This window comes from Pinus tabuliformis, chromosome 8, assembly GCF_031772625.1.
Source record: "Pinus tabuliformis cultivar Carrire ecotype Pingquan chromosome 8, CPIR1, whole genome shotgun sequence".
Lineage (NCBI taxonomy): Eukaryota > Viridiplantae > Streptophyta > Pinopsida > Pinales > Pinaceae > Pinus > Pinus tabuliformis.
Window position 1 is genome coordinate 1,825,915,381 of NC_142294.1, and position 288,358 is coordinate 1,826,203,738.

Sequence of the window (288,358 nt, forward strand, 5' to 3'; positions counted from 1 at the left end):
ATTGACTATCGGGCGCTGAACAAGATCACTGTCCGTAATAAGTACCCGATCCCGCGGATTGATGACCTCCTAGACCAACTAAAGGGGGCGAAATATTTCAGCAAGATCGACCTGAAGTCGGGATATCACCAGGTACCAATCGAACCCTCCGATGTGTGGAAGACTGCCTTCAAATCCAAGGAGGGCCTCTTCGAATGGTTGGTCATGCCTTTCGGATTGACGAATGCTCCTGCAACCTTTATGAGGCTAATGGATGACATCTTACGGCCATTCACCAACTCCTTTGTAGTAGTATACTTGGATGACATTCTGATCTTCAGCCAGAGTTGGGAAGAGCACCTCCACCACATCCGACAGGTTCTCCAAACACTATGGCAACACAAGCTATGTGCCAATTTGGAGAAATGCACTTTTGGCATGACCCAGGTTCAGTATCTGGGATACATCATTGATGAACAGGGGGTGCATGTCGATCCAGCCAAGATCCAAGTCATTAGGGATTGGCCCTCTCCAACCACTCTAACAGAGCTCCGCAGCTTTCTAGGTCTTGCCAACTTCTACTGCAGGTTTGTGTTGGGGTTTTCTCATATTTCTTGGCCCTTGAGTCAAGTCACCAAGGGCGGGGCAAAAGCAAAATTCTTTTGGTCTGAATCTCAACAGAAGGCATTCAGGGAGTTGAAGGATCGCCTCTGCACGGCACCAGTGCTCGTGTTACCGGATTTACAACAACCATTTGAGGTAGAGACAGATGCCTCTTACTATGCTATTGGGGCAGTCCTTACTCAACATGTACATCCAGTGGCGTATCACAGTGAAACACTTTCAGACACAGTCCGGAAGTACACTTATGATAAAGAGATGTATTCCATTGTACAGGCCTGCCGACAATGGAAGCATTACATTTTGGCGAAGGAAACGGTCATCCACACAGACCACCGGCCTCTGCAGTTCATACAGACCCAAGGGAAATTGCAGAATGATCGCCATCAGAAGTGGTCTACATACCTGCAACAGTTTCACTTGAATATCAAGTATAAAAAGGGCAGCACCAATAATGTTGCAAATTGCCTCAGTCGACCACCGATCATGGCGCTAACCACCGTGCTCAACTCTTGTGGGCATGAGACTTCTGATTGGCCACTTCTCTACAAAAGCGACCCAGAATTCGGCCACACATACCAGACACTCTTGGAGGGTCGGCAGGTTGCAGATTTTCACCTCCAGGATGCCCTATTATGCCACCTCGGTCACCTTTGTGTTCCTTCAAGCGACCGTGCCAAGATGATTTGGGAAGCACACTACAGTCGGGCTGCTGGGCATTTCGGGGTCGAGAAAATAGTGGCAGTACTGCAAAATTATTTCTATTGGCCGAATCTTCGACAGGATGTTGGGAAGTACATCTGATCATGTACTGCCTGTGCCATTGCCAAACCAGCCATTAAGAAGCACGGCCTCTATACCCCGTTGCCTACCCCTAGTCGACCTTGGGAATCCATCTCCATGGATTACATGTCAGGCCTTCCTTACACTAAGCATGGAAATGACTGTGTTTTTGTGGTCGTCGACAGGTTCTCGAAGATGGCCATTATGGTGGCCTGCAAGAAGAATATCACAGCAGAAGCCACTGCTAAACTCTTCTTTGAATGAGTGTGGGTGCACTTTGGGATCCCACAGTCTATCATCTCAGATCGGGACAGTCGGTTTCTCAGCACATTTTGGTCCAGTCTCTGGTCAATGCTGGACACCAAACTCACGAAGTCCACAGCCTTCCATCCTCAAACTGATGGCCAGACAGAGGTTGTCAATAGGATGATTGTGCACATTCTGCGCATGTATAACTCAAAGCATCCACACACATGGGACGAGAGCCTCCCCTATGTTCAGCACAGCTACAACCGAGCTCTTCACAGCTCCACTGGCCATAGCCCTTTTCAGGTGGGTTTGGGATTCCAGCCACTATGCCCCATTGATGTGGCCATGCCACTTGCAGCTACTCACATGAATTCAGCTCATGTCCAGTCCGAAACAGATAAGGCCACCAGCTTCATTGAGCGCATCCAACATATTCGCCAGCAAGTCCATGACATTCTTGAGAAATCAAATGCCAAGTACAAGCAGCGACATGATCAACATCGGGTGCCACACAAGTTTCAGGTGGGCGACAAAGTCTGGTTGCATTTGCAAAAGGAACGCCTTACTGGAGCCTATCGGAAATTGAGACCACTCCGATATGGTCCTTACACCATTACTAAGGCTATGGGAGACAATGCATTTGAGCTCAGCATTCCCCCATTCCTTGGCCTGCACCCAGTGTTCAATGTGGACCGCCTTCGGCCATACTTTCCACCATTGCTAGACACATCCGACATTGCAGAACAGCTCAAACCCACAGAATTAAATCCAGATTGCATGGAACAAGCTGCAACTGATCGGATCATGGACACACAGATCAAGAACACTCGCCAACAGAATATCCAATTGTATCGAGTTGTCAAAGCAGGCCAACTCCTTCAGCAGGGCAAGTGGCTCACCAGGGAACAAGTTCAGCAAAAGTTTCCTCATCTCATGGAGGAGCTCAACGCAATGGGGACCATTGCTTCCTAAGGGGGGAGGAATGATCCAGGTGGATATTGGTGGCCACCTGCCAAGTCCACCTGGACCCCCACCATTGTCTTTCTCAGCATTTTCAGTTTCCTTAATTATAGCACAACTTACTATTTTTAGCAGTTTTTCGGGTCCTGAACTTCCGGAGCCGTTTTGAGGCCCTAAACGATGTTTTTTGGGGAATCCAGGGGCAACATGGGTCCGATGTTGCCTGTTCCAACAATGATAGTGCTCGGATAGATCTTTCTAATGAGCTATTGTACGCGTCAAACGGAGATCATATGCCAAAGTTACGACCCCGGGAAGTTGATGTACCAACTTACCCCCAAACGAGGCCCACAGTTTGGCGTTTCATCTCCTAGGGTTAGGTTTTGGAATGTTAAGGGTTTTCCATTGTTTCTCAACAATAAATAGGCCTTCGAGCCTCATTGTAACACAGTTCAGAGGCATGTAGCCATCACATCTCTTCTCAGAGATAAGCTACCATCGCCCTAGCTGGTTTATTTCCATTTCTGGTTGTAAGCATATTTCAGTATTTTCCATTAATGAAATGAAGTATTATTTCCGCTGCATCTTTGTGTATATGGTTATCTCTGTAATTTGTTGCGTTCCTGTTTAAATCCGGATCACTTCTGCAGCTTGAGGCTGGACCGATGTAGAAGATTTTGGCATGTAGGTTTTAACCCCGTGCAGAAATTACTTGCATACGAATTCTAAAACATAGAAAATAAACAATGCGAGAGCATAACACATAAAACACATATACACAGAGATTTTGCCCTGGATCCCAAAACCGAGACTACCAGCTTGATTTTTCATTATTTTCCTTTCAATGTTATAATACATATTTATACATGCCGAAGCATCCAATACCATGGACCAAAAACCATCACATCCAAAACCATCGCGTCCAAAAACATGTGCGAAAATCATGCACAAAACCATAGGTGGGTCCGCCCAACCTAACTAGAGTGGGGTTACCTGCACCCCTCAAACCCTTTGTGACCCCCCCACTACGCAATCGGCGCAACGAAGGGGGGGCTTTGACCCCCTTCTAACCCCCGGTTAACTATGTGGGCTAGTCGTGGAAAGAATATAACACAACCCAACATGGCAACCTTGGTCTTCTTCCACTTGATCCAACTTCAAGGCTTTCAACTAGCTTTCCTTCACCTTTTTTGAGCTTTAATCTTGTAAGCATGACATAAACTTGCAAACAATTAAACCCTTCTTTCACAAAAAAAATTTAGTAAGAAAAACCAGAGCTTTGATACCAACTTGATCTGAATTGGAGTAGATTAGTAGTGTTGTGCTAATTCCCCATTTAGAAATAAACCCAAGATTCTTATCATTTGCTTTTTCAAGTGCTTAAGGATTCAATACTTTTTGCTTAATTATCTGATTTCCATGAGAGTTTCTTATGTAAATGTTATGAACAATTTAACATAAAAACATATGCCGAACAACAACAAAATAACAACAGAGAACATCCAAACACAACACACAATAAGCATATGATAAAGGAGTTCACCCCTCCTGGGCTACATTTCCTTGGTCCAACTTCCAATGGCTTGGGCCTCTCTATTATGCTCAAATTACAACAAAAGTGTGTTTTACAATGCTCAGATGCCTCTGAAACCTATCTCCATGAGTTCATAATGCTCAAAACTGCTAGAATTCACTCTTTTTGCATCAAATTTGGATAAGAACTGAAGGAGTTATGAATTCTACCAGTTCTCCCACTATTTGTTCCACAAAATGCTCCAAAACCAGCAGAAAACTACAAATTAGCCCCAAAATCTGCTAAACGGGCAAGAATTTCGCCGCGTTGCAGGCCATACCTTGTCGGCCTCATCACAAATCGCAATCGGCGATGTCTGGTGGTGATAAACTACGGGACTCTGTTGTCTTGTGCGACATGCGATTGCGGTTTACCACATCGCAATCGGGGCCGATATCGCATCGCAACCCAACCCTTTCTAAGGCCAATTCTTGTTGCCTCTACGATTGCGATATGTGATTGCATCGCATCGCAAATCCCAATCTTGCCGGTGCCGGGGCTGATATCTATTCGCCGATCCTTTCCTATGATTGCGATATACGCTATCATAAATTGCAATCGGCTCTGCTTGGGATCCGATTCTTAACCCAAACCACTTACCACTGTGATATGTGATTTGCGAGGGCCAATGGCGGGTTGCCACTTGGCGCCTCCTTATTCGCTGAAGACCTTGCCACATCATCCTAATCCCGCCATGTAGGCAATTCAAATTTTAACTTTAACTTGCTCTATCTTCTGCATACGAACTCAAATTTGAGTGTCATTTGCACCGTTGGATTCATAATGACGAGATCCTCAATCTAAAGCTGAGTTTGACAAGATTCTGACACTTTGATTTTTGAGCATAACTCTGAGCACCTGATCATATACGGACTATGCCTTTCAAAATATACAAATCTGACACAAAGGAAAGAACATCTTATTTATAGAATATTTTGCCTAACATATAACAAATGCCATTCTAAAAAGAAAAATATATAATCTCCCCTAATTGATGTCAGTGTCCCATCTTAGAGAGTGCATCTTCCACGCCATTTTGTTCCCTGTAATGTGTGAAGGATATCGCTTGAAATAAACCCATCATATAATTGGCCCTCTGCATTTAGTTCGTGAGTGAAGGAGACTCAAAATTGGTCTTAGCCATATCCCAATCAATGACAGCCTTCGAGTTCCCATAGACAACCAAAGACTCAATAAACAACCATTTGCACAAAATAAAACTCCCCATAGGGCAATGACCTCTCCCCTAGTCTTGGATCCCCACCCACTATTCCAACGAAAGTGATAAAATTTTCCAGGCCTAAATACTATGTATGCCCCACAACCACACATTTTTGTATCAGAGGCCCCATGAAAGAAGCCAACTAGGAAGCGGTGCCAAATATCAATGGGCTAGATATGGCGCACTGATCTCTGAATGACCATAGGCCCATTTTCCATATAGTATGCAACAATCCTTATGCAGGTGAACTTTATAGCCCATGTACAATTTTCATATATATATATATATATATATATTCATTCTAGGATCTCCATATACCTCAAAATATATATAATGGTAGTGAATAGAAAGTAGGTTATTCAACCATCCAATCCTGCAAACATTGTTCAATGGAGTTAGTGTTCCATACAACAAAAAGGTTTAAAATATTCAAAATGCCAATCCAAATAGAGGTAGCATATGGTCACCTAAGAAATAAATGCAATACATCCTCCGCCTCCACCCTGAAAAAAACACATTTGCTAGGTTTGCAGAAACCACATTGACACAGGTTGTCCCAAGCAAGGATTTGATTCCACCATACAAGACACCCAAAACATTTTAACTTAATTGGCATTTTCCCCTTCCAAATTTTGCAAAACCAACCATATGCCTCAGGTTGCACATAGGAAAAAGTGTTGTATTGGTAAATCTTAGGTTCCGAGATCTAATTTTGTGTAAGATTACCATCCCAAGTAAAGATAGTGTCCCCATTATTTGAAGAAATTCCAGCCAATAGAAGGTCGGTGATATACTTCTCCGAGAGCACTATCAGATCACCAAATAGGCCGAGCTCCCAAGCACTCACCCAGGAGGAGAAAAGTCCATGTTGCCCCTAAGGGACCTGGATATGGTTTAAATAGTATATTCCTCAATCATGAACACATAGAACAAGTGTAATAGGAAGTGTATGGTTCCCCATAAAGCCCTTGATATGAGCAGGGTCAACTTCAACATGAGAACCATAACCAACTTCCCATTTCATGTGTGCAATCAAACACTGTTTAATCTTCAACATGCTGCTCTAGACATGTGATACTAAAACTGGTGTCCAGGCCCCGTCAAATGTCCACTCCATAAATTTTTTGTCTTTCATATATTTCACTTTGATAATCTGTTTCCAAATTCCATTGTCATTTGTAGCACACCCCATGTTTTTTACAAAACTTTTAGGTGTCCAACAAACCCAATCCACCTCCCTCATGACACTTTGTGATGGCATTAAGTCAAACAAGATGTATCTTACGAGCTCCTCTCGACCCTATGCATATAAACTTTGAGATACAACAATTTTATCCTTTTGATGATATTTTTAGGCAAAAGATATAAGTGCATCTAGAAAATGACAATAGTTTGAAGAAGCGATTGAACAATAATAATTCAACCCCCATGGGTCAACCATATATAAGATCAGGAAGCAAATCTGCACTCAAATTTGTGAATAAGCGAGATCTAGTGTTTTATAACATATTTATTTGGTTTTATATGGAATCCAAGATATTTGAAACCCATATCCAGATGTGCCCTCGACACCCCATACATATTAGCAATCTCCATAACATTGTCTGCCTCAATCTCCTCGCCAATCAATAAAGATTTTGATTTGTTAATGTATAAACCAGATGCATCTCCAAAAGATCAGATGTCCTACAATAAATACCTCCATCCCTCGACAAAGGTTATCCCCAGAATAAGGATGTTGTCCACAAATATCAGGTGTGAGATAATAATATTATTTACGATCCAAAGACCCAAGAAATATGCATCCTGATGTGCCATTAATATGAGCCTACTCAGTCCATTGATCATCAATATAAATAACAATGGTGATAAGGAACAACCCTATCGAAGACTTCGTTATGCCGAAAATAATCGAGACGACACCCCATTGATGGGAACAACAAAATTTGTAATAGTAACACAAACCATAATCCAGTCCATAATAGTAACACAAACCATAATCCAGTCCATAACTAATAAAGAGAGACCAATCTTGTGTAATATAATCCTTAGGAAGTGTCCGTCAATGAAGTTATAGGCTTTGATCAAGTCAATTTTCATTGCCATCGCATCCCTTTTTTTGTATTTATTGTATGAATGCCTTCTTGAGTGATCACCATGACATCATGTATTTGGCAATGCTCGAGGAAACCAAATTGCTATGGAGTGATACATTTAGATAGTGACCTTTTATGCGATTTACAATAATATTAGAGATTAATTTATATGTGATATTATAGAGAGATATATGCCAAAAATCGGAGAATGTAATTGGCCTAAAAACTTTAGATATCAGTGTGATGAAACTTGAATTGACGACACCCGAAATCTTACTATAAGTCTGAGCCTCCTTAGCCAAATGTAGTATATCTGCTCCCATTTATTTCATGAAGTGTAAGAATAACTCCACAGTCCACCCATCCGGGCCAGGACTCTTGTCTTTTGCAAATGACTTTAATGCATTAGTCATTTCCTCCATTCTTATGTGTCTACATAGATTCATTTTCAACTTCAAAAAAAATTATGGGATATACTTGCAAAACCTTCAATTGGTTCTCAATGTCCACATCACCCCTAACACTATATAATTTTATGAAATAGTGTATTGCCTCCTCTTGTAATTCCTTTTGTGTACGAATGACTCTCCCATCCCCATCTTGCAGTTCCCATATGGTATTTGTTCGACTCCTCTGGGTGGCATGATTATGAAATTTTTTTTGTGTTTTGATCCCCTTTGCAGATCAATATTGTACAATTTTTTAGTTCTCACTCAACTTCTTGCTCATTTAATATCTCCTGCTTACGACCTTCTAATTTCAACGTCTCCATTTTCTATGCATCAAAGAAAATATTAGTGACCACTGGATCTGATAAGCAAGATACAACTTTATTAATCTCACATCGTTCATATAAATTCTTTGCTTTCTTCCAATGAACCCACTCTGAAACCTCCTTTTTTAATGTAGATATTTCCGACTTATCTCATCCATATAAGAAATCCCACTATGTCTAGTCGTTAAAGCCCATGTGGTCCAAACCAATTCCTCAAAATTACCGACATTTAGCCACGAGTGATTAAATATGAAAGGTCCCAATCATGTCGCTTATTTTCACGATTTGACTCCTAAACTTCCTACTTGACTTTTAATCTTCCCATCAAACTCATCAATTCCCATAGATCAACCTCAACCCTAAAAAGTCCATCAATGTGTTATTTATATCTCTTGTTGTAATAATTTCTTCTTCCTTATTATGCTTATCTAGCACACTCATCATTGAATGGTTTAGTTTGTGTGCTTATATGCTTTATCATGGTTATGTTTCTTGCTGACATCATCCTTGTCATAATCCATCCTCAAATGTCATGTGCTTTCTTCTCTATGTCCAATACTTCCCTCTATCTCCACACATAAATATCTAATTACACTCATACCAATCGTTTCGTGCTTTTTCTTCCCAATATGTTTTATGCATTTTTCTAGCATGCTTCCCTTTGTTTTGTTTTCTTCACTTATGTTCTACTTGCACTCATTTATGTGAGACACATGTTATAAACAAGAGAACCCTTATCCTAAGGAGTCCATAACCAAAACCTAAATCTTCCATGACAATTATGATTAAACAATTCCCCCTTGTAAAAGGGAGCTTGTCGAGTCAATGGAAACATGAACCATTTAATCTCATCACAATCTTCTCTTTGGTTGACATAATTCGATGATATAGGAAGTCAAAATTCTCATTGTTCCAAAAACTTTGATTAAATTTTGATGGGCTTGGTGGATTCATAATTGGGTAAAACCTTTAGAAAGATCATTTCACCATGCACAAAACTTGAATCATATGGAACTTTACTTATGCTTGAAATTATTACTAGCTCTTTATCAAATTTATGGTTGGAAAGAGGGTCCTTTAACTACCATATTAACTTACTTTATAGAAGCGGAGTGTTATTGCCTTCATAAAGGTTTCATCCCCAAACATTTTCGCCATTCATGAACTGACATGCTCTCGTGACCATCTTGTTTAGCAAAAACCACCATTACCATTAAACTCTTCAAGAGATTGAATACTATGAGTACAACATGGTATTCCATCTCTAGATATATGATAGATGATAGATGCTTGACAATCAAAGTATTTGAAACATTGTTAAAAACATCGTTAAATTATTATCATTATCATTTGATGACAAGTATTATGTAGTAAATATGGTCTTTGCTGTGTTTTGTTGTTGTTGTCTGTAACTAAGTTGAGCATAGATTAGACTTAGTCTATGTATTGGATGAAAAAATGATCTACCCAAAATAAAATACTATCACTAAGATTGTGAGAAGCTTATCAAATTTAGAAGCCCTTTGAAATAATTTAGCAATCCCGAAAATTACTTATCCTTAACTTCCCATAAAATTTGAGTGTAGTATAACTAAAGTCCACTTAAATCAACTAATCTACATGAAGGTCTGTGCTAATATAACAAACTTACTATAGTCAAATTGAACACCTTGGATTAATAAACTACGGAGACATTTATGGACAAAGTCATTCCTTACCCAATCACAAGTGACACAACCAACATAAACAAACATATAAAAACCCCGTTGACAGAAATCCGAAGTTAAACTATAAAAAATTCCCCAAATTAAATTATAAAAGGTCTTTAATTAGATTTTTTTTCCACTGAATATCTCGGATTTGCAGCCTCTGGCTCTCGTTGAAGCTTACAGACACCACGCCCATGGCGTTCTCCATGGCGGCCATGTGGTCAAATGCGTCCCTAATGTCCTTTACCTTCTATAAAACTGCTTCGACAGTGAATCTCCGAAGGATCAGTCACAATTACATCTCTTCGCCGATAAATTTGACGCCGGTCCAGTCTCCGTTGCACCGCACTTCAATACTGTTAATTTTGCTAACGCAACCGCTCGTTCGGAAGCGGTATTGTAGAATACGCTATTGTAGTTCTTGTCATTCCCCTTCGAAAACCCTACATGGGAAGACCAAATTATCTTTGGCGCTTTCCGAAGCAGTCTCAGATGATGAGCTACAGGCTGCCGCGAATCTGCGCGTTAGAATCTTTTACGATTTTAAGCAGAGTTATGGCGTCGAGGCGAGTTAGTTTTCACAGCTGGTTATTTCAAATCAAAATTTATTACATCAAATCACGGTTTCTTATGTCAAATCAAAGTTTCTTGTGCATGGTTGTAGTCAGCTAAAAATATATGAAATGATATTTTAAGGTTTACAAGATTAAAAATAGTTTATGAGACCATTAGTTTTTTGTTTTTGGTTTTTTGCAATTCAATTTTTTTCAGATTCAAATTGATGATGAGCTGGGCCAACCTTCCAACAATCCCCTAGCTAAAAAGACAATGCCAAGAAACTAATGTTAACATGTTCTCATAACTTTCTCTGATGTCTTTGAATGCATCACATTCCAAAATGAAATGTTTTTCCGATTCCACAATCCCCAAACTTGCAAAATGTACACACCTGTTTTTCCCAAGCTTCTTTAGGCCTTTTCCACTCCCGTTTCACACCGAAGTTGATGCGAGTTGGTCCTTAATTGAACAACAAGAACCTTTGCTTTCCACGAAATGCTAGCTCCAATGAACTCTTTTTGTTGTGGATCACATGTAGGGTTGAATTTCTCAATGTAATAATTCTTCTTTCTACCCAACTCTTTTCCCCATACCTTTTTATGAAACTTCGCCATAACAAAATCCTTTAGCTCCTTGCTATTTGTGGAACATGCATTGAGGTAGATATTCCATTTTTGCACCCATGTGTAGTTTTGTTTCATCCATGTTTTTTTTTTTTGTTCACTCATGCCTTCATTGAAGATAACATTAGGCCATCTACCTACTCTCATTTGCTCAATTGTTTTTAGATATCTTATGAGCCACACCATAGCAATTGCTTCAATGGGAGTTGCTTCTGGTTCACTCAACATTATCTCATAAGGCATTGAAACTTTTTATTTTGAACTTGCTCATGATCAAGTGTTTTTGTATTTTCTCAATTTGTTTCCATTTTGAGACGGGGTGTTGCTAGCCCACAATTCACACCCATATAGCATCACTGGACAAACTAAGAGTCCAAACGGCATTTTAATCGTTTTCCAATCCCATAACTTTGCGTCTCTACATCTGTTTTGAAGAGCATATAATGCTTTCCACCCTCTTAAAATTCTCTTCTTTCTGCAGTCCTCCCAATTGAGTTTGTTGTTGAAATCAATCCCAAGGTACTTGTACTTATTTACTTCTTCAAAAATATTGTCTTCAAAAAAAAGGTATGTGGGCTCTGCAAATCATTAGGAATTTGATGTAGCATTTCTTCTCATTACTTGGATAACATTCCCTTGCTCTATTTACAAATTCTAAAAGAACTCGAATGCTGCACTCTGAATGCCTAAGGATGTAAGGATTTTGCTGCTTGGAGAGAAATTTCTGAGATCCGCATCTCGATTCTCCTGGCATTTGTTTCCTTGTCATAGTATTTAGCGTTGCTGTTCCCCTCGTTTAGCCGAAAAGATTAGGATTTTCGCTGCCAATAATGTTCATCTCTTTGCGCTGCCAGAAGTGCTTCATTTGCTGAACGCTCTGCTTGCTATAGAACCTCCGAGAGGCCTTTTGTCATTATGTTTAGTTGAATATCTTGAAGGTCCGATTCTCTTTTCTTCCTCTCGTGAGATGGTTGATGGGGTGATTGACCTCGATTTCTGTTTTCGTCCTCTTAATTTTTTGTTTCTAGATATGGGAGGCTGAGCCTTTCACCTGAATTTTCCATATTATTTTCAGCCTATGCTGAACCTATGCAGGTCATATCGGAAAGGGATGGAACCCGAGTTTTGGTTGCTTGAGGCGGAGAGAAAGATAGGCTTATGATTCAAGGAGCCACTGGGGATAATTATCGAGGCTAGCATGATTCATTCATCAAGAGAGGAGTCTTGGACCAGAAAACGATCTAGCCTTTTTGCTTCTCATTATTTAGTTAGTCCATGTGATTTTTTCTGTTTTTCTGGTTTAGTATCCACTAGGTTCCAGTTCGATATCAAGTCTTCCACTTCTTCCTGGGTCTCTTATGCCTGTTCTTCTCTACTCTTCTCTACCTTTAGAACCAGATTGAAGCCTCCAACTATAATCTTGTTTTCTTAAACGAAAGAGTTCCAATGTGTTGCTCAAAAAGATTCCCAATAATATTTATTTTCACTCACATTATTTGGAGAGGAGACATTGGTGATTTGAATAATTTGATTTGTGACAACTGCTGTAAACTCACAGTGATCCAATGTTTTATCTTCATGTGACCTTTAAAGCCGAAGGGCTGATGAATCAGTGAATGTTGCAACTCCTCGTGAGAAACCCTTGGGATTTAGTTTTACTGCAACGCTGAGGTTGCAAAACCAAAATTTTTTCCTTCCCTCTTCTAATGCATACTCTAGTTTTGTTTATTGGAGCAAAAGGACCACTAGTATTTCATTCCTTTTCAAACATTTAAGACAATTTGGTTTTACTTTTATTCCCTCCTTCAGGTCTATGAAATTGATTTCTTTTTAATGGGCTTTCGATTTTGGGGTTCCACTAATAATTTGTGCTATGGTAGGTTGATATCCCAGTGCCTTATTCTTTAAAATTGCTTCTTCTTGAGACTTGGTTTTCCATTATTCCCTAAAAGTACCTACATTTCTATGATATCGATTTCTTTTTAATGGGCTTTGGATTTTGGGGCTCCTCCAATTTTTTGTGCTGTGGTAAGTTGAAATCCAAATGGGGCTTATTTTTTAAAATTGCTTCTTCTTGAGAGTTGTTTTTAGAGCAAGAACTTTGAAAATCATAGGGTACAACAATATGTTGAATTTTGTAGCTATGGTCAGTCTTCATAATTAATAGTTTTATCATTGATGTACTTGTAACATTAAATATTTATGTAAAGCATGTTCTTCATGCTCAAAAGAAAATCATGTTAAAGTCATGTTCTTTATGTACTTGTCAAAAGAGAAATATAAGGCATGTTTTTCATGAACTTCTCAAAAGAAAATTTGGATTTTGAAATTTTTGTTTTTGGCTCCACAAGAAGTCCAAGTTGACCCTCCAGTGATCAAGTCAGCCTGGTCCCTAAGTGGCACCTATTCGATAAGGCATGTTCTTCATGACCATCTCAAACGAAAATTTGGATTTTGAAATTTTTGTTTTTGGCTCCACAATAAGTCCAAGTCAGCCCTCCAGTGATAAAGTCAACCTGGTCCCTAAGTGGCACCTATTCGACCCCCTCTAGAAATAAATAAACATTCGTTCTCCCTCCAAAGTGGCAATTCGTATCACTCATCTCAAGCATAGTTTTGCTCCTCTAAGCAAAGGAGAAGAAGGCCGAGACAAGGAGAAGAAGTCCGAAGTCAAAGGAGAGAGAGAAGACCTCGAACATGTGGATATTTGACCTTTTACTGCTCGCACATGTGGACTGTTATGGGCCAAAAGTTTCTGTGGTATTTTTCTGTGGTTAGTCCAAATTTTTGTGGAAGAAAGAGGCCGAATTTCAGACCTCTGTAGCATATCTTGACCGAGTTGACAAGGAGCAGATTGAGGAGGGCTTTGACTTGGATCCTTGGTGGATAGTTTGCCGGCCAATTTTTACCCCAAGTGGGTTTTATCTTAGTAAACTTTGTGTTGACTTTGTGCATTGTGATCTCTACCATTCCTTCTACTTTTATGGTTGAATTTCTAAACTGTAATTGCTTGATGAAGAAGTTGTAAATGCTAAAAGAATATATAAATCATCAGAAGTAATTATCAGTGTTCAGAAATTAGTGCTAGTCTATATTGTACTTGAAATTTCAACATGGTATAGAGCTATGGTTGGAGACCAGCCTTGAAGGTGTAAAATCAAAATGAAGCCAAACCAAGTTTAAGAAGAGATGCCACCGAAGTACTGTGTAACCTATACCCTAACAAGGGTCTGCCCCTGCAATAAGGGAGCCGAAAACTTTGTCCTTGTTTGTTCTATGTACAGGAGAGCGATGCTGAGCTTTCAAGCCTCAGAACTCGTGACAAAGGGCTGAGAAGGCCTCAGGATTTATTGAGAAATGCGAAGCCTTAGATAATTGTCGAAGTAGGCTGAAATAATCTCAGGATATGTTGCAGTAAGGCCAGAGATATATTTAAAGATATACTAGAGATATATACCAGAGATGTGTTTGTGCCTTTTGATCAAGATTACAAAGAAGGCAAAAACCCTATACCTCAATCTTATTACAAGAAGACCAAAAAGGATACCTCAGTTTTTGTTGCAAGAAGGCCGAAGGTCTCAGGGCTACTGATAGAATGCAGAAGGGATTCACAAGTGACTTCAGAAAATCTGAAATATCACAATCTATTTTGGTGCGAAATTTAGTAACTTGATCAATGTTTCACAGTTAAAGTGTCAAGGCAGAATCATTGAAACAAAGCTTGTTTACAGGAAGTGGTTTTGAGAATAAAAGCGAAAGTCAACAAGCTATATCTCACATTGAAATTTCCTGTGCAAACTTTTGAAGAAGATCAAATTGTTAGAAGACCGAATTGAAGAAGCCGAGTCACTTAATAAGGAGCCGAGCTGGTGTCTTTTTGGAAGAAGCAACCAAAACAAGTTTGAAAAGATATCAGTCTGAAGGCAAGCAATGATGTTTGAAACGAGTATGGGGTGATATGAATAAAATATATAGGAAATAATGTAAATGATAAAATTATAAATAATGATTAGTTAATTAGTAATTAGGTTGAAGAGGGATGTCTAAATGAGACATGAATCTCCATGAAGAGGCACTTGCTTAGCATATAAGCATACCTCTCACTCTCATTTGTATCATCATTCTTATTCATACGTTTTAATATATATTATTGTTGTGAAAATTTCTGAATCTACACATCAGAAATCCTACCGCAACCACTGGTTTATCATCTCCTACTTGTTTTTTACAGTTAACAAGTTATTTAATTACTTAAACAGCGATGAAAACACTATTGCAACCTACACATACATACAGATTATGAATTGAAATAAACTAAGACAATCACATAAGGGACACCGTTATTTTTGGACAATTGTCCCCGGAAAAACCCAATTCGGGAAAACCGATGCAGCATATAGAGGGTTTGTATTATTAAGTAGATTTCTGAATACAACTAGGGTGCCAAATGCAGCTCAACAACAGAGAATAACCTTGGCAGAAGTACTTCTATTCGGAGACAGATATTTTGGCAAATCCAGCAACTGGATGATCAAACCCCATAGATGATCCTACTGTTCCCAGTGCTGGGCAGCGATGATTGCTTCAATATCTGCGCTGGAACTACATCACCTCCTCTAGGAGTTGCGTCACCCTCTCAATGAGCCTCCCTTGCTTAGAAAGTCGATTTGCTGAACTTCTCTCTCTCTGCCCCACAGAAAAACCCCAGCGATGTCTCTAATGGCTTGCGTCAGCGCTTCCAACGTCTGCGTCACCTGCATCAGCCCCTCTGGCCTCTGCGTCACCTTCACTGGAGCTGCGATGTCTCTCCTAGTGCTGCTCTGCCTCTCTGCTTTGTATTCTTCGGCCTTGAACTGAAGTCCCTCTGTCGAACTGCCCCTCACTGCAACTCAGATCACTTAGCTCGATTTTCTCAGTAAACCTCGCCCCAAAAAAATTGAACTTTTTGATCAATTCTGTGTGTCTCCAACTGACCCTCAAGCCTCCTCTTATACTTTTCCTATTGATGAATCAACGACCGTGATCTAACCTCTAATCAATGGCTAAGATTAAAATAGGCTAATCCTCATCACTTAGAACCTTCTCACCCATATTTTTATTTATACACATTAATATTTTTATTTTCCTAAGTTTAGACTTAGGAACCCATTAAAAATATTAATTATTTTAATAACTCCTCATCCGAGTGGAATTTCTCCAAACGATTTCTGGGTTTTGGAGATCTTATGTGTTCTAGCCCCTCCACCAAGTTTTGGAGCTAGAGCACATCCAATGCTACCCAAAGCAACAATTGTATCTCTATGGATATCTTCATATTCCAAGTCTTCTGGAGTATTTAATTCGAAGAACGAACTTTGTTTGCTTCTTAGTGCGACAATTTTGTTTGTCACTTAGAGGATCATATCAAGTTTTGTATCAACGAAGATGACAAATTCTGAGACAGGAAGACATCCGAAACAAGAAAAAAAAGATCATGCCTTTCATCAGTAAGCTTTGAGGACAAAGCTTTTTGAGGAGGAAGGCAATGATATGAATAAAATATATAGGAAATAATGTAAATGATAATAATTATAAATAATGATTAGTTAATTAGTAATTAGGTTGAAGAGGCATGTCCAAATGAGACATGACTCTCCATGAAGAGGCACCTGCCTAGTATATAAGCAGACCTCTCACTCTCATTTGTATCATCATTCTTATTCATATGTTTTAATATATATATTATTGTATCTCAATGGATACCTTCATATTCCAAGTCTTCTGGAGTATTTAATTCAAAGAACGAACTTTGTTCGCTTCATGGGGATTAGGAAGTCAAACATGTAAAGAGATCAGAAAAACAATAAAGTTTGTAGTTTTGAAAGGTATTTATCATTAGTGATTTTGGTTAAGATCAAATTCCTCTGGCAAGATTCTTAAAGACCCTGCCTATCAGCATAGTTGTAGCAAGTCCTGTATCAAAATTTCTCCTTGGAACTATTGATCTCTCATCCTAAATCTCAGTGTAGCTTGAAGATTGAAAACTCATTAAGAATTAGTTATGGGACTGTAAAGTATTATTGAAGAAAGGACAACTATGAATCTTGAAGAAGATGTGACCTTTACTCATGTACAAGAAGGTCAATGTTGTGCTCTTCTTTGAAGATATTGCAAAGTATGATTGAAGGTCATTTTTAGGATGTTCTTGAAAAACTTTTAATATGACAAGAAATGTTGTCTTTAAGATTGTTGGAGATTGATAAGTTCATTGCATCTGATGACTGAGACCGAAGTATGCATCTTAGATTAAGATTCACTAAGTGTCTCTAACGCTATGACTGAGTAAGAACTTCTAGTATTAAATTGTAAGATTTTTGGTGCCATTACTTGTATGGCAGAATGTTAGAAAGATGGTTATCATTGAGAAAGATTGCCTTTAAGCGAAAGGGGATTAAAAGGAGGCATTGGAATATTCATGCGCAAGCAGTATTGTAAGGCTGCTTGAGCCTAGAAGACAAATCATTGCCATGATAATTCTTATTCAACTTTGAGAAGTTTGGTCATAGCCGAGAAAATTTCTTGTTGAGACAAAATGAACATTGAATGAAAGGAGTTGAAGCAAAAAGCCTTTAAAGGCCAAAGCACTCTTGATAAGGTCAAGTCATGTGCAGTTCTAGTACTACACTGTGTTGAATTTCCACGACCTTGGGTCTAGGATGGAATCTTAAAATCTCTGAAGCTACCAAACCAAGAATCTCAACGATACTACTTTGCACAGCAGAATATAAACAATTGTAAATCACAGATGCACAAAAATAAAATATAGACAACTTTTTACAATTTTCAACCCAATTTCGTTATATTAAACAACATATAATACAACAATCTAGGGCTTCCATACGAGGGATAATGGCCCTCATACATCCACCAGTACAAGATGCAAAATTGGGACTTGGTATCAGTCCATCGACATCCAATATGTCCTCAACAAGATACTCTTACCATCTGGCTGTAGCGTGCTCTCTCAGCTCCGAGACTTGGTCGTACCTTGTACCTGCTCGGTCCTTCTGCTCCTGATTTGCAGCGCCTGCCTCTATCAATGCTCCAAGTGCATCTGGCGATTGAATCTCGGCTATCAATTTGCTCTCTAGTTGTCCCTTCGTCCATCAAGGGCACAACACATCAAGGCTTCTGTCGAGTTGTTCACAGCTCCACTTGTGAACAACTCTCAACTGCCCACTGCTGCTCCTCAGTTACTCAGGGACTTTAGGCCACTATGGTCTTCCTGTGCTGCATCGATGAAGACCAACATAGGGCACGAAGGGCTGCCACCTATCACTGTAAGATGTCCATCTCCCACAATGAACAAGGGCTAGAAGGACTGCCCATCATTTGTTGTAGAAGTCCTTCTCCACACACAATTCTCGGGCTCCACAAACTGCTCCTGGCTGATCAGACCCTTGAGCTCATCAACTACCTCTCTCACAACTACCTTTGTCCATCAAGGTGTTGCTCACCGGGCTCCAACTTGGACACTATCATGTTGTCCTCCAGCAGACCATAAGTGCCCAATCACATCCACACTTGGTCTTCTCTCACGCTGCCCTCCAACAGTTCAACGAGAGACCAAGTCCACGCTATAGCATCTGCACCTAGTTAGGGCATCCCCACACCTAGGAGACCCTTACACACAGTTGCCCACATACTTCACCTATCCGCCCTTTGCTTCTGCAATAGAGGAGCTATTACACAAATTTGGGCACCAATCATGTCCTCACCTAGGACATCTATCCAACTGTCATACAAGAGCCCATCTGCAACTATCCTTTCCATTGTCCTATTGTCTTCCAATTTGATGTGCTTGCTATCACCTTGGCTGCTTGGTAGACTTCCCAATAGTCCATGTGGGCTCCTCCAAACAACTCCTAAGGTTTCCTCAAGCTGCCCATCAAGCTGATCCAAGCACTGGTCAAACTCTTTGACCCAACATCCCTCCAAAAACACTGTTGTACTGATGTTTGCACTTGTTGTTCGTAACTGTCCTGGTTAGGGCACTTACTGCAGCCCTAAATCCACTTGACAGTCCCCAAACATACCTTAAGAAGGCTCCTCCTTTTCCACGCTGCCTCCTTAGGGCATAGTCCACCCTTGACATCCCTTATGCAACTCCTGGCTGTGTGTTATGGCCTGTAGCCTAGCACAACAACCCTCCTATAGTACCGACCCTTCCAAACAATGCCCAAACACCCTCCAACAACAATGTCCTTGCCTCTCATGAACTTGGTCCTCAAAACAACAAAATGGATAGCCCAAAGACATTCCACACCAGCCTCCTTACTCGGCCTCCCCTGCAGACTTCAGACCCTCTCCTCCATGCTGTCTAGGCCTCTTCTTTTGCTGCGGCTAGGGCTAGATAGTCTCCTCTCTCCACCGAGTCCTTCTGTTGAGAAGATGTTGCACAATGGATGATTAACAAGCCTCATACTCACCTCTTATTTATACACAATAAGAGGGCTCCAAAACGTCACATTCTAGGGGCTGTCCAACTGTCACATGCCTAAAATATCCTTAGGCCGACCTTAAACATAAGTCACAACCCCAACATATGACTTCAAAAATTCATAACTCCTCAACGACAACTCGGAATCAGATGATTCTCATTGCGTTAGAATCGTCTCGCCAAGAGCTATCATCCTCATCCATCACATGTCAAAAACTCGTCACGGTTTTGGCCCAAACATCTATGGGTGCAAAACTCCAGCCTTGCGTTCCAAGTCCACAAGCCTACTTGTGGCCCTTGACCTCCAACCCTCAAACACTAGGGCTTGTAGTACCTCCCAAGTTACACAAATCAACACATTGTCACCATTATAGCTAGCCAAGGACATAAATGATTAAAAACATGTTAGACTAAAGTTCTTGAATAAATTTGTATTGATATCATATACACTATTGTAGAAAACTTGCAGGTACTGAGGTCTAATGCTTAGCCTAGAATGATGAAGCCCAAGTCTCTAAAAACAAAGTGTTGTTGCTGCTACAATGATCTAGAAGGACCAAAGAAAATTATTGGATGCAACATCCTTAATTGATGATGACAATGTTGGACTTCATCATGTGTACAGGGCTCTAGGCTTTTGACATTTGGAAATCTAGGGTTTGTAAACCATAGTAGGCTAATAAGGGTTTGGATAAGAAAGCCATAGGGTTTATGAACAAAAACCTTAGGATTGAACCTAGATCAACGTTTCTGCTAAAAGAAGAAACCCTATCTCATGTAAGGAAGAATGACATCATGCTAATGATGAGGATGAGGTTGATGAAATTGCAAAATGGATGCAATAAGACTAAGTTCAAGAGGGAGCTGACATTTTTCATAAAGTCCTCAAAAGATAAGTAACATATATCTCTCTTCTTTGATTATTATTGTTATTGTTTTCACTAGTAGTTGGTCTCTTGTCTTTGTATACTTTTCTTAGTTATAATCATTCTTCCATGAGCTCCTAATGAGGATTGCATGTACATAGTGAAGGTTGACAAGACTTTGGCAGTAGATGGAAGAAGTGGAAGAACGAAGCAAAGTGCATTTTCCCAGAATCGTGATTTGTGCTAAGAGATATTGTACTAGATGAAATCCAATCTCAAAGGGCGCTAGTTGATCAACAAGTTTGAAGTATGCCTTGATTATACTGAAGAGAAGTCAATAGTGACCTCCAAATGGATCTACAAGATATAGCGTGTAGTAGATGGCAACATAGACAAGTACAAATCGAGAGTTGAATAGAAGGTTCTCATTGAAAGAGGGAAAGGATCATGACAAGACGATTACTCCAACTTGAGAGGTACACTCTTGTTAGAATTATTATCTTTGATTTTTGCACCAGGTGGATGCAGAGATCGTTGACGGTGTGAATACTTGTTTCTATGTTTGGAATGATTAAGAGCATTCACATAATCATTTAATTGTCAACATAGTGTTTGTTAAACTTATGAGGCCTCCATGCTATATACATAAGTACCAAAGTCCTTGTTGCCACACTATCTGGTAGGGGTCCTAGGAGGGGTACCTAAAGGACAACTACTAGATCAAATGACAACAATGGAACAAAGACCCACTGTCACCTTAGTCAATGTTCCCTACTCTTTACAAACTTTCATCGATGGGAGGTGTCCCGGTATGGAGGAAATCACTTGTAATGATGGAATCAATGAGAAGGTGTGAAGTGATTCCCAAGGCCCATTCAGGGGGAGACTCAATTAGGGTTTAATGCTTTAAGAGAAGCTAAGGGATCTCCATGAAAGACCTAGACCTAGGGTTGAGAGTGTTGAAAATGTAACTAGTATCGGTCTTCATAATTGTTGTCTAGCTCATGACACGATGTAATTATTATGTATTTGTAAAAATAAAGAAAAAGAAGAATTATTGTAAAAGAAAAGAGAATTATTATTTTATAAGCATGGGTTTCATGCTCAATTTATTATATTTCTAGGTCAAAGTACCCATTGTGTGCTTCTAGGGTTTGTGTCATGAGTCATTGTCCTTGTCATTATGTTCTATACCCTTCTTGGACTTCTTATGTTAAGAAAGGAAAAATATTTTCATGTAAAATAGTCATTTATGCCTCCTCCACGAAGTCGGCCTCATCTTTAGTCAAGTCGGCCTCATTGAAGGGAGTCTATCACCCCTGAAGACTATATATAGGCAATATCTTCCACCTATTGTGGCATCTATCCAAGCAAGTTCGATTTGCAATCACAAGGAATTGCGAAGGCAAGAAAGAAGGAGTGAAAAGGCTTGAAGAAGAAAGAAAAACCCTAGCGAAGAAAGGAGGAACCCTAGCAAAGGAAGATCATTTTTCTATTCTCTCTAGTCCACATGTGCGAGATTTTGAGTTGCAAGAGGAGTCAAAAATTGCATGTTTGGAGTAAAGGCCGAAATACTGATGCAGGAGGGTTGAAATATGTGATTAAAGGAGTTTTGAAGAAGGTTGACTTTTGTTGATTAAAAGCAGATTTTAGTCATCTTATAAGGATTGTGTTGAGAGGCTGACTTGGTGGATTGGAGAAGGTCTTTGTCTTGGTTGTCTCATTTGATTTGGTTCTAAAGGAAGAGAAGAGAATTTTTGGGTTTTCCCCTAGGAGAGGGGTTTTGCCTTTTCTGAGAGTCTACATTCTGTGTCCTTGTAGTTTTGATCTTCATGCAGTTATGTTTTGGTAGTTGCTTGATGATAAAAAGATAAAAGAAGACATAAAAGAAGATAATAAGAATACAAAGAAATCACAAGTAATTATCAAAATAATAAAATCTTTCTGCCTTTATAATTTTCTAACAAGAGAGTTGTTCAATGATGATATGTATATCCAAGGTCAAGACTTCCAATGTGATATAGGACCTCTCTAGAAGCTTTACAAGATGATTTGTCACTAGAAATAATAATTTCGCTTCAATAGAGAGAGACCTAGAAAGACCTAAATAAGACCTAGGGTTTATGAGTAATCGTGGGAGGAACATCTCCAATGTGCTCACTAGGTTAAGATGGGATAGGGAAAGGGTTTTGAATGATTTATTCCTTCGGACACTATGTGCAAATGACCCTCAAGAAGACCACCTACCAAAGATGTTCAAGATGAGGTTTCAAAGATGCAACTAGGGCTTGAGTTTTCTTGCAAAGCAACCATGGGAATTGCTCCAAACCTGGAGGACCACTAGAGGAGACACCAACACAGATACCTATCCAAATGGATTTGAAAGATCTCTCCTCTAATGCAATTCAAAGGTAGCCCTAGTTGGCCGTCTAGGAAAGGGGCCAAAATTTTAGAAAGGGAGAAAAAAAGAAAAAAGGAGAAGGTGACCACCAATTTTACTTGTTTCAATGCCTAATCCTTGGGCTATGGAGTCTATGATGATTTATAATTTCGCCAAAATCGCCTTCAAGGAGGCTAAAAAGCGATGCCCTAGCAACACTCTTTAACATTTACCCACCCAAGCTCTATGGATTTTCATGGAAGAAATTCAATTCTAACCCACTAGGAACATTCATCTACTTTCCATACAATGAGTAACATGTGCAATTGCCAATCAAATAACCTTTTACAATGATTTTCAATAAAACTAGGGCTTAAAAAGAATTAATTAATTGCAACAATTCCACACATTAGACATTATTCAAGATAGATCTTCAACAAAATATAACACTTACAAGATGACAAGATATATCCAACCATAGAACAAGAAATGGCTTGAAGAAAGTATGAAATTTCAGCCTCCAAAGATATCGAAATGCATCAATAGAAGTCTCTAATAGTCATCCAAGAAAGAGTGTGAAATTCTTACAAGAGAGTATATCCAAGGAGTGATGATGATCTCTCTCGATGGGAGAGATCTAAATTTATTTATGCTCTATCTAATTTGAATTAGCCTAAGATGCCCCTAAACATTATTTTAATGTGCAAAATAACATGTCCTTGGTGACAAGCCCACTGAGTAGCTCATAAAATGAAGAAAAAGCCATCCAAAATGAGCTGAAATGATGAAATCATGGTGCAGAAGGGCTGTTGGAGGGCCTTGTTGAGTCCTCAAGGTGCCATAATGAGAGTGAGGGCTCCATGAATGATAGACAAGGGGGTGGCCCCTTGATCTCCAAGTAAAACATCATGTGGTGCTCCAAAGTGGCTTTGGGGCACAAGTAATGGTCTCATGGGTCTCCTGATGAAAAATAAGCCTGTAGACTGCTCCAAATGAGGGCACAGAAGATGGTTCTTTCCCTCCCATGTCTCAAGGATGAGACAAACCTCCTCTGGGCCTCAGATCAGTTACCAAACCTTGTATATACTGCTAAGGAGGCTAGGGGTGTTGCTGGTCCAAGTGCATCATCTCGAATATAATGTGGGGCAATGAACAAGTTGCGGAAGGTGCTGAGGTTGCCCATGGCACGAGATAATGCTCTGACACATGATGGAAACCCATAGCTCTCAATGCTTCTCCTACAAGTGTTAATATGATCCTATGGCGGGCTTGGGTCCCAGTTAAGTTGCCCAGCCCATGATGAAACCACTTGCCAATCTTGTATAAGATCTAATGCGTCTCCTGACCTTCAGGTACAATAGTTCATTAGTGCATATAAGTGAAGCAAGCTTGTTAGTCAAGGGCACAAATGAGACTTCAAAGTTCATAGTGGGTTTCCCTTCCAAATTTGGGGCTTTGAGCATGTAATGGTGTTACCTCCCTAGGAAGGAGCGGTTAATAAACAACCCTATTAGGTGTTCCCAGCCCCTAAAGGGAACGGCATGTCCAAGGTACATCTTTCAAGAGGTAGGTGTCATGTGGATTGAGGAACAGGGGTCTCAAGGCCAAATGCCATGGGTTCAAGGTGATAGTGATGAGGGATGTCCACATATTTGGGTGTATGAATGTAGGAGGGAGCAATCGTAGTACATGAGTTACCCCGACCTTTGTTTTCCACCCTTCCTCATTTGCCTTTTGCCTTGTATTGGTTTTTCTTTTATTTTATTGCTTGAGGCTCCAGGGGATGAGAGCATGCTATGCATGATATAGTAGTGATTACCCCCTTAAGGTGGGGTAGTTCATCACCTATCAGTGGTTGGGACATGCATGGGTTCTTAATGATGCAAGGAGCACTCATAGGGGCCTTAGGAACCAAGGTGATGGCCATAATGATAAGGGGTAGAGCCCATGTTTTGCCTTTGCCCACGTGCTAAATTTTATTGTCCCGACCATCTTTTGCATTTTGTGGTATTATTTCCTTTTGTATGTGTGGCCAAGATATGCTTTTATCTTTTTTTCTTTTAAGCTGCATCAACCTTCGAAGCATCATTTTAGGCCTTGACCCAGACATGTGGACAAGGGGAGGGGAGTATTAGAGCCTTGTGGATCTAGTGGTCATGTGGACTTAGAAGGGGAAGATAATGAAATAGGGCATGTAATGTGTGGAGGGGAGTGAAAAATGTGGAACAGGAAAATGAGACCGCGTTACCAAAATCAGGGTTTCTCAAGTGCCCATGCTAAAGCTGTAAGCCAGTAGGGGAGATCCCACGAGACTAGGGTTGAGGATTAACCCTACAGTCGAAACCCTTCCTTCACCCAATAATCCATACCTAATGTGCCCAAGGAAAAACAAGCATAAGCATAAGCACCAAATTGCATAATGAAAGACATACCTTTAGGATTGAATGGCCCACCTTCAAAGATACACTCTCGACAGATGGGCGAGGCGACTGAGGACTAGCATAGGGAGCAGAGACCAATTGGCACATATATTGGCTACACTGGTCGCTGTTGGTGGCCGACTGAAGACAAACCTAGGAGAAAAATTCTCCTATGGGGTCACCCACTGGTGGTGAATAACATTTGGCTCCAAGTGGGACACAAGCTCTCGTAGAGTGCACGAACAATGTACTCGAATGGGGAGGTCATGAGAACACCAACAATCCTCTGGGACCGTAGACCTATATCCTGCACATCACAAACAATTGTTGGAAGCATCTGTCCTGGGTGTACTTTATCGCCCATGTTTTCATCAAAATAATAAAACCATACATAAAATAAAATCTATTCTAAAATGCAAGTTTAATCTAAATGCATCTACTCTAGCATGAGAACATGACATGATGATATTAGCTATGCAAAAATCAATATGCAATGCATCCTACTCTAACATGCATATTACATTATGCAAATGCTAAGTGTAATCATAGAGCCAATGCAACCAACATATCATTAGATGAATATAAAGACACTTGCCCTTGTGATTACTCATGCGATAAATCCAAGAGCAAAGATAGGAACAATGATATGGAAAATGACAAGGGTGGGAGGCTGGAAAATATGAGATCCATACATCATAGAAAGGAGTAATGGATGAAGGGAAGGACATCAATTTGCAAAACTAAATCCTTTCTTGTAAACAAAGAATTGATGATTGGATAATCGAGCTCATGAACTTCTTATTTGGATCCCTCTTAGTGGTCTTGCTTCATGTTTGCCCTAAGGTCATGATAGGAAGGAAAAGGGGGTAGCTGACACGAAGGATCAAGGCCAATGAGTTGCTTCTCCTCAGGATCATACTTAGTAGGGGGAAAGGCTCATCATCCCTAGTGATCATGTGGGAAGGGATGAGGAAAGGGTCCACAGATGACTCGAATATATCCCCAAGATCATAAGGAAGTTAAGGAACAACAAGACCCTATTGATGTCATCGTCAGTGTCATAGATGTGGTCCTTATCAAAAGGATGGCCATCGATCTCGCACTTCCCCTTTCTAATATGTAAGTAATCATCAATGTATATGCTGGGAGGTCAATGGGGGAAACTTCTTCAAGGTTTTCAATTAGGGCTTTGTTGGTAGTCTTGTTCTTGAAAAAGATAAGGCTATCAATAGGGGAACTTTCCATGTAAACATTTTCATCATGCCCCTTTTCAAAACCATCCTCTTCATTATTTGTTTTATGTTGATCAAGTAGAAGAGGCTCTTCTTGGTTCCCTTCTTTATTATCTTTATCTTGATAATCTAGAAATGGTGCCCACTTCTTCTCCTTTTCTTGACTACCATTATAATAACTAATGTTGTGTTGATGATCATCCCATCTTTTCCAGAAGAAATCTTCAAATTGATTAAAATCAATAATGCTTTCTAGAGGGAGGTTAGTATACCAATTATACTTTTCCTTCAAATGTCAAGGCAAAAAGCATCAAAATTATATCTACTCCATGTTCATTAGGAATCTCAAAATAAAGTCTCCACATAAAATTCTACATATGTTGCCTTGCACTAGTAGTACCACTTCCATCAAACATAGGCAACCACTTATGATATTTGTTAGGTAGTTGGTCCAGGGTACCAAAGAATTCATCAGATTTTAGTGGTTCCAAAGAAACGAGTTCATGATAATCAATGGCATCGTGACCTTCTTCACCATTGTTGGAGGGAAGGAGTTCTCTCTTGATATCTGTATCTAGGCTTTGGTTGACATCCTCAACTGCTTGAAGTCTTAGTCTTTCGTGTGCCAAAAAGTGCTACACTAATATAGAGAAGGAAGGGACACTTATATGAATTTTCAAGCCAATCATTAGGGATAACCTTAACATAAATGATAAACAAATAAATGAGAACATCCTTATGGACTACGTTGGCATTTGAAGTATAGATTTTGAATTTAGCCACATGATCAGTTGCTGAAGATGGATCACCATCAAACAATGGAAAAAAGCTTATATGATTCCAATTAATTTTATTCGGATATCTCAGAATCCATCTAATATCTAATACTGGGTGTAAATACTCCCAATCATCCATTGTTTTAGGTATCACATGCTATCTTTAATGGAAGTCGCCAGGGTGAATTCAAAATGCCTATAGTAATGCTTGCTTTACCCTACAAGCATTTAATCTTGAAGCTTAATGGAGAAGTAGGGCTTTGTTCTTCCAATGGTGTTGCCAGAAGAGGATCTATATGTTGTCGTTGTAAGAAATGTTGAAGAAAAGTGTAACTAGGCTCGATATTTGTAAATGTAATTTTGATCTTTGTACTTGTCAAGAAAAATAAATAATATTTTTGTAAATTATTTGAATGATTTTCTTGCTCATTCCATAGGTCTAGAAAAGTCAAAGAATTAAAGTCATGTTAAAGAGCTCTTCTTGAGCATGTCTATGGGTCAACCTAGTGTCAAGTAGCCCTCCAAGACAAGCACCATCCTCCAATGAAGAAGACTGCCAACAAAGCGAGATAAAAGACAATCATGTCAACCTAAAAAGAATTAGATTCACTCATGTCGGCTCAATAAATAGACACAACGCTTCACACTGTAATGTTGGCTTATTTAAGGAGACGTGACTACTATAAATACCCCGCTGGGGTCACCACAGGAAACACAACTTCAGATCACTTTGAAGCTTCAGACAACACAGTCTACATCTTCGGATCACTCTGAAACTTCGGATAGCACAGTCTGCAACTTCAGATCACTCTGAAACTTTGGACAACATAGTCTGCAACTTCGGATCACTCTGAAACTTCGGACAACACAATCTGCAACTTTGGATGGGTACAGGAAGAATAGAGTCTCAGATATCTCAGTGGATAGTGTAACCTTCTCGGTCATATCAGTCTCAGCTTAAATATGATAACAAAGCTCTCGGTTCAAGGAGAACGCAGTCACAAGGTCTTAGCACAAGAAGAAGACAGTCATGATCTCGATAATGAAGATGATCTCAGGTTACACAGTAGTACACACAGCCTCAACATGATCATGGTAAAATGATCATGGTAATGATATCACTGTCTCGGCATACTGAATGGATTCACTGTCTTGACAAGAAGGATTACAGTGATCTCACTGTGACAAGAAGAAGCTCGATGATCACACAGTAATGCTTTCTCAGCATACTGAACTCAATCATGATCTCGGTCTTAGGAAATAAGTAACAAGGATATAAGCGAAGGGGCAACAATGGTGTGCAACAATGATTTCCTCAGTGAAGCAAAAATGATGATGAAGAACTCAACAGTGACAAAGGAGAGGATTGGTGTCTTGGTCTTGGAATGGCATAGTAAGTCAAGGGTCATGGTCTTGGTGTTCGTCAATTGGAATCTCTATAAGAAGAATTATGTGCAGCTTTTCCTCTCCAAGAGGGAGAGGTTCTGGCCCTGGCAGAATGCCAGCTTCTTGTGTTCTTGTCTCTTTTCTTTTGGTAGCTATTTGATGAAATATGAAACACACAATCTAATAATGTAAAGAAGAAGATTGTGCTAACAAGAAAATGAAAATGCCTCAAATAGTTATCAAGACAAGAAGAATCACATTAATCCCACTTGCCCTAGATTCTTCAACAAGAAACACCCAAGGAGGTAGAGTTGCTTCCTCCCTTGGCAACAGTGCCAAAAATGTTGTCACACAATCTAGCAGGGGTCCTAGGAGGGGTACCTAAAGGACAACTACGAAATCAAATGACAACAATGGCACAAAGACCCACTGTCACCTGAGTCAGTGTCCCCTGCTCTGTATGGAATTTCACCGATGGGAGGAGTCCTGATATGGAGGAAATCACTTGTAATGATGGAATCAATGAGAAGGTGTGAAGTGATTCCCATGGCTCCATTCAGGGAGAGACTCAATTAGGGCTCAATGCTTCAAAAGAAGCCAAGGGCTCTCCAAGAAATACCTAGTAGGAAGACCTAGACCTAACGTTGAGAGATGTTCAATGATGATAGGTATATCCAAGGTCAAGACTTCCAATGTGATATAGGACCTCTCTAGAAGCTTTATAAGATGATTTGTCACTAGAAAGAAGAATTTCGCTTCACTAGAGAGAGACCTAGAAAGACCTAAACAAGACCTAGGGCTTATGAGTAATCGTGGGAGGAACTCCTCCAATGTGCTCACTAGGTGAAGATAGGATAGGGAAAGCGTCTTGAATGATTTATTCCTTCAGACACTGTGCAAATGACGCTCAAGAAGACCACCTACCAAAGACGTTCAAGATGAGGTTTCAAAGATGCAACTAGGGCTTGAGTTTTCTTGCAAATCAGCAGTGGGAATTGCTCCAAACATGGAGGGCCACTAGGCGAGACACCAACGTAGATATCTGTCCAAACGGATTTAGAAGATCACTCCTCTAATGCAATTAGTAGGCAGCACTAGTTGGCCATCTAGGAAAGGGGCCAAAATTCTAGAAAGGAGAAAAAGAGAGATAAGGAGAAGGTTACCACCAATTTTACTTGGATGAGTTCCTAATCCTTGGGCTATGGAGTCTATGATGATCTAAATTTCGCCGAAATCGTCTTAAAGGAGGCTAAAAAGCGATGCCCTAACAACACTCTTTAACATTTACCCACCCAAGCTCTATGATTTTCATGGAAGAAATTCAATTCTAATCCACTAGGAACACTTATCTACTTGCCATACAATGAGTAACATGTGCAATTGCCAATCAAATAACCTTTTACAATGATTGTCAATAAAACTAGGGCACAAAAAGCATTAATTAATTGCAACAATTCCACACATTAGACATTATTCTAGATAGATCTTCAACAAAATATAGCACTTACATGATGACAAGAGATATATCCAACCATAGATCAAGAAATGGCTCGAAGAAAGAACAAAATTTCAGCATCCAAAGATATTGAAATGCATCAATAGAAGTCTCCAATAGTCATCCAAGGAAGAGTGCGAAATTCTTACAAGAGAGTAGATCTAAGAAGTGATGATGATGATCTCTCTCAATGGGAGAGATCTAAATTTATATGATCCACTATCTAATTCGAATTAGCCTAAGATGCCCCTAAACATTATTTTAATGTGCAAAATAACATGTCCTTGGTGACAAGCCCACCAAGTAGCTCATAAAGTGAAGAAAAAGACATCCAAAATGAGCCGAAATGATGAAATGTTAAAATTGGCAGCTAGGGCAAACTCCACATGGGTCATCTTATTTATGACAGCTGGCATTTTTCTTGGATTCCTCTCTCCGAGAGGTGTAGGATTGATCTAAAGATCATCTGATTCTGACATGTACAAATGAAGATATGAATTTATTTATATTATGGACAAATTGTCAAGGTCGACCAACAAACTCATGTAGGCTCAAAAGCCCAACAATCACGTCTGTTCATCCTCAACGCTTGCCTATAAATACATGATGCCTCATCCTCATTTGGACATCACTGATCTTGATTCTTAACACATCTCTCTCTCCTCATTTGATTGGGTACGGATTTCTGGGCAGCTTCTCTCTCCACACGTGCAAAGGAAAGGATAGTGATTTTCTGTTTCAGCATTGACCAGGTTTGACCGAAAATTTCAGAAGTTGTTTTTGGGCTGCATTGACCTGTTTTGGAGCAATTTTGGGTGAAGGAATTCTGTCTTAGCAGGCCGCAGATTTGGGCGCAAGAATCGAGGCAATCTGACCTCTTGTTTGACCAATGTTGACTGTACTAGGGCTAGCCGCAGGGTTGACTTTTGTTGACTAGTTTTGACCAGACTTTTTTGGACTATGTTGGGCTGATTAGACTTGCTGTTGGAGGCCAAAGTTGACTGGGTTTGACCGAGTTGAATTGAGTTGGTTAGGGCTCTTTTGCTATGGTTATTAATTATTAGAATTTGTAAATTGTACCATCTCTCTCTGCTGAACTATAGAAAACTAAAAGAAGATTTGATCAAGGGTTTCCCCACATTGGGGTTTGTCTTTGGCTGGTGCCACATCTTGTGTCCTCTTGTCTTGGCTTGTCTTCTACTGTTTATGTTTATGTTCTATCAACATTTTACTTACATGTTTATGTGATTGCTAAACTAAAATTGATATTGGGCTCATAAAGAAATTGAAGTAAAATTGCTCTAAAGCATAGAACATACCATTGTTGCCTAAAATTAACATGGTATCAGAGGAGAGGTGAAGACAAAGCCCAAGCAAGACTGAAAGAGCAATCACCAAAGATAGTTGAACAAGGACAAAAGACTCAATGGGTTCCTCATCCTACTTCCTGGCTGAAGACAAGCTCCATGATAAATCTGACTATCATGGATGGAAGATATCTCTTGATTTGACCTTGGAAGGGAAGGAAGTGATGGATTCTGTGCAGGGTAAATCCCTGAGCCTCCTCCAAATGCACTGGCTACTGCGAAGACCAAGTACAATAAGGCTGAAGTCAAAGCGAAGAAGATTATCAGGGATTCCATTGACAACCATCTGGTGGCCTATATCTCCGAATTGAAGACCTCCAAGGAGATATACGACAGGTTGGTCGACATGTTCAAGGTTAGTAATACTAATCAAATTCTCTTTCTCAAGAATAAGTTGCAGGTAATTAAGAAGGGCAAGGACGAGGACATTCAATCCTATTTCTTGAGGATTACTGAGATCAAGAATGATCTACTCTCGATTGGAGAAGTCATTCTTGACAGGGAACTTACTCTCACCACCCTTGGAGGACTCCTACCTGAGTGGTATGTATTTAGAACCACCATACTCAACAATGATTGAATTCTAGGGTTTGAAGAATTGATGTTGAGATGCATTGAAGAAGAAACAAGAATGGTGGAACAAGTAATGCCTTCTAATAGAAGCAACCCCACTGCATTCTCCGCTCATGCCAAGAGGAAGAACTATGCAGGTTCAAAGAAGCAAAGTTAAGGAAGACCGAGATTCAAAAATGGAAGGAAGGGAAGATGTTTTGTTTGCAATAAGTTTGGCCACTATGCAAGGGAGTGTCCTAATAGAAGGGATACACCTCGAGCTAATGACTATCATAACAACTCCAGGGGCAACTTCAACAACAATGATCAAAGGAATGGCAGAGGAAAAAGGAATGCAGGACATCAAGGAAATGGTCAGCCCTCCAAGAAATCAAGGAACTCCAGGTATGATGAATCCAATGTTAACAATAAGCAAAAATAGTACTATCTTATATCGGCCCTCTCCACTGCCTCTCCTCCAGACACTTTGAGAAGTTGGCTAATTGATAGTGGTGCCTCAAGGCACTTCACCAGATACAAGGAAGCCCTCTTTAATTTGATAGAAAAGGAGACAAACTTGGAGATCATCCTTGGAGACGATGCCACCTATCCCGTGAAGGGAGTAGGGAATGTTACCCTTCAATTGAATCAAGGTAACACTATTCATTTGCAAGAAGTACTATATGTACCCGATCTCAAGAAGAACCTGGTGTCCATTTCAGCAATGGAAGATAAAGGATTCAAGGTGGCTTTTATCGATGGAAAGGTACGTGTTTGGAAAAGAAATTTCAAGGATGCTTTTACTCTTGGGTTCAGGGTTGACACTTTGTATCAAGTTGGAGGAAGTCCATTGGGAGCCATGTCTTGCGACACATCTCTACAATCTGAACTATGGCACCGGAGGTTCGCCCATCTTCATTATAAGGCCCTATGCGATGTGAGACAGATGGTGACAGGTATGCTCGAATTCAAAGTAGAGCATGAAGGTGTATGTCCGGGATGTGCCGAAGGAAAACTTACAAGGGGACCATTCCCCTCAAGTAATAGCAAGACCATAGACATATTGCAATTGATCCACTCCGACATATCTGGTATGATGCCCATAAACTCCTTGGGAGGATACTTATATTATCTCACCTTTGTGGATGATTATTCTTGCAAGACCTGGATCTACTTCTTAAAGAAGAAGGATGAAGTGTTCACCTGGCTCCGACATTTCAAAGCCTTGATCGAAAACCAATTTGAGAAGAAAATCAAGATATTGAGGACTGATAATGGGACCGAGTATGAATCAAATGAATTCCAAGATTATCGCAAAGAAGCTGGCAGTAAGAGGGAGACTACAATGCCATACACTCTCGAGTAGAATGGTGTGGCTGAAAGGAAGAATCGCTCTATTGTAGAGGTTGTCCGTCCCATGCTTCATGATCAAGGCCTTCTAAAGTTTCTATGGGGTGAAGCTGCAAATACCGCTGTGTATGTTCAAAACCGATGCCCTCATCAAGCATTTGACTCTAAGACTCTTGAAGAAATGTTCACTGGTAAGAAACCCAATGTCTCTCATTTTAGAATTTTTGGAAGTCCCGTATATTTTCATGTGCTGAAGGAGAAAGAAGCAAATTGGGTGCATCTGGGAAAAAGGAATCTTTGTGGGCTATAGTGAAAATTCTAAGGGATATAGAATTTATTTGGCTGGTCAGAAGGAAGTTGAGATAAGTCATGATGTCACCTTCGATGAAGATATGGCCCTTAGGAACATCAACAACCTTCCTATCCTAAGGAAGGACAAAGAAGCTGGCACAAGAAATCAGGGTGAAAAAGAGGATGAAATGATGCCTGATGTTGATGAACCTATGGATCTTATTGGTCCACTCCCTCATGAGCCTTCCTCCTTCAAAATGAGACCCTCATGGCTTAGGGAGACTCTCGAAGATGCTGAGAGGCACATTGCACCAAAGGGGACTTTCCGTGAAAGAAAGAAGCCGAACAGATATCAAGGATATTTGACCACCATGAGCACTATCATTCAAAATGAGCCTTTATCATTTGAAGAAGCCGTGAAGCAACAAGTATGGAAGGATGCTATGAATGAAGAATACGAGTCAATTATGAAGAATGATGTCTAGGATGTGGTCCCTAGACACTAAGACAAATCGGTTGTCACTTCTAAGTGGCTCTACAAAATCAAGCATGGAGCTGATGGAAGTGTAGAAAAGTTCAAGGCTCGCTTTGTTGCTCGAGGCTTCTCTCAAAAGGAATGTGTAGATTACGATGAGATATTTGCACCTGTTGCCCAATACATCACCATCTGCTCGATCATAGCCCTTGCTGCCTCGCAAGGATGGAACCTACATCAGATGGATGTCGGCACTGCCTTCTTGCATGGTTCAATCGCAAAGGAGGTCTATGTGGAACAACCTGAGGGGTTTGAAGTTCATGATCAGGAATCTCATGTATGCAGGATGAAGAAAGCTCTCTATGGATTGAAGCAAGCACCCCGAGCTTGGTATGAGAGGATCGATATTTATCTGGTGAAGCTGGGATTCACTAGAAGTGAAGCTGATTCGAACCTTTACTTTAAGGTTGAAAATGAGCACTATCATTCAAAATGAGCCTTTATCATTTGAAGAAGCCGTGAAGCAACAAGTATGGAAGGATGCTATGAATGAAGAATACGAGTCAATTATGAAGAATGATGTCTAGGATGTGGTCCCTAGACACTAGGACAAATCGGTTGTCACTTCTAAGTGGCTCTACAAAATCAAGCATGGAGCTGATGGAAGTGTAGAAAAGTTCAAGGCTCGCTTTGTTGCTCGAGGCTTCTCTCAAAAGGAAGGTGTAGATTACGATGAGATATTTGCACCTGTTGCCCAATACATCACCATCTGCTCGATCATAGCCCTTGCTGCCTCGCAAGGATGGAACCTACATCAGATGGATGTCGGCACTGCCTTCTTGCATGGTTCAATCACAGAGGAGGTCTATGTGGAACAACCTGAGGGGTTTGAAGTTCATGATAAGGAATCTCATGTATGCAGGATGAAGAAAGCTCTCTATGGATTGAAGCAAGCACCCCAAGCTTGGTATGAGAGGATCGATAGTTATCTGGTGAAGCTGGGATTCACTAGAAGTGAAGCCGATTCGAACCTTTACTTTAAGGTTGAAAATGATAAACCTCTCATTCTGGTACTGTATGTGGACGACCTCTTTCTGACAGGTGCATACCCTGTCATTCACAAATGTAAGAGGGAGTTGGCTTCTGAATTTGAGATGGACCTAGGACCGATGCACTATTTCCTAGGGTTGGAGGTCTGGCAAAAGCCAGGTGAATTTTCCTCTCTCAAGGAAAATATGTTGTGAAGATATTGGAAAGATTTGGGATGATGGACTGCAGGCCTGTGACTACTCCGATGGAATTTGACTTTAAGAAGTTATGTGGTAGTGCTACTGAACCTAAATTGGGAAATGCTTCCGAGTATCGTCAATTCATAGGAGCCCTGATGTTCTTGGTGAACTCCCGTCCGTACATATGTTTTGTAGTTAACACATTGAGCTAGTACATGGTTGAGCCTCATCATATACATTGGATTGCTGCCAAGAATCTTCTGAGATATCTTCGGGGCACAATCACTCATGCACTGTGGTACACTGCCGGAAATGTGAGGGCTAGCAGTGTGGTGGATCGCAAGAGCACTTATGGATGTTGTTTTTCTTTGGGTTCTGCTTCGATATCCTGGATGAGAAGGAAGCAGAAATCGGTTGACTTAAGCATCGCCGAGGCCGAATACATAGCTGCTAGTATGGCCTCCTGTGAAGCTGTCTGGTTGAGGAAGCTCTTTAGTGAGCTGTTTGGCCATGTGCTAGATACCACCGCGATCCTCTGTGACAACCAAAGTCTGATCCGTTTATCAGAGAATCCCATGTTTCATGATCGCTCCAAGCATATAGATATCAGGTACCACTTTATTCGGGATATGGTACAACGAGGAGCAATAAGGCTCCATCACATTGGGATTGATGAATAGGTCGCCGATATTTTGACAAAGCCCCTGGGAAAGGTCAAATTCTTGGCCTTTCGAGAACGACTTGGAGTCATGTAGACCTTCTTATGAGGGTCTTGTATGAGATGGACATTGAGCTCTGGGAGCTTCGGGGGACTTGGGGTACTTCTTCGAGCGGTGAGCAACCATAGGGTGAGTGGTTCAGCCTTCCCCTAGTGGTTTGTTGTGTACAGGGTGAGTGGTTCATCCTTCCCCTGTGATACCCCTTGGCGACATGTGAGCAGGATGAGTGGTTCATCCTTCTCTTGTTGAGACATCCTACCCATGCAGTCTGGGACTCATGGGAAGTACCTCTCATCTGGCCAATGAGTAGGGAAATGAGGATAGGGACCATAATACTACCGATGGATGCATCGTGTACTACCGTACTCCCTATGCTAGGATGTCTGATATTGATTTGGGATCAATGGGAACTGACTTTGGTTTAGTAAGAGTGGTATGAGACACTTTCTTTTGATTGGAACTGACTTTGGGTCAGTAAGAGTGGTATGAGACACTCTCTTTTGATTGGGACTGGCTTTGGGTCAGTAGAGAATGATATGATATATTATCGATCACTTCTTCTTCTTTATAGTTTAGTAGAGCAGAGCAGTGCATGGATGGTAGAGATAGTATAGATTGGCAGATGGATTAGCAAGTGGAGTTCTCCCTAGTTGAGAGGGAGTGTTAAAATTGGCAACTAGGGCCAAACTCCACATGGGTCATCTTATTTATGACAACTGATATTTTTCTTGTATTGTTGTCTCCGAGAGGTGTAGGATTGATCTAAAGATCATCCGATTCTGACATGTACAAATGAAGATATGAATTTATTTATATTATGGACAAATTGTCAAGGTCAGCCAGCAAACTCATGTAGGCTCAGAAGCCCAACAATCACGTCTGTTCATCCTCAACGCTTGCCTATAAATACATGATGCCTCATCCTCATTTGGACATCACTCATCTTGACACATCTTTCAACTATAGGATTGACCTAAAGATCATCTGATTCTGACATGTACAAATGAAGATATGAATTTATTTATATTATGGACAAATTGTCAAGGTTGGCTAGCAAACTCATGTAGGCTCAGAAGCCCAACAGTCATGTTTGTTCATCCTCGACGCTTGCTTATAAAGACATGATGCCTCATCCTCATTTGGACATCACTCATCTCTCTCTCTTCATCTGATTGGGGATGGATTTCTGGGTAGCTTCTCTCTCCACATGTGCGAAGAAAAGGACAGTCATTTTCTGTTTCAGCGTTGACCAGGTTTGACCGAAAATTTCAGAGGCTGTTTTTGGGTTGCGTTGACCTATTTTGGTGCGATTTTGGGTGAAGGAATTCTATCTTAGTAGGTTGCAAATTTGGGCACAAGAATCAAGGTAATCTGACCTCCTGTTTGGCCAACATTGACTGTACTAGGGCTGGTTGCAGGGTTGACTTTTGTTGACCAGTTTTGACTGGACTTTTTCGGATTGTTTTGGGCTGATTAGACTTCTTGTTGGAGGTCGAAGTTGACTGGGTTTGACTGAGTTGAATTGAGGAAGAAATCTGCCTTGTTGACCAACGTTGAATTTTCTGGTTAGGTCTCTTTTGCTGCTGTTATAAATTATTAGAATTTGTAAATTGTACTATCTCTCTCTGCTGAACCATAGAAGACTAAAAGAAGATTTGATCAAGGGTTTCCCCACATTAGGGTTTGTCCCTAGTTGGCGCCACATCTTGTGTCCTCTTGTCTTGGCTTGTCTTCTACTATTTATGTTTATGTTCTATCAACATTTTACTTACATGTTTATGTGATTGCTAAACTGAAATTGATACTGGGCTCATAAAGAAATTGAAGTAAAATTGCTCTAAAGCATAGAATATACCATTGCTGCCTCAAAATTAACGTCATGGTGCAGAAGGACCATTGGAGGGCCTCATTGAGTCCTCAAGGTTCCATAATGAGAGTGAGGGCTCCATGAATGATAGATAAGGGGGTGGCTTCTTGATCTCCAAGTAAAACATCATATGTTGATCCAAAGTGGCTCTGGGGGACAAGTAATGGTCTCATGGGCCTCCTGATGAAAAATATGCCTGTAGACTGCTCCAAATGAGGGCATGGAAGATGATGCTTGCCGTCCCATGTCTCAAGGATGAGACAAGCCTTGTTTGGGCCTTAGATCAACTGCTAGACCCTGTATATACTGCTAAGACGGCTGGGGGCACTGATAGTCCAAGTGCATCATCTCAAATATAATGTAGGGCAATGAACAAGTTGCTGAAGGTGTTGAGGTTGGTCATGGCATGAGATAATGCACTGAAACATGATGCAAATCCATGGCTCTCAACGGTTCTCCTTCAAGTGTTAATATGATCCTCATGTGGGCTTGGGCCCCAGTTAAGCGGCCCAACCCATGATGAAACCACATGCCAATCCTGTACAAGATCCAATGTGTCTCCTCAATGAAATGTTACGATTTTTCCCCGGGAAAAAAAATGATCCAATGTGTCTCCTCACCTTCAAGTACAATAATTCATTAGTGCATCTAAGTGAATCAAGCTTGTTAGTCAAGGGCACAAATGAGACTTCATAGTGCGTTTCCCTTCCAAATTTGGGGCTTTGAGCATGTAATGGTGTTACCTACCTAGGTAGGAGCGTTAATAAACAACCCTATTAGGTGGTCCTAGCCCCTAAAGGGAATGACATGTCCAAGCTACATCCTTCAAGTGGAAGGTGTCATGTGGATAATGTGAGGACCCAACTATAGGTCCTCTAACTACTACTACACTCATTCAAATTAATTTCGCTAATTTTCATAACAAGGAAAATTTCAGGTTTATAAAACATCATAAGCATGAACATAAATTAATTTAATCTACAACATGTATAACTTGTAACAATTTACATAACTAAAATAGATGACGGATAATACCTATTCCAATAGCTTAGTTGAGATGCTCCTGAGCTCCATGCTCCTCTTGACTACCCGACTGGATTTGCCTCCCAACCAACTAGGAAGTAATTCCTAGCCCAGGGAACCTCCACAGGTTCCCTAGCCCTCCGAGCCCAAGTCCAACCAGATGTAGTGTGTCCAAGTTTAACAAACACTCTCCAGATCCAAGTTTGATCTCCCTCCTCTTTCTCCACATCCCTCCTCCAAAACAAAATCCTCCCAAACAGAACCAAACCAAAACCAAGGATCCCCCTCTCCTCTCATCATCCTTCCCCATTTATGCCTTTTCCTCCCATCCACCTCAACCACCTATCATTAATGTCATAACTACCCCTTCATCCTTTCATTTGACTTTTCTTACCATATCTTCTTCCAAGTAAATTTGAGAGGACATTTTGGGGATAAGATATGGATATTTAATTTGGTAATTAATTGGGGAGGACCATATCTTCTTCCAAGTAAATTTGAGAGGACATTTTGGGGATAAGATATGGATATTTAATTTGGTAATTAATTGGGGAGGACCATATCTTTTCCCAAGTAAATTTGAGAGGACATTTTGGCGATAAGATATGGATATTTAATTTGGTAATTAATTGGGGAGGACCATATCTTCTCCCAAGGAGATTTTGAGAGGACATTTTTGGGATATGGATATTTAAATTGGAATAATGGAAGGAGACCATATCTTATCCAAGATTAAATTTGAGAAGACAAATTGGGAATTGAATAATAACAATAATTAATTTTATATAAAAAAAAATTACAGTTTCCCAAATGAAGGTATTTACCAATATTTCTTGATAATTATAAGTCAATATTTTTAGGTAATTTAAACACTAATAAAATTTGCATGATAAGATTAAGTGGGGCATTACATACATCCCTCCTTCAGAAAACTTCGTCTTGAAGTTAGAGTGAAAAGATACAAGGAGTTCGAAGGAATAACAAAATAGAGAGAGAGTTATAGTAGTAAAATTTAATAAGTCAGGCAATGATACCACTTCCCATCAAGAGTCTCCAACTAATCTATATCCTCCTATCCTTCTTAACCTACTTCCGTTCCCACCCTATGCATCCTCTGCTGTTATATACTATAGCATCGGCTATACCAATCTAACCATTGATAAAACCAATATGGCAGAAGCATCGACTATATCGACCTAACTTCCCCAGCAAGCAACTGGCAATCGTCATCACACGTCTAGGGGAGCGTGTCCATCACTGCCCTCCCACGATTCCAGGTTTGGAGGTTACATAGTGGGAAATACCTCCACCCCTCCTTACAACTAGGGTCAACACCAACTGGCAATCGTCATCACACGTCTAGGGAAGCATGTCCATCACTGCCCTCCCATGATTCCAGGTTTGGAGGTTACACGGTGGGAAATACCTCCACCCCTCCTTACAACTAGGGTCAACACCCTAATATGGACCACACTACAACGCTGGTTGGACTTGTCATCGAATAATCCAGTTAGGTAGTCTTGCCACCTATCATTTACATTTTACCCATGTCATAAGAGTGCATATCAAGTAGATACCAAATGTAATAGAACAATGTACATCATACCTTTCCTCATTGGATGTCTCGACCTTCCCCAATGGAAGAGTAGATCTTGGTTATCATACAATGCTTTCCAATCTGCAGGTTAGTTCTCATCCATGCATATGTATAACAACAAAATAGATATAGATATGTGATCTTAAACATTATGTTATTAAGTCTACTATCCACGTGTCAATTTTGTAGTTCATACTGGAAATAAATCTTACATTAGATAAATCATAATTTCACTAAGTCATTCATTAGATAATTCATATCCACTTAAGCCATACATGAAACAACAATAACTCTGATAAGTCATGCACTAGATAAATCATAACCAAGTAAGTCATACATTAGGTCATACATCAAACATTTCAATCACCAATACCTAATCCATCTAATGATTTATATAAGTAGTTTCACTTGTTCAACTAAATGCATCAATATTACATAGCATTCATAAATAAATAACATGGAACTGCAAATAGAGCCTTAGCATAGGTAGCTATCTAAGTCAAAATGGACATCATAAATGGTCAAAAGTGAGGGGTAATTGCGACATATAGTCTCTACGTCCTCCCAAATAGCAAATCTTGGGTTAGACTTGTCCCCTTTGTATCTTAACTTGGTCCATTGAGTGATTCCTGAGCCATCGAACCCTATGGTATAATATGCATATTGGTTTGATCATTATGGTTCCTACGTCTGAGACCTATAATTCCCTCCAGTCGAGTTTGTGGGATTCATCAGAAACATAATGTTATAGGACAGATACATAAAAACATCATGAGTTTTATGCAAGTGGGGTGGTAGTACAAGACAATAGGACACTGGTCCAATTTTCTCTTTGATTCTAAAAGGTCCTATAAATCGAGGTGGTAACTTCATACCTTTCTCAACTGAATAGTGTTAGGAATAACTAAAAATAAAAATAAAAACTCAGTCCCCCACTTTAAAACACCCTAAGAGATTGTGTAATGAGGCTAGGACACTCTCCAATATAGTAATAAAGAAGCTTCCCAAACCAAGAGAACTTATATGATACAATGTGAAAATAACATACCAAGTGACCAAAACCATGGGTGTCAATGTAAAAGACCACCCAAGCAAGGTCTGAATGCCTCCAAATGCATGAGAAGATGCCAAATAAGGGGAGTGATTTCCTCTATCAAGAAAATAACTACTCACAACATGCCTCATCCTAGCCCAAACTATAAATATCCATTGGCATTCTTCTAACAAACCACAACCACTTTTCCCTGTCATCAAGACATCCACCAAAAGGGACATCAATTATGCAACAAAGGGTGGGCGTACTACTTCAAGGTTCACCAATCAAAATCACGAAACAATAATCCAAGTGAAACCCTATGAACACCTGCAAACATGCCCAATAACTAATTCACTATGTCAAGGAGCAATAATCAACCAACAATATTTAAGGAAACTCTTAGATGATGGATATCCCTCATCAAAGGGTAAATCAAATGTTTGAGCAATGTTGTGCAAGGTCCTCAATCACATTTCAAACACCATATGTGTTGGATGCAAGCCTCCAAACAAGAAATGATGATGTCAACCACAGACATAATGTGCATTATCTAACATGGGATATCCATAATAAGTCATAGTAACAAACCCCCATGGTTATATGATTTCGAGGGCAACGACACTGGGTAAGTGCGCATAAGAACAACTTTCCTTAAGACACCTCAACACTCACCCGAGGTGATGAACAATGTCATGAGGGAAGTGTCAAGGAGAATGTAAGCACAAACCATGACTTCCCTCAATAAAAGCATTAAGCTCCATCGAATAATCCTTCAATCGCAAGCTTAGTATAAAGAAGATATTAATTGATAGTCACTTATATAAGCGCCTTGGGTAACAAGATATACAAAAAAATCAATACTCCATGTGCAACATGCTTGGTTAGGGTTAACAAACACCATCTAGCACTCAACCTTGATTTAAAAAGGAATAACTCTTTATTCAATATTGTGAAAAAAATGATATGGATTAGACTAATAAAGCAACTAATGTAATAACATGATGCCAAAGGCTAGGGAGATGAATGCCATTCACAAGCTTTATATCCTTTTTATATATAAATCCTTCAGCAAGTGGGACTTACAAAACTCATGAAGAGTTTTTTTTTTGGCACATCGCCAAAAAAAAATCAACGATTTTATCAACACTGGTCCAAAATATGTTGCTTTGAACTCATTGTTCTCTCTCCATTGGCAACTCTGTTAGCAAAACTGACTTATTAGTACCTAATCTAAAGGTAGTTGCTCAAGTGGAAAAATACCAAAATACTCTGACTTAGCACTGTTTGGAAGTTAAATTTTGTTTGATATCAAGACTGCATTGGAGAATTTATATTACTAGGATCTATAGTATGAAAGTCTTGTTGTTCAAATCATGTTATGATATAAGACTTTTTGAACAGCTGGAAGCTGATAGCCTAATTTTTTTTTACTTTTGGTATCTCTGATGTAACGTTGCACTCCCAGGCACATATTTCTTAAAATAATATTTTCAGCTACTGTTTTAAAAAGAGAAAACACCTTTTTGCAGTTTGCTTCTCCCCCTTGCACATTTTGCTTCTCACATTGTGGCATTCTTAACAATAAGAGGGAGAGCTTGCCCAAGTACTTCGGCCTTTGCATCTGTAAGTGGTAATCAACTTGATAGCCCTTTCCATACGCAAGAATGGTTCACAAATTTCTTGGCACAGAAGGACCAAGGAGGCCCATACCCCTAGCTCTCGCCCACCTCTATGCAGCTGAAACAAAGTTTCTAAAGAGAGGATTTTAACAACAATACTTCACTTAGAATGTTCCTTCACAGAACAGGGAAAACCAGGCAGACCTTGTTTGAGCAAAGGGAACTGAACCATCAACGTATCCTCTCAGCTACTATAAATCTCAAGACAGATTATTCATCACAAACAGATGAAGATTTCAAGAATATAGTTCTCATCTCTCTGGATACACTGCTTGACAACATCTACAATGGCCAAAACCCAATGATTATTGAAGAGCAAACCCTAATTCAACCTGTGAGACACATTGCAGAGAGACGAAGACAACAAGCAATACACAACCAATTTGGGTTTCGGCCTTCTGATCTGAGGTTATTAAGTGATATGTCTGCTGTTCAATTATACATACAAATATCTGTAATGTGCAAGATCCTATCATTTATTTTGTCCTACTCTGAGTAGGATAAGTCTTGTAGATATCTTTGTCTTTTTTAAATGTCTGAAAAGCTTAGAGATTTTTGGAGATGGACACAGTTTTGGAGTCCTCTGGACTATTTTGATTGTGGCAGCAGATAGCCATAACAGATGTGCTCTGTATTCTTCTTCAGAAGAGCCTCTTTTCCTCTAAAAGAGAATGCACTGCAAACTTATATCAAAAGTGTTGAAAACAGAGTTAAGTAAAAACTATTCATAAACTTAAGAAAAATAAGCACCCTTGCAAGATCGATTCCTTTGTTAGAGCACAGTATAAAGGCAAGATTCCCAACAAATTTGGAAGAAAATAATGCTGCCATGTGAAAAACTCTGAGAACGATGTTCGGCTTTCTAATGGATTTAATGTTGCCATTGATAGGCAATTCAAGAAATCGGCTTCGGCGCCTCCCATAGCACCAAGTAATGTTGTATTCTGTGATGGTTATAATCGATGTGCTTTCTTGACTGCAGATTACAGGCCTTCAAGAGTTTCTACAAGGCCCGAGTGGAAAACTCTGAAAGGAACTCATGAACTTCGAAGTCAAATCGACAGCTGGTTGAAGGACGACGATTTGAACTTCTGCAAAATGAGCAATAAGGATTTCGTCTCTTTGCTGCAGCATGGTAAATTTCCAAGATATGATGAATACTGCAATTTCATGAAAACTCTCAATGCTTCCATGGCGGAAGCCCGAGTAGGCGCTTCTGCCGAGTTCTCTATGGGAGCAATTCAGGAGAGTGTTGTTGCCTGCTTTCTGAAAATTCTACCAGAATACTTTAATGGAGCACAATTTTTGACTCCCTTGGGACTGCGTCCTCACAACATCATGAAGAATTACGTGGCTCTGGTTCTATTGATAGGTTTGATCAACTGCACAGAGAGTTGAGTAAGATCTTAAGGTTTGATCAACTGCACAAAGAGTTGAGTAAGATCTTAGCAGGCAGGTATTGTGATAAGAAGCTCATCTTTTTTGGATCGGAGGTTAAATTTACTGGTGATTATCATGCTGGTCATATTTATAAGATTGAAGGGCCCCAGAATGTGAGTGGGCTTGTTAGATATGGAAGAGAACTCATTTTGAAATGTTCACATCCAAAGGAGACATTGAAGGTCACGCTACTGCAATTCAATGACGAAGAAACATCTGAAGCTTCATTTTCATCTTCAGGTGAGAAGATAAAATTGAGTAATAAAGGTACTAAAGGGGCCACACTATTGCAATTCAACGAAGGAACACCTGTGGCGTCATTTTCATTTTCAGGTGACCGGGTAAAATTGAGTACTAAAGCTTCTAAAGGGAGCGTAGAGGGAACCTTTGAAGTTGTCAATGACAGTTCCATCATTATTCAAAATTGGGTGAAGTCTCTGATTCCTAAGAAATTGCAGTGTTTGGGTAGAAACATCAGTTTTGTAGCATTCCTGGTTACCAAAGAAGCTAGTGACGAACATATGCCTTTAGTTGATAAGTCTCTAACTGAAAAGATTTTGACAACAGAGAACTTAAAGAGTGTTGAGCATGAACTACGAGATGGTATTTGCAAGCTTTTCAAACAATTCAAGTCAACAGTTGGAGCTCCTCTTGATCAAGCGGCGTGGTTCACACTCATATCTCATAAACAGGCCAGAGTACTAATTTCACATCTTTATAAGACATCTAGAGAAGAATTCTTAAAAAAACATTGAAGCCATGGTTTGGAAAGAGTTGCAGAGTACTCTTCAAAAGAAGTTTGAATTTGAAGGTAAATCTGCTACAAGAAAACTTGCAATAAGAGGAAGACGCATTCCTTTCAGAGATGAAGTGGGACATGTCGGTGATCACAGGCAAACCTGTTTGCAGGTCCATCAAGGCTTGTGAAGTTAAGAGTATTTGGTATAATTACTGTGAACAGGTTGTTCTAAAGGTTTCAATTGAAAGACTTGAGAAATCGAGCATTGCATGGAAGATTTCTGAGCTGATGCCAAGGAAAAATGATTTGGAGGAGTTAAGCCGAAATGTCGAGTATCGGATCACTGCTATGTGCACTAATCAATTTGAGTTAGTTACCGTTGACCCTGAGATAGAATGAGTACTGCAATTGGTGGCCTTCAAGTCCGGGCACTTGTTGGTGTTCATTCAGAATTTGGTTGATCCATGCCTGTATGTTTATAGCTGCTCGCGCATGGGTTCAAGGTTAGATGGCATAAATCCTATTCGAAGATTCAAGAGGGGTTACGATTTATTGTCTTTTGATGAAGGTACTCGATTTGTAGCCCTATATGATAAGCTAACCTCTAAGGTTGCAGTACACAAGTTTGATGATTCTTTCCGCAAATTAGATTGGACAGGGGTAGAAGTGGATCTCCATAATTTTCTGTCATGGGAATCTTAACCTGGATGCATCTGATACCAGGTAAAAGGGAATTGATCCTGATTGATGCTACAAACAGGGTCAGGGTGGTGGAACTCCATCAGCAACCGATGATGAAACCTAGGCTACTAATTCTTCCTTCACCTGTTTCAGTAGTTCTTGTTTCTATGGATGGATCATTTTTGTTTGTCTTTGGCAAGTTAGACAACAATGATGAAGTAGTAGAAGCTATTGACTTTTCTGTCGTGGTGGAGATATATGTCTTGGCTGATGTCATGAGCTACTTGAGGACCATTCCCCTAAACAAAAGAGTCAAAGATTTGGGAGAGCTTCAAGTGAAGATTGTAAATTTTGGATCATAGAGGCATCTTGTTTTCTTCAGTGCATCAGTTCCTCATAGCATTTCTTCCCACATATTGAAAACTATTTCAGCAAATGAAGTTGTCCAATTGCAAGCAATAGAAAGTACAGAAAACAAGGTAGTTCAAGTGCCCGAAGAAAGAAGAATTTCTGGATCTTGTCCCCAATTAGAGTATATATACCATATTTTTGATAAGTTTGCAACCAGTCCCGCACTCTTCTGTGAAGATAAGAAGACTGTTTTTATCAATGTAATATTAAGCACCAAAGGCATTGATACAAAAAGTAATGAGGATGCCTGTAAGAATGCCTTGAGAACTCTTCTTCAAAAACTGGAGAAGGAAAAAGGTAAAGATTTCTCAAATACAGAGATTCGAATTGATGTGAAAAGATTTGAACCATGGATATCTGGGGATTCAGTTCATCTAACGGGCTTGGTAACCAAGGCTATGGGAACATGGATTCGCAGGCTTGCATGCCTTGTTCCTATCCAAATAGCTCGAGTAGAAAACAATGGACTGCTTGCTCTCAAGGATGGGTTTCAGATGCCACCGGAATTGATTTATACAGATAGTTTATCTCTGACAAATTTGATAAATTTTGGCATTTATGACACAGTTCTTAGTAACTGGGAGGGCGAGATTATGGTCATATCATCCATGGGTAAACAAAGCAGCGGGAAATCTTATTTGTTAAACCACTTGTCAGGGTCTCTTTTGGATGTGGCAGGTGGAAGGTGTACTGATGGAGTGTGGATGACTGTGAGAGCAGCAGAGAAACACATTTATGTCACGTTAGACTTTGAAGGACTGGGTAGTTTTGAGTGGACAAAACAAGAAGATATGCTACCTTAATGTAGCCATAAGCAATTTAACAATCTTCAACAAGAAGGACTTCCATTTGGACAAAGAGACAGAAGTAGTCTTTGACCGCTTCCAGAATGGGATCAGCCTGGTTAAGCAGGACAAGGAGAAAAAGCTCTTCAAGGGAATTTTCTATATTGCCATCAAGGATGTGGACAGTTCGGATGTATACTATGAGGCTTCATGATTTCGATAAACGACATTTGGGGATCGCACTGTTATGCTTTGAGACCAATGTGAGAAGGAGTTCCACGTTGGTTGTTTAAGAAAACGGGGCATGGCAGATTTAAAAGAATTGCCGGAGGGTGAATGGTTCTACTCCAATGATTGTACAAAATTTTATTTTGCTCTGCAAGAATTGGTTTCACATGGACTAGAAAGCCTACCTTCTTTTATAACTGAAGAGCTGATGAAGAAGCGATGTGATAAGGGTTTGGAAGAAGTTTCTAGTGACAATATGTCCTGGCAGCTTCTTCATGGCAAGACAAGGGACTCTGACAATAGGGTGCTACTTTCAGCGGTTGCTGCCATCTTTGCTGAATGCTTTGATCCCATAACTGACACTGTGACAGGCCGAGATTTAATCCCTTCAATGGTCTACAGTAAAAGCATGAAGGCTCAGGAATTTCGAGGGATGTATTGTGCAGTTTTGACAACAACGAATTTAAAAGCAAGGAAAGGTCAAGTGAAGATCATAGAGAAGCTATGAGAATGGTTTTGGATGGACATTTCAGAGCTCTTGGCAAAATAGATACCCCCTACTCACGGCTGCTTATATGAAGGAGAGCCACTGTTAGGCCTCAAATTTTGAAACTGGCTCTGATACCACGTGTGAGGACCCAACTATAGGTCCTCTAACTACTACTACACTCATTCAAATTAATTGCGCTAATTTTCATAACAAGGAAAATTTCATGTTTATAAAACATCATAAGCATGAACATAAATTAATTTAATCTCCCTCCTCTTTCTCCACATCCCTCCTCCAAAACAAAATCCTCCCAAACAGAACCAAACCAAAACCAAGACCAAGGACCCCCCTCTCCTCTCATCATCCTCCCCCTTTTATGCCTCTTCCTCCCATCCACCTCAACTACCTATCATTAGTGTCATAATTACCCCCTCATCCTCTCATTTGACTTTTCTTACCATATCTTCTCCCAAGTAAATTTGGGAGGACATTTTGGGGATAAGATATGGATATTTAATTTGGTAATTAATTGGGGAGGACCATATCTTCTTCCAAGTAAATCTGAGAGGACATTTTGGGGATAAGATATGGATATTTAATTTGGTAATTAATTGGGGAGGACCATATCTTCTTCCAAGTAAATTTGAGAGGACATTTTGGGGATAAGATATGGATATTTAATTTGGTAATTAATTGGGGAGGACCATATCTTCTTCCAAGTAAATTTGAGAGGAAATTTTGGGGATAAGATATGGATATTTAATTTGGTAATTAATTGGGGAGGACCATATCTTCTCCCAAGGAGATTTTGAGAGGAAATTTTGGGGATATGGATATTTAAATTGGAATAATGGAAGGAGACCATATCCTATCGAAGATTAAATTTGAGAAGACAAGTTGGGAATTGAATAATAACAATAATAAATTTTATATCAAAAAAAAATTACAATTTCTCAAATGAAGGTATTTACCAATATTTCTTGATAATTATAAGTCAATATTTTTAGGTAATTTAAACACTAATAAAATTTGCATGATAAGATTAAGTGGGGCATTATAGATAATGATGAGGTGGATTGGGGCACAGGGGCCTCAAGGCCAAATGCCATGGTCTCAAGGGTGGTAGTGATGAGGGATGTCTACATATTTGTTGTATGAATATAGGAGGGAGCAATCTTGGTACATGAGTTACCTCGACCTTTGTTTTTACACCCTTCTTCAATTGCCTTTTGCCTTCTGTTGATTTTTCCTTTATTTTACTGCTCTGGGCTCCAGGGGATGAGAGCATGCTGTGTATGTTATAACAATGATTACCTCCTTTAGATGGGGCAGTTCACCCCCCACCAAGGGTTGGGACATGCATGGGTTCCTTAATGATGCAGGGGGCATTCATAGGGGCCTTAGGAACCAGGGTGATAACCGTCATGATAAGGGGTAGAGCTCATGTTTAGCTTTTGCCCATGTACTAAATTTTATTGTCCCGACCATCTTTTGCATTTTGTGGTATTATTTCCTTTTGTATGTGGCCATGATAGGCTTTTATATTTCCTTTTTTGCTGCATCAACCTTTGGTGCATCGTTCTATGCCTTGACCCAGATATGTGGAGAAGGTGAGGGGAGTACTAGAGCCTTGTGGACCTAGAGGGGGAAGATAATAAAATAGGGCATATAATGTGCAAAGGGGAGTGAAAAATGTGGAACGGGAAAAATGGGACCGCGCTACCAAAATTGAGATTTCCCAAGTAGTGCCCCGCCTAAAGCTTTAAGCTAGTAAGGAGATCTCACAGGACTAGGGTTGAGAATTAACCCTATAGTGGAAACCCACCCTTCTTCCAAGACACCCAAAAATCCATACCCAATGTGTCCAAGGAAAAACAAGCTTAAGCACTCGATTGCACACTGAAAGACATACCTTTAGGATTAGATGGCCCACCTTCAAACATACGCCTTCGACAAATGGACGAGGGGATATATGATTGGCTTAGGGAGTGAAGATCAATTGGAAAATATATCGGCTACACTTATGGCTGTTAGGGTCTACCGGCTGAAGACAAAACTAGGAGAAAAAAATCTCTTATGGGGTCACCCACCAGTGGTTGGTAATAATCCCTACCAATGCTTATTAAAGAAAACCTACAGGTGATGGCAAATCATGGTCAAGTGGGGGCCAACTACTGAAATTGGTTAATTTTCTTAAGTGCTAGAATCTAAGTCAACACTTAATCTCAAGGTTGCTATCCCAATTGGAATCGGGATTCCTATCAGGCTTTGATTTTGCAGCAGTCACTGCTGAAAATGCGGCATTTGTGTAATCACCTATACACACACTAGAATTGAAACTTGGCCTGAGAAAATACAAGAACAGAAAGACCACAAATCACATTTGAAACTAAACACACTGTGCACATTAATTCGGCTGATCCTAATCCAAGAACAATTTGATTGAACACACAAAATCTTCAAGAAAGAAACACATGCAAATTATTGCAGGAAAATGTAATGCAATACCTTACCTCAAGCTGGCCCAACTCGGGGCTCAACCCACGCTTAATAACTTGAATTCATGAAAGCAAGCTCGACAGATCAAATAATGCATCCACAGACAATTATATTAATTAACAAAAATATGACAAAGTTCAACATACTGTGTTCTGAGTTCACACATACATATTTAAAATCAACAAGGGAATCTACTTCCCTACAAGCTATCTAAACTCAAAGGCTTCATCATCTAAAACAATTTGCCTCATAATTGATGAATGTCTAAATACACAATGGTATCGATTTATGAAAATGCCAAGTTTGGCGTCGGCGACGCAACGACTGTTGCATGCCAAGGCATCTCTACCATTTCTCAATTGTTAATGCATTGATTCAGGAGACATAAATTACACTTTTTGGTCTTGGAGAGGATCCAGGAAGCAAGCAAATCCCTGATTGGGTTGTGAGCAATGACTGAAGGATAACATGTGATCCGAGACCTGAAAGATGCTCGTCCACTTGCTCCACTTTTAGCGTTCAATCAAACTTCCAATATGCCACCTCTTACCTCATAAATCGTTTGTGCTTGCATCAACTTGTTTGATCTGCATGCCTTGGACATACTTGGATTAACGCCTCATATTTATTTAAAACATATAACTAAAACATCAAAGTTACTCTTTAAACTACTCCTTAGCTCTAATCTCAATTGTGAATAAGAGATCTAACAAACAAATTTCAAACCTTAGCTGCCCGTGATAAACATTAGGATTTTAAAGGTATTCTTAAAGGAAAATAAGGACAATTGGCCAAAATGGGGTGGATGATTTTGTAGCGAAAAGTCCAATTTCGTAGCTCATCATCTCTCCCTTGTTGATCTTGATGCATATCCTCATGCTTCTTCACCTTCCTTTTCAGGGAGTCCTGCATGCACATTGCTCCAACTCACGTCACCGAGTCTATTCCTCCATTTCATCCCAATGGGTACATGCCTGGTAATGGCTGGTGGGGCACCAAATGATTGGAAAATCAAATCTTAGCCCAATCCATCGGGCTCCATGCTTCAATAGAGAACTGGTATAAAGAGTAACTCGGTTAAGGTCTAAACAAAAATATGGGTATCCCATTGGAAACCTTTGTTGAAGATACTTGGGGAGACCATTCCACATGTCCTGAGCGATAAGTAAAGGCTTACAAGACTCAACCTTGATTAACTCCCGATACTCTGTAATAGTGAACTGTTAATTATGCTAGATGGTTACCATGTCTACAGGATCCATCCTTAATCTATTCAAATCGTCATAGACCGACCTTGTTTAAGGGTATTCTCCTCTTACCATGAGATTTAATGCAATTTTTGTTGCTCCATAGAAGCTGGGTGACTTCCTTCACTGTAGCAAATTGTTTATCTAAGACATTAGGGCCCTGACTTGAATGTCCCCTACAAGCGGATTAGGATTCCATCTGGAGTTCTCTGGCAAAATGAAATTGAAAAGATATAGTTCACATAGAGGATTTTGATCAACACTTTCAACATTAATATATATATATATATATATATCCATAAATTCTTGTGGTTGTGAGATTTCGTGGGGTTGCCCAACTGCAATTTGCCTCAATTGTAGGATTACTCATTGTTCATGCAGATATATAGAATAAACCTATGAGGGGACTTGACATGTAAGGATTTCGCCCATCCTTGTCTTTGTCATATAATTTGATTTTGAAGGATAATCTCAGAAGAGTGATAATCATATTTCTCCTGTAAAATCAATCATGTTGACATCAAGTGACGTCACAAAGATCATGCCAAACAAACCCATATAACTTTTTCTCTTTTTTTTTTCAAGCTTTGCCATCCGAAATCCCGGTTCTCCCACATAAACTTGTCCAATTGCGCCCAAAGGGTTTTCACAATTGGAAGTTTCTTTTTCCTAGTAATGCTAACCAATGTTTGATTTTCTAACATCACTAGTGCTGATAGCGCCTGGAAGCCAGGTTTTCGCTACCACATCTTTTCTCTTTTTCTCTCTCTTTATCTTTTTTCGAATATATGGACTGAAGAACTGAAAAGTTGTACAAGGGAGTGGAATGTCCTCTCACTCTAAAAATTTCATATTGGACTGCTTTGCCAACCCCTGGATGAATTCTTCCTTGGATTGGGGTTTTTGATATAACCTCAATTGGTATCCATTTTCCATTAATGGTGTTTGGTTCTCGTAAATAGTACGGAGTCACACGACCCATTATCAAACACAGTTTCAATCTCATAAGGTCCCAACCATCGAGTGTAAAATTTACCTTTGAAATCCTTATATCTAGAATTGAACAAAAGAGGCAAATCTCCTCTAAATTTTTTCTTCTTTATAAACTTATCGTGACACTTTGCGCATTGTTGTTGTACAACAATCATTTGATGTATGGCATCTTGGCGAATCTCATCATGTTCATTAAGCTGATCCAATCAGTGTCGTTGTGCTTCGAAAAGCTCCATCCCTTCCTATAAGGAACTTTTAAATGTCTTAACTTCAAATTGATAGGGAGAACAATTTGTTTCCCATACACAAGCTTGTATGGAATGAAACCCGTAGTATCCTTCCATGTGACTCAATAAGCCCGCAAGGGTTTTGGAAGCTTCTCGGCCCAATCTCTGTGATCATTGATGTTGTTGCACTGTTTTGGTCAAAATATTTCCTAGCACCTTGTTAGTAACTTCTACTTGTTCGTTTTCCTGTGGATGGTAGGTGGTTTGCATTCTGTGCTTGATCCTGAATTTCTTGGTGATATTCTGGATATTTTTTGAAGTGAATTGAGTTCCCTTGTAATGGTCCTATAAGGAAATTAACAGTGAATAACAGAAAAACATGCTTATGAACATCACCCAAAAATGGCAAACATACATCAATAGCATATACACATATATTGGCAGCAAAACTGGGTCTTTATATTAAATTTTGAGCTAAATAAGTACAATATAGTGAAGGAAAGAGGAACCTGGGCTTGCTACAACAAGCAAGCAAAGCCCTAGGTTGAGAAATCACTGCCCAAGTGCTCAAATATTAGCCCATCTAAGCTTTGTGTAGACCCAGTAAGTTCTTGCTCTTGCTGCTGGAAGAAAATGGTGATATATACCACTCTTGCGCTCAAAACCTCCTGAAAGTGCAGCTGGTGCCTCTCCTTAATATGCTCAACAAAACCCAGAAAGGAATATGCCCCAGTCCAACCACCCAGAAAACCCACAAAATGGTGCAAACTACCAGCTGAGTAATAAAACACACTGCTGAACAAAATGGGATTTCGGGCCTAAAGACTGCCCAAAAAATTCGGCAAATTTAACCGGGACCTCTCCAAATACCCATAAAACCCAAAAAGCTTTGGGCCTCGTTCCAACCTTTCGAAATTACCCCCAATTTATGTGGGCTCCCTCTCCAACTGGGTAATTCGTATTGCCTGATAAATAGCTTCCAAATCCCTCCAAATTAGTTGAAAACCTCTCCAAGAAATCTCCTTATGTCCCCTTGTAAATCCTCAGCCCCCACTCCGGTTTAAGCCTCCACAACTAAGGTGCTCCTCTAATGATTGTGCAGGCCCAGTTAAACTATTTCTGCACTGGCCCAGGAAGAAGAAAATTCGGCATGAAGGAAGTCCCTTTAGCCTGCCCACCAAACCACTGCAAAACGCTTTTGGATGCCAAGAGAATATGTCCCTAAATTCCCGGAACCAACTTTGTCATGAAGCTCACTCCCCTAAGATGTGTGTGGTCCCTTACTGCGCCCAGTGTGCTCCTCGACAACTCGAATCTCCTGTGAAATCCCTCTGGAATAACTCAAAGAATGCAACCAAAGCTCTCCTAGGGTGATACTCGAAGTCCACCGAAGTAGGAGTTGAGATCTCCCCTTGGAAATCTTGTGTGTTGAACAACAATCTGTTGACCCAGCTAAACAGCTTGAGCAAACAACAATTTAGCTATTAGATTATCAAAAGTCCCCAAAATGAGTGCTCCACCTTCCTTTTATAATATCTTCCCCTTCTCTTTCGTTGTGGGCTCCACCTAATGAATTTCCTTTTCCCTCCTTCTCTCTCCAAGTCGAGCTCTCCAAGGGGTGCGTATTCCCTCATGGAGTGGCCCCCACCTTCCACTAGCTCCACAATTTTTTCTTTTCTCTAAGTGGGTCCCTCTCTTTACCTGAAATTTAAATCTTCTTTTGATTTATCCACCATCCAAGTTTTAATGCCAAAATATCTCCCAATTGCCAAATTTGCAAAAATGGAAATTCTTCTTAACAAAATTAATTAATTGGGGATATTACATCCCTAGTTTGTAACAATCTCTTGTGGAACGCCAAATCGAACAAATATCTCCTCATTCAAAAATTTAGCCAATGCTTGTTCAGTTGCCATCGGTAAAGCTTTCGCCTCCAACCATTTGGTTACATAATCAGTACATACCATGATGTACAATTTCTATTTTTGATTGTGGATTGATTGGCCCCACAAAATCAAGGACCCACTTCTCAAAACACTCTAGCATTATCTATGGTTGTAGTGGCATCTCGTCGAGTTGTGTTGGCTTTCCCGTTCTTGGACATTTATTGTAGCTTTTGACATACTTCTTGGCATCTCTAAAAATGGTGGGCCAATAGTACCCTTATTGTAAAACTTTGTTTGCAGTTCCTTTGTCTGCAAAGTGTCCCCCACAAGGCTTGTCATGGCAAGCCTTTAAAATGTCGTAAATTTCATCTTCCTGGACACATATCCTAATCACATGATTAGGTTCGGTTTAAAACAAGCACCCTTGAATCCAAGAGTACTTGGCACTATCCCTTACGGCCTTTTGTTGCTCTTTGGGCGACAGATGTTGTGGAAGTTCCCTGTAGCCAAATAAGTAGCAATATCTATGAACCAAGGTATTTCAGTAGATAAAGTGAACAAATGCTCATCTAGAAAAGCATCTTTTGTAGAGTTAGACTTATCTTCATTATGGAGTCGTCATAAAAAGTCAACAACCACATTTTCCGTTCCAGGTTTATTAATAATATTGATGTCAAATTCTTGCAGAAGAAGCAACCATCTAGTCACTCTGCCGTGCGTGATAGGTTTGTTCATACGATATCAGATGGCCAAGTGATTGGTATGCACAAACATAGGATATCTAGTAATGTAGTGGTGAAATTTGTTGATGGCATGGATTACAACAAGGAATTCTTTTTCAATAACTGTGGAATTCAACTCGGCTGACGTAAGGTTTTCACTGATGTAGTAGATGGCATATGGCTTTTGTTCTTCCTTCTGTCCTAGTACAACCCCAATAGCCATGTCTGAAGCTTCAGTGTGGATGTGAAAGGATGTCAAATGTATCATAGAAGATTCCTATCATAATAGTTCACTTCCATATATAGGGTTACTGTCTCTGCCAACCATCATGTCCATAGGTCGTTGCTAAATCATATCCTATTCACTCTCTCAATGTTACAACCATACAAACAAAATTTTTGTCATCGTATATCATACTATCATCATGTGTTATCACTGTCAAGATTGTTGTCTTAACTATCAAGGGTACTGTCAATTTCTGTCACAACTAAGTTGCACCCTCTCCCACACACACACACATATATATATACGCCAATCTTATGAATATCACTGCCCAGTCAACCATGGGGCCCAAAAATAGCTTAAACATAAAGCCATATCAATCATTATAATATAAGTCCATAGAGATGTTATTGTGAACCACCAAGATGTGAGCGAGCCACTGAACTTATGTGAGTGATGCCACTATATATATATATATATATATATTAAATATCAAGCCACAAAGATTAGGTACAAAGAATTAAGACGCAGAGTAGGGCCACTGAAATAATTCATAGTCAAGCGGGGCTTCTGAATATAATACGATACTTCTGATTTATATGTAATGCCATCGATAGAGATACTTATGTGATCACAGAAATTGAACCGCACTGCAACGATGCCACTGAGTTAATTGGCACACCTCTATTTTGTGATGCATTCTGCGGTGCTTCTAGTGCGAGTGAGCCAAACGATGTGATGCTGTAGAATTTAAACGAACCATACAAAAGTGATCACTGTGTATCAAACAGTCTTCTTTGCGCAAGCTACAAAATATGCAATGCCACTATTAATGTGATGCTGTAGTTAATGATTCGAGCCATTCTAGAGCTGTCAAAGAAATGCGACTATACTGCTCTTGATGCGGGCCACTGTAAATTGAGTCATATATATATATATATGAGCCAAAGATTGAACCACAGAGCGATCCAAAAGAAAAGCAAGTCATTACAAAATTGAACCATAGTAAAGAGTGCGAGCTACTGTAGATAGCAAGAGACAACATTCACTGTGATGCCATAAGAATCATATGTGATCCATGCCAACAAACCCTCATTAATCTTAGATAAAATGATCCAAGCCTCAGACATATAATTATGATACCTTTCTACCACTGAGCCATAGAGAAAAGGGATCCTAACCACAAACAATATGTGAACCTTAGTGAATACCCATTCGATGCCCATAATGATGGAGGATAGACATGTATTGATAGTTGTCTATATGAGTGAATGGTTGTGACCTTTGGGGTAGGCCAACTTAACTGTATTAAGGCCGACTTGCCAATATTGGAGGGAAATTCTTAAATTTGAATTTCAAAATTCGTTCACCAAAATGTTTAAATATATTTCTTTAATAATTGCTTGCCCATGCATTACTAATTTCCTTTATACAATTTGAAATCTTCTTTGGGGCGAGATGGGCTCCTCTTGGGGTCTTAGGGTTTCCCTTTAAGGAAATTTGTCTCGAGGCTGCCCAAATTTCAACATGACAAACTAGTCTTTTCATTTCATGCAATATTTCATGACTCCCATTTTCCTTTTTCCCATTTTTGTTTTCCTTTCTTTCCCATATCCATTTCTCATTTTCATATACTACAACCACCTTTTGTTTTATCAAGGCTTACTTTTCATCAGTCAACTTGATCCTGCACTCCATATCCTTGATAATCCTATCTTTAAGGGAGCCTTGTGTTGGAGAAGAGCCAACCTAAAGTGTGGGGAAGAGCTACCAAGGTGACAGTGGGCAACATTCTTGAGTTACACAGCGAAAACTTTGGTGCTTGGGCTTTATTTTTGTGGGTGCTAGATTTTGTTGTAACGCTCCCACAATAGAATATAAAGTCCACAATAATGGAACACTCCACTAGAAAGCCTCAACATTTATGCAAAAATAGTTAGATTCCCTCAGCAAATGTAGCAAACAAAATCCCCAAGAGGTGCACCCTAGAGAAGTGTGTAGAGGTGGTTACATCCTCAATAAATATGCCAAACTAACTCCATGAGAGGTGTGCCTTGGAAGAATGAGGGAAGGTAGTTACACGCACATCAACCAATACCAAAGATACCAAACATGGAATAAGTGGTTAGGGTGCTACATCCAAGGCTCCTCAAACATGCCTTGAATAAAATACATAGAAGTATGTGTAATAGGCCCACGTAAGGGAGTGCTCCACTAGGATAGCGGACAAGTCAACATGCAACCATATTCAAATAATATAAAAAAATCCAAGAGAGAGTTGTGCCCTAGGGAGATGTGCAAAGTGGTTGTAACCTCCCTCAACAAATATTTAAATGAGCCCAAAGGAGAGTGTGCCCTACAGAAGTGTGCAATAACTCCTCATACATGTGCTCAACCAAGAAAATGAACACAAATACTAGTAAATTCCCTCCTACAAATAATGCAATAGCATGGGTTGGAAAGCAAAAGACAAGGGTAAAACCACCAATATGTGCTAGTAAACGGGTGTGCTCCACATGTGAAAAGATGCCAATAATGGCAGTCCTCTACACCCTTGAGCAACCATCCAACCAATGAATATCACCTCCTTACTAGATAGCCAAATTCCTCAAGGGTGTTCACTGTTAAAATTGGCAGCTACAGGATGAATTTCCCCAAGGAGAAGCCCAACTACCCCAGGGAGGAACCATTTCACTTCAAAAGAAATTTCAAATTGGTCAAAGGAAATTACTATTTTGTGTTTGACAAGTCGGCCTAGTGAAAGATGACAAGTCAGCCCCAGAAGAGAAATTACCTCTCCTAAAGTTAACTATAAATAAACCTTCGTTGGAGGTCATTTTGACATCCATCCAGACATCAAATCATCTGAAACTCGCAGATCAACTTCACATGTGCAAAGAAAGGAGGAGGACATTTTCTGTTTTGACTGAAGTTGACTTTCTGTTCTGCTTCTGCCTGCGTTGACTCTCTTTGACTGGGCTATCTTTGGCTGAATTCTTGACTGTTTTGGAAGGCTGAATTGCAGGAGACTTTGGCAAAATTTCTGGGCACATTTTTTGAGGTTCACCACAGGCTCTGACTAGGGTTTGACCACAGGTCAAACCTATGATTTTCTCTCTCCTTTGACCAAGTCTTTCTGTTGTTGATTTGACCGAACTCTGACTGAGGAAGGATTGCCGAATATTCTCTGTGCTGACTGAATCTTTTGGCACTGTTTTCTGGGCTTTGACCGCATGGTTGATTGAGATTTGACTGCAGGTTTGACTGTGACAGTTGACCGAAAATAACAGGGTTCGTTGACTGAAGTTTCACTGTCTCCCACAGGCATATGTGTTGACCAGATTTGACTCTCTCTCATTTGATTGGATTTGCCTTGGTTGACTTGGGAAACTCAAAGTTTGACTTTGACTGGTATTGGATGTACTATTGGAATTATGTATCTCATGCTGAACTTTGATTGACTAATAGAAGAAGAAGAATTGATTTTGGGTTTTCCCCTTGTGGGGTTTTACTTTTTTCCCTGGTCTTTGACCAAAATCTTTGTCTCATTGTGCTTGGCTATTTTCTATTGTGCATTTACTGTTTACTGTTCTATCAATAATTGCTTAACTGTTACTGGGGTGATTGAAATTGAAGGAAATTGTTTTAAGTGATTATAACAGCATAGTACACTGAAAAATTAACATTCACATCATCAAGATAAATGTCCTAGATCACCATCAAAATGTGTGTTGGAGAGAAATACTATAGGTATTTTATAATGAGCACAAACCATAGTTAGTATGCCAATAATTAAATCACCAATCTAGGAGTAATAATTAACTAATAAAAGTTAAGGAAACCCGTAGTTGATGGGTATCCTCCTTCATGATTGTGCTAAGGGTCAATCAGATGTGTGATCAAAACTATGCAAGACCTTCAAATACCTCTGAAACACTGCATGTGTTAGATGCAAACCTTCACACAAGATATGATGATGCTAACCAAGAAGACAAGGCATATCTCCTAACTATGGTATACCAATAATAAATCGTCAGAATTAATCCACCATGCCAATGAGCTCTAAAGTGGGGCAATCAAACAAGTCTACTTTGCAACATACTCTCCTCTAGACATGGTACAACTACGACCATTGTTGCTAGTGCTTAGACAAGCCATAACTGAAGTGCCTTGAAGAGTATGTGCATCCATAACCATGCCCTTAAATCCATCAATTGCCATCCACTAGAAGTATGCCATGTTATGTTTGACACCACGATTATCCAACCCCTTCGAGTGTTAGAGCATCTTGGACACCAAGGACAACGCCATGATGACATGAGGTAGCAAGCAAACATCATCGCCAAATACATGCCAGGAGAGTGATTCATCAAGCAAGGGCATCCAATATGAAGAAAGTACCACCGATTGAGCTATGACAATCTGTCATAGAAGAGTGAGCCTCCTCCAATCCAAAACATTAACTCAATCAAACAATATCGAAAATTTATATCCCGAATCCATCAAGACCGTAGACACCATACTGCAACCCATCCATTGTGATAAAAATCAAGTGTCACCCTCATACCATATGAGGGGTAATAGCTTCCATTGCCATACACATCCTTGGTGCAGGCTATAAATTCTGATTTCTTTCATATTTGCAAGACTTGATTGCACCTTTGCTCATGAGCCATAGGATTCAGACTTAATGTCTCACTCTCACATGTAACCTTCAGATATGAGATACTTTGGGGTCTTTGAAGTGTAGAAAACTGTCAAACCTATAATACATTAAAATCAAGGTTTTTATAGTAATAAAATCACGATATGGTTATTAAAACGAAGTTTTTGTTTGTTGGTTTCCATAATAAAATTATTAACATATTTCTTATGAATTTCCATCACTAAATGTCAAAGCCAGACTTTAATATCCTTATTGTCAAACATAATCTTCAACTTTATTTGAAAATTTATTCACTCAGAATATTTAGTAAAGTTAACTCGAGATAATTTTTTCTTTTCTTTCTTTTTTTTATTCAAGAGAAGTTCATGTTCTTAATTCTGAAAGCACATCTTATCAAAACCAAGGAAATATGAGGGAATTTGCTTCCTCTGCCTTTTATGTGAAGATGTTATTTGTAAGTTCTGATGTTTTTAACTTGGACCGATAATGGAAAGGCTGATATTTTGTCTGTTTTTCAAGTTCCCTTAGGAGCACCGGAGATACATGTCTGAATTGGAGTTTGAAGCTTTGAAAAATAGAATTGCGGGGAAGCATTCAGGATTCAAGCGGGTTGCCTGTGTTATTGCTACGATACCCCTTTCTGAGGCTCTAGAGTTTATGGATGATCTGTGCTCTTCGTGCAAGGTATTTTATTAGGAGTAATAGTATTATTGCTTTTCAATTTGTATGTCAACATTGTACATTTCTTGTTATCCCTTACCAACATCTGGGAGTGGTAATTTGAAATCATCCATCTATTTATCGTTGTGAGGGATTATGGTGAAAAATATGTCTGTTTTTTTTTTTTTTTTTTTTTTTTTTTTTTTTTTTTTTTTTTTTCTTTTTCACGTGTGGTTCATGGACGCCCGCGGTCACTGGGTGGCCGCTACGTCCATGGAAATATCTGAGCTTGATCAAGGGTATCAAGCCCCGCGGCTAGGCCTAACCCCAAGGACTTCAGGGAGAATTGATACTGTGACCTCCTGAACGGCGAGACACTTATTTGACCAGTTGAGCTAACCCTTGGGGCTTACAATATGTCTGTTTCATCTCTGTACTTAATGTGTTAATTATTCCCTTCTGACAATTTGAGTGAATTTGGTTCCTTGAATATGTGGCAGGAACATAGGCATTTCATGTCTTTAAACATATTTTGAACTCAAATCACGCTTGACAATTTGGATTATTTTGTTTTACAGAAACAATTTCCCATTTGTTATACATATTCTATTTTTGCCCCAGATTTACCTGTTTGTGCTACATTACTTCAGAAAGGCAGACTCTCAGTGCTAACCTGCTTCACTTTAAGATCAGAACTTACAAACACAAAGAGAAACCAAAGACCTAGAAAACTGGAGGGTAACAAATATTTAGTAGGTAATGAGCAAATTGGACATGCCACATTAGTTATAATAACAAACAATAAAGGGTGTCTGTTAATTTTTGCAACTAGGGAGAAATTCCCTAGCACTCACCTAACTTCAATTTATTATTAAAGTGATCTTCAATTCGGCTCAAATTATTGGAGGGAATCATGTGAAATTCAAATAAAAAATCTCAAGGTCGGCTTCAATCGATTTAGAGGGAAATTATTAATTTCAAAAGGAATTCAAGTTTGCATGTTGGCCTCAATACTATATGTCGGCTCTCCAAGAGTCATGACCCTTCGTTAATGGAAAATAACTATAAATATTCTATTGAAGTGATCTCCAAAAGACATCGGGTGGATAGATTAGTTCTAAAATTCCACAAGGGTTTTCTCTCTCGCATATCTGAGGCTCTTCAGATTCCACACATCATGGATTGAGGTTCCACGCATCTCTGAAATGGCTCGAAACTCTCCACAGGTCTCTTGCATTTCCGTTTTGATACCACTCTTGGTATAATACTTTTGCTAGTTTCAAGATATGACAGTCGCAGCTCTGTTCCGGACATAAAGCAATCTTAATTTGGTATGGTCTCTGCGATATATATGATTAATATGGTCTCTGCGATATATATGTTTGGTATGGTCTCTGCGATATATATAATCTCGCTCCTTTATGGTATGGTCTCTCGGATATATATATATATAGTTGTCACATAGCTTTGAGCTCAACACCTCTGTTACAAAGTCTGTAACTTATAAAGGAAGGATTGTCTACGGCTTGTACATTGTATAATATATATGCTCCGCGATGGATGTCTCAGCCTTCAGGAGTATCTGCGTATGTCTCAGCTCTGTAGTATATATTGAACTTGACACAGTTATGTATCTCAATCTGGGCATTGTTATATGTATCTTGAACTCTGCTTTGTACATGTTGTTCTTGCCACTAGTATACTTTTATATGGCATGGCAGTACATATGGCATCTTAATTGTATGCCTTTACAGTTTCACAATGGCATGGTATCTCTACATTCCTCAGTTGGCAACACAGTTGTATAAATGGCATCCATGCATTGTATTTATGGCAGGTCTTTGTATTATATTTCACAGTGTTGTACAAGGTTCCTCTATAGAGAATCTATGAGCATGGTTCACCTCACCTCAATGCATATACATTATACATTGATATGGGATCATATGCAGAGCAACAATAGTAGTGTATGTATATATATATATATATGGCATTATTGAAATCTCAGTTCAGTTATATCAGTGTAGCACGACTCTTATAAGACCTGCAAGTACCCGTGGGTTTTGACGGGTTCTATAGCGAGACGGGTCACTCGCATAGGACCCATGGTCTCTACCCGTACTCATCCAAACCCGCATAGAACCTGTCTACTCGTGAAGACCCGCATGTGACCCGCATAAGACCTGTGGACCCACTCAAAATTCATATATATATATATTTTTTGGAGATCTTTTTTTTGTTAGTACTGTATTTTGCCGAGTCTTATATGAGTCGCCGAGTCAATAGCCATACGAGTCTTATATGGGTTGCCGAGTCAATAGCCAAACGAGTCTTATACGGTTCGCCGAGTCAATAGCCAAACGAGTCTTATACGAGTACAAGTCGTGCAACATTGGTATATATATGTTGATCAGAGCAATGGTGGTATTTCGTAGTTGCATCAATTAGTATGATGAAGTTATTGATGTTAGTAGTGTGTGACAACATTATTGATGTAATTTGTTCACAAATGAAGTTGTGAACAAATCTTGTATGGGCCTCGAGAAGCCTTATGTCTCTTGTATTTCATTCCTCTCTGTTGAACTTTCAATGAAAATCTAATAGAAGAAGATGAATTTGGAAGGGTTTTCCCTGTAGTGGGTTTTGCCCTGGTCTCCGACCAATCTTGGTGTCTCTATGTGTGAATGCTTTTCTTCTATTGTTCCTCTATGTTCCATTGCATTGATGATGATATTGTTCTTTCTATATAATGGCATATGTTGCTGAATAATGTTGTAAAATTGAATAATGATATGATGTTGTGGGGTGAGTTTAATATGCAAATGAAGAGATGCAATTACCTAAAAGCAAAGAACAATATATCCCTACGAAAAATTACCACTGTTGCCTCAAAATCTAGCAGGTCTTGGGAGGGTAGCTCACAAGACAAAAGCTAGACCAAGGGACAACAATATGTGGTGTGGCCCACTATCACAACAACCACTACCTCCTGCCCTTTAGTGGAATTTCAACACAAGGGAGGCTTCCCAATATTAGGTCACCTAAAGGAATTAGCAAATACAAGGAATAAGGTGAAAAGATAGGCTTAAGGAGGGTTTCTCTGCTTAAGAATGGTAATATTCCAAATACAAATTTTGCAAAATATTGCTTTAGAAAAATAAGAATTTGCTCCAAAATTTATGCTGTCAGTTTTAATAAAACTACCAAAATTAGGAATTTGGCCCCCTAGTGAAAGCCAAACTACCGATATTCTTCAATTTGTCCATTTTGACCTGTCTAGTATGTTGCCTGTAACATCATTGGGAGGATACTTATACTATGCAATCTTTATGGATGACTTCTCCCGCAAAACATGGTATCAGAGCACAGGAGAAGACAAAGCCCATGCAAAAGAGAAAAGCAATCACTAAGGGAGATCTGTTAGACAAGATTATTGGTCTAGCCTCAATGGCTTCTACATCTTACTTCAAATCTGAGGATAAGCTCAAGGAAAAATCTGACTATCATGCATGGAAGATGACTTTGGACTTGACTTTGGAAGAGCATGATGCCATGGACTATCTGCAGGGAAGAGTGGTAGAGCCCCCTTTAATTGCACCTGCTGCTGCAAAGGTGAAGTATAAGAAAGGTGAGGTTGAAGGTAAGAGAATTATCATAGACTCCATTCAAAATCATTTGGTTACCTATATTTATGATTTGGGAACATCTAAGGAGATGTATGATAATCTGGTTGGGATGTTTAAAGTAAACAATCCAAATCAAATCATCTTTCTCAAGAACAGGTTGAAGGACAGTGGTATTCATCATGTGTACAAATAGCTCACTTAAGAGCTTCTGCAACCATGCAGCTTCACATGAGATCATACTCGTAGCTATGTATTCGGTCTCGGTAGTGCTTATAGCAACCGACTCCTGCTTCCTGCTCAGCCATGATATCAAAGCAGAATCCAAAGAGAACCAGCACTGAGAAGTGCTCTAGTGATCCTCCACACTGCCTGCCCAATCAACATTCGAATAATCATGCAGTTTCATATTTCCGGCAGTGTATCTCAATCCATGAGAGATTGTGCCCCGAACATATCTTAGAAGATTCTTGGCACCAATCCAGTGAGGCTCAACCAAATATGAGCTCACCATGCTAACTGCAAAACATATATCCAGATGGAAGTTCACTAAGAACATCAACACGAATGAGTTTATGAAACTCAGAGGCATTTCCCAAATCTGGTCAGTCATCACTACCATATAACTTTTGAAAGTTAAGATCCTCGAGGTAGTCACATGCTTGCAGTTTATCATTCCACATCCGGAATCCAACTCCCTCTTACTTTTGCAAATGAGAGGGTCTGCACCTGTCAGAAATAGGTCGTCCTCATAAGGTGCTGGTATGAGAGGTCTATCATCCACAACCTTCAAACAATGGTTTGGATCGGCTTCACTTTTAGTGAATCTCAGCTTCATCTGACCGCTATCAATCCTCTCATACTACGCCTGGGGAGTTTTGCTTCAAGCCATAGAGGGCTTTCTTCCACCTGCATACGTGATATTCCTGATCATCAATCTCAAACCCCTTGGGTTGTTCCAAACCTGTGGACCTACTACATAGGGGAATGGTCCCCTTGTAAGATTTTCCTTCGGTACATCTCAGACATGTACTTTCATGCTCTTTTTGAGTTCAGGCATCCTTGTCACCATCAGACTCACAGACCTCCGGTGTTATGTGTCAATGGACATGGTCCCTAGTGGACTTCTTGCAACTTGATACAACCCTGAACTCAAAAACATCTTTGAAAATTCTATTTTAAAACACGTACCTTTCCATCGATAAGTGCCTCCCTGTAACCTTTGACTTCCATTGCTGAAATGAACACCAGGTTCTTCTTGTGATCAGGTACATAAAAGAGATTCTGTAAATGAGTCGAGTTACCTTCATTCAATTGAGGGGTAAAATTCCCTACAACCTTCCCGGGATAGGTGGCATCGACTCCAAGTATAATCCCACGATTGTTTCCATCTCTACCAAATTAGAGAGTGCACCCTTCTATCCGATGAAGTGCCTTGAAGCACTACAATCAATAAGTGAGATTCCCAAAGAATTTGAAGGAGAGGGCCAATACAAGATAACACTTCTTTATCTTATCAAAAACAACATTTAATTCTTCATTCCTGGGGTTCCTTGCTTTCATTGAAGAGTCTGTCATTTCCTTGATGACCTGCATTACCTGTCATTCCTTTGATCATTGAAGATGTCCCTGGAATGATTGTTATCTTCATCAAGAGATGTGTCTCTGCCATTCAGACACTCCTTTGCATAATGGCCGAACTTATTGCAAGCAAGGCATCTTCCTTTCCTTCCACCCTTAGATCCGGATTTCCCAATGAAGTGATCTTTAGATAGGCCATCAAAAACTTCTGCTGCATTATTCTGATAATATTCTCTGCTTCAACTTCACGCTCGGTGAATTTGAAGAGGGATGAGGAATCCACTGATCCTTTTGTCCTTTCCCAACTGTCTTCGGTGATTGCTCTTTCACTCTTGCTTGGGCATTGTCTTCACTTCAGCGCTGATACCATTTTAAATTTTAGGTATGTTCTATGCTTAGAGCAATTTATTTCAATTTTCACAGTTAGCTCAATATATTTTCCAGATTAGCAATCACATCAGCATTAAAGTAAACTGTAGATAGAACATAAACATAAATCGCAGAAGACAAGCCAAGACAAGAGGACACAACTAAATCATGTATATGCATCTCACAACTAAATCATGTATCTGTGTTAAATTTTCCTTGAACCCAACAACTTGGCTATTTAATTTCTAGCAAATTACACACCTTTTAAATAAAATCACAACCAGGATCTTAACATCAATTATTCAGTGGAAGCAAATAAAAACAACCAATCTAACACATGCACATAACACAAAGATGTTCTTCCCATTCAAATCAATTCTTCATTAATATGATATCATAACCTAGTCGGGCTCACTTCCTTGGAAAATGGTCCTTTGAGAACACATCCTATATTAGATCCAGCTGATCAAGCCCTAGATCTGTATCTGATCTGCTTGGCTGATCTAGATCTCCTTCACTACACCCCTGCACCTTCCTTGACCCGATACAATTGGATGAAACTTCTTCATGCAATCATTGAAATCTCATCTTAAGTCTTGCACTGACTCACTGTTGTGTCTTCTCCTCTCCTTAGCCTTGCTTTTATAATTTCTCATTGAGCTAAATCCATAACCCTGATCTCCAAAGTGATGAATGGCTAGGATTAAATCCTAACCCACTTGAGATCAATGGTTGAGATTAAAACATATTCACTAAAGTAAATAATTTACTTTTCCCTAGTTTCGTTAGCTCAATAGCCAACATAATTAACTATGTGCTTTTACTATGTTAAATTTAGGCTAAATTACAAAAGCAACTTACTCAATAATTGATCAAGTATTCTAAAGAGACTTTGGATGACTTCTACACGCCTAGACACTTAGGCCTGTGTAGATGAACCTACTTTAGCTATAAACATCAAGAATATGTGCAGGATTTAGCAAATCTATCTTATTAATTTGGTTCTAGGGGCATGTTGCCATGTTTGATCTGTTGATATTCATTAACGTTCATGATTGGTCTTGGTTTAACCATTATGAAATGGAAAACGTTAACCTTTTCAGTTTCTACATTTAGATTTTATGGTAGGTGTTGAGAAATCAATGCAAGTAGTTATTAGGGTTTTGATTCCTCTTTTCTTGCTAATTACTTGTGATTTGGGTTGGCTTTTTTACTTCTTTATTATGTTATTTTTCATCAAGCAATTACCAAATAAAAAATGCACGAAGATTACTAAAACAAGAGACACAAGATGTAGGCACTCAGCTTAGGGCAAAACCCCTCTCTAGGGGAAAACCTAGTCAAACTCTTCTTCTATAATTGAACCAAGTCAAAGTGCGACGATCCAAGACCTTTTGACCAAGACAAAGAACTCCTATAGTCACCAAGTCAACCTTCCTTCCAAATAGATAAACAGTGTCAAAGTCAACGAGAGTCACTTCCTTCAAAATTGCTTCAATCTAGAATTTCGCCCCCCCTGTAACTTAGAATTTCGGACCTGCAATCACTGCAGAAATTTTGGCCCCTGCAACTTGCCCAAAAACCCTATAAAACTCACATGTGTAAGAGATAAGATGCATTAAATACTTTGATTTTTGTCCTTCCTTTGATTTGACCTTCTTGTCCTTGTCTTTGCACTTCTTTTTCTCTTCCCGCATTGTTGACCGAACTTATTGATGGATGGATGCCAAATAGGTCGAGCTCTTCTTCTATTTATACTGCATCCATAGGGTCGAATGGCCCTAATTTGGGTCAACTTCATCAAGGTAGGGCCGACTTGGTGAGGTGGTGACAAATATTGACTCTGTTGTCGCGCAGATTGGCACGACAACGCTCGGATCGGGGGCTGTCACTCTGATCCCCGATCCCTCCGTTTAAGCCTGTCTCCCGCGGCTAAGGGGGGTAGACCCTGTGGGGTGATGAGACCAACTGTCGACCAGTTGGTTGGGAGACACGAGATACGATGATAAAAGGGCTCGATGGATTTGATAAATTGCAGACCAGTGCCTTGTGGAGTTAATGTTTAAATGATTACTTTTTAAATGATATAGAAACATGGACCATGAACAGCAACCATCTATCATCAGCGAAAACACAATGCTCTTTAGAATGACCAAAACGATATCCAGCAACAGAAAATTTTAAAAGATAAATGCCTTAAAATACCACGAGAATTATAAACCGTTAACCAGATATCAATTTCGCATCTCGACCTAGAATATTCAGCGTGAAAGATATAGCATGATAATAACTGAATCTCGCAAAAATAACTTTCCACAAAATATTTTTATTTTTATATTTTTATTTTTAAAGTTTTTTTTTTATTTTTTTTTTTAATTTTTTTTAATTTTTTTATTTTTATTTTTTATTTTTTATTTTTTATTTAAAAAAAAAAAAAATGAAAATCTAAAAAATTAAAATTTTAAAATCTATTCTAAAAATCTAAAAATTAACTATACAAAAAGATAAACCTAAGTCTAAAAAAAACAAAACTAAACAAAATCTTTTTATTTTTATTTCTTTTTTTTTTTTAAAACCATAAAAAAAATGAGATTTAAAGATTAATCTAAAATATAAAATAAAACTAAACTATACAAAATTTAAATTAATCCTAAAAATTAAATTAAAATCTAAATATTTAAAACCTAACAAAAATCTAAAGTCTAAACTCTAAATCGAAAAAATAAAAATAAAGTTAGGTTCTAAACAAGCCTAAACATAAACGCATTTTTTTTTATTTTGATTTTTATATGAAAACTAACTATACAAAAATCAAAGTTAACCTATGCCTATTAACATGAAATAAAAAAAAATTCAAAACGCATCAAATCAAAAATGCCAACGTATGTTACCCTAGCCGTCTAAACAAACCCACGCCTTTTCAAATAAGCACTCAGCATCGTAAAACTACTTGGGCATATGAATATAGCAGTCAAACCACAAGTTTATCGAATCGACCTGGGACAAATCGATATAACCCTAGCCGAATAGAAAAAATACCACAGGCGGAGAAAAATGACGGATTGACAGATTTCGGGCTCAGCAAAAATGCGAAATTTTAGCGGTGATTAAAAAATTGGAAACGCTTAGATTTTACCTGCGTGATGGCCTGACATTTGTGAATGGAAACTCACCAAAACGCATCAACAGAAAGTCGCGGAACGCATCTAAAGATTTGCTGGAAACGTAATACCCTGCAGCCACGCATTTACAATGGAATACGACCTCTGGCGATGACCGAATCCTTACGGCTTCAATACGCAGGTGATGGGTACCGCAGCCTCTGCTACCAATGCGTATATGCAAGATTCGTGGGACTCTAAATGTGACTGTTTCGTTCCAGATACACATACGCTGAAGGTATCCCCGTGTGGGTTGAGCACGCATCCTCTGATGCGATTATAGCAAGAAACTTCAAATAATTATCTGGTTAACCCGTCTATGTGAATGAAGTCTGAGCCAAATCGCACAGTCACATTTTTCATGGTACGCAGCAAAATAAACTCCAACCGTTGACGGCTACGCATATACAAGCCAGCCCGATCTATTTCGTTTCTCGATTCTTTTTTCTTGACAATGGGCGTACACGTGAGGCCACAGCGTGGCAGAATTTGTATAAGTCTTGCAGGCGTAATCTCTGCGATGGCAGGCAGAACAACGTGGAGAGCCCTTCCTAGCTGATATTCATCACAAACAGTCCAAGAAAATGTGCGTGTGCGGTGTATGGAACAGCGTGGAGCAGCATACAAGACTGTAAATCGATGGACTTTCCCTTGTCGTCCACGCTGAAAACTGGTGATCGTGTTGAAATCTGCTGCTTGTGCACTGTGTGTCGGCAGTCCTGCAATTACAAAAAAAACGACAAAACCCTATACCTGCAACAGAAAAACAGAACCCTAATGAAAACTGTAAAAAAAAAAAACCTGAAACCCTAGATCAGCTAATTAATTTACAGATTTGGCCCCTGAAATGCCAGATTTAACAATAAGAGCAGAAATATTTTCAGAATATCAAAAATTTTGAACTTCACTGTGAACAGAAAGAAAAATCTCTCAATGTGAAACACGAAATAAAACTTAAAAGATTAACCCAGGGAACAATCAGCTGGGCTCTGCACAGAAAGTGCTTGCGGGAGTCGGCTGGTTCAGCCCAGAACTTCCCCAAACGCCCACAAATAATCTTCACCTAAAAGTTTCCTGCACACCTCAAGCAAGCATCAGCAAAAGAGGGCAAGAAATGCTGCTAGATTTCAAGAGAAAATGGAGATACCTGCCATTTTCCAGAAACCCTACAGCATTCAGACCCTAGCACGTGAGCAAGGTACCTGTACTCACAATGCTCTGAAAAAATCAGCTATTTTAACTGTTGAAAACTGAAATATGCAGAAAAAAAACAAACACCTCACAGCAATTCCAGAGAGTAACACCAGCCAGTTTGAACCCCAAAGTCTTTTTATTAATCAGCAATCAGTTTACAAGAAGAGCTTTCAGTACAGACTCACAGTTCAGATGATCCCCTAAGACCCTATATAAAGGAAATGATCCTAACGGCTAGTTCAAGTGATCCATGTAGAAATGATCTCGATCGTTGATGAGGATCAAGACCTCTCTTGATCTCATTCGTCGATTTATTAACTTAAAATATTATTATTTTATTAGTTAGGGTTTTTGCTTGATTTTTTTAATTTTTTATTATTTTTCATTATTTTATTATTTTTATCCATTTTTTAATTTTTTAATTCATTTTAAAATGGATCACTGAACTAAACCTTCGGAAACATCACCTAGGACCTAGGACTTAGGACTCATGAGGGGATTTAAAACATTTCTCGACCCTCAGGACACATTACATCATGACTTTTACAAAATTACATCTTAAGGGACAAACCCATTTAATACAGACCCTCACAAAACACCCAGCTCTGCGACACAACGATAATCTAGCAGATCAACACACTAGGATTCTCCTAAAGTTCTAATGACAAAATCAATCCCGGCTTTGGGGTCAGGTTTGAAGGAAAACTCTGCCGATCCGAGGATCGGTGAGACAAAAAACCTTCCGGGACGTAGATTATCATTAGAAAGTTAGGTCCACCTAGGCAAATTACATACATGACTTCATGTCTGCTAAGATTATTTACAGCTAATACATGCAGACTGGGTTTACAATCAGAAAGATCAAACTGCTGATGATGGTAGGCTGGCACGGACACGTCGCTCAGGAGCTGCCCCTTTCTGCCAAGCAAAGGGGGGAGTACTGCATGGGTAGTTGACCAGTAGTGGTCAACATCTGGCTCCACTTGGGGACACGTTGCTGCTTGCAGGAATGTGAGAATCCAGAATCTGCATCCATACAACACAAAAATAAGTAGCGTCCATCCAAAAATCATCATATAACATTAAGCACAATAAAGATAAAAGCTCTTCATTTATTAACTATCTAAAGCAGAAATGAAAATGCGGAAAAACAAGGAGTAGGGTTAGCAATACGATACAAAAGGATGCCCTACGGCATCAGATGTGTTCAATATAGTGCATACTAAGCATTTGCCTGCTTTCAGGCAAATCTGTGGGCTGCTTGTCGGATGTGCCATGTCCAATTTTGCATATGGTAGGACTTTTTCCTATCCGAAAATCAAGCTGCTCACGGCCGTCTGATGTATCAAATCTTCGTCTCATCTTCTTTCTCTTACGTTTTTTCTTTCTGGCAGGTGGAATTATTGATGACCTGGAACTTTCTGTTTCAAAACTATCAGATGAAGTACGCATGATATGTCCTTCTTTAGCCCGCATCTGATCTTTATCATTCTTAAGTCTGTCCGGATCACCTTCAATTAACCATCTTTCAATCGAATCAACAACCTCCTCATAATAAGATGGATCTTGTTGCAGCACATGAGAAGGCTCCTGATCTATTGATGTCACCCGGTTTCTTTCATCTTCCAATTGCTGAAACCTTTGAACTTGTATTCTAAATGCATCTATCTGACTAGAGTGTTCAACCTTTACAGCACTGATTTGTCTGGCATGGTGCTCTTGCATGTCTTTTATTACTTTATCATTCACTTCCTTTATGTCCATCAAGCAATGCTGCATAAAATTTATTTCTTCTTTATGATTTGCTTGTATGTCAGCCACTTGATTATTATGATTGAAAGTCATGATGGTCATTTCCTCATCCATGGTTAATAGCTTATTTTGCATAGAGTCAATTTCCCTATCATGATCAGTTTTCATGGTCACCATATTTTCCTCTAAGACTGACATCTTGCTATGCATGATTCTAATTTCTGTTTCATAATTAGTTTTTATGGCCTCAATTTCCTTAGCATGCTGATTTTGCGTGAGCTCCAACTCCCTATTACGTTTTTCTAGGTGGGTGCATAAAGTTTTGACATCATTGATAAGACTAGTTTGATTGCTTTCCATATTTCTTACCAGCATCATTAGATCTTGTATAATTTGCTTTTGTTCTTCCTTTTCACTATTATTTGTCCTTGCTTTTCCACTATGATGATCTGCAATATTTCCGGTTGATGACACATTCTGATCTTGAAATCTTTCTTCAACAGCTGAATTACTTTCTTTATGATCAACAATTTTAGAAGGCAATCTGTTTGGATAACCATATCTATCTTTAAAAGCATCAACAATGTCTTCTAAAGAAGTGAAAGAATCCTTAGGAAAACTGTTAAACCAATTTAAAGCATCATCTTCTAAAGTAAGGACAAATAAACGCATTTTGATATCTTCATGATTAAACTGAGGGGATCTGCAATATATGATCATGATGCGATCAAACAAGCCTAGATGCCTTCTAACAGCGATTGGATAACCACCTGAAAAAATAGGTAATTTAGGAGTGGCCTCCTCCGGAAGATCATGGAGACGGTGAGTAAAACGACATGGTTTAAATGAATAATCCATGATGAACAATAAGGGATCAGATGGATGATAGAACTAGCTCTTTGCTCAAGAAAATCAAAAGGTGAAAGAAGTGGAGTCGCCACTTGAACAATAAAACTGATTCTAAGATCCAAGAAGAAACCACAAGCAGATACGAGGAAAGATTCTTGACTGGGAAAAATGAGAAAAGTGGAGTCGCCACCCAAACAAGAAACAAAACCGAAGAGATGCTGCTGATATATGATGAAAAGATGCCAGAATATTGAATCTGCCAGCTCAAATGAGAGGTGAGAAGATGTGAAGATGAATGTCGATGAAACCCCAAGAACAGAAAAACTCTGTCCCCGGCAACGGCGCCAAAAAATGTTGTCGCGCAGATTGGCACGACAACGCTCGGATCGGGGGCTGTCACTCTGATCCCCGATCCCTCCGTTTAAGCCTGTCTCCCGCGGCTAAGGGGGGTAGACCCTGTGGGGTGATGAGACCAACTGTCGACCAGTTGGTTGGGAGACACGAGATACGATGATAAAAGGGCTCGATGGATTTGATAAATTGCAGACCAGTGCCTTGTGGAGTTAATGTTTAAATGATTACTTTTTAAATGATATAGAAACATGGACCATGAACAGCAACCATCTATCATCAGCGAAAACACAATGCTCTTTAGAATGACCAAAACGATATCCAACAACAGAAAATTTTAAAAGATAAATGCCTTAAAATACCACGAGAATTATAAACCGTTAACCAGATATCAATTTCGCATCTCGACCTAGAATATTCAGCGTGAAAGATATAGCATGATAATAACTGAATCTCGCAAAAATAACTTTCCACAAAAAATTTTTATTTTTATATTTTTATTTTTAAAGTTTTTTTTTTATTTTTTTTTTTAATTTTTTTTTATTTTTTTATTTTTATTTTTTATTTTTTATTTTTTATTTTTAAAAAAAAAAAATGAAAATCTAAAAAATTAAAATTTTAAAATCTATTCTAAAAATCTAAAAAATTAACTATACAAAAAGATAAACCTAAGTCTTAAAAAAAAACAAAACTAAACAAAATCTTTTTATTTTTATTTCTTTTTTTTTTTTAAAACCATAAAAAAAATGAGATTTAAAGATTAATCTAAAATATAAAATAAAACTAAACTATACAAAATTTAAATTAATCCTAAAAATTAAATTAAAATCTAAATATTTAAAACCTAACAAAAATCTAAAGTCTAAACTCTAAATCGAAAAAATAAAAATAAAGTTAGGTTCTAAACAAGCCTAAACATAAACGCATTTTTTTTTATTTTGATTTTTATATGAAAACTAACTATACAAAAATCAAAGTTAACCTATGCCTATTAACATGAAATAAAAAAAAATTCAAAACGCATCAAATCAAAAATGCCAACGTATGTTACCCTAGCCGTCTAAACAAACCCACGCCTTTTCAAATAAGCACTCAGCATCGTAAAACTACTTGGGCATATGAATATAGCAGTCAAACCACAAGTTTATCGAATCGACCTGGGACAAATCGATATAACCCTAGCCGAATAGAAAAAATACCACAGGCGGAGAAAAATGACGGATTGACAGATTTCGGGCTCAGCAAAAATGCGAAATTTTAGCGGTGATTAAAAAATTGGAAACGCTTAGATTTTACCTGCGTGATGGCCTGACATTTGTGAATGGAAACTCACCAAAACGCATCAACAGAAAGTCGCGGAACGCATCTAAAGATTTGCTGGAAACGTAATACCCTGCAGCCACGCATTTACAATGGAATACGACCTCTGGCGATGACCGAATCCTTACGGCTTCAACACGCAAGTGATGGGTACCGCAGCCTCTGCTACCAATGCATATATGCAAGATTCGTGGGACTCTGAATTTGACTGTTTCGTTCCAGATAAGCATACGCTGAAGGTATCCCCGTGTGGGTTGAGCACGCGTCCTCTGATGCGATTATAGCAAGAAACTTCAAATAATTATCTGGTTAACCCGTCTATGTGAATGAAGTCTGAGCCAAATCGCACAGTCACATTTTTCATGGTACGCAGCAAAATAAACTCCAAACGTTGACGGCTACGCATATACAAGCCAGCCCGATCTATTTCGTTTCTCGATTCTTTTTTCTTGACAATGGGCATATACGTGAGGCCACAGCGTGGAAGAATTTGTATAAGTCTTGCAGGCGTAATCTCTGCGATTGCGGGCAGAACAACGTGGAGAGCCCTTCCTAGCTGATATTCATCACAAACAGTCCAAGAAAATGTGCGTGTGCGGTGTATGGAACAGCGTGGAGCAGCATACAAGACTGTAAATCGATGGACTTTCCCTTGTCGTCCACGCTGAAAACTGGTGTTCGTGTTGAAATCTGCTGCTTGTGCACTGTGTGTCGGCAGTCCTGCAATTACAAAAAACGACAAAACCCTATACCTGCAACAGAAAAACAGAACCCTAATGAAAACTGTAAAAAACCTGAAACCCTAGATCAGCTAATTAATTTACAGATTTGGACCCTGAAATGCCAGATTTAACAATAAGAGCAGAAATATTTTCAGAATATCAGAAATTTTGAACTTCACTGTGAACAGAAAGAAAAATCTCTCAATGTAAAACACGAAATAAAACTTAAAAGATTAACCCAGGGAACAATCAGCTGGGCTCTGCACAGAAAGTGTTTGCGGGAGTTGGCTGGTTCAGCCCAGAACTTCCCCAAACGCCCACAAATAATCTTCACCTAAAAGTTTCCTGCACACCTCAAGCAAGCATCAGCAAAAGAGGGCAAGAAATGCTGCTAGATTTCAAGAGAAAATGGAGATACCTGCCATTTTCCAGAAACCCTACAGCATTCAGACCCTAGCACGTGAGCAAGGTACCTGTACTCACAATGCTCTGAAAAAATCAGCTATTTTAACTGTTGAAAACTGAAATATGCAGAAAAAAAACAAACACCTCACAGCAATTCCAGAGAGTAACACCAGCCAGTTTGAACCCCAAAGTCTTTTTATTAATCAGCAATCAGTTTACAAGAAGAGCTTTCAGTACAGACTCACAGTTCAGATGATCCCCTAAGACCCTATATAAAGGAAATGATCCTAACGGCTAGTTCAAGTGATCCATGTAGAAATGATCTCGATCGTTGATGAGGATCAAGACCTCTCTTGATCTCATTCGTCGATTTATTAACTTAAAATATTATTATTTTATTAGTTAGGGTTTTTGCTTGATTTTTTTAATTTTTTATTATTTTTCATTATTTTATTATTTTTATCCATTTTTTAATTTTTTAATTCATTTTAAAATGGATCACTGAACTAAACCTTCGGAAACATCACCTAGGACCTAGGACTTAGGACTCATGAGGGGATTTAAAACATTTCTCGACCCTCAGGACACATTACATCATGACTTTTACAAAATTACATCTTAAGAGACAAACCCATTTAATACAGACCCTCACAAAACACCCAGCTCTGCGACACAACGATAATCTAGCAGATCAACACACTAGGATTCTCCTAAAGTTCTAATGACAAAATCAATCCCGGCTTTGGGGTCAGGTTTGAAGGAAAACTCTGCCGATCCGAGGATCGGTGAGACAAAAAACCTTCCGGGACGTAGATTATCATTAGAAAGTTAGGTCCACCTAGGCAAATTACATACATGACTTCATGTCTGCTAAGATTATTTACAGCTAATACATGCAGACTGGGTTTACAATCAGAAAGATCAAACTGCTGATGATGGTAGGCTGGCACGGACACGTCGCTCAGGAGCTGCCCCTTTCTACCAAGCAAAGGGGGGAGTACTGCATGGGTAGTTGACCAGTAGTGGTCAACAGACTCAATTTTTTTTCTTCACATGATACAAAAGCCCAAGAAGGGTCTAATAAATGTGGCAATGACTCTTACGGCTTAAGAAAACCTTAGAAGCCTACAGTGGAGGTTTTGACCTATTAAATGAATAAAATGAGCATGAAACCCATGTTTCAAAATAATTTTCTTTCTCTTCTTTTTCAATTTTACGATAAATACATAATAATAAAGTATAGTGGCAATTATGAAGACCAACCATAGTTACATTTTCAACTCTTCCTCTTAACTAGGGAGGTATTCATAATTGTATAATTAGGTACAAGGATGAACTCAAATTGACATGTTCACATAAGAGTATTAGCACATGCAATGCTAGGGATACCCTAACTGCCAAGGTGTCCTCCTAACAAGGGCTAAGGTGTCATCAAGGCAACTGCCTCTATAGGTACCATCAGGTAACAACGCTGGTATCATATAGATACCATCTAGGCCTCCATGCCCTAACACCAACCCTCACAGGGATCCATGTATCATCATCAAGATCAACACTAAATTGGAGCTCCACAAGACCAAGATACCCTCTCACTCTAGGATCCAGACATCGTCAAGGCCAAACAATGACTAATATCTCAATACTAACCAGGCCAAGATGTCCTCTGAAATGCCATCATAGGGGCAGTTTTATGGTACTTATCTCTCCCTCTCAACCAAATTAGAGATATCCACCAATCTAAGCATGTTTCTAAAATATACAAACTTCTTGTGGGGGAGAGATTTCTTCAACACATGAGCGACTTGATCATCTGTCGGAACATATTGTAGCTTCATGACCCCATCTTTTGCTAAACTCTTAACGTAGTGGTACTTATTATTAATATGCTTAGTTCTGGTATGGAACACAAGGTCTTCAGAAATTTTGATGCTGCTTTGATTATCACAATGTATAACTATGGGATCCAAAGGTCCTCCAAATAAATCTGATGGAAGCTTCCTAAGCCAGACCACTTCTTTTACAACTTCACAACCAACAACATATTCAACCTTAACACTAGTCAAAGCAACTTAATCTTGTGTACGACTCATCCAAGAAATCACTGTGGATCCCAGACTAAAACAACTACTCAACCACTTGTAGTGCTTCTTCCATCTTTCTCACTGTCGCCCTAATCAGAATCAGTGAGACTTGTTAATCGGATTTCTTTTCCATCATACTTTAGACAATGATGAATAGTCCCACACAAATACCTCAAAATATGCTTGGCAACTATCCAATGATCATGATGTGGCTCCAACTGAAATTGACTTAGAACATTCACTGCATAACATATATCGGGTCTAGTATTCACCAAATACATCAATGAGCCAACCAATTGACGATAACATGTAGGATCAACGAGGCTAGAATCTGAACTTCTTAATTTCTTTAAATTGGTGATCATTGGAGTTGTCATAGGCTTGGAATCCATCATACCAAACTTTTGTAGAATCTTGATGATATACTTTCCTTGACCAAGATAGATTTCTCTGGGTTTTTGCCAAACTTCCAAGCCCAAATAGTAATGCATAAGTCCTAGATCTTTCATTTCAAATTCTGCTGCCAACATCTTCTTACATTCTTGAATTCTATGCTCCACACTTGTAATGAGTAAATCATCCACATATAATAGAATAATGACTGGTTCATTCTTTACTACTTTGATGTAGAGATTTCATTCTGCAGAACTTTTGACAAATACAATCCTAGAAAGATAGGCATCCATTCTAGCATACCAAGCTCTAGGTGCTTGTTTCAAGCCATATAGAGCTTTCTTCAACCTGCAAATGTGAGATTTCTTGCTATGTATTTCAAAACCTTCTTGTTGTTCAATGTACACTTCTTCATCTATGGTCCATTCAAGAAAGCTATTTTGATATCCATCTGGTGGATGTTCCATCCCCATAGTAGCTACTAAAGAATCAAGGATCTAATGGTAGTGTACCTAGCTGTAGGAGCATATGTTTCTTCGTAGTCTATACCTTCCTTTTGAGAGAAACCTCTTGCTACAAATCCTTCTTTGTATTTATCTATGCTCCCATCAACAACATGTTTGATTTTGTAGATCCATTTAGAGGTGACAACAAATTTGTCACTAGGTCTATGAACAATTTCCCAAACCCCATTCTTCATGATTGATTGTTATTCGTCTTGCATGGCTTTCTTCCATTCGTCATGATGAGTGGCCTATTCAAATGTGGTTGGTTTGGCTTCAATTAATTTCGTCATATATGTTGCATATCTAGAGTATGTCTTTGGTCTTTTCCTTTCTCTAAATGTACCTTTTGCTGCTTAATGTCCTTTGACATCTTCAAGTGTAACTTTTAACCAATTTGGCCTCTTCTTTACTAGATATGTCTTTGGTCTTTTCCTTTCTCTAAATGTACCTTTTGCTGCTTAATGTCCTTTGACATCTTCAAGTGTAACTTTTAACCAATTTGGCCTCTTCTTTACTTCGGGAATGCTTGTAAGTTGAATGGGTTCACTTGGTCCTTCTTCTTCTTGATTTATAGCTGCTTTGTCATGTTGCTCTTCTTCTTCAAAGAGTGGGATATCTTCCTCATCGGATTCAATGGGAATATCTTTGGACTTCTTGTATGAAAAGTTTTCATCAAATATTACATCTCCGCTAACTTTAATTCTATGATCTTCTTTTATGTAGATTCTATAAGCCCTTGGTGAAAGGCTATAACCAACAAATTGTTGAGAAATCAATGCTAGTAGAATTAGGGTTTGATTTCTCTTTCTTGAGAATTACTTGTGAATTATGTTGGCTTCTCTTATTTCTTTATTATATTATCTTTCATCAAGCAATTACCAAATTATGTGTGTATAAAGATCAAAAGAACAAGAGACACAAGATGTAGGCACTCTGCCAGGACAAAACCCCTATTTAGGGGAAAACCCAGTCAAACTTCGTCCTTCAATAGTTAAGATGAGATAATCCAAGACTCTTCAACCTAGACACAGACTTACTCCAATCACCAAGTTAGCCCTTCCTTCCAACAACTACGATCTAGATCCTTGACCCTGTAGCAGCAACACTTCGACCCAACAAATCCATAATTTCGACCTTCCCAGCAGCAAAACTTTGACCCAATAAATCCAGAATTTCGACCTTCCCAGTAGCAGAACTTCAACCCAACAAATAGCCCAGTAACTTCACATAAAAGAGAGAGAGAGAGCCCAAAAATTTCGACTAACAATCCTTCCTTCTTCTCCTTGAACTTCACACTTTTCTTCACTTCCTTCTTGTGTCTCGAACTTGTTGAGTTTGTGAGAAAATAGATCGAACTGCACTTGTATATATAGCCTCTTCTATGGGTCGAATTTTCCTCTTGTAGGCCGACTTCATTAGGCAAGGGCCGAATTGGTGTGGAAGTGACAAATTACATATTTGACTCAATAATAATTATTTTTACATCATTCAAAAGCCTAAGAAGGGTCTCATTAAATGGACAATGACTCTAATGAATCAATATAAAACCTAGAAGTCCTCAATGGGGACTTTGACCTGTAAAATGATGACCCAAGCATGAAACCCATGCTTTAATAAGTCGTTGTAATAATAATAATAAATTTTTCTTTTTCATTCTTTGATAAATACATTTCATAATGACTCAAATATGAAGACCGAACCTAGTTACATTCTTCAACACTCCCTCTTAACCAGGGAGGTATTCGTAATTTACACATGTATACACAAGTACAAGGAAGATCTCAAAACACAAGGACTACGAAGAACTTAGGCACACACAGTGCCACAGACTAGATTCTTGACCAGGGTAATCTATTCAGGTGGGACTAAGATGGACTAAAGCTTTTAGCTTCTCTAGGTACCATTAGGTTTACTTGCTAACCATCAACCCAGGGAATTAGGTGCGTAATGCAAGGTCTAAGCTCTATGACCAACACCACCCTCCCTACTTCGGGAACTAGACATCAACACATATGCCGCCCAGATGTCCTCCCAGGCATTTTGTATCACACAAGATGCCTCCTCAAATCTCTTCTAAACATTTATTATCAACAAGATTAGTGATATCAACCAAACCAAGCATACTTCTCAGATATTCAAACTTCTTATTAGGAAGAGACTATGTTAACACATCGGCGACTTGCTCATTGGGCGAGACAAATTGTAGCTTCACGATCCCATCCTGTACCAAATTTCTAATGTAGTGGTACTTATTGTTGATATGCTTCATCCTTGCATGGACCACGAGATCTTCAAACATCTTAATGCTGCTTTGATTATCACAATTTATCATAGTGGGACTTAGAGGTTTCTCAAACAAATCTAATAGATGTTTCCTTAACCATACAACCTCCCATCCTACTTCACATGCAGCCACATACTAAGCTTCAACACTACTCAAAGCAACATGATCTTTCTTTCTACTCATCCATGAAATCATCACAGATCCCAAACTAAAACATCCAATAGTAGTGCTTCTTTCATTAGTCTCACTGCCACCCCAATCAAAATCTGTAAAACCTGTCAACTTGACTTCCTTGCTATCATACTTTAGGTAGTGATGTATAGTGCCACGTAGATATCTTAATATATGCTTGGCAACTATCCAATGATCATGACGAGGCTCCAACTGAAATTGACTAAGAATGTTCACAACAAAACATATATTTGGTCTAGTGTTTACCAGATACATCAGAGAACCTACCAACTTACAATAGGTGGTAGGATATATGAGACTTGAGTCAGAGCTTCTCAACTTCTTGAGATTGGTGATCATGGGAGTAGTCATGGGCTTGGAATTCATCATACCGAATTTTTGCAACAAATTGATTTTATATGTTCCTTGCGCCAGATATATCTCCCCCGGTTTCTGCAATACTTCCCGACCTAGGTAATGATGCATCAATCCCAGATCCTTCATCTCAAACTTGGCTGCCAGCATCTTCTTGCATTCTTGTATCCTTAGCTCTGCACTTGATTCTTAGAAGCTATGTATCCATTCTTGCATACCATGCCCTAAGAGCTTGCTTCAAACCATATAGGGCCTTCTTGAGTCGACAAACATGAGTTTCTTTGCCATTTATTTCAAAGCCTTCAGGTTGTTCGACGTATACTTCTTCATCGATGGCTCCATTCAGAAATGTTGTTTTTACATCCATTTGATGGATATGCCATCCCATTGTTGCAACCAATGAAACCAAAGATCTTATAGTAGTATATTTTGCGGTAGGTGCAAAGGTTTCTTCATAGTCTATGCCTTACTTTGGAGAGAAACCCATTGCAACGAATCTAGCTTTGTACTTGCCTATCCTTCCATCAACAGTGTGCTTGATCTTGTAGATCCATTTAGAAGTGACAATCGATTTGTCACTTGGTCTAGGAACGATTTCCCAAACCCCATTCTTCATGAAGGATTAATATTCTTCCTGCATAGCCTTCTTCCATACTTCTTGATGAGCAACTTCCTCAAATGTAGCTGGTTCAATTTCTATTAGTTTTGTCATGTATGCAACACATCTAGAATATCTTTTTGGTCTTTTGCTTTCCTTAAAAATTCCTTTCGCAGCTCCATGTCCTTCGGCGTCTTCAAGAGTAACTTTTAACCAATTTGGCCTCTTCGTTATGTCGGGTATGATCACAGGTTGAAGAGGCTCACTTGATCCTTCTTCTTCTTCTTCTTGATTTGTAGTAGGATTGTCGTGATGCTCTTCTTCTTCGAATAGTGGTATGTCTTCGTCATCGAAATCAATAGGAATATCTTTGGATCTTTTGTAGGCATGATTTTCATCAAATATAACGTCCCTTCTTACTTCAATATGTCTTCCTTCCTTGATGTAGATTCTATATGCCTTTGAAGAAAGACTGTAGCCGATGAAAATCCTTTTAGTGCTTGTAGAATCTAGCTTCTTTTGTTTGTCCTTTGGAACGTGGATATAGGCGGGACATCCAAAGATTCAGAGATGGTCCACACATGGCTTCCTTCTTGTGAATGCTTCTTTGGGTGTCATATTATCGAGGATTCTATGAGGACTTCTATTTTGTATATATACAATGGTCATTGCTGCTTCTCCCCATAGAAATTTTGGTATATCTTGATCAAAAATCATTGTTCGTATACATTCTTCAAGTGTTCTATTTTTCCTTTCCGCAACTCCATTCCGATCGGGATTGTAGGGAACAATAAGCTCCCTATTAATTCCTGCTTTTTTGCAATATGCAATTATTTCTTTTGAAGTGTATTCTCCACCATTATTGGATCTCAAAGTCTTTACTCTTCTTTCGGTTAAGGTCTCTACTTCAAAGCTCAATTCCTTGAACTCTTCAAATGCTTCGTCCTTTGATTTGAGTAGATAGAGCCATGTCTTTCTAGAGTGATCATCAATGAAGGTTACATAATAAAGATGACATTTGAGTGATTTGTCAGACATAGGTCCACACACATCTGAATGAATGAGGTCCAATATTTCTTCAGACCTTGTTTCACTGCTTGTAAATGGCTTCCTTGTATTCTTTCCTAAGGCACATCCCTTGCATATTCCTTCACAATCTTCTTTGATATTGGGAATGCCATTTACCAATTCACTGAGAGAGGAAATAACCTTATAATGTAAATGTCCATATCTTCTATGCCATAGTTCAATGGGATTGATTTCCATGTGAGCTAGGGCTTGAGGACGTGGTGTTATGACTCTATATAGGCTTCCTTCATGTATTCGAATAACCCTAACTTTATCGATGCTTGAATTTTTTTCCCAAGCCAAAACTTTTCCATCTACAAAAGCAATTCTATCACCTTTATCTTCTAAGGAAGAAATTGAAAGCAAATTCTTTTTCAAACCTGGAACATAGAGTATATTGTTGAGATGTAGCTTTGCTCCATTGTCCAACTTCAAAGAAGTTGATCCCAGGCCTTTAACAACATAGCTTTTGTTGTCTCCCAATTCCATTGCATTAGAAGATTGTTTCTTTGATAGAGTGTGAACTTGTTTGCTATATCCTGTCACGTGTCTTGATGCTCCACTATCAATAATCCATGCATTTTCATCATTGAGTGAACTTGTGAGTGCAGCCAAAAGCCCTTTGCTTTTGACCTTGTTGAATAAGTTGTAGATGATTCTTTTGATCCATCTTCCTGCAATATTGAATCCCATTTTCAGGTATCTTATCATCAAGGGAGTAGCCTTTTCTTTCAAGCCAACAGAGTGATCTCTAATCTTCCTTGACCTTACCTCTGATACCATGTTCAGAAATCAATGCTAGTAGAATTAGGGTTTGATTTCTCTTTCTTGAGAATTACTTGTGAATTATTTTGGCTTCTTTTACTTCTTTATTATATTATCTTTCATCAAGCAATTACCAAATTATGTGTGTATAAAGATAAGAAGAACAAGAGACACAAGATGTAGGCACTCTGCCAGGGCAAAACCCCTATTTAGGGGAAAACCCAGTCAAACTTCGTCCTTCAATAGTTAAGATGAGATAATCCAAGACTCTTCAACCTAGATACAGATATCGTCCAACCACCAAGTCAGCCCTTCCTCCCAACAACTTCAATCTAGATCCTCGATCTTGTAGCGGCAACACTTTGACCCAACAAATCCAAAATTTCGACCTTCCCAGCAGCAGAACTTCGACCCAACAAATAGCCCAGTAACTTCGCATAAAAGAGAGAGAGAGATAGCCCAAAATTTTCGACTAGAATTCCTTCTTTCTTCTCCTTGAATTTCACACTTTTCTGCACTTCCTTCTTATGTATCGAACTTGTTGAGTTGGTGAGAAAATAGATCGAACTTCACTTGTATATATAGCCTGTTTTATGGGTCAAATTTTCCTCTTGTAGGCTGACTTCATCAGGGAAGGGCTGACTTGGTGTGGAGGTGACAAATTACATATTTGACTCAATAATAATTCTTTTTACATGATTTAAAAGCCCAAGAAGGGTCTCATTAAATGGACAATGAATTCAGAGCCATATTTTCAAGAATTCCGTGAGGACTTCTGTTTTGTATGTATGCTGATGTCATAGCTGCTTCTCCCCATAAGAATTTTGGAATGTTTCGGACAAATATCATGGTTTTGATGCATTCCTCAATGGTCCTATTCTTTCTTTCTGCTACTGCATTTTGTTCAGGATTATGGGGAACAATGAGCTCCCTCTTAATACCTGCTTCCTTGCAAAAGGCTATGAGTTCCGTAGATGTATATTCACCACCATTATCAGATCTAAGGGTCTTTATCTTTCTTTCTGTTAAGTTCTCCACTTTTGATTTGAAATCTTTAAACTTTTCAAAGACTTCATCCTTAGTTTTGAGAAGATAGATCCAAGTCTTCCTAGAGTGATCATAAATGAAGGTCACGTAATATAGATGTTCTCCAAGAGATTTATCTGCCATTGGTCCACACACATCGGAATGAATGAGGTCTACACCTATTTAGACCTTGTGTAACTGTTTGAAAATGGTTTCCTTGTATTCTTTCCTAAAGCACATCCCTTACATACTCCATGATCCTCTTTCAAGTTGGGGATGCCTTTTACCATTTGAATTAGAGAGGGCAATATTTTATAATGAAGGTGCCCATATCTTCTATGCCAAAGCTTAGAGGGATTAATATCCATGTGAACAAGAACTTGGGGAGAATGTGTTAAAAATCTATACAATCTTCCTTAACAAATCCCAATAACCCTTTCTTTTTCAATACTAGAGCCTCTTCCCCAAACAAAAACTTTTCCATCTATAAAGGCAATCCTATCTCCTTTATCTTCTAGACAAGAAATAGAAAGTAAATTCTTTTTCAAACCTGGAACATAGAGGATGTCATTGAGATGAAGCTTTCCACCATCTTCTAGTTTCAATGAGGTAGATCCAAGACCTTTAACTGCATAGCTTTTGTTATGTCCAAGTCTATCAAATGAGATGATGATATTTTTGATAAGGTTTGTAGTTGTCCACTTTCTCCTGTCATATGTCTTGAGGCTCCACTATCAATGATCCATGCATTGTCATCATCAAATGTACCTGTAAGTGCTGCTATGAATCCTCCAATTTTGACTCTTCTAGATAGATTGTAGATGATCTTGACACCAAAGCTGTAATATCCCCAATTTTGTGAGCTTGGGAATTTTTCCCAATTTTGGTAATATTAATTAAAAGGGACATATATTATTTTGGAGAAAGGTGATGTATTATTTTATTGGGGATTGATGAGAAATTATTAATTTATTAAAATGAAAGGAAAAGTCATTGGAAAATAGCCCCCACAATAAAATAATAATTAAAAGGGGAGTCTAGAAGCATGGGGAGAAATTATAAAAAGGAGGGACTCATTTGTTGATCATATTTGACATTTCACTTTTCATCTTCTCTTGGGGCTGTTTAGCACAAGAAGAAAAGTGTTGTTTAGCACAGGAATTCCGAGCGGACATTCCACCCTCATTTTAGAGAACTTCGAGTGTCTCCTTAGTGAGGAAGTTTGGGAGTCCAATTCAGGGCTTCCCTTGAGCTTATTGCAGGAGATTAGATTAGCGTTGGGTTAGAGATTTTGGGCTCTTGGAGAGAGTTTTCCCTTGGCTGTAACAGGAGTTTGTTGGCATTTTGAAGGGCAAAGATTGAGGGAATCTCCAGCGCTGAATTTCTCTCATTTATATAGTGCGCAAAGCTCGTTGGCTGAAGATTGCGTAAGAGAGAGGAGAAACAGATTTCGGGAGATAATGGGGTTGGAGATAAAGCCAATTTTGAGAGAAGAATTTGTGTGGAATTTGGGTGGCTATTCAACAACTATTTGGAGAAGATTTGAGCAGAGCATTTTCAGCAGTGCGTAGAGTCTACCTGGCAGAGCCATTCACACTTTTTGGGGTCATCCAGGTCAGCCGGAATTGGGCCAAACCCTTTCTAGGTTTTGTTGGGATTGGTGTGTAGAGGCTAGGGTTAATTTTTCAAAATTTTCTGAGTGATATACAGGGAAAAAACCCAGTAGGGCGTATAGCCAGCCAAAGAGCCATTTGCACCATTTTGGAGGGCTTCTTCATCATCTGGATTCAGCCCAAACCATTTCTGGGTTTTGGGAGAGGAGTTTAGAGCTAAATTTTCAGAGCATTCTGAGGAGTATTCAGCTCAGAGATCAACATTCCAGCGAATAGTTAGCAGTAGATTATTTTTGGTAGTGCACAGATCACTCCAGGGCCATTTCTACCACTTGGGTCCGGACCATTTTTCTAGGTTTTGCTCAACTTGCATAGCAAGCCTAGGTTCCAAAATTTCAGCCTATTTTATTTACTCTTTTATCATAAAATTAATAAAATGGCTCAAATTGTGTTGCTGGACATTTTGATGTTTTAATTGTTGTATATGAGTTCCAATCTATTTATTGTTCCTAGTCCATTGCTTGGTATTAGTTGTTAAATTCATGTTATGAATATTATAAAAGCTTTTTGCAACTTTTAAGGGATCTTTAAGGGTTTCGAGTCCCATCTTCAAATAGCTTGCCATTGATGAGAGAGATCTTCCTTTCAAGAGTGCTTTCCTTCAAATGATAGCTAACGAAGTGATATTCAAATAGTCCTTCCTTCGCCTTAGCTCTGATACCATGTTGAGAAATCAATGCATGTAGTTATTGTGGTTTTGATTCCTCTCTTGTTCATAATTACTTGTAATTTGTGTTGGCTTCTTTATTTATTTATTATGTTATCTTTTATCAAGCAATTACCAAATAAAAAATGCATGAAGATCACAAACAAAAGACATAAGATGTAGGCACTCAGCTAGGGCAAAAACCCTCTCAAGGGGAAAAACTAGTCAAACTCTTCTTTTATGATTGAACCAAGTCAAAGTGAGACAATCCAAGACCTTTTGACCATGACAAAGACCTCCAATTATCAAGCATCCATCCTTCCAAGTAGATAAGCACTATCAAAGTCAACGAGAGTCAATTCCTTCAAAATTGCTTCAATGTGGAATTTCGACCGCCCTGTAACTCAGAATTTCAGACCTGCAGTGACTGCAGAAATTTCAGCCCTTGCAACTTGCCAATAAACCCTAGAAAACTCGCACGTGTGAGAGAGAAGATGCCCCAAAAACTTCGATTTTTGTCCTTCCTTTGATTTGACCTTCTTGTCCTTGTCTTTGCACTTCCTTTTCTCTTCTTGCATTGTAGATCGAACTTGTTGATTGATGGATACCAAATAGTTTGAGCTCTTCTTCTATTTATACTGCTTCCATAGGATCGAATAGCCCTAATCGGGGCCGACTTCATCAAGGTAGGGTCGACTTGGTGAGGAGGTGACAAATATCTGTTTTGACTCAAAAATAATTTTCTTTACATGATACAAAAGCCCAAGAAGGGTCTAATAAATGTGACAATGACTCTTAAGACTTAAGAAAAACCCTAGAAGCCTACAATGGAGGCTTTGACCTAATAAATAAATAAAATGAGCATGAAACCCATGCTTCAAACAATTTTCTTTTCCTTCTTTTTCAATTTTACAATAAATACATAATAATAAAGTACAATGGCAATTATGAAGACCAACCATAGTTACATTTTCAACAGTAGGTAGGTTGCAGGTTAAACTATGCTTACCATGCTTACTGTCAAATCTTGAGAAATTATCTTCAAATTGGGAATGTAATCTGGTTATAGTTCAAGGTTCAGTTATAAGCAACCATTGTTTGTCATTGTATCAATTCTTTAATGTCTCAATAATTTTATTTTGGTGAATTATTCTTTAAGGCATGTTGCTTGCATTTTTGCTCAGCAATCCTGATGTGAATGTTGATTTTGAGAACTACCAGTTACTGTTTGGTTATAACTCATGGTCAGTAAAGATTATCTTGGTTGATTTGGGTTATATACTTTTTAATAGGCTGTAATAAATGGAGAAGAACGAGTTGTGGTTGGAACACTTGATCTCAATCAATCAAATCAATTACCAGATGAAATTGGAGGGACCCGTCCAAAGGTAAAATTTTCTAAAGCTTGTGATATTGATGAGAGTAGTAAAGATGAAGACTCTAGAATATTTTGAACCTGTCAAGGGTTTGAATTGAAATAATCTTATAAATTATACCAGGGAATAGTAAACAATTTTGTTCCTTCAACTAGGATGGAGTTCTGCATTAGTCTATATTTTGCATAGGCACATTCCTCTGTAATTTCGGGTAAACCGTAAAACATCTTTGTATCAATATCAAAAGTTGAAACAACTACAACTGCGATGCTTACCATTATCAAGAGCTAGAACTGGAGCATTTCTTTAACTGAATACTACATATGTTTTCATGCATGAATGCATGAGGACTGAATACTACATATGTTTTCATGCATGAATGCATGAGGTGCTACAAGGATAAACACCAGATGAACAGAAAATCATCTGAACAAAACACGAGTTTGATTTCCCACATTATTTTATGCAATATCTCTTAGCCTCCCATTACTCTCAATACAACCAGCCAACTTCGTCTGAAGATGACCAACTGTTGATACTTTATGCATTTCTTGTTGTAGTTGAGCATTCTAAGTTCTAACATTGTTATTTACATGCTAAAGGAATAAATTAAATTAAAATTTTCAGCTGATTATTTTTCTTGTGGTAGTGCCCATACACTGTTATTTACATGCTAAAGGAATAAACTAATTTAAAGTTTTCAGCTGATTATTTTTCTCGCGGTAGTGTCCATACTATGACATAAAAAAGAAGAAATCAGAGAGAGAGAGAGCGAGAGCATATACATTGATTCAAGTTGCCATGTAGAGGGCATACGAGCACATCTTTTTATAGAGCCCAAATGACTTTGGGCACTTCATACTAAGTTTAGAGATTCCTTTATGAAAATTGTATGAAGCAACAAAACTTATAGCTTGTTGAATTTAATGTAAAAATACACAAATGGTATTTGTAATAATAAACACTGAAGCAACAAAATTATAGCTTGTTGACTTTAACATAAAAGTACTTAAAAGGTATTTGTAATAATAATTTATTAATATATATAAAAATGTACAAGTGATGTAGAATGTTACAATGAGGACCCGCATATATACTAGGCAAGTGTCCCTTCACGATTGAACGTCTTTTCACTTAACTAGTGACTTTTTAACATAATCATTACTTGATTATTTAGTATTCACATTTATTTATATTTATTTAATTTTATATAATTTATATTCGTAACATTGTACTCTACCCATCCTTTTCACAACTTAGTATATTCTGTTAGATTATAACTTTTGAGACATTGTCTTACAGATTATGACACCTCACTCTAGATGTATGATTTCACCAAAAATATTTATTTCCCTCACATGATATTTAATACACACTTTGGTCCTGCTATGTCCTAAACATCACAAAACCCATGTAAGCTTTATTTCCCATAACATTGCAAGCTTTTAATGTATTTAACTATGACCATATCAAAATGGTCACTATCCCAAACATTTCTTCATAATGATCATTTTTAATACTTCTTGCTGTTCTTGCTGCAAAATTTCCTGAGCCAGTTTCAAGTGTCTTTTGCACTCCTTTGGACACATGTTCCCACGTTCAATTGGTGCCCTGCTTATCCTGATAATTTCTCTTAGTATGTGCTGGATTTGGAACTTGTCTCCTCTAACACATTACTTCATAAATCTTTTATGTATGAGCACTTTCCCATGCTCACCTATGGAATCGGGATAATCTCTGTTTGGGAGAGGGAGCGGAAGCAGGAGCAGGGAGCAACAATTTCAAAAGCGCCTGGGTCGGGAGCGATTTTGGGAGCAAATTTTATATAATGTATATTTTTATATATTTTGATGCATATATGTCAACAAAAACGTGTAGAATGATGAATTAGTGGTAAAAAAACATAAAAACATGGATTAAACCATATAACATCATTCATCTAGTAGTTATAATCTCCATCAATCACAGGTCCACAAATTACAAGTTCTCATTTATATAGCATGTAAGGGTGCACATAACCAAAATAACATCGTGTGCAATCCATCTTGGAACTGAAAATACATCAACAAATAGGCTCTAGATGGCCTCTAGCATCCAAAAAATCATGCTACAACAAACACCTACCTATCATCAAAATCATTACTTATCTTGGGATATTTGTCATTAGTGTCACCCTCTAAGCATTAACATAAGATAGAAAATATGTAGCAAATCAAGTCAAGATTTTGTTTGAGTGATGGGCACATTTTTAATAGTGTCATGATAGAGGAGTTCGACAACTAATGTCACTAACATCAAGGTACATAGAAGGCTTGGTTCTCTTGATTAAATACGAGTTCCATACCCTAGTACATGACAAAATCCAACGGAAACATTGCAATCCCCCCAATCCCGAAATCTTGAAAAATTGATAAGTCTGCTGGATTTTGAGTGAGATCTAAAATTCTACTTTCTCCATATGAAAGCCAATGAAGTCAGAATCCATATGAAAATGAAAGATAAAGGAGAATGTCACTTTTACTTTAAGAATTTAACATTACCATGAATTTCATATCAATACTAGGGCCATAGGCTTGAATATTAGGCTGCCCCATCAAAAAACTCTTGTTTTTTGAAAAAAAATTGTGTTTGGAACATCTTTGCGAAATATTTTTGTGAAGAAAGCTAGGGAGTGATTTTTTTTGCGGGAGCATGCTCTCGGGTCGCTCCCGATGCACTCCCGCTTCGGGAATGGATTCAAGGGGGGAGTCACTCACCCGTAGCCCTGATCGGGATCACCATGAGAGTATGACACTCTCACTTGGACCCTATGTCCAAACTTGCCGTCAATCAATATTTTTTGGTTCTCTAGGGTGTTGAACTTGTGTGCCTCTTTCTAATTGCTTGCAATCCATTGGTCTTGCAACCACTGTGTAGTCTTGTAAAAATCCTTCTACTTTTGAGTCTGAAATACAAACCATGAGCTATAGACGTTTTCAAGGCTCCAAGACAAGGACATTGTTGAAATTGTAACTAGGTTCGGTTGTCATAATGTATATTTATCATTGATGTATTTATTATAATTTGTCAAGCATGTTCTTCATGCTAGAGTTAAAAGAATTTATTTTTGAGTCAAAAGAAAATTTATTTGTCATGTTGCATTTGGACATTTAAAAGGCAGAAAATTTGAATTATTATTATGAGTCATAAGTCCACAAGATGACCAAGTCGGCCCTCCTTGGACAAGTCAGCCTAGCCCTCCAAGTGGCAACTATTTGACCTTCCAGGACAGCTATATATAAGAGACAAGTTCGACCTCTTTGGAGCTCATTCATTCATCATCAAGAAGTATTTCTGAACCAAGCGAAGAAGAAGCCGAGTCAAAGGAGAGAGAAGGCAAGTGAAAACAAGAAGAATATTCCCCTCATTGACCGAATCTTTGATTGCTACAATTCACATGCGTGAATAATTGTCTTTATGTAGAAGAGGCTGATGTTGATTTTTAATTACCTTGGACAAGTGGTTTCCCATGGGTTAGTCTCTACCTAGGGAAAAGTGTCCATAATAATTTTTTTCCTAATTGTGACTTATAAAGTGAAAGTGATTCTATAAGTGGTAAAGTCAATGTTAAATTATAAAGTGAAAAGTGACTTTAGATGTAAAGTACAATGTGGGTACTTTATTTAATGGGTGACTTAAAAAATAGAAAGTGAAAATTAATGCACATTTATTCTCATCCCTTGCTCTAAATGAATCTGAGCCATTAGATCTTATGGTTGCCCAAAAGTCATTTAGGGAAACAAAAGGGGGAAAAGAAAAGAGAGACTGCATTCGTTCTTCATGAGCAGATTAGATAAAGCAGGCTGAGAGTTGGAGAAAAGTTTTGAAGGAGAAATTTGTTGTAGCAAGCTGAAGGAGTGATTTCTGGGCAAAGTTGGTCACGAAATCAAGGCATAGAAGACAACAGAAGTTACAATACGAACAACATTTAATGCTGTAAGTTGCACGCCGTTCGAGAGAAGTTTTTGAGAGAAAAAATCTGTACAGCCTGTACAGAATCCGTACATCCTGTATAGAATCTATATAGTGTAGTCCGTACAGTCCATATTCCTACAATACATATTTTCAGCTTCAAGTGGGCACGAAAATCGAGGCAAAGTGGGCACAGTTTTTAAGGAGTTTTGGGCTAAAGAGATAAGTTGTATTTTGTTGTTTTGTTTGTCTGCAAATGTATTTTTCTTGAACTTGAAAGATAAATAAATTTGAAGAGCTCTCTAACAGGTTTTCCTCAGAGAAGATTGAAGGGGTTTTGCTTGGGTCTAAGTTGACCAAAAATCTGTGTATTTTTATGTGTGTTGTTGGTCTGTTTATGTCCATATTTATTTTCAGTATGTGTTGACAGTCCCATGTGTTTTAATCTGAAAATTTCATTTCCAGAATTCTATATGTTAAATGTATGTTTATGGGAAAGGGCATTTAACTGAATGGGAGTGATAAGGTGAAATTAAAACCGGGTTGGGATTGTAGGAAACTTTTTAGTCATCAAATTTCAACATGGTATTAGAGGTACAGGCTGAAAATTGCAGTTTGAACAACAGACAGTAGTTTGGGACAACAAACAGTGGTTTGGACAACAAACTGAATTTTTGGACAACAAACTAATATTTTGGGACAGCAAGGTGAAATTTCACACAAACTGAACTTTTGGGACAACAAGGTGTGCTGGAAAGTGCATTTCTCCATTTTCTTGGTTTTGTAAATTTTGGACAACAGTGATGGCCATGTTCATAAGGATAGAGGACAGATTGGATGGGATATCCAACTATGCTGTTTGGAAGGACAAAATTAAGACAGTGTTTGAGGAGACAACAGTTTGGGACATAGTGCGGCAAGTGGTTGTACCTCCTACTGCTGCAGTTGAACTTGTGGAATTCACAAAAATAAATGCAAAGGCAAAAAGGATTTTGATGGACAGTCTGAAGGATCATGTGGTTTCTCAGGTGAGAGGAAACACATATGCATATCAGATGTGGACAGCTCTAACTACTTTCTATCAGAGTACCAATGAGAGCAAGAAGATGGTACTCAAAGAACAATTGAAGAACATTAGGATGACAAACGTTGAAAGTGTAGTTCATTATCTTCGCAGGGTCAAATAGGTACGTGATGATTTGGTTGCTATTGGTGAGGCAGTGGCACCCACAGAGTTAGTCAGGATAGCTATAGCGGGACTTCCTAAGTCTTGGGAGGTCTTTGGAGATGCTGTTACCTCTAGGGGGAATCTTCCTAATTGAGAGAGATTCTGGGATGATTGTGTGCAGCATGAGATACGAAAGACTAACAGTGGTGGAGTGAAGATAGCAGATGAGGAGGATGTAGCCTTGACAACCATGGGGAAGAACAAAGGGAAGGCCAAGAAAGGGCCTCATCAGATGGGGCTAAGGGAAAAGAGAAGAAGAAGAAGAAAGATACGGATACGTCCAAAGTCAAATGTTGGGCATGTCATAAGATGGGACACTATGCTGCTACGTGTCCTGAGAGGAAGAACAAGGGGAAGAAGGGTACTGCAGCTTCAACAGAGGTGGAGTAGTTTGCTTCACAGTTTGACCAGGAATTTGCATTTATTTCTACATCTAGTAGGAGTACATCTTCCGATGTGTGGTACATAGACAGCGGGGCTTCCCGCCATATGCTAGGTGCACGAGAGTTCTTTTCAGAGCTTGTAGAGAGGGTACTTGATATTGAGATTGTACTAGGAGATGATCGCACTGTGAGAGCTATTGGTGTGGGTACTGTGACCTTTGAGAGGGAGTCTTTGTCTCCTTTGAGGGTCATGGATGTTTCGTATGTTCCGGGGATGAAGAAGAATTTGATTTCAGTGTCTGCTATGGAGGAGAAGGGGTTTGATGTCACTTTCTCAAGAGGGCAGGGATTGATGCATCCCAGGGGAGCTTCCATCACTTCAAGCAAAGTGATTGGAGTCCACTCAGGGAAACTATACAGGTTTAGTTTTCAGTCGGCAGGAGCATTGGTAGTATCACATCTAGTAACACTCACACTAGTACCACCAGCAGTAGAGACTTGTGCGAGTTATGGCACCGAAGAATGGAGCATATGCATCATGGAGCTTTGAGAGTACTGAGGGAGATCACTACTAGAGTTCTTGATTTCAGTGTCGAGCATTATGAGGTTTGCAGAGGGTGTGCTTTGGGCAAGTACACCAAGTTCCCATTCCTAGTGAGCGACAACAGATCTACAGGTATACTAGACTTGATTCATACTGATGTTAGTGGTCGTATGTCTCACGTGTCTTTGGGTGGTTATGAGTATTATGTTATATTCAATGATGACTACTCTAGGAGGACTTGGATATATTTCCTAAAGACTAAGGGTGAGGTCTTCAGTTGCTTTAAAGAGTTCAAAGCTCTTGTGGAAAAGCAGACAGGTAGGAAGATTCAGGTCTTGAGATCAGACAATGGTGGTGAGTACACCGATGGTGGGTTTTCTGACTTCTGTGCACATGAGGGCATTAAGAGAGAGTTCACGGTTCCTTACAACCCCTAGCAGAATGGGGTGTCTCAAAGGAAGAACAGAGCTATTGGTTGTGCTGCTAGAGCGATGATTCATGATTAGGGGTTGCCTTTGCTTTTGTGGGTTGAGGCCTGCAATACTACGGTTTATCTTCAGAACAAGAGTCCTAACAGAGTAGTGGGGAATATGACCCTGGAGGAGGCTTTCACTGGAGAGAAGCCTCATGTAGGACATTTTCGTATCTTTGGATGTCTCACATATTTTTATATCCCCAAGGATTAGAGGACAAAGCTGGAACCCATGGCAGAGAAGGGTATCTTTATGGGCTACAACGAGACTTCGAAGACCTATCGGATCTTCATTCCTTCTAAACAGAGAGTGGTGATTAGGAGGTATGTGAAGTTCGAGGAGGAGAGGACCTATCAGAGATCACGGGAGTATGATGAGAGAGAGTCACAGATTTCTCCTCAGCAGGGAGGTCAGGTACAGGGAGCAGGACCTCAGGGTTCTGGATCGACTGGTACAAGAGGTACTTCATGTTGGGTGTGGAGCCTAATTATCTTCTTTATTCAATTGTATCGCCGCATTGGATCCCAGTTCGTAATGGGGCGGCAACGCCGCTCGTTTATGCGCACCGCCAGGGGGGGCGACGACAATTCTTTGGAGTCCCCCCTTGGCGGGGGATCGGAGGCAACGCCCACAAAGCTAAAAATAGATGTAAAATTGCCTTGTAAAATGTTGTAATTTCGTAGTCAATATTCGCTGTTCATTAGGCGGAAATCTGACGGTAGAAGTTATGTTTAATTTAAGTTTTTTTTTTTGGTTCCCTAGAAGGCAACCCCTCGCTATATATGAGGGAATTGTATTGCGGCTATGTAGATGTGTATTTTGAGCGAGAAAGAGAGAGGATATTGTGTGAGAGCGAAGAGGGAATTACAACAGATCTGCTGTAGATTGTATCTCTTCATTTTGCTGGGTAATATAAAAGGAAGGACTGACTGTTTCTCCATGGACGTAGCCCAAATTGGGTGAACCACGTATATCTGTGTCTCTCTTGTTTTATGCGTTTTCTGTGTTTATATTTCTGCAATATTTTTATGTGTTCCATTGCTCTGTAAGATATAATTTTCTAACACTTCAGTTTCAGTGACATCTGGGGCATCGTGGCAAGTTCACCGAGCACTTCTTTCGGGAGTCCACTGGTACAGAGTTCACACGGCACTTCAGTTGACACAAGCACAGGTGCCAGAATAGGTTCTTCGAGGATAGGTGCTGGTACGGGCACACCAGGGTCAGTTGGCAGACCTTCAGGTTCACCAGACTAGGGGGCACAAGATGAGGTTCCCTACGCGGAAGCTTCTTCAGGGAAGAGGAGGCCCAAGTGGCTTCAAGACTCCTTGAAGGAAGCAGAGTCCGTTGGTCCTTCGAAGAAGGTGAACTGGGAGAGTGTGCCACCTGAGCGGTTTGGTAGTTATGTAGCCAAGGCTACCAACATTGTTGACTCTAAGGCTATTAGCTATGAGGAGGCTGCTAGCCAAGGGGTATGGAGAGAGGCTATGGTGGAGGAGTATGCCTCTATCATTAAGAACAGTGTCTGGGAAGTGGTGCCTAGGCCCGAGGGCAAGTCAGTTGTGACTTCCAGGTGGCTCTACAAGATCAAGCATGATGTGGATGGTAGCATTGATAAGTTCAAGGCGAGGTTTGTGGCTAGAGGGTTCTCACAAATAGAGAGAGTTGACTATGACGAGACCTTCCCTCCCGTAGCTCGGTACACTTCTATCTGGTCCCTTATTTCTATTGCTGCAGAAATGGGTTGGCAGATCCATCAGATGGATGTGAAGACCACATTTCTGAACGAAGTTATAGAGGAGGAGGTGTATGTTGAGTAGCTACAAGGCTTTGAGGTACTTGGGTGGGAGACCCATGTACGCTGGTTGAGGCGAGAACTCTATGGACTTAAGCAAGCTCCGAGAGCTTGGTATTCGAGGATTGATACTTGCAGCAAATGGGTTTCACGAAGAGTGATGCAAACCCGAACCTATACTACATTGTTGTAGGGGAGGATCTGCTCATTCTTGTGTTGTATGTTGATGACTTGTTCATTACTGGGGCAAAGAGACTGATTAGTGGTTGCAAGGAGGATCTTGCTATGGAGTTCGAGATGAAGGACATTGGGCTGATGCATTACTTTTTGGGGCTTGAGGTGTGGCAGGAGGAGGGGCATATCTTTCTGGGGTAGGGGCAATATGCTCTGGATGCATTAAGTAGATTTTACATGGCAAACTATAGACCCATGTTTACACCTATGATCACCAACTGGAAGAGGCTTCATGCTTCAAATTCTAGTTTGGTGGATCCCACGTTGTATACTTATTGGGTCCTTATGTATCTGGTCAACGCTAGACCAGATATATGATTTGTAGTGAACACGCTTAGCCAGTTCATGGTTGAGCCCACGAGGGTGCACTGGGTAGCTGCAAAACACATTCTTCGCTACGTGTAGGGGACTATTGATTATGATCTGGACTATAGGCGGGGAGATGGAGTGAGGTTAGCAGGTTACACAGACTCAGATTGGGCAGGCTGTGCTTCTGACAGGAAAATCACTTCAGGGTGTTGCTTCGGATTGGGTTTGATAGTTGTCGTGGTTCAGTAAAAAAAGAGTCAGTTGCTTTGAGCTCTTCTGAGGTGAGTATATGGCTGCTAGCCAGGCTAGTTGTGAGGCCATTTGGCTTCGCAAGTTGTTGTACGGCCTATTTGATCAGGAGTTGAGACCGACGGTTATTCATTGTGATAATTAGAGTTGCATTAAACTCACGGAGAATCCAGTGTTTCATGACAGGTCTAAAAACTTTGACATCATATATCATTTTATCAGGGACTATGTTCAGAAGGGGGCAGTGAAGCTGGAGTATATATCAACAGATGAGTAGGTGGCCGATGTTCTCACGAAGTCCTTGCCAAGAGGCAAGCATGTCCCTTTCAGGGGCAAGATGGGTGTGGTGAGAAGCACTTTTCTCGGTAAGAGGGAGTGTTGATTTTTAATGTACCTTGGACATGTGGTTTCCTATGGGTTAGTCTCTACCTAGGGAAAAGTGTCCAAAATAATTTTTTACTAAGTGTGACTTTATAAAGTGAAAGTGACTTTATAAGTGGTAAAGTCAATGTTAAATTATAAAGTGAAAAGTGACTTTAGACATAAAGTACAATGTGGGTACTTTATTTAATGGGTGAGTTAAAAAATAGGAAGTGAGAATTAAATGCACATTTATTCTCATCCCTTGATCTAAATGAATCTGAGCCATTAGATCTTAGGGTTGCCCAAAAGTCATTTAGGGAAACAAAAGGGAGAAAAGAAAAGAGAGACTGCATTCATTCTTCATGAGCAGATTAGAGAAAGGAGGCTGAGAGTTGGAGAAAGGTTCTGAAGGAGTGATTTCTGGGCAAAGACGGGCACAAAAATCAAGGCATAGAAGACAATAGAAGATACATTACAAACAACATTTAATGCTGTGAGATGCACGTCGTTCGAGAGAAGTTTTTGTGAAAAAAATTTAAAAAAAAACTGTACAACAGCACGGAAATATGTACAGTCTGTATGAAATCCGTATACTGCAGTCCGTATCCGTACAATAGATATTTTCAGCTTCAAGTGGGCACAGAAATTGAGACAAAGTGGGCACAGTTTTCAAGGAGTTTTGGGCTGAAGAGATAAGTTGTATTTTTCTGTTTTGTTTGTTTGCAAATGCATTTTTCCTGAACTTGAAAAATAAATAAATTTGAAGAGCTCTCTAACAGGTTTAACTCGGAGAAGATTGAAGGGGTTTTGCCTGGGTCTAAGTTGACCAAAAATCTGTGTGTGTTTTTATTTGTGTTGCTGGTATGGTTATGTCCATATTTATTTTTAGCTTGTGTTGACAATCACATGTGTTTTAATCTGAAAATTTCATTTCCAGAATTCTATATGTTGAATGTATGTTTATGGGAAATGGCACTTCCCTGAATGGGAGTGATAAGGTGAAATTAAAACCGGGTTGGGATTGTAGGAAACTTTTAGTCATCAAATTTCAACAGCTGAAATTTTCTGAGCTAGTTATAGGCTGAAATTCAGCCCTAGTTGTAGGTCCAAAAATTTAAAGTTTGACCAGTTTTCAAGCAAATTTGACCAGTGTTGACTTTGACTTTTGAAGGTGATTTGGAGGAGGTTTTAACTTGGTATCTTGGTGGCAGTTTGGTATTGGTTCTTGGCTTGGATATCTCTCATTTTGATCTGATTCTATAAGGAAAGGATTAATTGGTTTTACCCTTGTGGGATTTGCCTTGGTCATTGACCTAAATTTTTGGTGTCTCTTGTCTCATTGTGATCTCTATTTTCTTGAATGATTGAACAAATGTATAATTGCTTGATGAAGAAGTAATAAGAAGACATCTAATTTTCACAAGTAATTGTCAAGAAAGAGAAATAAGTGCTTGTTTCTATTACACTTGGTTTCCCAATGTGGTATCAGAGCATTGCTGAAGAAAGGAAGCTAGGACATCACACCTTGTTGGCTTGATTAAAGACAACCTTGTAGCAACTCTCTTTCACTTCCAAGTAAGTACTCTTCTATTCTCTATGTCTAATACTTCTGATCAAATGGCGTCTATCTATAAAGAGGGCAACGAGCTTGAATGTGCATCTAATTTCAAAGCTTGGAAGAAGAGGATATTAGTTTTTGTAGCATTGGACGTGTTCTAGTCTTGAAACTTGGTGGAGAGGGTAGAATACATGAGATCTCTATAACCCATAAATCATTTTTGGAAATTCCATCTAGAGATGGAAAGCTAGTTAATTAATCAGAATTAATTAAGTCAAGGTGAGAATTTTCTAGAAACTCACACGGATCGACAGGGAATTAATCCGGGCCCTTGATTAAGTTCTAATCTTGGCTGTTGGTGCTCCAATAGAGGATTATAAGAAGAAGTCGATTAGTAGGTGGAGAACACACAAGTGCAGATACTCAGTGATCTAGATAGTTCGATTTTCTAGTGCAGGTAATTAAGTAGAAGAAATCGAGTCAGAGGTCGAGTTGCAGGTGGCAGAGGGGCAAAGTAGCAGATGTCCAGAGAAGTTTCTAGTTCCGAAAGAGTCAGAAGAGAAGGCCTAAAATATTCCTCAGGAGGCAGCGCTGGGACTGTGCAGTGCCTCAAGATAGGCAGTTCGATTAAGCCAGAAGGAGGGTTGATTCAACTTCCAGAGGCTGGGAAAATTTCTAGGAGGCTGGAAGAATCACTTCCAATGGCAGCAACATGCTAGACATCACACCAGAGGCAATTTCTGGGTAGTACGTGTGGCGCCAGTGCAAAAGCAGTGCAAAAGGTTGACGCAGAGGGTTCCAAAGCCAGTTCTGAGGCTCAATTTGTTGCGGGATTGCTTGAGGAGGGGGTAAAATCCCTTAGATATTTTTGCCAGTATTTTTCTCAGATGCCAGTTTGGCGTCATTTTATTGTACTTTGAATTTCTTCTGTTGCATAAATAATAAAACCCTCCTCTGTTGCACCGGTTTTCCCAAGTTGGGTTTTTCCAGGGACAATTGTCCAAAAATAATGGTGTTACAATTCTTGTGTGTGTAATAGAATTTCTCAGTTTCCAGTATTTTATTTTCCGCAATATTTTTATGTTGAAAATTGAATTTGTGATTTTATTCATTGTTTGCCATAGCAAAAAAACTGCATAATTAAATTTACAGTTAGGAGAATAATTTCCAGTTACTACAATAGATGAAATTTTCACATGGTATTAGAGCACAAGTGACCGGCCAGGAAGCTCAGAAGCGGAGAAGGGAATTTCACTGTTCAAAGGGAGCAGCAGGACGAAATTCTTAGAGATTACGTAGTACCTTGATAGGCAGGCCGAATAGCTAAGGCAAAAGTTTGATTTTCAGTTGTAGGGTTGCAGAAAGGTTGATCTGCCTAGGATAGTGATTGCAGCAGACAAAGGGAGCAACAATAACTTAGATTTTTGCTGAGCAGACTTCTGGTTGGATGCAAAAGGTTTTGCAGCTATATACTCCAGCTTCACTGCCCCCTTCCATTCTGAGGCCAGGAGGGTTGACGCAGTTGGCTAAGGGAACTGTTTCGTTGGTGCCGGGATTGTGCAGAGCCAAGAGGCTTAATCCTTCAGTTGCTGGGGCGAAGGAACTTGTGGGCTGTTTGCGGGAGTGAAGCTGGTGGGGTACTGTGGTCAGAACAGTACCTAATAGGGAAAAACCAAGGTAGAGGGAGTTGCTGCCGAGGTGGATTTCTAGCCAAGGAATCCAGATCAGTGTTGCAGTTGCACAGACGATCAGAGAGGGGAAACTTGACGGTTGGCAGAAGGATTTCCAGGAGGGAAATCGGGACTTAGAGGGAGTCCAGAAGAGAACTTCCAGATGGGAAGTAGAGAGACTTGGAGGAGTCGAAGCGAGAACTTCTAGACGGGAAGTAGAGAGACTTGGAGGAGTCGAATCGAGAACTTCCAGACGGGAAGTAGAGAGACTCAACAGGTGTCGAACTGAGACGTTCCAGGTGGGAAGTAGAGAGACTCGGAGGAGTTGACAGACAAGAGCAGAGAGATGGCCGTGAATGGGTTGAGAGATCAGGACAAGCTGGACAGAGCGTCCAACTTTGTGGTCTTGAAGGCTAGAGTCTTGTCCATTCTAAACAATGATCGTATCAAGGGCTTTGCCTTGAGAGTGATGGCTATCCCAGTTGACCCAGTAGCTAATGAAAGGTACGAGGAGGCAATGGCTAAGGCAAAGTGTATCATTCTTGATGGGGTTAAGGGTCATGTAGTCCAACATATTGCCGAGAAGGAAACGACAAAGGAGATGTGGGACACTTTGAAGACATTGTACCAACATATTTCCGTGCAGAGGAAGATGCTCTTGGAGAATCAACTAAGGTCATACCAGATGCAGAAGGGAGAGCAGATAGATGTCTTCCTCAGTCGGTTGAAGGAGATCCGTGACCAACTGACTTCCATGGGGACCACACTGGATCAGGAGTTGATGGTAAGGACTGCACTTAACGCAGTCTCCGAGGAGTGGGAGACATTTGTCTGGAGCATACTGGGCAGGGCGAGTCTTCCAGATTGGGAAGAACTGTGGGCGGGTCTTCGTCAAGAAGAGATTAGACGGCTGACCAAGATGGGAAGTAGCAACAAAGGTGTCAGGGTCAAGAAGGAGGAAGAGGATGCGGCTCTAGCATCTGCGGGAAAGCAGGAGAAGAGGAAGAAGAAGGACCTCTCCAAGGTCAAGTGCTTCCATTGTGGGGAACTGGGTCACTATGTGAACCAGTGTTCGAGGAAGAAGAACAAGGGAGAGGCTTCTGAGTCCAAGGCAGCGCCAACGAAGGCGGAGAAAGAAGTCGAGGAGGATGACGATTGTGCCATGAGTGCTCATGTGCCACTTGAGAAGAAGTGGGGAGACATCGAGCTGTAGTCAGGAGGACTACAAGCGATGAGGGGCAGGATCCTTGAGGTACCCAACCTCTTGGATTATACCTTGTTACGGAGCCCCAAAGAGGAGTAGCAGGATTGATGAATGTCAGTAGAGATGGATGCGGATGAAGTGACAGAGAGTGCTATAGTGTAGGAGTCCCCGGGCAGCGCGAGGCTAGTAGGCTGCAACAGTGCGAGAGGCATGAGAGTGTTGCACCAGTGTAGGATGGCACAGAGAGGTGTGCAACGATGCGAGATGCAAGAAGTTGTTGCAGCAACGCAGAGTTCAGTAGAGGGAGCACTTGTTAGTGGCAGAGGGAGCTTTAACATCGGGAGTGTTTCTAGCGTGATAGGGATGTCAGAGGTTGGGTGGATTAGTTACTTACTTCTCAGTAACCGAGTTGCATTGCAGTAGCAGTATGCAGTAATACGATGCAGCATGATGAGAGGGGGATGCAGTGCTGGGAGGATAGACCAGCAACAACACGGATGCAGAGGGAGCTGCTGTACGGATGCAACAGTGGCAGCGGCAGGGCCATGGGCAGTAGTATAGGATGCAACAGTGTAGAGGATATTGGGCGGGGAGGCCTAGCATCAACACAGGTACCCGTGCCGGATAATCGATGTGATACTCAGTAAGGAGTATTACTAGAGCACAGTCCTCGCTAAGCGGGAGTGTTGATTTAGGGTAGCATTGGATGTTCTCTAGCCATGAAAATTGGTGGAGAGGCTAAAGCACATGAGATCTCCAAGACCCAGAAATGGTTTGGACAAATTGTACCCGGTTTGGGAGTACCAAAATAATTAATATTTTTAATGGAATTCCTAAGTCTAAACTTAAGAAAAAAAAATATTAATGGGTATTAATATAAAACCGGGTGAGAAGGTTCCAAAAGTCTTGGATCAAGCCAAGTCTAATCTTAGCCGTTGATGGACCAACGTGGAAAGTATAAGAAGAGGCTTGAGGGTCAGTTAGAGAATACACCAAAGTGATCAGTGATTCATTTTGTTAGAGCGGGGTTGCTAAGCAAAAGTGAATCAGTGATCAGCAACGAGGGGTAGTGAGTGTTGGACAGAGAGGCAGAGACAGTACTGAGAGACTAGCGCAGAAGTAGAGAGAGTGAGAGCAGCAGCTAGTTCAGGCCACGTAGAACCCAGTAGAGACAACGCAGAGGCCAGAGGGACTGTGTCATCCACGCAGAGGCTGCTGGAGTGACGCAGAGGGTCCCAGAGGTTGCGCAGTGCCTCAGAGGGCTGACATAGAGGGTCCTGGGGCTGACGTAGGTCAGCAGGAGGCTGACGCATAGGCCAGAAGGGCCAGCGCTGAGCTTCAGTGCCGTCGGAGAGGGTTTCGTGGGACAGGTTTTCGGAATACCTGTTTTCGAATATAGAGGTATTGTTGCCGTGTATTTTTCTTTGTCGGGTGAGCCGATTAGGCATCCAGTTGTACTTAGAAAGACTACATAATAATATAACCTTCAGAATAGCTGCACGGGTTTTCCTGCATTGGGTTTTTCTGCAGTCATTTGTCCAAAAATCATGATGTCACTTGTGCGTTTGTTTTCTTTCAACTGTCGATCTGTAGATGTTGTGATTGTAGTGTGTTTATTTTTGTATTTAACTGTATTAAATAACTTGTTCGAATTTAAACAAGTAGAAGAAATAAACCAACAAAATACAGATTAATTTTCTAACGAATAGACTTAGAAAATTCAACAACTGGATGGGATATCCAACTATGTCGTTTGGAAGGACAAAATTCAAACAGTGTTTGAGGAGGCATCAGTTTGGGACATAGTGCGCAAGTGGTTGTACCTCCTGCTGCAGATGAACTTGCTGAATTCACAAAAAATAATGCAAAGGCAAAAAGGATTTTTATGGACAATCTGAAGGATCATGTGGTTCCTTAGGTGAGAGGAAACACATATGCATATTAGATGTGGACAACTCTAACCACTCTTTATCAGAGTACCAATTAGAGTAGGAAGATGGTACTCAAAGAACAATTAAAGAACATTAGGATGACAAAGGTTGAAAGTGTAGTTCATTATCTTGGCAGGGTCAAATAGGTAAGTGATGATTTGACTGCTATTGGTGAGGCAGTTGCACCCACAGAGTTAGTCAGGATAGCTATAGCGGGACTTCCTAAGTCTTGGGAGGTCTTTGGAGATGCTGTTACCTCTAGGGAGAATCTTCCCAATTGGGACAGATTCTGGGATGATTGTGTGCAACATGAGATACGGAAGACTGACAGTGGTGGGGTGAAGATAGCAGATGAGGAGGATGTAGCCTTGACAGCTAGGGGGAAGAACAAAGGGAAGGCCAAGAAAGGGGCCTCATCAGATGGGGCTAAGGGAAAGGAGAAGAAGAAGAAGAAAGATATGGATATGTCCAAAGTCAAATGTTGGGCATGTCAGAAGATGGGACACTATGCTGCTACGTGTCCTGAGAGGAAGAACAAGGGGAAGAAGGGTACTGCAGCTTCAACAGAGGTGGAGCAGTTTGCTTCACAGTTTGACCAGGACTTTGCATTTATTACTTCCACATTTAGTAGGAGTACATCATCCGATGTGTGGTACATAGACAACGGGGCTTCCTGCCATATGATAGGTGCACGAGAGTTCTTTTCAGAGCTTGCAGAGAGGGCACTTGATATTGAGATTGTACTAGGAGATGACCGCACTGTGAGAGATATTGGTGTGGGGATTGTGACCTTTGAGAAGGAGTCTTTGGCTCCTTTGAAGGTCATGGATGTTTTGTTTGTTCTAGGGATGAAGAAGAACTTGATTTCAGTGTCTACTATGGAGGAGAAGGGGTTTGACGTCACTTTCTCAAGAGGATAGGTATTGATGCATCCTAGGGGAGCTTCCATCACTTCTGCCAAAGTGATTGGAGTCTGCTCTAGGAAACTATACAGGTTCTGTTTTAGCCGGCAGGAGCATTGGTGGGTAGCACATTTGGTAGCACTCACACTAGTACCACCAGCAGTAGAGACTTGTGCGAGTTATGGCATCGTAGGATGGCGCATATGCATCATGGAGCTTTGAGAGCACTGAGGGAGATCACTACTGGAGTTCCTGATTTCCATGTCGAGCATTTATGAGGTTTGCAGAGGGTGTGCTTTGGGCAAGTACACCAAGTTCCCATTCCTAGCGAGCGACAATAGATCTACAGGTATACTAGACTTGATTCATACTGATGTTAGTGGTCGTATGTCTCATGTGTCTTTGGGTGGTTATGAGTATTATGTTATATTCATTGATGACCACTCTAGGAGGACTTGGATATATTTCCTAAAGACCAAGGGTGAGGTCTTTAGTCGCTATAAAGATTTCAAAGCTCTTGTGGAAAAGCAAAAAGGTAGAAAGATTCGGGTCTTGAGGTCAGACAATGGTGGTGAGTACATCGATGGTGGGTTTTCTGACTTCTGTGCACAGGAGGGCATTAGGAGAGAGTTCACAGTTCCTTACAACCCCCAGCAGAATGGGGTGTCTGAAAGGAAGAATAGAGCTATTGTTGGGGCTGCTAGAGCGATGATTCATGATTAGGGGTTGCCTTTATTTTTGTGGGTTGAGGCCTACAATACTACTGTTTATCTTCAGAACAAGAGTCCTCACAGAGTATTGGGGAATATGACTTCGGAGGAGGCTTTCACTGGAGAGAAGCCTCATGTGGGACATCTTCGTATCTTTGGATGTCTCACATATTCTTATATCCCCAAGGAGTAGAGGACGAAGCTGGAACCCATGGTAGAGAAGGGTATCTTTATGGGTTACAACGAGACTTCGAAAGCCTATCAGATCTTCATTCCTTTTAAATGAAGAGTGGTGATTAGGAGGGATGTGAAGTTCGAGGAGGAGATGACCTATCGGAGATCACGGGAGTATGATGAGAGAGGGTCACAAACTTCTCCTCAGCAGGGAGGTTAGGTACAGGGAGCAGGACCTCAGGGTTCTGGATCAACTGGTACAGGAGGTACTTCAGTGTTAGTGACATCTGGGGCACCAGTGGCGAGTTCACCGAGCACTTCTTTAGGGAGTCCACTGGTACAAAGTTCACATGGCACTTCAGCTGACACAGGCACAGGTGCCAGTACAGGTTCTTCGAGGACAGGTGCTGGTACAGGCACACCAGGGTCAGTTGGCAGACCTTTAGGTTCACCAGACTGGGGGGCAGAGGATGAGGTTCCCTATGGGGAAGCTTCTTCAGGGAAGAGGAGGCCCAAGTGGCTTCAAGACACCTTGAAGGAAGCGGAGTTCGTTGGTCCTTTGAAGAGGGTGAACAGGGAGGGTGTTCCACCTGAGCGGTTTTCCAGTTATGTAGCCAAGGCTACCAACATTGTTGACTTCGAGCCTACTAGATATGAGGAGGCTGCTAGCCAAGAGGTATGGAAAGAGGCTATGGTGGATTAGTATGCCTCTATAATTAAGAACAATGTTTGGGAAGTGGTGCCTAGGCTTGAGGGCAAGTCAGTTGTGAGTTCCAGGTGGCTCTACAAGATCAAGCATGTTGCAGATGGCAGCATTGAGAAGTTCAAGGCGAGGTTTGTGGCTAGAGGGTTCTCACAGATAGAGGGAGTTGACTATGATGAGACCTTCGCTCTTGTTTCTCAGTACACTTCTATCCGGTCCCTTATTTCTATTGCTGCAAAAATGGTTTGGCAGATCCATCAGATGGATGTGAAGACTGCATTTCTGAATGGAGTTATAAAGGAGGAGGTGTATGTTGAGCAGCCAGAGGGCTTTGAGTTACTTGGGCAGGAGACCCGTGTATGCTGGTTGAGGTGAGCACTCTACGGACTTAAGCAAGCTCTGAGAGCTTGGTATTCGAGGATTGATACTTACTTGCAATAGATGGGTTTCACGAAGAGTGATGCAGATCCGAACCTATACTACATTGTTCTAGGGGATGATCCACTCATTCTTGTGTTGTATGTTGATGACTTGTTCATTACTGGGGCAAAGAGACTAATTAGTGGTTGCAAGGAGGATCTTGCTATGGAGTTCGAGATGAAGGACATTGGGCTGATGCATTAGTTTTTGGGGCTTGAGGTGTGGCAGGAGGAGGGGCATATTTGTCTGGGGCAGGGCCAATATGTTGTGGATGTGTTGAGCAAATTTCACATGGTTGATTGTAGACCCATCTCTACACCTATGATCACCAATTGGAAGAAGCCTCATGCTTCAGGGTCTAGTTTGGTGGATCCCACATTTTATAGGCAGCTTATTGGGTCCTTGATGTATTTGGTCAACACTGGGCCACATATATGCTTTGCAGTGGACACACTTATCTAGTTCATGGTTGAGCCCAGGAGGGTGCGCTAGGTAGCTACAAAGCACATTCTTTGCTACATGCAGGGGTTTGTTGATTATGGTCTGGACTATAGGCGGGGAGATGGAGTGAGGTTGGCAGGTTACACAGATTCAGATTGGGTAGGTTTTGCTTCTGACAGGAAAAGCACTTCAGGGTGTTGCTTCGGATTGGGTTCAGCAGTTGTGTCGTGGTTCAGTCGAAAGCAAAAGTAAGTTGCTTTGAGCTCTTCTGAGGCTGAGTATATGACTTCCAGTCAGGCTAGTTGTGAGGCCATTTGGCTTCGTAAGTTGTTATATGGCCTATTTGATAAGGAGTTGAGACCGGCGGTTAATCACTGTGATAATTAGAGTTGCATTAAACTCACGGAGAATCTAGTGTTTCATGACAGGTCAAAACACATTGACATCATATATCATTTCATCAGGGACTATGTTCAGAAGGGGGCAGTGAAGCTGGAGTATATATCAACAGATGAGTAGGTGGCCGATGTTCTCACGAAGTCCTTGCCAAGAGGCAAGCATGTCTATTTCAGAGACAAAATGGGTGTGGTGAGAAACACTTTCCTCGGTAAGAGGGAGTGTTGATTTTTAATGTACCTTGGACAAGTGGTTTCCCATGGGTTAGTCTCTACCTAGGGAAAAGTGTCCAAAATAATTCTTTTCCTAAGTGTGACTTTATAAAGTGAAAGTGACTTTATAAGTGGTAAAGTTAATGTTAAATTATAAAATGAAAAGTGACTTTAGACATAAAGTACAATGTGGGTACTTTATTTAATGGGTGAGTTAAAAAATAGAAAGTGAGAATTAAATGCACATTTATTCTCATCCCTTGATCTAAATGAATCTGAGCCATTAGATCTTAGGGTTGCCCAAAAGTCATTTAGGGAAACAAAAGGGGAAAATAAAAGAGAGACTACATTCATTCTTCATGAGCAGATTGGAGAAAGGAGGCTGAGCGCTGCAGAAAAGTTCTGAAGGAGAAATTTGTTGCAACAAGTTGAAGGAGTGATTTCTGGGCAAAACTGGGCATGGAAATCAAGGCATAGAAGACAACAGAAGGTATTGTACAAACAACATTGAATGCTATGAGCTGCACATTGCTCGAGAGAGGTTTTTGATTTTTTTTTTTTTTTTTGAAAAAAAATCCGTATAGTGTTATGGAAATTGGTACAGTCCATACGGAGTTCGTACAGTTGTATCCGTACAATACAGATTTTTAGCTTCAAGTGGGCACGAAAATTAAGGCAAGTGGGCACGATTTTCAAGGAGTTTTGGACTGAAGAGATAAGTTGTATTTCACTGTTTTGTTTTGTCTGCAAATGTATTTTTCATGAACTTGAAAGATAAATAAATTTGAAGAGCTCTCTAACAGGGTTAACCCAGAGAAGATTGAAGGGGTTTTGCCTAGGTCTATGTTGACCAAAAATTTGTGTATTTTTATGTGTTGCTGGTTTGGTTATGTCCATATTTATTTTCAGCATGTGTTGACAGTTCCATGTGTTTTAATCTTTCATTTCCAGAATTCTATATGTTGAATGTATGTTTATGGGAAAGGGCATTTAACTGAATGGGGGTGATAAGGTGAAATTAAAACCGGGTTAGGATTGCAGGAAAGCTTTTTTTAGTCATCAAATTCCAACGTTTTGCAGAAATTCTGATTTTGTTGATCCATAATTGTACCAATAATTTATTGGTTCCTGTTGGAAAATTTAACTATTTTCGCTCTTTGTAATTGTCATTGTATTCATGTCATTATGTATATCTTGTGTAACAAACAAAAGAAGAAAGAAAAAAATATTATTTTCAAGCATGGGTTTCATGCTCCATTTGATTGCTCAATTAGGTCAATCATACATTTTATGATTCTAGTGTTTGTCGAGTCAAAAGAATATGTCACGAGTCAAGAAAGTGATTATCCCTTGTATAAGACACGTGGGCAATTTGTAACATGTAAAAAATATTTATTTTTGAGTCTAGAAAGTAAAAATGACCCCCAAGACCAACTCGGCCTAGGAAAGTCCTATTCAACCTCATAAGAAGTCTATATAAAGGAAGAGAGTTCGATTCATTTTGACACACTTCAAAAGTTCAATGTGCAACAAGAGAATAAGAGGATCTGAGTGAAAAAGTCTAGAAGCAAAGGAGAAAGTCAAAGTGAAGGAAGAAGACCAAAAATTTGATATTTTTTTCTCACACGTGCAAAATTAGGATTTTTTGACTTATTCTAGGTGGCTGAAAATTGTAGGTCTGAGTTGCAGGTCCGAAATAGGGGGCCGAAAATCTGATTTGACCATAAATTGTGAAGTTTGACTTTCGTTGACCTTGTTGACTTAAGCTTACTTGAAGGAGGAATTGTTGTCGAGATGAATTGGTTTTTGGAGGTCTTGGTCTAGAGGTTTTGGTCTCGGATTTGTCGTTCGTGTTGATTCTATAAGAAGAATATAAGGCTTTTTTGGGTTTTCGCATTGGAGTGGTTTTGTCTTGGCTTGGAGCTTATATTTTTGTGTCCATCGCCTTTTATGATCTTCCTGGTTTATGGTCTTGATAATTGTTTGTTGAAAATAATCTAACAAAGAACAATAAGAAGCTAACATAAGTTCACAAGCTTTTATCAAGGATAAGGAGAATTGTTTTATAGCTGCCCTACTTGTTTCTCCAACATGGTATCAAAGGTAAGTTGAGGAGAGGCAACTTGAAGATTATTTTGTTGGCATAAGAGAAGGTTGCTTGTCAAAGGGAATCATTTGGAAAAGGACACAAGGAAAGGCTTGAGAAGAATCAAGATCTAGTTGAAGAAAGGAAGGGTACTACTTAAAGTTCTCATTGAAGACCTCATCATCTTAACAAAGGACATCCATCTTTCCCCTTTTGAAGGCTCTTTGCTATTAAAGGACATCTTTGAAGTCTCTTGAAGCTTCTTGAAGGCATACAGATAGTTGAAAGCATCTTCAAGAAGTACATTTTTTTGATAAGTAAGCTCCATATTGTTCTCCATGTCTTAATCTACAAATCAAATGATTTCGTTTTGCAAGGAAAACAACAAACTCGTTGGGTCAACAAACTTCCTAGCTTGGAAGAAGAGGATTGATTTGGTGGTCACAGAAAATTAAGACATGGAATATGTTCTTGCAAAAATTACACAACCCGACAAAGAGAAGACTCAAGAATTAGCAAGATACAAGAAAGGAGAAGTGAGGGCACAAAGAATTGAATATGTTCTTGCAAAAATTACACAACCCGACAAAGAGAAGACTCAAGAATTAGCAAGCTACAAGAAAGGAGAAGTGAGGGCACAAAGAATTCTTATTGAATCCATAAAGGACCATCTCATTCCCTTTGTTGTTGATTTGAGTACATCTAAAGCATTCTGTTGACCTCTACTGGTCAACTACCCATGCAGTGCATCCCGTTTTTTTTGACAGAAAGAAGCAGCACCTGATCAGCATGTCCGTGCCATCCTGCCATCATCAGCAGCTTGATCATTTTTGTTGTAAACCCAGTCTGCATGTATAAGTTGTAAATAATCTAAGCAGATCAGAGTCATGTATGTAAAGTTGCCTAGGTGGACCTAACTTTCTAATGATGATCTGCGTCCCGGGAGGTTTTTCGTCTCACCGATCTACGATCGGCAGAGTTTTCCTTCAAACCTGACCCCAAAGCCGGGATGGATTTCGTCGTCAGAACTTTAGGAGAGTCGTATATGTTAATCTGCTAGATTACAGTTGTGTCGCAGAACTGGGTGTTCTATGAGAGTCTGTATTAAGTGGGTTCATCCTTTTGAGATGTAAATTGTAAAAATCATGATGAAATGTGTCTTGAGGGTTGAAAATGTTGTAAATCCCCTCATGAGTCCTAGGTCCTAGGTCCTAGGTGATGATCCAAACGGCTTAGTTTGATGATCCATCTTAAAATAAATTAAAAAATTAAAAAAATGAATAAAAATAATAAAATTAAAAAATAAATAAAAAATTAAAAAATAATAAATAATAAAAAATTAAAAAACATAAAGCAAAAACCCTAAGCAATAAAATAATAATATTTTTGTGAATGCATGCAAAAATAGCTTTTAAATAAAATCGACGGATGAGATTAAGGGGTGCCTTAACCCTCATTGGCGGTCGAGATCGCTTCAACATGGATCACCCAAAACTAGCCGTTGGGATCATTTCCTTTATATAGGGTCTTAGGGGGTCATTTGAGAGGATTGGATCTGTGAGTCTAAGGCTAAAGAAGCTCTCTTGTAAATCTGTTTCTGGTTAATCAAGGAAGACTTTGGGGTCCATATCTTGCTGGTGTTACTCTCTTGGAATGCTGTGAGATCATTTCATTTTCTGCATATGTTATTTTCAGCTGTTAATAAGAGCTTTTCTAGAGTATTGTGGGTACAGGTATCTTGCTCACTTGCTAGGGTTTGGGTGCTACTAGGGTTTTAGGAGTAATGGCAGGTATCTCCATTACTGTTTGAGATCTAGCAGCATTTTGCCCTCTTTATTGACGATTGTTTTGAGCTGTGCAGAATAACATTTTCTGAAGGAATTTGTGGGCGTTCGGGGAAGTTCTCGGCTGAACCAGCCAACTCCCGGGTTGTGTTTTCTGAAAGAGCCCAGCCAGTTCTTGATCCCGGGCTTATTATTCGAAATATATTTTTATGAATGCATGCAGGGTTTTCTGAAGCGTTTTACATTAAATTTTGATAATATTTCTGAGCTTATCGCCGAATCTGGCTGTTAAGGGGCCGAATCTGTACATTAATCAGTTGATCTAGGGTTTTCAAAATTCTGTTTTTCACAATTTTTTTTTATTTAGGGTTTTAAATTTTTGTTTTATACAGATTTGTTTTTAGGGTTTTGTTTTACAGGGTTTCAGAAGGGGATCAGGGCTGCCCGGATCATAGCACTCCTCCATGCAAAGTGACAGCAAGCAATATTTGCATTTTAATCCAGCGTGGAGATAAATCAAGATTGTCCCATCAGTGAGCAGCAAAGCTGGATTTAAAATCGAAATTGATAAATGCGGATTGATCAAGCGTGCCTCCGTCTGGTGCCGGAAATTGCAAACTGCATATCAAAGTATTGAAACCGTAAGAAGATAGATCACATTCGTATGGAGTTCAGATGTCCTACGGTTTCCAGCGGATGAACACATTCAAATAAACGCAGTGATCTCGCTCAGCACATTATCATAAGATTGTTTCCTCCGCCGGTTCGTCCACGCACAAATAAAAAAGGGAAAACGCATCAAATGCCAGACTTCTGGCGTAAATCATTCCGTTCCAAGCCTCCATCACGCAGGTCGTCCTCGGGCGGTAGCAGCACTTTCGATTTCCACTAAAAAAAAACGAATACAACTGCGGTCGATCTGCATATGCCCATCCGATTCACATTTTCTCATCATCGACTGAGGCACGAAATGCGTATGACAGGGTTTTTAAACAGTCGATTTTCTTTCAACAAGCATGTCAGGTGAAGCCGAGTTTGACGTCGAAGAAATCCGCAGCAGTCACGCAGGTATTTTTCCATCCAACATCAATGTCCAGGTAAAAACGCCAGGTAAATAACTGTAAACTGAGTTCTTTTTTCTGCTGAGAGAAATCGCGCCGGTCTGCTTGCATCTTCAAGGTTTCATTTTTGAGTTATATGTGCAGATTCATAGCGTAGGTTTTGATAAAATTTAAAAAAATCGATTTTTCCTTTATTTTGTTTAGGTGTAATTACGTAGTCGATTTGTTTTTTAGTTACGTTTTCTATTTTTTAGTTTAAGTTTCATTTGGTTAAATCGTATATATGCATTAGGGTTTAGTTTTTTTTTTTAATTTTATTTAAAAAAAAAAAAAAATATATTATTAAAAAGTTTTAGATTTTGTTTATTAGCTTTTAGATTTAGGTTAGCATAGATTGTGTTTAGATTTTAATTTATTCTTTAAGTTAGGTTGTATTTTATTTAGATTTTAATATAGTTTTAAATTTTTGCTTAGTTTAGATTTTTAGTTTTCATTTTTATGAAAAATAAAAAAAAAATAAAAAAGATTTTTGGGTTAGTTTAATTTTTTTTTAGATTTTAGTTTTAAATAGATTTTGATTTTTAAATTTTTTTTTAGATTTCCCTTTTTTATAAAAAAAAAAAAAAAAAAAAAAAAAAAAAAAAAAAAAAATTTTTTTGAAAAAAAATATTAAAATTTTCGTGGAAAAATTAGTTTTGCTAGTTTCAGTGGTTTTTTTTTTTATGCTATATCTTTCATACTGAAATCTAAATTTTCAAGTCGAGATGCGAAATCGATATCTGGTTAATGGTTTATGATTCGTGGTGGTTTAAAGCATTCATCTTTCATTTTTTAGTTGCTGGATATCGTTTTGGTCATTCTAAGAGCATTGTGATTTAGCTGATGACAAATGATTGCTGTTCACGATTTACGTTTTCCATATCATCTAACAAGTAATCATCTTAACTATAATCTCTTAAGGCACTGGTCTTTGCATTTCTAAATCCATTTTAGTGCTTCTCTTGATCGTGTCTCGTGTCTCCCACCCAACTGTTTGGCAGTTGGTCTTCTTTATCTCGCAGGGTCTACCCCCCTTAGCCGCGGGAGACAGGCTTAAACGGAGGGATCGGGGATCAGAGTGACAGCCCCCGGTCTAAGCGTTGTCGTGTCAATCCGCGCGACAACACATTCTATGTTAAGTTGGTTAAATTGTAATCTATAAGTACATCAGGTCAAAAATATCCTTAAGAAATCAACCGTATAGAACAAGAATGTCAAAGAATGAAGATAGATCTTGTTGCCACATAATCCAGCAGGGGTCCTAGGAGGGGTTCCTAAGGGACAACTACTAGACCAAATTAATTGCTACACCATGGCATCCTTTAGCACCACATTTGGCTTGCTTGTGCCCCACTCATGTAGAGATGATGATGCACTTGTACCAAATTGCCAAGCCAGCCACATATTTGCACCAAACACTTGGCATATGATCCAGGGTCCAAATGGGGTTTTGTCTCACTTGCGGAGACATGGGAGGGCTTGTATCATCATTTTGGCCCTTGTTGATGGAGTATCGACATGTTTGATCCAGTTGGAGACCCATGAGACCATTCACTATGGCCTACAGCCACTTGGCCACAGCCACCTGGGAGCACCACAAATGTTTTGCTTGGAAACTAAGGGGCCAACCCCTTGGTCATGATTTTGAGAGCCCTTTTCTTCATTTCGGCACATGGGGGACATATATTGGCCTTCCAACGACCCTTTGCACCGTGATTATATCAATTCGGCCTCATTAGGAGGGCTTGTATTGGATTTTTTGAGCTATTTGGTGGGCTTGTCACAAATTTTATTGTTGTTTTGTACATTAGAGTCATTTTTAGTGGCTCATTAGGCTAATTAGACCCATTTGAACTATTGGAGGCTCATATAAATTAGAAATGAGCCTCATTTGTTGAACATCATCACTTGGATTTGGGATATCTCTCTCTAAAGAATTCAGACCTACAATTTGTGGAATGATTTGGATGATTAAATGCATTTTGATGTGTGGAAAGTTTTCGCTATCTCTCTTGGAGCTTCTCTTTGGCAAGATTGTGGATGGATATACTCTTCTTTGTCTTGTAAGTGCGATATAATGGTATATTTCTGCTTTAATAAGTGTCTAATGCATGGAATTATTTTCTTATGGTGAAATAATGTGCCCTAATTAATGTGAATTACTGGAATCATTGAAATTATTGGAAATTTTTACATGTGTTACTTATTGGACAAAAAATGAATGAATGTTCTTAGAGGATAATGTGCATTTTCATCCTTGAAACTCCATAACCTTTGTTATCAAAGTAGACAAGTCTAAAGTTGTCGTGTAGCTGCATCCATAGTTAGTGAAGCTGCTTCTTTAGGCCTCCTTGAAGAGCGAAGTTTTCTAAATTGAGATCATTTTGACTCCAATCTTCCCAATAGCTAGGTACTGGTTCTAGATCCTTGGTGATCACGTTGACTCAACAAAATATCATTCTTTCACCTCTTTTCTTCCTCTTTTCTTGGTGCAAAATTTTAGAGAGTAGGAATTTTGGGATACTGTCTGGACAAATTTCTTCATTTGTGTCTCCTCTAGGAATCCTCCAGTTTTGAACGAATTCCAATTGTGGAATTTCAAATAAATTGATGCCGTAGCTATCAAACCAAGTGGGAACCTGTGCTGCCTTGACTTGGGGATTTCTTGAATTTTTATACTTAACTACTTTTTGAAGTACATCATACAAAGCCTTTTCTCTTAACTACCCTAAACTTGGATGAACCCATTCTTTGGAATATATCTCAATCCTAGGTCTCGTGTAGCCATATATTACAAAGGGTTTTTCGTGGAAAGCATTACTAGCTCCTCCCAAAGCTTGGACTTTGATTGAGCCTTCCCATTGAATGAGCCACCTTGTCTCACTTTACGCCTATTATAAAGACATCTATCACAAGTGAGGAATACTAGGACTCCTCTTGTCAGTGAAAACCCGAGAAGAGAAGGGGACTTAGGCTGTGGTGACACTGGGCCGTTGTCCCATAGTGTTGTTGTGCCCTCTAGTTTTAGCTTGCAAACTAGGCCTGCTAGTTTGTGCAACAACATTTTTGGCGCTGTTGACGAGGACACAAGACGTGTGTTTGGTTCCCTTATGACATTATTGACATATCCTTTTGGCTACTCCATTGGAAGAATGAAGCCCAAGTTCTTCATTGAACTCCCAAAGCTAATGCTTGTAGGGTGAAGCAAGCATCTCTTTAGGCACCTTTGAATTCAACCTATCGACTTCGACATGACTGATATGGCTAACTTAATAGGATGTCTTTCTTTGATGATTTCCCTGCCTTGGACATTGTTCACATTCTTGGATGCCCTAAGCATCTCACCTGGACTATCATACGTGTGGTGCCCAAGTTTGATAGTGATCCACTATCTGCAGTTGATCATGTGGCAAGATTTGCCACATATGCCTCAAAAGCTGAATTGGTTCACCACGATGTCCTCATGATGCTATTTATGAGATCCCTCCATGGTCATAATTCATGGTTACATAATTGCAAACCTAAGAGTATCTCATCTATTGAAGCATTCTTTGATGGCTTTCTTGAACACTTTCAGGTGTGCCAACCATTAGATATTCAAAAGGAAGCCTTCATTGAACATCATGAAGATCTTGGGAAAAATGATCCTGCTCCCCCTTTGAACTTTGATATCAATGATTACTTACATATTGAAGAGGGGAAATGGGAAGTTCATGGGCATTGTTTTGATAAGGACCCTATCCATGACACTGATGATGATGATGATATCAATAGGACCCTTTTCTTTCCTTGCGACCCTACGAGTGTAGTTGAATCTCATGTGGACCCTTTCCTCAACCCTTCTTATGCTATCACTGATAATGAGGAATCCTCTCTCTCTCTCTCTTAAGTGTGATCATCATGGGCAACCTGTTTTTTGTGTCTCTCCATGTCATCAGTCTCCCTTTCCTTCCGATCATGACCTTGTGGTGGCCACAAAGCTCGATATAAATGGTAGGGACCGTGATGAAGATGATATGCTCGAGGTTGCTATTCATCATAGATTTATGAGCTTGATTGTTGATATCTCTATATTTTGGTTGTAAGAGAGGATCCTGTGGAGTAGATTGCATCACTTTTCTCCCTCTTCGCCTGTGATCCTTTTTGTGTGGACATTTTATTTTCCCACCTCCTGCCCTTGTGACCTTCCATATAGCCATTACCACCTTTGCCTTTGGATTTGTTGCATGAGTAAGCAAAGGGGCAGTTGTTCTCATATTGACTAGATGATATGTTGGTTGCGTTGGGTCTATGATTACACTTAGTACTTATATGATGTAATATGCATATTAGAGTAGGATGAATTGCATATTGAGTTTTACATAGGAACTAACATCATATTATGTTATCATGCTAGATTATATGCATGTAGATTAATATTGCGTTTAGAAGTAGATTTTATTACCAATTGATTTTTAGGACTAACAAAAGCATGGGTGATCGAAGGACGCCATAAAAACATGTTGCCTCGTGTGCTTAGTCTTTGATGTGCAGGTAACAGGTCTACGATCCCAAGAGATTGCTGGTGTTCTCATGATTTCCTCATTTGAGTATATGGTTCGTGCACTCTACTGAGAGTTCATGTCCCAGTTGGAGATAGATGTTACCCACCACCAATGGGTGACACCCATAGGAGAAATTTTCTCCTAGATTTGTCTTCAGCCTACAACCAACAACCCCTTGCAGCCACCATATAGCTTGATGTGCCACCGTTCTCCACCACTTGAGCTAGCCATTATGTGCCCTCACTCATCAATTATGATTGTATGTTTGAAGGTGGGCCTTTCAACCCCGAAGGTATGACTTTTCATTATGTAATTGTGTATTTTTTCTTATTTATCATGGACACATCTAGACATGGATTAGTGGGGGGGATTCGGTGGAAAGAATGGGCTTATTCTGTACTCTTTTTCCCTTGTCCAACTTGGTGGTTAGTCTTGTAACCTAGTCCCGTGGGATCCCCTCTATTGGGTACTAGCTTTAGGAGTGACATTACATGGGAAACCCCGATTTTGGTCACGTGGCCTTGCTTCTTGACACCATACATATCACTCCCCTCTGCTCATTTAAACCCCTTTCACACTTTTCCCATCTGGGTCCACATTTGTCCATTGGGTCCACAAGGAGTTAGCCTCCCCCTCCCCTTGCCCACACCTTGGGTTGGGACTAAAACGATGCCCCAAAGGTTGATGCGGCTAAAAAGAAAGTTAAAAGCATAATTTGGCAACCCTTAAACGAAAATGTACTATAAAATGCAAAAGGTGGTTTGGACATAAAAATTTAGTGCATGGGCGAAAGCCAAACATGAGCTCTACCCCTTATCATTATGGCGATCACTTTGGTTCCTAGGGACCCTATATGAGCCCCCTGCATCATTAAGGAACCAAGGATTGCCCCAACCCCTTGTGGGCGAGGAACTGCCCAACCTTAAGGCGTAAATCAATGTTATATCATACACATCATGTTCTCATTCCCCAGAGTCCCGAGCAATTATAAGAAAAAAAATCAATAAAAGGCAAAAGGCATATGAAGAAGGGTGGAAAAACACAGGTCGGGGTAACTCATGTACCACGATTTCTCCCTCCTGCATCTATACACCCATGTGTGGGCTTCCCCATTATGGCTACCCTTGTACCATGGCATGTGGCTTGGAGCTTTCCTTGCTACCCCACTCCATTTCGCCATTATTTCACATGACACTGACCATTTGACAAATGTACTATGGACATGTTACTCCCTAGAGGTTGAAACCACCTAATAGGGTCCTTTATTAACCTCCTTCTTGAGCCCGTGGACACTTGTACATTCTAAAGCCCATTTGGAAGGGCATGCGACTATGGAGTGTCTACTTAGGCCCCTGATTTGTAAGCTTATTTATTCAATTACACTAATGAATTGTTGTACTGGAAGGTGAGGAGACTCATAGGATCTTATACAGGATTGAAGGTGGGTCTTCACCTTGGGTTTGGTCTCCCTATATAGGATCCAACCCCTCCAGTGTTGGAAAATGTAACTAGGTTTGATCTTCATTTAATGTATTTGAGTCATCTTGTAATGTACTTGTCAAAAGAATAAAGAAAATAATAATAATTATTATTATTATTGTGACTTATTGAAGCATGGGTTTCATGCTTGGGTCACCGTGTTTTAGGTCAAAGTCCCCATTGAGGACTTCTTAGATTTATTTTGAGTAAATAGAGTCATTGTATTTTTAAAGAGACCCTTCTTGGGCTTTTGAATCATGTAAAAAGGTTAAGTATTGAGTCAAATGTAATTTATGTATCCTCCACATCAAGTCGGCCTAAGGACATCAATTCGACCTCCCTTGAAGCCTATAAATAGAAGCAAGTCGAATTCATTTGGAGCACTTCAACTCAAGCAAGTTCGATATCTCTAAGGAAGCTGGGAAGTGCGAAGTACGAAGCTGGGAGGCCAAAGGAAGTGCGAAGTACGAAGCCGGGAGGCCAAAGGAAGTGTGAAGTACGAAGTCGGGAAGCCAAAGGAAGTGCGAGTTGGGTGGAGTCTAAGGAGAAGAAGAAAAACGAAATTTTGGTGCCTCTCTCTCTTTGTTTCGTGCCCTAGATTGGGAGATCAAAGTCTTCCAAGTTTTGTTGACGTCGGAAGCTGCTACATAGTTGAAGTTGCTAGAAGAGAGGTCGAAGATCTGGGAGGCTGACTTGGTGTGGAGGGAAGGTTTGTTCTTTGTCTAGGGTGAAGAGTCTCAAAGAATACTATTGAAAGGAAGATAATTTTGGCTGGGTTTACCCTTTGAAGGGGGTTTTTCCCTGGCATAGTGCCTACATCTGGTGTCCATTGTTTTATGTACTTTCACTTTGGTAATTGCTTGATGAATTAAAAGAAAGAAGATATAAAGAATCGTAATAACAAATCAAGAACATCACTAGTAATTATCAAGAATAAGAAAATCTTTTTGCCTTTATGATTTTCTAACATGGTATCAGAGCTTTGGTGAAGAAAGAAGAAAAAGGCAGTCTCAAGCACTTAATCAAGGAACCATTCAAAGGTATTATCTCAAGGAAGGAGTCTACTATATTCAAGGAAGATGTATAACACAATCAAGGGAGAGAACAAACTTGAAGGAGCCTCAAGCTACAGGTCCTGGAAGAAGAGGATTGACCTCATCCTTGAAAAGAAGAAGGTACTAGACTTGGTCAAAGGAAAAGTAAAGAAGTCTACAGATGACTCCAATGATGCGGACAAAGTGAAATTCAGGGAACTAGAATTGGTAGCCATGACTCTAATGGGAGAAGAAATAACGGACAACCTTGTCCCATTTTTAACCAACATCAACCATGCTCAGTAAATGTATGAAGCCTTGTCAAAGTTATTCACTATTAAGAACATTGGTCAAGTGGCAAGCTTGAAGAATGAACTAAGGACCACAAAGATGACTAAAGAAGATACAATGGCCTCCTTCTTTGTGAAGATAGCAAGAATCATAGATGATCCTTTTGGCCATTGATGAAATTGTCCTAGACGAAGAACTCGTGATCATTGTTTTATTAGGATTGCCACCTACTTGGGGTGCATTTGCTACAGGACTTAACAGTTGGAAGGAAGCTCCCACTTTCGAAGAACTATGGACTGCCTGTAGTCAAGAAGAATTGAGGATCTCTCTAGTTGCCAATCCTGAAGGAGTATCTGTTGAGTCGATTTAATCATTGTTAATTTGACTGAATCGCAACCATTAATTGTCAACCCAGGGTAGGTCTGTTTATTTTAAAGGAGTATGCACCGTCTGTGCCGATACACTTCAGACAAGAGTAAAAATAAAAGATAGAAAGAAATGCCACTGAATTTAATTGGAGAAAGTAATACTCATGCAGAAATAAAAAATATTCTACAGAAATGAAACCACACTTCATGTTACCAAGGAAAAGGCGCGCCACACACCATACCACTAACTAAGCCGACTGACTGAATATTATGCTCAAATCAATCCTGTGTGACAACATATCAAAAATCTGGAAACATAAATAAACCCATTCTGCAAATTACACGACGACAAAAATAACTTCACACTTACTGAAAGGAACAATAATTAATCTACCACTATGCTACTACTGCTGCTGCAATCCTTGCTAAAGAGGAGGGCCCTTCCTCCCTAGCAGGGCGCAGGGATGAAATGCGAATTAGTTAAGGTCCCAACACCACGTCTGTAAAAACATCAACAACGTTATTCTTTGTATTAAAATGGTTATAAATTACAGAAGCAAAATGATGACACTGTCCCTCCTTGTTTACACGGAACTGAGTCCCCTTTATAAGATTTACATTCCCAAAATAAGAAACAGATCAGTCATGAGAATCTCACGATTCTCATGCTGATCAATATCGAAAGGGAATATAAATCGTTACAATAGGTTCTAAATACAAGGCCTATTGCTGTTACATCATTTCTCAAAATCACAACTGCCTTGATTCCTTAACCACCCATAGATAATACAATCTTTACGACAATTGTCCCGTGGAATAATCCTAGATAGGTGCGATGTAGTCGACATCCCGCGGTGTAACAACAATTCAAGGTGTAACAACAATGCTTGAGGTGTAGCAGCAATTCAAGGTGTAACAACAATGGTTTGAAACAATGAGTACGCAAAACCCCTTTGTGAATTATCACACTGCTGTTCATCTTTTGGCCGTGGAATTTTGCCTCGGTTACCCATCGAAAAGATATTACCTCATACATATTTAACAAAAATGGCAAAATAATATGTCATAACAAAAATAGATTCTTATCACTGGGAAAAAGGTAATTATGATATAAAGTCCATAGGTTCAGAGGTGAAATGGTCAAGGATGGGGGAAAAAGGTGTCCAAAATATGCACAAAACCTGCACCCAACATCTCCCCCAAGTTGAAGCAATTGCATGTCCTCATGCAAAATACTTTAGAGCCTACTGTTATACTTCATATGCAGTTCTGTCAGATTATAGGCATTAGCGGTGTCCTCCTCAGCAGACTTATAGCCTTGAGTGGCCATCAGCTGATGTGGCCAAGATTCCTCCTCATAATCACATAGTTGATACTGAGGCTGGTACTCCTCCACTGGCAGCCAAATCAAAGGATACTTAAACTTGAGCCCTATCCAAAAGGCGCCCAATAGATCCACAATCTGGGCATACTCTGGGACCCGTGCAACAATAACCACGAAATTTTGAAAACCAAATGGGTCACTCTCCTCTAGTCCCGCACTACTAACCTCTGTGTGTTTATTGCTCCTTGTTAGTGCACGACTCTTCATCTGCACAAAAAGGTTGAGGCAGAGCTTCACAATTCTTCTCCTGTAGATGGCTGCATGTTCCTTGACATCTGGAATACTAAAAAATTTCCTAAAAAGTCGTCTTAATTCTGTAGCCATACCCGGTTCAGCCCAGATCATTAATGTTGCCTTCTCTTCATTCGCGTCTGCTGACTTCATAGCCATGTGCCATTCTATTTGATTTTTCATAAAAGAAATAAAGGCGCGCAACTGCAGATCGCCCATGTAAGAAAGAACACACACAACCATGTGCATACTAGCATGTTCACAAATTATATTATGAAGGAAAAGCTCGCAAAGCAAGCTTTGATCATGGAAATCACAGGCACGAAAAACGTCCAAAAAGGTTTGGGTAGAATTACCCAAATACGGTCTATTTTCATAGACCACCTTCAACTGAAACAAGAAAAATCGTTCCCATAGAAAAACTGGGTAGGATGGAGAGGGTCTTCTACACCCTAATAGATTTAGGGCGAGTTCATGCAGCTTGTGTTTATCATTTGTTAAATCCTGAACCTGCTACTGCAACAACTGCAACTGCTCTTCTTTCGTCTTCATAGCTGCCTCTTTCCCCATCTTTCCCATTTTTCTGCCAATTCCTTCTCAGCGATTTCTCCTTGAGCGAGTTTACCACTTTCTGGTGTGCCGCCAGCGAGATCACTCCTTCCTGCAACAAGAGTGCCTGCTGTTTCCACTTTTGCAACTTTGATGTGAATAAAACTTTCTACAAACACCATCCTGCTTCAGGACCATGTGTTCCTTCGCATGCAATATCACAACATCCTTAGGATTGCGCTGCTCCGTTTCGGCTGCTGGTTCTTGTGTAACAGTAGCATCATTAACGGGTTCTTGTGTATCAACCTCTTCTTTTCGTCCTTGGGTAGCTTCTGCCTCTACTGCTGGTTCTTGTGTAACTGTCAGGCCAAGCAGTAACTCTCCAAAGGCAGTAAAACTGATTCGTCTATTATTCCATAGGTAGGTTATTGTTATATACAATAGGAGTGATTGTTCAGTTCATCTCTCGATGACTGTTCACATTCCTAATTTATTTATTTACAAATTCCCCCAATCATGAAGATTAGGTGTCAACATTCCCCCCCTTAATCTGAAGGGATGTTGGTGAGTCCAAGCATCATTCTGAATCGTTCAAGCTTTTCCTTTCCAAGTGCTTTGATGAAGATGTCTGCAATTTGCTCATTTGTGGAACAATGATGGCGATAGATTGTTTTGGCCTCAACATGATGTCGAATCAGATGATATTTAGTATTGATATGCTTTGTTCGATCATGGAACTTTGGGTTCTTGGCCAACTTTATTGCAGAGGTGTTATCAATCATGAGTGGAGTTGATTGTACTTGTTTTACCTGCAAATCTTCAAGAATTTTCCTGAGCCACACAATTTCTTTCGTTGCTTCAGCTGCTGCCACATATTCTTCTTCTGTTGTGGAATCTGCTGGAACTGATTGTTTGCGTGATCTCCAGGAGACAGCTCCTGATCCAAGACTCATAGCATATCCTGAAATAGATACCCCAGTTTCTTTGTCTCCATCGAAGTCTGAATCAGAGTATCCAATCAAGCTGAAGTCGTCCACCTGTGTATACTTGATTCCAAGGTCTTGAGTTCCCTTCAAGTACCTTAGAACTCTTTTTGCAGCAGACCAATGTCCCTCACAAGGCTTTTTCATAAACCTGGAGAGGATTCCAACAGTAAATGAAATGTCTGGTCTGGTAGTAGTGAGATAGATGAGACTTCCTACAAGCTGTCTATACTTTGTTGCATCCTCAAATTCCTTTCCTTCGATAGATGTGAGCTTTAGGTTTTGTTCCATTGGAGTAAAAAGAGGATTGCACTTTGTCATGCCAAATCTGTTTAACAAATCTCCAATGTATTTCTTTTCAGAAAGAAATATGGATTTTGGATGTTGGGTTACTTCAATGCCAAGATAGTAATGAACATAGCCCAAATCAGTCATTTCAAAACTTTTTCCCAATTCCTTCTTTATGGATGCAATGTAGCTTTCATTGTTCCCTGTCATTAAAAGATCATCTACATATACCACAAGATACACAACTGTTTTGCCAACTTTCTTGACAAATAAAGTTGCATCATCAAGATCAAAATGATTGAAGTTGAGTTTCAGAAGATTGTTGGGCCTCAAAATAGTCCCTATTTTCACTCCATTATTCACCAATATCTTCACATCTTACCTTCATGTCACCTCCATTCCACCTCCACATCATTCCATTTACCTCATTATTGGATTATAACTATGCTTTTCCAAAGTTTATTAATTCTTAACATTTTTAAGTGAATTTATGGCTAAACTTTAGAAAATAAAATGCTTATATTTATACCTAACAATTAGAATGAGTTTGTTGACATGTGTAGGCACAAAGGAAGCTTCCAGGGCATCTTTATGTGGCCTTGAATGATCAAATTCGAATTTGATAAGATAAGCTTCATGGAGAAGATCATGGACCTCATGGAGGAGATCATGGAGGATAGGGTTATGTGTCATCATTGGTTGAGAAATATGTGGGTCAAAGGAGAGAATAGTGGGTCTACATTTATGAGGTTGTTATCATAAGTTTTTGTATAAATAGGAGTACCTCCTCCATTCCAAAGGGAGGACTCTTAGAGCATTGTATCCAATTGATGATGGAATAGAATAAGGATTCATTTTTCATATATTTCCATTATGTAGATAGGAATTTATGTAGTTTTTAGATATGTTTTCTTAATGTAGTATATGGAATAATTTGTCTTGTTCTTAGGAGAATTGAGCTCACTCTAAAAGGATGAGAGAAACATGTTATTTCATATTAGATCTTGTTTCATTTCATTGTTTAGATGTTTAAGGATTTGATTGGTGAATGAGTTTTGAATTAAAATCTTATCACCATGTGAGAGGACAACTAAGGGTCTAAGTTAGGCTCTCTCTCTCTATTTGATTTGCATGATAATTAAAATTCATTCTTTTGCTTTTATGTTTCAAGTATCATATGAGGAGATACCAAGAGTCTAAGTTAGGCTCTCTCTCCAATGATTTATATGGTAATTGAAATTCATTCTTTTGTTTTTTATGATTCAAGTAATTTCATTTCTTATGCTCATGAATGACTCTTAGTTTAGTTTGGATTAGTACATGAGAGGACAATCAAGAGACTAAGTTAGTCTCTCTCTCTACTTGAATCTAAACAATAACTAAGTTCATTCTCTTGTTTTCATTTTAAGTTTTTAGTTTCATATGATACTGTAGGGAAGGACAACCAGGACCTCCTTAGTTAGGAGCCTCTTCCCTTGCATATTGTATTGAATCTTAAATAATTTAGTTAGACATAGGTTAGTTGCCTACTCCTGCATATATTGTGCTGGCATCATCACAAGCTTACGAGTTTCCCTGGTCGATAATTTATGCAGCAATTTAAGTCCAATAAATTGCTCAACAAAGATGCTCAGTTAGTTTTTCATACCAGGCTCGCGGTGCTTGTTTGAGGCCATACAAGGACTTCACAAGTTTGCATACTTTATGTTCATGTCCTTTCACAGCAAATCCTTCAGGCTGGGACATAAAACATTCTCTTTTAGATCTCCATTCAAGAATGCAGTTTTTACATCCATTTGATGGACTTTCCAACCGTTCTGAGTTGCTAGTGCAAAGAGTGTCCGGATGGTGGCCCATTTTGCTGTGGGGGCAAAAGTTTCCTCATAATCGACCCCTTCCTTCTGTGCAAAACCTTTTGCCACAAGCCTAGCTTTGTGCTTGTCAAGTGGCCATCAGCTTTGTATTTGTTCTTGTAGACCCACTTGCAGCCAATTGGTTTGGTTCCAAATGGAGGATCAACCAGCTTCCAAGTGCCGTTCTTTATGAGGGCATCATACTCCTTTTGCATCGCTACTTTCCATTCATCATGAGAAGCAGCTTCTTTGAAGGAATTTGGTTCAAAATCTGTAGACAAGTTCAATTCACAATCATAAGTAACATCCATATCAACAGGTGAATTAGGGTCATCTACATCACCTCCATTTTGTTGGTTTGAGTTTCTGGTTCCTGTTTTTCCAATTTCATCAGGATGAACACTTTCAAGTGTCTTTGTCAGCCACTTCGGGGGACCTTTCTGAGATGGTCCAGGTTGCTCTGTTGATTGAGTTGGGACTGAATCAAGATTGAGTCTCCCAATTCTATCAATTACATCACTTAAAGCATCATCCGTTGTTGGAGTTTCATGCAGGGGAGATTGTTCTTCAGAAGAAGATTCCACATGTTGATCTAGTATAGGAATCCCCCCTTCAAGATGTGGAATCTGATTATCAAATTCTTGAAATGATTTCGTTTTTGCGAATCTATCCAAGCGATCAAGTTGCCTCTCAACAACATTGTCAGATTTGGATGATTCAAGAAAAATTACATCTCTAGATACAACAAACTTTTTATTTACTTCATCATAGAGGCGGTATGCTTTGGAGGTGTTTGAATACCCCAGGAAGATACACTTACGACTTCTAGCACCAAGTTTGTTTGTATGTACCTTTGGTATCAAAGCATAATAGGTGGAACCAAAGATCCTGAGATGTTTTACTGAAGGAACATGTCCATACCACAATTCATAAGGAGTCTTGTTTTTTATAGCATTAGATGGACATCTATTCTTTATATATGCAGCACATAGAACAGCATCAGCCCAAAACATTATCTTTACATTTTTGAAGAAAAGCATGGATCGTACCATATTCAAGATTGTTCTATTCATTCTTTCAGCTACACCATTTTGTTGGGGATTATAAGGCACATTTGTTTGATGTTTGATCCCATGTTGGCGAAGATAGTTTTCAAATTCATTTGATGTATATTCTTTTCCATTATCAGTGCGAATAGACCCAACATGAGATTGTGCATCATTTTCAATCCATTTATGAAAATTCTTGAATGTTTGAAAGGCATCAGATTTGTTCTTCAATAAATAAACCCAACACATTCTGGTGTAATCATCAATAAATGTCATGATATATTTATTTCCATTTGCAGAAGGAACAGACATTGGACCACATAAATTTGAATGAATGAGTTCAAGCTTCCTATGTGCTTTTGAATGTGAATCATGAAAAGACTGTTTGCTATGCTTTCCTAGAATGCAAGCATCACATTGTTTATGTTTCCTAGGAATTGTAGGCAAACCAGCAACACCATTTTTCTTCAATAAGCGGAGACTGTCATAGTTTAAATGTCCAAATCTAGCATGCCATAATAAACTTGATGGAAGTGTACCTTCTTCATGATGAGAAATATATGAGAAATGTTGTGCATGAGCAGAGGTTCCTCGCAGTTTGAGAAGCCTTTCTTCTTCTATTCCCCTCATGACAAGTGAGTGGTCAGATGCTTTTCTTACCTCAAGATTACCATCAAACATATGAATGGAGTGACCTTGCTGGCGGATATGGACCAAGGACAACAAGTTTCTCTTGAGCTGTGGGAGATATAGAACATGATCCAGAAGAAAGTCTGGAAGACCAAGCAGTTTAAGCCTGATTGTGCCAAGCCTGATGGCTTGATTTTTGACTGATCTGCAAAGTATACTGCTCCATCAACATTGTCAGTGAAATCTTCAAAAAAATCTTTTCTATGAGTCATATGACAGGTTGCTCCTGAATCAAGCAACCAATTATTTTTCGAAGAAGCAAGTGAAGCATTAAACATATCTTCATTTACTCCAATGTTACATTGTGCCTCAATATAATGAGCGGATTCAGGTGCTTTACCTTTGTCTGTATCATCAGTTTTACCTTTCTGTTGGTTTCTTTTCTGCTCAATTTTGTCCCATGGTAGCTTGCATGTAGAGGCATCATGTGATCCATTTCTTTTGCAGCGAATGCAGTGTAAGTCTGCCTTTTCTCCTTGAGAATGTCTGCCCCCCCTGCCTCTGAAGTATCTTCCTCTTCCTCTTCGTCCACCTCTTCCTCTTGTAGAATTTTGAGCAGGATGCTTTTCTTTATGAGCAAGGCACACAGTCTCTTCAGAAGATTCAGGGGCTGTCTTCTTTCCAAAGGCTTTCTCTCTTTTAGCAAACTTTTTCACAAGAGAGTCAAAGGTTTATATCTTTAAGATTTCCATTTGCTTGTAAAGACTCAAGATAATTGGAGTAGGTAGGATAGAGTGCCTTGAGAAAAGCAATAAGAGGGATATCCAGCTCAACCTTAGTGGATTTGATATCATGCATTATAGACTTTACTTCAGATGCAAGAGCAAGAGGATCATTATTTTTCAGTTCAAGAGTGAAGAGTTTAATCATGAGCTGAACAACTTCAAGTGCAGAATGTGAGTCATAGAGTTCTTTCAGCTTTTGTAAAGCTTCAAAGGCAGTTGAATATGATGAAATATGGCGACTCACCTCTTCATTTACAGATGCTACGATTTATGCATAGGCTTTGCTGTTTTTGTTTTCCCAAATGACGAGCTCTTTGTCTGATGTAGGCTGCACTGGGTCATTGTCTCCTTCTCCAACACATACTCCTTTCCATAACTCATTGAAGATGAGGGTGTGTTTTATCATCCGGGACCATTCAGGATAGTTCTCCTTGCCAGTGAGAACTATTCCTACCATAGAGATGATTGAATGCATTTTGTAAAAAAAAAACTTCTGCTGATAGAAAAAAAAATTTCTGCTGATATACAGTGAAATTGTACTCAAAAGGGCAAAAAGATTTCAAATTCTTTATGCACTATGTTTTCTTCAAATGTCTCCAAAATTTATAAAATATCCTCCCCTTTCCATATCACCTCCCCTTTTATTTTCTTTTAAGCAAGAGCTCCACGCACAAATGAAAACCATTCAATATATATATGCTCTCGACCACAGACTTGGACAAGCATATGTATAAACCCACAACGCACAGCGTTAATACCCACCGTGTTTTCCCCGGATGCGCACCACGTTAATATTATTCAAACCTCAGCTTTAATACACATTCAATACTCGAACAGTGTGAATATTATTCAAACCTCAGCGTTAATACACATTCAATACTCAAACATTAATTCAACAACGTTAGTAATGCAAACGCATTCAATATTCAACATTCAAACACTGTGACATGGCATATACAGCGACAAGCGGTTCAATGCAAACGTATACCACTCGTCCGGGCAGTGCCAATAGATCTCTGACAGGAGCTTTCAGGCCATCGAATCGCTGTAACCTTGCCGTCAACACTGTAATGCCGGGAATCATCAAAGAGCTTATAACAGGTTCAAACTTCAAAGAGCTTATAATTATTATAGTTTTGAAGTAGAGGACAAGACCAGGGTGGCGAGGAGGATTGTATCAATTAAAGAGGAGCCGAAGCCTATTCTTTGCAGCACAAGGAAATGACACCCGCCCCAACGGGAGATTTAGAACATTTCTCCATCTTACTACAGACTTCGCAGGTTAGAACCACTCGACAGTTGTCGTCAATCTTCGAGTCCTCACTCGATGAAGAAGGCGACTCTGCGATTTCATGCAGTATACAGATAAGAAATTCGATTAGGCGGAATTCAATCAATATACTGTGCAAGCTCACGACTTTTCTCAATATTTTGAGCACCGAATTGGAGAACTTGAAGGCGGAAATGACCGATTTGCAGATAGACAGACAACGCTTTTAAACATATGAGACAACGTTTTTTAAAAAATACATACAGACAACGCTTTAAACATATGAGACATCGTTTTTTTTTAAAAAATTATGGAACAGTGGCAACATTCATAGAAGCGCAGAGAGCGAAATGAGCTCGGACAGGTCTGCATAGAGGCACCAACGCATATCTGGGCAGGCAATGGAATATGGAGCAGAGCACAGGTTATGTCAGGACAGAGGGGAATATGGCAGTGGCAAATTATTTCAGGACAGAGGCAGAGCAGTGCTCAGTGGACAGAACGACAGAGGCGTTTGAGGACAGAGCTCAGGCCAGCGTACAGCCCACAGTAGCAAAAATGAAGGGAGTTACAACTATTTTTAGAACTGGCTCTGATACCATGTCAGGCCAGGCAGTAACTCTCCAAAGGCAGTAAAACTGATTCGTCTATTATTCCATAGGTAGGTTATTGTTATATACAATAGGAGTGATTGTTCAGTTCATCTCTCGATGACTGTTCACATTCCTAATTTATTTATTTACAAATTCCCCCAATTATGAAGATTAGGTGTCAACATTAATAATGTTGTCGGCAGGTTCTTGTGTATCAACTCCTGTGTTGCTACCCATGGGATGCTCCATTTTAGCTGCCGGTTCTTGTGTATCAACAGCGTCATCAACGGGTTCTTGTGTAACAACTTCCCAGGGTTTGGTCTGTGTTTCCATCGATATGGTGCTCACAACACAGACTTTGTATCTGGTTTTTATGGTGCATGCCGCACACACAGGATCTCGTGCAAAATCCACTCTCATTTTGTCCACTACTTTTGCTAGGGTATCCAGGCTTGGGACCCTTGCTTTTGCTCTACTTCCTTCTAATTGTTGCCTTAATTTTTCATTTTTTTCTTCTATATTTTTTATTTTAAGCAACAAAAACTCAGTCTCATACTTACTTGGCAAAGGGTCTTCTTTCGGATGGGGTTGTTCCCCTTCTTTCTGCTTCCTCGGTCCTTGCTCGGTTCTTTGCTAGATGAAGGTGAAGATTCTGGCTGTGAGCTGACTTTTACCCTTTTCTTTGGTATCTTGTCGCCTATCGGCTTCTTCAATGATCTTTTCTCGATCCTACCCTCTGAAGATTGGCCTCGTTCTCTAGTCTCCCTTGCTTCCTTTGGGGCGTTAGGGATTTTAGTTTGCCTCTTGCGGGAGGTCCTTGTCTTTCTACTCATAAATTCTTCCCAGCTTCTGCCTTGTCGTTCCAATGCATCTAGTATGATCAATTTAATAAGACCGTGATTGGTGACACAAGTTTCTGGGTGTGCAACAATTTTTATAGCCACAGACATGTGCCTGATGTTTTCTAACAAGAAATATGGAAGGTTAACCAGCTGCCTGTGCCGTAGGTGGTTTAGCAGTGCAAAATGGTAGTTGAACATGATCGTTGCCCTTCCTTCATAGGTAATGTACTTGATAATGTACAGGGCAACATCTCCCCATGACTGAGGGAGTGACGATCTGTCAATTCCCCTACCCTTCTTCTCCAATTTTTCCTCTCCTCGAAGGAATTCTGCCTTAAGAGAGGGGTCATTGCTTTTTTTGCAGAACCATCGTTTCCCCACAGTCTGTAGTGATGTCACACATGCAATCACTTCTTCTGTCACTTCTAGCTTTAACCCCCGAACTTCCGTCTGGTTTTTATGCAAGTTCCAAGCGAATTCCATGGCCACCGACTCCTCTAATCCCTTGAGCCGTTCGAAAAATTCGAACTAGCCCGCTTCCTTAAAGACCTGGCATGCCTCAGGGCAATTCTCCAATGCTTCAGTCGAATTAGGCTCTTGTCGGACTGCTGCTCCTCCCATCTCTCTCCCAACACTCTGTACTCTACTCTTTCTCTGAGAATTTTGGAATGAAGGTGCAATGCTTCGTTGAGGTTGATGTTAGGGCAGTGAAATAGGCAATAAAACGAGGATTTCGGGTTAGGGAGGATCGTACTGCACATGATATGGTTTCATTGTTGGTCTGGATCATGGAGATCTGGTATTAAATGCGTTTTAATTCTTGGCATGATCGAAATAATGGGATAATGATGACAAAGTTTTAATAATGATTTACCATATTTAAATTTGAGATCATAGATTACGAAATTGTTCGTCCTCTCCCCCGAGTTTAATGTGACATCCGTCCTCGGTCGTTTAAAGAGATACCATATTAATTGCCATGATTGTTAAACAAAGGGCATAAGTGATATACCTTTGTATGACGTCCCTGACGTGACGTGGCAAGAAAGGATTGGTAACAAGAATCAGTGATATAATTAGTTCCAATGATGATGTGCTAGTTGTATGAATTTCTCCCGCGGCATAGCGCTGATGAATACTCTTTCTTTTTATATTGCAGCTAACGATTTCGCTGATGTGATTGCTTACAAGTTGACAGTTGTTACACATGTAACAACAGACCCAATTTCCATGCTATTTCTACAGTCATTTCTTATTTACATGATTCTTTAAAATACTACAAAAAAGAATTTACAGAGATAACAAACATATTCTAATAGAACTTGTAACAACATAAAACCATAATATGTATGAGTTACATAATATTGTTACAGAGGAAAAAGAAATGTGCAACAACTGCCACATAGTGGTTTTCAACTGTCACAATCAGTCTTTCTGCGCCCCAGAAGAGGTTTTCATAGTGAGATTTTTATTTATATGTTTTTATTGCTTTTTTTTTATATTTATTGCTGGGTGTAACAACTGCCAATAGAAGTTGGTTTTTGGCTGTTACACTTATTAGAGAATTAAGAAATTGGCAACATAGGGGAATTGTCCCCTGCCTTTGTAATCTGAAGGTCAGAATCCGTGACAGTGTTGATGAATGATTCCTTTGAAGTAGGTTTGTGATATAGCTGAAGACGGTGCCCATTAGCAAACAATGGTGTCCTAGCACTGTCAATGGTTACTAAATTTACAGTCCCATTGTTGAAGACTATGTCAACTTCATAAGGACCTAGCCACCTGGTGCAGAGCTTCCCTTTAAAATCCTTAAATCTTGAATCATATAATAGAGCCCAATCTCCTTTTTGAAATTTCTTCTTTTTAATGAATTTATCATGCCACTTAGCTCTTTGTTGTTGGACAATGTCTGTTTGGTGAATGACAATCTAGTTCATTAAGCTAATTCAACTGTTGTTTCTGTGTTGTTGCCAGATCCAAATTTACTTGTAGCACTGTTCTTAATGTCTTAATTTCAAATTCTATAGGAAACAAAGGATTTTTACCATACACTAATTCGTATGGTGAGAACCCTGTAGTATTCCTCCATGTAGTCTGATATGCCCATAGCGCTTCTGGAAGTTTATCAGCCCAATTTCTTCGATGGCTAGCTACGATCTTGGTAAGAATGCCCTCAATAACCTTGTTGGTGCTTTCTACTTAGCCATTTGCTTGCGGATGCTAAGGAAAAGTGATTCTATGATAGATTTTGTATTTTTCAACCAAGTTCTGAATCAAATTAGATGTAAACTGGGGTCCTCCATCTGTCACTATTTCTCTGGGTACTCCAAAGCAGACAAAAATATCTTCAAACAAGAAGTCTGAAACAACTTGCTCTGTAGCTCTGGTTAATGCTTTTGCCTCAACCCATTTTGTGACATAGTCTGTGTAGACCAGAATGTAGGATTTCTGCTGAGATGACGGGTTAATTGGTCCTACAAAATCTAGGGCCCATTTCTCAAATGGTTCTAAGACTATTTGAGGCTACAACGACATCTCGTATGATTGGAGTGGTTGACCCATTCTCTAGCAGCTGTCACATCCCTTCATGAATTTCTTAGCATCCTGGAATATTGTGGGCCAATAGTATCCTGTTGAGAGCACCTTGTATCCTGTTCTCTTATCTGCAAAGTGTCCTCCGCAAGGTTCCTCATGACAAGCTCGAAGGATATCAAAAATTTCATCCTCCCTTACACAACGTCTGATCTGATACTCTAGTCCAGTGTGATAGATATTTCCTTCTGTCCAGGAGTATCTAGCACATTGCTGGCCAATCCTTTTCTTTTCCCTGTAGGATAGGTGTTGGGGGGATTTTCCTACAGCAAGATAATTAGCTATGTCTGCATACCACGATGAGTGAACTGAAATAGCAAAAAGATATTCATCTGGAAAAGAATCTTCAATAGGCATGCTTTCACTACCAACATTCAACCTAGAAAGAAAATCAGCCACCACATTATCTTTCCTAGGTTTATCTAGGATAGTTATATCAAATTCCTGTAACAACAATAACCACCGTGTAATCCTACCATTAGTGACTGGTTTGTTCATCAAAAAATGAATGGCAGAGTGGTCAGTGTGTACAAACACTTGATATCCTGTGATGTAGTGCCGAAATTTATTGATGGCATGCACTACTGCAAGGAATTCCTTCTCGGTCATTGTGTAATTGAGTTCAGCTGGAGTCAAGTTTTTGCTTATATAATAAATGGCATATGGTTTCTTGTCCTCTAGTTGGCCCAAAACAGCTCCCACAACAGTATTAGATGTGTCCGTAGCTATATGGAACGACAGATTCCAATTTGGACCCCACAAAACAGGAGCTACTAATACACAGTCTTTTAATTTCGCAAAGGCATGCTCACATTTTCCTGTCCATACAAATTCTGCATCTTTCATAAGTAAAGAAAATAAAGGAGATGCAATCTTTGAAATTTTTTCTATAAACCTCCTATAGTACCCTACATGACCCAAGAAACTACGTACCTCTTTTTGTGTCTTGGGGATTGGGATTTTCAAGATTACCTCTATCTTAGCAGGGTCCACTTTAATCTCGTCAGTTGAAATAAGATGTCCCAGCATGATCCCTTCATTCATCATCATGTGACATTTCTCAGTACTCAAAGCAACATTAGTTTATTCACATCGTTCTAATACTTTTTCCAAATTAACTAATGCTGTTTCGAAGGCGTCCTCGTAGGGTGTAAATTCATCCATGAAAATTTCTAGACAGTCATTCAACAGATCCGAGAAAATTCCCAGTATCACCCTTTGGAAAGTTGCTGGTGCATTACAGAGTCCAAAAGGAAGAACCTTGTATGCAAAAGTTCCCCAAGGGCAGGTAAAGGTCGTTTTATCTTGGTCTTCCGAGGCAATCTGTATTTGGTTGTACCCACTAAACCCGTCTAAGAATGAGAAAAATTTCTTTCCAGACAGGGTATCAAGGACCTGGTCTATAAATGGCAAGGGGAAATGGTCCTTTTGAGTGGCTTTGTTAAGTTCTCTATAATCCACACAGACCCTCCACTTGCCATTCTTTTTGGGGACAATGACAAGCGGAGATACCCATTGACTGTTAGAAATGGGATAAATGAAGTTGGCATTCAGGAGTTTCTGCAATTCTTCTTTTACTACCTCCTTTAATGCAAGGTTCATGCGTTGCTGCGGTTGTCTCACTGGATTGCAACCATCCTTCAAATAGATGTGGTGAGCGTATAATCCCATGCAAACGCCTTTTTGTACTTCTGTAACAGTTGTAACAACAATTTGTTCTGCTCAGCAGTCAAGTTTGGATTGACATTAAGATATTTGCCTAGTTCTATTTCAATAGGATTGCTGTTAATACTTGGAGCGGTCTTCATTTGTTCAAGGCTCAAATCTTCTACAACATCTTCCTCCCCCGAGTCTTCAATGGAAGTAACAGAAAGTGAATTACTAATAAAACCACTTATGATATCATCTTCCATTTCATTCTTAAAGTACTGTGCCTTCCTGAGGGTGGGAAGTGGCTTTGAGTGGTCAAACTCAAGTTCAAATTCATCCCACAAGGGATTTCCCGAATCTGTATGTGGTTTTGTTGGGGGATAAAGGCTAAGATTCTTGGTGGCCTAGCCATCAGAAATCATCATAGACCCGACCTGCATCCTATGAATGCATCTGCAGTGGCTAGCCACGACCTTCCTAAGATTAAAGGATGCCCCCCTAGGTTTGATTTAGTTTGTAAAATAAGGAAGTCAGCAAGTTATTGACAAGAATCTATTGTAATCACTACGTCTTCTAACATCCCCTCAGGTTTGACACGGGACCTATCTGCTAATTCCAACACTGTAGGTGTGTGTCTTAGTCCGTGTAACCCTAAGGTGATGAAGATCTCTTTCGTCATTACATTAATGGCTACCCCTAAATCAATCAATGTATTGGAAATGGGCTTGTCATCGATGTAAACAGTGACAATAGGATTCCCTGGATCATTGTATTTGGTTAAAAGTGGCTGATCAATCATCAACTCTGACAACTTTCCCATCACATGAATAGTAGCAAGGTCCTTAGGCTTCCTTCCAGATTTTTGAACACACAGATCCCTTACCGTTTTTGCATACACGGGCACATCTCTGATAGCATGTAGTAGAGGAATCCGTATGTGTAAGTTTCTCAACTCTTTGAGAAAATTCGATTCCAGGTGTGAAGTCATACCAGTTTCTGCTAGCCTTTGAGGATATGGAGGATCTTTAGTTGTTATAATCAAATCGGCTGTTACAGGTGTATCAACTTTACTCGAATTAGCTGTTATAGGCGCAACTGTCCTTTCCGAATCAGCTGTTACAGGTGCGACAACAGCTTCAAAATCTGTAGAACCCCCCTGGGTGATTCACATTCTTCTTCGGTTATAACAAGGGAAAGATTTGGGGGGACGATTTGGGTTAACCACTTTCCCTGACCAAAGATGGATTTCGTTATACCCGACAAGAGTGATACAATAAGTCTAAAAGGTAGTCGAGGGTTCAATGTTCTGGGCTGCCTTATTGTTTGGGTTAGGGTTAGGTTGCACAGGTAATTGGGGTCGTATAGAAGGTGTAGCAACAGGTGTTTGAAGAGGTGGTAGCTGTAACTGTTGTTGTACTGGTATTACAGGGGGGACTGGACCTAGGGAATTTCCTCTCCAATTCTGAGTCCAAGGATATGGTTGCGATGGAGGGCATTGGAAAGGTGATGAGGGAGACCACTGATTCCAAGGTGAAGGATATTGTGTCGGAGGAGGGGCAGAGTACTGCCATGGAAATTGCTGAACATTATATGTATTATTCCATGGATTGAAAGAAGAGAAGTCTTGAGGCATACTTGGGGGTCGTGGTTGCCATGGTTTCCTGGATCCAATGAAGTAGGAAGACTGAACCTCCTCACTTGATTCCTTAAGCACGACTTTCAATTTGAGAAGCTCCAGGCAATGACCTGTGGAATGCTTTAGATCACAAATGTTGCATAGGCCAATGTTGTTTACCCTACATTCCTTTCGGGAATGCTTGTCTTTGCATATCGGGTAGAACACGGCTAAAGCTGCATCAACCTCGTCCTGTGCTTTCTTCACTTGTGCCATCGTTATTTGAGCCGACAGGGTTTTGGGAAGATCGGTTTTAAGATTCTCAAACAAGTTTCCGATTTTCACCCTGGTCACACCACTGTTTGCAGATTTCTGTATCCAGGCAGAGGCATCTCGTACCATGCTTCTCCCCTTCGACGATCCTCTAGAGCATCTCAAACAAAGCTTTATTATCTCAACAAATGGTTCCTGAGATATGTCCCCCTTCCCTAGTAGATTCAGGGTATCAAGGCAGTCATCTCTCATTCCCCTTATGAATATGGTCCTCAAGATTTCTTGATCTAAGTCACTGTGTTTAGATCTCTGCAAATTGTAATGGAATTGCTCCACATAGTCCTCCAAGCTTTCTTCCTCCTTTTGTGTCATCCTAAATATTTCTTCCCTCAAATCCCTGGTTCTGCAATAATCCTGATACTTAGATAGGAATGTCTCTTTCATGTCGCTCCACATCCGAATGGTAGCAGAGCCTAATCCCATGAACCATCTCAATGCTGCTCCTTTTAGAGTAGCAGGGAATAATTTCAGCTTCTGAGCATCTGAAATATAATCATAGCTCCTACACAAGACATCAAATTCAAACAAGAAGGTGTCAGGGTCTTCTACAGTCATCCCTTGAAAAGATGGGAGAGATGACAAAGGAATGTTTTTCATGGGAGCCTCGCCTCTGATATCCCCTATTGGAAACTCAAAGGTGGTAATGGTGGCATCTGTTTTAGTGTTGTTGTCATTGTTGTCCCCCATTGTTGATCCTCTTGATCCTTGCTGTGATGGGTCTTCTTCAGACCGTTTTGGTGATTATCTTGTGGGTGAAGATTTGTTAATTGATAGCTCAGGCTGCTTCGGGGTTGGCTATTTCATTGCGCTGCCCAAATCGGGATATTGATAAGTCAATGAATGCTTTTCCGTCTCAGGCTCCTGGTGTTCCCCACCGATTTCCCCTTGACCCTCAGTCCTAAGGTCCTGATCACTAGCCTTCCACTGCTGCTCCTAATTTGGATACTTAGTTTTGGGAGTGGTTACACTAGTTTTAGGATGATACAGTCCAGAGACAGAGGAACCAGATGCTTTTGTTCTTATTATGGGAGTAACAACTTTTTGTGGCTCTATTTTCCTTGCGTCCCTCTGAGAATTTCACTGTTCTTTCTCTGCTTTTGAGATCATCTCATGAATAAATGTTTTCCTCTCCAAATCCGTGCTCTTCTTATTTCTTTTATGACCCATTTTTCCTGTGATTTATTAGAGTGGTTGTACTTTAGGATTTCTGTTATTCCTACACTTTACACATGGACCCTATGTGCATTTATTCAAGCCCTAAGTGTCTTAGCTTATACAGTGATGAGTCCACTCAAGTATATTAGAGCGATGCAGTGGTTCTTACCTCTCGTCTTATCGCCTAACACCTGTAAAGCTAAGAACATATCTAAAGTATCAAGGAATTCACATAGCCTAAGTGTTCTAGTGACCACAGGGGTGAGCCCGCCCAGGTATTAGAGTGATGTGCAGGTTCTTACCTCTCGTATTACTGACCAACACCTGTACACTAGAAACACTCTGTTAACAAAACACACTTGGCTGATTGCATCGTCAACCGTCTTCCCCAGCGACGACGCCGAAACATTGAGTTGATTTAATCACTGTTAATTTGACTGAATCACAACCATTAATTGTCAACCCAGGGTAGGTCTGTTTATTGCAAAGGAGTATGCACTGTTTGTGCCGATACACTTCAACCAAGAGTAAAAATAAAAGAGAGAAACAAATGTTGCTGAATTTAATTGTAGAAAGTAACATTCATGCAGAAATCAAAAACATTCTACAGAAATGAAAACACACTTAATGTTACCAAGGAAAAGGCGCGCCACACACCATACCACTAACTAAGCCGGCTGATTGAATATTATCTCAAATCAATCCTGTGTGACAGCATATCAAAAATCTGGAAACAGAAATAAACCCATTTTGCAAATTACACGGTGACAAGAATAACATCACACTTACTGAAAGTAATAATAATTAATCTACCACTATGTTGCTGCTACTGCAACCCCTGCCAAAGAGGAGGGCCCTTCCTCCCTAGAAGGGCACATGGATGAAATGCGAATTAGTGAAGTTCCCAACACCACGTCTGTAAAAACATTAGCAACACTGTTCTTTGTATTAAAATGGTTATGAATTACAGAAGCAAAATGACGACACTATCCCTCCTTGTTTATATGGAACTGCGTCCCCTTTGTAAGATTTACATGCCCATAATAAGAAAGAGATCAGTGATGAGAATCTCACGATTCTCATGCTGATCAATATCGAGAGAGAATAGAAATCGTTACAACAGGTTTTGAATACAAGGCCTATTTCTGTTACATAATTTCTCAAAATCACAACTGCTTTGATTCCTTAACTGCCCATAGATAATACAATCTTTACGACAACTGTCATGTGGAATAATCCTACACAGGTGCGATGTAACAACAATTCGAGATGTAACAACAATGCTTGAGGTGTAGCAGCCATTCAGGGTGTAACAACAATGGTTTGAAACAACAAGCACTCAAAACCCCTTTGTGAATTATCATACCGCTGTTCATCCTTTGGTCGTGGACTTTGGAGCATCACTTGAAAGAAACAGAGCTAGAGAACTTTTTTCCATAATTGCCTCGGTTAGCCATAAAAAAGATATCACCACATTCATATTTAACAAAAATGGCAAAATAATATGTCATAACAAAAATAGATTCTTATAACCGGGAAAAAGGTAATTATGATATAAAGTCCACAGGTTTAGAGGTGAAATGGTCAAGGATGGGTGGAAAAAGGTGTCTAAAATATGCACAAAATCTGCACCCAACAGTATCAAATGCCTACATTGCTCAACATAAAGGAAAGAAATCGAAAGGGCCAAGGAAGAAAGTTGACATGTCCAAGGTAGAATGCTATCAATGTCATAAGAAGGGTCGCTATAGGAGTGGGTGTTTCGACAATCCAAGAAACAAAAAGAGAGAAAGAGATCAAGCCAACATTGCTGAAGAAGGAGATCCAAAGAATGTCAAACTCGAAGAATCTGCCATAAGGGACTTACACTACTAAGTCCTTTGCTTTTAGTCTTTAGATATTCTATTTATATCTTTTGATGTTTTAGAACTTATAGTTTTTAACTTGTTTTTGGAAAAGACTTTTTTCTTTTGTTTTACAAGTTTATAGGTATCCCTCAAGCTTTGGAGGAAGCCCTCAACAACTCCCAAAGATAAGTATCTCATTTCCTTTCAATTTTTGGTTTCATGTACTTATTTAAGTTTTGATTATATTAATACTAATCACCATTCTCCCTCTATTTTCTTGATTAGGAAAACATCTGCTATATCCTTAAGGAGTATGGAAGAGAGCCACCCAAGATAAGATTTGTCAAGAAACAAAGGTATGCCCTAAACTACAAAACATTGAATTCTTTATTGTAAATGCTTATTCATTTGATAATCTTTTACTAACATTCTACCCCACTCCTATTCTTAATTGATTTTATAGAACCCTAGACAGGTTCCCTAGAAAACCCTAACCTAAGGGTATGCTAATATGAATGTTTGAAACCCTAAACTACTTAGGGATATTGTGAAATGCTATTTGAAGTTCTTGTTGATGATGTCATGATTGGGATTTCGGTATGATCATGAAATCTTAACTTGTTAGGGTTGAATGATGTTTGTCTGAGATCTCAAACCTTTGAAATTTTTGGAATAGTAGGGTTTGCTTTGCTATGATATGAAACCCTATATTTTTAGGGTTTGGTTGGTCCTATAAGAAAAACCTTTGTTATGTATTTAAAAGCAAGATCTTAGGAATGGAACCCTAGGTATATATATGTGTTTGGTCGAAACCCTAGCTTGGTCTTGCCAATTTTTCTTTGTAGGATTGCCAGTTTCAGCATCCAGTTGTACTCAGATTATTTCTCTGCTTCTTAGTATTAAAACCCTCAGTTGCTGCACCGGTTTTGCCAAGTTGGGTTTTTCCGGGGACATTTGTCCAAAAATAATTGTGTTATTTTATGCGTGTGTGCTAACATTTCTTCCAGCGTTTATTCTTCTACAATTTTGTTTGTGTAGGCTGTAGTGAGTTATTCAGTATTTTTTGTAGGAAACAGTAAATAAATTGTTAAATAAAATTAACAATTAGGAGAATAATTTCTAGTTGCTGCAATAGGATTCCAGTTTTCGAAATTTTCACATGGTATGAGAGCGCAGTTGAACAGCCGGAGAGATCAAAGGCGAGGATAGAAGGAGTTTCGCTATTCAGTGTGGGCAGTAGATCGAAACTCCCAGAGGCAACACAATCACTTTGCTAAGAGGCCGAGGTACTTGAGGATATTTGATTTTTTTGAGTGAGGGGTAGAAAAATTCGATCTCTCTAGATTGAGTGATTCCAGAGGCGGAGGGAGAAGCTCAGTATTTTTGTAGAGCATGTTAGGATATTCCGACACATAGGAAAAAGTTAAGTATAACTTGGTCTAGTATAGAGTTAGGTAAAGTGTGTTTCTTTACTATGTACATTTTGTAACTTACAATCCGACGGTCACGATATGTAGTGATCCGACGGTTCATTCTCTCCTTGGTATTACCGACACTTGATCCGTGGCTAAACACCCGATTGGTCCATGATCTCTATTTAAAGAGCATGGAGGGTCATTTGTAGGGTAACCGTTCATGAGAGAAGCTTATGTAAATTTTCATTCTTTTTAGTAATATATTGCCTGAAGTGGCCGCATTAGCTCAGGCCGTGGATTGTTCCCCTCTTTGAGGGTTTTAACCATGTCAAAAATACTGGTGTATTGATTTGTGATCTGTTTGTGAGCGGTGTCCTTTGGTGTTCTGTCTGAGGAACTTACCCTATAAATTCCTACATGGTATCAGAGCTATTTGAGGGCCGCGTCTGTTGGTGATCCAAATCTGAAGCCAGTAGAACTGCATCCGACTGTCGTTTCCTAGATCTACTATTTCTGACTACTTTCGGGGCGAGAGGACTGCTCTATTGTGTTAGGAGTATCTGTTCCAGTGAGGAACCCCTTTCGTTTCATGCGAAAAGGTTTCCGGTAGCCCTAGCTACGTCATTTTTAAGATCTGGAGGTATACAATGTTTATTTGCAGTTTACAGTTATTTTCTCTCTGTTTATTTCGGTTTCGGTTTATTTAGCTTTTTGTTTTTTTTTTATTACCGGATCTATACCTTTCATTTCTGCATATGCTCTTTGCCCCGCGACTCTATGCGATCTGGGCAAATCAGAAACAGAAAGGAAGGATTTTTCTTATGCGTATGCTCTTTTCCGCCGCGCCTTAGTGTGATCTCGGAAAATCAGAAACATTGAGGAAAATATTTAGTTTCCGGCTAAAGCTAACTTCGAGCCGTAAGGTTCGTTTTTTTGTATGTCCGTGTTGGGTTTTGTGTTTTTTGTTTTGTAGGGAAAAAGAGCTTTCTCAAAGTAAGCACGCAGCCCAAAGCTCCAGCGACTAAAAAAAAAAGATAAAATAAAAAAAAACCCCCTTCCTCTTTTCCAAAAATGACTAAATTTTTAGTTTAACTCACTTGGTCCAAAGCTACTTTATGAGAGTAGAGGTCTTGAGTTCAAGTCTTCTTTTTGTTGAGTTAATTAGATTAAGTTTGGAAAGGGGGCTGATTTTTTTTAAACATTATCATTCATTTCCGCACATTCCCGCACTTCGTCGGCATCTTCATCAAATTTTCTTCAAAAAGCCATAACTTCTTCATCCGGAAGCCGTTTTCAGTGCCGTTTTTTTTGAACCGGCCTAATTTTTCGAGATCTTTCCATTGGAACACATAGTTTCAGCATCTATAGCTTCATTTTCTGTTAAAATGGAAAGTCCATACCAAGTTATTCTTGACAGCACCAACTACTTCCAATGGTGGTCCTACATTGTGGATTTACTTAGAAGTAAAGGTCTCTACAGAATAGCCTCAGGCCAAGAAACCAAACCGAAAGATGAAGATAAGGCAGCTAAATGGGAAAATAGGCAAGATTAAGCACGAGGGTTGATAGGGATGTCTATTTCTCTAGATCTTAGATTCCATATTGCAGAACTTGATACTCCTGAGGAAGCAATGAAACAGATCACTAAAGCTTTTGGAATTAAAAATGAACTTAAAGCCCATCAACTCGAAAATGAGTTGCTTACATTGGACCCCAATAATTTTTCTTGCATTGAAGATTTTTTGTCCAAGTTCAAGACCCTTAGACTTCTCTTGGAAGGTGTTAAGGTTAAGAAAGAAAATAGTAGCCTTATCTATTCCATTCTTACTAAGTTGGGACCAGCCTATTCTGTGTTTGTTTCCACCTTCCATTCTACAAGAGAAGCCTTCATTTCTCAAGGACAAGCCTACAAGTCCCCTTCCTTTGATTCCTTTTGTGATTCTTTAATAAGAGAACAAAAAAAACTCTTACACCTTTGTCTTCTTAATCTTGGAAACTCTTCTAAGAAAGCATTAGCCGCCCAGCAGCAACCAAATTCAAAGAATCCTAAGAAGTTGTATCCTAAAAGGAATGGTCCTAAACCAAAGAAGGGTCCTAAGCAATTTCAGCCTCAAAATGAAAAATCATTTCAACAAAATGATAAGACAAATAAAAACAAAGGGAAGAAGACTGATAGACATTGCAACTTTTGTAATCGAGATGGCCACTTAGAATCCAAATGCTTTAAGAAGATGGAAGCCTTGGAAGTAGCAATGAAGAAGCATAACATCCATTTGGAGCACTGTTCAACTCCAACTTCATCTTTAGGAATAGCACTTTCTGCATGTGGTTGTCAAGCATCTCGGTCTGGCTATGCACTAAATGTATCTTCTTCTTCTCATTCTCATGAGTGGCTCATTGATTCTGGAGCTTCTTATCACATGGCCAAAAACAAAGCCATGTTTTCTTCTTTAAATGATTGTAACACCAAAAATATATATGTTGGTGATGATAGATCTCTTAGTGTTGTAGGGACTAGAACTGTTCATATAGACAATGGTCAACTTAATGATGTATTATGTGTTCCAACCTTATCCTGCAACCTTCTATCTGTATATCAGATAACTCATTCAGGTGAAGGTAAAATCGTTGAATTTTCACCTCACGATGTTGTAATTAAGGACCTAAGAGATCCTAGACAGATTTTAGCTACTGGCATTGCTGATGATTCTACAAGGTTGTATAAGTTTCACAACTTTGGGTCATCAAATCTTCCCTCAGTATTTGCTGCTCATAACGATGAAGTGAGCAAACTTTGGCATGAGCGATTTGGTCACTTAAACTATCGCTCCCTTCAGAATCTATGTAAAGAAAATATGGTGACAGGTCTTCCAATGGTATCTTGCAGAGATGGTGTTTGTTCCGGATGTGTACTCGGAAAACATCATCGGGATAGTTTTGAAAAACGTGCCTCTTGGCATGCCTCAGCCCCTTTATAGCTTGTGCATAGTGATTTATGTGGTCCACTTCCAGTTGTTTCATTCTCTGGCTACAAGTATTTCTTAACTTTCATTGATGATTTCTCCAGACGCACTTGGGTATACTTCTTAAAACTCAAGAGTGAAGTGTTTAACATGTTCTTGGCCTTTAAGACCTTTGTTGAAAAACAATCTGGACATCAAATTCTTAAGCTAAGATCTGATAATGGCGGAGAATATGTTAGCAACAAATTCATCAACTTTTGCACTGAGAATGGAATTCAAATGCAACATACTGTTCCATATACTCCACAACAAAAATGTGTAGCTGAAAGGAAGAATCACACTTTAAAGGAAATGGCTAATTGTATGCTTCAATCTAAAGGACTTGGTCTTAATTTTTGGGCAGAAGCAATTAACTGTGCAAATTACATAATAAATCGCACTCCTACTAAGGTTTTAAAGCATATCACTTTAGAAGAAGCATGGAGCTCAATTAAACCAGATGTAAGTCACTTTCGTGTTTTTGGAAGTGAAGCATGGGCCCATATTCCAGATGAGAAACATAAAGCTTTAGAACCTAAGAGTGAAAAATGTATTTTTGTTGGATATTCTGAAGATGTCAAAGGATATAGACTTATTCCACTTAAGTCCAAAAATGTTATCATTAGAAGAGATGTAAAGTTTGCTGAAAATATATCGGCCTACGAGCCTAGTTCGGCGGATGTGCCACCTCTCCCTAGCTCTTCTACTTTTGAAAATATTTCTTCTTCAGATGATGAAAGCGAGGATGAAAATCCTCCCCCACCTTCTCAGGATCCCCCTTCAGCTCCTCAGCTTCCAAAATGGGTCCGTGCTACTCGGGATGCAGCAGGTGATCTTGCCAGTGATCCTACAGATCAACGACGTACACGTTCTCAGTTTGATAGAGCCTCTTCTTTACTGGCTCAAGCTTCAGTGAATTATGATCCTGACACCTTTGCAGAAGTTTCAGGCCATCCAGATTGGGAAGCAGCTATGAATGAAGAATATCATTCATTATTGGCAAATGATACATGGGATCTTGTTCCTCTACCAAAGGGACGAAAACTTGTTAGATGCAAATGGGTTTACAGAACCAAGTATGGACCAGATGGGAAAGTTGATAAACATAAAGCTCGTCTTGTTGCTAAGGGTTTTTCACAAGTTGAAGGCATTGACTACACTGAAACCTTCTTCCCTGTTGCCAAAATGAACTCTATCCGCCTTGTTCTTTCCCTTGCTGCCTCTTTCAAATGGGAAGTCCATCAGATGGATGTTAAATCTGCCTTCTTGCATGAAGAAATCTATATGGAATAACCTATTGGCTTTATACAAACAGACTCCAGCCTTGTATGTCAGCTTAAGAAATCCCTTTCTGGTCTCAAGCAAGCTCCTCAAGCTTGGTATGCCAAAATGGATAACTTTCTTTTAGAAAATGGCTTTTGTAGGTGTCATTCTGACAATACTGTCTACACCAAGAAAGTGGGCAAGACTCTTATCATTCTTGTTCTTTATGTTGATGATCTTATCCTGACTGGTAGTGATCCCAACCTTATAAACCATGTGAAGTCTAGCCTTAAAAGGAAGTTTGAAATGACAGACTTAGGACACTTACATTATTTTCTTGGTCTTCAAGCCTTGCAATCCAAGGAAGGTATTTCCCTTTCCCAGTCCAAGTATGCCTGTGATATTCTACGCCATTTTCACATGGAAGACTATAAGCCAGCCCCTTCTCCCTTTCAGTCTGGAGTCAAACTTTTAGTCACTTGTACTTCTCCTGAAGTTGATGCTACCTTATACCGTCAACTTGTAGGAAAACTTTTGTATCTAACCCATATTCGTCCTGACCTTTCCTTTGCTGTTGGTCTTGTTGCTCGGTTTATGCAAAACCCACATGAAAGTCATTGGAAAGCAGCTAAAAGAATACTTCGTTATGTTCGAGGTACAGTTCAGTTTGGGATTCATTACAGTGCCGAAGCAGCTCCTCTATTGGTTGGTTTCATTGATTCCGATTGGGCTGGTGACCCTGATGATCGGAAGTCTACTGCAGGTTATGTGTTCACTCTTGGTTCACTACCTATTACATGGGCTTGCAAGAAACAAGGTGCCATTTCTCTTTCTTCAGCATAAGCAGAGTATCGTGGTGTCGTAGAAGCTAGTAAGGAAGCCTTGTGGCTTCGTCAGATCCTGTTGAAGTTTGGCTTTCAGCAGCAACATCCGACTACACTTTGGTGTGAAAATCAAAGTGCCATTCAACTATGCAAAGATCCAGTCCAACATCAGCGCAGCAAACACATTGAACTGCACATGCACTTCATCAGAAAGCTCATTCATGACCATGTTCTTGAAGTGCAATATTGTTCAACAGATGATCAAGTTGCAGACATCTTTACAAAGGCTCTCACAGAGGCAAAGTTTACTAAACTTCGATTTATGGTTGGAGTTCAGGAAGTTGTCACTAAGGGGGGATAGGCTCTAGTGCCTCCTTCCTTCTCCTATTGTGTCATATTTGTACATCCTTCAATCCTATCCCAAGTTGTTCTTAAGGGGGGATGTTAGGATATTCCGACACATAGGAAAAAGTTAAGTATAACTTGGTCTAGTATAGAGTTAGGTAAAGTGTGTTTCTTTACTAGGTACATTTTGTAACTTACAATCCGACGGTCACGATATGTAGTGATCCGACGGTTCATTCTCTCCTCGGTATTACCGACACTTGATCCGTGGCTTAACACCCAATAGGTCCATGATCTCTATTTAAAGAGCATGGAGGGTCATTTGTAGGGTAACCATTCATGAGAGAAGCTTATGTAAATTTTCATTCTTTTTATTAATATATTGCCTGAAGTGGCCGCGTTGGCTCAGGCCGTGGACTGTTTCCCTCTTTGAGGGTTTTAACCATGTCAAAAATACTGGTGTATTGATCTGTGATCTGTTTGTGAGCGGTGTCCTTTGGTGTTTTGTCTGAGGAACTTAACCTGTAAATTCCTACAGAGCAGGTCTCTAGCCGGGTGCATTAGTTTTGCAACTATTTGCTAGAACAGAGCTAGCGTCGAGTGGAAGGAAGAAGAGCGCACACTAAGGGAAAATTTTCCTTAGGGAACTTCTAGTCTTAAGAAGTTCAATTTTCCTTGCAGATCAACAATCGTTGTGTGCAGAGTTTTTCACTCTAGAAGGGAGTGCGAATAGATATGCAACAACTGAGCAAAAGGGAAGAGGATATTTTCGACATTTGCTAAGATGGCCACTGTCGGGCTTCGTGATCAGGACAGGTTGGATGGAGTTTCCATCTATGTCGTCTGGAAGGCAAGGGTGTCCTTCCTTCTAGATGAATATGGCCTGAAGCCATATATTGATGCAGTGGTAGCAATTCCCTCAGATGCATATCAACTGAAGGAGTACAAAGAGGAGATGGCACGGGCAGAGAGGTTGATCCTAAACAGAGTTCAGGATCACATTGTTTCACACATAGCAGCCAAAGGAATGACCAAAGAGACGCGGGAAACTCTCTCCACTCTATACCAGGGCACTTTTGAGTAGCAGAAGATGTACTTAGAGGAGAAGCTGAGATGCATCAGGATGCAGATGGGGGAAGGCATAGACCCTTTCCTCACCAGGATTCAGGAGGTCCGAGACCAGTTGTCCACTGTTGGGGCAGTAACTCAACCCACAAAGCTAGTGCAATTGGCACTAAACAATGTCTTCGAGGAGTGACAGGTATTCGTCCAAAGTATTTTGGGCAGAGATACCTTGTGAAGGTGGGACATGATGTGGGCTGATTTACAACAGAAAGAGTTGAGACGAGCTTTGTTGAAGAGCTCCATCAGTGGCACTAGCAATGGATCGAAGCAGGTGAAGGAGGAGAATGTGGCCCTCGAATCAAAGGGTCCCTGTCAAGGGCGGGAGGAGCAACAAAAGAAGAAGAAGGACCTGTCGAAAGTCAAGTGCTTCAGATGTGGTGAGTTCGGTCACTACAATACCCAATGTCCTCTCAAGAAGAAGGACAAGGAGGAGAAGCAGGACCAACAGAAAACTTTAATAGAGATAGATAGGCTTTCCTCCAGGCTGGAGGAAGACTTTTATGTTTGCTGATATACCTCCAAGAGTGAGGTGGGGTGATTTGGTGTCGTAACCCCAGAGTGCTACGGTTGGGTAGGGTCCTTGAGGAGTCCACTTCATGGATCATTACCTGGCTACGGTGGTCCATAGTACTCAGTAGTAGGATGGATCAGAGACAGTTGATGCAATTACATGCCAGAGTGACAAATGTAGAGTCTAGTAGTAATCAGATGCTGGGGAGCGCAATGCAGAGTTGGCAACGGTGCAGTTGGCATAGTGCAGAGTCAACAACAATGCAAAACCTTCAGTGATAGTGCAGATACTAGCAGTAGTCAGAGACTCGGGTGACAGATCCATCATATAGATCACAAATGATTCAGTATTTAGGATGCTTCTCAGTTGCAGTTGTTGCAGTTGCAACAACAACAGATGAGAGGGAGTTGCAGTGCAGATGCAGTGTTGGCAGTAGTTCAACAGGGTCAATAGTAGCACAGATGGAACAGATATTAGAGTTGCGCAGTAGTTGGTGGGCAGCCTAGCCAGACATTAGTAGCATGACAGGGGATGCTGCAGAGATAGGGTGCAGTAGAGTATTAGAACACATTCCTCGCTAAGAGGCAATGTTAGTTTTTGTAGCATCGGGTGTGTTCTAGCCTTTAAAATTTGTGGAGAGGCTAGAATACATGAAATCTCCAAAACCCAAAAATCGTTTCTGGAATTCCGCCTAGAAATGATTTAATTAGATTATTAGCCAGTTTTAAATATTTCCTAAGTCTAAACTTAGGGAATATGGTTAATTAATTAAAATTAATTAAATCAAGGCGTGAATGATCTAGAAACTCACACGGATCGACTTCAAGTTAATCCTAGTCATTGGAGTCCCAACAGAGCATTATAAGAAGAAGTCGATGGGCACTTGGACAACACACTTAGGCAGTTCGATTTCATGAGCATATCAATTTCCAGAGTAGCGACAGTCAGTTGCCGGAGAGAGAGCTAGTGCGATCGAAGCAGTGAGAGAGGGGAAGAGACAGTGAAGCTAGAGGAAGGATTCCAAATCCTGTGAGTGCATTTGTAGAGAGGCAAGTGAGCCACAGTGAGGTTGACCTAGAGCAGTGCAGTAGCCTCTAGAGGCAATTTCGAAGTTGTTGGGGAAAGACGAGTTTCAGTGCCAGAAGCTGGACAAAGGTTCGGGAGGCTAGGAGAGATATTTCCTAGACAACACCAAACCAGACGGCTTCAGGAGAAGCTGGTTCGAACTGAGTGCAGAAGGGATTGCACTAGGGTGATGTAGTAGCTACGCAGAGCTAGTTTGGATGGCTCAATTTGAGTTGAGGTTAGAGCCCGGATTTGCCTGTGGAGTGAGGAGATTTCCTCACTAGATTTTTTTTGCCAGTATTTCTCTGTAGGATTACCAGTTTCGACATCAAGTTGTACTCAGATTATTTTTCTGTTGTTTAATATTAAAGCCCTCAGCTACTGCACCGGTTTTCCCAAGTTGGGTTTTTTTCTGGGGACATTTGTCCAAAAATAACTGTGTTATTTTATGTGTGTGTTAGCATTTCTTCCAGCGTTTATTCTTCCACAGTTTTATTTGTGTAGGTTGCAGTGTGAGTTATTCAGTATTTTGAATTTTCTGTAGGAAACAGTAAATAAATTGTCAAATAATTTTTTAACAATTAGGAGAATAATTTCCAGTTGCTGCAGTAGGATGCCGGTTTTTGGAATTTTCACTCTTCTGGCCTGCTAAATATTAGTTCTCCTAGTGGAAAATGCAGTGCTAGTTAGTCTGTAGACACCTTCTGTAATTTTTTTATAGGACCTTAGTTCTTGCTTCTCTTGGATTGATATTTTAAGTACTGTCATCAGGGTTTTGATATATCTGTGTTAACTAATGGAATTTCTTTTGTACTTGGTTTAAACGTTATTTAAAAATTGAACTGCTAGACACATGTGAAATCTATTAGGTTCCCTTTGTATTTTTAATGGATATGTCTGGCATCTTTGTTGCTTCTAGTTTGTTTCATTTTATAAAGGAGCGACTTAGGTATTATGGAATGAACAAGTGACTTTTCTCACAGTTAGATGTTTTTTTCTCTCGCCTACAGGGATATGCGGCTGACTTTACAAGAGCTTACTTAACTAATGTGTGCGTAGCAAAAGAGTTACAGAGGAAAGGCATTGGTAGAGCCTTAGTTATGCAATCTGTGAAGATTGCTCAACAATGGGGTAAAGTATTTATTAAAAAAAATGTTAAAATTTTTTTACTATTTAATTTTGTGCAATCTTTCTGTCAAATATATGTTCTTGATATAACGTTGTCCCCAAACCCATTTACAAAATCTGTTTGTTATAGAGTATTTGATTTTGCAGATTTATAGTAGGAATTGAATATTGACAGGTTTCTAGTACTCTAAAATGTAGAAAGTTACGGATATTCATATTTTGAATTCTCTGCTAACATAGAATCTCTCATTTGAATTCTTTTTAATTACGATGATTGAACAACATTTGTTCTTTCAGGTGTACTGCGGTATGTTCCTTTTAGAATAGCAATGCTATACCACATTGGACATTGTAATTTGGCTGCTAATGGTCCCATGATCTTATGATGTCATAGCCCAAGGGCCTAAGCATATTTGAATAACCAGCAAAGTAAAAAGCAAAAGATGCGTAGAACCCATTGGATTTAGGAAATCTGTTTCAATGGACCTAAATGCACTGTCAAAATTCTCTCAGCCAAAAATGTTGATGCTGGGATTCAGAAGGGACCATCATGACTTCCACGGTGTCTAAGGGCTAATGCTACACACCAAGGGATTACTTGTATGCACAATGTGCTAACTAGAAGCAACCTAAGCTTGTCTAAGAATCCTACTTTGATCAAAAGCATGTACGCAAAGCTGTAATTGGGATAACTCATATAATAAACTTGATCTTCAGTGTGCTTGTATTTAAAAATTACAATATTCCATTTATTTTCATCCTGCTACAGCTATACAAATCAACTGGATCTCCTGGCTTTTTCATTATGGGGTTGCTTGACTAAAGTTAAACTTGTTTTGCCTTAGTTAGAATTGTATTTTTCCAGTGACTGGTAGAAATTTCAAGGTGCTAAGCTGCCTACTTTCTTTCCTTAGACTGCATCTAGGATTGTACTATCGCTTTTACAGCAAATACCATAGCTTCTACAGTTCTAACAGCTATAAATGTCATTTTTCAAGGAATTTTACTGTTATACAACACCCAGCTATCACTTTTTCGGCCTTTGGACAGACAGAATTCCAACTCAATCTGCCATTTCCAAACCAAAACTGAGAGCTTTTGCCTACATTAGCTTAGGTTTGATACTAAGGATTCTGGCATCTGAACCACTTTTGGAGGGATTTTTAAGGTTTGGATCACTTCTGGATTCTGACTTTGATTCCCTTGGTTCATGCAGCTGATTCACCTCCTTCTTCATTGTTTAAGTTGAATGTTTTCCATTTGGAGTTTGTTGATTTCTGTGCAGTAGTTTATAGAGTTTGTGCTGTCTCCCCTAGGTCAATGAGGCTCGGGTGGATTCTTTGGAGGGAGGTTGTGGTTTGTTGCATTGTTAAGTTTATGCATGGTTGCAGATGGAGGATGGCATACAAGTAGTTAGAAGAGTTGTGTGCAGCTCGGATTAGGTTTAGGAGGTTTGCATCTTTTCGGAGGAGGATCTTCATAATGTTACTCTTTAGAAGGAGGCTGGGAGGTTAGAGTGTTGATTTTTCGAGTGCAAATTATACAAACACTTATTTCTGAAGCTTATAATTACTTCCAATGATGTAGATATTTATTTAGCACTTCAATATTTAAGAAATTGCAAATTCGGAAATTCAACCATAAAGACAATGAAGCAGTAGAGATCACAATGCACAAGAGAGACACAATGTTTACCTTGGGAAAACCCACTTGGGGAAAAACACAGCAACCTTCTTCTTAGAGAAATATTCAGTTCAACAAGAGATACATCAAATTCAATGCTTATATTCACACTCACAAGACAACCAACAAGATGTCAAGTCTAACCTGTTACACTTGTCCACAGCAGATCCACCTTGAGCAGCTCGATCGAGGTCTCCAATGGAGGCTGAGTTTCAGCCTTCTTCTTCCTTAGAACAGACTTTATCACTGTCATACCATAGTCAGCCTTGATCACCACAGGAACCCGGCCTTGCTGACAGGCTTTACTCCACTCTAACTTGGACTTATACCACATGAAGTCTCGGACTGTAGAGAGGCTTGGACTGTATACAGAGGCTCAGACTTATACCAGAGAGTCTTGGATCATACCACAGAAAGAATCGGACCTGTTCGACAGAATAATTTCGGACCTGTACCACAGAGGAATCATAGAAGAATTCGGACCTGTACTACAGAAAGACTCAGACTTTTGCTTCTCTTGCTCGACTGTCTTTTCCTCTTCTACTCGGCCTTCTTATCTTGTTCTCCTTCTCTCTAGATCAGAAGTCTTCTTGTCCCTTTTGTGTGTGATTGAATGGTGGCTTGGATGGAGAACGAATGGCTTATTTATATGCACTGGAAGGCGCCCGAATGGATGTCTCTTGGGGCTGAGCCGACTTCATCAATATGAGGCCAACTTGACATCATGTGGTGTCTAAAACTCAAATTTAAAATTTCAATTTCCCGCTTTTGAAAAGGGCATGAAGAACATGCCTTATAAAAATATTCTTTTGACAAATCAATAAATAATTTTATTTTCTCACAAATATAATTTATATTTTATCATTACAAGTACAAAATTGTACATTATGAAGACCGACCATAGCTACAAATTTCAACACTCCTAGTTAAGGAGGTTTTCATAATGACTATCCAAATGTTCTTTGTTGAAATAGTTTCTCTAAGAATAAGTTTTCACAACTCACATCATTAACATCATAATCATCCAGGTCAACACTCTTGACCTATAACAATCATATCATCCACTTAGTACCATTGTCCAAGTTAGCACACCTAACCTATGGTACATCATCAATATACACTAGGTACCATCATCTAGGTTAGCACACATAGCCTATGGTATGACATCAATATCAACTAGTCATCGTGATTCGGTAAACGCTTCATCCTCATGGCATATGGACTAATACAAGTTTGCCATCACTATGTTCATGTTGTCACCCAAAATGTACAGGTAAATGTGACAACAACTCAGAGCAAGGGCTGTCACTCTGATCCCAACCCTTTACATTCTAGTTGTCTCCCTACAACAGGTTATGGGGGGTAGTCCCTATGAAACGTGAGGATGAAAGACCTGTTAGGAACCAACAAGTTCGGGAGACACAATTGAATGCCCTAGCAACTTGGTTAATGACGATAACATAGTTACTGATCAAATGGGAACTATTACCTCAAAACGGGTACCTGAGCCCAAAAATCCCCAAAAAACATGAAAAAACAACCCAAAAATAAAGTGTGTTGATTCTGCATCACCATTTTTTTTTCAGAGTAAATTTTCAATATTTTTTAAAAATAAAAGTAAAAAACAATAAAATCCATTTTGTTTGGTGTAAAAAACACCTTGAAATCAAAAAGTGTTGATCATGGAATAACGTCCTTTTTTCAGGGTACATTTTCTACATTTTTTAATAATGACATTAAAAACAAATATCATGACTCTGAAAAACTTTAAATTTCCAATGATTTTCAAGCATGACATTAACGATAAAATATCACATCTTTGAAAAGCCTTAAAATTGCAATGATTTTTTAGCATGACATTAAATTTAAAAATATCACGTCTATGAAAAACCTTAAAATTCCAACAATTTTCAAGCATGGTGCTAAGAAAAAATATTTATAATTGTTTTCAACCACAACATTAAAGATAAAATATCACGACTGAGAAAAACATTAAAATCTTGGCAATTTTTCAACCATGGAATTAAAACCAAAGATTATGACTACAAAACAATCTTAAATTTTCAAAATATTTCAAGCATGACATTATGGAAAAATTTTACAACTAAAAAAACTTTAAAAATGAACACTTGAATGAAAGAGTTAATTTTTTTCCCCTAGGAAAAATCGTAATTTCATTAGTAAAAAGAAATTACATTTTGTAGATGCATGTGAGCATATTTCAGAACATAACAAAGACTTGTCTGTCATCATCAAAAACTGAGTTAAGCGTTCAAAAAATTGTTACCTTTGTTCCGTGCAGGGAGGTAACAATCACTGTAATATACTGTAAGGAAATCGACTATATATAAAAACTGAAAAGTCTATCAGACGATAAATATATACATATGATTTTAACCATAATCAACAGAAAATTAAATAGTGATATCCATGAAAGGCTGGTGGTAGTATTGATAGTGTTCTCCATCTCGCTGTTCCCGGATCATCCAGATGCTCGGATCCCTATTCGCTGCTTCTTTGGAAAGGCTATAAGCAGCTGTGTTCCGCTCCTTGAAAATGTGTTTGCATGCAAAAGAGTCAAAGGACGAAATCAATCTCAGTGCCTCATCCAGTATATGTCTCAAAGTAAAAGCAAAGCATCTAGAGGTTCTATTCAGCCAATCACAAACAACTTTAGAATCCCCAAGTAATTTTAGATCTCTACAGTGTTTCTCCAATGCAAATTGTATGAGGAATTTAGCGGCTAATAATTCTGCAAAGTTATTAGTGCCTCGTCTGAATCCCATGAGCATGCTGTATGAATGGTGTGGGTTGATATGTAGAATGGCCCCCCCACCACATCCAGTCCCATGTGCAGCCCCATCGAAATAGGCCCATGGCTTGCTGTGATCAATTGATTCAGGGATTATACGTCTGTGCCTCCGGGGAGATGGATCCTCTGGAATGAGGGAGTAGTAAGCCAAGACCTTGGCTGCGATAACAGTCCAACGAGGGGGAAGGTTCTGGAAAATCTGTGTATTTCGGGCGATCCAAATGGCCTAGCTAATCAGAAGAGGTATGTTACGCTGCTTGGTGGTTGTGACGGAGGTAAACCAATTCTCCCAAGCCTCTGAGATAGATGCACCAGTCCAATTACTTTGTGGAGTAACAACAGGTAAAATAATATTCCATAGCTTATGTGCTTTAGAGCATTCGAGGAACAAGTGTTGGACTGATTCGTTGTTTCATTTGCAAAGGTAGCACTAGTGAGGTCCAAACTGTGAGCGCTTGAGTAAGTTATCACTAGTTGGAATTTTGTTCCTCATAATAGACCACATAAGCAGCCTGGTCCTAGGGGGGGCCTTAAGCTTCCAAAGATGTTTCCACCATGCTTCAATGGTCTGTGGTTTTTGGGATTCTGTCAGCGTTAAATATCCATCTTTGGGAGTGTATCTCCCTGTTTTTGAGAGGGCCCATATGATCTCATCTTCTCCCTCAGTGATACAGATGTGTGCTTCAGTAAGTGCCTGAGTATAATCATCCCAGAGCTGCGCCCATTGAGGTGGGATATTTAATTGGTGAGCAGATTTCTAGGCCTGATGTAGAAAGGTGGAATTTTCTCCATCTGCAATATGAGCCAGATGAGTGATATTATTATCCTGTAGATGATTTGTGAGTTCAATAGGCAGCCTGTGCATGTTCCCACATCCGATCCACAGGTCTATTCCAACTCTTACTTTATCTCCTGAGTGGATTCTCCAAGTAAGTCCAACTCTGATGGGATCCAAAGCCTTAATCACAACCTTTCAGATAATTGAAATCCTTGTAGTGCTTCTTTGGGGCCTCCTGATCCAATCCAATATCTGCATTGGGGCAATGTATTTTGATGTGGTCACCTTCGACCAGAGGCTGTTAGCAGATACTAAATGCCATTTAAGCTTAGCAGCCAGAGCAGAAGAGAAATTGTCAAGTTTCTTTATACCCCATCCCCCCCATTTTTTTGGCAAATTAAGGGCATCCCGTTTGACCCAAGCAAAAGTCTTGCCCGTTTGGCTTCCCTTCCAGAGAAATCTGCAGCAAAGGGCTTGTATTCTGGTGAGAATACCTTTAGGAATCCAAGCCAGTGACATCCAATAGACAGGAGCGACTTTCAAGACACTCTTAATGAGAGTGAGTTGGCCAGCTCGAGATAGGTATTTGAAATACCAGATATTGAGTCTTTTCTCCATTTTAGAGATGAGCCATGTCTAGTCTGCTATCTTGTAGCCCAAGGGATTTAACTTATACCCCAGGTATTTCAGGTCATCTTCAAGACTCAGATGAGTGAACCGGAAGCGATGAAGTGCAAAATGGATCTCGTGTTGTGTACATTCAGCTGCAGTCAGAGTTGATTTAGTATCATTAATCAGCATACCTGTTGCCACTTGAAATAAGGAGAAAATGGCTTTCATATTAGTAAGATCTCCAATACTGCCATTGAGAAATATCAAAACATCATCCACAAAAAGATGTGTGAGCATACAATCATCTGAAATTTTAATCCCTTGTAGTCTGCCTCTTCTGTGCTCATCCTTAATAAGCCTATTGAGTCCCTCCATGACAAGGAGAAAGAGTAATGGTGAAAGCGGACATCCCTGTCGCAAACCTCTTTCAGAAAAGAAGAAAGGGGATGCACTTCCATTTATCAGGATGCTGAAGGGAATGTTAGTTATACAACTCATGATCCATTTGATATATATGAAGGGAAAACCTAGGTGGGTTAATAACATTCTAATGCATAATCAATTAACTCTGTCAAATGCTTTAGATAAATCAACTTTAAGGATCATACCTTTGCATTCCCTAATATGTAGGGTATGTAATACTTCCTATGCAGTGCCCACAGCCTCATGAATCTGTCGATCTTGGAAAAAGGCAAATTGTTCCGGAGAGATGTGTTTGGAAAGTATGGGCCACATTTGGTTGGCAATGATCTTTGCTATAATCTTGTAGATGCAGTTGCAAAGAGAAATAGGGCGATATTCATCAAAGGAGGACGAGTTATCGGATTTAGGGATGAGCACAATGAAGGTAGAGGTGATGGATGCCACTATATTTCCATTGTTCCTTGTGTCCTCGATGACTCTTAGCAGATCTTCACCTATGGTTTCAAAAAAGGCCAAAAAGAACTCAATTGACCATCCATCAGGTCCAGGGCTCTTGTCTCTTTTAAACCACTTCAAGGTGGCCTCCAGCTCACCCAGAGTAACCTCTTTAATCAGATCTCTTTCCTCCTCTTGCTCCACAAACCGTGGAAAATGTTGTGCAACTCGTATGATGTCTGCCAGATTTGCTTCCCGAGGGGCACTATAAGCTCTTTTGAAATGAGAGGTTGCCAGCGAAGCCAGTTGCGGAAAGGTGTTGACAGCTTGTCCCTGTTCATTCTGAAGCTGCCATATTGTATTTATCACTTTCCTTCCATTTGCAAACTTGTGATAGAATTTGGTGTTTGCATCCCCATCCTGCATCCAAACTGCCCTACTTCTCAATCTCCAGACTTCTTCACGATCCTTAAGGATTTTCCCTCTCGCTGTGTATAGGGATGTAATCCTCTCCTTATGTTCATCTGAACTGTATAATCCTCCCTATTCATTCTCAAAGATAGTCAGCTCATATTCTATCTATCTCAGGGAGTGGTCATTCTATGTCCTTTTATTGTGTGCCCAAGATTTGGACATCTTCTTTAGCGCTGCAAGATTGTGAATAAAACCATTTGTGATGTGTCCCCCCGCCCCTGGTGGGTTTGCTTTCCAGAAATCAGCAACCATGCTGACATATGATGCTTCCATGAGCCAGGCAGAACATAATTTAAAAGTTCCCTTGGGCTTAGCCCTACCCCCTTCAATTTCCATATAAATAGGTAGGTGATCAGAGATTCCACCCGATCTTACCCATTGTCTGATGTAGAATCCCAAATCAAGTACATTCTCTTTGACTAAGAAACGATCAAGTCTGCGGGCCAGGCCATTCACCCCGGTTCAATTATTTCTCTAGGTAGCTTGTATCTTAGCTGTAGGGATGTCTATCAGGTGATGGGAATCCAAGGTGGATGAGAAGTAATCCGAGAGAGGATCTCTCTGCGCTCGGTGTCCCCAGGACTCAGAGTGTCTGATTGAGAAATTGAGATCCCCTCCAAGTATCAAATGATCTGATAGAAATAAATTCGAACCCAGGAGTTTATCCCAAAAATTGGGTTTGTGCTGACAAGGCCCGTAAATATTGAAGATTCTGAAATCCATTCCCAGATCCGCTGAATGAATGTCAACTTCGATATGTCTAGCCCCTCCCCAACAATTGAGCAATTTGATAGTACGGGAATTGTATCCCAAAGAAATACCCCCAGATCTTCCATGTGCATCCAAACAAATAAAACACCACCCAGGAAACATTCTCTCAAGGGTAAGGGTAATATCAGCAGCAGGACCAAGAGTCTCCTGTAGAAAGATTGTCAAGCGAGCCGGCTGCAACTAATCGATGAAGTGCTAGTTTTTTGTCAGGCTTAGCAAGCCTTGGACAATTGTAAGAGATAATCTTCATGGAGGGGGTTCGAAAGGGGTTTCCCTTGCTCTAAGCACCCCAGGAATAGTAGACTGCTTGCCCGAAGCTATCTCATCGCCAGCTAGACATCGAGCTTTAGAGAGGGAGGATGGTCGACCTCTATGGAGTTTATGTGGAGGGGGGGAGTGTATGATGTTGAGCCCAATATGATCCAAAGCCTGACGCTTGGATTTTGAACGGGTCAGATATCCAGATGTTGGGGGGGCTTGAGTTGTAGATGAGGGTGGAGGCGGAGGGGAAATCGACAGTGAGGGAGGGGTGGGAGAGAAGACGGGGTGAGTGGAAGCAAAATTGCAAGAAACCGGGATAGAGACAGTGGGAATGGAAGCAGAGTCCATACCAATAGATAAACCAGATGATAAGATATCATGTAAAGATGAGCTATAAAGAGATGCTCTTACCTAAACTGATCGAATCTTCAGAGGTCGCCAGGGTTTGGGCTTGAGGCGGGGGGGGGGGGGGGGAGGAGGTCTGAGGGGAGGCTTGCCACGCTTCTTCAGGGTAGCCTGTGTAGAGGCCGTCACATTTGCTGTCGAGACTATCTGTGCTTCTGCCATCCCTTCTGGAGATTCTGTATTCCAGGACTGTTCCCCCTACAAATGAGCCTCCTGTGCCAATGGATCCTGAATCAGTGTCTTTTTGCTTGCCCTTCCATATAGGGGGCAATCTTTGAATAGATGCTCCACCTTATGGCATCTCCTGCATCTAAATGGGACTCCATCATAGTCCAAAATCTGCCTCCTTGATGCATTTCTCCACTGGATGTTAATGTGTTCCAATAAGCCATCAGTGAGATCCAGGTGAACCAGTATCCTAGCAAAAGCCATACGCCCCGTGATCTGAAAGGAATCATCGAAAGTGAGGTAGGTGCCAATAGCATTCCCTATCCGCTTGAAAACATCCTCCGTCCAGAAATGTAGCGGGAGCCCCGGGAGACGTACCCAAATAGGCCCAGCATCTACCCTTTCTTGTTCTGGGTCGAACATCGGCGACCATCTCCTAAGAAGCATTGGCGCTTGATCGATATGCCAAACTGTGGAGAGTACCCAGTTGGTGTGTGCTAGGCAGTTGAACCGAAGTGCGAACCATCCTTTAACAAATGTTTGAACCTTTGGGGGGTCTTTCAGATGATGACCCCAAACCTCCGAGGTCCATTGCTGTAGCCGTTCCACACTAAAATGTCTGCCTCGAACACGACCTACAAGCACTTTCTATGTTGTGTCCATGGAGTCCAATCACTGTGTGTCCTCAATGAGCTTTAGGAAAACCTCACAATTCCGTAGCTTTAGACACCTTTTCCTCCTTGAACCCCCGAGTATTCTAGCAGCAAATTTTTCATATTCCGAGATAGGTCGAGGAGCTAATGAGATTGGGGGCCCCTTAGTTTCCGATGGGGCCGTCGACGGTATGGAGGTGAAGATGCCAGGGATGGGGCCGTCGACGGTATGGAGGTGAAGATGCCAGGGATGGGGCCAATTCCAGTGAAATTGCCCAGGGGAGGAGCCACTGAGGTCAGATGCGCAGATGAGACGGGCACCTGAGAAGCAGATACCAAGGGACGAACTACAGAGGGTATGCAAGAGACGGACGAAGGCGGGTTCGATCCTTGGACCTCCCCAAGGGTTTGCTCATTAGGGTTAGTCGATGGATCTGCAAAGGCCAGAGAGTTCGACAAGAGCGGATGTGAAATGTAGACAGGTAAAGACGGGGCGTCTTCAGGCAGAGTCACAGATGGAATGCGAGAGCTGAAGATGGCAGGAAGGGCTTCAACTTCGTCGAAGAGCTTGCTATCAAATGAGAAATATCTTGCCGTTGTGGTCGTGGGATGCGTCCAGATGGGCACATCTTCCAAAGGATTCGCGGAATAATCCATTAGCTCATCCATAACTGTCGTAACTGCAAGTTCGAATGAAAGAGTTATTATACCAAGAGTAATTTTTTTAAATGCTAAATGTATAGCGATTTTGAAATCTTAGCCTAAGACAACTTGATACATTGCAGAAAAAAATAATTAAAAATCAACTATCAAATCCACACAGTGTAGGTGAGCTCAACCCATTGCAATGAAAACTTAAAGACCAACCATGAAATTAACACATTGTGGGGTAGACTCGATTAATTATAACGAAAAATTTAAAATAACTATCAAATTGCACATAATGGGATCAGATTGCTAGACAAGCATCGACACGAACCCTACAAGAAATTATATATATATATATATATATATATATATATATATATATGAAAGATACATAAGAAAACAAAAATTCAGATATTGAAAAAAAATAAAAAAATATAACAAGTAATAAAACATAAAAACATGACAAAAAAATCAAATATAAAAAATCGGCCTGCCGCTTCTTGGCCGCTCGTTGGGGGCTCAGGTGGGTAGCGGAAGGGGGTGCGGGGGGCTTGGGTGGGTAGGGGAAGGGGGTGCGCGGGGGTCGGGTGTAGGGGCGAGGGTGGGTAGGGGAAAGGTGAGGGAGGAAGGTGGAGGGGAGAGGGGAGGGTTCGGGGGAAGGAGGGTGGAAGGGAGGGCCGAGCGTGGGGAGGGAAGGGTGTAGGGGCTGGTTAATTTGTTTTTTTGTTTTTTTTTTTATTTAATTTGTTTTGAATATATATATATATTATTTGTTTGTTTTGTTTTTTTTTGTTTTTTTAATTTTGTTTTTAAATTTTTATAATTTAATTTTTAATTTTTATTTATTTTGTTTTTGTTATTTTTTTTAATGTTATTTCTTTATTTTAAAAATTTTAATTTAAAAAGATAATTATTAAATTTTTATTTTATTTTATTTTTAATTTTGTTTATTTAAATTATTTAATTTAAATATTTTTATTTATTTTCTTAATTTTTTTTTTAATTATTTCAAGTATTTTTTTTAATTTAATTTTATTATTTTATTAATAATGAGGTTTTTCTTTGCTATTTGTTTTTTGAACTTAAAAAAATGTTTTTAGATTTTTTTTGGTGGTTCAATTTTTTTTTCTTTAAATTATATATTTTTTTGAAAAAAGTTCATTTTTTTTTTTTATTTATTTTTTGTTTTTTTGTTAATTTTTTATTCAATTTTATTTATTTTTTGTTTTAAGAGTTAATTTTGACTTTTAAAAAAAAAATATTTTTATAGTTTTTTTTTGTATTTGATTTTTTTGTCAATTTTTAATTTTTATTTTTTTGTCATTTTTTAATTTTTATTTTTATGTTTTCTTACTAACATGTTTTATTTTTTATGTTTTATGTTTTAGTTTTTTTGTCATGTTTTATTTTTTTTGTTTTTTATTTTTATTTGTATGTTTTGTGTTTTTTATTTTTGTTTTGTTTTTATTTTTATTTGTTTATATATTTTTATGTTTTATTACTAACATGTTTTTATTATTTTTATTTTTGTCATGTTTTATGTTTTATTTTTACAGTTTTATAGGTTTTTTGTTTTGTTTTTTATATATTTTTCTATATCTGATTTTTTTTTTGTTTTTTTTTTTTTGTAACATGAAAGTCACCCACATTTAAAAAAAATATCCACACTTAATTGATTAGAAAATTTAAAGTGTAAAAACTAAGCCCTTTAAACAAAAAGGGTTGATGCTCATCAACACTTTTCAAAATCAAGATGAAAATCACTAACAAAAAAATGTTCACACTTGATACATAAAAAAATTTAAAGTGTCAAAAATAAGCTCTCTAAAAAAATGTGTTAATGCTGCATCAACACTTTTCAAAATCAGCATGAAAATCACTAACATTTAAAAAATTTGTTCACACTTGACACATAAAAAAATTTAAAGTGGCAAAAATATACTTAAAAAAGGTGTATTTTGAATCATCATTTTTCAAAATCGAGCGAGTTTTTGCTACCTCAAGAAAACGGGTACTAGGTCATTTTCTCGTTTGATCGGTAACTATGTTTGATTAGCAAGTTTAATTATTAGCAATTTAATCAGATTATTTGAGAGACCAATGCAGTATGGAGTCAAATCACTTGCACAATATAAATTAGTCTATGAGCAGGTTCCCAAGGGTGACCCTCCCCCCTTGGTCAACACTGATACTGAACTCTTCACGGTACAAGAGGTAGAGATGGGTATCAAGAAGTTGGGTGTTGGAAAGCAAAAGACTTAGCTGAACTCCAAGCAAAATATTTAAAGTGGGGTTCAAAGATTCTTGCACCTCACATTACAAAAATCTTCAACAACATCATACAACAAGGGCTCAACACAGATTGGACAACTAGTCTGGCAATACCTCTTTTCAAAAGCGGTGACGTCAATAATCCCTTCAATTATAGGACCAACATGATAAACCCTTTGTTTGCAAAGCTATTTGGAAGCATGCTAGAAAACAAAATTAGCAAGTGGGCAGAAGAAAGAGACAAGCGTGCTAAAGGGCAAGCGAGTTTTAGACCTAAACATTCCACAACTGATCATTGTATAACTTTAAGGCACATCATTGAAAAAGTTTGGGAGAAAAAATAAGAAGTCTTTTGTTGTTTTGTTGATTTCAGAAAAGTGTTTGACTCGGTTCCTAGGGATAAGCTTTGGCACAGAATGGAGGAACTTGGGGTTCCTAAACATTTGAGAGCAGCTGTGCATAGGCTGTATGAAGAGGTGAAAGTAAAAAATTTGAACTTCAATAGACATTTCTGAAAGTTTTAGAAGCGATATCAGGGTCAAGAAAGGTTGCCTACTATATATTGACAAGCTTGAGGAGTGGTTAAATTCGCAAGGGGGTGATGGTATCTATTTGGGCAAGTTTGTTATAAGGCTTCTTTTGTATGCAGATGACCTTATTTTGATTGCTAAATCGGCTCTTGGTTTGCAAGAGCACTTACTATCCCTTGAGCATTTTTGTAGAAGTGTGGGGATGCAAGTCAATATCAACAAAATGAAAGTAGTGGTCTTCTCTAAGAAAAGAAAACATAACCAACATAAGTTCTACTTTGAAGACAACATTCTGGAAGTTGCGGATTATAAATACCTCGGAATTGACTTTAACAAAAATTTACGCTGGAATGGTTGTAGAAAGAAAAGAACTTGTGGGGGTTGGAAAGCATTTTATGCTTTTCGAACTAGGTGTAGAGAGACAAAGTTATGGGACTGGAAAACCACTCAAACTCTTTTTGGGCTTCTAGTGATTCCAATGATTCTCTATGGTTGTGAACTATGGGCCAGCAGTACATCCGACATGCAGTGGAGACAAATTGAGAAAATTCAGAAGCGTTTGATTACAAATAAATTTAAGATTAAAAGTGCAGTTCCTTATGATATCTTGTTAAGTGAAACAGGGACTGCTCTTATTGAAGCAATTGCTATGGTGCGAGTCATAAGGTATGTAAAAAAAATTGAGCAAATGGAAGAGGGTAGATGGCCTAAGGTTGTCTTTAATGATAGAATGTGCAAGAGCAAAAAAACATGGATGCAGCAAAAATAACAATTGGTTTAGTAAATGGGGTATTTGCTTGAACGCGTGTCCCATAAACAACAAAGAGATAAAATATTTTGTTATGGAAAAGTTCCAGAAGCGTACTTGAGATAAGGAGCTATGAAGAAAGAAAAAAAACCATATTGAAGTGTTTAATCCCACTCATAGACATCAACCAAAAGCATACATAGAGGCTAATATCTCTTGGAGAGCCAAAATTCTTATTGCTCAGTTAAGGACTAATTCTCATCAACTTTGTTGTGAAATAAGGCGCTGGAAAAGGCCAAAGGAAGTGTGGGAGGAAAGAGTATATATTTTTTGTTCTTCCGGAAAAGTGGAAACATAAAAACATTTCATTTTAGAATGTGAGGCCTTCAAAGACAACAGGGAAAGTTATGCAGATATGCTGGCAGCAAGCTCTTGGGATAATCTATTTAGTGAGGGGTTTGTCGAGAAGCTAGGAGCATTTATTTTGAAGCTTCACAGAAAAAGGGCCGAATACATCAAGCAGACGAAGAAGCAATTTGTCCCATAGGCTATCTTTAGCCTCATGGACGTTAAAATAATTTCTTTCTTTCTTTCTTTCATGTTACTGGTTGAATAGTTGCTGCTTAGGATGCACAATATCTTATATGAGATGCGACACCTAGAACTAAGTGAAATGCAAATTCTTGGTTAATTTTAGATTAGGTACCTATCTAAGTGAATCCTTTCTCCCAACTTTTTTGAAGTTAGTCTCAAGTGTAGGTTGTGGAAAGAAACCCAAGGGAAGATAGCGATGGCTATATTAACGATATCTCTCCCGGAGTTCTAACCACCCGAATGCCTCTAGCATTGCAGAGACTCTGACTCTGACGACTGCAAAGTCATCATGTTAACCATAAGTGAGGGTCTAAACTTTGCAAGCTGGGTGAGAAAGGTGGTCTTATTGTCTTTCAACCAAGCTTATGCCTGGAGGTAGATTAATTAATGCATTACTACTAGAATGCAAATGCAAAATGAATGATTAGCTTTAGGTGAGATCGTTAACTACTTTAAGTACTTTAAATAACAATATTCGATTGAGAGCAATAAAGGATAGTACTTAACAAGGATAATCTTCACCAAAAGCAATGCTTAGTGAATATAAATTTTGTACTTAATTTAAGAATCAATTTTAGATTTCATGATGTTAATTTAGATTAGACGCTCTAATCCTACGCTTGTGCCTCTAAGTCTTACGACCTTGGATTGATAATTCAATGTTGGAATTATAACACATATAATTTTCCCCAACAATATCCAAATATCGAAATTCATCCATTACATCCAAAATCCTCCTCCAAAAGGGATAGCAAAAATATCAAAAGAGATAAGAACCCAATCCAAGTGATGATGATCAAAATGAATCATCTCACTTGTACACTCTCTAATTAATTCGATTTAACTAAATTGGCCTAATTGAACCCCAAATATAAAATAATGTGCATAATAACAATACTTTTGGTGACAAGCCCACCAAATAGCTCAATAACATAATAAGAAGCCTCTCAAGAGGGTCAAATGATGAAAAAAGTGAGTTGTTGTGCCTTTGAGGAAGGCCTAATGAAGTCTAAGGGGTGCCCTGATGTAGAAATGGACTCCAAACATAGTGGAGAAGGGGTTGGCCTATTGTTTTCCAAACAAGAACATGTGGTGCGCCCAAGTGGGTGTGGGGGTACAAAGACGTCCTCATGGGTGTCCCCAAATGGATTGAATAGGCTTGTAGACCATCTGTAAGGGCTGGAGTAATGACATAAGCCCTCCCTCATTAGTGGGAGACATCCTCTGGACCCTGGAACATCTTCCAAGTGTATGGTGCAACTGTGGAGCTCGCTGGGCATGGTGAACCAAGTGCATCATCCTCATCCCAAAGGTGGAACACAAGCAATCGATGAGTGTTGTTGGGGATCCATGAAGTAATATTTGCTATGGTCGAGGCCCATGGCTCTCAATGCTCACCCTATTAGTGCCAATGTGACCCTCTAGAAGGCTAGGACCAAGCCCCAAATGAAGACCTACCTGCAATCCTGCATAGGAGCCAATGCGTCCCCTTTTCCTCCAATACAACAAGTCATTAGAATAATCAAGTAATAAAACTCACAAGTCATGGAACCAATGGGGCACGTTATGATGGCATGCCCTTCCATAGTGGGATTTGGCATGTACAAGTGTCTCCAAGCTCAATACGGAGTTAACCAAGGACCCTATTAGGTGGTTTCAATCTCTAAATGAGTGACATGTTCATGGTGCATCCCTCAAGTGGTAGGTGTCAAATAATATAGTAATGGAACAAAGTGGGGATCAGGGGAAACATCCAAACCACATGTCATGGTGCAAGGGTAGCTATAATGAGGGAAGCCCACACCTGGGTATATGAGTGTAGGAGGGAGCAAATCGTGGTACATGAGTTACCCTGACCTTTATTTTTCCACCCTTCTTCATATGCCTTTTGCCTTTGATTGATTTTTTTTTATAACTACTCAGGGTTCCAGGGGATGAGAGCATGATGTGTAATATGTAGCAGTGGATACCCCCTTAAGGTGGGGCGGTTCATTGCCCACCAGGGGTTGGGACAATCGTGGGTTCCTTAATGATGGAGGGGGGGTCATCTAGGGCCCATAGGAACCAGGGTGATGGCCATGGATAAGGGGTAGAGCTCATGTTTAACTTTTCCCCACGTGCTAAATTTGCAAGTCACAGTAATCTTTTGCTTTTTGTGGTACATTTCTTGTTGAAAGTGGCCAAATTATGTTTTTTTTTTTTCTTTTTAGTTGCATCAACCTTCGGGGCATTGTTCCAGGCTTGACCTAAGGTGTGGACAAGGGGAGGGGGAGGCTAACCCTATGTGGATTCGTATTGGAAAAGAGATGAATGGGGTTAAAATGAGTGGAAGGGGAGTAATTTAGGTGGTATTGGGAAGATGGACCATGCAACCAAAATCAGAATTTCCCTTGTAGTGCCATCCCTTAAGCTAATGGTCAGTAAATGAGATCCCATGGGACTCGGATACAAGGGTAACCACAAAATCGGGTAGTGGAGACAAGAGTACATACCTAACCCACTCATTTTGTTGGATCCCCCCACCAATCCATGCCCAAAAGTTCCCATGAAAAATAAACGAAATTGCTCAACCAAACTAATGAAAAGTCATACCTTTGGGGTTGTGAGGCCCACCTTCAAACATACATTCATAACAGATAGGCGAGGGATCACATGGTTGGCTCACGGGGCGAAGAAAATGGCGCATCGAGCTATCTAGGGGCTGCAAGGGGTTGCTGGCTACTGACTGAGGACCATTTAGGAGAAAAATTTTCTCCTATGCATACTACCAGGGGGTGGGTAACATCTGGTTCAAACTGGGACATGAGCTCTCGGAATAGTGTGCAAAGCTACTTGGATGGGAGGTCATGAGAACACCAATAATTTCTTGGTACCACAAACCTGTCACGTGCACATATCAAAGACTAAGCACACGAGGCAACATGTTTTTTTGGTGTCTTATGATCACCCATGCTTAGTATTAGGCCGTACAAATCAACAGGAAAGTAAAAATATGCAAATCTAACCTAAATGCGGCTACTCTACCATGAGAAATGTGATATGATGTTAGTTCTAATGAGAAAATCAGAATGCAGTGCATCCTACCCTAACATGCATATAATACAATGTCAAGTATCAAGTAAAGGGGTGATATGACTTAACTTGACTGGTTGCAACAAAAGTTCATCGTTGAGCTTGTCAATGTAGTAATAATCCTCCCCCACTTTCCCATCAATCTTGACGGGCATTGGATTTTTATCTACCAAGACCACATCCCCAACCCTGTATTCCCTTTTAGGCTTCCACCTTTGGTTTGCTTTGTGATTTGGTTACTTGAGAATACAGACTTCTTGTGAAGGGAGAATGGGAGAAGGCTTCTCAATCTCATGTCTCTTGTAGTATGGGATTGGTCTTGGCTTGACCACATTAGTAGGGTATGTAGGCTCTCTATAAAAAATGAAGGGGGTTCCATCAAATTGTAGGATAGTGGCATATGACAAGTCCATTTGGAGATGATCTCCAACAGTGGCTCCCCATTTCCTGGAGAGAAACATTCCCCATACATCAGGGATATCTATGACCACAATGTCCATAAGAAATGATATATCAGAGTTCATATCCAAAGAAATCTTAAGATCTTTTATAAGGCCTTCTACTTCTACAGGTTTGGAGTTAAAACCACACACCTTTTTATACTGTCGAGTGATGTTAAGACCCAACTGCTTCATGACTTTTAGTGGCATGATATTCGCGGAAGCCCCTGAATCTAACATGCAATTATGTAATAAAAGGTCATTTATGGCTAAGGTAAGCATGAATGGCTCATGTCTTGGGTTTAAGTCAGGAAGGTGAATGTTTTGCAAGTCTTCGGGTAATTCTTCCTCTTCAAAGCCTAGGGATTTCTTGATTTTCCATTGTTGTCGGGGAAGTTTTGCAATCTCCTTTAATGGAACTGGCACAATCATTTTCCCTATAACAGTCTTTAGATCAATGTCAAGTCCGACCTCTTTGCCCTTGTCCCTTTTCTTGATGGTCTCTTTCTTTTGAGGATCCTTTTTGGGGTTGGCTTTCTTCGGAGGATCCTTTTTAGGGGGATCTTTAGGGAGAGGTTCTTTAGGAGGGACTTGCTTGGGAATTGAGTCGTCTTTGTTAGGTTCCTTGGAGGTTGTGGGGTCTTTATTGTTGTTCTTTCGTGAATATTGGACTCCCTTGAATCTAACACTATCATCGGTGTTAAGAATTGGCTTTCTTTTTCTTCTTTGATAGTGACCTCACTAATAGGAGAATGAATATATGCACTGCCTAGAAAAATGTTGAAGGCTTTGGATTCTACAACGTTAGCTTGCTCATCTACTTTTTCGTCATCACTGTTATTTTCATCACTTTGTTCATCTTCAAAAGATGAATCTTGTTCAACAACATTTGTTGGAGTTGTTGTCGCACAAAGTGTCTAGGCACCGCGACAACGCTTAGAGTAAGGGATGTCACTCTAATCCTTACTCACTTCGTTTAGACTCTCTCCTAGACAAGTCAAGGGGGGTAGTCCCTAAGGTGAATGAATGAGAATAGCCTGTGGAACACAGGCTCTAGGAGACTTGAAGATGGAAAACCTGATGAATTTAGGACAAATCTTGGTTAACTGAGATGAATAGATTAAACACAAGACACATCCACATGATAGAAATGATTATAGACCAGTGCCTTCATATTCGATTAACCATAGATTAAGTAAAAACAGTTATCCAAAGCAATTTACAAATGTGACGAATAGTGACAATCATGAACGATTAAATGTAAATGCCCAAAACTCTATCATGCAAGAGAGTCCAGATTTAAAATGATTTTCATTAATGACCCAAATCTAGAATTAATTAACTTTCTCCTATAACCAATAAAATTTTTGAAACATTAATCGCACTTGACAATAGATGAATACTACCACAAAAGGACACCAAAGAACTTTAGATGAACAATTTAATTATTCTTTAGGAAATTTATTTAATGTGGTAAAATGAAGAGATTAAATTTTTAATGTGACAAAAGTAAATTAAAAGGGTTAATAAATCGAAATGTTAATGAGCCATGGGCCACATTAAATTTTTTAATGTATTAGCGCAAATCCTCTTCTAATTTAATTCTTTAATAAAGTCACAAAAATGAAAGCACATAAGAACCTGCGGCCTCTTATAAGAAAGCACATATTCTCAACGATGAGGCTTAGTGAAGCTTCATTCCCTAGCAGCCTGAGTCCTTTTTCTAAATCTATATACACACTGTTTACTTGATAAAAAGATGATTTAGCTATGACCAACCAGAAACAGTGGGAACCACAGGACCTAGGTAGCGAACATTTATGTTGAGTCAATAAAGATTTATATTTTATGGTGATCAGTTCATTCTATTTTTTATATCGTGTACCAGTAGGACGAAATAGATAGAACTCGTTGAATTCCATTTTATTTCTAATTTATTGGCAAGTTATGGAATACTGACAAGCTTCTGAATCCTGATGGCCTCCTCTTGCTTTTTCTAGTTTTGTATGAATGGGTCAATTTTGTGGCCGGTTAATTTACCATGGACTGAAAGCTAGGTACCTTCCACATGGTTTTGTGTTATTTCTTTGGAGGATAATTGATGTATATTATAAATATATATTATAAATAGGGAATTGGTTAACAACTTTAGTTCCCATATTGTGAGTGCCTTGGGTGGCCTGCTATTTCTTTAACCGAGTGGTTGTGAGACCCACAGGGTTGCATGAGGAAGTTGTGGCTGCATCAACATGAACTGGTTGTTCTGCGTTTTAGTTCTATAGAGTTGGCATTCTTAAGACTGCAAAAAGTATTCTTATATTATGGAAGACGACCTTTCGTTGCCTTTCAATGTAGATCCTGTGAATGCTATTTTTAGAGTTAAGTGGAGATTACAGTAGATCCTATGAATGCTATTTTTAGAGTTATGTGGAGATTACAGTTACAGTTAAGAAAATGAACAGGAAATTTGTGTCATATATATATATATATATATATTCCAAAAAAATTTCTCTCTCTATTAACTCAGAGTGATAAGTATTAAATATATAAGAGCGCTTTGGGAGGACACCGTCATCTTTAAGGAAGCCTCTTCAATCTGCCATGCAATTATGAATACTTTCTTATGCTATGGGATTTTATGTCGATATGCAGTCCATGGATGTAGTTTTGTTATTTTTTCCCGTTATTATTATGGCTAAATTATTGCATTACAGAAGGGATTTGTGGCATTTACAACAATGGAATAGATAGCAATTATACTTTACCTTAATTCGAGGGATTAGCCACTTCGAAATGATATGACTTTGTACAATAATTCAGATAGTTGCCTTTTAGTTTCTACTTGTATCCTTTGATTGTTATAAATATTACGGGAGTTATTATAAAATAGTATCTTAATCATGAGCGGATGTGTATATACTGAAATCAACTTTGGATCTTTTCATCTATTGCAATGCGTATGCTATATTGATGATGATAGAATAAATTATTTATGGGTCCTAGAATACGATTCAATCTTGCCCATTGATTAATCTAGTTTCTTGATTCAACTTTTTGTGGCTGCAAGCAGATATGACTGACCTCTATGTTCATGTAGCTGTGGATAATGATGCTGCAAGATGTCTCTATGAAAAGAGTGGTTTTATATACGAGAGTGAAGAGCCTGCCTGGCGTGCAAGGTTTCTAGACCGTCCTCGTCGATGTTTACTTTGGGCTAGTATGGATAAACTTCTCTTAATGTAATATAGTTAAATTTCTCTAGCTACGAACTGTTAATTTGTGATGGGGAAGTGTGGTGTATTATAGCATGGCACTTGTGAATAACAGTTTCATATGATGCAAAGATCCTTTGTGCTTTAGAGCACATGGAGGGACTCTGTATTTGAATTTATCTTGATCCAATCATTGTTATGTAACATTTTCAATTGCTTTCATCTCTCTTTTATATTACATGTATACTTTTCCTACTGAATTTGTTTTGGTTTTGAGAGTTTTAGATGGGGTTGCGTAAAACACTGAATGATGACGAGGTGCCCAATGTTGAATGATGACGAGGTGCCCAATGTTGGAAACCTTTGCAAGGAGCCAAGTTATAGCTTGTTTTGCAAGGCTCATTGTCAAGTAAAAGTAATCCTAAATGGTAGAAAGTTTAAAGCATGTTAAACCCGGGAGCTTGTAATCCTCTTCATTTGGTTGGCTATATCAAGTGGAACAATGCTTTAACTGTGTTGGTCGTTGGATAATGTTGGGCTTGCTAACATAAATTCTGTGACCTCTGCTTGCACACGCTTCAGTGAACTGTGACCTGATTGGGATTAAATCATTAACTAAGACTTTGCAAATGGGGCAGCGAACCTTTGTATCCATATTTACTGAGATTTTAGTTGTTTCTTTCTTTCTAATATATTTAGAATTTGACATAGGACACCAATCTATTCCCATTTTATTTTATTAGTGTGATATTTTTTGTGCAGTAGTTCTTGCAGTGCTTCTCTATGTGCAGCGACCTTTCTAGAATAAGGTTTTTAATAATCAATTAGTTGATTGGACAGAAGTTAACACGAACTCCTCAAGAACTCGAGACAACTATACATCTCAGATTTACAACTTGTTTTTGTTGTGTTCTTGTTAGTTTCTTAGTAGAGTAAGAGTCATTTGCATTTAACATGAACAATAAAATATTGGATAAGTTAGTAGATCTTTTGTTTCATGATAGTTTGTGGATCACAGTTTTATCTTCTTTGTGATGTTTATGTCATGGCACATTAGTAGAAGAGATGATGTAATTACAATTAAAAAGAAAAATATTATATTTTAGCATTTCAGTATTTAAAAAGTATAATTTTATTTATTTATTTTTTAATATTTCAGTATGGAATTTAAATAAATTATATATATATTGGGAGAGATATTTGTTGACTATAATAAAATATTTTAATCTATAAAGAGAAGAAGTAATTGTAAGTAAAAGTTTAATTACTTTTTGATAGGAATAATAAAAGAAAGATGTGTAATTTATTTGCATTTTTAATATAAAATTAATATGTTGCATTTAAAATATTAATAATAAGAAAAAAAATCCAATATAGGTCATAAATAAAATTTTTTCAATATGCAAGGTTAAATAATATTAACATGGTTTTTTTTTCCTTGTAAATTAATACTTTATATTACCAAATACTTAAATATACATGGTTGTAGCATCTATCCAACAAAAAATTTCTGTGTATCACTTGTGCTACCAAGGTTCTAGAAGACCATAACTTTCCTACAAACACCTTGGTCCCAAAACTAAGCCATATAAATATATTTGGATTACTACAGTGAATACAAAAGCTCTTATTATTGGGTTGTCCAAAACATACATAACATAAAAACTAAGTATTTGACATGAAAGAGAAATCATTCAAACTTAGAAGATGAGATGGGAGTTGGGGCTCTAGTACTTGATCTTGAAGATTAAACAATGTTAGGGTCACAATGTAAGTGTCCTTCCACATGGGTAAAGCATTGCATCCAACTTACCCAAGGTGAATCGTTGGTTCCTCAACATTTTTTTAAAGTTTTCCAATGAGGCAAATATGTTGTGCCTGTCAACATGTTTGTTTATCAAAACCAACCCCAATAGAGTTTTCATCTACCAGTGTAAAGCCATTGAATTCAAACACTGCTTCTTCCATCCTCTAGTGTGGTTAGGGTCCAAAATCCAGGTAGATACTTTGCCCATACATTCAGAATCCGAGTGGGATTGCCTCTCCACCCTAGCTTGGGTTTCCATCTTGCGACTTTCTCTTCTTGTCTCTAGTGGCACAACATTGAAAAAAGTAGTAGCATAATCATGAGTGAAAAGCCTTACTCTTCATTGTCCTTTTGGAAGGCTTCCCCCACCTCCCGCTTAAATGCATGTGCTACCTGAGCGACATGAAGGCAACATAGGGGTCACATCTGTAACAACTACAATAGCTTCCTCGACCTGCAAAGAAACAATAAAAACACCAAATGCAACTCCCTCTAGACTTAGACACCATCTCATAATGTCATCGACTACACTCATAACACAAACCATAGCGTGAGGGGTTCACCGACTCATGCTCCATAGAGGTGGATAGTCTAGCCTTATATCCCATGGGCCCTAACACCATTAACCAAAAACAAACCCACAAATTACCCAAAGATTGAAATTTACAGAGAACCCTTGAAAAAGAGGAAAACTAGGAGCAAGGAGAGATGCTTGACCAAAATCCCAATTATTAAGAGAAAACCACTAAATCCCTAAGGAAATACACAAACACGCCAATATTAAGCTCGCTAAGCACAAACTGTCGAGAAATCAATGCTAATAGAATTAGGGTTGGATTTCTCTTTCTTGATAATTACTTGTGAATTATGTTGGCTTCTTTTACTTATTTGTTATATTATTTTTCATCAAGCATTTACCAAATTATGTGTGCATGAATATCACAAAAACACAAGACACAAGATGTAGGCACTCTGTCAGGACAAAACCCCTATCTAGGGGAAACCCCAATGAAAATTCTCTTCTTTCAAAAGTTTTTCTTGAGACTCTTCAACCTAGACACAAACCTCCTCCACATCAATTCAACCTTTCATTCTTCGATCCAACCTTTGACCTAGCAATAGTAACATTTCGACCCCAGCAACTTCGACTTGGCAGCAACAGGCAGCGACAACAACTTCGACTTTGACCAAGAGGCTTCGATCTCCTAAAGTAGCCCACACGAGAGAGAGAGAGAGACACCCCAAAACATCGATTTGGTCCTTCCCTTCCTTCTTGACCAATTTCACACTCCTTTTAGCTTCCTCCTTCAACTTCACACTTTTCCCAGCTCTTTCTTGGACATCGAACTTGTGAGAGAAAGCGTGTCCAAATGAATTCAATCTGCTCCAATATATATGCTTTTGGTGAGGTCGAATTGCCCAGTTGAGGACAAATTGATCTCCTTGAGGCCGACTTGGTGTGGAGGTTACATAATTCATCATTGACTCAAAAATAATTCTTTTTACATCGTTCAAAAGCCCAAAAAAGGTTTCATAAAATAAACAATGACTCTAATGACTCAATATTAATCCTAGGAGTCCACAATGGGGACTTTGACTAATAAAATGATGACCCAAGCATGAAACCCATGCTTTAATAAGTCATTGTAACAATAATAAAAATTATTTTGATAAATAAATTTATGAAGACCAAACTTAGTTACATTTTTCAACACGCCATCTTAACTAGGGAGGCATTCATAACAAGTACAAGGAAGATCTCAAACTATATGAACTATGAAGAGTTTAGGCACCGCAATGTTATGGACTAGATTCCTGGCCAGGGAAATCTATCCAAGGTCTTTCAATAGTTTAGGCACTACAATGCCACAGACTAGATTCCTAACCAGGGCAATCTATCTGAGTGGGACTAAGATGGACTAAAGCTTTGAGACTCTCTAGGTACCATCAGTCTTAATTGCTAACCATCAACCCAAGGATCTAGGTGCATATCCGATGTTAGAGCTCCATGACCAACGCCACCCTCCTTACTTCAGGAACTAGGCATCAAAACATAGTTCCGACCAAATGTCCTCCCAGGCAATGTGTCTCACACACAAAGCCTCTACAATCTTTTCCAAACTTTTATCATTATCAACAAGATCAACAATATCAACTAAACCAAGCATCATAATAAGGTATTCAAACTTCTTATTAGGAAGAGACTTTGTTAGTATATCAACTACCTTATCGTTTGTCGGGACATACTGTAGCTTCACGATCCCATCCTGTAGCAAGTTCATAATGTAGTGGAACTTATTGCTGATATTCTTCGTCCTAGCATGAGACACAGGATCTCCAGACATCTTGATGCAACTTTGATTATGACAGTTTATCATAGTAGGATTCATAGGTTTCTCAAACAAATTTGTCAAAAGCTTCCTCAACCATACATCCTCCTTTCCTACTTCACATGCAACCACGTACTCTGCTTCAACACTACTCAAAGGAATGGGGTCTTACTTTCTACTCACCCATGAGATCATGGCAAATCCCAAACTAAAGCATCCACCAGTAGTGCTTCTTACATCGGTCTCACTGTCACCCCAATCAGAATCTTTGAAGCTAATCAACTTGACTTCCTCGCTATTATACTTTAGGCAGTGATGTATCGTGCCACGAATATATCTCAATATATGCTTAGCAACTATCCAGTGATCATGACAAGGCTCCAATTGAAATTGACTAAGAATGTGCATAACAAAGCATATATCCGACCTAGTATTTACTAGATACATTAGAGAACCCACCAACTGATGATAGGAGGTAGGATCCACGAGACTTGAGTCAGAGCTCCTCAACTTCTTGAGATTGGTGATCATAGGAGTAGTCATGGGCTTGGAATCCATCATCCCAAATTTCTGCAACAACTTGATGATATACTTTCCTTGCCCCAAATATATCTCCCTAGGATTTTGCCATACTTCCAGACCTAGGTAATAGTGCATCAGTCCTAGATCCTTCATCTAAAATTCAGCCCCCAACATCTTTTTACATTCTTGTATTATTCTCTCCACACCTGTAATGAATAGATCATCCACATATAATAAAATAACGACTCACTTATTATTCACAACCTTGATGTAGAGATTGGGATCACTGGAACTCTTCATGAACCCAATTTTTAAAAGGTATGCATCCATTCTTGCATACCATGCCCTAGGAGCTTGTTTCAAACCATATAGGGCTTTCTTGAGTCTATAGACATGAGTATTTTTTCCATTTACTTCAAAGCCTTCGGGTTGCTCAATGTGTATTTCCTCATTGATGGTGCCATTCAGAAATGTTGTCTTCACATCCATTTGATGGATATTCCATACCATTGTAGTAGCTAATGAAACCAAAGATCTAATACCATTGTAGTAGCCAATGAAATCAAAGATTTAATGGTAGTATACCTTACAGTGGGTGCAAAGGTTTCTTTATAATCTATGCCTTCCTTTTGAGAGAAACCCCTTGCAACAAATTTGGCTTTGTATTTGTCTGTACTTCCATCAACAACGTGTTTGATCTCGTAGATCCATTTTGAAGTGACAACTGGTTTGTCACTAGGTTTAAGAATGATTTTCCAAACCCCATGCTTCATGATGGATTAATATTCTTCCTGCATAGCTTTCTTCCATACTTCCTGATGAGCAACTTTTTCTAATGTAACTGGTTCAACTCCAATTAGTCTTGTCATATAAAACATATCCATAATATCTCTTTGGCCTTTTGCTTTCTCTAAAGGTTTTGTTCGTAGCTCCATGTCCTTCAACATCTTCAAGAGTAGCTTTTAACCAATTTGGCCTCTTCTAATGTCCCCTAATAATAATAAAAATAATAAATAATAAATAATATAATATAATATTTAAGCGAATAAATGATGAACAATAAAGAAAAGATAATAATAGTAAATAAATAATAAATAATGAAGAAAATATAATAATAATAAATAAATGAAAGAGTAAATAACAATATTAGAGTTCTAAATAAATATAAATGAAAGTAAACTATAAAAATAGTAAAACAAGTAAAGTTAACAAAAAGTAAAATAAAATAAAAAAGTGAAATTAAGAGAACTATAAAAATAGTAAAAATAAGTAAAGTTATCAAAAAGTAAAAATGAGTAAAATAAGAAAGAATTATTAAATTAAGTAAAATTTGAAAAAAAAAAAAAAAAGTTGCATGTTGACACATGGAATGTGTGCATGCGGTTTCTTTTTCAATGTTTGGTCTATTTAATAGACGATGAGGAAGATAAGAGACCATTCCATCATCCATTTTCTTGGGAGAAAAGTGTTGTGAGACAAAGGATTCCCTGGCAGTAGTACGTTGATTGAGGGCTTGGGGGTGGCTAGTTGTAGAAATATTATGTGCAATTGAGCTTATGGTTGGGTGGAGAGTCGTTTCCAAAAATTTGTTGCGGTTTGTAGGATTCAAATAACGTCAACTCTGAAATTACAAGTAATGAATATCATTGCTACAAGTAAGTTGTTTTTGCTCCTATTTCTTAAAAATTTTATGCTAATTAGTTGAAGAGAGGTGTGTTGATTGTAAATCACATAATTGATCTAATTAGTTGCATGTTTTAATTTCGAGGTTGTTACATATGGTATTAGAGTGGGTTTCGACTCTATGTGACCTCTAACTAAAAAATTGAAAAAAAATACTTAATCAAATTTATTAATAACTTTTCTTAGAGAAATTTAGTCAAATAAATTTGAAAAATAAAAATATTACAATTAAAATAATATATGAAAATATATAAAATTATATATATATTTTCTAAAATTAGTGATTTTAAATAAAATAATTATGATATAAATTATTAAATAAATAACATTTCTAAATAGATAAAAACTTTGTTTATTATTAAATATAACATTCATGCACTTTTTGTTTGGCACGTAAGAATCTACTAATATAACAAAAAAAACAAATTCCTATTAAAAAAATTGAATTTATAACGTTGATGTTGTATGCATGATATTGCATGCTTACATATTTTAAATATATTCTAATTCTTAAAAAAGGAAGGAGAGTCTAGTCACTTTATATGATCGTTGTTACATAATACATGCACATATTTTAAATATATTAGAATTTCGTTCAAAAGAATAAAGTAGTCTCCTCCTAGCTACGAACATGTGTTAAAATTACAATTTTATGAATGTAAGAATATAGAAAATCAAAAGTCTATAAAAGGCCTCAGATTTCTGCTATAGTGTTTGTTGTCGTCGGTGATGGATTATTGACTGTGGGATTGAGATTGTGTTATCATATTCTTTGTTTCCTAACAAAAAAATCCAGCAAAAATCCAGATTTATTTAAAAGAAAAAAAATCCAGCTACAATCTAGATTTTTAAGTTGCTATAAGCAAATTAAAATAAGTTAGAGAATAGTCACTTAGGGTACGTCGGTTGGTTCTCTGTTGGAAAAACATACAAAACAAAAATTAAATGTTGCAAGCGGGTATTGACCCCAGAACCTCTGTGGTTGCCATTTCCCGTAATTAAGAAAGTCAGCCTAACTTCACTTATAAGTATTAGTCACTAAAGCGTACAATTTTTTTTTGTGTGGAAATGTTTCTATTATAAGTCTAAGAGAAGTTAAAGGCTTTATAGACTTTTATGAAGATTTGTGGAAAAGTCCAATTTTTTTTTTTTTTGGTTGGGATATCTTAAAATTAAAGACCATGTTTGTGCTAGTTTTTTTTTTTCAAGCTTTGAAAACAAAGGTTTATGAAAACTTTATAAAGGTTTATTAATAGCTTATAAAAGGCTTCAATAAGGTTATTCAAAAGGGTTGTTTTATTTAAAAGGTTGAATAGGATTATTATATTTTTATAAATGTTTTAAAAGTTGGAGATATTAGAGTACATTGAAGAAAGTGTTTTAAAATATTTTGTGGTAGATTTTTCGGAAGTGTTTTTTTTTAATTGGAAAGAAAATTTAGGGATTTGTAAAAATTTGTTTATTTGTAATTTATGAGAGTATTTTATGTGATAATCACATGTTGATTTTATGATATGCAAGAGTATGTAGTACTTTACTATTCAAAATGTTATGATTAACAATGATGTTATGTTATCATGATGAAGTGCAAGAGCTGGTATGTGGATTATTTTCTATGATATTATGATTATAACTAATGCATTGGATGCATGTTGAGATGTTGTGATTGACAGAGAATCCACAAATGGGCTGAGAGGGCAGCTATTTAATGATCTTGTGGGAGCCCATACCTGTGAGGGAGAATATGTAACACCATCTGGGTTGGGGATAAACTCAATCAACACTACATATATCTGTGGTTCCTTTGTCTTGTATAGTTCTTGAAGGGCTATGGGACCATCCTGAAGAGGCCAAGTGCTTGATATTGTAGGTTAGGTACTTGATATTGTAAGTTAGGTGCCTGGTATTGGATTGGGATGCCGAAGTCTGGTGGGGGTGTAAGGATTTCGATGCCTGGGGTTGTGCACCTTAGTAGGTGTGGGGAGAGTGGGCTAGCCTTGCGAGATGCCTGGAGTCATTGGGTACTGTATCGAATGCCTGCCTTGGGGCATATGAGGTCTGAGTTGGGTGTGAGCTTTGGGCTAGGATACAGATCGATGAGGCTTATGGCTAGTTCCGAAAGTGGGAAAAATGACAGAGATTCCTTGAGATTTCCCAGGTGTTGTGATAACTTTCGATGCTTGCTGGTTATACTAGTTCAGCATAGGGTGTAGAGCAAACATGAAGTAATAAATGACTAAATAAATAAAATGTTAAAAGATTCAATTTAACTTTAGGACGAAGTTCCTTAAAGAGGGGGGTATGTAATGTCCCATAATAATAATAATAATAATAATAATAATAAATAAATAAATAAATAATATAATATAATATTAAAATATAAGCAAATAAATGATAAACAATAAAGAAAATATAATAATAGTAAATAAATAATAAATAATGAAGAAAATATAATAATAAATAAATCAAATAGTAAATAACAATACTAGAGTTCTAAATAAATGTAAATAAAAGTAAACATAAGAATAGTAAAATAAGTAAAGTTAACAAAAAGTAAAATAAAATAAGAAAGAGTTAAATTAAGAGAACTATAAAAATAGTAGAAATAAATAAAGTTATCAAAGTAAAAAGGAATAAAATAAGAAAGAATTATTAAATTAAGTAAAATTTAAAATAAAAAAATAAAAGTTTCATGTTGACACATGGAATGTGTGCATGCTGTTAGGATATTCCGACACATAGGAAATAGTTAAGTACAACTTGGTCTAGTATAGAGTTAGGTAAAATGTGTTTCTTTACCTTGTACATTTTGTAACTTACAATCCGACGGTCACGATATGTAGTGATCCGACGGTTCATTCTCTCCTCGGTATTACCGACACTTGATCCGTGGCTTGACACCCGATTGGTCCATGATTTCTATTTAAAGCACATGGAGGGTCATTTTTAGGGTAATCCGTCTATGAGAGAAGCTTATGTAAATTTTCATTCTTTTATTAATAAATTGCCTGAAGTGGCCGCGTTGGCTCAGGCCGTGGACTGTTTCCCTCTTTGAGGATTTTAACCACGTCAAAAATACTGGTGTATTGATCTGCGATCTGGTTGTGAGTGGTGTCCTTTGGTGTTCTGTCTGAGGAACTTACCCTGTAAATTCCTACATGGTATCAGATCTATTTGAGGGCCGTGTTCGTTGGTGATCCAAATCTGAAGCCGGTAGAACTGCATCCAACTACCATTTCCTAGATCTACTGTTTCTGACTGCTTTCGGGCCGAGAGGACTGCTCTGTTGTGTTGGGAGCATCTGTTCCAGTGAGGAACCCCTTTCGTTTCACGCGAAAAGGTTTCTAGTAGCCCTAGCTGTGTCATTTTTAAGATCTGGAGGTATACAGTGTTTATTTGTAGTTTACAGTTATGTTCTCTCTGTTTATTTCGGTTTCGATTTATTTAGCCTTTTTTATTACCGGATTTATACCTTTCATTTCTGCGTATGCTCTTTTCCCTGCGACTCTGTGTGATCTGGGAAAATTAGAGACAAAAAGGAAGGATTTTTCTCATGCGTATGCTCTTTTCCCTGCGCCTTAGTGTGATCTCGGAAAATCAGAAACATTGAGGAAAATATTTAGTTTCCGGCTAAAACTAACTTTGAGCCGCAAGGTTCATTTTTGAAAATATTTAGTTTTTCGGTTAAAGCTAACTTCAAACCGCAAGGTTCGTTTTTTTTGTATGTTCGTGTTGGGTTTTGTGTTTTTTGTTTTGTAGGGAAAAAGAGCTTTCTCAAAGAAGCACGCAACTCAAAGCATCAACCCCCCCTCTCTTTCTCTCTCACTCAAATTTTTTGTATAGCTCAATTGGTTCAAAGCTATTTTAAGAGAGTAGAGGTTTTGGGTTCAAATCTCCTTTTTGTGAGGGCGGATTTTTCATTTCCGCACATTCCCGCACTTCGTCGGCATCTTCAACAACTTTTTTTCAAAAAGCCATTACTTCTTCATCCGGAAGCCGTTTTCAGAGCCTTTTTTTTAAACCAGCCTAATTTTTTGAGATCTATCCATTGGAACACTTAGTTTCAGCATCTTTAGCTTCAGTTTCTGTTGAAATGGAAAGTCAATACCAAGTTATCCTTGACAACACTAACTACTTCCAATGGTTGTCCTACATTGAGGATTTACTTAGAAGTAAAGGTCTTAACAGAATCGCCTTAGGCCAAGAAAAGAAACCGAAGGATGAAGATAAGGCTGCTAAATGGGAAAATAGGCAAGATCAAGCACGTGGATTGATAGGGATGTCTATTTCTCCAGATCTTAGATTCCATATTGCAGAACTTGATACTCCTGATGAAGCAATGAAACAAATCAATAAAGTTTTTGGGATTAAAAATGAACTTAGAGCTCATCAACTTGAAAATGAGTTGCTTACATTGGACCCTAGTAATTTTTCTTGCATTGAAGATTTCTTGTCCAAGTTCAAGACCCTTAGATATCTCTTGGAAGGTGTTAAGGTTAAGAAAGAAGATAGTAACCTTATCTATTCCATTCTTACTAAGTTGGGACCAACCTACTCTGTGTTTGTTTCCACCTTCCATTCTACAAGAGAAGCCTTCATTTATCAAGGAATAGACTACAAGTCCCCTTCCTTTGACTCTTTTTGTGATTCTTTAATAAGAGAACAAGAAAAATTCTTACACCTTGGTCTTCTTAATCTTGGAAACTCTTCCAAGAAAGCGTTAGCCGCCCAGCAGCAACCAAATTCAAAGAATCCTAAGAAGTCATATCCTAAAAAGAATGGTCCTAAACCAAACAAGGGTCCTAAGCAAGCTCAGCCTCAAAATGAAAAATCATTTCAACAAAATGATAAGACAAGTAAAAACAAATGGAAGAAGACTGATAGACATTGCAACTTTTGTAATCGAGATGGTCACTTAGAATCCAAATGCTTTAAGAAGATGGAAGCCTTGGAAGGAGTGATGAAGAAACATAACATCCATTTGGAGCATTCTTCAACTTCAACTTCATCTTCAGGAATGACACTTTCTGCATGTGGTTGTTAATCATCTCGGTCTGGTTATGCATTAAATGTATCTTCTTCTTCTCATTCTCATGAGTGGCTCATTGATTCTGGAGCTTCTTATCACATGGACAAAAACAAAGCCATGTTTTCTTCTTTAAATTATTGTAACACCAAAAATATATATGTTGGTGATGATAGATCTCTTAGTGTTGTAGGGACTGGAACTGTTCATCTAGACAATGGTCAGTTTAATGATATATTATGTGTTCCAACCTTATCCTGCAACGTTCTATCTATATATCAGATAACTCATTCAGGTGAAGGTAAAATCGTTGAATTTTCACCTCATGATGTTGTAATCAAGGACCTAAGAGATCCTAAACAGATTTTAGCTACTGGCATTGCTGATGATTCTACAAGGTTGTATAAGTTTCACAACTTTGGGTCATCAAATCTTCCCTCAGTATTTGTTGCTCATAACGATGAAGTGAGCAAACTTTGGTATGAGCGATTTGGTCACTTAAACTATTGCTCCCTTCAGCATCTATGTAAATAAAATATGGTGACAGGTCTTCCTATGGTATCTTGCAGAGATGGTGTTTGTTCCGGATGTGTACTCGGAAAACATCATCGAGACAGTTTTGAAAAACGTGCCTCTTGGCATGCCTCAGCCCCTTTGTAGCTTGTGCATAGTGATTTATGTGGTCCACTTCTAGTTGTTTCATTCTCTAGCTGCAAGTATTTCTTAACTTTCATTGATGATTTCTCCAGACGCACTTGGGTATACTTCTTAAAACTCAAGAGTGAAGTATTTAACACATTTTTGGCCTTCAAGGCCTTTGTTGAAAAACAATCTGGACATCAAATTCTTAAGCTAATATCTGATAATGGCAGAGAATATGTTAAAAACACATTCATCAACTTTTGCACTGAGAATGGAATTCAAATGCAACATACTGTTCCATATACTCCACAACAAAATGGTGTAGCTGAAAGGAAGAATCGCACCTTAAAGGAAATGGCTAATTGTATGCTACAATCTAAAGGACTTGGTCTTAGTTTTTGGGCAGAAGCAATTAACTGTGCAAATTACATAATAAATCGCACTCCTACTAAGGCTTTAAAGAATATCACTCCAGAAGAAGCATGGAGCTCAATCAAACCAGATGTAAGTCACTTTCGTGTTTTTGGAAGTGAAGCGTGGGCCCATATTCCAGATGAAAAGCATAAATCTTTAGAACCTAAGAGTGAAAAATGTACTTTTGTTGGATATTCTGAAGATGTCAAAGGCTATAGACTTATTCCATTTAAGTCCAAAAATGTTATCATTAGAAGAGATGTAAAATTTGATGAAAATATATCGGCCTGCGAGCCTAGTCCGGCGGATGTGCCACCTCTCCCTATCTCTTCTACTTTTGAAAACATTTCTTCTTCAGATGATGAAAGTGAGGATGACAGTCCTCCCCCACCATCTCAGGATCCTCCTTCAGCTCCTCAGCTTCCAAAATGGGTTCGTGCTACTCTAGATGTAGCAGGTGATCTTGCCGGTGATCATACAGATCAGCGATGCACACGTTCTCAGTTTGACAGAGCCTCTTCTTTACTGGCTCAAGCTCCAGCAAATTATGATCCTGACACATTTGCAAAAGCTTCAGGCCATCCAGATTGGGAAGCAGCTATGAATGAAGAATATCATTCATTATTGGCAAATGATACATGGGATCTTGTTCCTCTACCAAAGGGACGAAAACTTGTTAGATGCAAATGGGTTTACAGAACCAAGTATGGACCAGATTGGAAAGTTGATAAACATAAAGCTCGTCTTGTTGCTAAAGGTTTTTCACAGGTTGAAGGCATTGACTACATTGAAACCTTCTCCCCTATTGCCAAAATGAACTCTATCCGCCTTGTTCTTTCCCTTGCTGCCTCGTTCAAATGGGAAGTCCATCAGATGGATGTTAAATCTGCCTTCTTGCATGGGGACTTGCATGAAGAAATCTACATGGAACAACCCATTGGCTTCATAAAAACAGACTCCAGCCTTGTATGTCGGCTTAAGAAATCCCTATATGGTCTCAAGCAAGCTCCTCGAGCTTGGTATGCCAAAATGGATAACTTTCTTTTAGAATCTGGCTTTTCTAGGTGTCATTCTGACAATAATGTCTACACCAAGAAAGTGGGCAAGTCTTTTATCATTCTTGTTCTTTATGTTGATGATCTTATCCTTACCGGTAGTGATCCCAACCTTATAAACCATGTGAAGTCCAGCCTTAAAAAGAAATTTGAAATCACAGACTTAGGACACTTACATTATTTTCTCGGTCTTCAAGTCTTGCAATCCAAGGAGGGTATTTCCCTTTCCCAGTCCAAGTATGCTTGTGATATTCTACACCATTTTCGCATGGAAGACTGTAAGCCAGTCCCTTCTCCCTTCTAGTCTGGAGTCAAAATTTCAGTCACTTGTACTTCTCCTGAAGTTGATGCTACCTTATACCGTCAACTTGTAGGAAAACTTCTGTATCTAACCCATACTCGACCTGACCTTTCCTTTGCCGTTGGCCTTGTTGCTCGGCTTATGCAAAACCCATGTGAAAGTCATTGGAAAGCAGCTAAAAGAATACTTCGTTATGTTCGAGGTACAGTTCAGTTTGGGATTCATTACAGTGCCGGAGCATCTCCTTTATTGGTTGGTTTCACTGATTCCGATTGGGCTAGTGACCCTGATGATCCGAAGTCTATTGCAGGTTATGTGTTCACTCTTGGTTCAGGACCTATTGCATGGGCCTGCAAGAAACAAGGTGCCATTTATCTTTCTTCAGCAGAAGCAGAGTATCGTGGTGCCGTAGAAGCTAGTAAGGAGCCTTGTGGCTTCATCAGATCCTGTCAGAGTTTGGCTTTCAGCAGCAGCATCCGACTACACTTTGGTGTGATAATCAAAGTGCCATTCAACTATGCAAAGATCCAGTCCAACATCAGCTCAACAAACACATTGATTTGCACATGCACTTCATCAGAAAGCTCATCCATGACCATGTTCTTGAAGTGCAATATTATTCAATAGATGATCAAGTTGCAGACATCTTTACAAAGGCTCTCACAGAGGCGAAGTTCACTAAACTTCGATTTATGGTTGGAGTTCAAGAAGTTGTCACTAAGGGGGGATATGCTCTAGTGCCTCCTTTCTTCTCCTATTGTGTCATATTTTTAAATCCTTCAATCTTATCCCAAGTTGTTCTTAAGGGGGGATGTTAGGATATTTCGACACATAGGAAATAGTTAAGTACAACTTGGTCTAGTATAGAGTTAGGTAAAGTGTGTTTCTTTACCTTGTACATTTTGTAACTTACAATCCGACGGTCACGATATGTAGTGATCTGACGGTTCATTCTCTCCTCGGTATTATCGACACTTGATCTGTGGCTTGACACTCGATTGGTCCATGATTTCTATTTAAAGCACATGGAGGGTCATTTTTAGGGTAATCCGCCTATGAGAGAAGCTTATGTAAATTTTCATTCTTTTATTAATAAATTGCCTGAAGTGGCCGTGTTGGCTTAGGCCGTGGACTGTTTCCCTCTTTGAGGGTTTTAACCACGTCAAAAATACTGGTGTATTGATCTGCGATCTGGTTGTGAGCGGTGCCCTTTAGTGTTCTGTCTGAGGAACTTACCCTGTAAATTCCTACACATGCGGTACCCTTTCCAATGTTTGGTCTATTTAATAGACAGTGAGGAAGATGAGAGATCATTTGATTATCCATTCTCTTGAGAGAAAAATGTTGTGAGACAAAGGATTCCCTGACCGAAGTATGTTGATTGAGGGCTCGGAGGTGGCTAGTTGTAGAAAGATTATGTGCAACTGAGCCTACGACTGGGTGAAGAGTTGCCCCCAAAACTTTGTTGCGGTTAGCAGGATTCAAATAATATTCAACTTCGAAATTACAAGTAAGGAATATCATCGCTCAAGTAAGTTGCTTTTGCTCCTATTTTTTAAAAATTATATGCTAATTATTTGAAGAGAGCTGTGTTGATTGTAAATCACATAATTGATCTAATTAGTTGCATGTTTTAATTTCGGGGTTGTTACACCTCTTCCTTGTGTTCGTTATGATCACATGTTGAATAGGCTCACTTGGTCCTTCTTCTTCTGCTTGAATTGTAGATGGATTGTCGGGTTGTACTTATTTTTCTTCAAATATAGGTAGATATTCGGCAGGAATGTCCTTGGATCTTTTGTAGGCTTGATTTTCATCAAATATAACGTCCATGCTTACTTCGATGTGTCTCCCTTCTTTGATGTAGATGTTATATGCCTTTGAGGAGAGACTATAGCCAATGAAGATCCCTTTGATGCTTCTAGAATCTAACTTCTTTCTTTTGTCCTTGGAATTTGGATATAAGCAGGACTCCCAAAGATTCAGAGATGGTCCACACTTGGCTTCTTCCCTTTGAATGATTCCTCATGTGTCATATGTTCAAGAATTTTATGAGGACTTCTATTTCGAATATATACGATTGCATTGCTGCTTCTCCCCATAGAAATTTTGGTAAGTCTTGGGCATAAATTCCTTAGTGATTTCTTGCCAAGGAAATCAAAATTTCTCAATTGCTGAGCAGTAGAGGAGCAAGAAATTACTAGCTCCATCAGGGAGTGTGTAAGGCAGCCTAGGAGCTATGCAGTAGGGAGAAAGAGGGAGTTGTTTGACAATTTTCAGGGGATATGGAAACTAGTGGCTAGAGGGATCGAGACAAGTTGGACGAGGTTTCCAACTATGCCATCTGGAAGGCTAGAATGACTTTCTTTCTAGATGAGCATGCCCTCAAGACGTATGTTGATAATGTGGTAGTTGTCCTGAAGGATGCAAATCCACTAAAGAGGTACAGAGCTGAGATGGCTAAGGCGAAGAGGATGATCCTGGATGGAGTTAAGGATCACGTGGTGTGCCACATTGCAAGAAAAGGAACCACTAAGGAGATGTGGGATGCCTTGGACACATTATATCAGGGATCTTCCAAGCAATGAAAGATGTAATTAGAGCAGAAGCTGAGATCTGCTCAAATGCATAAGGGAGAATGTGTTGATCTGTTCCTCATGAAACTAAAGGAGACCCATGATGAGTTGTCAGCTACGTGACATACACCTCAGGATTCAGAGTTAGTGAGACTGGCTCTAAATTCCGTCTCGGATGAGTGGAGAATCTTTGTCCAGAGTATCTCTGGTAGAGCAACATTGCCAAATTGGGACGAGATGTGGGTAGCTCTGAAGAAAGAAGAGCTAAGGAGAGACCTGCTCAAGGTCAAACTTGACGGGAGCAACAACAACAACGGTTCAAAGCCCAAATTAGAGGAGGAGGATAACGCAACCATTGCATTGAAGGGACAATAGGCGCAACAAAGATAAAAGAAGGATGTCTCCAAGGTGAAGTGCTTCAGATGTGGCGAGATGGGCCACTATGCATCCCAATGTCCTTTGAAGAAAAAAGAGAAGGATGAGAAGCATGATCCTAAGGTTGCAGCCGCGCAGATTGATGAGGAGGATAACGTAACCCTTGCATCGAAGGGACAATAGGGGCAATAAAGACAAAAGAAGGACGTCTCCAAGGTGAAGTGCTTTATATGTGGCGAGATGGGCCACTATGTATCCCAATTTCCTTTGAATAAAAAGGACAAGGATGAGAAGCATGATCCTAAGGTTGCATCCGTGAAGATCGATGAGGAGGAGTTTTCCATGAAAGTCGAGATACCTCCAGGAGGGAGGTGGGCTGATTTGGAGGTGTAGTTAGGAGGACTGCAGATGGGAAAGATTCTTTAGGAGCCCACCTCTTGGATCATCACCTTGCTATGGGAGCTCATGATCAGTAGTAGTAGGATGGTGCAGTTTTAGTTGATGCCATGGAGTGTTGATTCGACAGATGCAGTGGTTAGTAGTGCCAAAATGTGAACAACACAGAGTAGAGAGGCATCAGTGCATAGCTTTAGCAATGCAATGGCTTCATAAGAGAGCGTGGGACTAGCAACAGTCAAGATTTCAGCACTGAGGTGTATTCACTGGATACTTGTCTAGTTTTGGGTGTTTTTAGTTACTTCTCTCAGCAACTGAGTTGCAGTGCAGATGCAGTGTTAGGTAGCAGGACCAACAACAGTACGGATGTAGTGTTGACAAAGGTAGTGTCAGCAACAGTACAGTTTTAGTAGCAACATAGTTGTTGGTGGACAACATGTCAGACATCAATAGTGTAGAGGATGCTTCAGAATCAAAGCAGTATGCAACAACGTGTATTGCTAGAGCACATTCCTCGCTAAGAGGGAGTGTTGATTTTAGGTAGCATCAGATGTGCTCTAAGCCTCAAATTTTGTAGGGAGGCTTGGGCACAAATATTCCAAAGAACCAAGAAAATGTTTTGGGAAATTCCACCCAAAAGTGATTTTATTAAAATAATTAATATTTTTAATGGGGTTCCTAAGTCTAAACTTAGGAAAATTAAAATGCTAATGGGTATTAATCTAATCAGGAGTGAAACTTCTAGAAGAAGCCACAGATCAAGCCAAAACGATCTGAGCCTTTGATTAACATGTAATCTAGGCTGTTGGTTGTCCAACATGAAGATATACAAAGGGGATTGAGGGTCATTTGGAAAACACATAGAGAGATAGAGAAAATCGATTATGAAGTGAGAAGTTCTCAGGAGGAAAAATCAATTGAGGAGATCTCTTGCAGTTGAGGGGCAAGGATACCAACTTCCAAAGAGAGAGTTTCTTAGCTGAAGTTACATCAACAAAGAGAGGCAGTAACTGATCTAGAAGCCTTGACATAGAGGTTGATGCGAGGCTAGAAGCGCCACACAGAAGTGATGCAGAGGCAAAGAGAGAAAGCCGAAAATCAGAGCAGAGGGTCAGTTTCAGCAACCAGAAGTTGGGGTGTGAGATTGGGAGGCTAAGAGTAGGGACTTTGGCTACTGATCGAATCCCCAGTTGGGTGACGCTATGCCTGGAAGGGTTGACGTTGAGACAATGTAGAGGTAGTGCAGTGCTTGCCAGTCACACTTCATCTAGCATCCGGATCAACTGAGAATTTTTTCTTAGTGATTGTGTGAGGTAAACTCACAAAACTTCTGCAAGTATTTCTCTTTGTAACTGAATAAACCTTTGAGGTATTCAATGATGTATTCAAATTTTTCTACTACTTAATAATAATAAACCGTCAAAGCTGCTACATCGGTTTTCCCGCATTGGGTTTTTCTGGGGAATTTTGTCCAAAAATAATTATGTCCTATGTGTTTCTATTTTCTTTGCTCAATTTCTATGTTTCAGAATCATGTTTAATTGGTGTAGGCTACTTCAGTAATTTGCTTCGATATTTCATGAAGAAATCTGAAATAAGTTTGTAACATAATTTACAATCTAGGAGAAGTAGATTCAGCTGGTTGCAATAGGATTCTTGAGATTGTTAGATCTAGGAATTTTCACATGCATAAAGATCACAAAAACAAAAGACACAAGATGTAGGCACTCTTCTAGGGATAAACCCATATCTATGGGAAAACCCAGTCAAAAATCTCTTCCTTTAATAATTTTTCCTGAGACTCTTCAACCTAGACACAAACCTCCTCCACACCAAGTCAACCTTCCTTCTTCAATCCAACCTTCAACCTTGTAGCAACAACTCTTCGACCCCAACAAATTCGACTTGGCAACAACATGCAACAACAACAACTTCAACTTTAACAAAGAGACTTGGATCTCATAAAGTAGCCCACACAAGAGAGAGAGACATCCCAAATCTTTGATTTTGTCCATCCCTTCCTTCTTGACCAATTTCACACTCCTTTTAGTCTCCTTCTTCAACTTCACAATATTCTGAGCTTTTTCTTGGATATATAGGCTTTTGATGAGGTCGTATTGTCGAGTTGAGGCCGACTTGGTGTGGAGGTTACGTAATTCATCTTTGACTCGAAAATAATCCTTTTTACATCGTTCAAAAACCCAAGAAGGGTCTCATAAAATATACAATGACTCTAATGAATCAATATTAATCCTAGGTGTCCACAATGGGGACTTTGACTAATATAATGATGACCCAAGCATGAAATCCATGCTTTAATCAGTCATTGTAACAATAATAAAAATTATTTTAATAAATACATTTATGAAGACCGAATCTAGTTACATTTTTCAACACAAACATCAACCAAACCTGATTAAAACAAATAGAGACTAAACACATGGGCGCCCAACCCTCCAAACTCACAAGTTTACAAAAGCCAAAAGCTTGAGCCCTAGGAAACAATAAAGCAGAAAAGAAAGAATGGGGGGGGGGGGGGGGTAGATGACCTATCATAGTTCATTGAGATTCAAAGAAGAGATTCTTCCTAGAACATCGACCTCCAAGAGCAGGATTTGTGACACAACTTTTGTGTACCCTAGTTTTTCTCCCTCCCACCACCTCAGCCATAGGAAACCAACAAATGAAAACCCCTCCATCGCAGCACCATAATTGCATCCAATCAGATTTAACATCACATAAGAGTACAAGATTTCCACCAACAGTAGGGAGGTCGAGTTTTAGACCTCACCTCTGCCCCTCAGTTCACTATCGAATGCCAAAACTTCATTGCAGGTGTTACAGATCCATTTGGGAACATCACTCCCATCATTCAGGTCACTACTGTTAGGGCTCATCAAACCCTGATTCAGTTGCTACATGCCCTAGACAAGTCATCATTTTGAATGCCTCCTTCCCTGAGAGTTTCTTGGCCTGAATCCCTCCAGAAATGCCTCCTTGTGGGACCAGTGCAACCTTGGTCATGGGTAAGTGCGCTTCAGTGCAGGTAGGCCCATGTCAGGGTGCTTTTCAAAGCACTTAGGCCCACTTTGACCTGCGCTGAGCGATATTGAGCGAAATCCTCATAGGGTTCTGGGAATATTCTTATCTTTTGGAGTCTTCTAGAAGATTCCCACACTTATCATCTCCTATGAGCTCGAAATTGGATAGGGAATGAGTTAAGTAACCTCCTATCCTCTCATCCCTTCCTCCATGGAAACTAACTCTAAGTTTGGAAGGCCATTCAATACCCTCATTTATGACCAAACCTCCTCCATTTTCCTATAAATTGAGCACTCATCTAAGTGATCAGGGGCTGGACTTTGAGAATTTGTAAGGAGATACTGTTGGTATGAGGTTTGAGATTGTAAGCAAGTATTGTTATGCTGCCATAGTGTTGTGCTTTTGATGTGATGTTGGTTGGGACCCAAGCTGGAAGAGTGACAATGGATCAGACTTAATGGTTATAATTCTTCCTTCTACTTAATAAAGCTGTTTACACCTTTTCCCATATTCTTGTCTTTATGTATGATGATTATATGTGTAAATTCTTTCGATTCCATTTGCTTATAGTAGATAGATCTCTTTCTTTGATTGGTTTTTGTCCTCTGTTTATGATTGCATGTACTTATCGAGTGGATTAAGTTCGAGAAGGAGCGACATGATCCAAACAAAGGAGAAAAAGGGAAAGTGAAAGTGAAAGATAACAAGTAGGTCCCTTGTCTTATATATCCGTAGATGTAAAATTCCACTTAACAGCAGTGATCCCTTTAAAGTGACTGAAAGCCAGTTGGTGCCATGCATGCCTTTGCATGTTGGGGGTGAGCCATACCCCCTTAACATAAATGACCATCACGTCTAAAGGTGGTGGGATCAACCTCTAAGGAACCCTTATTAATGCCATTAACACCCCCATTGGGGATGTCTTTATCTCTATCCATAAGAAATTGGAGAGAATATGCCCAACTTACCTAATTCACAATAGGCCACCTCATATTAATACTTAAATCCTTTCTTTGGTATCCCAAGTTAGCCATAAAATCCACCTCCTTGTTCTCCATTATTCTTGGATGTTAAACTATGACATAATCCAGGTGCAATACGAACTCTCTAATACTATCAATCAGATTTTCTAGTCTCCAATTTTTCGCCAATTTATAGGATGGAGATCCATAGATTAGTTTATGGACAATGTTTATTACTAACTTTGAATCTCCATCAATTTGAAGCTTTCAAAATCCTTTAGAGATGGAAATATACATATGTATCTCTAAAGCTTGGAACTCCACCACAATATTACTTGTAGTTCCCTAGATTTGCAAGAAGATCCTTAGGGTATTTGAATTTCAATCCTTGAATACACCTTCGAGCTCTATTATTCTAGGATTTCCTTTTGATTCTCCATCAAAATTTAATTTAGCCTACATTGGGGGGGGGGGGGGGGGGGGGGGGTGAGAGGGGGTAAAACAACTGGGGGTCTAGCTACATACCTATTGTTGTTTGAATTTCCTTAAAGGGAGCATTTTTTGGGCTAGATCTAGCTTCCTCATTATCTCCATCTTTGAAATGTTAGTTTTGCAATCTTCCAAAGACCAATCTCCTGCTAGGATTGTTTCCCTAATGTGTTGCTTGATCAATTCTCATAGTTTCTCTAGTTTCCTTCTTCTATTTATGAATATCCTCTCATTTATTTCTTTCAACAATGCCCATAGAGTGAATCTCCCTACTAGAGTCCAAGCTCTATTAATTATGGGATCTGAGAACAGGTTCTGATTCCATTGTCCAAGTGTTGCCACTACATCTTTAGGATTATGATTACTCCACCCAAAGACTAAAGGAATGAAAGTCCAAATTGCTTCTGCACATGTACATGAATTCAGTGGATTCTCCATCTTCTCCTCCTAATTACCACATAAATAACAATAGGATGACCCTTGGTAACTAATATTAACATGTTTTTAAAAATATATTAATAAAAGAAAAACATTTTATTGTGTACAATATAGTTTATAAATAAAATATTTCATTGCTCAGTAAAAATTTTCAATGTCAACTATATCTATAGTTAAAAAAAGATATGCATATATTATATAAAGTAACTAAAAAAATAATTCTTATGGTTAAAACATTTCAAATAATCTTACATTTAGCCCTTTTTTTCTATGTTCTTGGTTAATTTTGTCTAAAATCCAGTGAAGATTGATGGAATTGCAAGTTTAAGTTGTGTATATTACGCAATCTAAGTGATCAAGGGGATTTTCAAGGGATTAAATCCATTTATACATTCAAAAATGCAATTTAAGTAATGAAAAATTTAGCACGCACGCACACACACACACAAAAACCATAGATCTATCAATCACTAAGTACCAAGAGGGACCAAATCTATTGATATGCAAACATTTTTTCAGGTTTTGCACTATAAAAGTGGTTTGCACCTCCAAATATTTGATCGCTGTCTGTGCGTGCTAGATCCATGGTTAAGATGGATCTATACTGGTATTCAATAAATGGCATACAAAAAACATCATGTTACAATGTGGGAGGATAACAATGTTTCTCACAACCACTCAGGGTAGACCCACTCGACGTCAAACTCTTAAGTTACAAAGTATTACCATAACCAAATATATATTTAATCAATCCCTTTAATGGTCATGCTAGACATCATTGCTTGTTCTAAAATCTAATAAACTTATTTGGATTAAGTTGCTTGTAGATGTTGTTCGTAATTTACCTTTGAGTAACATAACCAATTCATTATGAAGTAAGGGTCTAAACTTTTGATTTTGATGTCTTCTTTATTTATGTCATAGATTTATTTGATGTTACCAAAATGAAGCGAAGGTTCATTGCAAAAATCATATCCAACTTGGTTGATACCAAGCCATTCACCACAAGCAAAATTAAAGGACTTAGAAAATCAACCTTTATAACATTGATAGAGAATTTGGTTTGTTTAGTAGACATTTTTATCGCTTGAAAACACAATAAATTGATGTGGAAAGTAAGCTTATAAATTTGTGATTCCCTATAAAAAGTGCAACTTCTCCATTCTACCTGTTGTCGAACTTCACCACTCTTACATTCATTTTGCAAATCTATCAACTAAGTTGTTTTCTCATTAAAGGAAATATTGCCACTCTTCATTATAGAAGTAAATTTTGTTTCATACTTATAAGGGTTTTCTTCCATTCATATGTTTTTTTGCAACATTGTGCTTTAATGACTTTATTACAATAGTAAATAAGCAAAAGTAAATATACATGCATTGTTTGCATGGCCATTTCTCTTTTGAAAAATGCACAATATTCGAGGCAGTGTAATTCCACTTAGGTCTCCTTTTCTTTATTATGTGCTTACAATCAAGATTGATATCCATATGAATTGTTTAATTTTCAAATTCATCCTCATTGTACTCTTCATGCACATTGATGGGCCCTTTAATTTCATTTTTAATTTTTTAAAGTGGCATTTAAAGGGATCGTGCATTTAATTGTCAAGTGGGGGTTTGTATAGAACTTGCAAATTATTGTGAAAAAATAGACGCAAGACACATGCATTCAAACAATGACTTAGTATTGAAGTTGTAGCTTTGATGATGAAAATGATGAAAATAATGAAAATAATATGAATATGATCCAATATTGCAAGGTTATTTAAGGGTTGCAGTAAAATGAATTGGTAGGTAACTCCTATGCTTAAAATTCATTTAGATCAAAAGTAAATTTCACAATCTTGTTGGAAAGAAACCTCACACTTGTTTGGATGGTAAATTATTAAGATTAAAACAAAATCACAATTGCTAAAATTAGAATCCCTTGGAGAAATTAAATTTAGACATATTAAAGTCATATTTTGTAGGAAGTTTTATAACCTTTTGGAACTATTAATATGATACTCAATTCATAACTAGATTAAGTGTATTTCAATGATTTTGTATTTAACATATGGAATCTCGCAATTTGCAAAAATAATTGAAGAGGGAAGAATTGTAGCTTTCATTAACAACTCTTGTATATAACACAACCCATTCATAATATGTAATTTCATAGAAAAATATTGAAGTAAATTGTTCACTAATACTTCACTAATTGTGAGAGAAATCTAGTCTAACCAACACAATGCTAACCAGATTAGAAAGGGAGTTTGTAATTTGTAATAATGAATTGTTAATTTTGCAAGTACAAAGAAAATTAGAATTTCAGTAAACCTACTAAAGTACAATAGTACCTATCCTAAGAGGGGGCTCGACCTCTTTGGATAAGGTACTAGAAGAGGAAACATGGTACTATCTTGTTAATCATCACACACATCAACGAGACGTCTCATAGAAAACCACACAAGTTTTACTAATAACAAAAATCAAATTATAGAGCAATCTAATATATTGTCTCTTTCATTTTTTCCAATTACATTATCAAGAGATGGTGCATTACTCATACAAAAATTTGTTGAAGAAAGTGTAACTAGGCTTTGTATTTACAAATGTAATTTTGATCTTTGTACTTGTCATGTAAAATAAATATTATTTTTGTAATTTATAATAATGATTTTCTTGTTCATTTTATAGGTCTAGGAAAGTAAAAGGGTCAAAGTCATGTATAAGGAGCTCTTCTTGAGCCTATGTGTAATGTATACAAGTCTAGAATAGCCCTCCAAGACAAGCACAATCCTCCAAGACAAGCACAAGAAGAAGTCTGCAAGCTAAATGATGAAGAAGAATAGTCATGTCGGCCTCAATACATATATAACTATCAAGTCGACTCATAAAAGGTGACACACCGGTTCAGTAGACATGTCGACTTATTTATGGAGACATAACAACTATAAATAGGCGTGTAGGGTCACCACAGAAAGGAAGATTTTTGGATCTCTCTGAAACTTTAGATGATGACAGAGGCACAGAACTTCAGATGGGTACAAGAGTGTAGGAATCTCGGTCAAGTCACTCTGGACAAGCTCAATGGTTCAGGTTCTCAGATGAGTAATAGTCTCTATGTTTTTGAATGGGTACTACAAAGATAATGTCTCGGTCTCTTCACTCACTGTCTCGGCATACAAATTAGTCATAGTATCAAGCATACATATGATAAGAAAGATCTCGACAAACACTCATTGTCTCAGCATATTGTTGCAATATTATTTGGTTTTGATAAGTTAGTATATTTGTCAAAATAAATTCAAAATGTTAAGTTAGAATATAGATGAAAAATAAAGAAAAATAAAAAAATGTTAGGACAGTTGTACATCTTATATAGATCCATATAAAATAAAATGTTAGGAGTTAGTTGCCCTAAAGAATGGAGGCAAAAGAAAACAAAAAATGTTAGGGAAGCAAAAAGAAAAATAAAATTTTCGGTTTCAAAAAGAATACATTCAAAGGCTGCTTGTTTAAATGCGCCACACTAGAAATGTTAAATTTTTATTAATTGATGATTAATTTCCCCTAAAAATGTATTAATCTTTGTTATAATCTTTTGACATTAAACTTATGTTATATAGCTCATATATGTTTGTTTAAGATAAAGTCACTAGTCGACAAAACATCTTGTCGGCTTTAAATAAAGAGCGCGCATCATCAAACGGTGGATCTACTCGCCACCCAAATCAATGACGGGGAAAAGACTTTGCACCCTCGTCCACCATTCCAAGTAACGTGGGGCGGGTTCCGAAAAGTAGTTTTAATGGTGGACACCCCAACCTTATGTGTCACCACATCATAACTCTGTACCCCCACCTTCTCAAAACCACAAACCATTTGCTAACCCCTCCGAAATCCGCCAATGGTTTTCTTCCACCAACGGTTCTCCACCTTGCACTTAAAACGTTATCCCTTGACCAATCCAACATTGCCACCTCACATACCCATTTCCACCTCACATCTAAGTTTCCCAGTTGTCATATCCATTTCTATTCGTTCGTTACAACTCTTCTCCTAAGACATTAAAGCTACTACGGTCAATAAAAAAAACCATTAGCCAAACCTTGCATGCTATAAATAAACCTACACCCATCTCTTTTTCACTTTCATCTGACTTCTTGCTATTGGTTGCAGGTGAAATAGTTTCCTTGCGCAAAGCCTCTTACCATTTGATCAATCTGTCACCAAAGTCACTCACTCTTCTGTCTGTCAGCATGGCCCCAAAAGGGAAATCTAAAAAGAAGAGTATAGAAGAAAGTACTGCTACCACCATCCCACTCGATCTTGACCATGTTCCCCTTGCTGAATCCCTTTTCAAGATTGCAGATGCCAAGTGTGAGTTTGACTTCCACAAACTGCACCTATGGCTCAAACAAAAATACCTTGACCAACAAGACCCAATCAGATTCTGGGAATCACTGTTGCCTTTCTTCAGCTTCCCAAAAACTCATGATTTCCCTGACCTGATTACCTGGTGCCAAGCCAAATATGACCCTGTAAAAAGAGAAGTGGTGGCTCATAATGGAGACATTCTTATCACCATCTTTGCTGAAATCATTAACCAGATACTCCTAATTCCTCAATTAGACTCTCTCAGCCATTTTTCACCAACAACACTTATGGATTTGTACCATAATCTAACCTTTCCACAAAGAGCCCCAATATTTGAAATCATTTTTCCTGAGGATGTAGAATTACCAAAAAGGAATCCACCCTACTCATCTTCCATGTTTCCCTATGCCTCCAGGCATTGCATTTCTCTACTTTCCTACTTGTTAGGATATCCAGATGACCAGTTTGTTGATGAACCCATCCTTGGATTCCTTTCCATCTTCAACAAAGATCAATAACCAGCATTCATGTATAATTACAGTCAATTCCTGGCTGATAATATACATGAACAATTTATGAATCTTACTATACAAGGAGTGTTCAGCTACAACTCTGTAATTGTCCATATGTTTCTTTTTCAGTAGGGAGATATTTTTCCCATCAAGCTCAACAAACATGATGAATAAGGAGTGAATCAATCAGTGATTCATTGGACCGAAATAGTCAAGACCACTTCCACAAGATCTTCATTCTCAGATTTTATAGATACATTCATACATCTAGTGACACAACTTCAAAACAGTCAGACAGCCAAGGATTGGAGATGAAATAAAGAGGATTCTACACTTAATTGAGCAGACTAAAACCAGTGACTGGTATTTATACCAGAACTATACAGAGATAAGCATATATGGTTGCAAGATTTCACAATTTAAATTGCCCAAATACGTTCCTATGAGAATATTTTCTTCGGAATTTATTAAGCATATGATCAACATGGATGACCTACACTTTGTGTTAGGAAAAAATAAATCTCAGTTTAAAATCAAAGAAAAATTGTATCATTCATTTGCAACACCAGATTAGCTGGTATTGAGGCAGATGCATTGTTAAAGAAAATGAATTTCCAGCCTAGATTTACCTGGTCTTATGACCCTTTTGGTATAATTTCTGCCTTGAGAGTTGAATTAAAAATGACTCCTTATAATCATACTCCAAGACTAGAAATAGAAAAGTTCATGAATCAAGAGCAGTGGGCTGATGGGACAATTCAAAAGGTAGATGAATAGGTTTTATCCACCCCCAATGAACAGACTCCAGTTGTTTAGAGCAAGAAATAGAAAAGGGTGAGAGAGGAGACTTTATCTACTGAGGAGATTATGAAAGGATTCATTTACAACAAAAAAATCCAAAGGTTGGCTTGACAACATCAACAGAAGAGAATCAACTAGTAATTATTGATCTCAGCTATTCAGAAGATTCTACATCAACATGAGCTAGTGTTCCAAGAACTTCTCCTACAACTTCACCTTCTAGAGAACCTCTAGAAATCATTCATTCCACAAGAACAAGTTCGTCAAATAATCAGAACATCTTCTCAGAGTTCCTTGAAATTAAACAAAAGAATGAGACTTTGAAGTCTAATTTATACAGCCAATTATGGAAACAAACATCGACTTCCCAGCATAGGCTTCTTTTTGCTTTTGATAGTGAGAAAGGCAGAATGCAAATGGATTTTTGCAAGCCCAAATCCCATTTCCTAAGTCTCCATCAGATTATAAAAAGACTATATTTTCATTTGATGCCAATCAAATCCATCCAATTGACCAGATGGATATGCACAGATAGTCTAGTGAGATGTTGTTTTCCACCATGAAAAATACAACTATGTCTCTTTCCAAACTTATGACTGCCCTATCAAATGTTCAATCTCAGCTCAAGATAGAAAATATTTCTTCATTAGCCAAAGATAACAAAATAAAGACACCAGAGGAATTAGTGATTAAACTAGGATATGATCCCAAAGATGTCAAAGCTACAATGTTCCTCCTCAAAAAAAAAGATGTAGACATTGCTACATTAAAGAAACAATTGAAGCTGCCCTCTACAGAAGATCCTGTAACAAAGGAGATAGTAGAAAATGAACAACAAAAGGAGGACATGCTCAAGCTTATCATTGAGCAAAATATACAACTAAAGAAAATGGAAGAGCATGTTGAAGGGTTACTAAAGGAGAAAGAAGCATCACAACTTGCTATGGTTCCAGTCACAACAGTCCCAATAGCAGCTATAGGTATAAAACCTAGTTCATCATCAACAACCATTGAGTCTATATCAACAACATCTGATCCAACAAGATTATCATAAAAATTGGCCATACAGAAACAGGAAAATGAGAAGTTACTGCAAAAATTCCAAAGTTTAGAATTACAGAAAATCAAGAATGATACTTTGTATGTACAGGAATTGCAAAAGTCCCACATATTGGAACTTACGATCCAGAAGTTGGAAAGTGAGTCCCTAATGGTAGATACCTTGGCCCAAGCCAAGGAAAATATTTGGACACACATCAACCAATCTATGACAGATGTATGGCCATCCATACAAATATTTTTTGAAGAAAAAGAACTCATTACCAGATGGAGAATAGTAATACAATAACAAAAAGTAGATTTGAAGAACAAGCCAATATAAGTCACATATATGATAAAGGTACTAAATTCAAAAATAAGAGAAGAACTGGAAGAGATAAATATTTCTGACAAAACAACTACCATCTTAGAGATTAAGAAGGTCTTACAAAAGAAGAATTTGATCAATCAGTTAGAAACAAAATGTCAAACCCTGGATATTGCTGTCCAAAGGTTTCATTCAAAATTTAATATCTTGAATCAGAAAGGACTAGCAGGATTAGTAGCTCTAAATGATAAATTGATCAAATTAGAATATTATTGCAAGGAACTGTATACTATTGCAGTGGATAGAGCCAAGTGTTGGACACAGATTGTCATTGATGTCAATATGGCAATATTCGAGGAGTAGATAGAGACGAGAGGAGCAGATAGAGCCGAAGAAGAGGAGCACACAGAGCCATCGAAGCAGATGGAGACGAGAGGAGCAAATATACCACAGATAACGCTATCTAGAGTGCATCGTGAGCCGTCGGATCATATAAATCAACGGTGGAGATCACATTGGAAGGAGGTATCGGGAGGAAATATGGATGGAGGAATGAAGGCCGTTGGATCTTGACGCGTCAGATCTGACGATTGACAGAGGCGGAAGACGCACGGAGATTAACGCGTGAGAGAATAGCGGTTTCGGGCAGCAGGCGGTTTCCCCACACTGCTTACCGGGGCTTGGCAGTATCCGTATACAATGGCGCGATCCCGTAAGATCACGATGTGTGGTAGACAAAAACCACCGCCCCCGCGGGTTAACGTGCGCGCAAGTCGTGCGATCGGGGCTTGTGACTACCGTCCGATCGTGCGATGGACGGTCAGATGAAGAGGAAAGTGCGCGGGGTTTAATCGTGCGGTAAACATAGCAGAGACTGTTGGATCGTGGGCGATTGACGGTGGAGATCAAGGCAGATGGTTAATTACAGAGGTTTCCCACTGTTATGACAGGGAGAAGGTTAACTCGAGGATTGAATGAAGGCACGGGGCTTCGAAGAGTTCTGTAAAAGGATGGAGGAAAGTGGGGAAAGAAGATTTTCATGGAAGAAATAGAGACAGCTGAAAGCGGGAGCAGAGGAGAATATAGGTTTAGGAAGGATTTAGAGGAGAATAGAAGCAGCAAGAGGTTAAAAGAGTGTAAGGAAACCGAATGAGAGGAAGGTGAAAAGACTGTTGCGCGCTGCTTTCTCGACACAAACCAGCCACCAAACCTGAATTTGGCCCTTAAACGTTGAAGTTGTAGTAGAGCTAACAAAACCAACTACTGCGGACCTCTTGAAAGCACAACCAGCACTGCCAAACCTGCTTCTTACCCATCAAAAGATTAATCTTATAGCAGAGCTAACAGTCACAGTGATCAAGGAGGGAAGCTGAAAGATCAAGCAAGTTAGAGGAAACGACAGCGACTGAGGAGGAATCCTAAGAGACGGTGTAAGTGGAAACGAATGGACAAAGGCATGGGAATGTATAAAACAGTAGAAACAGAGAACTGTTGGCGTGGTTATGGTGGTGAAGAACCCGAGGGTGAGATAGTAGAAGTAGCAGAGGCAAAAGAGGCAAAAAATCAGTGGAGGTTGTAGAGGCAGTAGACGCAGCAGAGGCAGGAGAGCAGGAGTGAGACAACCTTAGCTGAATAGAGTGCAGCAGCATACCTGTTTATACCAAGGTTGGGTTGGAGCCTCAGAATTGAACAGGACTGAAGTCATTGGGGTAGGTGCTCCTAAGTGCAGAACCACTGCAAAACAGAGTTGGTGCCTTGGAGGTTGGAGCCTCAATGAAGTCCAATTTGGAGCTTGGCAACTATTCACAATCAGATTTATACTTATATTGTATTTATTTCTTTGCACTGTCTTGAGTTTTAATAAAAGCATTAAATTCAGCTGTTGATTTCTGTGTTCTGTGTATACATATACATATCTATATAGGTAGTTGGAAATCACTAGAACAATTAAAAAAAAATAGTAAGAAATACTGATTCACCCCCCCCCCCCCCCCCCCCCTTTAGTATTTCCAACACCAAGTTTGTAGGAGTCAAATGATAGATAACAAGGAAGGCCTTTTTGGAAGCTTTGGAGTTTGATTTGACCATCAAGCTTGAAATTAGACATTTGTTCCTTGACAAGCCAACTTTCGAGAGGTACACAGAAGTGGATGAAACATTTAGAAAGTTGGTGAATTTGGAAATCCCAAGTGAAAAAAATATGGGATCAATTGTGTGAAAAAATTGAGTAATTTATTATCCTAACAATATGACAACTCATCATATTTTTCAGGCCAAATCATCAACAGATTCCCAAAAAATAGAGCCACCTCTTCAGTAGTTTCTCGGTTCCTACAATATTGTCATATTTTTGTAATTTTGTCCTATTATGGTATGTTGTTCCAACAGATCGTAGATCTTTTTCAAATTTTGTATAAATAACTCCTTCTTTGAGTTATTATGGGTTGAACCCTTGAACAAGCTATCAAATAGATTTGTACTAAGCTGGAGAATTTTTTTTTGGAATAATAAAGGATTATGGATTTATCTCATATGGTCTATTTCCGAGTGAGTTTTATTTCATGTTGTTCATTCATTATGTTTTCTTCATATAAATTAATTCTTTTATAGTTATCTAGGAAAAATCTGACTGTGTTTCAGTCTTATTCTGAATCCCCTGTGAAGATGTGGTTATAATAAGAGAATAATTTACAGAACTGTTTGTTATTGTAAGTTCCTCTTTAAATATAAATTACATCATATATCTATAACAATTTAATTATATTTTGTTGATTAATAAAACACTGTTTTCTTGAATTTTTCTTATAGTTTGTTAAGTAATCAGTTTGAATATTAAATGAATTATATTTCTTTATGCTCTACTTTTCCACCCTATTAAAATCAAATTAACTATGTGTAGTGAAAGAACAACCTTTTATTTTACTTGGAAATCTATCTAAGTTTAAAGCACTTGTTTATAAATTGTTCACTGGTCATCCAATAATTCAAAACAAAAAAACATTATAGATGCTTTGGCATAATTAATTGACCTAGAGTTATCTCAAAGGACAACATCAGATTGGCATTGTTATCGAGGGAGCGAAGGATTGAAAGATTTATTTTTTGATCTGATAATGAGATCTAAGACAATTAATAAGGTATTACAGACTTGTGCATGGATTTGCCTATGTTATTTTATGCAATGGATCGATAAGATTGCGAAATACACAGACAATGAAGCAGCAAAGAAGCATAATAGACAAACACACATAAATACAACAAATTTAATAAGGAGTTCACCCAATATTCCTGGGCTACATCTCCTGGTCCAACCTTTAGTGGTGACCTCTCTATTATGTCTTCAAACAAAGTTTACAATAGTATGAGCTCAGTTTGAGACTCAATACATAACAAATACAACAACACAAGTTTGCTTGAACCTCTCAAGCCTCTCTGAGTACACAGACTCTCTCAGTCACTCTCTGTCTCTGTCTTTACTCTGTCTCAGCATTGCCTGCAATACTACTTATCCCTGTTTGTTCTTTGTCTGTGGCTTTAAAGCTAGCCTGTGTTGCTTGTTCGTTTCTCCTTCTCGGCTTTTTGTCTCCCGACCTCTATTTGCTCGAATCCCTCTTCTAGTGTTACAAAATCATTGCATAACGCATAAAGGGGAGGTGGCCACATATTCTGCAACGTAAGAGTGCCTTGGGCCTTTGGAACCCCTGAAACAGTCGCTTTCTGTTAACATAGAGAAATATATTCGAAACTGTGAAAGTTCACCTAAATCACTGTTCATCCGGACTTCAAATCTTCAGAATTCGCTTTAGAACTCCCATCGGGTTTGCCTTTGTATACTGACATCACATCTCCACCATTGATCTGGGAGATCCAGATCCAATGGCTGAGATCCATTTCGGGTGGCCCTTTCGTATGGGGGTTAACCACCCGATGAGGGTGGTTTCCTCTCTCCTCGCCTTGGGCACGTGGTAGTTGATGTATGGTTTCGAGCGGAGCCCTGCCCAAATCGCTTTCCACCTTTGGCCTGCCCGAAATCCCACTTATCGTGATTTCCTTTGTATTTTAGAAATACATTAAAAACATTGAAATTAACGTAAAATGGCTTCCTTCGGACTTGAAACAATATACATTTTCATTCTCCAAACCCTTCTGGTCTGGGTTTTATCGCATTGGCGCTATTTCTTTGTATTTTGAAATACACGGAATTATATTAAAAATGTCAATCGACAGATCCGAAACTTTATAGCATATTGTTTGTAATTCTATCGGGTTCGGCTGTCGCGTATAAATATATGTGTTCGCCCTTCTGCATGGCTCCAATGCAACTTTGCGATGCGACTAGTCGCAGTCGCATGGGCCCCGAGTCGCAGTAAGTGCTTCTATTAAAATCCTCTGATGCGATATGGCAGTGCAACATGGCCGTCGATCTGCACGCTTGATCGACGGTCCTTGTTGAACTCACCGATCGCTATCGCAACATACATATGATCTTCGCCAATATCTGCTGATTGCCACACCGATTTCGATTCTACGATCATATCTGGATCGTTGATCGACCAGATCTGACGGCTACTGTGCATTAACTATTTCCACCACTGATAGCTCTGTTTTTAACGTTTTCTTCATATTTTCGGCTACCGATAGTGTTTTCCGCTGTTAGGTGAAGGTTTGATTATGTGATACTTTTGATCTTTTAGAGGATTTTTGAAGACTTAGAGAGTAAATGGATCCATTTTGGGTCACGCCTGCCCACTGAAAAAGGCTTTTAGACCACCAAAAGTTGTTTTCAAGCATCAATCAAGTGAGGATACAACTTCCTCACTTGTCCAATCTCCATCCATTTTGCACTGCTGGGTTTTGAACCTTTAAGTCCAATTCTTAGGTACTCAACATCCCCTCTACGTGTAGTTCTCACCTTCCTATCCAAAACTGTGTTTTCTTGCAACTCATTGAGATATTCAGGCAACAGATAATCAATAGAAGGCAATTGAATTTGCTCTTCGGGATCTTCAATTAATGAAGGTTCAAACAGTCTTAAATTTTCTGCATTTACAACTGAATAGATGTGCATGTAAGCCAACAAATCAAGGCGGAAAGCATTCTCACCAATTTTCTCAAGTATCTTGAAAGGCCCATACCTTATTGGCTTAAGCTTCTTTCCTTCACCTCGCATTCTGTCCTTGCTGATATACAACTAGAATTGATCACCAACTTGGAAGTTGTGCTCCATCCGATGCTTATCATGCCTTGCCTTGTACTTGGATTGGCTCTTTTCTAGCTATTCCTGCACTGCCTGGTGAATTTCTTGGATCTGTTCAATGAACCTAGTTGCTTTGTCCACATCACTGTGTTCATCAACTATTATGTCTTTACTAAAGACAAAATCCAAGGGAGACCTTGGTGTAAAACCAAAACAAGTCTCAAATGGAGATCTTTGTGTAGAAGAATGTTTAGGACGGTTCTAAGCATGTTGCACATAACATAAATGTTCATCCATGCTTGCTACAATATCCTCTGAGCAATTGGATCACTGTCCTGTTGACTACCTCTGTTTGGCCATCTATTTGTGATGAAAGGTTGTGCTCTTCTTCAGTCTAGTGTCCATCAAATCCCATAGACTTGACCAAAACTTCCCAACAAATCGGGAATCTCGAACAGAGACAATAGAAGTGGGTAAACCAAAATGCACCTAGACATGCTGAAAGAATAACTTCGCTGTTTGTTCAGCTGTAATCTGTTTGTTACAAGGAATTAAAATACACATTTTGCTGAACCTGTCCACAATAACATATAAATAGTCATGACCTTTTCTAGATTGTGGCAGTCCCCCAAAAAAGTCCATGGAAACACTTTCCAAAGGATGAGAAGGAACTGGAAGTGGAGTGTACAAGCTTAGTTTTCTATTGCTGGGCTTGCTTTTAGCACACATGGTACACCCTTTAATATATCTAGAAATTGTTTCATGCATTCTTGGCCAATAACAAAATCTTTGCAGCTGTGTAACTGTTTTACTCACACCAAAATGACCTAATATTAGAGAAGTGTGTGCTTCTCGGATTATGTTAACTCTCTTAGTTTGAGGAATGCATAACTTTCCCAAATGATACAAGAGTTGGTCCTTAACATGATAATCCAATTATTCTACTTGTTTGCCATGACATGAAGTTGCATATACATCTTTAAAATCTATATCTTGAGCATACTGTTCAATGTAGCTTTCATGCATTACTAAGTTATGCTTAAGTATAGTAGATGCATTTATAATTGGTCTGGATAACATATCTGCAACTTTATTGTGTATGCCCTTTTTATATCTGATGACTAGATGAAACTGCTATAAGAAACCCATCCACCTATAGTGTCTTGATTGTTGCAATTTAGTTTGTGAGTGCAAATACTAAAGTGGCTGATGATCAATATGTATAACTATTTCTTTGCCCATTAAGTAATGTACTTTTTTACACTCTGTACTAATGCATACAATTCTTTATCATATGTGGGATAATTAAATACTATAGAATTAAATGTCTTAGAATGATAGCATATGGGTTTACCATGTTGCATCAACACTGCTCCCATGGCATAGTCACTGGCATCTGTTTCGATCTCAAATGGTCTTTGAAGATCTGGCAATGCTAGTATTGGTGCTGTGCTAATTTTTTCTTTCAAGGTGTCAAAGGCTTTATGTTGTTTGCCTCCCCATTGAAACACCTTGTTCAATCCTGTCAAAAGCATGTAAGGGAGCTGCAATTAAGGAAAAGTTAGCAATAAAATTTCTCCAATATTGTGCTGCTCCTAGGAAGCTTCTAACTTCTATAGCAGATTTAGGTTTAGGCCAGTTTACAATGAATTCAACCTTAGAGGGATCTATCTTCAATTCACCACCCCCTACAATATGACCCAAATAATTCAAAGATGTTTTGCCAAATTCACATTTAGATAATTTAACATAGAGATTTTATTTTTTCAAAACATTTAGAGTCTTCATTACATGCTTGAAATGTTCTTCCCATGTTTTACTAAAAACAAGAATGTCATCTAAATATACAATTACAAAATCATCAATAAAAGGCCTGAGTACATCATTCATTACTCTCATGAAAGTGGCAGGAGAATTAGTTAAGCCAAAAGGCATAACTAGCCATTCATACAGCCCTTGCTTTGTTTGAAAGCAATCTTCCATGCATCTTGCTCTGCTACTCTTACCTGATGGTAACCACTACGCAAGTCCAACTTGGAAAAGTAAACAACTTCTTTCAACTGATTTAATAGATCATCTATGAGAGGAAGAGGATAACGATTCTTGATCTCTATAATCAATGCACATCATCCACTAACCATCTTTCTTTCTCACCAATATGATTGGAGATCCGCATGGTGATGTGCTTGGCCTTATGAACCCTTTCTCAAGTAGCTCCTGTACCTGCTTCTTGATTTTTGCATTCTCTAAAGCGGATAACTTGTACATTCCGATGTTAGGCAATTGATCATCTTGCTGTAGGTTTTAACCCTGTACAAAAATTACCTGCATACGAATTCTAAAAAACAGAAAATAAACAATGTGAGAGCATAACACATAAAACACATATACACAAAGATTTTCCCCTGGATCCCAAAACGGGGACTACCAGCTCTATTTTTCATTATTTTCCTTTTAATGTTACAATACATAGTTATACATGCCGAAGCATCCAAAACTATGGACCGAAAACCATCACATACAAAAAACATGGGCGAAAATCATGCATAAAACCATAGGTGGTTCCCCATAAAGTGGAGTTACGGGTACCCCTCAAACCCCCTGTGACCTCCCCCACTCTAACCCTCGGTTAACTACTTGGGCTAGTTGTGGAAAGAATATAACACAACCCAACATTCTCCTACTTGTTGTTTTCTTTCCATAAGGGGACGCACAAGAGCTTAGTAATTTTTCCAGCCCTGAAATGCCCATTGTCTCTCTACACCAAGAGGACTTCTCAGAGCTCATAGATTTTGTCAATGCATCTGCAGTATTCTTCAAAGTTTCCACCTTTACCAGTGACACCTTTTTGTCTTGTATCATATCCCTCACAAAGTGATATTGAACATCAATGTGCTTTGTCTTTGAATGATATACGGGGTTCTTTGCCAAGAAAATTGCACTTTGGCTGTCATAGTCTATCCTTATAGCTCCCTGTACTAACCCCATACTTGAACACAATCTCTGCAACCAAACTGCTTCCTTGCTTGCATGAGTGGCTGCCATGTATTCTTCCTCTGTAGTTGATAGCGCCACTACAGATTGTTTCTTACTCATCCAACTGACTGCACCTCCAAATAGGTTAAACACATACCCACTTGTAGATCTTCTATGATCCAAATCTCCAGCCTAGTCTGCATCAACAAAGCCACGAATATCCAACATTATGTCCAATCCTAATCTTCCTTGGTAGCACAAACCATAATCACTAGTGCCACGCAAATACCTGAAAACCCACTTCGTTGTTGTCTAGTGCTCCTTCCCTGGTTTTGACATAAACCTGCTCAATACTCCCACTGCATGTGCAATGTTTGGTCTAGTGCAGACCATTGCATACATCAGGCTACTGACTTCACTTGCATATGGAACACGGGACATGTACTCTTGCTCTTCTTGTGTCTTGGGACATTGTTCAGCAGATAACCTCACACCTACAGGAATAGGAACCTTCACCGGTTTACTATCCTTCATATTAAACATCTGCAGTATTGTCTCGACATACTTCTTCTAGTTTAACCAGAGCTTCCTCTTTGCCCGATATCTTTTAATTTCCATGCTCAAAATATAGTTTGTAGCACCAAGATCTTTCATGTCAAATTTGGAGGACAATTGGGTCTTCAAATCCTGGATAATTTCTTTGTCATTTCCAACCAGCAACATATCATCCACATACAAGACCAGATAAATAACATGGTCACCAATTAATTTAAAATACACACAATGATCTGCTTTGCTTTTAGTGAAGCCAAGTCCCCGTATAAATGTATCAAATTTTTGATACCACATCCATGGTGACATTTTTAACCCATAAAAAAACTTCTTTAACTTGCATACTAGTTCTTTCTTACCCTTCACCACAAAGCATTTAGGTTGCTTCATGTATATTTCCTCTTCTAGATCCCTGTGAAGAAATGTTGTCTTCACATCCATCTGTTCTACCTCAAAATCAAAAGTAGGAGCAATAGATAAAAGTAATCTAATAGAAGCTACCTTGGCAATAGGAGAAAAAATATCACCAAAGTCAATTCTCGGCACCTGGGAATAACCTTTTGCTACCAATCGAGCTTTGTATTTCTCCACCTTTCCTTTTGCATTTGTCTTCTTATTGAACACCCATTTGCTGCCAATGGGTTTCCTTCCAGCCGACAACTCCCCCAAATACCAATCCTCATTTTTGTGCAAAGATGCCATTTCATCAACCATGGCCTCTTTCTAGAGTTTGCCATCCTCTGAATCTACTACTTCCTTCACAGTTCTGGGATTATCATCAGTAACATACCAAGCAAAATTTGAACAGAAAGCAAATGGATTATACCTTTCTGGCTGCCTTCTTTCTCGAACTGATCTTCTCACACTTGGAGTTTGTGGCTCTTCATCTTTTGATTCCTCCTCTGCTGTAGAGTCTGATTTTTCCTTCTTAAGCTCAAACTCTACCTTCTTAGGTTCCTTTGGTTGGACTTCATGTTTAATAACATATTTTACCTCTTTGAACACCACATCTCGGCTGTACACAACCTTCCATGTGACTTGTTTCAAAAGATTATATCCCTTTAAACCATCCTTATACCCAATAAAGATGCACTTTTCAAATTTACTATCCAATTTGGTTCGTTTCTCCTTTGGAACATGTACATATGCATCACATCCAAATACCCTCAGACGTGAAAGAGAGGGTTTCTTACGAGTCCATACCTCTTGTGGAGTCATATCCTCCAACACTGATGAAGGTGACCTGTTGACCAGGTAACATGCAGTATCCACCGCCTCTGCTCAGAATTTCTGTCCTAACCCGACACCACTGAGCATGCTTCTTGCCCTTTCCATCAATGTCTTATTCATTCTTTCTGCAACTCCATTTTGCTGAGGTGTATATGGAGTAGTCTTATGTCGTGCTATACCACACTTCTTACAAAATTCTTCAAATTCTTTGTTGCAAAACTCTCCACCATTATCTGTCCTCAACACCTTTATCTTTTTCTCTGTTTGATTTTCCATGAGAGCCTTAAATTCTTTAAACCTGTCAAAGGATTCAGATTTCTTCTTAAGGAAATATATCCATGTTGTTATCACTCAGATTTTCCTTGAAGTTGTCAAAAGAAGGAAAGGGGTCCAAGGTAACCACAAACCAACTTTCAAGTACAGAATCTAGCCAATCTGTACTTAGAGAGGGCTCTCTCTTTATGATTTAGCTTTGTTTAATAAGGTATTAGGCTAGTTATGAAAGCTTGGGGGTTTTGATTTTGATTGGTGGTGGAATTCAGGAGCAGATGGGTAAAACAGAGTATTTTAGGCCATTGGGCTATGGAGTCAACTGAAGATGGCTTAACTGGATTGGGTTGATTCAACAAAGGAGGGTTTCACAGGGCAAGATAGCTAAACAAAGAGACAAATGGTAACTTGGAAGGGTGGAATGGTCTCGAAAGGGAGGAAGGGAAGTTAAGAATCCTTCAACATATTTCAAGGGGAGGGAAAGTGAGTGATCATTAATAAAAAGCAGTTAAGAATTTCTTACTAAATGACCACAGTGATAAACTAAGAAACAAGGAGCAACTAAGAATTCCCTATCTATGATAGTTTAGATGAAAACATCAAGAACATAAACGATTTTAACAATAGAATGCAGTAAAGCACTTTCTAAAATATACTTTTTCGTTTATAGTTTAGATATGAAACACATATGAAATATTAAACCAGAAAATGGTAAAACATGAGATATAGAATATTTATTTGTCCAATGCTTGACACATGAATCCTGTGAAAGTCCTTTGATTTATTACTTCTTCCAGCCAACCATACAAGAGTTGTCCAATCAACACCTCTTTTCCAAAATAATAAGTTTACAGAAATGTCTAAGAATCCACCCTAAGTACTATTGGAAATACTGAGAGGGGGGGTGAATCAGTATTTCTTTTTCCCACTATTGTTTTACCAGTTAAAACATATATATTCCAAACACAATATGAACAGCAAGAATAAATGCTTTTATTAATATAACTGTGCAGTAAAATAAATACAATATATAGATGGTCACAATCGGTTGCCAAGCTCCAACTTGGACTTTGGTGAGGCTCCAACCTCCAGAGCACCAACTCTATTTTCCCAAGACACCAATCTTGGACTTAAGAGCACCAACTCCCAAGGACTTCAATCCTTCCTGCTTTTGAGGCACTAACCCCAAGGACTCCAATCCAATCTCACTTCTGAGGCACCAGCCTAAAGGACTCCCATCCTTCTCACTTTTAAGGCTCCAACCCCAAGGACTCCAATCCTTCTGCTCTTAGAACTCTTCTCTGCTGAGTTCTGTCTATTTACAGTTTCACTGTAGTCTCCAAACTACAGTATCAATGACAACCATGTCTTCTTATGGATGAGTCTTCACAGCTCTGCACACTGCCCACGCATAGTCTCCAATAGCCTTTTCTGCTGCTGCTGCCTCTAAAACCTCCGCTGCTTCTGCAGCCTCTACAGTCTCTGCTGCTTTTACTACCTCACACTCTAGTTCTTCACCCCCACAACAGCTCCAACAGTGTTCAACAGCCGCAACAGTGTTCAGTAGCAAATTCAAACAATGCTCCACCACCTCTGCTGCTTCTGCTACCTCATATTCTGGTTTGTTTGCAACAACCATCACAACACATGCAGTCCTCTGTTTACTGTTTTATGCATACCTGTCTTTGTTCATTCGTTTCCTCTTTCTTGCTGGCTCTTCGGCTTCCTTCTCGCCTCCTTCAGCTTCCTCACTTGTTGGCTTGTTTGTCACTGTAGCTTCCTTTGTCCATTCGTTTTCACAGGACATGTTAAATCAATGAGCAAGGATCAAGTCATTCGTAGAGAACACAAGTTCAAAAACTTGTAACAGCGCTGCTTTACCAATGATTGTGGGCATACACAGGGATGGCATTTTTTAACGGACAACCACGTCCTTATCATAATCATAATTGCCATGATTTGGTTTCTCAAACTATCGGGACTGTTCCTTACAGTATTTTCGCCTCCACGCTTAAGAATCGGAGCCACCCTTTTATCACCGCTTTTATGTCTATCGAAAACTTTCCTTAGGCTATGTGCCTTCTATAAATCTTGGACTTACTTAGAATCGGAGCCACCTTTTTATCGGCGCTTTTAATCACCCATCGGAAGCCACCGCCCAACCGTGTGTTAACTATCGGGCTAAGCTTTAAAGCCCCACGGAAATGCACATATACAAATATATGGGCAACACTATAAAACCCCGCGGTCACATATATTTTAATACATGGGAACCCATGTAATTCTGCTCAATATGAACATTCGCGGATTTCAAATCTTATCCACCTGCCTTTATAATTATCGGCGGGTCCGGATTTTGGCAATCCCAATTAATCCCTTAACTCCGACCTCCGACGCCCTTGCGGACCCGATATGCCGATTACATCCCTTCCTAAAATGACTTCGGGTCCGGGATGTCGGGGTTATCATGGCCTCTTGCGATGCGATAGTTCTGCGGACTTGACGACCCTCTATACTCTGCTTCTTAATGATTTCGGGTCCAGCTTTTCGGCAGGTTCGCATCGGCAGTTTTGTAATACAAAGGGTCTGCGGACCCGACGCACCTTTAGGCTCTGTTTTATAATTTTTCAGCTCCAATTATCGGCGATGTCACATATCGCTTCCCTCGATCCTTCCGACGTGATCGCTCCGATATGCCGATTGCCGATTAGATCTCCGCCGTCCATTATTCCTTCAGATCGGACGGTCAGCGCTAAGTCGCATATCGCGTCCACTGCACTGTTGCTCCGTTCTCCGACAAGGAACGCGGACCCAACACCTCCTTATACTCCTTCCTAACTTAAATTCGACTCCGTTTCTTTGGCGATTTCGCTGATCGCTACCTCCGAAATGATACAAGTCCTCCGCGGACCCGATATGCTTTCTATTTTGCTTGATAAGAGTTTCGGCTCTGGGCCCTTCGGCGATTTCGCTAATCGCTCCTTGAACAGTTTCGACGACTCCAAGGGACTTTCGCCGATGCGATAAGGATTCTCTGCTCCTCTGCGATTTCTTCTGGACCATTGATCTAGCAGATCAAACGGCTCCTATGTATTCTCCCGCTTTGATGAAAGTTTGGCTTTAAACACAAATATATATATATGAAGTATTGTCTTCGATATGGCTCCTCTGCTCTGACACTCCTTCGATATGGCATATATATATGCTCTGTTCCATTTGCTCTGTTTGCTCCTGTAGCTCCGCTAACTCTGTCTGCTCCATTGCTCCTCTTCTTTGGCATATATGTATGGTCTATAAGTATGGCTCCGATAGCTCCTCTTGCTCCTGTAGCTCCTCCGATGGCTCTATGTGCACCTCCTCTTTGGCATATACCGATGGCTCTATATATATTGCTCCTCATGGTTCCTCTTGCTCCATCTGCTCCTCTCGGTCCATTTGCTCCATTTGCTTCGATATGCCTGTTTTACAGGCAGTGTTCCTCTTGCTTTGACATGGCTCTCCGATGGCTTGGTGGCTTTGTCTGCTCCTCTCGTCTCCATCTACTCCTCTTGGCTTGGTAGTGTCTTTCAAAGACCACCTCCTTGCATATATGTCTGTTTCCGCATATATATATATATATATATATATATATATATATATATATATATATATATATATATATGATATATATATATATATGGCTCGGCTATCCTGATGGCCTTTGCTCTTGTCTCTTCATGAATCTGCTCTGCATCCCCTTGGCTTCATGTCATCCTCTAGTATCCAGAATATTGCCATATTGACATCAATGACAACCTAGTTCAACAATCTCCCCCTTTGTTATTGATGGCAATATTCTTCTTCTCTCCCCCTTTGACATCAATGGCAAAGGAGTGCTCTGGGACTCCCCCTATCAAACTGCTTCTGTTCTTCATGAATGGTAGATCTTCATGGGTCTGTGACTCCCCTGTCATAGTGCTCTTCTTCTTCAAGATAGAAGGATTGATGCTTTATCATCTTCATGTCTCAGAACTGCTTTATCATGGCTTCAACAATGCTTCAGGATGCTCTACTTTAATGCTTTCATTCAGATTGCATATGGCCATACACAGGTGTCCAAGTCCAGGCTTTCATGCTCAATCCATATTGATGTCTCCATAGGCAGAATTGAGAGACCTTTAGAGTTCGAATCAAGATAGAAACTGCTCCTGAGATTGTCTTTCTTCAGATCTGAGTTTATTTGTGTCTTTCTGCTTCCACTTAAGTTACTGCCATCTAGTATTCAATCATCATTGCATTTGGACAAAAAAAATGTGAGGGGTTGTGCCTTGTTGTTGCTATATTCCTTAAGTGATCTATATCAGCTTCAGTTATGCTTGACTGCACAACATTCTCCTTCCTGTGAGCCATCTTTTCCTTGCGTTCTTGTACATATCTCTGCAGATTCAAATATCCAATCTGTGACTGCCTTTTAAATCCAATTGCTGATCTGCATCCTTTTACAATGCTTCAATTTGTTATATGCTGCTAGCTGCTCTTACTTCAACCTCCATTCTAGATGTATCTGTTTGTTTGAAGACTGCCTCTATTAGTGTCCAGAATTTATCTGTTCTCACATTAAATTCCTGAGTTAAGACATAAACCTCTATGATAACAGCACCATGTATGTTTGCCCTATTTCTTTAACAACAGTCCAAAGAATGGTTACAGGATCATATGCTTCAATAGAGTGCTTCTGAAACATGATAGGCTCCCCCTAACTGTATGCATCATCTCCTCTTGGCAGAGTCTTCTTATAAAATGCTTAGATTGTTAGAATTTAGGCCAATTAATCATGCTGTTGGCTGAAGAACTCAAGGGACTTTCGGATTGTATTTCCTTCCTTCTCCATACTTGTGTAACTTTCTTCTTTTGCATGGTTCTAGCTTGTGTAAGAGCCCATGTTAAGTTACAATCTCGTGCCATATGACCAATGTTATGACACTTGAGGCATTCTACATTGTACATGAATAAGAATTCATGGTTTCCTCTTGCAAAATTGTTTCTTGGAGGTTGTCGGAGGCTATAACATCTATCTCTATGAGATGGTTGGGGACCACAACATCTATCTTTATGATATACTTTACAGTCTTTTGCCAAATGACCAAAGTTTGAACAGGAATAACAATAACTAAAAAATGAACTTTGGTACCTGGGAGATGGAGGTTTCTTTGGTGTACTTCTGAAGCCTTGCTGCCTTGAGATCCTTTGATGATAACCATTGCCTCTCGCATCTTTGTCATCATCTATATTTCTTCTTGGAGCGGGTTTTCTTCTTGGAGCAGGATTTCTTCTTGGAGCAGTATTTGTTCTATTGTAGCCTTGATTTTTCTCCTTGCCTTTGCTGGAACTGGGAGCATCACTATTTCTTTCTAGCTTCTTCACATCTCTTTTGTTTGAAGCATTTTCATTCTTTTTTGAGGATTCACCTACATATCCGAGACTTGATTTATCAGATGGACATCTGTGATAGCTGAGCATGTCATCCAAGGCCTGAGAGCTCTTCATGATTTTGTTCATCCCTTCAACCTTTTTCCTGAGGAGGAAAATCTCTTCTTCCAATCTTTCACACTCATTATTCTTCTTTGCAAATTTTTCCTCAGTTTCTTCCTTGCTACGAGTAGCTTCAGCTGCTACTATTTTAAGGGAGATGATATCTGACTTCATTTTGAAGATTTCTTCATTCTTTGCTTGACTGCTCTCCATTCTCTTCTCAGCTCCTTGTGCCTGTTTCCTGGCTTCTTGTAATTGAGACTTAAGGGAGGAGACCTCTACCTTGTACTGACCAATCTCTTCTTCAAGTTTGTTCACACTCTTGTGCCTTTGTTCAAGTTGACTTGACAAGATATCTTCCTGCTTCTTTGCTTTATGATATTCCTTCTTAAACTTGGCAAGCTCTTCATCCCTTTCTTGTACTTGAAGCTTGATGAGATAAACTTTCTTCCTTGTTTGATCTTGGTCACCAACTAGAGCTATCTTCTTAAGTGCCTCATTTTCTTTTTTCAAATTATTATTCTCTTCCATGACAGTCATAAGTCGAGCAAGGAGTTCTTCTACGAAGTCTTTTTCATTCTCTTCTATTATAGACATTTTTGTGCCTTACAGCTCTAAGCATGAAATGTCCATAAACCAAGGGATCCTAATTCCCTAAAAGTGTTGTTCCTACCCCTAGAGGAACAAGGTCAACCAATTACAGCTTCTCCCAGAAGTTCTCCACCAGAAACTGCTCAGAATCAGTCAAATCAGGATCATTTCAGCTGCTCCACTAGCTAGCTACGTTGCATAGCACCCCAGTACACTAGCTAGGTGCGTTGCAACGCACCTAAATGCACTACCAGGGTGCGCTGAGTGGGAAATGACAAATGGCAGTGTCATTCCGCGAGGTGGAGAAACAATGGAAGCTTCTAGAATCTTCCCCAATGACACTTGCCTCACTGAGTTCGACCAAGGATGAGTAAGAGGCTCTCAGTCTCCAAGTGGAAGCAAGAACTGACAGAGAGAGGCCACTAGTCAAATCATAAGCTGACTCATCCTCTTTGCATACATCTATATATGGATCCCTCATCCCAGAGATCCAGAGGCTGGAATTTTGTACATTGCAGAGAATTGCTGTTGGTTTTGAGATAGAGATCAGTGTATTGGGTGATTTATGCTTTGTTGGAGGTGAGGAGGGGATTCCTTTGCTGGGGGGTTGATGCTGGATTAAGAATCATCGGTTGTAACTCCTCCTGGACCTTCTTGTTATATCAATAAAACTATTTGAGTTTCTCCTACATGCTTGTGTATCAGTGATGTTTTGTTATATTTGCATGTTTAGCTTAAATCTGATCCTAAGCTATTTATGAATATAAATCCATGTCTTTGTGTAGTCTTCCTCTTCTGTGATCTTGCAGGAACTTGGTGAAGCTGGGCAAGTGAGGGAGCAGGTAGCTGTCAAAGAGGAGAGAGATTGGATCAAAGGACTAGCGCAAGACACAGGTTGGTTCATCCTATTCCTCTTCGTTTATAGTTCATAAAGAAGAATACGAAAGTAGTTTTCCTTGTTTGTTTCTAAGGTACTGTCACACCTTAGTGGGATAGGGGCGTTCTGAGTAGAAACTTTTCTCGTTAACATCTTCATCTTTTTGGTCTGCTACAGTCTTGATGTCATCATTCTTATTTTCAGCTTCTATGATGGGTTCTAGATTTCCTTCTAGATTTCCATTATCTTCTTGATTGATGTTCATGGTCAATGCTCCTTTTGAGTGAAGGTCATGAAGTTTGTCCCATAGACCCTTTGCTAATGAACATTTTCCTAGATTGTTCTTTACAGAATCAGGTAGCCCATTCAAGATTGCCTTTACTGCTTTTGCATTGTACTCGGATTTTTCATCCATACTGCTATCATCAATCACAGATTTCCAGATTTCAAAGCCTTGAGTCTGTAAGAAATTCCTCATTCTTACTTCCCATATATTAAAGTTCCCATTGAGCCTTGGAGCCTCCTCAAATTCATTGTCTTGTATTTTAGTATTAGAGGGAGACACATCCTTAGGAGGATTGGAGACTTTCTTCCTTGATCTCGCCATTTGTGTTCTGAGAGTCAACCTTCAAGCTGTTAAGCTTTGAATGAAGGAACTTCACTCTGATACCAATTGTTGGAAATACTGAGAGGGGGGGGGGGTGAATCAATATTTCTTTTTCCAACTATTGTTTTACCAGTTAAAACATATATATTCAGAAGACAATATGAACAGTAAGAATAAATGATTTTATTAATATAACTGTGCAGTAAAATAAATACAATATATAGATGGTCACAATCGGTTGCCAAGCTCCAACTTGGACTTTGGTGAGGGTCCAACCTCCAGAGCACCAACTCTATTTTCCCAAGACACCAATCTTGGACTTAAGAGCACCAACTCCCAAGGACTTCAATCCTTCTTGCTTTTGAGGCACTAACCCCAAGGACTCCAATCCAATCTCACTTCTGAGGAATCAGCCTCAAGGACTCCCATCCTTCTCACTTTTAAGGCTCCAACCCCAAGGACTCCAATCCTTCTGCTCTCAGAACTCTTCTCTGCTGAGTTCTGTCTATTTACAGCTTCACTGTAGTCTCCAAACTACAGTATCAATGACAACCATGTCTTCTTATGGATGAGTCTTCACAACTCTGCACACTGCCCATGCATAGTCTCCAATAGCCTTTTCTGCTACTGCTGCCTCTATAACCTCCGCTGCTTCTGCAGCCTCTACAGCCTCTGCTGCTTTTACTACCTCACACTCTGGTTCTTCACCCCCACAGCAGCTCCAACAATGTTCAACAGCCGCAACAATGTTCAGTAGCAAATTCAAACAATGCTCCACCACCTCTGCTGCTTCTGCTACCTCATATTCTGGTTTGTTTGCAACAACCATCACAACACATGCAGTCCTCTGTTTACTGTTTTATGCATACCTGTCTTTGTCCATTCATTTCCTCTTTCTTGCTGGCTCTTCGGCTTCCTTCTCGCCTCCTTCAGCTTCCTCACTTGTTGGCTTGTTTGTCGCTGTAGCTTCCTCTGTCCATTCGTTTTCACAGGACACGTTGAATTAATGAGCAAGGATCGAGTCATCCATAGAGAACACAAGTTCAAAAACTTGTAACAACGCTGCTTTACCAATGATTGCGGGCATACACAGGGATGGCATTTTTTAACAGACAGCCACGTCCTTATCATAATCATAATCGCCATGATTTGGTTTCTCAAGCTATCGGGACTATTCCTTACAGTATTTTCGCCTCCACACTTAAGAATCAGAGCCACCCTTTTATCACCGCTTTTATGTCTATCGAAAGCTTTCCTTAGGCTATGTACCTTCTATAAACCTTGGACTTACTTAGAATCAGAGCCACCTTTTTATCGGCGCTTTTAATCACCCATCGGAAGCCACCGCCCAACCGTGTGTTAACTATTGGGCTAAGCTTTAAAGCCCCACGGAAATGCACATATACAAATATATGGCCAACACTATAAAACCCCGCGGTCACATATATTTTAATACACGGGAACCCATGTAATTCTGCTCAATATGAACATTCGTGGATTTCAAATCTTATTCGCCCGCCTTTATAATTATCGGCGGGTCCGAATTTCGGCGATCCCAATTAATCCCTTAACTCCGACCTCCGATGCCCTTGCGGACCCGATATGCCGATTAAATCCCTTCCTAAAATGACTTCGGGTCCAGGATGTCGGGGTTATCGCGGCCTCTTGCAATGCGATAGTTCTACGGACCCGACGGCCCTCTATACTCTGCTTCTTAATGATTTCGGGTCCGGCTTTTCGGCAAGTTCGCATCGGCAGTTTTGTAATACAAAGGGTCTGCAGACCCGGCGCACCTTTAGGCTCTGTTTTATAATTTTTCAGCCCCAATTATCGGCGATGTCACATATCGCTTCCCCCGATCCTTCCGACGCGATCGCTCCGATATGCCGATTGCTGATTAGATCTCCGCCGTCCATTATTCCTTCAGATCGGACGGTTAGCGCTAAGTCGCATATCACGTCCACTGCACTGTTGCTCTGTTCTTTGACAAGGAACGCGGACCCGACACCTCCTTATACTCCTTCCTAACTTAATTTCGGCTCCGGGTTCTTCGGAAATTTCGCTGATCGCTACCTCCAAAATGATACAAGTCCTCTGCGGACCCGATATGCTTTCTATTTTTCTTGATAAGAGTTTCGGCTCCGGGTCCTTCGGCGATTTCGCTGATCGCTCCTTGAACAGTTCCGACGACTCCAAGGGACTTTCGCCGATGCGATAAGGATTCTCTGCTCCTCTGCGATTTCTTCTGGACCGTTGATCTGGCAGATCAAACGGCTCCTATGTATTCTCCCGCTTTGATGAAAGTTTGGCTTTAAACACAACTATATATATATGAAGTATTGTCTTCGATATGGCTCCTCTGCTCTGACACTCCTTCGATATGGCATATATATATGCTCTGTTCCATTTGCTCTGTTTGCTCCTGTAGCTCCGCTAACTCTGTCTGCTCCATTGCTCCTCTTCTTTGGCATATATGTATGGTCTATAAGTATGGCTCCGATAGCTCCTCCAATGGCTCCTCTTGCTCCTGTAGCTCCTCCGATGGCTCTATGTGCACCTCCTCTTTGGCATATACCGATGACTCTATATATATTGCTCCTCTTGGCTCCTCTTGCTCCATTTGCTCCTCTCGGTCCATTTGCTCCATTTGCTCCGATATGCCTGTTTTACAGGTAGCGTTCCTCTTGCTTTGACATGGCTCTCTGATGGCTTGGTGGCTCTGTCTGCTCCTCTCGTCTCCATCTACTCCTCTTGGCTTGGCAGTGTCTTTCAAAGACCACCTCCTTGCATATATGTCTGTTTCTGCATATATATATGATATATATATATATATAGATATGGCTCGGCTATCCTGATGGCCTTTGCTCCTGTCTCTTCATGAATCTGCTCTGCATCCCCTTGGCTTCATGTCATCCTCTAGTATCCAGAATATTGCCATATTGACATCAATGACAACCTAGTTCAACAAAGTACTTCGAATGAGGAAGTACTTATACTAAAATTTACAACAAAATATCTCTTAACTGAGAGAGATATATTCTAAGAAAGCTAAATATATTTTACATAAAAGTAAAGACAGATGGTCACGAAGAAGGAAATTGAATGTGAGTTGCTGACTTGTTGTCCCTGTTTTTGTGAATGAGCTGGAGGCAGGCCCTATGATTGAGCATCTTGCTGTATAGCTTGTAGTTCTATGCTAGCTGCTTGCTTTTGACTTTTGACTGATACTCTTTAACCTGTTCTGATACTCTTTACCTGCTTTATCCTCATTCATTTTCTTTTACCAAAATTGACTATGGTAAATACTTCATTTTACTTTTTACCAAGGTAAATTATAAAATGTTTGACATATATGTCCACCAATCGTCCCTTGGTATCCTGGTCCTTTGTAGCTTCCTAAATATTTCATCAGACTCAGTATATTTTACAAAATTGGGTTGTATAGGAAACAAGTGTTTCAATTCATGCTCAACATAGAAAAGGTTCTCCAAGCTGTCATAGAGAACTCTGCTTGTAGGTAATGCTTTGGGTGCAGATGTACTAGTTGATGAACTGGCTTGGTTGTTTGCATACTGATACAGTTTTTCGACATAATCCTCATGCCTCATTAACTTATCATTGATCACTAAAGGACTTGGAAGTCCTTTACTCTGTAAAATGCCAAATTTTTCCATGAATTCATCTATGTCCTCCTGCATGTTCTGACATTTTCTTTCTAGGTTCTGCATTAGAGACCTTTTTGTCAAAACTTTTTTGATTTCAAGGATGGTTCCAGTTCTATCTTCAATATTCAGTTGTTCTAATTGATGCCTGGTCCTGCTGTTCAAAAAGTTTATTAGCCTGATAGCTTCCTTAGGCTTCCCTCCTAACTCTTCCTTGGTTTTTTGAATTTCTTGAAGAGCAACTTTCACCAATTCAATCTATTAAAAAATGATCTATATTGATGAATATACATCATTTATTGATTGAGTGATGTTGATCCATAGAATTTTTCTAATATCTGTTAAAGGCTTTTCAAAGGTGAGATCCTTCTCCAGTGTTTTTACTTGTTGAGCCAAGCCTTTATTTTTCCTCACTTCTTCAACAAAATTGATCTTTGACACATCATATTTCTGCTCCAAGGTGACAAATTTTTCCTTTACTTTTTGGAGTTCAGAAACTTGGAGTTTCATCTCCTCCATGGACTTAATTAATTCTTCAGTGCTCTGACCCAAATTTCCTACCTGTGCTGTACCTATTGCTTGAATAGTCTCAACTGTAACCAGAGGGACATTAGGTGCAAGAGCTGTTGCAAGTGTAGAAGGGACTACAATGGAAACCAATGGTACTACGTTTTGAGGATGAGAGGTCGACTCACTCTACCTAACTTTTAGTGATTTCTCTAATTCCTGCTCAGTCTCCTTCAATTGCTCATTTAGCTTGAGGACTAGGTCCATAAGCTCTTCTTCGGATTTCTTTTCAATAACTTCAGCAGTCTGTGGATGCGTCAGTGGTGGCAGTTTCAACTACTTTCTTAGGGCAGCTATATCTTCATTTTTCTTTTTTATCAGGGCCTCTGTAGCTTTTACATTTTTTGGGTTATGACCCAATCCAATAATCAACTCCACCAATGATTTAATTCTATTGTCTTTTGCCTGTGAGGAGGCTCCTTCTAACTGTAGCGGAGCAGCAGTATTATTCAGTGAGTTTTCTAACCTGTGTGCCATCATGGCCTTACTTGTCAATATTGAATAGACCATTTCCCCTGTTTGTTTATGCAATTCTATTTGATCTATGGGGTGAATGTATTTTTCGAAGACCTCAAAATCAGTTTTGAGGTAATCTGCAATTGTCTGGGGCTACTGTACTTTAGGCTTAAAAAATCTCATCTGCATCTTACCTTCCTTGATGTCATAAGCTGACATCAACCTAGTTTGATTGGTAGGAACCATTTTCAAATATTGGGTGTACGTTTGGGCCTTTAACTGTTCATTTTTGGCCTTTATTTCCTTGAATTTTTCTTTGATGTCCAAGGACTTGTTAGATGAAGGCCTGAATGATGAAATTTCAGTACTTTGTTGTCTTTCCAGCTCCTGTCTTTGTGAACTAGAAGGCGTCCCACCTACTGGGAATGTATGTTGGTTGTCTCCACCTTCTTTTCTCAAAATCCTCGTGGTTTCTTCAACAAACTCTTCTTCTGAATGAGGATTTAGCCTGTGCCTCTTAGCACCAGGCTGGTATGAAGGACCACTGGCAAGGGTAGCTACTTCCCTGTCTCTTTTTAAACTCTTTTCCTCATTCAAAGGAGTCTGTAAAACTGGGGGATCTTCCATGTTAACTTGAGTTGGATGGGTCTGTGTTTGAGCCTGTTCTTGAGAGTTTTCAAGTTGCTTTGACATGCTTGATTGCCCTGTTGCTGGAGTATTGGTCCCTTGTTCTTTTTCCTGTGATGATTCTGCAAGTGGTAAACTTATTTCCTATGAGTGCCTTTGAGAAGTATCTGCTGTTGAGGCACTAGTCCCTGGTGTTGGATTTTGAGAAGTCCCAATTGGTACTTGTTCACAAGAGTCTAGGTCAAGTGTTTTTTCTAGGTCTTTCATTACATTTTATACATTGATCTAATCACTATCCATCTCTACAAGAATACCTTCCCTCCATTCATCCATGTTTGCATATTGCTCAATTTCTGGGATTCTGTGATGAAAATAAGGTGATAACCTATTTTTCATTCTCCTATCACAGATGAAACTGTGGGGGTCATATTTCCAACCAAAGCTTGTTTAGTTTCATGTGGTCTTCTAGGATTTGTTTTTCTGCTTTGCCTGCTTCTCTATTGTTGCAGACAAATGGGCCTAGGTGATCCTTGATTCTCAACTGTGCTTTCTTCTTGGCCTTGGTAAAGTGAATCTGATTTGAGTTTATCATTTGTCTGTAATACTCCTATGCAAACAGCCTCGTTGGGACCTATTTTGGTAGCTTGAATGGGGGAAGCTCACAACCATATATCCTAATCTCTGTGTGATTCTGGTATAGGTACTAGTCACCTACCTTGTACTGTTTTGATAGTTGAAGGATCCTTTTGATTTCATCACTTATCCTAGGAGGAGGATTTCCTGTCAGCGTGGTGGTCACTGGGTGGACAAACTGGTCAATGAAGTCATTATATGAATAAGGGCAATCAAAAGAATGGTGGAAGATAGAAGTCCAAAATATGACTGATCTTGGATTTCCCTTTGTATCAAGCTTATTCACAGAAAATGGGAGTTTGTCAGACTGATAATAGAGAATGAGGTGATATATGAAGGTTGAGTACTTGAATACTTTCTCATTCTCCAGCCTCATGAACTGGTCATGGATTTTATCAGCAATAAATGCAGCATAATTGTACTTGACAGTAGGGGGCTGACCAGGGGTAAAGATGGACATCAATACTAGGGTTAATTCATCTACATATTCACTAGTATTGAATCCCATGACTGTAGCTATCATATCAACTATTCTTTTGATTGTCTCTGTGAAGAAAACTAACATATAAGGAGGAGGATCTTTGGGTTGATGCTCCTTATCTATGAAAGTTTGACAAAGGCGACTAAGCTTAGATTGGGACAATTTAGATGATTTTTCAAGCAAATCTCCAAGTGAAATGGGGGTGAGGGCTTGACCAGGATGAAACTGAAGCATCTCATTGATTGAGTTTGCAGTAATTGTGAAAAGGATAGTTTGATTTGGGGACATTACTGCTGTAAGGTTGGGATCATAGTTGGCATGACACTGATGGATAATTTTAGGAAAAATGTGTATAGCGGGGAGGAAATACATTGGGAGATTGGATTCCCAAAGTCCTATGGCATCAAATCCATTCATGAAATTATCTTGGCATTGGCAAAATACTTTCAGGTGGTCTTTGTCAGTATTCAAGTTTTTTATTTGAAAATCCTTATCTGCCAGTGGCAGATAGTCCAAATCACAATGAGGGGTAGTGATGGGTGCAATATCTAGGGCCATGGGGGCTTCCATTCCAGTTCTTGTGGACTCAGATAGGAAACTAGGTTTATTATGTGAAATTGGTGAAAACAGAGGGTTTAGGGAACTTGAATTCTAAATGTAGCAGCTGCATTATGATAAAATTTGGGTTTTTTAGCTGCAATTACAGAGGAAAATAGATATTCACAGGGTTTCTGGACGGAAATTTGGTAAATACCTGTTTATGGATTCGGGCAATGGATTGCAGGTACACTGGGAGTGAATGACGGACTCGGAGCGGCATTGGACTACAATTTTGGAGGGTGGTTGATGGCTGGGTGTGTGAGCTGGTTGACCTCGATGTTTAGTTTGCATGCATGTATTCGCAGAATAGGACGAAAACTATTTAACTTTGTTTTTTATACAAAGTCAAAGATTTGGTGGGTTTCGGGGGTTGGAAAGGTGGCGTCAGCGGGAGAATGATTTGATTTTTTGTCATTAGAGGGAGGTGGTAAGTGGTTTTCATCACACTGCTAATGGAGGGGAGGCAGTATTTGGGCTCGACCAAGCGATTCCATATGATGAGCGATGCGTGGCGATGGTATTGTTTGCAAAACTGCTCGCGATTGTGCACTGACATTCGGTCGCGGAGGGCTGTACGATATGCACGACAACCATCGGATCTGAGGGATCTGATTGGACGGCTATCGGGGAGGTGAGGTGACGGCAAGTTAATGGAGGGTGGGCCCAACATAATTTAAAGTTTTAATTACATCGGGGGCGATGTGATTGGCCAAAAAAGTTATTAATTAACCATGGGGGTTAATTAATCCTTATATTAACATGGCGGGGTCGGGGTTCTTAATTAGTTACAGATTAACTAATTAATCCCAATTAAGAGTGTATTATGGTTATATTTAACCGAAGGGCGGGATATATAAAATTTGGGGTTTTTTATATAGTTATAGTAATACAGGAGTGGGTAATTTTTATAGGGGAATTACATTAACATAAATTAGTAGTTAATATGATCAAATGAAATGGAAAAAGCGCTAAGTCAAAAAATTTTCGTGTGTATATTTAAAACTTAGGCTAAGTGCAGATGAGGGTTTTTATGTAAAATGGTGTATTTTTCCTAAGTAAAATAGGACTTTACTTAGGAAAAGATTTATTAAGGGAATGAATGATTTTATGAAGGGGTGAATATTGATGAAGGGGTTTTAAGTGTTTAGGCATTAAAAATTATTGGGTTGAGGTTCCGGCCCCTCCAAAAGTCAGATAAATTCTCTGAGCCCCCCTAACTTGATAAATACCTTGGCACTTAGGGGAAATTAGTGAAAATTTAGGGGAAATGAGATGGGAAGTTAATTATTTTTGACTTTTCTTGCTTGATGTGCCTTCCATGAGATACATGCCTTGTGATGAAAGTAAAAGATTCACATTTAGACTCATCATTCACCACATATTATTCTGCAACCATCATCTACTTACCCTATCTACTTTAACCCAACATTTTCACTTCTTTATTAGGGTGCACTTAGATTGGCAAACCCTTATCAAACTTTCTTTTCTTTTACATATAGATATCTATCTAAGTCTAACTTATTACATCCAAGCACTCAGATTAAACTATTGAGCTCCTTTTTTCACTCTACCTATCTACTTATCTGCCAAGATTAAACGGTTTGGTTAGATTTTATTCTCTATCTCTATAAACATGAAATTAAAATATGAATTAGCCAAGCTTAAACTGTTTGACTATTCATGAATTGCGGCATAAGTGACAAAATACACACAATTTTTATTATACATAAGTAAAAAAGTAGTGGCATTTAGACTTGCACACTTTCTTGGTCTTTCTTTTTGTTGGGGTTCATTTTCTTTCATTTTTTTGACCATCTTTTCATTCTTTTTACCCTTTGATTTTTATTTTAGGGTATACCCTCTTTACATTTTTTAAATTTTTTGATTTTTTTACAAATATGGAAAACCTTTGCAACAAGTAAAGGTATGAACATATTAAAAAGCTAAACCAAGTCAATCATGAAATATGACACCTATTGGTATAGGGGCATAACACATGTATTCCTTGAGAAATCATCTATAAATGATACATAGTACACAAACTTATCCAGTGATGGAAACTTCACAGGTCCAAACACATCGCAGTGCACAAGTTCTAATATCCGTTTTGCCCTCTTACTACCAGAGGGGAAACTCACCCGATTTTGCTTCCCATATACACAATTTTCACAGAAATAAAAATCCAGAGAGATATTAATCATACCTTCTACCATACCTTTACCATGAAGTATTCGAAGGCCCTTCTCTCCAATATGTCCAAGCCTTTGATGCCACAACACAGTCTTCTCTCCAGAGACCACTAGATTTTCTGCTCCACTATCAGGAACCATAGAACTATTGCACCCATCAATAACAATGCTACCTTGCATCTTGTACAGAGTTCCAATTCGAACTCCCCGCATCAATACCAGTGCTCCCTGAACCATTTTGCAGGTATCCTTCTCGAACATTGTTTTTACACCTGCATCATTTAGCTTGCTTATAGAAATCAGGTTTCTGGCTAATGCAGGAATATGCAAAACACCCAGAAGTGTTCTAACCCTTCCACCTTGCAACTTCAACTTTACTTTTCTGTGACCTATGATTCTAGCCTTCCTATCATCCCCTAAGAAGACATCACCACCATTGTATTTCTCATACTCGCAAAACCACTCTCTATGGGGAGTGAAGTGAAAGGATGCACCTGAGTCAATCAACCATGCCTCATGATCTACATGTGTACTTGAAGAAGCCAAGTACACATCCCCACCTTCATCTGAGGTGGATTTCGCCTCTGCAGAAGGAGCATCATCAGATCCCTTTCCTTTATTAGGAGCTTTAGGTTTACAGTCCCTTTTGTAGTGCCCTTCCTTTCCGCATTTCTAGCACAACACCTTTACAGGTTTTCCTGGAGATTTAAATCTCCCTCTAGATTTAGATCTCCCATTAGATGACTTATTTTTGTTTCTGTTCTGGGACCATCCTCGTATAGACAAGGCATCACCATTCTGGCTCTCCATATTTTTCATTCTCATCTCCTCCGTCAGCAAGGCTGAGATTATTTCATCAAACTGCCAGGCAGTTGCATTGCTACCTATTGCAATAACCAGACTATCCCACGAATCTGGTAGAGAACACAACAAACTAATGCACTTATCTTCTTCTGAAATTTTAATATCAACAGATGGTAACTGACTTACCACAGTATTAAATGCGTTCAGATGCTCTGTCACCGAGACTCCATCTTTCATCCTCAGGTTATACAACTTTTTCCGCAGGAACAATTTATTCACCAGAGACTTAGATTGGTACAAAGTCCCTAACTTGTCCCACATAACCTTCGCCGTAGCTTCCCCTAATACATTCAAAAATACTGAATCTGAGACACACAATCGTATTTTTCTCTTTGCCTTATGATCCAAATTCTTCCATTCATCATCGGACACTCCCGTTGGTTTAGTACTTGGATCTACTGCAATCCACTGATCTTTATCCACCAACAAATCCTCCATCTTGAGTTTCCAAAACTCAAAAATCTGACCATTAAATTTCTCGATCTCTATCTTTCCATTGCTCGCCATATTCTTTCACCACCAAAATCGATCTCGCAGATCTCCCACTGAATAGGGTCTACCAGAGGCCCGAGCAAAACCCCTCAGCAACAAAGGCGTCCCCTTGAAGCCAAAACAACTTTGATTCCAAATGTAGGTTTTAACCTCGTACAAAAATTACTTGCATACAAATTATAAAACACAGAAAATAAACAATGCTAGAGCATAACACATAAAACACATATACACAGAGATTTTCCCCTCAATCCCAAAACCGAGACTACTAGCACGATTTTTCATTATTTTCCTTTCAATGTTACCATACATATTTATACATGCCGAAGCATGCAAAACCATGGACCGAAAACCAGTGTGTCCAAAAAACATGTGCGAAAATCATGCAAAAAATCATAGGTGGGTCCGCCCAACCTAACATAGGGTCCAAAACCAAAATTTTCCGGGGTGCTGCCTCGCACCCCATAAAGTGGGGTTACGAGTACCCCTCAAACCCCCTGTGACCTCCCTCCCTCTAACCCCCAGTTAACTACATGGGCTAGTTGTGGAAAGAATATAACACAACCCAACACTTGCTACAAATGAATATCGTGTACAATTTCCCTTTTGGGTGGCAGACCTTTAGGTTCTTGAAATAAGATATCATATTCTGAAACAACGTTTTCTAAATCAGCTTTCTGTTTAGCATCACAGCCTTCAAATACATTGGTTTTATCAGGGGTCTTTTCCTTTACAACCATTAGTAAAAATTGCTTGCATGAATTTACAATTCTTTTCATCTGCCTTGAGTTAATGAGAGTGTAGTTATTTTTGAGCTGATGAGCTCTTACAATATATTCTATTCCATCTTTTGTGAGTTGATACTTATTTTCGGCTTTATAGAAAATGGATTTTCTATCATACAAGTAAGGACTTCCTAAAAAAATACCACATATATCCAAGGGAACTATGTCTAACTCAACCTCATCTACAAATGTTGACCCAAATGCAAATTTAAGTTTACATTGTTTAGTCACTTGTAGCTTTGCTTTATCACATACCCAACCTAATGGATATGGCTTCTTGTGAGGTGTGGTTAGTAGTCCCAATTTCTTTACAATTGCTTCAGAAATCAAGTTTACTTGTGAACCACTATCAAATAAAGTATCAATCTTTTGATGATTGGAAATAACTCTAATATGAAAAAGCTCATGTCTTTTCCTCTCATTTTCTTCAATATCAATAGTTTGTGCAGAATTACTAGTAGATGCTTCGGAATTTTTACCTTTTATACCTATAGCTATGATTGTTGTTTCATCACCTGAGTCTAACCCCAAATCTTTCTGAATAGCAGCAACAACCTTCTTCTTCTTGCCATCGAACTTCTTGGGTTTCAGCTCTGGATGAAAAGACCAACAATGTTCATCATCATGTCCATCCTTCTTGTAGTGAGTGCATGAAGGTTTGGCTTTTTGTATAGAATTTGCCTTCTTCTCTTTCCATTTCTACTTCCTGTTTTCCTTTTTCTTGCTTGTAGTGGATTTTGATGATCCCCCAATCTCTGGGTTCACATTCTTGCCTCTAGCCTCTAGATGTGTAGCTTGAACATATACCTCATCTATGCTAGTAGGGTTAAACATGAGAATGGTGTGCCTCAAATAACTATGCAGACCACCTATATACTTTAACAAAGTTTTAGGTGAATCTAGGGAAATGCCTAGAATTAAAGCTATTTTTCTAAATTCTTGGGTGTAGCTTTGTACACTTTGCCCCTTTAATTGTCGAAGAGTTTGCCAACTCATCATGGCTCACTGTATATAAGCTAGTGGATAGAACTGTTTTTTAATGGTAGAAACAAATTCACTCTAGGTAGAAATAATTTTACCATGTTTCTTCAAATCATCTTGGGTCCTACCTTCCCACCATACCAGGGCAGTTCCTCCAAGGAGTAGGCTAGATAGCTGAATTTTATTCTTCTTTGAATCAATGTTCTGCACCCTGCAATACACATCAATCTATCTAATCCAGTTATCTAGCTTTTCTGCATTTAACTCTCCATCATATATTGACAAATCAAATTTTACATCTAATTTAATCAAAGGGCTAGAAGGAGGGTTTGATAGAGAAGGCTCTTTTCCTTTCCCTTTGCCTTTAGAATGGCCATCTAGTAGAGGTTCCTCCGTTCCTTTGTCTTGTTTGGAGGTTGAAGAATCTTCACTTGACCTTTCTTAAACTCTCGATACATCTCCTCTACCATGTCTCTCATGGTCATGAAACTGTCCATGAACTGAGAGTCTAATTCCAAGGGATTTTCTTCTGCCATTTCCCTCCTAGGATAGACTACCAATTTTTGGGTTAGCTTCAACCAGTTCTCCTTCCCCTAATTTGAGCTTTGACCGAGTTATCATTCACCAATCCAGCACAAGCTTGTCTAGCCTTAGCAACCTAAACCTCTGATACCACTTGATATGATAATGAGATCTAAGACAATTAATAAGGTATTACAGACTCATGTGCATGGATTTGCCTATGTTATTTTATGCAATGGACAGATAAAATTGTGAAATACACAGACAATGAAGCAACAAAGAAGCATAATAGACAAACACACATAAACACAACAAATTTAATAAGGAGTTCACCCAATACTCCTGGTCCAGCCTTCAGTGGTGACCTCTCTATTATGTCTTCAAACAGAATTTACAATAGTATGAGCTCAGTTTGAGACTCAATACATAACAGATACAATAGCACGAGTTTGCTTGAACCTCTCAAACCTCTCTCAGTCACTCTCTGTCTCTGTCTTTACTCTGTCTCGGCATTGCCTGCAATATTGCTTATCCCTGTTTGCTCTCTTTTGTGGCTTTAAACCCAATCTACGTTGCCTGTTCGTTTCTCCTTCTCAGCTTTCTATCTCCTAGCCTCTGTCTGCTCGAATCCCTCTTCTAGCATTACACAATCATTTCATAACACATAAAGGGGAGGTGGCCACCTATTCTGCAACGTAAGAGTGCCTCGGGCCTTTGGAACTCCTGAAACAACTGCTTTTTGTTAACACAGAGAAATGTATTCGAAACTGTGAAAGTCTGCCAAAACCACTGTTCATTCGAACTTCAAATCTTCAAAATTCGCTTTAGAACTCCCATCGGGTCCGCCTTTATATACTGGCATCACATCTCCACCGTTGATCTGGAAATCCAGATCCAACGGTTGAGATCCATTTTGGGTGGCCCTTTCGTACAGGGGTGAACCTCCCGATGAGGGTGGTTTTCTCTCTCCTCACCCTAGACACGTGGCAGCCGATGTATGGTTTCGGACGTAGCCCTGCCCAAACCACTTTCTGCCTTTGGCCCGCCTGAAATCCCGCTTATCGTGATTTCCTTTGTATTTTAGAAATACATTAAAAACATTGAAATTAACGTAAAATGGATTTCTACGGACTTGAAACAATATACATTTTCATTCCCAAACCCTTCGGGTCCGGGTTTTATTGCATCAACGCTGTTTCTTTGCATTTCGAAATACACAGAATTATATTAAAAATGTCAATCGACGGATCCGAAACTTTATAGCATATCGTTTGTAATTCTATCGGGTTCGGCTATCGCGTATATATATATATATATATATATATATATATATATATATATATATATATGTATATATATATATATATATGTATATATGTATATATGTATATATGTATATATATATGTATATATATATATATATATATATATATATACATGTATATATATACATGTATATATATACATATATATATATATATATATATGTATATATATACATATATATATATATATATATATATATATATATATATATATACATACATATATATATATATATATACATATATATATATATATACATATATATATATATATATATATACATATATATATATACATACATATATATATATATATATATACATATATATATACATATATATATATATATATATATATACATATATATATATACATACATATATACATATATATATATATACATATATATATATATATATATATATATATATATATATATATATATATATATATATATGTCCGCCCTTCTGCATGGCTCCGATGCGACTTTGCGATGCGACTAGTCACAGTCGCATGTCGCATGGGCCCCGGGTCATGGTAAGTGCTTCTATTGAAATCCGCCGATGCGATATGGTGGTGCAACATGGGCCATCGATCTGCGCGCTTGATCAACGGTCCTCATTGACCTCGCTGATCGCTATCGCAACATACATATGATCTCCGCCGATATCCGCCAATTGCCATTGTCGATTGCGATTCTCCGATCAGATCTGGACCGTTGATTGGCCAGATCTGATGGCTACTATGCATTCACTGTTTCCACTGCCGATAGCTCTGTTTTTAATGTTTTCTTCATATTTTCAGCTGCCGATAGTGTTTTTCGCTATTAGGTGAAGGTTTTATTATGCGATATTTTTGATCTTTTAGAATATTTTTGAAGACAGAGGGTAAATGGATCCATTTTGGATCATTTTCCCTGGGAACAACGATTTTTCTCTTTTCCTTTAAGGTGAATAAAGGATTAGATATAGGTTAAAATCACTTGGAGATTCCATTGTTTCAGGTTGGCTCCTTTTAAGCATACTAGATTACACTTTGATTTTGAGATTGTTAACCCTCTACCAGATCCAGAGAGACTTATTAGGGGAGCCTCTTTAAGGAGAAGAATTCAAACCTCTTCTTCTTCTGCAACATTACACTCTGAAGGTATATCATCTGTAAATCCTTTTTCATTTGTTCCATCTAATCACGATTGGACTGAACTACCTCTTAGGGTTTCTGAATTCCATTCAAAAGGAGTAGATCTTCCATCAACCTTTTTATTCCATTCACTTGAGAGATATCAAGTGCCATCCATTCCTATTAAATCACCTTCATATGAGGAAGAACTGGGTTTAGATTTACCTGAATTCAAGCCTACATATTTCATCTCTTCAACTACTTATTCTCTTCCATCAACTTCTACTAATCTTGAAGAGACATTCTTTGTATATTCAAATCCTTTTTTTGAAAATAAGGAAGACTTTCCATCAGGAGTTCAGGAGTTGGTTATTAAAACCCCTTTGAAATCTTCAAGGATGTCTCCTCCTTCTTTCTCTCCTCCACACATTAATACCCCTTCTGATTCTCCTTCACCTTCATCTTCATCCTCTTCTTCTTCATCATCTACTCAATCACCCCAGACTCCACCTTCCACTATGGCTTTTCAATCTATTGTACAAGCAAAATATGTTGCTTTAGTCCTTCCTCGAAACTTGGCAAATTTTCCTGATGGATATCTAAAGAATTTACCACGATTCAATGTGAAACTGGTCCTTCAGCAGAAGATCATGTAGCAGCTTTCTTAGATTTTGCAGATAATATGAACATAGAACATGAAAATGTTTATATGAGATTATTTGTGCAATCCTTAGAAGGAAATGTTAGGATCTGGTTTAGACAACTTAGACCTGACTCTATTAGAACATGGAATGAGCTCATAACTATCTTTAAAAATCAACGGGGGGTAAAGAAGGATCCTGTCTACTTTCTCATTGAATTTGTAGAATTGAAGAGAAACCCTGGTGAACCAGTCACTGGATTTATCAAGCGATTTAATAAAATCTATCATAAAATGCCTGCTCATTGTAAGCCACCAATAGCAGTTGCAAAAGTTAGATTTTCCAGAGCATTTGAAGATGAATTTGCAGTCATGTTAAGGGAAAGAGTATCTAATACACTAGAAGATATGCAGACAAATGCTATAGAGGTTGAATCTAATAGATTTTCTTCTAGCAAACTTAAAGCTAAAGCATAGAAAGAAGAAAGAAAATTAAAAGCTAGGATTGATGACTCATCTTCTTTCAAATCTAAACTTGAAGATCAGAAAATTGATGAAATCACATATTTACTTAGACACCTTTCCAATAATATTTCTAAAATTGAATCACAACCTAGAAATACCCAACAAACTACTGTTAGGCCTCAAGCTCAAACTCAATTTCGAAGAGCTCCTCAAATGTAGATCCTTCAGAGACTAGGTTCTGATCAAAACATCCAACCACCATTGTTGATTGATGATCAACAACCTCAGGATGTAGGCCCTTTAATTACTGAAGATAACAATAATGTTGATTCTTCAATAGTACAAATGACAATAGTTCCAGCATCTTCCCCTCAGTCTTTTGAACAAGAGCAAGGAGATGCTCAACTTTCCAAATATCAAACATTTTCTGAATTTTTGATTGTAGAGTTAAATAAGAGATATGATCTTAGACCTAGATCAGGCCCAAGTAGACCTCAAAAATCTACAACTATAATTGAACCTGCAATAAAATCTATCCAAACACAAACTCCAACACCTCAAACTATAGAGTCATCTACTGAAACCTTTTCATATGATAAAAACAGTTTGAAAAATTTTAATATTGAGAAAGAGTCAAGATTCCTATCCCTTTAGCTGAACTTTCAAAGAACCCTACTTATAAAAATCAAGTGCATAAATGGATACAATCCTCTAGTGTAGATGCTGAGGGAGATATTATTAGTTTAAAAGATGAAAAACCCTTAGTAGTTTTTGGCCCTAGTTCTGATATGATTGATGAGACTGTTCCACCCTTTTATGTGACTTTAGAGGTCCATGATTTCTCTTGTATAACTCTAGGTGCATGTTGGACTCTAGAGCTTCTCATAACCTTATGCCAAAGGTAATTATGGACCAGCTCCAGTTAGAAGTTACTCATTCCTATCATGATCTGTATACCTTTGATTCAAAGAAAGTACCATGCCTAGGACTGATCAAAGACCCAGTTGTGACCTTATCCCAAATACCTGTTAAGAGTATAGTCTTAGACATAGTTGTCATTGATATCCCTGCCAAGTTTGGCATGCTTCTGTCTAGATCAGATGTGCTAAACTTGGAGGATCACTTCAGATGGACATGTCTTTTGCTACTATTCCAGTCTATGGAGGTGAACATTGAAGGTTATAGAGGGAAGTTAGATTCCTTAATACTGTTTGTAGGTTTGATCAAGCAAAAAATCACCCCATCTATGTAGTAGATTAGGATTTTGGTTGCTTTCAATTATCATTGCAAAATTCATCAAACACTCAATATGCCATCGAAAATACAGTTTCCAAACCTAAAATTGTAAAATTAGATATTTGGAAACTTTATTTTGATGGCTCTTGCTCAAAGGAAGGAGCAGGAGCAGGGATAGTTTTAATCTCACCAAATAAAGAAAATATTACTCAGTGATGTAAACTTGAATTTGAAGTCACCAATAATGTGGCTGAGTATGAGGCTTTTCTTCTTGGTCTCGAACTAGCTAAGGGTCTAAAGGTTCAAAACTTGAGTGTCTTTTCTGATTCTAAACTAATAGTCAAGAAAGTTAGAAACTTGTGTCTAACAAAGCACCCAAGACTTAGGTCTTATAGAAATGAAGTTTGGGATACAATTGAAAATTTCTTTCAAGGATTTAACATAACTGCTATACCTAGGGATGAGAATATGCATGTTGATTCACTTGTTGTTTCAGCAAGATCTTTCAAAATCCTTGAGCCAGTGTTGTTGGAATATCAGATTCAAGTCAAGTACAGACCATCAATTCCCGATAACCTAAAACACTGGCATATTTTTGAGGATGATGAGCAGTTAAAATCTTTTCTTCAAGTCATTGATGAATTTTCGAATATGCAAATTGAGGAAGATAAAAAATATGTCCAAGAATCAAATCAGCAGAGTCCAGAAACTTCATTTAGTCCGAAAATTCTTGATTATGATATCATCCAGTCATCTAATAATTTTATTCCCAAAGGATTAGTTCCATTGGAAAAACTCTTTGATAATAATGATGTCCCAAAAAACCCCTTATCTAATTCACGTGAAGAAGAAATTGAAGAGTGCAATATTGTGACTTCAAATGAAGTTAGAAATGTTAAAATATCATCATCTTTGCATTTGGATGTTAAAAAGAAATACTCCAATCTTCTTAAAAATTAAAAAAATGTTTTTGCCTGGCCTTTTAATGGATTAAAAACTTATGATATTTCTTTGATTGAGCACAAAATTCATTTAAAACCAAAGGCAAAACCCTTCCAACAAAAAATAAGAAGAATTAATCCAATACTTCTTCCAACCATTGAGAAGAACTTAAAAAGCTACTTGATGCTCATATCATAGTACCTTTAAGGTATTCTGACTAGGTGGCTAACCTAGTTCCCGTTAGGAAGAAAAATGGGGAAATTAGGTTATGTGTAGACTCCCGAAATATGAACAAATCATCTTTAAAGGATAACTACACATTATCTAAAATGGATCATCTACTTCAGAAAGTTTCAGGTGCAAATAGGATTTCTATGCTAGATGGATTTTCTGGTTACAACCAGATTATGGTGAATCAAGCTGACCAAGACAAAATTACTTTTACTACTCCTTGGGGTACATTCATGTATGCTAGGATGCCATTTGGACTGACGAATGCTGGAGCCACTTTCCAGAGAGCCATGGATCTATCATTTGTTGGTAATACATCTGAATTCACTTCAATTTATCTAGATGATTTAACTGTTTTCTCTGATTCTGATGAAAATCATTTAAAACACTTGAGGAAGATTTTTGAAAGGTGCAGAAAATATGGCATATCCATAAATCCAAAGAAGTCTTTATTTTCTGTAAATGAAGGGAAATTACTGGGGCATATTATCTCCAAGGAAGGAGTTGTCATTGATCCAAAGAGAGTTTCAGCTATTCAAACTCTGTCTTTGCCTAGAAACAAGAAGGAGATACAAACCTTCCTTGGGAAAATAAATTTTCTTAGAAGGTTTATCCCTAATTATGCAGAGATAGTAAAGGATATAACTAATATGTTAAAGAAGAAAAATGAAGTGAAATGGGCAGTTTCTGCCAAATATGATTTTGATCAAATAAAAAAGGCTATATCTGAAACCCCTACATTAGCTAGTCTTGATTAGTCTTCCCCATTTAGCATATTTTAATTTCATTAGAGATAACCTTAGTAGTTGTACTTTTACAGAAGAATATAAATGGTGATGGCTAGCCCATAGCCTTCTTTAGTAAATTCATGAGGGATGCCGAGCTTAAATATGACATCATTGAAAAGAAATATTATGCTTTAATCTAAGCCCTTAAAGCCTTTAGAACCTATGTTTTGCATTCACACATTATAGCCCATGTCGCTAATCATGTTGTCAAAACTATTTTGACCCAACCTGATACTGATGGAAGTAGAAGGAAATGGATTGCCAAACTTATTGAATTTGATCTTGAGATCAAGACCACAAATCTAGTGAAAGGTCAAGGTTTGGCCAAATTTCTGGCTGAATCCAATTGCAAAGTATTGGGAATAAATTTCATTTCTGAACTTTCATACGAGAAGTATCCACAAGAACCTACTCATAATGCAGAAGGAAAGAATCCACAAGAACCTTCCTTAAATGCAGAAGAGAAGAATCCACAAGAACCTTCCTTAAATGCAGAAGGGGAGAATCCACAAGAACCTTCCTTAAATGCAGAAGGGAAGAATCCACAAGAACCTTCTCAAAATTTAGAAGAGAATCCACAAGAATCTTCTTCTTTAGAGCAAACCATTCTCATTCATATGGATCAGAAATATCTACTCTCTGATTGGTATTATGATATTGTGCAACTTCTTAGAGATTTTCCATGTCCAACTGAGCTTGACTTAAAGCAGTGTAAAGCCCTGAAGCTCAGAGCAGTTAAATACTTTATTATCAATGATCATCTATACTGGAAGTATCCTTTCAATATCCTTCTGCTCTGTTTGACTGAAAATGAAATAGAGGGAATTATAGATTAGTTCCATGCGGGGTTTTGTGGTGGACACTATGCTTGGAGAGAAACAACATACAAAATTTTAAAGGCAGGTTTCTACTGGCCCACAATGTTTAAAGAAGTTGGAGCAAGAGTTAGAAGTTGCACCAAATGTCAGATATTTGCAGGGAAACAGAAGCTGTCAGTACTTCCTCTTGTTCCAGTATTGGTTCAAGCACCTTTTCTACAATGGGGGTTGGATTTCATAGGGGAGATTCATCCACATTCAAGTAATTAACATAGATGGATTTTAACTGCTACAGACTATTTTACCAAATGGGTAGAGGCAATACCTGTTAAAAATGAAACTGATACTGTTGTAATTAAATTCCTTAAGGAAAATATTTTATCAAGATTTGGATGTCCTCAACAGATTGTTACAGACAATGAAAAAACTTTTAGTAGTGTTAAAATGATTGAGTTCTGTCAAAAGTATCCAATTCTGTTACATCATTCTACACCATACTATCCACAGGGTAATGGAATAGCAAATTCCTCCAACAAAAGCTTAGTTAAGGTCATTAAGAAGACTCTTGAAGACCATAAAAAAAGTTGGGACAATCATCTGATCTATGTAATTTGGGAAAATAGAGTTTCTCCCAAGAGGTCCATAGGAAAGTCTCCTTTTGGCAAGGAAGTGGTTTTTCCCACTCATTTAGCTTTACGAGTTATGAGATTCCTTTAGGAATCTTATGAAGAAAAAGATGGTTTTTCAATAAGGATTAATCAAATCATTGAGTTAAATGAGAACATGGATGAGATTCAGTACAAGCTAAGGAAATATCTAAACAAGATGAAAGATTTATTTGACAGAAATGCCAGAGAAAGAAATTTCAAGAAAGGAGACCTGGTGCTTCGATGGGATACAAGAAGGGAAGATAAAGGAAAGCATGCAAAATTTGAAAACCTACGGTTTGGTCCATTTAGCATCGCAGAAGTCAAAGGAAATAATACATTCATCCTACAAGATTTGGAAGGACAGTATTCCTCATTTCTAGTCAATGGGAAATACTTAAAGCATTATATATAGTATTATATTTTCATCCATTCATTCATCATTTGTGAATATCCAGAGAGTACATTTGCTTTTGAAAAATTGCAAGTGTGTAATTATTTCAGCAAAGGCTCCATAGCCTGAGGCGAAGGCACTTGGATCTGCTTATTCTCTGCATCCCACAGGAGGAAGCAACCCCCAACTAGAGCCGATGTTGTAACATTATTTGGTTTTCATAAGTTAGTATATTTTTCAAAAATAAAATTAAAATGTTAAGTTAGGATATGGATGAAAAAGAAAGAAAATAAAAAAATGTTAGGACAATTGTACATCTTATATAGATCCATATCAAGTAAAATTTTAGGAGTTAGTTTCCCTAAAGAATGGAGGCAAAAGAAAACAAAAATGTTAGGGAAGAAAAAATAAAATAAAAGCTTCGGTTTCAAAAAGAATAAATTCAAAGGCTGCTTATTTAAATGCACCACACTAGAAATGTTAATTTTTTATTAATTGATGATTAATTTCCCCTAAAAAGGTATTAATCTTTGTTATAATATTTTGACATTAAAATTATGCTATATAGCACATATATGTTTGTATAAGCTAAATTCGCTAGTCGACAAAACATCTTGTTGGCTTTAAATAAAGAGCGCACATTATCAAATGGTGGAACTAATCCTCGCCCAGATCAACGACGAGCGAGAGACTTTGCACCCCCCTCCACCACTTCCTGTTAACATGGGGGGTGGTGGTTTGAAAAGTAGTTTTAATGGCAGAGACCCCAACCTTACGTGTCACCACCTCATAACTCCCCCCTGCTCAAAACCACAAAGCATTCGCTACCCCCTCCAAAATCCGCCAACATTTCTCCACCCTGCACTTCGACCATTATCCATTGACCAATGCAACACCGCCACCTCACGTATCCATTTCCACCTCACATATCCATTGCCCAGCTGTCATACCCATTTATATTCATCTGTTACAACTCCGATACTAAGACATTAAAGCCACTACGGTCATCAAACAAATAGTTATCCAAACCCTACATGCTATAAATAAACCCACACCCATCTATTTTTCACTTTCGTCTGACTTCTTACTATTGGTTTCATGTGAAACAGTTTCCTTGCGCAAAGCCTCTTACCTTTTGATGAATCTGTTACCAGAGCCACTCATTCTTTTGTCTGCTAGCATGGACCCAAAAGGGAAATCTAAGAAGCAGAGTCAGAAGAAAGAACTACTACCACCATCCTAGTCGAGCTTGACCATGTTCCCCTCGCTGACTCGCTTTCCAATATTGTAGATTCCAAGTGTGAGTTCAACTTCCACGAATTGTACCTATGGATCAAACAAAAATACCTAGACCAGCAAGGCCCAATCAGATTCTGGGAATCACTATTGCCTTTCTTCATCTTCCCAAAAACTCATGATTTCCCTGACCTGATTACCTGGTGCCAAACCAAATATGACTTTGTAAAAAGAGAAATGGTGGCTCAGAATGGAGACATTCTGATCACCATCTCTACTGAAATCATTAACCAGATGCTCCAGATTCCTCAATTAGACTCTCTCATCCATTTTTCACCAGCAACACTTATGGATCTATACCATAAGCTAACCTTTCCACATATAGCCCAAATATTTGAAATATTTTTACGTGAGGATGCATAATTACTAAAAAGGAATCCACCCTACTCATCTTTCATGCTTCCTGAAGCCTCCATGCATTGTATTTCTCTGCTTTCCTACTTGTTAGGATATCCATATGACCAGTCTGTTGATGAACCCATCCTTGGATTCCCTTCCATCTTCAACAAAGATCAACAACCAACATTCATGTATAACTACAATCAATTCTTGGCTGATAATATACATGAACAATTTATGAATCTTACTATACAAGGAGTGTTCAGCTACAACTTTTTAATTTTCCATATGTTTCTTTTTCAGTAGGGGGATCTTTTGCCCCATCAAGCTTAGCAAATAGGATGAACAAGGAGTGAATCAATCAGTGATTCATTGGACCAAAATAGTCAAGACCACTTCCACAAGCTCTTCATTCTCGAAATTTATAGATACATTAATACATCTAGTGGCACAACTTCTCTACAGTTAGACAAAGCCAAGGATTGGAGATGAAATAAAGAGGATTCTACACTTAAGTGAGCAGACTAAAACCGGTGACTGGTATTTATACTAGAAATATACAGAGATAAGGGTATATGGTTGCGAGATTGAACCTTTTAAACTGCCCAAATATGTTCATATGAGAATATTTTCTCTGGAATATATTTGGCAGGTGATCAACATGGACGACCTGCACTTTGTGTCAGGTAAAAAGAAATCTCAATTTAAAATCAAGACAAAGATTGGATCATTCATTTGCAACACCAGATCAACTGGTATTGAGGGAGATGCATTGTTAAAGAAAATGATTTGCCAGCCTATCTTTACTTGGTCTTATGACCCTTTTGGTATAATTTCTGCCTTGAGTGTTGAATTAAAAATGACTCCTTATAATCATAATCCAAGACCAAAAATATAAAATTTCATGAATCAAGAGCAATGGGTTGATGGGACACTTCAAGAGGCAGATGAATAGGTTTTATTCACCCCCACTGGACAAACTCCAGTTGCTCAAAGAAAGCAACATAAAAGGGTGAGAGAGGAGACATTATCTATTGAGGAGATTATGAAAGGATTCATTTTACAAAATAAAAAGCCAAAGGTTGGCTTGAAAACATCAACGAAAAGAGAATCAACCAATAATTATTGATCTCAGAGATTCAGAAGATTCTACATCAACAGGAGCTAGTGTTCCAAGAACTTCTCCTACAACTTCACCTTCTAGAGAACCTATAGAAATAATTCAGTCCACAGGAACTTATTCCTCAGATAATTAGAACATCTTCTCAGAGTTCCTTGAAATTAAACAGAAGAATGAGACTTTGAAGTCTAAGTTATACAACCAATTCTGGAAACAAGCATCAACTTCCCAACATAGGTTTCTTTTTGCTTTCGACAGTGAGAAAGGAAGAATGTAGATGGATTTCTTGCAAGCCCAAATCCCATTTTCTAAGTCTCCATCATATTATAAAAATACTATATTTTCATTTGATGCCAATCAAATCCATCCAATTGACTAGATGGATATGCAAAGATAGTCTGGTGAGATGTTGTTTTCCACCATGACAACTACAACTATGTCTCTTTCCAAACTTAGGACTTCCCTATCCAATGTTCAATCTTAGCTCAAGATAGAAAACATTTCTTCATTAGCCAAAGATAATAGAATAAAGACACTGGAGGACTTAGAGATTAAACTAGAATACGATCCCAAAGATGTCAAAGCTACAACATTACTCCTCAAAAAGAAAAATAAAGACATGGCTGCATTAAATAAATAGTTGAAGTTTCCCTCTACAGAAGATCCTCTAACAAAGGACATAGTAGAAAATGAACAACAAAAGGAGGACATGCTCAAGCTTGTCATTGAGAAAAATATACAACTAAAGAAAATTGAAGAGTCGGTTGAAGGGTTACTAAAGGAGAAAGAAGCATTACAACTTGTTATGGTTCCAGCCATAACAATCCCAATAACAATTGTAGGTACATAACCTAGTTCATAATCAAAAACCATTGAGTCTACATCAACACAACTGATCCAACAAGATTATCACAAGAATTGGCCATATAGAAACAAGAAAATGAGAAGTTACTGCAAAAATTCCAAAGTTTAGAATTGCAGAAAGTCAAGAATTATACTTTGTATGTACAGGAAATGCAGAAGTGCCATAGATTGGAACTTAAGATCCAGAAGTTGGAAAGTGAGTCCCTTATGGTAGATACTTTGGCCCAAGCCAAGGAAAATATTTGGACACACATAAGCCAATCTATGACAGATGTATGGCCATCCATAGAAATAATGTTTGAACAAAAAGAACTCATTACCAGATGCAAAACAGTAATACAAGAACAAAAACAAGCTTTCAAGACCAAGCCAACAAAAGCCACATATATGATAAAGGTACTAAATTAAAAAAGTAGAGAAGAACTGGAAGAGATAAATATTTCTGACATAACAGCTACCATATTAGAGATTAAGAAGGTCTTACAAAAGAAGAATTTGATCAATCTGTTAGAAACAAAATTTCAAACCCTGGATATTGCTATCCAGAGGTTTCATTCAAAACTTAATATCTTGAATCAGAAAGGACTACCACGATTGGTAGCTCTAAATGATAAATTGATCAAATTAGAAGATTATTGCAAGGAATTGTATACTATTGCAGTGGATAGAGCCAAGTTTGCAGGAATCAAAGAACAGATAACAGGGAAGGCCTTTCTGGAAGATTTGGTGTTTGACTTGACCATCAAGCTTGAAGTTAGAAATCTGTTCCTTAACAAGCCAACTTTTGAGAGGTACACAAAAGTGGATGAAACATTTAGAAAGTTGGTGAATTTAGAAATCCCAAGTGAAAATAGATGGGATCAATTGTGTGAAATAATTGGGTAATTTCTGATCCTAACAGTAACACAACTCATGAGCTTTTTCAAGCCAGATCATCAATAAATTCCCAAAACATAGATCCACCTCTTCCGTAGTTTCTCGGTTCCTACAATATTGTCCTATTTTTGTAATTTTGTCCTATTTTGGTATGTTGTTCCAACGGATCGTAGATCTTTTTCAAATTTTGTATAAATAACTCCTTCTTTGAGTTATTATGGGTTGAACCCTTGAACAAGCTATCAAGTAGATTTGTACTAAGTTGGAGCATTTTTTTTGGAATAATAAAGGATTCTGAATTTATATCATATGGTCTGTTTCTATGTGAGTTCTATTTCATGTTATTCATTCATTATTTTTTCTTCATATAAATTAAGTCTTTTACAGTTATTTGGGCAAAATATGAATGTGTTTCAGTCTTATTTTGAATCCCCTGTAAAGATGTCATTATAATAAGAGAATAATTTACATAACTGTTTGTTATTGTAAGTTCCTCTTCAAATATAAATTACATCAAATATATGTAACAATTTAATTATATTTTGTTGATTAAGAAAGCATTGTTTTCTTAAATTCTTATTATAGTTTGTTAAGTATTCAGTTTGAATATTAAATGAATTATATTTCTTTATGCTCTACTTTTCCACCCGATTAAATTCAAATTAACTACGTGCAATTAAAGAAAAACCTTTTATTTTACTTGGGAATCTATCTGAGTTTAAAGTACCTATTTATAAATTGTTCACTGGTCATCCAATAATTCAAATCAACAAAACATTATAGATTCTTTGGCATAACTAATTAACCTAGAGTTATCTCAAAGGACAACACATATAACTGTAGTCACAAGCTATCTCAATATACTAAAAATGGTTACAAACTTGATATACTGGTCATGAAAAGGATCTATGTGATCACACAGTGATACACTCTATCTCATCTTACTTCCTAGATACGATCATGATCCCAACATAGATGCAATTGTGGTCTTGGTGGTGTCTCAATTAAGATATCAGTGGTGTAGTAATGATCTCAGTGCAATAGTGATGATGATCTCTGTAAAAGTGAAATAATGATCTAAGTGAAGATGGAGATATGATACAACAGTCATCTCAATGAAGGTGAAAGAATAATGATCAATGTAAAGCAACAATGCTGATGATGATCTCAACAATAAGAAGAGGATTGGTGTCTTGGTCTTGGAGTGGCCTAGTAGCTCAAGGGTCATGGTATTGGTATTCATCAGCTGGAATCTCTATAAGAAGAATTTGGTGTGGCTTTTCCTCTCCAAGAGGGAGAGGTTTTGGCCCTGGTAGGATGCCAACATCTTGTGTTCTTGTCTCTTTGTTTTGGTAGCTATTTGATGAACTAATGAAGATACACTATAATAATAATAAGTGAAGATTGGAATAATAAAAATTGAAAAACAGCTCACAAATAGGTATCATGCCTAGAAGAATCTCATTATCTATAATTTCCATAGATTATTCAACATGGTATCAGAGCTAAGGTGCTGAAGTCAAAGGGGAAAATAGAGACATACAAGGATCAATCTTCAAGAAGGGCATCGAAGAAAGGTTAAAGAGCTTTGTCAAGATTGAAGTATTTTTTATACAAACAACAAGTATACAACAACAATCAAGAATCAGTCTACAACAACAAGAAATTGTGTCTCCACAACCATCATTCAAAGACCACTAGGACTCTCATCAGGATATCTACAAAGCTATGAAACTCAAAGGACCTCAAAATATAGATCTCATCATCTTGGAAAAGATTGAAGCAATCTTGACCTACTCTACAAAAGAAGGCAGAACATATTGAAGGGAAGAATGCATTGTCATCTTCAAGGTTGTAATCAAGCAAGGATCATTTCCTTATCCAAGAAGAAGATAATCCAAGAAAGAAGAAAATCATCCCTATCAAAAGGAGCAATCTTTTATATTAAGAAAAGGCTTTCTCATTCGAATGAAGATCATTCAAGAAGAAGCCATCATATATCTTCTTCAACCGTCATCAAAGAAATCAAGGTGAAGATTTCATCTTCACATGGCAAGTAAGTATCTTTTCATTCCATAATCAAATTTGGTTAAATGACTTCATGAATTGAAAGGGCATCTATAGGTTGATGGGTCATCAAGATTCCTTGCATGAAGGAGGATAGACATAGTCCTCTAAGTAGCTGAAGTCTTTAAACATATCAAAAGGTATCCTCTAAATGTATGGAAATGGATACATATTAAATATCCCCTCACATAGAAATATTGGAGACATCAAAGTGATGAAGATGATAAACTCATTCTCTGAATGTGCAATGAAGAAGGTCACATGAAATCTGATCTACATGAAAGTAAAAGGTATCAAAGGATGTAGGATATCTTCATAAGGTCCCATATACAAGATCTAGGAAGGAAGGTAACCATCATTGATCTATAATGCATTAACAAGGTAACAAGTATCCATGAGATAAGGAAGTTACCACATTCAACAACTTATGGTCTCTATGCTAAATAGAGAAAGAAAAGTTGATGGAAAAAAGCATTGAAGGTTAAAAGAACTCAAACATGTGTAGAAAGGAAAGTCAAGTTTGGTCCTCAAGCAGACAAAATAAGTATAGCTAAGATTCAATGCTATGGAAAGGTTAAAAGCTCATATCACTGGAAAGATGGAGGAAGATGAAGAAAAGGGGCCAAGGAAAGAGGGAGTAAAAAAATCTCTACTATGAGTAAGATGGTATCCCTCACAAAAGGGTCCTATCATAAGCTCCTAAATCTTGTGTTACAGATATGACCAAGATAATAAGATGCATCATGGCATCATGGAATCATTAGAAACAAGAGCTCGTAACATCACCATGGGAATTATGAAGGACCAAAATCCATGACAGACAAAACATGAAGAATATAGCTCTTGGGAACCTCAATGGACATTAAAGGAAAGGAAGAAGTCATAAAGGACAAGGCTCATCATGCATCAAGTCAAAAAGGAAACACCTGCCGGTTGGGGATATACAAGATCCTCAAAATTCTCTGGTGGAATCCTCATCGTAGGATTCACTAATCTAGAAAGGAAGCAACTATGTCAACAGGAACTCCAACTTATGAAATCCATGAGATGATGATGTGATGACATGAAGCATGTCAAGGGATTAAAGATCTTTTCAATCAAGGAAGCTGCTGGAAGTAGCCTCGATGACCTGGAGGTAAAATAAGGTATGTATACTTATGTTTAATATTATAATGTCATGTCATATGGTTGCAGGTAACATGTATCATTGCTTCTATCTTGAAAAGCACGATCAAGATAAGGTCTCCTCCTCTGAAAGGATGCAGGAAGGCATAAGTCACACTAGATGAAATCAACACAATATGTCCTCATATAAAGTATGATGTGGTTGAATACAATTAAGAAAATATGATTAAAAGCTCCTAGGAATGGAATGTGTGAGTAAAGAAGAGATCGTGAGATATGCAACAATGATGAAGGCAATCAACATCCAAAATACCAAGAAGATTTGACTATGAAATCTCTCAGAAATATATGAAGACTCTGATGAAAGTCTGAAAAATATGAAGACCCCTGACAATGGATATATTTGGGAGATGTGTCAATATGTGTTAAAAATGATGATACCTACAAGAGGACATCATGATGAAGAACCATCTCGTAAGGTATGATTAGATTTAATATGGTGTTTTTATTTCTTAAATAATATCTGGATAATGCAGGGCTAATCAAACAAGAGTTGTAAATACAAGTACAACTAGCATTCATGTGGTGGATGGAAGAAGCATGATGAAAAATAAGTATTCATATAACGAAGGTTCCATATATGAAGAAGGCCACTTTTCATGAAGAAAGGAATGACATGATGAACTAAGGAGGAAAGTGATCGATGGTTGTTTCCCTACAAGGAAGAAGCTCAACTGATTTTCATGACATCAAGGAGAGAAGCTGATCAAGCAGCTGAAGGACCCACAAAGAATAAGTTATTGATGTATAGAAGAGTCCCTAGCTAAGAGGGAGCTCTAACAGGTCCCTGATCAAGAGGGAGCCTAGATTGGATCACCCTTGATTAAAAATGAGTGACAAGTTGTGTTTTTCTATTTTGATGTGTCATGGACTAGACCAGGACTAATGGTCGTAAGTCTAGGTGAAGGCCATGAAGTGAAATGTAGACACATGATATCCTCCCTAGTTGAGAGGGAGAGATAGACATAAAATTCTTGTCTTCACTTTGGAAGAAAGAATGGAGTATTGGGTAATCATCTGGCATTCGATGCTCTTTGAGGATGTATAGGGCATCCAAGTCAAGAGTATGCAAGAGGACTGATATTCTTTGAGGGCTAGGAATGAAAGATAAGAATAGTCCTAGAAGGTCATACTCAGTGAACACCTGGGTGGGTATGTAACTTAAGAGACAATGATGAAGGTGTCTATAATCATTGGTCTCACCAAAATTGTAGCTCATTATATCGTGGAGGGATGTAGTTGTTAGTCAAGACCTTGCACTATGACAATGATGGTTGATATGATGTTATACAAATGGGATTACCAATCTGATTCTTCTTATGAGAAATTCTTCAGATTGAGAATGACCAAGTATAATTATAAATACCTCCATAGTTAAGAGAGAGTGTTGAATAAAGTGTAAATAGGTTTAGTATTTACAAATGTAATTTTGATCTTTGTACTTGTCAAGAAAAATAAATATTATTTTTGTAATTTATAAGAATGAATTTCTTGTTCATTTTATAGGTCTAGGAAATTCAAAGAGTCAAAGTCATGTATAAGGAGCTCTTCTTGAGCCTATCTGTAATGTATACAAGTCTAGAATAGTCCTCCAAGACAAGCACCATCCTCCAAGACGAGGACAAGAAGAAATATGCAAGCTAAACAATGAAGAAGAATAGGCATGTTGGGCTCAATACTAACTATCAAGTCGACTCATAAAAGGTGACACACCGGTTCAGTAGACATGTCAACGTATTTATGGAGACATAACAACTATAAACAGGCGTTTAGGGTCACCACAGAAAGGAAGACTTTTGGATCTCTCTGAAACTTCAAATGATGACAGAGGCATAGAACTTCGGATGGGTGCATGAGTGCAGGCATCTCAGTCAGATCACTTCGGACAAGATCAATGGTTCAAGTTCTTGGATGAGTAATAGTCTCTATGTTTTCGAATGGGTATTGTAGAGATAATGTCTCGGTCTCTTCACTCACTGTCTCAGCATACAACTCAGTCATAGTCTCAAGCATACATATGATAAGAAAGATCTCGGCAAACACTCATTGTCTCGGCATATAACTGCAGTCACAAACTATCTCAACATACTAAACGTGGTTACAACCTTGATATATTGGTGATGAAAAGGATCTATGTGATCACACAATGATACACTCTATCTCATCTTACTTCCTAGATACAGTCATGATCCCAGAATAGATGCAATTGTGGTCTTGGTGGTGTCTCAAAGAAGATATCGATGGTGTAGTAATTATCTCAGTGTAGCATTAATGATGATCTTAGTAAGAGTGCAGTAATGATCTAAGTGAAGATGGAGATATGATACAACAATCATCTCAGTGAAGGTGTAAGAATAATGATCAAGGTAAAGCAACAATGTTGATGATGATCTCAATAGTAAGAAGAGGATTGGTGTTTTGGTCTTGGAGTGGCCTAGTAGCTCAAGGGTCACGGTCTTGGTATTCATCAATTTGAATATCTATAAGAAGAATTTGGAGTGGGTTTTCCTCTCTAAGAGGGAGAGGTTTTGGCTCTAGTAGGATGCCAACATCTTGTGTTCTTGTCTCTTTGTTTTTGTAGCTATTTGATGAACTAACGAAGATACACTCTAATAATAATAAGTGAAGATTGGAATAAGAAAAATTGAAAAACACCTCACAAATAGTTATCATGCCTAGAAGAATCTCATTATCTATAATTTCCCTAGATTCTTCAACACAACTTTGTTTCCAAAAAATCTAGTAGGTTTAGTGCAATGCTTCACTAGGAAACCTAGGTCTTATGGCAACAAGAGATCAATCAATATTGTCACTTCAATGGCTTCTCTCTAGTTGTTTGGTAGTGCATATTATCCCCATAAGGGAGGCTTTCCTATAGGAGATCACCAACAATATGTTTCACTAAGGAGGGCTTAAGACTGATGTGAGGTGTAATAGTTGAAGTAAAAAGTATCGACCAAGCCTTGAAAGGTCGAGATAAGAGTTTTGTTGAGTTTAAACACACTTTCCTAAGACCATTATAATTTAGAATAAGGATTTTATAAGTTAGGGTTTTTATAATATATGGACTTAAGGCATATAATGGCATATAAAAACCTAAAAAAATAGCTTATTAAGTGATAGAATCAACAAAGGAGCAAAGGCTATGAAGGAGACAAAAAAGGCTTAAGTAAACAATAGTTTTTAATGGCTAAAAATGCATATGAAAAAAATATTTATTTATATGCCATGCCTAATTTTGGGGTGGAAATATGCAAATAATGCTAGATTTTTCCTTTTTTATACTATTAAATTCAATCTCTTTAAATAGGAAAATAATGAATGGACAATAAATTGCTATAAAATGTAGATTTGAGCTAACCTTAACCTTAGTTGCCATGGATCAAAGAAAAAGAAGAAATTAAAATGACCACCACAAGCTAATCTAGTGCCTTCTCTCAATTGGAAAATGGAGTCAGTGATGGCAAGGTCAAAGAGAGAGGAACTTGGATGAGGTGGTTGGAGGACTAAGCTTCTCTTAGAAACCCTAACGATGATTGACACTATGTAATTCATTTCACTAGTTTCAATCCCACTTCTTCACCCTTGTGAGCATCACTTGATGCAATGAGTGCTAAGTGGACTATTCAAAAATCATGAAAAATTAGTCAGTTACGACTATCTCTCATGGAAATTGTCATAGATGAATGACTTACTTAACGCAGTTGAATCCCAAAAATGATATCTAATATAATGCACTGCGAAAACCCCCAATACTTAATTCAAAAGCGTGAAGGGAACTATACTTGAATGGTTCATGAGGCACAATAATTGTTAAGGTTTTGAAAATGGGGTAGCAAGCTAAGTGGCCTTGATTGTGGGGAAAACTCCACAGTTAAGCATGCTTGAGCCAGAGGTGATCTACGATGGGTGACCTCTCGAGAAATATTGGTTACCGGGTGTAACACCCGAAGTGATGATTGATGCTATGTGATTCATTTTACTAGTTTCAATCCCACTTCTTCACCCCTGTGAGCATCACTTGATGCAATGAGTGCTAAGTGGACTATTCAAAAATCATGAGAAATTAGTCAATTACGACTATCTCTCATGGAAATTGTCATAGATGAATGACTTACTTAATGCAGTTGAATCCAAAAAATGATATCTAAACTAAGAGATCTATCATCACCAACATATATATTTTTGGTATTACAATCATTTAAAGAAGAAACCATGGCTTTGTTTTTGGCCATGTGATAAGAAGCTCCAGAATCAATGAACCACTCATGAGAATGAGAAGAAGAAGATACATTTAGTGCATAACCAGACCAAGATGCTTGGCAACCACATGCAAAAAGTATTATTCCTAAAGATGAAGTTGAAGTTGAATAGTGCTCCAAATGGATGTTATGGTTCTTCATTGCTGCTTCCAAGGCTTCCATCTTCTTAAAGAATTTGGGTTATAAGTGACCATTGCGATTACAAAGTTGCAATGCTTATCAGTCTTCTTCCCTTTGTTTTTAGTTGCCTTACCATTTTGTTGAGTTGATTTTTAATTGTGAGAATGAAATTTCTTAGGACCCTTGTTTGGTTTAGGACCATTCTTTTTAGGATGATGCTTCTTAGGATTCTTTGAATTTGGTTGTTGTTGTTGGCATTATGACACAGGCCTGGCACTATGGCACAGGTATTGTCCTTGATGCCAACTCACGTGGAAAATTACTCAGATGACAGTTCAGGCTCATAGGCTCTCAGAATAAAGGAAAAGGAGGTATACATAGGTTACCGTTGACCAAGCCGCATATACACGCAGATTCACAGACCAAAAGGCGTGTATGCGTATACACGCACTTTCATGCACATAAAAGCGCGTACAGTTTGGAAAACTTGGTTTTTGGTCCTTGGTATTTGGACCTATGGTTTTAGACCATGGTATCTCGTTTGAAGTGTTGAACCCATGTATTTGGACGCAGGTATTGGTTCTAAGTGGTTTTGGACCATGGTATTTAGTAAGGCCTAAGACTATAAAAGGAGGAGGAGATCATTAGGCAAAGGTACTCAAGGATTGAATATTTGATGAAGAGCAAGATCTAGTATATTGGACATTGGGTTATGATGCATAGCTGGATCTGAATCAAGGAGGAACCTGAGTGCTAGAAGAAGGATAAGTTCTATTGATGGGGTCAAGATCTTAAGGCTTGAAGAGAAGTATCTTTGTGTGATTTTGATCTTTTATATTTGGCGCAATGACTTGATCTGGAAATTTGATGATCTGGGTAAAACTGATGTTTGAATAGTTGAAAAGGGTAAATGATCTTTGCAGATCTGTACGCAGGTTCAACACAGCAAAGGCGAGTATACACACTGGTTCAGTAATTCAAAACTGCGTATACGCAGGTTTGCCTAGATATAGGAGCGTATGCACGCAAGTTCTACATATTGAAGAGTGTACGTCCCATAAATATGTTTTAGCTACTTTTGTTTCTTGCTGCAGTGTTTGGGTTTAGGATTGGTTTCTGGTTACTGTTACTGTATTTTGGCTACAACAGTCAGAGAAGTGATTGTTTGATTTAGTTTTGGTTGGTGCAAAGAAGATTGGTTGATGCAGATATATTTAATGTTTGATTGATGTTATTGATGGATCCAGTCTGAAAAATTTATGAAACATGGTCCCTGGAAGAAAAGAAAAGGTTGTAGCCTTCTGTAGACCAGCACCTACGTACTAGTCCATTAGCTAGTACAAGAGCTAAGGGGGTTGTAGCTCCCTTCCAGGAGAATCTGAAGAACAAGAGAATGTTGTAGCCTTCTGTAGGTAGAAGCCTGTGTACTGGTATAAGACTGCACCAGTTCAGAAATATTGTAAAAAGAAGTTTCTTATTAAAAGAAGATAGAGATGAATTGCAGCAGGTGGTTTTCACCCACATTGGGTTTCCACCTTATATCTTGTGTTCATGTGTGCGATTGCCTGTACTGTTTACTGCACTTGATTATTGTTTTATGGTTCTGACACACAGATTAAGATCAGCTAACTAAATTATAAGTATGTAAGATATACATAGTTTTCTCTAAACACAGTTGCGTATATACGCAGGTTAAATTAACAGAAATAACATATATCAATCTGTTTATGGAAATGAAAAATTGTTAAATTTCTAATACTGATTCATCCCCCTCTCAGTATTATTTCTAACAATTGGTATCAAAGCAGGTCTTTCAGAAGAAGCTTGATCACTTGAAGGAAGATCTATAATCATGAGCAACTACGAAAAAGAGGCATCCTTTAGGCCACCAATTTTTGATGGGAGCAACTTCATCTATTGGAAGGTAAGAATCACTTCCTATCTTCAATCTCTTGGAACAGAAGTTTGGGATATCATGGAAGGAGGATACACATATCCAGCAGCAACTCCTACAGATACGGCAGGTAAAAATCAGTATGAAACAAATGCAAAGGCTGTCAATACTCTATTGGGGAGTCTATCACAATCAGAATTTGTCAAGGTTATGCAGCTCAAAACCGCCAAACAAATATGGGACAAGATTGTTCTAAGCTATGAAGGAGACGATCAGGTAAAATGTGCAAAACTACAATCTCTCAGAATTCAATATGAAACTCTCAAAATGCACAATGATGAAAGTGTAGCTAATTATTTCCTACGCATAGATGAGATTATTAATTGCATGAAAAATCTGGGTGAAGAGATAAAAGAAGTCACTTTAGTTGAAAAGGTTCTAAGATCCTTGTATTCTAAGTTTGAACCAAAAGTTTCTGCCATAGAAGAAAGCAGAATCTTCAAAGTATTACTATGTCACAGCTGCATGGAATCCTAACTGCTTTCGAAATGAGAAAAGTGGATCCATCAAACATGAGAGAAGCCGCATTCAAAGCTTCAGGAAAAGGATAATACAATGAGTCAGAACATACGTCAGAAGGAGAGGAAGAATCAAATTTTGTCAAGAACCTTCAACGGGGTTCTGGAAGATTCATAGGTAAGTTACCTTTCAAATGCTTTGCTTATGGAAGAGTTGGTCACTATGTAGCCAAATGTCCTCATAAAGATAATCTTGATAAAGGTAAGGAACCAGTTAAATGGAATAGAAAACAAAGCGTAAGTAAGAAGAGCTATTATACACATGAAGACAATGACGGACTTTCAAATAGTGATGAAGATGAACATGGTAATGATTATAGACTTTTGATGGCTTTTGAAGATGATGATTTCTTGGATGTTATAGATGAAGATGATCTCTATGAAGAAATTTCTAAACTTAATTTTTTTTTAGAAGAAAAGAGTATGATTATAGATACTTTGACATTACAACTTGCTGAAAGGGAAAAACACAATGAAAAGTTAGAATGTGAAATTGTGGGACTTAGAAAAGATATTGAGAAAACAAAAGCTCTTAATCTTAGATTTGATAAAGGATCTGAAACTTTAGATGAGATTATCAAAGTGCATCGTTCTCCTCTAATAAGGACAGGTCTTGGATATACTGAAGAAGCATCTCAAGCATAGAAGCCATCCACCTCCAAAAGTTATCTTGATGCAGCAAGGAGAAGTGAATAGGTTGACAATCGGTAGCAAAGGCATAAAGCGGATCACCAGGTAAATTGGGGTCAATCTACTTCAAGGATGAACATAATCTACAACCAACCGCAGATAAATCATTCCCAATATGCTTCAAGAATGAATGTCAATGGAAACTACAATCACATGGCCAGTAGATTTGATAATCGCAGGAATTTATTTAATTTCCAATGTTTCTCATGTCATAACTTTGGATAGAAAGCTGCTCAATGTGTTTCCTACAAGACCATCATGACTAGAGAAACATAAAATCAAAGGAGTGTGACTGGGATCATGAAGAGGACCTACAATAATTTTTCTGCTCTTGAAAATAAAATAGAATGCTCTATTGTAAAAACTTCGGTCATGAAGATTCTGAATGTAGGAGTAAGTTTCGGCAAAAGGAGCAAGCTTCATTGGGTCCCAAAACATAGAGAAAGAAAGAACCATAAACAGAAAGATGTGGTATATCCTTATATGCGGAAGGGCAGGAAAATCAGTGGTACATTGATAGTGGATTCTTGAAACATATGACAGGTGATAAAGAAAAACTTCAGTCTTATAGTGCCTTAGAAAAGGAAAAGAAGGTCTCATTTGGAAATGACACCCCTGCACTCATAAAAGGTAAAGGTTATGTTCTTTTAAAAGAAAAGGTCAAAGCTGGAAATGTTATGTATGTTGATGGCTTAAAGCATAATCTATTGAGTGTTAGTCAAATGTGTGATCAAGGAAATGAGGTAGTATTTAGATCGAATGGATGTATTGTTCGTGAACTTGATACAGGAGAAACAGTGATCAAAGGCGTAAGAAATCCAAATAATTTATACATACTCAAAGGAGGACAGCAACAATGCTATCTAAGCAAAAATGATGAACACTGGCTATGGCACAGAATATTGGGGCATCTAAGCTTCCCTCAGATAAGGAAAGCATGCAAATATCAGGCTGTTTGTGATCTTCCTGACATCAAAATTCCAGACAATACAATATGCAAATCATGTCAGTTTGGTAAGAAAACCAGAACACATTTCCCTGAGAAGGAAGGATCAGCTAGTAAGCCACTTGAACTTGTCCATACTGATTTATGTGGTCCATCAAGGAAAAAGTCACCTCGAGGAGAAGAATACTTTATATTGTTCATTGACGACTTTTCCAGGATGTGTTGGATAGGACTTCTGAAGCATAAAGATGAAGCTTTTGAAAAGTTCAAAGCTTTCAAAGCCTTGGTTGAAAATGAATCAGATTGAAAAATCAAATATCTCAGGTCTGATCGAGGAGGAGAATTTACCTCAGATGAATTTTCTGAATTTTGTGAAGAACATGGAATAAGAAGGGAATTCTCTACTGCAAGGACTCCTCAACAAAATGGAGTGGTAAAAAGGATGAATAGAACGGTTCAACAAATGGATCATGCTATGCATGATGAATCTGGAACTCCTACAACCTTCTGGGGTGAAGCTACATTTGCTGCCATTACTATTCTCAACAAAACAAACGTCCGGGTAAACATCACTCAAATTCCTCATGAAATTTGGTATGGTAGGACTCCTACTGTAAAATACTTCAAAGTTTTTGGAAGAAAATGTTACATAAAAAGGACTGATGAAAAGCTTGGCAAGTTTTAACCTAGAGCAGATGAAGGCATTCTCCTTGGTTACTCTTCTCGAAGTAAAGGATATAAGTGCTACAATAAAAGACTTGGTTAAATTTTTGAAAGTATTGATGTGGTGATTGATGAAGTAGGCAACAATCCAAAACAGATAAAAACCGAAGATTTTGAAGATGATGAGGACTATCCTTCAACATCGAATCAGACTAATGCTGAAGAAGAAACTTATGAGGCACCAGAAGAACAGATAAGGATAGGGGAAAAGACTCCATCCAGGTACGCCCAGAAGAACCATCTAGAGACTCAAATTTTGGGGTAGAAAGAGGCAGGTGTACAAACAAGAAGAACTATTACAGAAGCTTCAAGCTATCTAGCATTGCTCTCCTTCGTCGAACCATGAAATATAAGTGAAGCATGCAAAGATGAATGCTGGGTCAAGGCCATGAATGAAGAACTTGAGCAGATTGAAAATAATAACACTTGGGAATTGGTTCCTAGAACTAATGATAAGAATGTCATAGGGATCAAATGGATATTAAAAAACAAGTTGAATGAAAATGGAAATGTTATTAGAAAAAAGGCCAGACTGGTTTGTAAAGGGTATGCTCAACAAGAAGGTATAGACTTTGAAGAAACTTTTGCATTAGTTGCCAGACTTGAAGCCATAAGAATGTTCCTTACTCTTTCTAGCTTTTAGAAGTTCAAAGTATATCAAATGGATGTGAAATTTGCATTTCTAAATGGAGACTTAAAAGAAGAAGTGTATATTGAGCAACCAGATGGATTTATCCTTGGAAATGATCCAAAACTTGTATGCAGACTCAAAAAGGATCTCTATGGTCTTAAACAGGCTCCAAGGGCTTGGTATTATCGTCTGGACGAATACCTCCATCCACAAGGTTTTTCAAAAGAATCAGTAGATAACAATCTATATATAAAAATAGACAATGATAAATTGCTAATACTTGTTGTGTATGTTGATGATATCATCTTTGGTAGCAATGAAGAAGCCATGAGTCAAAACTTTGCTTTGGTGATGTAGAAAGAATTTGAAATGTCCCTTCTTGGTGAGCTCACATACATTCTTGGTTTACAATTCCAACAAAACAAAGACGGTATCTTTCTATCACAAACCAAGTACCTCAAGCAGATCTTGAAGAAATATGGCATGGAAGAGTCGAAACCAGTATGTACCCCTATGGTAACAGGATGCAGCCTCAGCGCAAATGATGAATCAGCAGTAGTACATCAACCAACCTATAGATCCATGATTGGTAGTCGACTCTATCTAATAGGTACCTGACCAGACATCATTCATACAGTGGGAATAGTTGGAAGATTTAAGGCAAATCCAAAGGAAGCTCATCTTTAGGCAATTAAAAGAATTTTTAAATATCTTCAAGGAACTCAAAACTATGGCTTATGGTATCCTAGAGATATAGATCTCACACTTCATGCATATATAGATTCAGATTGGGCAGGAAGGGTGGATGATAGAAAAAGCATTAGTGGTGGTGCATTCTTTATGGGATTTAGATTAGTGTCTTGGTTCAGCAAGAAACAAAGTTCAATTTCTTTATCTACAACTGAAGCAGAATATGTGGCTGCTGCATCTTACTGCAGACAAGTCCTTTGGATGATGCAAACATTGCAAGACATTCAAATCACTTGTACTCCACCCACCTCCATTCTATGTGATAATACAAGTGCAATCAACATTTCAAAGAATCCCATCATGCATTCCAAGACCAAGCACATAACTATTAAATATCATTTTCTTCGTGAACAAGTGCTTGAACAAAAAGTCAAATTGGAGTATGTTCTCTCCAAGGAACGGGTTGCTGATATATTCACCAAACCATTGCCCAGGGAGACATTTGAATACCTCAGATAGAAGCTGGAAGTAGTTGATGCATCATCTCGCTGTTGACACTTATCTGTTTCAGAGAAAAGTGGGTGTACATGGGTTTAATGAAGCGTATCCGTGTACATACACCTGTTTCTGAGGAAATAGTCGCTTATATGTTGGTCTGAAGAAAAACAGTGGGCCAGACTCAGGATGAAAAGAGTCCGATATGAGTTTGATAGAGACCATCTGGCACAGGTTCAGGGGGAGCATATACTTCTAAATAATGCATTGTTGGCATTATCTTAGAAGATCTTGGTTCAACTTCACAGTTTTTTTTTATTCAAGTGGAATAGGTGCAGACGAAGATCATGGTTGATGGTCCGGATGGTGATTGACAGATGCTGTTGATGATAGTTGCTGATCTTGTCTTAGATATTTGGTCTCTATGTCATGCATTTATTTTATTATCAAGGTCACGTAATGACCTATTTTGTTTCCCCACTATGCCCGGGATGGATGATGTAATGTTCTTGTTTTATCATGTATAAACTTTTGGTATATCCCCACTTGGTTGGGTGGATGATTTAATTTTGGTAAATCCCCACTTGGTTGGGAGATGGATGTATGTATGAGTCTTTGGTGATAGGAAGGTCATCTATGATGTATAGAGTCATGTTCTTTCTTGTAGAACATCTTTTTGCAGAACTTGCCTACAGTTAGGGGGAGAATGGAAAACATAGCAGAGCAGAGATTTCAGCATGTACTCAGGGGGAGCATAACCCTTTTCCCTTGATGACAAAAGGGGAGAGTGATTTGGGGTTGCCATCAAGTCCAAAGGGGGAGATTGTTAGAATTATGACACACGCTTGGCACTGTGGCATAGGTATTGTCCTTGATGCCAACTCACGTGGCAAATTACTCAGATGACAGTTCAGGCTCACATGCTCTCAAAATAAAGGAAAAGGAGGTATACACAGGTTATCATTGACCAAGCCACGTATATACGCGAATTCACAGAATAAAAGGTGCATATGCATATACACGCACTTTCATGCACAGAAAAGCACGTACAGTTTGGAAAACTTGGTTTTTGGTCCTTGGTATTTGGACCTATGGTTTTGGACCATGGTATCTCGTCCGAAGTGTTGAACCCAGGTATTGGTTCTAAGTGGTTTTGGACCCTGGTATTGAGTAAAGCCTAAGACTATAAAAGGAGGAGGAGATCATTAGGCAAAGGTACTCAAGGATTGAATATCTGATGAAGAGCAAGATCTAGTATACTGGTCATTAGGTTATGATGCATAGCTAGATCTGAATCAAGGAGGAACTTGAGCGCTAGAAGAAGGATAAGTTCTATTGATGGGGTTAAGATCTTAAGGCTTAAAGAGAAGTATCTTTGTGTGATTTTGATCTTTTATATTTGGCGCAATGACTTGATCTGTAAATCTGATGATCTGGGTAAAACTGATGTCTGAATAGTTGAAAAGGGTAAATTATCTTTTACAGATCTGTACGCAGGTTCAACACAACAAAGGCGCATATACACGCTGGTTTGGTAATTCAAAACTGTGTATACGTAGGTTTGCCTAGATATAGCAGTGTATGCACACAGGTTCTACATATTGAAGTAGTGTACGTCCCATAAAATATGTTTTAGCTACTTCTATTTCTTGCTGCAGTGTTTGGGTTCAGGATTGGTTTCTAGTTACTGTTACTGTATTCTGGCTACGGGAGTGAGAGAAGTGATTGTTTGATTCAATTTTGGTTGGTACAAAGAAGATTGGTTGATGCAAATATATTTAATGTTTGATTGATGTTATTGATGGATCCAATCTGAAAATTTATGAAACGTGGTCCCTGGAAGAAAAGAAAAGGTTGTAGCTTTCTGTAGGCCTAGTACAAGAGCTAAGAGGGTTGTAGCTCCTTTCCAGGAGAATTTGGAGAACGAGAGAAAGTTGTAGCCTTCTACAAGTAGAAGCCTACGTACTAGTATATGATTGCACTAGTACAGAAATATTGTAAAAAGAAGCTTCTTATTAAAAGAAGATAGAGAAGAATTACAACAGGTGGTTTTCACCCACATTGGGTTTCCACCTTATATCTTGTGTTCATTTGTGTGATTGCCTGTACTGTTTACTGCACTTGATTACTGTTTTATGGTTCTGATACAAAGATTAAGATCAACTAACTAAATTATAAGTCTATAAGACATACATGGTTTTCTCTAAACACAGTTGCATATATACACAGGTTGAATTAACAGAAGTAGCGTATATCAATCTGTTTATGGAAATGAAAAATTGTTAAATTTCTAATACTGATTCACCCCCCCTCTCAACATTATTTCCAATAATTGGTATCAGAGCAGGTCCTTCAAAAGAAGCTTGATCGCTTGAAGGAAGATCTATCATCATGAGCAACTACGAAAAAGAGGCATCCTTCAGGCCACCAATTTTTGATGGGTGCAACTTTGTCTATTGGAAGTTAAGAATCACAACCTATCTTCAATCTCTTGGAATAGAAGTTTGGGATATCGTGGAAGGAGGATACACATTTCCACCAGCAACTTCTAGAGATACGACAGGTAAAAAGCAGTATGAAACAAATGCAAAGGATGTCAATACTCATTGGGGAGTCTATCACAATCAGAATTTGTCAAGGTTATGTAGCTCAAAACCGCCAAAGAAATATGGGACAAGATCATTCTAAGCTTTGAAGGAGACGATCAGGTAAAACTTGCAAAACTACAATCTCTAAGAATTCAATATGAAATTCTCAAAATGCACAATGATGAATTTGTAGCTAATTATTTCCTATGTATAGATGAGATTGTTAATCGCATGAAAAATCTAGGTGAAGAGATAAAAGAAGTCACTTTAGTTGAAAAGGTTCTAAGATCCTTGTTTTCTAAGTTTGAATCAAAAGTTTCTTCCATAGAAGAAAAGAAGAATCTTCAGAGTATTACTATGTCACAGCTGCACGAAATCCTAATTGCTTTCGAAATGACAAAAGGGGGTCCATTAGACATGAGAGAAGCCACATTCAAAGCTTCAGGAAAAGGAGAATACAATGAGTTAGAACATATGTCAGAAGGAGAGGAAGAATCAAATTTTGTCAAGAACATTCAACGGGTTCTGGAAGATTCAGAGGTAAGTTACCTTTCAAATGCTTTGCTTGTGGAAGAGTCGATCACTATGCAGCCAAATGTCCTCATAAAGATAAGCTTGATAAAGGTAAGGAACCAGTTAAATGGAATAGAAAACAAAGCGTAAGTAAGAAGAGCTATTATACACATGAAGACAACGATGGACTTTCAAATAGTGATGAAGATGAACATGGTAATGATTATAGAATTTTGATGGCTTTTGAAGATGATGATTTCTTGGATGCTATAGATGAAGATGATCTCTATGAAGAAATTTCTAAACTTAAAATTTGTTTAGAAGAAAAGAGTATGATTATAGATACTTTGACATTCCAACTTGCTGAAAGGGAAAAACACAATTAAAAGTTAGAATGTGAAATTGTGGGACTTAGAAAAGATATTGAGAAAACAAAAGCTCTTAATCTTAGATTTGCTAAAGGATCTGAAACTTTAGATGAGATTATCAAAGTGCAGCGTTCTCCTCTAATAAAGACAGGTCTTGGATATACTGAAGAAGCATCTCAAGCACAGAAGGCATCCACCTCCAAAAGTTATCTTGATGCAGCAAGGAGAATTGAATAGGTTGACAATCGGCAGCAAAGGCATAAAGCAGATCACTATGTAAATCGGGGTCAATCTAATTCAAGGATGAACAGAAGCTACAACCAACCGCAGTTAAATCATTCCCAATTTGCTTCAAGAATGAATGTCAATGGAAACTGCAATCACATGGTTAGTAGATTTGATAATCGCAGGAATTTATTTAATGGCCAATGTTTCTCATGTCATAACTTTGGACAAAAAGCTGCTCAATGTGTTGCCTACAAGATCATCATGACTATAGAAACACAAAATAAAAGGAGTGTGACTGGGATCATGAAGAGGACCTACAATAATTTTTCTACTCTTGAAAATGAAAAAGAATGCTCTATTTGTAACAACTTCGGTCATGAAGATTCTGAATGCAAGAGTAAGTTTCGGCAAAAGGAGCAAGCTTCATTGGGTCCCAAAACATGGAGAAAGAAAGAACCGCAAACAGAAAGATGTGGTATAGCCTTATATGCATAAGGGCAGGAAAATCAGTGGTACATCGATAGTGGATGCTCGAAACATATGACAGGTGATAAAGAAAAACTTCAGTCATATAGTGCCTTAGAAAAGGAAAGGAAGGTCTCATTTGGAAATGATACCCCTGCACTCATAAAAGGTAAAGGCTCCGTTCTTTTAAAAGAAAGGTCAAAGCTGGAAATGTTATGTATGTTGATGGTTTAAAGCATAATATATTGAGTGTTAGTCAAATGTGTGATCAAGGAAATGAGGTAGTATTTCGATCAAATGGATGTATTGTTCGTGATCTTGATATAGGAGAAACAATGATCAAAGGCATAAGGAATCCAAATAATTTATACATACTCAAGGGAGGACAAAAACAATGCTATCTAAGAAAAAATGATGAACACTGGCTATGGCATAGAAGATTGGGGCATCTGAGCTTCCCTTAGATAAGGAAAACATGCAAATATCAGGCTGTTCACGATCTTCCTGACATCAGAATTCCAAACAATACAATATGAAAATCATGTCAGTTTATTAAGCAAACCAAAACACATTTCCCTGAGAAGGAAGGATCAGTTAGTAACCCACTTGAACTTGTCCATACTGATTTATGTGGTCCATCAAGGAAAAAGTCACCTCGAGGAGAAGAATACTTTATATTGTTCATTGACGACTTTTCCAGGATGTGTTGGATAGGACTTCTGAAGCATAAAGACGAAGCTTTCGAAAAGTTCAAAGATTTCAAAGCCTTGGTTGAAAATGAATCAGATCGCAAAATCAAATGTCTCAGGTCTGATCAAGGAGGGGAATTTACCTTGGATGAACTTTTCGACTTTTGTGAAGAACATGGAATAAGAAGGGAATTCTCTACTGCAAGGACTCCTCAACAAAATGGACTGGTATAAAGGATGAATAGAACGGTTCAACAAATGGCTCATGCTATGCTTGATGAGTTTGGAACTCTTGCAACCTTCTGGGGTGAAGCTGCATTTGCTCCTGTTACTATTCTCAACAAAACAAACGTCCGGGTAAACAACACTCAAACTCCTCAGGAACTTTGGTATGGTAAGACTCCTATTGTAAAATACTTCAAAGTTTTTGGAAGCAAATGTTACATCAAAAGGACTGATGAAAAGCTTGGAAAGTTTGAACCTAGAGCAGATGAAGGAATTCTCCTTGGTTACTCTTCCCTAAGTAAAGGATATAAGTGTTACAATAAAATAGTTGGTAAAATTGTTGAAAGTATTGATATGGTGATTGATGAAGCAGGCAAAAATCCAAAATAGATAAAAACCAAAGACTTTGAAGATGATGAGGACTATCCTTCAAAATCAAATCAAACTAATGTTGAAGAAGAAACTTATGATGCACCAGAAGAACAGATAAGGGTAGAAGAAAATAATCCATCTAGGTACGTCTAGAAGAACCATCCAGAGACTCAAATTTTGGGGCAGAAAGAGGTAGGTGTACAAACAAGAAGAACTATTACAGATGCTTCAAGCTATCTAGCATTGCTCCCCTCCGTTGAACCATGAAATATAAGTGAAGCATGCAAAGATGAATGTTGGGTCAAGGCCATGAATGAAGAACTTGAGCAGATTGAAAAGAATAACACTTGGGAATTGGTTCCTAGACCTAATGATAAGAATGTCATAGGGACCAAATGGATATTAAAAAACAAGCTGTATGAAAATGGAGATGTTATTAGAAACAAGGCTAGACTGGTTTGTAAAGGGTATGCTCAATGGTGGGCTCCAGTATTGTAGCAATAATGCTACAACTCCTAGAGCTTCCTATCTCTAATTTTATCAACCCGGTAGTTCGTAAAAACTTGGAAGCGACGGTGCTGTATGCACAAGTACTAGCTCTTGTCGCAGCTGTCACTTGGTCAGCTAGCACAAGTCCGCTAGGGCTCAAGCCAACTTCTATATGCTCTCAGAAGAAGCTTTCTAAATGATGGATGAAGGCTATCTTAAAGGAAATTAATCTATTTTGCAAAAATGAACTGAAAACCAACCAAAACATGGAAACCCTAGTAAACCCTAATCTGACTAGCTTAACCTCTAGGATGCAATGGGTGGAGTGCAAGTGTCTGGAAATGATGCCATTAATTCTAATGATGTGAAATGCATGAACTTAACTACTTCTATTGAAAAGAACATTGTTTTTGCATTTTTGCTTAAGTGGTTGGAGTTATTATGACTTGTTTCTATTTAGGTTTTGACTGTGCAGGGGTGGTGTGAAGGAAGAGAAAGCTTGGGAAAGGTCAGGAGGGCTAGGAGAGGTCCCAAAGGATCCCTAGCATCATTCCACAGAAGTCCACAACGTTCAGGTGCTCGGCAACCGAGTTTGCAGGCTTCTACAGGATGTCTGTAGGGGATTCTACAGCAAACTCAGGAATTTCTACAGGATGTTTCGAAATGGGATGTTTGAGGATGGATGGTTGATGGAAGATGCATGGATGGTTATGGAGGTAGGATGGGGGTTTGAAGTGACCTAGGACCTGATGGATGGAGTGGTGAGATGATGTGGAAGGCTGACTTGCATCAACGAAGGTGTAGGCAATGGAAAAGCAAGAAGGTAGGGTTACGTGGCAAAAGAGCAGATGGGAGATGAGGAAACAGACTTGGTGATGGAGGAGCTGATCTGGACGAGGCTCAGATGAACGAGGAGGTGATGAAGGTGATAGAGATGCCCTGCACAATGCTCATTCAAACGAATCAATGAATCCTTGCAAACAAACCAAGTCCTAGCTAACTTAATCTAACTGTCAATGAAATGAATAAACAACAACTTTGTTTGGAAAGAGAACCATGTACATCACGTGAGTAAGAACATTCAAAAAGATCTAAATGCATGACAAACTCCTACCAATCGATTCTAACCATAAAAAGCTACTTTAACCATCAAAAACAACCAAAATAACAAAGCAAGATCTAAAGAGAAGATTTCATTTTGAGAACGCAGCAAACACATAAAGATAAACAAGGGAGGTACTGAGCGCTTGAGATGGGCCCAACCCCAAGAGCTACAGCCTCCCAAGAGAGATTTAGAGCTGGTGCAAAGCTGGATTCATCTTTATTAATCAAGAATGAAGAGTTACATCAAAACTGTCCACAAGAAGAACTTGAACATGAGCTGAAGGCAAAGCTAGTCTATTGCATAAAAATCGAATTACAAAATGACTGCAAAAAAGCTATGAAATGACTAACTACTAGCTACTATCTACTGGCTAACTAGCTAACCAAATTGACTAACTAGCTAATCCCAAAAATGACTAACTGAAATGAGGCCTTAAGCCCTCTTATTTATACAAATTGAGGACCCAACAGTCCTCCTAAAATTTAGGGACTTGGCTGCCCAAGACTTGTAGTTAACAACAGTCCTACTTGACTTGCTTGGCTGCCCTTGTGCTCATTGATTTGGTGGCCTTTGAACTCCGAGCTGATGGTGGAGAATTCGAGGTAAGGGTCCATAATGAGGGGGACACCTTCCTACAAATCCTCTAGCTTGTTCTCCCACGAATTTGGCTGCCAAGTGCTCATTAAGACCTTCAATTTTGTCTCCAAGTTGACCAAAAAGGCTACACAAAGCACCCATTAGACTTGTTGGCATAATGACTAACCAAATTCACTCTATTAACATAAAAATAATCAAAAACATGCAATAAACCAATGAGAATGGTGGATTAAGTCGAATTAGGAGGTTGAATGAGCCCAAATAATTATCCATTTTTGGGGCTCATCATCACCCCCCTACTGAAAGTGTTGCTCATCCTCTGAGCAACCAATCTCTCTCCTCATCTTTGATGGCCTTGGTGGCTTCCCTGTGATGCCAAGCTTCTGAAGTGATGCCCTCTTCTCTATCATGAAACCATGCTTCTTTGCTTCTTCCCACTGCCTGTTCCTTTTCCTAGTGAATTCTCAGCCTTGGTATGAGTGTGCAAGTATATTCAATCTGATGGCAGCAATGGTGGCGAAAGGAGATGAAACCAGTGGAGGATGGAAGAAAAGAGTGGTTGCATGTCTCCTCAACAGTCTTCAATCTTCAAATCCCTCTCCATAATTGATTCTAGCCTACCCAAAGGCTTCTACAGGATGTTTCTGGTAAAAATACAGAACTTCCTGTAGAAAGTTGAACCATGACTAAATTGTGTCCGAACCCTGAAAAGAATGAGTGTTCATAGAGGGGATGGATGTGCTTAGGGTGGCCAACACAGGTGCTGCCTCCTTAGCTAAAATCTCGGCCGATTTCTCCTTTTGCTGCCCTTTTTCCAAACTTCCTATAGAAAGTCCTGTAGTGGCTGTTTTCTGTCAATCCTGTAGAAACAGTCTTCACTGTTTTGGCCTGCTTGGCTGAGGGTGCCTTCTCCTTGACTGTGTTGTGGTTGCCTTGGGTGTGTCCCTACTTGTTTTGACATTTTTAGTCCTCTCTGCCCGTGTTTGAAACCATTTCTCCCTTGGTGTTTGTGCCTTCATTCCTCCCACAGTTTTGGCCTCAGCAGCTTGGCATTTCACTCATTCTTCTTGTTCCTTTTGTGATGGTCTGTCTTGTGTTTCTTTTCCATGTCCTTCCACTGCTCCTCCTATTCTGCTTGTTTGAATTCTTATGCTTTTCCTGGCCTTAAAATACATGGATGCCTGCCTTTTTCTTTTTTCCTTTTTGTTTTGTAGGTGTGCTTAATGCAGCATGCACAGCTGCTGCCTCCCTTGCCAACATTTCAGGGGATTTCTCTTTTTGTAGTTCTTTCCCTTCACTTCCTGTAGAAACCTCTATGCCTTCGTGTTGCTCTAACTGTTTTTTCAGCAGTGCATTTTCCTCCTGTAGCTGGGATTTTTTAATGCTTCCAATGTGTCTCACCATGGCCAATTGTTCTCTTAATTCCTTTAGCTTGTCCTCCAGTATTGATCAGGTACAGGTCATCTTCTTCGCTTTCTTAAAATGGTTTGTTTGATCCTTTGGAGGTTTCTCAACCTCGTTGGATTCTTGAATATTGACAGGCCTTCTAAGCCTTCGGAATTCATGTGTGGGAGGATTCAGTTTAGGTAAATCTCCTGCATCAAGCAACTTTGCTGAATGTCGAGCTATTGAGAGTGCAGACAATGATCTGGAAGTTTTTGAGACAGAATTTAAAGAAGATTTGTCCCCATCATCCTCTATTGGGCGAGACCTTTGAATACGGCGTTCAAAACCTTTGACTTGGCGAAAAGGTGTCAACAATCCTTTACGGATAAGCTTATCACGTTTAGTTTCAATGAGCCCTGAAGTTGCTGCATCCAATGCTGCATCAAGCTCATCATCTTCCTGCAACGAAACAATCTTCTTTTTCCCTCTTGTTGTCTTATCCAACAGACACCCAACTTGAGAGGCACTAACTGATGATGAAAAGAAACATACAACTCTGCCTCTATTGCTTGACCTGGACCAAGACAGCGAATCTCTTGCATAGGAATAACTTTTGGTGGTTCTGATAAGACCACGGGCTGATCATGTATTCTGTTGTTGGTGCTCCAGATTCAACAGGAGACTCGATTGACTCATCAGCTTTGACAACAATGTTAAAAATTGCATCTGCTGAACGATTATAAAAAAAACGAACACAGACCATCATTGGCGAATAACATGACTGTTCATTAGAGAATGCATACATGACATTCATACCGTCCCCATTTGTAATGAGCCTTCACTTAACCTGTGATTGATCAATTTCTTGGTCAGATCCACTTTCAGGGCCCTGCAAACTTCCTTCAGCTGTGTGCTGGACAATGTGAGAAAGGGAACCCGGTAAGAAAACCCGAATATTGCTTCCTTGATGCAATGACGTAGCCAGCTTGGGTAAAAAGAACATGCTTTGGAAGTGCAAGTTGAACAATCGTCTTTGAATTTCAGCTGAGCGCTCAGATTTCTGCCTGATTTTTGGAGTGAGGTGGCACATATGTGTGCTAGCTTATGCGACTGTTTTTCAATCATGAACTGCAGTGGTCACTATTTGTTCTCTGCTTGAAATCTCATCGATTCAGTTGTACTGGAGTTAGACTGCCCATACTGTCCGTTTTTTGACTTTCACGTGCATGGCTGACCCATGCATGCTGCGTGACTTGCTAGAGAACTGGACATCAAGTGAACCTTCCTAAATTCGTGGCTTAATTCCATCACTCCATTCGTTCATGCAGTTCTTGAATTAGATTCATGCAATAGAGGAATAGGTTTTGTCACGTACCTGAAGCCAAACGGCTGCTTGTGAAGCTTCTTGCTGCTGCATGCTCTGATCCTTTGATTGCATGAGGCTTGGCTAATGATTTTTGATTGCTTTTCCTTGTGCAGGTGTCCTCTGGCCGGATCTGAGCTGCATGCAATCGTTTCCACGTTCAACTCTGCCCGTTCAAGCTGCTGCTGCTGCATGGTCACAAAACCAGAACTTCTTTTTGCCATTTCTCCCAAACGGTAGATCAGATTGATCTGAAACTTGGTGAGCATGTTCCTACCATCATTATGCATCTCCCATAGCAAATTCGTGATCAATGGATGCACGGATTTCGAGAAAAATGGAAAATGGCTGAAGATTTCAGAGGTCAATTTCTCGGAAACCATGCATCGGAATCGGCTGAAACTGCTTGGGTAGGTTACTATCACCCATGTGCATCTCCCCATGAAACAGGTTTTGAAACGGATGCACGGTTATGGAGAAAATGAAAAAATGGCTGATGGTGATGGAGGCTGATTTCTTGGAAACCGTGCACCGGAATTGCATGAAACTGCTCAGGCATGTTGTCATCAACCTTGTACAATTCCCCATAAAACGGTTTGTCAAATGGATGCATGGTTTTCAAGTTATGGCAAAAACAAATTCTGCTCTATGTGTTTTTGCTTCAAGGCACTTTGCATTTTGGTTGCATGGTATGACAAAATGAATTTTGGTTGTGATGCAGGTATAGAGATGATGGAGGAGGAGTTGGAAGAATGCATTAGGACTTCTGAACCCTTGAGGAAGCTACCATGTTCGCCAAACCACTTTTTGAAATGCATGCCTAGTTTCCCACAATTTCTACAGGAAGTTCCTGTAGAAGCACAACGAGAAGCACAAGGAGGTGAAAAAATGATGGAGAAAGGCAAGGGATGGACACACAAGTGCTTGTAGGCCTTGTTAGTGTCGGTCTTAAGCCCTCCATCGGTGATCAATAGCTCTTTGCATATGCATAGTTAGGTGTCTCATTCAGTGTCAATTTTGCATCTCATTAGGCATGCCATAACACTGAATGGAGGAGCCGGTCTTTGTTCCCTTCTTGGCTTTGCTGGATCAGGTCATACAACAATGTAATTGAGTCATGCTTGTTCTTGTTTTTGTCTTGAGGTCCCATGGTCTTAGGTCTAGGGTTTTGAGTCAAAATCATTTCAAGGTCATGAGTCATGGTCAGCAAGTGCCCAGCAAGCCGGAAGGAGTTTTGTACATATGTTTCATTATCATTTTCTTCAGCTACAGCTCACTTTATGCCTTGGATTTAAAAAACCCTGTTTTTAAATCCAAGGTCATGAGGAATTTGTAAAAATAAAGAAATTTTCAAAAAATTTGTAAAAGTGTTGGCAATAACCCTGGTTCCTTCACTACAGTCTCTCAGGCGGTCAACCTGCAAAAAGAACGGAGTCAAACGCATCAAAAGAGCTCATTTCAGGACAAAAAGACTCTAAACAGTGTTTAAAAGCAAAGCAAGTTGAAAACATTAGAAAGTGGGTTCTAAAGTTAATTTTTTTTAAAAGTGACCCTATAAAAGCTAATTTCCCTCTCAATTCACTCTTATTGTGCATTTGAAAGTCCAAAAATATGTGTTAGAGGCGAAAGGAGCAAATTCGGGCAAGTTTCTGCAAAGCACAAGTGTTAAAGGTGCGCGCGACCAGTCTGAGACCGTGCGCGACCATCTGGGTGCGCGCGACCAGTTACAGGCCAACGCGCAGTGTTAAATAACACAGGCGCGACCAGTTACAGGGGCGCGACCAGTCTGAGCCCGTGCGCGACCAGAACTTCTGTTTGCCCTAAAAACTCACTCAAACGCTGAAATCACCCTCAAATTCTCTCAAGTTATTAAGGTATGCCTCATTCACATGTTTGATGATGGTGTTGGGATTGGAAAGGAAGGTAATGATCATAAATTTTGTGCAAGAAATCCATAAAGAAATAGGTTAAATGAATAGTTGTTTTTGCAAGCAATATGTGTGACAGTTTGTTATTTTTCAAGGAAATTTTTCCCTTTGTCCCTCCTTTTATTTTCCCCATACAAATTGCATATGTTAACATGTCAAACTTATTAATCTCATTTGCAAGTCAATTATACAAATCCTACCCCTAAATCATTTGCAAACCCTAGTCCTTTCAAATCCTATAAACCCTACCTTTTCCCCATGTATAATGATCAAACCCTAAGCACTAGTAACACAGCAAAATGCCTATGTAAATGTACAGCAGTGAATGAAAAGAAAACATGGTAAAAAACAAATAAAAAAGTGATGACAAGGCATGCACTCAAAAAATTGTAAAAACAGTGAAATTTGCCATTTTGCATAGCCTCAGAAAAAACAAAGGAAAAGGGTCATCTTGTGTATATGTCAAAGACTTCAAAGCTCAATAAGGTCATGACAAAATTTCATTTGCATAGACATCAAAGAAATCAGACTTGCTGTGGTTAGGGTTTGCAGTAACATGGTATCTTTTTCCCCTCCTCAAAACTCTGTTTTTTCCCCTACCTAATTCCCTATGTAAACCCTAATTCAATTGCTTGTCCCTTCAGTTAAACTCCCTAGGCAATTGAATATCCCTCCCTATGATCAAATCACACAGTGAAACCCTAATTACTCATGGCAAATGAAAAAATAAGGCTGCCTCTGTTTTAAATGAATTGCTGTTACAAAAATTGATTGGCAGCAGACTTTGTTGATGGGTTCCATTATCCCCCCTAAACCTAATCCCTAATATCCTCTATTTTCCCTCATTCCTATGATACAATCCCCTCTCCCTTCCACTGTAAAATGATCACAACAACCCCTTCCCTTCCTCTTACAATCAGAAACCCTAAATCCCTGTTTCCCAAAGCATCAAATGGTCATTTTGAAATTATGAAAAACAGAGTATGCTCCTCAATGACATTCAAAACAAATTGAAATGAGCTGCCTGTTACTTGTATATAGATGGTGCTGCCTTATCCCCCTATGCTTATGACATCCTCCCCTCCATCATGATGATTTTCATTGTCCTTTCCCTTGGTGCTTAAAAAACACAAATTTTCCCTAATAAAGTATTAATTTGCAAATGTTGAAAGATGGAATGACATGTTTAGCATTATGTGATGTTTTCCTTCAGAATTCCCTGTTTATGTATATATTTTTCCCTTTCCTACATGTAAATTCCCTCCCCTAACATATCCCTCATGATGTTTCCCCTTGAAAACAGCATACTTCACAGCATTTTGCAGGCAGGGCAGCGGTCATCTTGACTTGTTTATTCCACCTTGCTCAATAACACCATGTCAACCACTGAGACTAATGAGCAAGGTGATGACCGGTCTTCTTCTACAGAGGTTGAGACACAGCAGAGGCCTCGTAAGGGTGGCAAAGGTGGTCATCATAGTGATTACATGTTTGCAAGGCGAGAATGAAAATTCTCCAAAGAAAGCTATCGGAGGCCCGGAAGAGGAAGAAAAGGCCAAATCCACTCCGTATTTTGGCTGAAGCTTCCCTCACTCATCATGGTACTGATCAGCCTTGATCCAGCACCAAAATGTGAAAATTTTGAAGATTTTTGAGCATTTTGAAAATTTTTGGTAAAATTACAGGTTTTTCCCAAGAACTGGTCTCACCCTGGGTGAGACCAGTTTGAAGGGCTGCTCGGAATTTTGAAAACTTGGCATTTTTGGAAAGGGCATGCAAAAAGAAAAATTACCAATGCTTGGGAGAAGCCTGGTTTTGAGTTTTGAGCCTCCAAAAGCTCAAAATACATCAAAAAAATGACTTTCTGCCCACTTTTTGAGTTGCAGAAAGTGACCTTGGGAGAAATGGTTTTTGAGGGGTCAAATCAACACCAAATTCAGAAATTCCACTTGGGATGGAAAGTAGACAGGCCAAGATTTCCAATGAGCCATCTTGCACCTGATTTGGACCAGTGAAACCCACTCAAAAACAGCTGTGAAGGGGCGCGACCAGAACTTCCAGATTTGCCAGAATTCACATTTTTGGTCAAAAAACACTGTTTTGACTATGGTTGACTATTTTTACTTGTAGATGATGGATAAATGTAATATTTTCATGGCATTTTGGTAGATTTTATCTTTCTTTACCGTTCTAGAAGCTTCCATGATGTAAAAAGTGAAAAATTAATACATGGATGAGTTAGCTAAGTAATAGAGGCAAGTTGTTTGGCTGCCTATTTTCTAGTTCTTAGTTTAGAATTTGTTCAAACTGCTCCTAGAAAGCTGAGCTCAACCCCTAGAGGTGGGGAAAGGAGTTAGATGGTCTAGATGGTCTATATTATGCTCTCTCCTTCTCATTTTCATGGTTGGACTCTTGTGTAAGGAAGCTTTATTGTATATTGTGCATCTATTTCTGCAATTGAAGGCAAGGAAAGCCAGGGTTTTACAGACATCTTTGAGGATTCTTGTGGATCTGATTGTTGATGGTGTGTTCTCTACATGTTCTTGTAAGTTTGTTTATGTGTTTCACATCTCTCTTATGCTTCTAAATTGGACAGATGAAGTGGTAAAGTTTGAACTCATGTTTTGACATGCTCAGCTTTTTAGTTTGTTCAATTTTAATGTTTTCTACTGTCTAGAGAGGATTCGAATTGTGTGTTTGCCCTCTTTAGCTTCTCCTCTATCATCTCTGATCATCCATCTCAGATTAAGACATCAGCACTCATTCCTACCTTGCCCCTTAGATCCCCCTGTGAAAACTGTGCTCAATCCCCGCACCTTGAATTGCACTTCCACCAATTGCCACCAAAACCCCAAAAATCATTAAATCCAACCCCCCTATCAATTTACTAGCCTAAAATCTTTATTCTTAATTGGTCAGCCTAATCATATTGAAAGATCTACCGAATCTGACCCGAGAGAGCCTTCTCATACCTCGTAGGGCTAGCTACGAGGTGAAATGGTTTGATGTAGCCTTGAAGGTTTACCTTCCTCAGCCTAGGGTGAAATCTCAAGCGCTAACATAGTGGCGACCATACTGGGGAAGAACAAAATTATTTGTTGATTGATGTGTGAGTTTCGAAAGTCTTAGACAGAGCCTGAAGTTACGCCAGAAGCCTTCGAAAACGCTCTTGTTTTACATCAGCGCAAGTAGATAAACGCTGCTTCAGTCTATCTCCGTGGGATTTGTGAACATAGCGCTTCATTGACACTTTACCCTAGTACATGTATCAAGTTTAGATCTGATTGTTGATGGTGAACAACGATCAGACACTTGAAAGGCTGAAATCATTCACTGGCGACTCCTTTCACTGAAGAATCCAGCAATCAGTGCTTCATGGTGACTTCACTGCAGAGAGATCAGTAGCTTTGAGATTTTCAAGATGGATCAGATTGCAAGAAGGTATGCTCCCTTGAGCCGAGATCACATTCCAGGTTTTCCGAATAAAATTCCGAAGGTAGATTGGTCAAGGAATTTGCCTATATTTAATGATGATGGTAAGAAGGATGCTGCTCTACATCTGGTAAGATTTCATATGCATATTCGCAAATTCAAGATCGATTTTCCTGAAGATTGCTTGATGAAGATATTCTTGGCCACTTTGGAAGGTAAAGCCCAAATATGGTATGAAAGTTTGCCGCCTGCTTGTATTTACTGTTTAAAGGATTTTCATGCTATGTTCATTGAAAGATATCAAGCATCGTATCCATCATTAAATTTGGTTCATGACTGCTGCAAGCATGCTTATAGTTTTATCGAAAGCCTTGAGAAATATTATGAAGATGATAATTTTATGGATTATGAGATCATGGAGGTTCTGTATGAGAATCCATTTCAGCAGTACACCGAAATCTTAGAGGATACTTGTCAAGATCAGCAGGCTGAAGATTTCCATATGGCTGAAAATGAGGAAAGAGCAAATGTTGTTTCAGATCTGTCCATAGAAGACAACAGCATGCCGAGAACTCAAGTTTCATTTGCAGATTTTGATAATGACCAGTCAACTGTTTTAGATCTACATTCAGATTGTGATGACCAAGCATATCTTATGTTGAAGCCCATCAAAGAGAAATCAGCTGTTGAAGAGATCTGGAATGTAGAAAACACAGTAATGGATCCACATGTTCTCAATCATACTGTCAAACCATCATTAGAACAAAGCCTTCATGAGGAGGTAATCTCGTCATTTCATGGACAACAAGATGGGATCTATGTTCAGGTAAGTGAGAAATTTTCTTTTGATAACTCAGTGGTAAATGATAATTTGATTGCCATGTCATATGAAGACAATCACTGTTTGAACAAAAGAAAACAAAAGGTATTATCTCCTCTATCTGAAGATGAGATAGATCTACTTTTGAGAGGTCTTGTTCCAGCTCAAGTTAACGTAGAAATACAGTGTGCACATGGTCAAGAAGATGATGGTGGACCTTCTTCCTCTTCTGAAAAAGAAGGTTTTGTTGTTGAGACCATAGACAAAGCTTTTGATCCAAATGTTCTCATGCCATCAGAACAGGGCCTGCATGAGGAGGTAATTCAGTCACGTCATGAAAATCAAGATGAGATCTTCATTCAAGTAAGTGAAACAGTTCCTTTGGATGAATTTATGGTAGGTGATAGAAATGTCATTTTTGCACCTCAAGAATCAGCTGAAGTTTCTTTCCTTATGATTGAAGAAAGTAATAAGGAGCTTGATAATTTGGTTATGATATCATATGAAGATGACCTACAACACATTCACACCATAGAAGAACAAAACATACAGGATTACATTTCAGATTCTTCTTCATATGCTTCATGTGTTGAAATGCTTTTCCAAGAGGAGATATGCTCATCTACTTGTTCAGAATTTTTTGAAGCCCATGAGCATACTTTTACCGAAGCACATGATGAAGGCAGATCAGAGTTTGAAACAAAGGATACCTTGTTCTTTCAGCAGGAAGTGACAGTGGCAAATCTTCATGTTTTTCACGATCCTCTAGCAAGTTTGTTGCAGCCAGCAGTGATAGTGTTTATTGCATTGTTCAGTGATAAAGGAGATCATGGTCAGCTATGGTTTTGGATGCCCAGGGATAGGTTTGTATTGTTGATCATGAGATCTGATTGGGAGAATCAGTCAAGAAGGCATCTGCTTGATTGGTTACATTGGCATTATGATATAGTTTGATAGTATATTGTCTTGTAAGAAACACAGGTGGTTGTCATCATGATTTCAAATCTTGATGGACTGCTGCCCTTCAAAAAGCTTTGTAAGTACCATTTTATTTTCATTCTGCAGCAAGTGTGAAACTGATCTCTCATCTTCAGTTTGGGGCCCGCAGTGAAGGCTATAATCCCAAGGATGAAAGATTAGTTGGTGTGGAATTTTCAGTTTGTTTATTTTCTGCAAAAAGTCAGTTTGTTTGAGTCATAGTCCTTTGAAAGTTTTCAGTTTATAGTCAAAGTCAAATAAAGTCTTTCGAGTATGGCTATTTTTGTACTAGTTGACTCCATTGCCCAATGAATAAAGCACTGGTCTGCTCTCCCAAGAGGTCTGAGATTCTTGGCACCTCCAAGGAGCTGCCATCCCCATTGGAGCCAATGTTAGTGTCGGTCTTAAGCCCTCCATCGGTGATCAATAGCTCTTTGCATATGCATAGTTAGGTGTCTCATTCAGTGTCAATTTTGCATCTCATTAGGCATGCCATAACACTGAATGGAGGAGCCGGTCTTTGTTCCCTTCTTGGCTTTGCTGGATCAGGTCATACAACAATGTAATTGAGTCATGCTTGTTCTTGTTTTTGTCTTGAGGTCCCATGGTCTTAGGTCTAGGGTTTTGAGTCAAAATCATTTCAAGGTCATGAGTCATGGTCAGCAAGTGCCCAGCAAGCCGGAAGGAGTTTTGTACATATGTTTCATTATCATTTTCTTCAGCTACATCTCACTTTATGCCTTGGATTTAAAAAACCCTGTTTTTAAATCCAAGGTCATGAGGAATTTGTAAAAATAAATAAATTTTCAAAAAAATTGTAAAAGTGCCGGCAATAACCCTGGTTCCTTCACTACAGTCCCTCAGGCGGTCAACCTGCAAAAAGAACGGAGTCAAACGCATCAAAAGAGCTCATTTCAGGACAAAAAGACTCTAAACAGTGTTTAAAAGCAAAGCAAGTTGAAAACATTAGAAAGTGGGTTCTAAAGTTAAATTTTTTTTAAAAGTGACCCTATAAAAGCTAATTTCCCTCTCAATTCACTCTTATTGTGCATTTGAAAGTCCAAAAATATGTGTTAGAGGCGAAAGGAGCAAATTCGGGCAAGTTTCTGCAAAGCACAAGTGTTAAAGGTGCGCGCAACCAGTCTGAGACCGTGCGCGACCATCTCGGTGCGCGCGACCAGTTACAGGCCAACGCGCAGTGTTAAATAACACAGGCGCGACCAGTTACAGGGGCGCGACCAGTCTGAGCCCGTGCGCGACCAGAACTTCTGTTTGCCCTAAAAACTCACTCAAACGCTGAAATCACCCTCAAATTCTCTCAAGTTATTAAGGTATGCCTCATTCACATGTTTGATGATGGTGTTGGGATTGGAAAGGAAGGTAATGATCATAAATTTTGTGCAAGAAATCCATAAAGAAATAGGTTAAATGAATAGTTGTTTTTGCAAGCAATATGTGTGACAGTTTGTTATTTTTCAAGGAAATTTTTCCCTTTGTCCCTCCTTTTATTTTCCCCATACAAATTGCATATGTTAACATGTCAAACTTATTGATCTCATTTGCAAGTCAATTATACAAATCCTACCCCTAAATCATTTGCAAACCCTAGTCCTTTCAAACCCTATAAACCCTACCTTTTCCCCATGTATAATGATCAAACCCTAAGCACTAGTAACACAGCAAAATGCCTATGTAAATGTACAGCAGTGAATGAAAAGAAAACATGGTAAAAAACAAATAAAAAAGTGATGACAAGGCATGCACTCAAAAAATTGTAAAAACAGTGAAATTTGCCATTTTGCATAGCCTCAGAAAAAACAAAGGAAAAGGGTCATCTTGTGTATATGTCAAAGACTTCAAAGCTCAATAAGGTCATGACAAAATTTCATTTGCATAGACATCAAAGAAATCAGACTTGCTGTGGTTAGGGTTTGCAGTAACATGGTATCTTTTTCCCCTCCTCAAAACTCTGTTTTTTCCCCTACCTAATTCCCTATGTAAACCCTAATTCAATTGCTTGTCCCTTCAGTTAAACTCCCTAGGCAATTGAATATCCCTCCCTATGATCAAATCACACAGTGAAACCCTAATTACTCATGGCAAATGAAAAAATAAGGCTGCCTCTGTTTTAAATGAATTGCTGTTACAAAAATTGATTGGCAGCAGACTTTGTTGATGGGTTCCATTATCCCCCCTAAACCTAATCCCTAATATCCTCTATTTTCCCTCATTCCTATGATACAATCCCCTCTCCCTTCCACTGTAAAATGATCACAACAACCCCTTCCCTTCCTCTTACAATCAGAAGCCCTAAATCCCTGTTTCCCAAAGCATCAAATGGTCATTTTGAAATTATGAAAAACAGAGTATGCTCCTCAATGACATTCAAAACAAATTGAAATGAGCTGCCTGTTACTTGTATATAGATGATGCTGCCTTATCCCCCTATGCTTATGACATCCTCCCCTCCATCATGATGATTTTCATTGTCCTTTCCCTTGGTGCTTAAAAAACACAAATTTTCCCTAATAAAGTATTAATTTGCAAATGTTGAAAGATGGAATGACATGTTTAGCATTATGTGATGTTTTCCTTCAGAATTCCCTGTTTATGTATATATTTTTCCCTTTCCTACATGTAAATTCCCTCCCCTAACATATCCCTCATGATGTTTCCCCTTGAAAACAGCATACTTCACAGCATTTTGCAGGCAGGGCAGCGGTCATCTTGACTTGTTTATTCCACCTTGCTCAATAACACCATGTCAACCACTGAGACTAATGAGCAAGGTGATGACCGGTCTTCTTCTACAGAGGTTGAGACACAGCAGAGGCCTCGTAAGGGTGGCAAAGGTGGTCATCATAGTGATTACATGTTTGCAAGGCGAGAATGAAAATTCTCCAAAGAAAGCTATCGGAGGCCCGGAAGAGGAAGAAAAGGCCAAATCCACTCCGTATTTTGGCTGAAGCTTCCCTCACTCATCATGGTACTGATCAGCCTTGATCCAACACCAAAATGTGAAAATTTTGAAGATTTTTGAGCATTTTGAAAATTTTTGGTAAAATTACAGGTTTTTCCCAAGAACTGGTCTCACCCTGGGTGAGACTAGTTTGAAGGGCTGCTCGGAATTTTGAAAACTTGGCATTTTTGGAAAGGGCATGCAAAAAGAAAAATTACCAATGCTTGGGAGAAGCCTGGTTTTGAGTTTTGAGCCTCCAAAAGCTCAAAATACATCAAAAAAATGACTTTCTGCCCACTTTTTGAGTTGCAGAAAGTGACCTTGGGAGAAATGGTTTTTGAGGGGTCAAATCAACACCAAATTCAGAAATTCCACTTGGGATGGAAAGTAGACAGGCCAAGATTTCCAATGAGCCATCTTGCACCTGATTTGGACCAGTGAAACCCACTCAAAAATAGCTGTGAAGGGGCGCGACCAGAACTTCCAGGGGCGCGACCAAAACTTCCAGATTTGCCAGAATTCACATTTTTGGTCAAAAAACACTGTTTTGACTATGGTTGACTATTTTTACTTGTAGATGATGGATAAATGTAATATTTTCATGGCACTTTGGTAGATTTTATCTTTCTTTACCCTTCTAGAAGCTTCCATGATGTAAAAAGTGAAAAATTAATGCATGGATGAGTTAGCTAAGTAATAGAGGCAAGTTGTTTGGCTGCCTATTTTCTAGTTCTTAGTTTAGAATTTGTTCAAACTGCTCCTAGAAAGCTGAGCTCGACCCCTAGAGGTGGGGAAAGGAGTTAGATGGTCTAGATGGTCTATATTATGCTCTCTCCTTCTCATTTCATGGTTGGACTCTTGTGTAAGGAAGCTTTATTGTATATTGTGCATCTATTTCTGCAATTGAAGGCAAGGAAAGCCAGGGTTTTACAGACATCTTTGAGGATTCTTGTGGATCTGATTATTGATGGTGTGTTCTCTACATGTTCTTGTAAGTTTTTTTATGTGTTTCACATCTCTCTTATGCTTCTAAATTGGACAGATGAAGTGGTAAAGTTTGAACTCATGTTTTGACATGCTCAGCTTTTTAGTTTGTTCAATTTTAATGTTTTCTACTGTCTAGAGAGGATTTGAATTGTGTGTTTGCCCTCTTTAGCTTCTCCTCTATCATCTCTGATCATCCATCTCAGATTAAGACATCAGCACTCATTCCTACCTTGCCCCTTAGATCCCCCTGTGAAAACTGTGCTCAATCCCCGCACCTTGAATTGCACTTCCACCAATTGCCACCAAAACCCCAAAAATCATTAAATCCAACCCCCCTATCAATTTACTAGCCTAAAATCTTTATTCTTAATTGGTCAGCCTAATCATATTGAAAGATCTACCGAATCTGACCCGAGAGAGCCTTCTCATACCTCGTAGGGCTAGCTACGAGGTGAAATGGTTTGATGTAGCCTTGAAGGTTTACCTTCCTCAGCCTAGGGTGAAATCTCAAGCGCTAACAGGCCTAATCAACAGATTCCCACCATCAGATTCACTTTTGAAATTGGATTTGGCTCGTCTAAAGGTTCTACAGGATGTTTCCTGTAGAAATACAGAGCTTCCAGTAGAAGGCACAAGAACAATTACTTTGACCTTGATTTGAGTGCTCCTCCTGTCATGAAACATCCTTCTTGCAACCTGCAATGTCATTGCTGCAACATGAAATTATTCAATGGAGATTAGCTTTATTTTTCTTTTTCTTTTTTTCTCTTTTTTTTTTTTTGAAAAACAACTAGGGCGCCTCATGGAGGTTTTCACCCTAATTTCCTGCCTTGGGCGCCTCCAAGGGAGGTTTTCACCCAAAGATCTTATTCTCTTTTCTCTTTTTTTCCCAACCCATTGACCGCCTCATGGAGGTTTTCAATCAATGAGCCAATCTAAGGCGCCTCCGAGGAGGTTTTCACCTTAGATTTCTATTTTCCTCTTTTTTCTTTTTTTCTTTTTCTTTTTTCTCTCTTTTTTTTTTTTTTTCTTCTACCCTACCCTACTTGAAAAACAAAATCATTTTCAAGTATAAGAATACTTCCAATGGAGCCATGTGCACATCGAGATTAGAGAAAAAATGATGTGAAGGCTCGAAATGCATGCTTTGATAGGTATCCAGATCTCAGAGACAAAATGATCTGACTTTGAAAGTACAAAACATAGCTGAGGAGGAGAGTACTGCTGCAACTTAGTGACTGTCTGGAACCATGTCTCAATATAGCTTTGATATCCTTGGTCCTTTTGCTGATCTGGATCATTCTTCATGTCACCTTCTATCATGACTTTCTTATCTTCCTCCTTTTGCTGATCTTTCTCTTGAGTACATGGAGGATTTGATGGTAACCATGAGGAGGCTTTCTCGATCTCTGATTTTGATTTCTTCTCTTCATCAAGTGCAGCCCATGGTTCTTTGATCTCCTCTTTTGAATCTTCTTTTGCTGGATGCGGTCCTTCAATGCTTGCAATATAGTCTCTGCTTGGCAACACTCTTCCTGAGCTATGGTGAAGATCATTGAGCTCAAGAGGAGTTGTTTGCATATGTTGTGCCTCAGATTTGCAATGGGGTTGAGATGCTCCATTGTATGGCTTTGGAAATGGTACGGGTAGTTGAGTGGAGGTGTGCAATTGAGATGGAGATGGATGGCATTATGGTTGGGTAGGCATTTGGGGTTGCCTTGGTGGAGGAGGAGGCGATGGTTGTGGATGAGCAGGTGGTGGAGGAAACGAAGTGGGAGGAGTGTTGTACTGGGGCCTCCACCCCTGATGAGGTGCATTCCACTGAGGCTGTGGCTGAGCATAAGAGTGAAATGAATGAGCAACTGGTAGGGCATAATATGGATCTGTGAAGGAACAAGGAGAATATGACCAAGGAGGAGGTGTAGACCAGGAAGGATGAGCAGGGTGACCCCAAGAAGGCATGAAAGTGGCTTGACAGGGGTCATAATAGGTCTCGGGTGTCCCTTACAGTTCTTGTTGGTAAGATCTATGTCCATATGGCCTCCTTGGGTTCATATAACAGAGTGATTCAGTGGCTCCCTTGGCTCTTTGATATGTAGCTTTGATTCTGGGAAAGGAAGGGCACTGATCTGTAGGATGGTATTCTTCACAGATGAAACACACTTCTAGAGGGTGCATTGGACATTCGTTCCTAGGATGCTTTCTAGTGCACCTAGGACAAAAAATGGCCAAAGCCCTCTTGGCTTCTTCTTGCTTCTTTTGGATCCGCAAGGTATCCAGTTGCATGGCAAGAAACTGCCTCATATCACTCTTGAAATCTTCGATGTGATTTGCAAATTCATCTTTGGACAAGGGACTGCTCCCAACATTTCTGCTTGTAGCCATTTGCTTCAGAGGAATGTTTCTTCTTCTTCTCCCCTAGAGGTTCTTCAGATATGTCTTGATGTCCACCCAGGGGTTCTTTCATCACAACCATCGAAGAAGAACATTGGCTGTGTGAAGCAGTGGGGGTGTTGTGCAATCATTTTTCTAACTTATCTCTACTCCTACAAAGCATGAAATGAAATCTTTTTGGTTGATTTTTTTGTTTTTTCTACTTCTACCTGCAAAACTAAAATAGATTGAACTGCAACTAACTATCTTGCTGAAATGAAAATGCGGAATTGAAATGAAAGCAGGGAAGGACTAATCTATTTTGCTCAAATGAAATTGCAGGAATGAAATGCTAGGCTACGCTTGCGAAATTGAAATGCTAATATAGGCTTGCAGAAATGAAATTGCGGAATTGAAATGCTAATCTATGAAAGCAGGAAATGCTAATCTATGAAAGCAGGAAATGCTAATCTATGAAAGCAGGAAATGTCTATGCTACTTTTGCAGAATGGAAATGAAATAAACTACTTAGCAGAAGGCAAGAGTAAGAAAATAGAAGAAAAGCAACAATTACTAATACTATGACGCTTCCCCGGCAACGGCGCCAAAAAGATGGTGGGCTCCAGTATTGTAGCAATAATGCTACAACTCCTGGAGCTTCCTATCTCTAATTTTATCAACCCGGTAGTTCGTACAAACTTGGAAGCGACGGTGCTGTATGCACAAGTACTAGCTCTTGTCGCAGCTGTCACTTGGTCAGCTGGCACAAGTCCGCTAGGGCTCAAGCCAACTTCTATATGCTCTCAGAAGAAGCTTGCTAAATGATGGACGAAGGCTATCTTAAAGGAAATTAATCTATTTTGCAAAAATGAACTAAAAACCAACCAAAACATGGAAACCCTAGTAAACCCTAATCTGACTAGCTTAACCTCTAGGATGCAATGGGTGGAGTGCAAGTGTCTGGAAATGATGCCATTACTTCTAATGATGTGAAATGCATGAACTTAACTACTTCTATTGAAAAGAACATTGTTTTTGCATTTTTGCTTAAGTGGTTGGAGTTATTATGACTTGTTTCTATTTAGGTTTTGACTGTGCAGGGGTGGTGCGAAGGAAGAGAAAGCTTGGGAAAGGTCAGGAGGGCTAGGAGAGGTCCCAGAGGATCCCTAGCACCAGTCCACAGAAGTCCACAACGTTCAGGTGCTCGGCAACCGAGTTTGCAGGCTTCTACAGGATGTCTGCAGGGGATTCTACAGGAAACTCAGGAATTTCTACAGGATGTTTCGAAATGGGATGTTTGAGGATGGATGGTTGATGGTGTTAGACTCCGTCTCATGTCAGAGATTGATTCTTCTTCAAAACCCTGTTTTGAAGAAGAAATCATTTAAATGTTGCTTTTTAGATTATGTAATTTGTTCTTCAGCTCTTCAACTGGCAGCAGCGACTTCAAGCTCCTATCCCTGCACAAGCACAATTAAAAACATCAATCAGAGGCAAAAAGCTATTTGGAGAAAGTCTCACTGGAAATCCCGAACAAACTTCATTGTCACAGCTATTGAATTAAATGATTGTGTTAGCGCTGGTGCAATGTTGCTGTTCAAGAAATTTGATATTGGACCCTTTGAAATAGGCGATTACCTTGCCATTGGAACTATTTTCTCTGCAACAGACTCAGTTTGCACTCTTCAGATTCTGAGTCAGGATGAGATACCTTTGCTTTATAGTCTGGTATTTGGTGAAGGTGTTGTGAATGATGCCACATCTGTTGTCCTTTTCAATGCAATTCGTAACTTTGACCTTAATCATATTGATGGCAGCACTGCTCTGCAACTGTTTGGTAACTATGTTTATCTCTTTCTGACAAGCACTGCATTGGGGATTGGAGCTGGGCTTCTAGGTGCATACATCATCAAAGGATTTGTACTTTGGAAGGAACTCTACTGATCGCAAAGTAGCAATTATGATACTCATGTCGTATCTCTCATACATGCTCGCTGAGCCGTGTTCCCTGAGTGGGATCTTCACTGTTTTCTTCTGTGGCATCGTTATGTCTCACTACACTTGGCATAATGTGACTGAAAGCTCAAGGATTACCACCAAGCATGCATTTGCAACAATGTCATTTATTGCTGAAACATTTATCTTCCTTTATGTGGGAATGGATGCTCTGGACATTGAAAAATGGAAAATGGTGAAAAGAAGCCCTGGCACATCTGTTGGCCTCAGCAGTGTCCTCCTGGGTTTGATCTTAGTTGGAAGGGCAACTTTTGTGTTCCCACTTTCTTTCTTGTCAAATTGCTTAACAAAGAGTCCAAATTCTAGAATTGGGTTTCGGTAGCAGTTTGTCATATGGTGGGCTGGTCTTATGAGAGGTGCAGTTTCAATGGCCCTTGCTTACCATAAGTTCACAAGTTCTGGTCTTACAAAGTTGACTGAAAACGCAATCATGATCACAAGCACTATCTCAGTGGTCCTTTTTCAGCACAGTGGTATTTGGATTGATTACAAAGCCTTTGATTAGACTATTATTGCCTCAAAGCTTGAAGCCAGGACAGGATAATACATCGGATCCATCAAGTCCAAAGGGCTTTCATATCCCACTTCTAGGTAATGGTGAGGTAGGGGACATTGATGGGTGTAGTGTCCGAAGGCCAAGCAGTTTACGCATGCTGCTGTAAGCTCCATCATTTACAGTGCACCATTACTGGCGAAAGTTTGATGATTCATTCATGCGTCCTGTGTTTGGGGGCCGAGGTTTTGTTCCCTTTGTTCCCAGTTCACCAGCTGAAGCTAGAAATGGCGATGCATGGGCACGGTAATTCTAACAGAGTGTTGATGATCTGCCGTTTTCTGGTTGAAACTGTATATCTGAAATGAGATGAGACTTACAAGTTACAACAGGCATGAGTTTGCTAACTGTGTGTCGTAAGGGCGCTCGAATGAGACTCAACATTAGGTGTTCTATAACCTCAGTGAAAATACTTAAGTGCATATATCACTTTGACTTTGTCTTTTTATGTTTGGAACGAAAGTATGGTTTTTCTTGCAAGGAAATGGACAATTAATTGGAGTGGATGAACCAGTTGATAATTTCAAATTAGTGAATGATGGAGAAGCCTATCCTATGTTAAGCGCGGTGAATGACCTTGGGGTTACAACATCAATACTTTCAGAATCAACCTACAAGCATACAAAGTGATCGCTGTTACTGAAGCATTCATATTAAGGTGGTATAAATCAATTGTAGTATGCTGATCAGAGTGACTTGTTGCATTCCGGGGTTCACCATTTCTCTTTTGCAGGAAAGAGATCTGTTTGTTGAACAAATCAACCAGATTTCACACCTCAAATTAATAGAAATAAGATGCCAAGAGATGTGACAACTGATTCCCTTTCGAATTTTAGATTCTGTTCAAGATATGAATAGAAATTTGTGCTTTTATTACTTCACTTCTGACGTCATATTCGGATGTGTGAGAATATAATTTGCAGATTGTGCAAAGCTTAGAGCGTGGCGAAATGGCGAGATGGCGGCAGGAAGCTCTGGTGGTGTTGATGTGCCTCTTAGTAGTGGATCATTTCTCTCAAATATTGAGCGGAGGCACAAACTTATGAGCAAGGAGGACTCGGGCACGCTACAGAGGGACTGTTTTACGATTAGTATTGCAAAATGCAGGTATATATTTTGGTTATCTTGCAGTGAAGATATTCAGTGGTCAAAGCTGCTTGCAAATCTGCCTTTGCGCAGCTTATTGCTCTATATGGAGGATCACTGGACGGCATATGAACATTTATTTCCACAGTGGACTCAAAAGAACAAATACGAGTTTCAAAGGGCAGAATGGCTTCTGTTGTGAAGACAGTGCCGTTGTATCAGTCGACAGCAATATAAGCAGGGTATTTCATTTTTGGGAACCTCAACCAAGGCTTCTAA

General features: G+C 38.9%; 1 protein-coding gene and 1 pseudogene across 4 annotated transcripts; both read left to right on the forward strand.

The window, feature by feature from the left end:
- Positions 1–10,083: 10,083 nt before the first annotated feature.
- Positions 10,084–173,644, forward strand: LOC149243567 (Acyl-CoA N-acyltransferases (NAT) superfamily protein). Of its 4 annotated transcripts, none has more exons than XM_089374570.1 (5): positions 10,085–10,533; positions 61,133–61,288; positions 89,470–89,565; positions 152,299–152,419; positions 173,292–173,644. In XM_089374570.1, the coding sequence occupies exons 1-5, from the start codon at positions 10,162–10,164 to the stop codon at positions 173,435–173,437; spliced, it is 891 nt and encodes a 296-aa protein (XP_089230696.1). In that variant the 5' UTR covers positions 10,085–10,161; the 3' UTR covers positions 173,438–173,644. The 4 variants fall into 4 exon arrangements, with proteins under 4 accessions (XP_089230698.1, XP_089230696.1, XP_089230697.1 ...); XM_089374571.1 differs by lacking the exon at positions 173,292–173,644 and adding an exon at positions 152,714–153,071; XM_089374569.1 differs by having other exon boundaries at positions 10,086–10,533; positions 173,265–173,644.
- A 103,225-nt stretch (positions 173,645–276,869) lies between these two features.
- On the forward strand, positions 276,870–287,291 carry LOC149243568 (sodium/hydrogen exchanger 1 pseudogene; annotated as a pseudogene).
- Positions 287,292–288,358: the final 1,067 nt, after the last annotated feature.

Excerpts from the sequence above, each read along its gene's own strand:
- LOC149243567 (XM_089374569.1), top strand. The coding sequence starts at position 10,162 with ATGGCGTTCTCCATGGCGGCCATGTGGTCAAATGCGTCCCTAATGTCC. Across the intron at positions 10,534-61,132 it reads AGCAGAGTTATGGCGTCGAG|GAGCACCGGAGATACATGTC; the intron begins GCGAGTTAGTTT and ends AAGTTCCCTTAG. Across the intron at positions 61,289-89,469 it reads ATCTGTGCTCTTCGTGCAAG|GCTGTAATAAATGGAGAAGA; the intron begins GTATTTTATTAG and ends ACTTTTTAATAG.